General features: G+C 49.0%; 14 protein-coding genes across 31 annotated transcripts; 9 read left to right on the forward strand and 5 right to left on the reverse strand.

Moving 5' to 3' along the window:
* Nucleotides 1-12,231: 12,231 nt before the first annotated feature.
* Nucleotides 12,232-36,858, reverse strand: CSAD (cysteine sulfinic acid decarboxylase). Of its 6 annotated transcripts, none has more exons than XM_045800959.2 (15): nt 36,769-36,858; nt 21,916-22,052; nt 21,553-21,679; nt 21,377-21,467; nt 20,912-21,018; nt 20,369-20,484; nt 19,834-19,913; nt 19,464-19,518; nt 15,376-15,492; nt 15,235-15,299; nt 14,873-14,954; nt 14,237-14,436; nt 13,992-14,043; nt 13,777-13,866; nt 12,232-12,900 (listed from the first exon to the last, which is right to left on the reverse strand). In XM_045800959.2, exons 2-15 carry the CDS (start codon nt 22,039-22,041, stop codon nt 12,727-12,729), a joined length of 1,482 nt encoding a protein of 493 aa, XP_045656915.1. In that variant the 5' UTR covers nt 22,042-22,052; nt 36,769-36,858; the 3' UTR covers nt 12,232-12,726. The 6 variants fall into 6 exon arrangements, with proteins under 6 accessions (XP_045656915.1, XP_045656914.1, XP_045656916.1 ...); XM_045800958.2 differs by lacking the exon at nt 36,769-36,858 and adding an exon at nt 36,420-36,559; XM_045800960.2 differs by lacking the exon at nt 36,769-36,858 and adding an exon at nt 22,310-23,008 and having other exon boundaries at nt 14,237-14,388.
* Nucleotides 36,387-46,023, forward strand: ZNF740 (zinc finger protein 740). Of its 2 annotated transcripts, XM_045800964.2 has the most exons (7): nt 36,387-36,524; nt 37,425-37,738; nt 40,128-40,277; nt 40,629-40,718; nt 41,179-41,302; nt 41,613-41,731; nt 42,698-46,023. In XM_045800964.2, the coding sequence occupies exons 2-7, from the start codon at nt 37,730-37,732 to the stop codon at nt 42,785-42,787; spliced, it is 582 nt and encodes a 193-aa protein (XP_045656920.1). In that variant the 5' UTR covers nt 36,387-36,524; nt 37,425-37,729; the 3' UTR covers nt 42,788-46,023. The 2 variants fall into 2 exon arrangements, with proteins under 2 accessions (XP_045656920.1, XP_045656919.2); XM_045800963.2 differs by lacking the exons at nt 36,387-36,524; nt 37,425-37,738 and adding an exon at nt 37,746-37,938.
* A 423-nt stretch (nt 46,024-46,446) lies between these two features.
* Nucleotides 46,447-60,423, reverse strand: ITGB7 (integrin subunit beta 7). 2 transcript variants are annotated; one of them, XM_045800956.2, is made up of 16 exons: nt 60,358-60,423; nt 55,316-55,438; nt 54,633-54,836; nt 52,754-52,955; nt 52,499-52,669; nt 51,503-51,744; nt 50,996-51,154; nt 50,584-50,679; nt 50,330-50,419; nt 49,324-49,470; nt 48,825-49,018; nt 48,226-48,449; nt 47,762-47,981; nt 47,415-47,623; nt 46,978-47,135; nt 46,447-46,721 (listed from the first exon to the last, which is right to left on the reverse strand). In XM_045800956.2, exons 3-16 carry the CDS (start codon nt 54,831-54,833, stop codon nt 46,641-46,643), a joined length of 2,394 nt encoding a protein of 797 aa, XP_045656912.1. In that variant the 5' UTR covers nt 54,834-54,836; nt 55,316-55,438; nt 60,358-60,423; the 3' UTR covers nt 46,447-46,640. The 2 variants fall into 2 exon arrangements, with proteins under 2 accessions (XP_045656912.1, XP_087711989.1); XM_087855863.1 differs by lacking the exon at nt 60,358-60,423 and adding an exon at nt 57,585-57,718.
* Nucleotides 60,424-62,724: 2,301 nt separating this feature from the next.
* Nucleotides 62,725-83,351, reverse strand: RARG (retinoic acid receptor gamma). 5 transcript variants are annotated; one of them, XM_045800950.2, is made up of 10 exons: nt 83,107-83,220; nt 82,291-82,357; nt 78,560-78,891; nt 67,497-67,645; nt 67,140-67,281; nt 66,336-66,496; nt 65,975-66,151; nt 65,412-65,616; nt 64,797-64,955; nt 62,725-64,035 (listed from the first exon to the last, which is right to left on the reverse strand). In XM_045800950.2, the coding sequence occupies exons 3-10, from the start codon at nt 78,741-78,743 to the stop codon at nt 63,836-63,838; spliced, it is 1,377 nt and encodes a 458-aa protein (XP_045656906.1). In that variant the 5' UTR covers nt 78,744-78,891; nt 82,291-82,357; nt 83,107-83,220; the 3' UTR covers nt 62,725-63,835. The 5 variants fall into 5 exon arrangements, with proteins under 5 accessions (XP_045656906.1, XP_045656908.1, XP_045656907.1 ...); XM_045800952.2 differs by lacking the exon at nt 83,107-83,220 and adding an exon at nt 79,183-79,340 and having other exon boundaries at nt 82,291-82,345; XM_045800951.2 differs by lacking the exon at nt 82,291-82,357 and having other exon boundaries at nt 83,107-83,351.
* Nucleotides 83,352-83,495: 144 nt separating this feature from the next.
* Nucleotides 83,496-93,587, forward strand: LOC123794616 (uncharacterized). 2 transcript variants are annotated; one of them, XR_015721694.1, is made up of 3 exons: nt 83,496-83,612; nt 90,687-90,782; nt 92,666-93,578. XR_015721694.1 is itself a non-coding variant. In XM_045800770.2 (2 exons), exon 1 carries the CDS (start codon nt 89,988-89,990, stop codon nt 90,486-90,488), a length of 501 nt encoding a protein of 166 aa, XP_045656726.1. In that variant the 5' UTR covers nt 87,802-89,987; the 3' UTR covers nt 90,489-90,782; nt 92,666-93,587. The 2 variants fall into 2 exon arrangements, 1 of the variants encoding a protein (XP_045656726.1); XM_045800770.2 differs by lacking the exon at nt 83,496-83,612 and having other exon boundaries at nt 87,802-90,782; nt 92,666-93,587.
* Nucleotides 93,588-96,861: 3,274 nt separating this feature from the next.
* Nucleotides 96,862-99,241, forward strand: SLC61A1 (solute carrier family 61 member 1). Its single transcript, XM_045800949.2, has 2 exons — nt 96,862-97,034; nt 97,629-99,241. The coding sequence occupies exon 2, from the start codon at nt 97,647-97,649 to the stop codon at nt 98,997-98,999; it is 1,353 nt and encodes a 450-aa protein (XP_045656905.1). The 5' UTR covers nt 96,862-97,034; nt 97,629-97,646; the 3' UTR covers nt 99,000-99,241.
* A 5,868-nt stretch (nt 99,242-105,109) lies between these two features.
* On the forward strand, nt 105,110-127,090 carry ESPL1 (extra spindle pole bodies like 1, separase). Its single transcript, XM_045800947.2, has 31 exons — nt 105,110-105,246; nt 106,491-106,583; nt 106,749-107,807; nt 108,095-108,199; nt 108,365-108,485; nt 110,174-110,310; nt 111,248-111,441; nt 111,754-111,993; nt 112,213-112,357; nt 112,460-112,598; nt 112,801-112,940; nt 115,000-115,134; nt 116,484-116,603; nt 117,113-117,284; nt 117,662-117,790; nt 117,921-118,077; nt 118,590-118,699; nt 119,893-120,881; nt 121,295-121,631; nt 121,825-121,986; nt 122,605-122,818; nt 122,919-123,109; nt 123,842-123,969; nt 124,086-124,208; nt 124,923-125,078; nt 125,190-125,360; nt 125,486-125,590; nt 125,756-125,871; nt 126,035-126,118; nt 126,284-126,448; nt 126,717-127,090. The coding sequence occupies exons 2-31, from the start codon at nt 106,503-106,505 to the stop codon at nt 126,916-126,918; spliced, it is 6,327 nt and encodes a 2,108-aa protein (XP_045656903.2). The 5' UTR covers nt 105,110-105,246; nt 106,491-106,502; the 3' UTR covers nt 126,919-127,090.
* A 757-nt stretch (nt 127,091-127,847) lies between these two features.
* On the forward strand, nt 127,848-131,023 carry PFDN5 (prefoldin subunit 5). Its single transcript, XM_045800946.2, has 6 exons — nt 127,848-127,967; nt 128,173-128,275; nt 128,570-128,601; nt 129,550-129,624; nt 129,740-129,845; nt 130,817-131,023. Exons 1-6 carry the CDS (start codon nt 127,896-127,898, stop codon nt 130,891-130,893), a joined length of 465 nt encoding a protein of 154 aa, XP_045656902.1. The 5' UTR covers nt 127,848-127,895; the 3' UTR covers nt 130,894-131,023.
* Nucleotides 131,024-131,223: 200 nt separating this feature from the next.
* Nucleotides 131,224-137,507, forward strand: MYG1 (MYG1 exonuclease). The gene is made up of 7 exons (XM_045800945.2): nt 131,224-131,503; nt 131,661-131,773; nt 134,560-134,719; nt 136,448-136,600; nt 136,740-136,862; nt 136,973-137,154; nt 137,291-137,507. Exons 1-7 carry the CDS (start codon nt 131,285-131,287, stop codon nt 137,487-137,489), a joined length of 1,149 nt encoding a protein of 382 aa, XP_045656901.2. The 5' UTR covers nt 131,224-131,284; the 3' UTR covers nt 137,490-137,507.
* Nucleotides 137,508-137,770: 263 nt separating this feature from the next.
* AAAS (aladin WD repeat nucleoporin) lies at nt 137,771-154,060 on the reverse strand. 4 transcript variants are annotated; one of them, XM_045800944.2, is made up of 16 exons: nt 153,930-154,060; nt 150,113-150,240; nt 147,359-147,414; nt 146,954-147,045; nt 146,711-146,757; nt 146,372-146,470; nt 145,907-146,050; nt 139,969-140,089; nt 139,504-139,628; nt 139,247-139,307; nt 139,018-139,108; nt 138,721-138,814; nt 138,575-138,642; nt 138,354-138,435; nt 138,157-138,241; nt 137,771-138,027 (listed from the first exon to the last, which is right to left on the reverse strand). In XM_045800944.2, exons 3-16 carry the CDS (start codon nt 147,405-147,407, stop codon nt 137,800-137,802), a joined length of 1,386 nt encoding a protein of 461 aa, XP_045656900.2. In that variant the 5' UTR covers nt 147,408-147,414; nt 150,113-150,240; nt 153,930-154,060; the 3' UTR covers nt 137,771-137,799. The 4 variants fall into 4 exon arrangements, with proteins under 4 accessions (XP_045656900.2, XP_045656897.2, XP_045656898.2 ...); XM_045800941.2 differs by lacking the exon at nt 153,930-154,060 and adding an exon at nt 151,112-151,371; XM_045800942.2 differs by lacking the exon at nt 153,930-154,060 and adding an exon at nt 151,274-151,350.
* A 1,193-nt stretch (nt 154,061-155,253) lies between these two features.
* On the reverse strand, nt 155,254-169,993 carry SP7 (Sp7 transcription factor). Of its 3 annotated transcripts, XM_045800935.2 has the most exons (5): nt 169,814-169,993; nt 164,439-164,616; nt 163,395-163,625; nt 162,876-162,903; nt 155,254-158,166 (listed from the first exon to the last, which is right to left on the reverse strand). In XM_045800935.2, exons 4-5 carry the CDS (start codon nt 162,894-162,896, stop codon nt 156,892-156,894), a joined length of 1,296 nt encoding a protein of 431 aa, XP_045656891.2. In that variant the 5' UTR covers nt 162,897-162,903; nt 163,395-163,625; nt 164,439-164,616; nt 169,814-169,993; the 3' UTR covers nt 155,254-156,891. The 3 variants fall into 3 exon arrangements, with proteins under 3 accessions (XP_045656891.2, XP_045656893.2, XP_045656895.2); XM_045800937.2 differs by lacking the exon at nt 162,876-162,903 and having other exon boundaries at nt 169,814-169,992; XM_045800939.2 differs by lacking the exons at nt 162,876-162,903; nt 163,395-163,625; nt 164,439-164,616; nt 169,814-169,993 and adding an exon at nt 159,546-159,805.
* Nucleotides 169,994-193,769: 23,776 nt separating this feature from the next.
* SP1 (Sp1 transcription factor) lies at nt 193,770-237,165 on the forward strand. Its single transcript, XM_045800934.2, has 6 exons — nt 193,770-193,860; nt 194,942-195,093; nt 195,453-196,974; nt 232,953-233,121; nt 235,535-235,734; nt 236,189-237,165. Exons 1-6 carry the CDS (start codon nt 193,854-193,856, stop codon nt 236,500-236,502), a joined length of 2,364 nt encoding a protein of 787 aa, XP_045656890.1. The 5' UTR covers nt 193,770-193,853; the 3' UTR covers nt 236,503-237,165.
* A 4,661-nt stretch (nt 237,166-241,826) lies between these two features.
* AMHR2 (anti-Mullerian hormone receptor type 2) lies at nt 241,827-256,170 on the forward strand. Its single transcript, XM_045800932.2, is given in 13 exon segments — nt 241,827-247,697; nt 247,700-247,762; nt 247,765-247,866; nt 248,168-248,350; nt 248,584-248,775; nt 249,042-249,107; nt 249,294-249,424; nt 249,538-249,768; nt 251,476-251,590; nt 251,735-251,907; nt 252,106-252,253; nt 252,409-252,545; nt 253,411-256,170. Coding segments are annotated over 13 exon segments (1,953 nt in total). The 5' UTR covers nt 241,827-247,594; the 3' UTR covers nt 253,720-256,170.
* A 12,507-nt stretch (nt 256,171-268,677) lies between these two features.
* On the forward strand, nt 268,678-271,494 carry PRR13 (proline rich 13). The gene is made up of 4 exons (XM_045800927.2): nt 268,678-268,865; nt 269,320-269,358; nt 269,722-270,086; nt 271,300-271,494. The coding sequence occupies exons 2-4, from the start codon at nt 269,340-269,342 to the stop codon at nt 271,342-271,344; spliced, it is 429 nt and encodes a 142-aa protein (XP_045656883.2). The 5' UTR covers nt 268,678-268,865; nt 269,320-269,339; the 3' UTR covers nt 271,345-271,494.
* The last annotated feature ends 2,157 nt before the right edge of the window (nt 271,495-273,651 follow it).

Here is a 273,651-nt window from a genome sequence, read left to right on the forward strand (position 1 = left end):
CATGCTTTGAAATATTCTTTCCACTTGTTCTTCCAAGCCACTCATTTGAGTCTCAGCAGTGGCCAGACTTTCCTCTTTCAATGCATATACTAATTTTTTTGTTGTTGAAATGACATTTCTTTAGTTCCAGAAAGTATTTTTTGGTACACTACTTGAATCTCTTTAAGTGCTCCTAATATTTTCGTAAGTTGTCTCAAAACTCTTTAGTGGTTCCTGTTGCTGTCTGGTATGCAGGAAAAACAGCTCTGATGACCTCATTCCTGTAAAGCCAAGGTCATCTGAGTCATGTTCTTTCAGGATCCCCCGTGGTCCTGACCTCTGCTCAGGGGTTCTCCAAAGCTGGTCTCCAGACTCCTACATGGTGAAAATGAGGAAGCTCCTCGCCAGGTCTCCTCATTAGGCCTTCCCCTTACTAAGTCCAAGTTCAAGCCCTCACTGCACAGCCCCTGGCCCCAGCAGCAATATGGTTAAGGAGAGGCAGGTGCTTGGAGTGGAAATTCCCTTAGAACAGTGATTGTCAAACTTGATCACGCACTAGAATCACCTCCAGGGCTTGCAGGGATAGAAGGTTGAGCCCCACCCCAAGACTTTCTGATTCAGTGCGTCTAGGGCGTGGCTTGAGAATTCCCAAGAAATGCGGATGCTGCTGGTCGAGGAACCACGCTTGGACAACCGCTGCATTAGAGTACATGAAAGCAAGCCATCCTTCTCCACAATTATAGCGCTCTTTTATGGTAAGGAGATTAAGCCAATGCCAGGGAGGCGTTATCTCCTCATTTTACATTGGGTTTTTCTTTCCTTTTTTTTTTTTTTTTTTAAGATTTTGTTTATTTGACACAGAGAGAGAGACAGGCGGGGTGGGGGCGGGCAGGGAACACACGCAGGGGGAGTGGGAGAGGGAGAAGCAGGATCCCAGCAGAGCAGGGAGCCCGATGCGGGGCTCGATCCCAGGACTCTGGGATCACGCCCTGAGTCAAAGGCAGACACTTAACGACTGAGCCACCCAGGAGCCCCATACATTGGGTTTTTCAACTTATTCATAGTCCTGAGGCTTGTACACGACTGGGCTCCATCCAGGTCCCCTCGTCCTCCAAAGCCCTCGCGGGTGCTTCTCTGCCCTGACTCCTGGTCTGAGAAGCGGGCAGTGGCAGAAGGCCAAACGTGCCCAGAGCAGAACACATTTGGGCTGAACCAAAGTGGATTAGAGGTGGGTCAGACCGGAAAGCCTCTCCTTTGCTCAGACTCAGGACCCTTTGTGGTACCTTGTTTCACCCTGGTGCCCAGCGGTGGCAGCAGGGCGGTGGCAGCTCTCCCTCCAGGACATCAGTGGGGACAGAGCACCTGGAGTGGGAGTCTGCATGCGAGGCAGGGAGGACTCTGGGGCCACCTTCCTACCCAGCAAGGCTCTCCTCCTGGGCTAGGAAGCACCTTGTCTTCCCGTCTGGGGTCTCTTCGCAGCTGCCCTCTCTGTGCCCCTCAAACTCTGGGCCCATCCTCTGCCTCAAACGCCGTCCCTTCACCCCGTTGATTTGTCCAGTCTTTTGCCCAAATCTCCTTGCTTGTCCTGGGATCCCCATATAACACTCACTCCCCTCTTCTGTAGTCCCCTTTCTGATCTGTGCTGGCCCAGTGGTCTGCGACCTCCATAGCATCTCATACTCCACAAGTCAGAGTTTCTCCCTCCCATATGAGTCCTCCCGCTCCTTGCTGTTCGCAGCACCCCTCCTCCAACACACACTCCACAATTCTGAAACACAGAACGCAAACGAGCATTTCAGCAGTGTCCAGTGACCCTAGTAATCTGGAGGACTCCCTTCCCATTCTCCAAAAGAACAACTTCATTTCTTTTTATTTTAAGATTTTATTTATTTATTTGTCAGAGAGAGAGCACAAGCAGGGGGAGCGGCAGGCAGAGGGAGAAGCAGGCTCCCTGCTGAGCAAGGAGCCCAATGTGAGACTCGATCCCAGGACCCCGGGATCATGACCCCAGCCGAAGGCAGACGCTTAACCCACGGAGCCACCCACACATCCCGAACAACTTCATTTCTTCTCTCTTTTCCCAGCATCCATCTCCAGCTCTATAGATCCACCCAACCCCCCCACTCCGGCTTTCCCCCACCCCAAGTCCCTCCTGTGAGCCACAGGAACGCCCTTCTCACATCACGGGTGGTTCTCTCCCCTCTGACCATCTCAAACACCAAGTCCCTTTTGTGAGTTCCAGGCACCGCCCTTCCTTTCTCCTCTCTACCAAATGTTCCCATTAGTACCCGACATGCTCTACAACATCCCATCTCTAACTTTCCTCTTCACCCCACATCCTTATCAAGCTGTCCCACTTCTCAGCTTCCTGCTGTAGCCAAATTTCTGGAAAAAGTCGTCTGCTCACTGTGGCTGTTTTCTCACCTCCTTTCACTTTTGCGTTAAACATGTGTCTACAAAGGTGTCTCTTCATAGTTTAGTATGGGCTATTACTCCAGCCCTCATCCCCCCCGCCCCCCGTCATCTCCTTCCCGCACCTTAGGGATCTACTCTAGTACATGACAAATCTATATGTATTCTTGAAAAATACAGTGTTGTACTTGACATTTTTAATTTTTTAAAAAGATTTTATTTACTTATTTGACAGAGAGGCATCGAGAGAGGGAACACAAGCAGGGGGAGTAGGAGAGGGAGAAGCAGGCTTCCCACTGAGCAGGGAGCCCGATGCGGGGCTTGATCCCAGAACGCCGGGATTATGACCTGAGCCAAAGGCAGATGCTTAACGACTGAGCCACCCAGACGACCCTACCTCTTTAATTTATATTAAGTAATTTATGTTATAATTCTCATTCCATTTTATTCATCACTGTTTTAAAATGTAAATAGTACTACATTTAAATATGTAAATTTCTGCTAATGCCTGCCCATCCTATGCTCACGCCACTCTTTTCTTTTTTAAGAGTTATTTATTTTAGGGGCACCTGGATGGCTCAGTTGGTTAGGTGTCTGCCTTTAGCTCAGGTCATGATCTCAGGGTCCTGGGATAGAGTCCCGCATCCGGCTCCCTGCTCAGCGGGGACCCTGCTTCCCCCTCTCTCTCTGCCCCTCCCATCCACTCATGCTCTCTCTCAAATAAATGAATAAATAAAATCTTTTTTAAATCTTTAAATCTTAATCTTAAATAAAATCTTTTTTAAAAATCTTTTTTAAAAAAGATTTTATTTATTTTAGAGAGAGAGAGCATGCACATGTGTGAGTAGGGGGAGGAGCAGAGGGAGAGAATCTTCAAGCAGACTCCCTGCTGAGTATGGAGCCCCATGTGGGGCTGGACCCAGGGCTTGATCCCACAACTCTGAGATCATGACCTGAGCAGAAATCAAGAGTTGGATGCTTATCTGACTGATCAGGTTGTGATCCAGGGTCCTGGAATCAAGCCCTGCATAGGGCTCCCCGCTCAGCAGGGAGCCTCCTGTGCCCTTTCCCTTTGCCCCTCCTCCCATTTGTGCTTTCTCTCTCACGCGCACACTCTCTCCCTCTCAAGTGGTTAAATAAAGTCTTTAAAAAAAATAGTGAATCAACTGTCAATTTCTATGAAAACCATGCTGGGATTTCTACTGAGAATACACTGAATCTATAAATAAGTTTGGGGAGAATTAACATCTCAGCAATACTAGACCTTTCAGCAATAAGCATTGTATATCTCTCCATTCAAGTCTTATGTAATTTCTCTTACCAATGTTTTCTTAGTTTTCAGTGTATGGGATTTGCACATCTTTCATCAGAGTTGTCCTTACATATTTCTCTCTTCTTTTTTGATGATATTGTAAATGATACTGTCTTTCAATTTCCACTTCCAATAGTTTGCTGCTGGTGTACAGACATACAAGTAATTTTTGTATATTGATCTTGTATCTCGCAACCTTGCTAAACTAGTTCTAGTAGCATTTTCGTGGGCTCATTAGAATTTTCTACATAGAGGATCATGTCACCTGCAAATAAAAACATTTTACTTTTTTCCTTTCTAATTTTTATGTCTTTTTTTCCTTGCCTTATTACCTAGCTAGAACTTCAAGTACACTGTTAAATAGAAGGAGTGAGTGTGGACCTGTCTGTCTTGTTCCAAACTTAGAAGGACAGATGTATACATATATATCAGCTTTTATTCACAAATATATACTTCAGGATTATTCAAATATAATTCATATACCATTCAATTCACCCACTTAAAGGGTACAAGTCAATGGTCTTAATATGTTCACAGATTTGTGTAATCATTACCACAATTAATCTTAGTACATTTTCATCACTGCTCCCCAAAATCTTGTACCCATTAGAAATGACTTTCCATTCCCCTCTAACCTCCAGCTTTGGGCAGCCCCAAATCTACTTTCTATTCTGGATATTTCAAATAAATGGAAACATACCATATATGGTCTTCTGAGATTGGCTTTTTTTTTTTTAGGATAATGTTTTCAAAGTTAAACCATTTTGTAGTACATACCAGTACCTCATTCCTTTGTGTGGTCAAATAACATTCCATTGTATGGCCATCCCACATTTTATTTACTCATTCATCGGCTGATGAATACGATGGTTGCTTTTATGTTCCAACTTGACTAGGCCAAGGGATGCCCACATAGCTGGCAAAACATTATTTCTGGGTGTGCCTGTGAGAGTGTTCTAGAAAAGATTAGCATTTAATTTGGTAGGCTGAGTAGAGAGATCCCATCTCACCAATGCGGGCGGGCATCACACAATCTTTTAAGGGCCCAAATGGAACAAGAAGGCAAAGGAAGGGCAAATTCTCTTCTTGAGCTGGAACATCTATCTTCTCCTGTCCTCAGACACCAGAGCTCCTGGTTCTTGGGCCTTCAGCCTCTTGCTAGGACATATATCAGTGCCCAACTGGTTCTCAGTCCTTTGGACTCAGAATGAGTTATACCACTGGCTTTCCTGGCCCTCCAGCTTGCAGATGGCAGATTGTGGAACTTCTCAACCTTCATAACCAGGTGAGCCAATTACTATAATAAATCTCCTCATATATATATATATATATATACACACCCCCTCTTGGTTGTTTCTCTGGAAAACCCTGACCAAGACAATGAACATTTGGATCGTTTCCACTTTGGCACTATTACGAATAATGCTGCCATGAACATTTGTATACATGTTTTTGCGTGGATGTAAGTTTTCGTTTCTCTTAGGTATATACCTGGGAGTGGAATTCCTGGGTCATATGATGACTCTATATTTAACCTTTGAGGAACCGCCAGACTATTTTCCAAAGGGGCTGCACAAATTTACAATTCCACCAGCAGTGCATGAGGGTTCCAATTTCTTTACATTCTCACCAACACATGCTATTTCTCTTTTTTTGTCGTAACTATCTTAGTGGGTATGAAGTGGTATCTCATTGTGGTTTTGATTTGCATTTCCCTGATGACTAATGATGTTGGGCATCTTGTCATGTACTTATTGGCCATATGTATATTTTTTCTGGGGAAATGTCTATTCAGATCCCTTGTCCATTTTTTAATTGGGTAATTTGTCTTTTACAATTAAGTTGTAAAAGGGCTTCATTCATTCCAGATATAAGTGCCTTATCAGATCTATAATTTGCAAATATCTTCTTCCAGTCTACACGTTGCCTTTTCACATTCTTGGTGGTGTGCTTTGAAGCACAAATTTTAAATTCTGAAGAGGTCCAATTTATCTATTTTTTCTTTGGTTGCTTGTGCTTTTAGTGTCATACATAAGAAGACTTTGCATAACCCAAGCTCACTAAGATATACTCCTCTATTTTCTTCCAAGGGCTTCATAGTTTTTAGCTCTTATACTTAGTTCTCTAATTCATTATGAGTTAATTATTGTGTATGATGTGATAAAGCGGTTCGACTTCATTCTTTTGAATATGGATATCCAGTTGTCCCAGCACCATTTGTTGAAAAGACTATTCTTTCCCCCGATGTACTGTCTCGACATCCTTGTTGAAAATCAATTGACTGTAAATGTGAGGGCTTATTTCTGGATTCTCACTCTAGTACTTTGGTCTGCAGATTGTAGGCCACCTGCGTTGATTACTATAGCTTTGTAGTGAGCAAAGCTTCCATTTTCCTCAGGACGTTACTCTTTCAGCATCAGTGTGTGACAGTATGCACCGAATATTGCCAATCTGGAAAACTCACTTGGATAAAGATTAGAGCAGAAATCAAGTAAGAAAAACAATTAAGAAACTCAGCAACACCAAGGCTGGCTCTTTGAGAAGATCAATAGCAAGAAACCTCTAACAACGGAACAGGAAAAAAAGAGAGAAGACACGAGTCATCAACGTCAGGAATGAGACAGGTAACATACACAGATTCCACAGATCCTAAAGGATAGCAAGGAAACAAGTTTATATCAATAAATCCTGCAACTTAGATGAAAGTAGACCAGTTTTCTGAAAGACAAAAATTACCAAATCTTACTCAAGAAGAAACAGCCCTCATGTATTGAAGAAATTGAAAGTGTCGCTTAAAATCTTCCCCCAAAGAAACCCCAGTATCGATACCTGGTATTCACAACCCTCCAGTCTATCTTCCTTGGCAGAAGGGAACGGCACCAACACACCTCCGGTTGAAACCTCCCATCCAACTTTAAAATGTATGTGGTTATAAGAAAAAAACTAACAATAACATGCTACGAACGAAGGAAATGTGCAAGCTAATTATGCTGGCTCCGGAGAATTTGCTAAAAATGAACTTCAGGAATTTGTCAAAACTAGGTCGTCGGACTCCTGGATTCTCCTAACATGTGGAAACTGGATCTCAAGAACTGACAAAATCTGTCTAGAAAAGAAAGCACAGAATTGTTGCTTTTGGGGGGATAAAATTAAAGAGGTGGTGGCTCGGACCAACAACTGGAATCCCTCTTGAGAATAAGATACGTCTTCTGCTTAAGAAACACTTCTGTGACTTCGTAACAACCTTAGCTTTGCCCAGCTCAGCTGCCTTATTTGTAAAATACAGGTTAAAAAAATCTGCCTGGAGGCCAAGGGTGCATCAAGTGAGTACCTTTCAACTCCACATCTATTATTCTAGGAAACTTGCAATGCCAACACTAAACCAGGGGTTGAGAGAATGTCGCTTTCTTTATACAAAGCCTGACCTCCAAGGTACTTCATTTAACATTTAAAAACCTCTCTCTAAAAAAAAGAGAAGAATCAAGCACCCCAACTCTGTACCTCACCCCCCCCCCCCACCATCCTGGGTTATCATTCCATTTTCTCTGCTGCCCCTGTGATATCTCCCAGGGGAACATCACTTCCCCCTTTAAAGCTCTGGCCCTTTGTTTCCCTTAGCACAATTAGGATGGGTTGGGAGATCCAAAAGGACGTTAGTTTAAAATTCAAATGTCCATAAATCTACCCAGTAGCCATGAACATGTCGTGCCTAGATCATGGTTTCTTTTTGTTTGCTTTTTTAAAAGATATTTATTTATTTATTTGGGAGAGAGAGAGAATGCGTGTGAGCGTGGGGGTGGGGAGGAGCAGACTCCGTCCCAAGCACATAGCACTCGATCCCACAACTCTGAGATCATGGCCTGAGCCAAAATCAAGAGTTGGACGCTTACCCGACTGAACCACCCAGGCACCCCAGGCTGGTAGTTTCTAAATGCCATTCTCCATGAAGAGGAATCAAGGTTCCTTGAAGACATGGCTGATTCCAAGTGGAGCAGAGGAAGCATAAGATAAGCCTGGAACATTTTGTTGTGCCAGTAACAGTGGCAATGCTAGAAGAAAAAAAAAAGTGTCATGGTGAAAGGACCCGGGAGCCAGATTAAAGGGGCTTCTTATGGTCAAAAGTGGTACAATTTGAGTATTAAAATAAGTAAGGATAGAAATGGATTATAACCTATTGGATAAAACAAAGGCCCATATTGATAGTAAATGAATGAATGAATGAATGAATGAATGAGGAGAAAGGAGGGTTCTTCTTTGTAGTTGAATGCCAAGTAATAAAAGTGGAGGGAATGTTGGAGTTAGAAAAATCACCATTTTGGAATCATTATGATGAAAGTTGGCTTGGGCAAGGATCATGAGTGGATACCAAGTCTAGGCGGGGAAGTACAAGGAGAGCAGGATATTTGCATATTCTCAGACTGTCTCCTCATAGATTGTTTATTAGTTGCAAAGGGGAAAATAGTAACTATACTGTGGGGAAACCAGACACCCCCTTGATCAGTTTTGACCTTGATCAAATTATATCACCAATACGAAGCAGATGGACATTGTGGATCTTGGGGTCGACCTCCCTGAAAAGAGCAGACATGATTTAAGTCATATGCCAGCTCAGAATACAGAACCTGAATCCAGTCAAGAAGAAACATCAGGGAGAACAAATACAGGAACATTCTATAGAAGACTGGCCTGTAGTCTTTAAAAATGTCAATGTCATTAATGACAAAGAAAGCTGAGGAACTATTTCAGTTAAGTTTAGTTTACTTTAGTTTAAGGAAACAGAAATATGACAACAAAATATGATACATGTTCCTGGCCTAGGATCTCAAATGAGAGGGAAAATGCCATAACGGGCACTCTTGGGACAATTGACAAATTTGGAATATGGACTTTTAAGTATAGTGCCAATGTTAAATTTTCTGAATTTGATAATTGTGCCATGGTTATTTAAGATAATATTCTTCTTATGTTGGCTAATTGAATTTAAATTAAAAAAAAATATTCTTCTTAGGAAATATGCACCGGAGTATGAGAGATAAAGGGGCATATTGTATGAAACCATCTCTCAAATGGTTAAAAAAAAAAACATGGTATAGTACATATATAAAAGAATGATAAAGAAAGTTCATCAAAATGTGAAAAATTGACAAATTTAGGTAAAGAGTATATGGAAGTTCTCTATAACTATTATATGAAACTTTTCTGTAAGTTTTAAATTACTTCAAAAGGAAAATATTTTTTAAAGTACATAAACAGAAGAGAACTAGCCAATTGAGGGCCCAAGGTGCATAAGAAAAGTTCAAGTGTTTAGTGAAATTCGGACCTTCCTGTAGCTTGCGCCCTTTCCTCTACTTTCCCAAAAAGGCTCTCGCCATCAGCCTTAAGAGCCGCCGTATCATAGGCGCACCACCCAGATTTTAGCCCCTCAACCCACGGCCTACCTGTGATGGTACCATTTTCCTTCCCCAGTCCTGTGGAGACTGGCCACTTGAAAACACTGAAACGTTTGCTCTAAACCAAAAACCAAAGACAAACCAAAACAAAACCTATTCCAACATTGCAATCCACCCAGGTAGGTATTCCCAACATCCTTGTTTCCTGTTTGATGAAAACACAGTTTCCCCAGGCCAAGGGCAAGGTGCGTATGCGGACCTATGCATGGCTTCATCCTTCTTGCAAGCATAGCTCCACCACATACAGATAATAAAACAGCCCTAACACCCACACTTATGAATTATGTACACATGACAACAGAAGCAGGCGAGGTCTGTGGTTAAGAGCCAGAGGAAGATGGCCTGAATTTGGCTTTGACTCCACCACTCAAGTCCTGTGACTGAGAGCAAGTCAACTACTACCTGGAGCTCATTATCCATTCACCCAATATTATCCATCCAGGAAGTACCAGACTCCATTTTAGGAAGCAGTGATACAAAATCTCTGCTCCCAGAACTTACATTCTAGTAGGGTGAGACAGAAAAAAAATTAAATATATTGATGATAGACAGATGATAGATAGATAGATAGACAGATAGATAGAGACTGAAATATAGACTATGCCAGATACTGACATGAGCCATGGAGAAAAACGGGGCAGACAATAGAACAGCAGGTGCAAGAACCAAAAGTGAAAATGTAATTTTAAGTAGAATATTCAAGGAAAGCTTCATTAGGGAGGTGACGTCTGAACAGAAATCTGAAGTCAATGAGGGAACGAACCATGTAGATAGATGAATTTTGAGGCAAAAGGGGACAACAGGTGCAAAGGCTCTGAAGCAGGGACATGTCTTGGATGAGGGATGACTCTGGATGAGGTTTAAATCTTAAACCCTTCAAAGGCGGGGAAAGAAATTAAACATAGCAGGAGCTCCGTAAATGCTGACGGGAGAGAGGAAGCAGGAGGGAGACTGCCATACCATATCCAGAGCTTTAAAGGCCGAATTTTGAGAAGAGGAGAGTAGGAGCACCTGGCTAAGTGGGCAGAGCATGTGACTCTTTTATCTCAGGGTTGTGAGTTCAAGCCCCATATTGGGTGTAGAGCTTCCTTAAAAAAAAAAAAAATAGAAGAGTAGAAGCATCAGCTTATAAAGCTTGAGAAAACCTGGTGATTAACTGATTCGACACCTTGTCTTTCTGGCCTTCTCTTAAAAATATTTCTCAAATGGAGATGACTTAAGGATTTTGGTGGGTTTTTTTTTTTTAAGATTTTATTTATTTACTTGAGGGAGAGAGAGAGCACAGAGGCAGAGCCAGAGCGAGAAGCAGACTCCCCGCTGAGACCCAGAGACTGTGACCAGAGCGGAAGGCAGGTGCTTAACCAACTGAGGCACCCACGTGCCCCAAAGATTTTGGTTTTGTTTTTTTGCTTTCTAGCTTTGTTTTGAGTAAAAAAATAAGGATTTTTTTCTTTTAGTTTGTCTTTTTCACTAAGTTTAAGACATTTTGCAGATATATAGAACTCTGTAAGAATAGGGCTTAGAGTCCAAATTATTAATCCTCTCAAACAATTTTATTACTTGGAAGAAGTCAAATACCATTTGCAGAATAAAAAGTTTATAGGGGAATTATTAGCCATTTATAAAGAGAAAGGCTTTCCCTTGCCAAATGGTCGAGAGAATTGGGTCTGTGATTTGGATGTTCTTTTGCTATGGTTCGTACAGTCTGTAGTTGCCTCTTCAAATAACCTTGGATGATTTTTACATGACCACATTATTGTTCTCATAAAAGGTATTTTTAGGAATTGGAAATAACAGAAAGTTCTGGTAGATCTGCCACTTGTCCTTAATAACTTGTGTAGTGCTGTTTCCTCTTCGACCAGACCCGCCAACGTGCACGGCGTTGGCACCAAAGCCATGAAGAAGGTGGCCCAGTGGTCACCGAGAAAACTACACGCCCCTGGGCAACCTCTTCCACACCAACAAGCCATGTGCGAGGAGACGCCATTATTCCCGCCAAGAAGCTCTGCACCCAGAGAACAGCCCGTCACACATCAGATGGAGCGGATTCAGAGAGGCCCAGGGAGAGGGGTCTCCACCACGCTGCAGGAGGAGGAGAGAAAAAGGAGAATTACCTTCCTGACGTCTCAGCCCTGGGGCAGGAGATGGTGGAAGTGGATCCTGACCCTAAGGAAACGTTGAAGGTCTTGGACTTCGGCAGTCTGTCCAACCTGCAGGTCGCCCAGCCTAGAGTTGGGATGAATTTCAAAACACCTCATGGAGCCATTTGAATCTTTCTGCTGTAATATCGTCAATAAACCTTGGACGACGACGACAACAGACAAAGCAAATAACTTGTGCAGCTAATTGCTCTTTCCCAGAATGACTGAAGAGCAACACCAGCCCAGGATTGTAAGTGTGAAACGGATGTTTGGTTGCTGGGCTTTTTTTTTTTTTAAGGTTTTATTTATTTATTTGAGAGAGAGAGAAGGAGCAGGGTGAGGGACAGAGGGAGAAGCAGACTCCCCGCTGAGCAGGGAGCCCGACTCCGGGCTCGATCCCAGGACCCTGGGATCATGACCTCAGCCGAAGGCAGATGCTGAACCAACGGAGCCACCCTGGCGCCCCTTCTTTTTTTTAAACTTGGTTTCTGTTGTTTAAATTACAGAAGGAAAATCTGTTTGTTTTTAACTTTAAGTAGGTATGTATATGTATCAGTAAGTAAGTAATCTCTATACCCAACATGGGGCTCGAACTCACAACCCCAAGATCAAGAGTCATATGCTCTACCGACTGAGCCAGCCAGGCGAGCCTACAGAAGGCAAATTCCTCCTTTGTTTTGCGTGTGAGGATCTTTCAAGAGTGATAAGTGGACAAGGCTCTGGTCTCAACATATAATCAGCACCTATTTTGTTTTCAATGTCACTAAAGTATAGTTAATTCAGAGCTACTCCACTTTTGGTCTTTCCTCTCCTACTACAGATTTCTTGAGAAAAATTTTCCTATTTTTAACCTCTCTTACACCTGCCTTTAAAAAAAAAATTCACATTCTCTATTATTTGGTTGAAAGGTAACAAACTTCAAAACATACCAAAATAATATAGTTGAAGGTTTAACTTTTATTATTTCCCTATTATAAAAGTAAAGCCTATTCGTTATGTAATATAAGGGAAGGGCACAAAAGGAATAAAAAAATTAATTTTAAATTGCCTATAATCCCATCCCGGGGAAAACTGTTAATATTTGGCATATTTCATTTTATCAGTCTTCTCCTATGTATGTTGGACACCGCTCAGATATTACTATATATAAAATCTTGTATCCAGCTTTTTCAATATAATATTATATTAAATTATCTTTTCTCATATCAATAAAAATCTTCTTTGTAAACACAATTCTAACGGCAGAGTACCATTCCATCATCTTGATACACTGTAGTTGATTTAAATATTCTCCTAACAGCAAATATTTAATGAGAGAGTTAGTGGGTCAAGGCATAGAGAGGTTAAGGTCACTCTGTTCCGGAGAACACGGGAAGGGAAGGCACAGAGACGGTGAGGGTGGGCGGTGTCAGGGCCAGCAGCGAGGGGAGGCTCAGAGGTCCTGGCCTAGCCTTTCCAGCTCGTCGAGAAGGAAATCCATATCAGCCCGGGTCAGCGCGGGGTTGGCCACAACCATGCGGAAAAAGTTGCCCCGGGTCCCATGGGGCTGGTAGCCGATCATCATGGAGCCCTCCTTTACCATGCGCTCCTTGAGCACCGGGGCCACCTGTGGAAGGGGTGGAGAGAACTTCGAGCAGCAGCCTCTCTAGGCTCCCCTAGGCGCACTTCCCTCTCACTCAGCTGCCTTTCCGAGGGAGCACTCATCGCTCGGCTCCTGACCGTGGCCCCAGGTCATCTTTTCCACTACATCCCGCCTGCTCGGCCTTCTCCAGCCTCTGCATTATTTCCTATCTTATCTATCTCCAGGTTGTCACACAGAGCATTTTCTCCCAAATCCTGACTGTTCCCTGACTGCCAACACTGCTTCAGTCTAACATCCAGCCTTTGTCATCCTTAACACCTTCCTCTCCCTTCTCTGAATTCCTGGAATGTTTGTGATCTGTGCCCTGTAATCTAACACGTAATTTACAAGATTGCCTCTAACATATTGGTTTCAGATAGGTAACTTGAGCTTTCTGAATAATTCCTGAGGGCAAGAACATTCTTGTCCTTTCAGATCATCCGCAGCACCTAGTACCAATCTATCCTTAGGGACATGACATATCTCCTTTCCTCGAGGAGGCATGTCTGGGCCGGCCTTGTACAGTTATTCTGCCCCCAGCATCAGTGAATAAGGCCTCACACAGCTGTCCTGGGCCCGAGCTCCCAGCAGAACTCCCACGGACTACGTACTGCACACTGGTGACTTGTCCCGTAACATCCCTGTCTTCTTTTCATTTTCCAGAAACATACCTTATTTCCTATCCCCACCTGCACAGAAATGCGGACAAGTTGGGGCTGTCTTCCAATTCACACCCCCACCTCAGGAGCAAGACTAGCAAAGGCACCTGCCATGCCACTCACAGCCAGCAGAGGGCACAAACACACCAGAAGCATCACACTTCCCTAAACTGGGCTACCGAGAGCCCAGAAGAGAGCCTACCTTAGACAGCCTTTCACCGTAATCTGGGCTCTCTTTCTTCCCCCGCAGGCTGGGGGGCACGAACCAGAAACACACATTGACAAACTCAGGCTGGGAGGAATGAGGGAGGAGGAGGTGTGAGCTGTGGAAGGGGGACGATCCCCCCTCACTGCCCCACTTCCCCCATCAGGGCTGTGCTGTGGGAGATAGGCTGGGGTGGGGAGGGGGGTGCATACCTCCATGACCAACTCAAATCCTTCTCGCTTCTTCAATTCCTCCACCAGGTACCTGGAAACAGAGAGAGAGAGAGAAATCACAAATGGAGGAGGAAAAGCAGAGATACAGAAACAGAAGAGACCCTGAGAATGAGCCAAGACACCCTGAGAACAGGAAACATGGGAGGAGCGGGGCAATGGGTGGGGGCAGGACTGGACCAGACAGAACCCCAGGGGAGAGGAATTTGGACCGCCCCCACTCCTACCAGGCAAGGGCAAAGGCCTGGTTGACACGCCGCTCCAGCCCTTGCCCGCCCTGTGCCTTCCACATGAGCCACAGCTTCAGACAGTCCACGCGGCGGCCACACTGCACCACCTTGTCTCCAGTGTCCAGAGCCACGTCATAGAACTTGTCCTGCTGGAAGAGGTAGCTGGCCTGGGACCCGTGGCAGCGCTTAAGCAGGTTCTGTTGGTTGGAGGGGTGGCGCAGGGGGCGGACTGTCAGACCCCACCCTCTCCACCGAGGCCTCGTCCAGAGCCGCACAGGGGGATTTCTTAGCTCAGCCCACCCGTTCCTTCCCTGGCACCAGGCGGGCTGGCTGCCAGCTCAGTCAGGCCCCTTTCTCCGGGTTTTCTCCCAAAACCCAGAGTTCTTCCCAAATTCGGCCTAGGAGCCCTTCGATTACAACTGCCAGCTGGAAACTTTTCCTTTGCTTGAAGATGGGCCATAGTGGGGGAGCGGGTGGGGTACTACAGAGGCTGAGGGTGGCCACGGGTACTCAGCTTCAGACGGGATGGTGAGAAGGACATAATAAGGCCAGGACCCTCTCAAAGGTGGGCCAGGGAAAAAGACAGAGGTCCAGGGTGAGAGGTGGAGGGAGGAGAGGGCAGGGCCAACCCACCGAGGTATCCCGGAGAAGAAGAGCCGAGCACTGCAGGCCTGCAGTGAGAAGCTTGTGAGGATTCCAGGCCACGGAGTCAGCCCTGCGGTGGGCAGAGCAAAGCTCCGTCAGCTCACTGCTCCTCAACCACAGCCCCCCTCCTTGCCGAATCTTCAGTAAAGGGGCTGGAGTCTCACCCCGGCCCAGCAGTCAGGAAGAATCCCCATGTCTGATGTCTGATTTGCCAGCCCCAGTCCACCGTCTCTCCAAACCCCTCCCACCAACCTCCTTCTCTCACTCCCATGGAAGCTCCCTAGTCCAGGCCTATTCTCTGGGTCAAGGATTTGAAGGGTGGGATTCAGGAAGTAGGTGGCCGTATGTACCTCTGGATCCCATCCAGGAGATGTCTGTGTGTCTGTGACAACAGGACGCTCCCACCCCAGGCGGCCTGTGGAGCAAAAGGAATAATGTGGGCCTTGGCCTTGGCTCAGCTCACCCCCACCCCAGGCCCAAGTCTCACTCACATCCACATGGAGCCACAGTCCGTGACGCTGGCACACGTCAGCAATGGCCTCCAGTGGGTCAAAGGCCCCCAGCACGGTAGTGCCAGACGTGGCACTAACCAGGAACGGCACAGCACCCTGGGGCAGAGATGCAGGAGGAGAAACAGGCTGTGAAGGGACCTAATAGCTACCCAGAGCCTGGGGCCGAGCCATCTCTAAACTCTCATTGCATGCCTGACCTGGGCCCTGTCGACCTTACAACATGCTACTGTCTCCCTTAATTTGCGAGTGAGGACGCTAAGATTCAGAGGAATTAAGAAATTTACCCCCAAGCTGAAGCTCCAAGATGGAACTCAATCTTAGGTCTGTCTGCTGGTCTATTTCCAAAGCTCACACACGTTCAAAAAATTTTAACGTCTTGAAGATCAAAATGCTATTTCAAGAATTCGAATAGTACAAAAGTTCATGAAGAACTTGAAATTTTATTTTAAAAAACGACCACAAGGAAAAGCCCAGGCCCTATGGTTTCACTGATGAATTCTATAATACATTTAGAAAAGAGCTGATACCAGTTCTTCACAAAAATTCTTTTTTTTTTTTAAGATTTTATTCATTTATTTGACAGAGAGAGAGACAGCCAGCGAGAGAGGGAACACAAGCAGGGGGAGTGGGAGAGGAAGAAGCAGGCTGCAGCAGAGGAGCCTAATGTGGGGCTCGATCCCAGGACCCTGGGATCATGCCCTGAGCCGAAGGCAGACGCTTAACCACTGAGCCACCCAGGCGCCCCCACAAAAATTTTAAAAAACAGAAGAGGAATACTTCTGAATTCATCCTATGAGGGAAGTATTACCCAGATACCAAAGCCAGATGGAACATCACAAGAAAACCTCAGACAATAATTTCTCTCGGAATATAGATACAAAAATCCACAAACACTAGCAAACCAAAATCAGCAACATATAAAAAAAATTACACATTATGACAAAATGATTTGTCCCAAGAGCACAAGCTCAGTTTAGCAGCGAAAAATCAATTAACGTAATACACTCTTACCAACTGAATAAAGGGGGAAAAGCCACAACTCAACAGACACAGAAAAACATCTGACAAAATCCAACACTCCTGCTTGATAAAAATACTCAACAAACTAAGAGTTGAAGGGAATGTTCTCAACCTAATAAAGGGCAACTACCCAAACCCCACAGCTAATACCGTACTCGATGCTGAAAGACTGAGCGCCTTCCCCCTAAGGTCAGGAACACGACAGGGAAGTCCACCTTCCCCACTTCTATTCAACATTGTACTGAAGTTCTCGCAGGGTGACTACGCAAGAAAATACAGTAAGAGGCATCCAGATTAGACAGGAAAAAAGCAGAAGCCCCACGTTGGGTGTAGAGATTACTTAAAAATCATAAACAAACAAATGAATAAATAAATGCGGAGGACCTGAATGGACATTTTTTTTTCAAAGAAGACGTCTAGATGGCTAACACATGAAAGATGCTCAACCCCACTCAGCATCAGGGACACGCAAACCAAAACCACAACGAGCTGTCACCTCACACCCGTCAGAAGGGCTAGAATCAAAAAGACAAGAAACAAGTCTTGGCAACAGTGTGGAGAAAAGCGAACCCCTGTGCACTGTTGGTAGGAATGTAAATTGGTGCAGACACTGTTCCTCAAAAATTTAAAAATAAGATTATCATATGATCCATAATTCCACTGAGTATTTACCCAAAGAAAATGAAAACACTAATTTGAAAAGATATATGCACCCCTATGCTTATTGCAGCATTATTTACAATTATCCAAGATCTGGAAGCAACCTAAGTGTCCATTAATAGATGAACAAAGAAGATACAGTATACACGTGCATGCGTGCACACCATGGGCTATTACTCAGCCATAAAAAAGAATAAGATCTCGCCATTTGCAATAACATGGATGTATTATGTATTAAGACAGTATTATGCTAAGTGAAATAAGTCAGAGAAAGACAAATACCATATGATTTCACTTATATATGGAATCTAAAAAACAAAACAAAGGAACAAGGAAAGAAAGGAAGAAACAGACTCAAATACAGAAAACAAACAGGGGAGGTTGGGGGAGGTTGGGGGAGGTTGGGGGAGGTAGATAAAGTGGATCAGGAGGTACAAACTTCCAGTTATAAAAGAAACAAGTCACGGGAATGAAAGCACAGTGTAGGGAGTCTAGCCAAGAACGCTGTAGTAATGCACGGCGACAGATGGCAAGTACAGTTGTCGTGGCAAGCACCGGGTACCCTACAGATAGAACCGCTGAATCAGGATCTTGTGCACCTGAAACTAACTTCACACTGTATGTTAATCACACTTCAACTGAAACAAACAAACAGACTAGGAAAAAAGAGAGAAGTAACAAGTGTTGGTGAGAATGTGGAGCAACTGGAACCCTCATCCACGGCTGGTAGGACTGGAAACTGGTACAACCACTTGGAAAAAACCGTCTGGTGGCTCCTCAGAAGTTAAATACAGAGTTACCGTGTGAGTCAGCAAGTCTGTCCCCAGGTACACCACCAAGAGAAATGAAAACACCCATGCACACAAAAACCTGTACGCAGACGGTCAGAGCGGCGTCGCTCAGAATTGCTAAGACGTGTTCGTCATCAACTGAAGGACGGACCCACGAACTGTGGTGGATCCAATACACCGGACCACTGCTCAGCAAGGAAAGCAGTGCAGCGCTGACAGACGCTACGACAAGGAAGAACCTCCAAGAGAGTGTGCCAGGTAAAAGGTCGTCACAAAGGACCATGCATAGTATAAATCCACTTACATGAAAAATCTGCAATAGGCAGATCCCTCGAGACACAGACTCGCTTAGTGTTGTCTCGTAGGAGTTTGGGGAAAATTTGGGGATTGATAGCTGAAGGGTGTGTGGTTTCTTTTCTGGGGTGATGAAAATGTGTAGTATTTATTGTACTGATGGTTGCACAACTCTGTTAAAAACCACTGAATTGCACACTGTAAGTGGGTGAATTGTATGGCATGTGAATATCTCAATACAGCAATTACAAAAAAAAACTATTTATTTATACCACAAAAGTGGTACTCCACTATTCTAGTTGCTGCTCACATTGCTACTCAGAGGTAACATCAATACATTAATAAGTATATATTATTAAGTAATAAGTATATATTATTCTAAATAACCATAGGTTCTGGGGCACCTGGGTGGCTCAGTCAGTTCAGTGTCTGCCTTTGGCTCAGGTCATGATCCCGGGCTCCCTGCTCAGTGGGGAGCCTGCTTCTCCCTCTCCCTCTGCTCCTCCCAACCCCCCATGCTCTCTCTCTCTCTCCCTCAAATGAATAAACTCTTTAAAAAAATTTTTGAGGGGCGCCTGGGTGGCTCAATCATTAAGCATCTGCCTTCATCTCAGGGCATGATCCCGGAGTCCTGGGATTGAGCCCCACATCGGGCTCCCTGCTCCACTGGGAGCCTGCTTCTTCCTCTCCCACTCCCCCTACTTGTGTTCCCTCTCTGGGACAACTGGCTGTCTCTCTCTGTCAAATAAATAAATAAAATCTTTTTAAAAAATTTTTTAAGTAAAAATAAATAACCATAGGTTCAAAGTGTTCATTCTATACCGTAACACACTATACGTATTTCATATAGGTCTACTTAAATATATAATGCAGGAATTTTCACATTGGTATACATATACCCCCCTTATTCTTTTAAATGGCTGTGCTGTCCGTCAATAATATCAATGAAAGCAACAATGGCCAGTAGTATTTATAGTCCTTCACTGTTCCAAGTGCATTTACACTAACTCATGTAACGTTTACAACAACCCTATGTGGTAAGTTCCATATTACGCTCAATGACTCAGGCCTGCTCCTGACTCTTGGGGTCCAGTCCTGCCCGTGGGTCTCAGCAAAGCCCCTGAGAGCAGCACAGAGTGTCCTCGCTCCTCAGGCTTCCCCCGATCACTTCAGCCCACCAGGGAGATGGGCACAGAGGTCAAGAAGAGGGACTGAACGGTGCCTTAAGTGGGGAGAGCCCAGAGAAGCCTTCAAGAAAAGACCAAGGGGTTCTGCTCCACTGTCCCAGTGCCCCTCTCTCACCTCAGCCTCGGCCAGACTGATCAGCCTTTCCAGATCCTCAGGAATCATTTTCCCTCTGGAAAAGAAAACTGACTGGGTAAAGAAGTAACTGGTTTTCTCAGCTAGGAGGGAGGACTGTTGCGAGCGGGATGACGCGGGGTTAGCTACGCAGAGGCCATAATATTCATTTTTTCCTAAGAGGGGTAAGTGGATCTCAGGGGACAGGGCGAGAGTCTCCAGCAGGCATTGGTTGACAGAAGGGGTAACTCTGTAGGAACAGAAAGGGGAGAAAAGCCCACTTGGGGCATGGGACTGAGGCCAGAGCTTCTGGCAGCAGGAAGGCGCACTGTGCCAGGCTGGGTCTGAGCCATGTGAACAGAAGGACCTTTACCTCTCATCTGTCTTGACTACTCGGACACTGTCGGTGCCAAGTCCCAGAAAAGCAGCTCCCTTCTTGATGGAGTAATGACACTGTGGAGAAAGGCAGAGGGCAGATTAGGCTAGGGGCAAGAGGGCAGGGAGGAGAGGGAGGAGAGAGAGACTGGTGAATGTGTGAGCTGCAATAGATGAGACTGCAGACCAAGGCTTCTCGAATGTTCGTTCGTGGGCCTGCAAATCACCAGGGTGTCTGGTTCAAATGCAGATTCATATTCCATGTGTCTGGGGTGGGGCCTGAGATTCTGCATTTCTGACAAGCTCCCAGGTGACACCGATGCTACTGGTCCACTATGTCCCCTGCACTCACTGTCCCTTTGCTACCTCCACACAGAAGGCAAGGTGAACCGGAACGTTTACTCAGCCCCTTGACTGAAAGGAAGCACTTCTGCCTGGGGGCAGGCTGGCCCTCAAGATGGGTCTGGGCAGGCAGACTCAGCTGGCTGGACATTAGAAGCAGGAGCCCAGGGTAGGTCTGAGCCTCTTCCCACCTCCTTTGATGTAAAGAGTGCCAGGGGCGGCAGCGCCCGGAGGCCCCTCTGCTTGCAATCCGGGTAGCGCTGATAGCGGGCCAGGTTCACGGCATACATGTTGGAGATGGAGCCACCTGTTGCAGGGAAGGTGGCAAGAGGGAGGAGCAGTGGGTCAAAACTGGAGCTTGCTCCCCCTGACATCTCTGAGAACTGATCAAAGAAGCAGGAGTGATAGGCTCCCAGGGCTCTCCGAAGGGCTTGCTGATAGCCCAGAGAGACCCGGGATTCGCAGATCCCCTGGATTACTCCCCTCCATAGCCCGGGCTGCCCCAGCACAGTGCCTCCCCTCCCCAGTGCGGGCACTGCGGTGCTGATCCCGTGGACTGTTTGGCAAACATGAGGATACAGAGGACTGGGCAGCTTCTCTCAGGTTTGGCCTGAGCCCAGCTGGAGAGGAAACAAAGAGGAATTACCCCTCCCTGCCAGCATAGAGCAAGAAAATCATGGGGGAGGAGGAACTCTCAAAAAGGCCAAAGAGAGGCCCCCCTCCTTCTCACGTACCAGGGCAGAAGACCCCATCCCCAGAGCTCCAGCCCACCAGGGCCCGGAGTTTCTTCAGCACCTCTTCTTCCATGAGCACAAATACGGGGGCGATTTCATAAGTGTACCTGCCAGGAGAGGGGCGATGAGAAGGGAAAAGAGGAGGGAGGGCTGGCCAGGTCAGACTCTCAGAGGAGTAGGGAAAGGAGGTGGAGACAATGAGGGAGGAAAGGTCCAAAGGGAGGAATGACCTGGAGACCAAGAGCCAGGGAAGAAAGAATGAGGAGGAACTGGGGGGGTCAGGAGGCATGAGAAAGCTGGGAGAAAGGGAGCCCAAAGGGTACAAGGAGAAAGGCAGCCAGCAGAGATGCCAGGAAACAGGGAGGGGGGGTGGTGCACAACCGTTCTCCTCCCTACCCCGGGGTATGTCTCCAGCAAATCCAAGCCTTTGTAGGAGCAGGGGGAAGGGGCCTCGAGATGACTCACTGGCTGGTGTTGAGGCTCTCAGTGACAATGCGCCCCGCCAGAGCATGCGGATCCAACCCTGAGAAGAGCTGGTTGAAGAAGTGCGGATGACCTGGAGAAGGGGGGGTGGGGGCAGGGAGCTCAGAGTGGAGCTGCGGACGGACCAGACGCTCCTCCCGCCCCAGCCCAGGACGCACAGGTCTTCACGCTATAGCGGATCACCTCCCGGCAGCGCGCCAGGATCTGCTCCGACGCCTCGCCCTGGCTGCGCAGCTCCAGGTCCAGCAGCTGCTTCAGCTCCTCGGGCTCCTTCCACTCGCACACCTAGCGGGAGAAGCGGCAGGTTCTGGGGGCCCCGGGGACACTCCACTGAACGGCTGCCCGAACCACCTCTCCGCTTGCGCGGAAGACGAGTTAGGAATATTTCATACACAGTATAACCCAGCATATAATCCCTGAAGCACACAGAGAGACAGTGATGAGTTCTGGGGCGAAGCCTTGTCGGAGGAGGAAAGTTCTGAGCCAGGTGTGATGGGCAGGAGGAGGGGGAAAGGACCCACCTTCTCGGAGGCACTGGTCCCTTTCCGAATGACCTCATCCACAACAATCCCAAACACATCCCGGAGCAAGGCTTCTGCAGCCATGGGGTCCCCATCAAGGGAGAAGACTGGTTTAGAGTCAGCCATCAGGACAAAATCTGTGAGCAAAGCAGGAGTTACTCCCTACTCAGCCCAGGGTATCCCACCTGGACCTCATCAGCTGGAGCCCCAACCGCAGAGCAGGCCTACGGCCCCAGTCCTGCCGCTCAGTCCCAGCCTTCGCTGTACAGACAAGGGCAAGCAGGCGCCCAGGGAGAACGTCAGTAGCAACAGGTGGGAAAGAAAAAGGCAGTGAGTGCTGAGCAGGTGGAAACTTGTGGCCACTGCCTGCCTCAGGCAGAGACAAGAGGCTTACCTTTCCACTCAGGTCTCTGTTCAGGTGAACTGGAGGCAGGGCACACAACTAGCTCTTAAGAGTGCTAGGACCAGGACGGTGGAGGGGGTGAGGTATAGGCAGCCGTCACATGACCATGAGATCACTCTCATGACCCTTGCCCTGAAGAGAACTTAGAGATTTGGGATAGGGACAACTGGTTGAGATAAGTCCCTGAATAATCATTAGCTGACATGAAGAAGGGGGGAATGCAATGAAAAGCAGAAACATTAACATCAGGGTTGAGAGAGCAGCCAGGAAGACTCGCCGTGGATCACAGGGCTGGAGAGGGGACTCAGGGGAGAATGTGTGGCAGGGAGGCAAGGGGAGGGGAAGGGCAGGAAGCTGCTGCCCCTGACCCTGGAGACAGAGGGGGAGGGAGCCTGAGATAGGTGGAGGTGAAATGGTTTATCTCTTTGCACCCCTGCCCCCAAAGAACCATCCTGATTTCTGAAGCCCTCTCCTAGAGCAGGAAGGAAAACGGGTTATGTTGAGGAAGCATTTTGTTAAACAAGTGTAATCCCGTGCCTTGCAGGCTGAGAGGGCTCGAGACACAGAAAGCGGCTGTCTGAAGTGAGCACCAACTGTGTTCATGACAAGGTGCTAGGGACTAAGAAAGCCTCCCTGTCTGCAGGGAGGGCACAGAGGCACGTGCCACAGTCACAGCCCAGGGCAGGCTGGATGCTGACCCCACATGCTGGGGAGGATCTGCAGTGGGATGGAAGCTGAATCTTGAAAGAAGGGAGGAGAAATGGGATTAGCAAAAGGGAGAAAGAGAACATTTGGGGGTAGGGTGATGTCATGAGCCAACATGGGGAAGAAGCATGGCTTGATGTAAGGTCAGTGAAGGCACCTGGCCGACTGAAGGGAGGGCTGCAAGGATGACACTGGAGCAAAGGCAGGGTGGGCAGAGTTGCATGAGATTATGGGGAGCCCTGAGTGCCAGCCAGGCCCAGGGATCTAGATTTTACCTTACAGAAAACAGGAACTCATTGGGGAGTCTGGGTGGCTCAGTTGATAAAGTGTCTGCCTTCAGCTCAGGTCATGATCTCGGGGTCCTGGGATCCAGCCCCGTTTGGGGCTCCGTGCTCAGTGAGGAGTCTGCTTCTGCCCCTCCCGTCGCCGCCTGTGTTTGCTCTCTCTCTCTCTCTCTCTCAAACAAATAAAATGAAAAAAAGAAGGAAGGAAGGAAGGAAGGAAGGAAGGAAGGAAGGAAGGAAGGAAGAAAGAAAGAAAGAAAGAAAGAAAGAAAGAAAGAAAGAAAGAAAGAAAGAAAGAAAGAGGAACGAAAGAAGAACGAAAGAATGAACAGGAATTCACTGAAAGACTCGGTGGCAAGGAATGATGTGGTGAGACCGGTGCTCAGACCAGTCTACAGCACAGGATGCAGAATTCACAGGGTGCTGCTGGAAACCAGGCAAGGAGCAAGCCACATCCGAATAGGGGTGGTGTGGGGAGGAAAGGACAGAGGAATGAGGCGGTCGGACCCAAGCTCTGATGACCTGCTAGAACAGAGAACAGATCTGAGAGTCAGGGTACAGCTGAAGCCTTGTGATGGGCTCCATACCCATGGGAGAAAATGTTCAGAGAGATGGCCGGGGGGAGGGGAAAACACCAAGGCCTAGGAATCCCCCAGCTGAGTGGGCGAGAAGGTAAGGGAATATGAAGAGGAACCTTCTTCAAAGTGGGTTGCTCTGCTTTAATCTGTCAGCAGTCACTGGACCCCACCCTAGTCGAAAACACAGGTTCAAGGAACCCTAGTGGTCCAACCCTTAAACTTCTCCTCGGTAGATTGGGTTTGGGGGGAAAGTGGAGCTGGCCTTGAGAATGAAAGAGCCAATCCTTTCTCAGTGTCACTTTAGCTCCCCTGATAGGTGGCAGCAGTGGGGCGTTTGGGTGGAAAGGCTCGAGGGGGAGGAGCCACGAAAGATAGGTACCAATGAAGCAGGACATGCCACACTCTGTACTCAACATGTGTTACTGTCATCTTTACAACTGTTTAGGGTGAGTTTATCAGCCACATTTACACTGAGATTCCAGAGCAGCTATGTGCATAACTGGTTCTGATCATGCCGCCAGCACACGGCCACACAGGGTCTGAACCCAGGTGTGCTGGGCTCTGAAGGCCCTGCTCCTAACCGTCATGCTCGATCGCCTCTCTCGAGGCTCTCTCAGGCCCGGAGTTTGCGGTGCTGCAAAGACCACTGGGCCAGGCGTGAGGACACCTCAGGGCCTCCGTTTCTGTAAAATAAGGGGTTTTCTAGAGAGAACCTTCAAGGCATCTGCTGGGGTTCACAGGAGCTCAGGCCGGTAGATGTGGCAAGCAGGCCAAGAGAGACTTTTCTGTTGAAAGGGGGGTAGAAAACAGGTTGCAAGGGGTTTGTAAGGAGGGAACAACTGGGTAACAGAGAGAGTCTCCTAGCAGGAGGGACGCTTTTTCCAAAGCTCTGAAGAAAGGGTTGTAGGGGAGACTCCATCCTCCCCTCCCAGGACCATCTTTATCCTTTCCACCTAAGTCACAGCTCAGAAATGAAGTCTGGAGGTGAGAGCTCTGAACACTCCCAGTTTCTCCAGGGATAAACAGAGAAGTGAGACATCACCACCCTTGTTCCACATACAGAATCCTGCCCTGGCTACCTGAGGGAGGAAAGAGCCCCTGCCTGCAAAGAGTTTTTCTTTTTCTTTCTTTCATTCATTTATTTAAGAGAGAGAGCGCGCAAGCACACGGGAGTGGGGGGAGGAGCAGAGGGAGGAGAGAATCTTCAAGCAGACTCCCCACTGAGAGCAGAGCCTGACTCAGGGCTTGATCAGGGCTCAATCCCACAACCCATGAGATCATGACCTGAGCCAAAACCAAGAGTCGACGCTCAACCCACTGAGCCACCCAGGCACCCAGAGATTTTCTTTTTCTTTCATTTATTTTTATTTTTTTTAAAGGTTTTATTTATTTATTTGACAGAGAGAGAGAGCACAAGCAGGGGGAGCGGCAGGCAGAGGGAGAGGGAGAAGCAGGCTCCCTGTTGAGCAAGGAGCCCAATGCCCAGCTCCACCCCAGGACCCTGAGATCATACATGACCTGAGCCGAAAGCAGACACTTAACCGACTGAGCCACCCAGGTGCCCCAGAGTTTTTCTTTTTAAAAAGAAGAAGGACATTAACCTGCAAGATAGAATGATAAAGCAAAGAAACATGAATAGAGTTTAGGAACAGGGCTTCAGCCCCTAGCTGAGAAGATGCTGGTAGAACCAAGTAGGGTTTGTTAAGAAATTCACGTTTCTTCCGACTTCATGGGACCTCTAGTCCATCAACTTCTCTAATCATCAACTCCGTCATATCTTTCTTTCCTTCACATACGCGACCTAGATTGTATGTTCTGTTGTTTCAACCACTCTGTGCAAAATCCTCAAATCCTCGGCCCTTTGGTCCTTCCTCCAAATCCACCCGGGGAAACTCCAATCCAGCTGGCTAATCCTTCTCTTACCAAATCCACCAGGACCGCTGGATTCTGCTAGTAAAAGCCACCCAACCATTCAAATTGATATTGCTATAAATCCATGGTCTCTGTGCTCATTCCAATTAAACACAGCAGATTAAACACCTACGTTTACCACTATTCCTTCCTGAAACCCCACTAAAATTACATCAGTCGAATTTTAAATTCAGAAGAATAAAGCAAACGAGGAGAGATGAGAGATGTCAATAATCGCAGAAGATAGAAAGCAGATGAGAAGTGGTAACTGGTTTAGCACATGGCAGAAAGCCAAAACCAGTATGTCTGCGGAAAGCTATACCAATGGGAAACAAGCTGGTTCTTGGGGCAGAAGCCCAGAAAGGCCCAGGAATTGGAAACATTAGCCATCTTGGAGGGCAGGAGGGAGTTGTAGAAGTGTAAGGAACAATCAGACCCCCACCGTCCCCCTCACCTATTCAGTCAGGCAACTCCCCTCCTTTCCCCCTGCTTCTGAAGAAGCAAGAGATCTGTTTTCTAGAGCAACTGAAACAGGTAGGGTGGGACTTAGGGAGGCCGGGACTTAGAGATTTCAGGCAGAGCTGGTGAGCATGAGACACCGCGCCGAATACAGGAGGATCAGGAGGAAGTTACTAGCAAATCAGCTCCTTTCTCCTAACCAGCATTCAGAACCAGTGGCCAGGGGTAAACCCTCCAGGGCCAGGAGACCAAAGGATTCCTCTCCAGAGAAACTGACCTCGATAGCCCCAGAGAAAAGACCTCCTGACGCTCTTATTTCAGTCCTTAACTGATCACCTCGTCAGTGGTGCCCGCAAGTCAATATGGCCTATCCATGCACTTGGGCCTCCCATATGCCTTCGTGCCTCCCTCTTCAAGGTGAGAAACCAGCGAGAGATTACCAGACACTGGAAGAAAGCCCCTAACCGAAACCACAGAGGTAACAACAGTAAACTGAAAAAAGGCATTTGGTGGAAGAAAAGAAATACAGGGAGCAGCAGAAAGCCTCAAAATTTCCAGAAGATACTGCATTCATTAAAAAATAGGTCGCCCTCAAAAAGGAATACTCAGAGAACAGGAAGAAACTCTAGGATTTTAAAAATATGACAACCGAAATGAAAAATTAGAAATAAAACGATGCCAAGAAAATCACACAGAAAGATAAAAATATAAAGAGATGGACAAAGAAAAGAACTTTAGATCAAACCAAAAGGCCCAATAGTCAAGTAATAGAAGTTGCAAAAATGGAAGGAAAAAGGGAGGAAAGAAATCAAAGAAAGCTTTATAGAACAGAAGGATGGATGAAAAGGATCCACTGAATGACCGATACGAAGACAGATTATGATATTATCTTAGAACAGGGAGGACCCAAGGACTTCCAGAGATTAAAACAAATAAACCAAAACTGGGTCATAGACAAAAGACAGAAAATGAGACCAAATCGAACACCTCCGACACAGGAGAGAGGTGAAGGGAATCCAAAGGGCTGTAATGAAGGCAGTAACTATACTCAGAGGATAACCACACTCCACTTTTTGTTATCTGCCCTCTGGACGCCCCCCCCCCACACTCCTTCTCTTCCTCCCTTCCTTCTTTCAATATTTGTTCAGCATCTAGTACATGCCAAGCACTGTGGTGGCCACTAGAGATAAGATGGGGAGCAAAAGACACAATTGGGGCACCTGGCTGGCTCAGTCTGCGAGTTCGAGACCCATGCTGGGCATAGTGTTTACTTAATAAGATAAAAATTTTAAAAAAAAAAAAAAAGAGGAAGAAAAGGCCATAGCCCTGCCCTCACGAAGCTCACAGTCTAAGCAAGGTCACTCACTGGAAAGCCAACTCTCACGCACACAGGTGGTTTTGTTTGGTTTGCATATGTTGTTGTTGTTGTTGTTGTTGTTGTTGTTGTTGTTGTTGAAGTAATCTCTAAGCCCAACGTGGGGCTCAAACTCATGATCAAGAGTTGATGCCCTATCAACTGAGCCAGCCAGGCACCCCTGTTTTAAAACTTTTTAAAATAATTGTCAATACTGGGGCACCTGGGTGGCACAGCGGTTGAGTGTCTGCCTTCGGCTCAGGGCGTGATTCCAGCGTGATGGGATCGAGCCCCGCATCGGGCTCCTCCGCTATGAGCCTGCTTCTTCCTCTCCCACTCCCCCTGCTTGTGTTCCCTCTCTCGCTGGCTGTCTCTATCTTTGTCGAATAAATAAATAAAATATTTTTAAATAAATAAATTAATTAATTAAATAAAATAATTGTCAATACTGAAACTTGCAGCTTCTTGTGAAAAAAAAAAAAAAACAAAAACAGAAGGCCTAGCAACAGCAGACCTGAACTAAAAAATAGCAACAATCACCTGTAGTTGGAGTTGCCCCTTTATTATTATTATAGTTTTGCATTCGTTATGTTTTCTTTCCAATTTTTTCTATTCTTGAGTAAACAATATATTCAGGTAGCTCAAAAATCAAAATGTATAAAAATATCAATGGTGAAAAGTCTAATTCCCACCCTATTCCATGTGCCCCATTCCCACCTCCACCCCCACAGGTAACCGTTTTTTAATAGTTTCTTGGGTAACCTTTCAGAGATTTTAATGTAAATACTAACAAACGTGGATATGTATTCTTATTTCCTCTCTTTTCACACAAATGATAGCACATACTCACTGACTTGCACCTTGCTTTCTTTCAGTTAACATCACATAGGTGACCCTTTATCAGCCCGTATAGAACTTCTATATTCTTTTTTTAATCAAACAGCTTTCTTGAGATGTAATTTATGTATCATAAAACATAACCCTTTAAATTGTACATTTTCAGTGGTTTTTTGTATAGTAATGGAATTACGCAATGACCATCAGTAATTCAAGGACATTTTCATCACCCCAAAAAAGACACTCATTAGTGGTCACTCCTCGTTCTCCATTTCTCATCCACCCACCCACCCCCGCTTCCAGCCACCACGACCCTATTTTCTGCCTCTGCAGATCTGCCTGTTCTGGACATTTTATATCAACAGAAACATACAATATCTGATCTTCTTTTGAAGATATGGCTTCTTTTACGGAACATCATGTTTTCAAGCTTCGCCGTGTTGTAGCATATATCAGCACTTCGTTCCCTTTCAATTAATATCCCGTAATATGGATATACCGCATTTTATTTAACCATTCAACTGACGGACATCTGGGTTGTGTCTACTTTTTGGCTATTGTGAACAGCGCTGCTATCAATATTAACGTACAGTTTTTGTGTGGCTACATGTTTTCAATTCTTCTGGGTGCATACCTGATAGTGGAATTGCCAGGTCATATGGTAACTCTGTGTTTCACTTTTTGAGGAAGAGCCAAACTGTTTTCCAAAGTGCTGGTACCATTTTATATTCCCATCAGTAATGCAGGAGGGTTCTAATTTCTCCACACCCTTGCCAGACTTATTATTATCTTTTTTATTACAGCCACCTGCATTTGTAATTTTGCTAAGGCCTGCCAGCATCCACAGAGTACCGGTGTGCGAAAGTGCTTGCGTTCCTAGCCTCAGTAGCAGAGTATGCTGGCAAACTTCTGAATCTTTTTAGAGGAGTAAAAAATTGTATCTCAGTATGGTTTTATTTTAGTTGAACACCTGCACCAGTCAGTTTTGCTGTGGTAACTAATGGCTTCAAAATCCCACTGGCTTGCAACAACAGAGGTTTATCTCTCTTTCCTGGTTTACGTTGGTGGCGTGGTTGGCTACAGCTCTGATTCATGTGCCTTTATTCCAAGACCCAGGCTGAAAGAATAGCCCCTATCTGGGACACATGTTCTCCTGGCAGAAGGAAAGGAGCAAAAGGCAGAGAAACGACTCTCAAAACCTCTGCTCATACCTGGCACAGGGCACATCTGTTCATATCCTGTTGACCATGGCAAACCCCAGGGCAGTGGGGTGAGGATGTGCTTTCCTTTGTGGGCACTGCAAAACTCATGGCAAGGGTGAAGCACAAGGTCATTGGACATAAGCCCTTAAAAGTTTGCATTCTGGGGGTGCCTGGGGGGTTCAGTCAGTTAAGTATCTGCCTTTGGCTCAGGTCATGATCCCAGGGTCCTGGGATCGAGCCCCACATCGGGGCTTCTCCCTCTCCCTCTGCCTGCCTCTCACCTGCTCTTGTTCTCTCTCTCTCTCTCTCTCTGTCGAATAAATAAATAAACTCTAAAAAAATTTTTTTTGGCATTCTGTTTCGCCTCAGTCCACACCAGCCCACCTCACTAATTTGCATTACCTGCCTGGCCCTATACATATCCGAGTTGGAACCACTGGTCTAACCACTCTCCTTTTCCCTCGGGGGTTTCCTCCTGATTATCCCCTCTCATTTCTTCAACTCTCCTTCCTACTACCTCTTTCTCACAGCATTTTAAATTGTTTAAACCTCTCACATGTTCCCACTCTAGCCATCTCATCACCACCAACCTTCTTAAAAGAGTCATCTCCACTCCACCTTCGCTTCCCCTCCTCTCACACTTTCCTCAGCCCACCACCAAGTCACCGAGAACTTCCAAATCCAATGGACACACATCACCTGTATCCTAGGAACATTTTCTTTCCCTGGCTTCCATAGGCTTATCACTTGCCATTTCTTCGTTCCCTTTGCACTTTTACCTTCCTCTGGCCCTCCCGGAAATGCTAGAGTCCCTCAGGGCTCTGCCCCAGCGCCTCTTTTGTCTGTTGTATTCTGCACGACTCCCTGGACAATTGCATCTGTTCCTAGGGCTACCTGCTGGTAGCTCTCCCGTTCCAGACCTCTCTGAGTCCAGGTCCATGAAGCCACATCATACTTGGTAGGTCCAAAATTAAACTCAATATCGGCCCTCTAAGATCTGCTCTTCTTAGGTTCCCTGGTTTGATGAATGGTACCATCTTCTACTGGAGATTTCTACTGGTTACTCAAACTTCGATTTTGACTGATTTTCTGTCTCCTCATCCTTGACCGATTTTTTTTTCTTTTCATGTAATCTTCAAATATCGTTACATCTTTCTCTCTCTCTCATTCAAAAACATCAGCACAACAGCAAAACCTGAATAAAGCTTCACTTTCCCTCCCTATGAGTTCTGTTGTAAAAATTCTTTTCTTTAAAAACACTTTAGAGGGAAAATGCTAACTTTACAGTAGAGAGAAACCTGGGGGACACCAGCTTACCCAAGTGATCAAGGCAACATCACCAATAATGGGACAGACTGACATACGGCCCTCCTAATGTGAGGCACTGAGAAGCACTCGACGTCACCCCTGTCACATTTCTGCCAAAAATGCATACCCCAAACTTAATTGGGAGGAAACAGATATATCTAAATTGAGGGTCATTCTACGAAACAACTAACCTGTTACTTTTCAAAAATGTCAATGTCATGAAACTCAAAGAAGACTGAAGGACTATTCCAGGAACAGAGACATTACAATCAAAAGGAATGTGTGAGCTTAAATCAGCTCTTGGATGAGGAAGAAAAAAACCTGCTACAAAGAACACTATTGGAACTGGGGGAAGCTGCCTGTGCATGTCATCACAAATATTAGTATTCTATCAGTGTTAAATTTCCTTAATTTGATCATTGCATTGCGGTTATGTAAGAGAATGTTCTTACTCTGAGAAAACATAACTGAAACGTTTAGCAGAAAAGGAGTATGATATCTGCAACTTTCTCTCCGTTCAGAAAAAGACAACACTGTATGTATCTACAGGCATTTTTAGAAGAATAACAGCTTTATTGAGATATGATTCACATAAAATGAAGCTCACCCTTTTAAATTGTACAATTCAGTGGGTTTTTTTTTTTTTAGGATACTCACAAAGTTGTGTATCGTTCACACTATTTAATTCCTGAACACTTTCATCACCCCAAAGAGAAACCCCATACCTATTAGCAGTCACTCTCCATGCACTTTTTAAGATTGAAAAAGATGGAAAAAGCTTTCAAGATATTAATTATGGTTATTCCTGGCTATTGGAATTATAAATTATTTTCATTTTCTTATTTATATACCTATACTTTTATAATTTTATATAACTTCATATTACTCATATAACTAAAGTAAAAGTTACTTTTAATCAACAAGAAAAATTAAGGAGGCTAAGAGGCAATAAGAATTCCAAAACAGACAAATCGCCAGGCTCAAAGATGGCCCTAATACATCACGTGGTTTCCCAACTCTTTAATCCACGATCATCAAGAAGGTCTCACTGGTGACAAAGGTAGCCACATACTGCTCATTTCTATTATCCAGCCCAAACGGCTCTCAGAGAGAGGTACGGGTTCAGCTAGTTCAGCAAACACTGACTCAGTATCTATCCCTGGCACTGGCACTACCTGGGGGGGTGGGGGTGGGGGGGCTGTGTCTGCCCCTGCACTCCGGCTAACAGGCCAGTAGGGAGATGGGCAGACACACTTGCCACAAAGGAATGGAGTGCTCCCGAGGAAAGGCAGGGCCGGTTAATTCTGCTCAGTTGGCTCAGGGCAGCCTTCACGGAGAAAGCATTCAGAACTTAAAGCGATAGAGAGCTGGTGCAGGAAAAGACTCATCAGTAATCATTACAATACTATTTGAATAACTGATAGGGTAGGCCTGAGGGAAGAACTGTGCCAAAGAAGTTAGGGAAGGACACACAGAAGGAGGCCTGCCTGCAGGCCAAAAAGATCAGGGCCGTTGCTTCTGAAAGCACTTTGGGCCAGGCTTATTGTTAGAAAATGACCACACTGACCTCCATCCTACGTAAGCGGCCGCAAATCCCATAGACTCAATACCCACCTCCATAAAAGCACCAATTCTCCTTCTGTGTACAGTTGTTTTCCCCCCTTCTGATTGTAAATTCCTGGGGGTTAAAATCTTATCTTTAAGGAAAACACGAAATGCAAACTAGGCACTCAAAAAAATGTTAGTTTTCATCCTCCCCACTCTCTTTTCCCTTCCCCCAAGGTCTTGCACAAAGGCACTCCATGAACATCTGGGTGAATCGACCAACTATTTCCAGGTACTGAAAAACAATGCTGCATTCCACTTACATTTGATTTGCATGGACCAAAAATCTGTATTCATGATATCTTCGAAGATATGCAAAGGGTTCTTTCTTTCTCAAAACCTTCTCGTCTATGACCTCATTTGATCCTCACATTCTGCTGGAAAGTAGCCTGAAAGGTATTTATTTATTCACCCTGGTTTTCAAGATGAGGACTCTCAGTCCAGAGTTAATTTGTCCAAGATTACACGGGTGACACGAGAACAAGCCTAGATCTCTGATTTTCTGAATTCTAGGCTAGAACCTCTCCCACTATGTTATTAGTTACTCTTAAGTCTGGCGTTTCTCACTACCTCTCACCATACACAAAAATAAACTGCCGCTAAGGTAAAGACATAAGCGGAAAATATACAATTATAAGAATGTCAAAAGTAACTACAGGGAAACATTTTTATAATCTTGAGGTAGCGTCACAAAAACCCAAAAGCCACAGGCAGACTCGACTACCCAAAACTTTCAAAATTCTGTGTAAAGAAAGACACCATTAAAGTGGTTAAAGATAACTCATGGCTTTACCCCGCCCCTTATTATTTTACCCACTCTATGTTTTCCAAAGTGATTTTTGCTCTCCTTGAAATTATTTTTTTCCATGAAAATTTTATTTTATTCTAATTTTTTTAAGATTATTTATTTATTTATTTATTTATTTATTTATTTATTTATTTGAGAGAGAGAGGGAGAGCGAGCGCATGCTCCAGGGGGAGCGCGAGCGGGGAGGAGGGGCAAAAGGAGAGGGAGAAGCAGACTCCCCGCTGAGCAGGGAGGCTGACCAACCGTGGAACTGTATCTCAGGACCTAAGCCAAAGGCAGACGCTTAACCCACTGAGTCACACAGGCACCCTTTTCCGCGAAAATCTTAAAATCAGGTTAAGTTCCATGCAAAGTCCTGTTTTAATTAGAACTTACTTTAATCAATAGCAAAAACTCATGTCTCTACAAAATTAACTCTTTCTATCCATGGACATGCTAAAACTCTCCATTTAAACAAGACTTTGTCTTTCACTAAAATAGTTTGATTTTCTTAATATATGACCTGCAGCTTCATGTCAAATTTATTTCTAGAAGTGTAATATTCTTATTGTGAGATTATTTATCTCATCACATTTTTATGGTTGGTGGTTCTCATATTTTATGTATACAATTTTTGTCTGTTAATTTCCCATCTGGCCATACTGCTGAACTCACTAGTTTTAGTATTTTGTCAGTCAATTCTCTTTCTTGATGAATGTATTGTATGAAAATAGTGAGACTTTTCAGTGGCCGGGAGCTCCAGTACAATATTAGCTTTGATGGTAAACATTCCTGTTTTATTCCTATTTTTGATAGGAATATTTCAAATAATTTGCTGTAAAGCATTAATTTGCTTGAGGAAAAAAAGGCTGAAAGATAAACAAAAAACTAAGAAAGTATTTTAAATCCATATGACAAAAAGTTAATATAACTTAGAGAAGACACAAGAGAAGTTGCTCAACTCCACTACTGGTGACATGCAAATTTAAACAATGAAATTACTATTTTTCATCTGTCAAATCAGCAACTGCACTAAAAATTCACAGTATTGCTATGTTATAGGAAATGGGGACATTCACACATGGTTCTGAGTGAGCATGTAAACTCTACAAACTGAAATTCAATTTCACAGAATTGATTAAAAATTAAAACGCACAGGGGCACCTGGGTGGCTCAGTCCTTCGAAAGTTTGCCTTCGGCTCAGGTCAATTTCCCAGGGTGCTGGGATCAAGCACCACACTGGGCTTCCTGCTGGGGGGGGGGGTCTGCTCCTCCCTCTCCCCCTGTCACTCCCCCTGCTTGTGCTTTAAAAAGAAAATCTTTTTTAAAAAAATATTTTAATGCACATATTCTATCTACAAATCTGTAGATGCAAAAGGATAACTATATGAAGATGTTCCTTATGGCATTGTTTATAAAACAAAATAATGGAACTAACTTAAATGTTCATCAGGATGAGTCTAGATAAATCAAAGTACAAACTTAAGTTAGAATATTATGCAACAATTGTTAAAATGTTAAAGAACGTAGATATCTACAATGTAACACTAGTGTCCAGCTCTGTAGGTACTCAATAAATACATTCTGCATGAAAAAAAAAATTGTGTATGAACATAGAAAAAAGCCTGGAGGTATATCTATCTGCCAAACTGATAAAAGTGACTATCTTCAGGAGCATAGGATAGTAGAAAAAGGAAGCTTAACATTTTTGCCTTTTCTTCTTATGTGTGTGCGGACTTGTCAAAATAAGTCTGAGCTATTTTTTTTAAAAGACTTATTTCTGATGACGTTTCTCTATTTTTATCTCAATTTTATCATGACTCTAAGTGCACAAAGATTTGCTGTCAATGGCTCAAAACATAAAGTGCTCAGGGAAATGAAACCCATGTACAAAGAGTAGTTGGGAATTCCTCCCTTCCATAAATGTTTTTTTCTTTTGCCATCTCAACTAATTCTCCTAAACTCACGACCTGACAGAGCCTACAGCAGAAGCTGAGACTTAAATGAACTGACATTTCCTTCCATTAAGAACCACTTGGCATAGTCCATCTTTAGCGGGCACTCTCCCTAATACTCGAGTTGGGAGATTCTAAAGAAAAGTTCAAGTTTCCATTTTCTTAACGCCGGACCCAGGGGTCAACCTACATCGGTAAGTCTCCAATGAAATTACAGTCTTCTACTGAGGGGAATCCTATGGCTTTTTCCAGGCGAGGAGGCCAATTTCAGACGCTGGAAGGTCTGGAATGAAGGGGTAAGGGGTATAAATTAACCAGATTGGCCTCGGGACGCGCCCGGATTGAGTGTACACGGCAGAAGCGTGCAAAGAAAGTTAACTCTTCTCCCAGCGGACTGAGCGGCCTCAGAATTTGCAGAGCTGGGCCTGATAGAAAACTCGGAGGGCGCCTGGGTGGCTCAGTCGGTTGAGCACCTGCCTTCAGCTCAGGTCTTGATCTCAGGGTCCTGGGATCGAGTCCCGCATTGGGCTCCCTGCTCAGCGGGAAGCCTGCTTCTCCCTCTGCCTGCTTGTGTGCTCTCCCTCTCTCTCAATTAAATAAACAAAATCTTTTAAAAAAGAGAGAGAGAGAGAAAACTCGGATAAAGAGGACCGCGGCTAAGTTACGTGAAAAGGCTGGGTACGAACTATTCAGGCTCTACTTGGGCTGCAGGCTCAGATGAGACAGGAAGAACGTCCGCGAGGAAGGGAAACTGGCGGCGTTTTTTCAAGGAGCCTCAACCAGCCCACCTAGCAAAACCTATCAAGAGCATCCAGCACAAGTCACTTCAGGGTCCCAGTTCCTGCCCTCAGCCAAGATGACCGCCGGGGCGCGCTCGTACCACGGCGCACGCGTCGTACCGCCGGTCCGCCCCCTTCCCGTCCTTCCGCGCGCCGGCACCGCCCACTCACCAGCTGCACGCCCTCCCAGCGTCCTCAGCCTCACCCCCTTTCTGGCTGCTCCCGCCGGTCCAGGCTCCGAGCCCGGAAGTGGATATTGCTGCTCGGCTGAGAGGACGAGGGGGAGGGGGAAGTGCTTCCGGGGAAACGGGCCCCGGGTTGGTGTTTGTAAACTTGCCTCGGTCCCGGCAGGGCAGCGGCGGCCACGGGGTTGGCACGGTGTGCTGGGGCCTGGAGGAGGCGCCGCGCGGTGGGGGAGACAGCGGGAGGCCGCGCCTGGCAGGTAGGAGCACGCCTCAGGGAGCGCAGCGTCGTCCGGGCAGGCGGCAGCGCCTCAGCAGCTCGCAGGCCGTGGGGCGCCGCGCGGGAAGGGGGAGGGGAAGGGAGGAGGGGCGCGTGGCGAAGGGAGGGGGCTCGCCGGGGAGGGGAAGGGGCCGCGCGCGCGCGCACCGCTCCTCGCCCGCCAGTCGGCCGCTTGGCCCGGCGGAGGGGGCTTGCTTGGCGGGGCCGCGGGCGCGAGCACGCACCTCGCGCGCTCCTCGGCGCTCTCCTCCGACTCCGTGCGGCGGGGCGCTGCGGCTGGCTGGCTGGCTGGCTGGCTGGAGGAGGAGGAGGAAGAGGAGGAGGAGGGAGGGAGGAAGGGAGGGAGGAAGGGAGGGAGGGAACGCGGAGAGCCGGCCTCCGCCTGCCTGCCTGCCTGCCTGCCTGCCTGCCTGCCTTCCTCCGCAGCGAGTTTCCGTACCGTCGGGCGGACTCGGCGCACACTGCCAGTCCGGTTGCTGGCTTGCTACTCAGGCGTCCAGCGATAGCCTCTGAGCTTTTCTCCACCCCAGTTCTGGCCTCCTTAATAGAGTGCGAGCTTCGCGGCCCGGCCCACTCCGCACAAAAGCCCCGAAGGGCCTCCGCCCCCTTCTATTCGTAAGATGGCAAATCCAAGCAGTTGGCCTGTTGCACTTCTTCCATGGGAGGCCCCAGTTACTTTTACTCCCGTTGGCAGCTCCTCTTTGCCCTGGAGACCAGTTTCTTCTCCTGACCTAGAAAGAAAACTCTGCTTAACTGATGTCCTCTTTCTGAGGTTCACAGCGCCCACAAAAAAAAAAAAAAAAAAAAAGTTAAGCCTATTGCAGGTCGTATGGCCCGAGAATGTTGCACCTAACAGCCCCATCTCCTTTTCTGGTTTCAGGTTTCTGAAATAGATCGTGAACTTCAACGGGAGGATTCAGTTGGAAAACCAAGACTGGCAGACTTTTTCTTCAGATCATAGGCAGGAGCCAGGCAGAGTCCAGGGATTCTTGGAACATCTACCTTCCCTTTGGAGGACACTAAATTCTATTTGAAGACAAAGGCAGTTCAATATGGCAGCAGGACTGAAGGGACACGAAGGAGTTGTTACAGTGATTTGGTGACAGTTCTTCAAACAACAGTGTCTTAGGAAAGGTGGATCAAGAAACTCCTGAACTTTTGGGTTGCATTAAGTGAGAAATCAGCATGGCTCAGGTAAAAAGCAATAGAATCCTCCTCCTTCAAGATCACTGGGAAGCGTGTTTGCAGTTTCACTCTTGAATGCTGCCTTAGTCAACATATTGACCAACCCAGTGAGCCAAGCTCTGTATTAAGCACCAGGGGGAGATCTAGAGGAAGGAAAGGAGACAGGCCACAGCCCCTGCCTTCAGGGAGCTTCCAGTCAAATGAAGGAGGTAGGCTATTCTGCATCACAGGCACTGATGGGACATTTGCGAAACAACTACTCAGTTTACACTTGGTACATTAAGTGCTGAGGGGCATGAGGGAGTGAACAGTCTGGTGAATGCTTCATTTGTTTTTTTCAACAGGAATTAATTGAGCTCCTGTTACATGCAAGGCATTATGCTGGGGATACAAAGATGAATAAGATTGTCCCCATCCCCAGCAAGCTTCCAGGATAGTAGGGTTGGGGTGGGGGGAAGTGGAGAGACAGTCTGTTATTTATATTCACAATACCTTGCATAGTGGTTGGTTAGCAGCAGAGACTCAATGAATCTGTTGATTAAAGGAACGTGCGATAATAGAGGTGTGTACACTGCAGAGGAGAGAAGGGTGCTCCTGCCTGGATGAAAGAAAACATGAAGCTTGAAGAATGCATAGGATTTTGCTAGATAAACAAGCAGAACAGGGCATGCAGACAAGGAGAACTGCATGAGCAGAGGCTTAGAGGCATGGGAGAATGTGATGAGGTTAGGAGTACTACAGGTAGTTTGCTAGTAAAGGAGGAAAGGATTTAAATGGGTTAGGGGGATAGGGTAGGTAGTGATAAAGGGAAAAGTTAGGGTGAGGGAGTTGTTTCCTGGAGAAGTAAGAGTATATATAACCCAAGGGCCTTTTATGCCTTGCTAAGGAATTAGACTTTATTCTGTAGGGAATGGGAACTCTCTGAAGAATGTTAAGCAGCAGAGTGATGTCAGATCAGTGTATTTAGAAGGTGATTCTCATTGTGAGGGGACAGGATGGATTGGAGAGACAGGATGATCTGTTAGTTTGCTGTAAGTGTGGATAGCAGAGCCATGTGCAGGCATTCCCAGAGCTTCTCCTAGCTTCTTCCTGGGACCCTCCCCTATCAGTCCCACCAGGATGGCAGCCTGATTATAGTATAATTGGCTTTCTTCCAGTTGCATGCATAGCTTCCTCCTTTCCATACAGATTAGGAGCCCTTCGGTTTCTTCTCTCTTTGTTTGCAACCTACTTCACGGCATCATGTTCACCCTTGTTCTGAGAAACTGCCTTTCACTAATCACTAACTTTGTCCTAGGCACTGTTGGGCATTTGTATCTTAGTTTTATTCTCATCAACCCTGCAAGAGTAGATACTCTCATAAACATTTTGCATTTAAGGAAACTGAGGCCTGAAGAGGTAGAGTAATTTGTCCAAAATTATACAGTGCAAACAGTAGAGCTAAGCTTTCCACCTCTAGATCTTTCTGTCCAAAGTCCTTGAAGGAGGAAGAAAAGAAGGGGTTCCGGGATACACTAAACGGAATTTTTTTTTAAGAGTATTTTTTAAAGGAATTTTTTAAATAAATCACTTGTCAAAGTTTGCTGATCAACTATTTCCTTAAAGTGTTTCTTCAAAAAAAATGCTTTTTTCAGTAAGAAAAGTATATTCTCTAGTGCTGGCTAAACAAAGTCAGTTTGAAGAATGTAGCCGTGAAAAGAGGAAAATTTTTTAATCATTCCTTGTTTAAGCAATGTTTAAACTACACGGAGAGTAGGGAATGTGAAAATATGTGGATTTGCACGCAAATAAATGGTCTTGGAGGTCAAGAGAAAGTGATATTCAACCCTAAAATCCTTCCAAGTGATTTAATTTTTATATGTTAAAACTGACAACACCTAGGGAATTTAAAATCTAAAGGGAGAAGTAACCTCATTTTGCTGATAAACATGTTTGTGGGACCTGATAGAATATATATTTGGCACCAGTGACGTCTGTCAGTCGTAAGAGGGCTCTGAAGCTGCTGTTGAGAGAGGAAGGAGGAAGGTCTGCTAGAAATCTTCCATTTCCGTAGATCAGCAGGGCAGACCCTCATGCCCATTCACAAGGCCAAGTACCTGGTAACATATTGACAAACACACACACTATACCTAGCACACTGCTAATGACAAAAGTGTCAGTAATACTTGGTTATTCACCTGATGTGTATTCAAATGCTGATGAATAACAAGTAACTTGTTCTGGTGAGGTGAGTTAGGGAGGACTCTTGAAGGAAGCAGAGTTTCGCCGTAGAGAGGGACACTCCCTAGAGAAGCAGTTTGTTTGTGGCTGGGTGTGAAAGGTAGTTCTATAGGAGATGGCAGCCTGTTTTTGCCCTGCCCTGCCAGGTGACCTGACACCTCATCTCCTTTCAACTTAGGCAAGTCTCCTGGCTTGTGAAGGCCTAGCAGGTGTGAGTTTGGTTCCCACTGCAGCCAGCAAGAAGATGATGCTGAGCCAGATTGCCAGCAAGCAGGCCGAGAATGGAGAGCGGGCAGGTAGCCCTGATGTGCTGAGGTGCTCAAGTCAGGTACAGCATTTGAGTCCCTTGTGGCACCTGGGGGTCGGGTGGCCCAAGCTCTCTGCCAGGAGATGCCAAGCTTTGATGCCTCAGTGCTTCTGTTTAGCGAGGTGGGGAAAAGGGATCCAGCTGGGGAATGAGTGAATGAATGTGGGTATTTTAGAGAGCTAAGGAAGGGCTTTTCTTTACCTGTAACCCCTTAACACCATAGTACTTGGAGAGGAAATGTATGAGTACCTTCGCTAAACCTTCGGGGCAGTTGGTTTCTGTCACTTAGAAGTTGTCTGCAAGCACAGCATTTGGTTTCCTGTCTTGTGTGTGGAGATAGACTGTGAGTTTAGCTTTGATTTATTTTAAAAGGGTCACCGAAAAGACAGCGATAAGTCCCGGAGTCGCAAAGATGATGACAGCTTAGCTGAGGCCTCTCATTCAAAGAAGACTGTTAAAAAGGCAGGTAATGGGGTAATCCCCAAAGTGGTACTGTTTGGTAATGGGATAATCCTCCTTCTCTTCCGTCTGTGGTTCAACCTGGAGCTTTCCCTAAATGTTTTGATCACTCATAGCCAGTGAATGTGTCACTCTGATTTCCTCCATAGACACTTCAGTCTTTGATCTCTGGCCCCTCCCGGAACATCCTTGATAAAGGAAGAAAGGCCAGGGAAGCATGGGACCTGTGGCAAAGGGCAGGCAAACCCCAGTAAGGTCACATTCAGAAGTGTGATTTGATGGGGCAGACCACTTACCCATGCCTGCCGCCTTCCTCAGAGGGTCTCTTAACTCTAGGGGATGAGGGAGTTGACAGCATCAGAAAGAGTCCTTTGTCCAGCAACTGGAAATCGACCCAGAGTAGAATGTGGGCAAAAAGGCGGCTGAGGGCTAGCCTTATGACATGCCTGATTGTTGCCCCTAGGTGGTGGTAGTGGAACAGAATGGTTCTTTTCAAGTAAAGATCCCCAAAAATTTTATCTGTGAGCACTGCTTTGGAGCCTTTAGGAGCAGTTACCACCTCAAGAGGCACATCCTTATTCATACTGGTAAGTCTCTTGCTCATAGTCAATAGTCGATAGTTTTTGGTGTGTCTGTGTGTGTGTGTGTGTGTGTGTGTGTGTGTAGCTCTTGTTGGGTTTGTTTTAGAGGCCGAGTATTAGAAATAGAGGAAGAAGTGAATTTTAGTTAGATTTTGTGGCTCTGTATCTAGGGTCACTGAGAGCAACGGCTTTGAGGACCTTTCCTCATTAGGTGTCTGTGCATTGCTAAAAATTAAGAATTTCTGGGAAAATACCTGGAATTAACTCCCTGCCTTCTGGACCTCCTGATACTCACTTCTCTCTCCACCTGGGCCAGGTGAGAAGCCATTTGAGTGTGACATATGTGACATGCGCTTCATCCAGAAGTACCACCTGGAGCGTCACAAGCGTGTGCACAGTGGTGAAAAGCCCTACCAGTGTGAACGGTGTCATCAGGTAAGCTCATCCATCCATGCCACACAACAAACTTTTTCTTCACAAGAACCAGGGCCAGCCCCTGTCCCCTTACCATCAAGGGGCCACATCAAATCCCTGGCCATGGTAGAGTTAGTACGTCAGGGTGAGTTGTGTCTCTCTGGCCTTATGCAGCTGTGCATGGGGAGGGGCCATGAGAATAATCGTAATAACAATAGTATTTCTTGTGTACTTACTCTGTGCCAGGCACTGTGAGAACATATTTAACATAGATTATCTTTTTAATCCTCATGTTAATTCCATAAAGAGCCGTGTTGTCGTCATTTCACATATGGGGAAATTGAGATTCAAAGAGGTTAAGTTTCCTAAGGAAACAGCAGATCGAGGGCAGAGGCAGGATTCAGTCAAACTCAGAGCTGGTGCACCTGGAAGAAGAAAGACAGTCTCTGCCCCCGGGGGGGGGTCAGTGTCTGATCTGATGAGAATGTAGGAGCTATAGACCAAAACAAGACAAGAACAAAAGATGAGAAATGATAACAACTAACATTTCCTGGACGCTTTGCTCCACCCTCTTACACTGAATCTCAGAACACTAGAGTGAAAGCTCCATGAGGCAGAGATTTTGCCCCTCTGGTCTCCACTCTATCCTCAGCCCCAAGAACTGTACCTGCCTTGAGACAGACACTCAATAAATATTGGATGAATGACACAGCCCTTCTGTGAGTAGGTACTTTTAGCCCCGTTACAGATGAGTGTACAGATTGAGTGCTGTTAGATACCACGTCCAAGGTCGCACAGCCACTGAGTGGTAGAGCCAGGACTCCCGACTTCAGAGCCTGCACTCTTAACCACCGTGTGCTCCTGCCGTCTGCGGACTTGCTGAGGGCGTGTGGAACAGGGTGCGTGCCTCCCGTGTGGGGAAGGCAGAGCTAGCCAGCAGGCAGCCGAGATTCTCCTCTCAACGCTTAATCCTTCCTTTCTTCTCAGTGTTTTTCTCGGACAGATCGATTACTCAGACACAAACGGATGTGCCAAGGGTGCCAGTCCAAGACTTCCGACGGGCAGTTTTCTTTATAGGCGCAAGGGGCCCTGGGTGGTGGGAATGATCAGAAGAATTTACCGAAGAGCGCACCCCCTCTGGTCTGATGGTCCCACCACCACCCCGTCTGTACCTGTCCCCCTCCTGGAGGAGTGGACCCAGGAGACCAGAAGAGTGCATCAGGGGACAGCGGCCTCAGAGCCTCAGCTCTGTAAATAATCTGAGACTATGAGTATCTCGGGGAAGTTCCTACAGCATTCCTGGGTAGGGAAGCTAGTCCCTGGACCCTTGGCTGAGGTTATAGGTGGGGACTGAAGGTACAGGACCAAGACTGGTGTGGCTCCCACAACCTTGGACTCCAGCTGGCAGCTGAAATGGAAAGGATTGGGGAGAGGGATTTGTTTGTTTGTTCTGTTCTTGTTTTTGTTTATCCAAAAGCAATTTTAGCAGCTACACTGTGGATACAGGTAATATGGAGGCAGAGAGCCCCGGTCAAAGCAGGGACTATGGCTGGTCCAGCCCTCCCCAAAATTGAGTTTTTAGTTGCAGTTGATCCTCAGTGTTCACAGCCCTGCACCTCACCTTCTGTTGGAAGGGGAGTAGGATCAGGGATGGCAGCTGAGTTTACCTTGGTCTCCTTGTACACTGTAGGGACAGAAGGAAGGATGGTGGGAGGAGCAGACAAGGGCGGGGTCCAACTGGAGTGGGCAGGTTCCTGTTCCTTCCTCTGGGGAAGAGCAAGAGCTGTGCCCACGGCTGTTGCAATGGCCCAGGCCACCCTGGTACCTGATGGCGTCAGCTCAAGTGCCTTGTGGAGGGAACTTGGGTGAGAGCGGCCCACGGAGCCCTTCCATGCCCTCTCTGGGAGCTCGATCTTGGAGATAGTGTGTGGCTACCTCGCTGCCGTTGACTCCTGAGCCAGACAGAGGTATTGAGCAGGTAGTCATGGATATCAAAGGGGGCTCTCTCTCCCTGTGCCCTCTTCAGAACAACCCGAGACTAGTCCCAAGTTGAGCAACAACTGTTCAAGAAACAGAGGAGTTTGGTGTCCCCTGACATGACTGTTGAGCAGTGTGAGCTGCTCTCCCTGCCCAAGTCCTATCACTGTATTCAGGTAGAGGAGATAGGGGTGTGGCCTTCAGTCCCAAAGAATAAGATCTTCGCTTCCTTCTTAATGGCCATCCCTACCCAACAAAGAATTGGGGGAGGGGGGTGCTGCAGAGAAAGGACTGAGGAAGAAACCTATTGTAGGTTTTATTCTTAATCATATTCTTTGCTCCTCTCTGCCCCAACACCACCACCCTCTCCACCCCCAAAAAAGTGATCAGGGGTGTGTGTGCGTGCGTGAGTGTGTTCATTCGAGTGTGTGCTTGTGTTTGTATGCTTGGAGATGGCGTATTATTGAGCCAAACCCTTCTCTGGCCCTCAACTCGGGAGGATGAGCATGAAACAGCCCCCACCACCACCACCAGATCTGAGGGTGCTTGAGGTCCCAGCAGGAGCTGAGGAACTCCATTTAGGGGAGTGAAGGGCTTTGTGTTCGAGGGGTTTTTGTTTGTTTTTTTGATTGATCGAACAGGCTGGTTAGGGTGTTTAACCCAAGCCAAAGCTTGTAAACATGAATTTTCCAAAGTGAAATAAGCCCTCTTCCTGCTATGGAAGGTTCTGGGGTTTGGTTAGCCCCCACTGTGGCCTGCCCTGACCTGTAGGGGCGAGTAATCATGGAGTAATCATGGAGGCTTGGTGAACCGGTCCACCCTGTCAGTGGGGGTCTCAGATGGCAGCTGCAGGCAGTGCGACTTCGTTTCCTAGAAAATGTAGGGAACAGCAGCAGAAAGCTCCTGGCTGTTGCCCACGTGGGTGGGGAGGGGGCTCTATACCTCTGAAATGTGAGGGTTTCAGGAGAAAAGAAAGGTGTGGCACCCTTCAGATTTTCCCTGATGGCACCTGAGATCCTTTGGAAGAGGCACCGGGGAATGTGTTTGTCGCCTGTGCTCTTCCAGCTTTATGCTGGCACTTGCATTTGATGTGGTCCAGAAGCTAGACCTCAGTCCTTGAAGCTGCCCTGTGGTCCCCGCAAGCTGGCTATCTTCCTACGCATCAGGGAGCCCCTTTCCTGTTAGAGGGCTCTGCCGGGGCTGGAATCTGTCATTCACCTCTGGGAGTATATTCTTGGAAGGGGGCTACATTTAGGAAACTTCTCCCACGAGCACTTCTGAAAGTAGTAGGCTTCATTCCCTGCCACTTGCAGCTAATCTGTTTAGGGTTGGAGTGTGTATGGAGAGGGTCCCCTGAGTGACCTAGGGTTGGAGTGTGTATGGAGAGTCCCCTGAGTGACCTATGCCCCTGTGTGTGCGGATGTGTGCTTAGGTCACAGTGTGCCATGGCACCCCACAGCCTCAGCCTCCTGCCGGGGTGGGTGGGGAGAGGGAACTGGTGAGCAGATGTGTAGAGCCATACCAGAAGCACCCCTGCCAAGGATTGGGTGTGGGGGAAACTCAGGAGCACGTAGGTGGTTGGTTCAGTTGTCCGGGTGCTGAGGTTCTGGGGCCAAGGATGTATGAGGAGAGAGGAGCAAAGAGGTGAAAGGAGTGATTCAGCCTCCCAGAGGGCCCAGAAGCCCCACTTACACCCCAGGGAAACCACAGACGAAGAGCGCTGCAGAGGCTTCTGGGCCCAACACCGCAGCCCTCCTCAGCTGGTGGGGTCTAGCACTGGACAGATGCCTCAGGTGCGTTTGGAGTGAAGGGAAAGGGAGCTAGGGCAGGCTCTCAGAGACCAGGACGTGGATTTTGGGGACCTGGCAAGAGTAGCACCAGTTCTGGGTGGGCCTCTGTACCGGGCCCTACCAGCCCTGCCCTTCCCTGCACCCCAGCTCTTCTCCGTCCGCCCCCCAACAGCCTCTCTCATCACTTAGCTACTGATTGTGCCCTATGGCTTGACATTGGAGGGTTAAATGAGACGGGGGGTCCACCACAACTTCTAACCCTCTCCCCAGATGCTCTTTGCCTCTGCTGCAGTCCTGGGGCTTTTATCTTAACAATCCCTCCAACTCTTCCTCTCTGCCCTCTCCCTCCCTCCCTCCCTCTCTCTTTTTTTTTAATATACTTATTTTGCTATTGGGGGAGGGGAATATCAAATGAACAAGATCACTTTTAAATGGTAGTTTTTATAAGATGTTATAAACTTGTATCTTTTTACCATTAAAGTGCAGTGTATGTTCCTTCGTGATATATTTAGGATATTTAAATAAAAAGAAAATGGGGCTTTTCTACATACTATCTCTTTTTTTGGGAAAGCTTTTTCTTTGGGGCCAAAGTAGTTTTCTGTTTTCCCCCCAAATATAACCACCCCAAATGTCCAGCGTCCTGGAAAGCACCGTTTAAAACTCCCTGCACAGAAGAGCCACAAGTGGAAGTAAAGACAGGATATCACTTCTGAATAAGAAGAAAAACCATGTACGCCAGAACAGAAAGAGGTCAGGGTGCCAGCGCGCCTGTGCGAGCGTGGCTCCGCATACTGCATCGGCAGTACCTGAGTCTGCCCGCCGCCGCCCAAGCAGCCGCTTGCTGAGTCCCGGTACCGGGTCCGAGACTCCCTTCCCTCCCGTGCTGGGGGAGGAATGAACATGCGTTTTCCTGAGGTCCAGGCTCCACAGCCCGCTCTGGCCTTGGGTAAAGCAAGATGACAGCTGTGCTCTGAGGTAAGGTTCTTTATTGTACATGGGGAGCGGGGGCTCACCCCCCACTCGTGAGGTAGGGAAGCAAGGTTGCGGGGGTAGGCAGCCCTCGGTGTCACTCTGAGAATGAAGTAGGTGGTGACCATTCCTCAGTAGTCCCTGCTGGGCTGCTGAGAAGAGAAGAGCCCTGGGAAGAGTGTTCCTCCCCTGCTTCAGAGAAGGGGACTCCCTGCCTCCTGAAAGCGGGGGTTGACCGTGGTCGTGACGGCACTTCTGTAGAGAGGATTGCTGTCCTGGGGAAGGAGGTTGGAAATGATGAGGAAAAGTCCCAGGACTCCTCCTTTATTGAATCCTAAGAGGCCAGCCTCGAACTTGAGCTGTGCCCCAAGACTGATGGAAGTTAGCAGAGGGGTGGGGCAGAGGAGGCACAGACCAAGGTGAGGAGGATGGCCTTGGTGGCAGGAGTCAGGGCTGAGGGTGGGGCAGGAGGCAGAGAGCAGAGACCCTAAAGGGGGAGAGCCCCGGAGGGCAGGAGGCAGTCTTCCCCACCTGCTTCCAGTTGAGCTGCTGCCGCTCCTTCTCAAAGCGCCTGTATTCTCGGCGATCATAGATTTCCACCGAAAGCCGGTAAGCCAGGACTAGCCCCAGTCCCACTGCCACGATGCCCCCCACGCAGCCCAGCACAATGGCCTGGGTGTGATCTGCTCCTGGGGGGTAGAAAAAACACAGGGGGCATGGGGATTGATGACAGTTGCCCACAGTGTGTCCAGCGTCCCCATCCCTCCCTGTCACGAAAACAAAAGGAACCCAGCAGTGGCCAAGGCCTTAGTCTATCACCTCCACTTTTGCCTGGACTTGACTGCTCTGCTTCAGCCCCTAGCCTGGTTTCCCATTCTCTTCACCTCCCCAACCCCAGAATTCTGAGGCTGTACCCGTCAAACTTCCAGGAGCCCCTTCGGCATGTCCACAGCATCCCTGCCACTTACTCTCTCGGGGTCTCACTCTCAGTACGACCTTGTCTTTCGCTCCCTCCTCTACCAGGAAGAAGAACAGCTGGTTGTCCAGGGTCCTCTCTTTGCACCAGCCATCATCCAGGATAGGGGCCAAAGTCAGAGTCACGTTGACGGAGGCACAAGCCGTGCTGCAATTGAGGGCCAGGGGACCAGTCCCAAAGGCCCCACACTCTGCACAGTCCCTGTCCAGTGGACACCAATAGGTTACCCACTGGGCAGCTGTCACCTACGCTACATGGCAGGAGGGAGCAGGCAGGTGGGAGTGGCTCAGCGAGCTCCGCTGCGCCCCTGCTCCCAGGCTGCAAGACCTGAGGCCTCACCTGTGTCTCTCACATGACGTCTGGCAGCCTGGGCACTGCTCACAGAGAGCACCGAAGTGGCCATCCCTGCACTGGCAGCGGTTGCACTTGCAGTGTCCCTGCCCGCTGCAGAACTTTCCATCGGGACTGATACAGCTGTCCGTGTCCATACTGCACTCACATGCTCTGCCCGTGCGGTTGGCGTAACACTGACACACTCCACATTGGCAGCGGCCAAAGCCTGGGGCAGAGCCATGCGCGGGCTGACAACCATACTCCTCACACACAATGGGCATCACATGCCACCACGGGCCGCCTAGAGCTGGTCTGTGGCCGTGCATCCAGTTCCCTCCCAGGTGTGCCAGACACCTCCGACTCGTACCCCAGAATCTTTGATACTTGCCCTTGGTGCCATGAAGTTCCCAGACCCTAAATACCCTTGGGAACCACCCTAAGCCCACCCTTCTCCCAAAGTCTGCAGGTACCTCCACAGAGGATGCCCTCGTGTCGCTCACAGCCGGCATCATCACAGTCGCACAGGGGCCCGGAGCTCTGTCCACTGCAGCTGCAGCGTCCACAATGACACCGTCCCTTCCCGCTGCACAAGGGCCCTGTCCCATTGGGGGCCCGGCACCCAGATTCCAGATCGGGGGAGGACAGCTCAGCCTCAGAGCATTCACAGAGTCGACCCAGGCGGCCGGGGGCACAGCTGGGAGGGGGAGGCAGAGGCAGAGTCAGGCAGAGCCAGGAAAGGGAAAGTGGGTCTGAGGGTTTGACCGTCCCTTGATCTGTCTTTCCCGGGATCCTCTAAACCTAAGATCTCAAAAGAGTTGGAGAGAGATGAGTGGCCGAACGGATGCCGGTATATGGTTGCGCACCAAGGAGTAAAAGAGTGGAGGGGGTTCTGTGGAGGGGAGGTCTTAGCATATCTGGGAAGCTTCAGATGAAAATCAGGGTGGAGTCTTGGAATGTCTAGAAAAAAGATGTCTTGAAACGCCAGTGGGAGGATAGAAGGGAGAGGAGGGATACCGGGGTCGGTCATGTGTGGGGAACCACATGGGTGAAAGGAAGCAGGAGGCCTCACCTGCATACCCCGCATTGTAGGAGCCCCTGGCCATCGCTACAGTGGGGAGCCTGGGGCTGGGTGTCACTGCAGTTACAGTCACACAGTGTGTGCAACTCCACCATCAGCTCTTCGGAGAAGCCAAGGGCTCGCAGCCTCAGAAGATGGGGCTCTGAGGGGCAGCGGGTAGCTTGGAGAGTAACCAGAAAATTCACCTGAGGGCAATGTGGGGAGAAATCAGACTTAAGGTCCTGTGTCTACACACGCACACACCCCAAACCCATTGATCATCCAGAACCCTTTTCCTTAGGAAATTAGGGGATGGGATCATGCTAACACCCATCGCTTAGAAACCAGCTGGAGGAAGCCGCTCATTAAACCCCTTTAGAAAGGATGGATGGAGAACTACCCCATGCTTTTGCATTGTTCTCTGTGTCTGCCCCCCATCTTTTCCTGCCGACTTCAATTTCCCTCCCCCACCCCCACTTCCTTCCTTCTGCCTATCTCAGCCGGCTCTCACCATCTGGTTGGTTCGGACGTGGTTGCACTGGCCCCGGTCCCCAGCCTCACCCTCCCTCTTCTCAGAATCCCCACACTGAGATTCATATGAGATGTGGACCCCAGGAGGGAGTGGAGAGTGTTCGAGGGTCACAGTGGATGACAGGCTCTGTGGAAGGGAGACAGTGAGTAACCACGTGAAGGCAGGACTCCACCCCCACCTCGTGCCCTCTCCAGCCATCCCAAATTCTGCCATAACACTGCCCTCGGCCCACCTTGGGGTCCCTTGCAACTTGAAGCAGCTGCTTCTCAAACCCCAAATCAGGATATATAACCCGTGCACGTAAAGGGCTCCAAAGGCAGACCCTTTCAACTGAGGCTGCCGTGGGAAATTGGATACTGTCTCAGATTTTCTCACTATGGCTTTAGGATGTGATCCCTGTCATAAGAAGCCTACAGCATGGTTACGGAGCTAAGCCCAAGAAACACTTAAGGATCTATGGTTCCTTCTACCTGTAAAATTCTATGGTTCCTATGAAGAATGTCTGAATTATTTGTAAGCTCAGTGAAAACAGGCTCCAGATGTTCCTTTCTTTATGTACTGGTCGACTGGGGCACGAATGCCAGCCCTTCCATCACTTATCTATGTGGCCCTGGGCAAGTCATTCAGCCCCCTGTGTCTGTATCCCCATCTATAAAATAGGGATGCTAATCGTTAGCAAACAGGGGTTTAGTGGGGTCAATGAGATGGCAAACGGCATGTGCACTTAGGAGAGTGCTCGGCATGAAATACCAGCTCAACGAATGTTCCTTTCCTTCCTTGCCCAGAGCAGGGCTCCACGCTCTGCACAAGCCAGACACCAGATTTACAAATGTCAGACGGGCTGAGTGAACTATTAACGACAGCCATAGACAAACCGTAGGTAGGAGCTGTGGAGAGCTACACCGAAAAGTGGTGAGTCCTTCTTAGTTCTACCGCCTCCCCTGAAGGCCCGCCCTCACCACGCCGCCCAGCCCCAGGCCCTCACGTTGTAAGCGTCCACAATGAGCTGCACCACGTTGCTGGAGTCCTCGCTCAGCTCCCCCACTGCAGACTTGGGAATCAGCTTACTCAGCTCCTGGGTTATGAGGAGTCAAGGGAAATGGTGGCTCACAGTTCGAGGGAAATGGGTTTGGGGGGGTCTGGAGGGAGGGCAAGGGTGTATGGGGAGGAGGAGAATGGGCCTCTGGGGAGTTGAGAAAGGCTCGCAGCAGGAAGGTTGGGCATTCAGCCAGCTCTCACCTGGTAGACAGGCAGCGTGGCACTGGTGACAGCAAAGATGGGCTGGATGTTTGCTGAGGACAGGGCCTGGGCTACCTGACCCACAGAGGGGTAGTCCTGGGCAGGGGAGCGGGAACAAAGTGAGCACCGCGGGTCTCCCCCACAACATCCAAGGTGCCCTCCGCCCAGGAAATCTGGGAACCAGGGTTCCACCAGCCAGAGGAACCCTGGAGGCTCAGCAAGGAGGAGGGAGGGGCTAGGGAGTGGGCTGACAAGGGTTTCTGTCTGAACAGTGGGGGGATATGGAGAAGGGGAGCTGCTGGGGAAGAGAGCAGGGTGGTCACTGGGAAAGACGAGGAGGCAGGGTGGGGGTCCTGGGCGTAGAGGAGGGGTGGCTCAGATAGGGAGGGGTGGGGCAAGGGTAGGGACTCACAAAATCTGGGCTGCGGCTATAGAGGCCATTGCTGTCCAAGTGGCAGTGCCCATCGCTGGGCATGAAAATGCCACCCAGCTTCCCATCCCCAGCTGTGTGGAATGTGTCATCTGAAGTGAACACCAGCAGCCGGGACACATTTCTCCAGCCAATCCGCTCCTGGGTTTGGGGGGTGGAGGTAGGCTGTGCGCCTGGACTCTATGAGCCGAAGATTTGCCAGGCTCATTCCGAGTCAGTTAGTGCATTCCCCTGTCTCCAGCTCCCTGCTTTTCCCCAGCCCCCCAAACAGGGTTGCTGCTAGTGGAGGCCTTCTTATGAATTAGAAAAGCATGCCTCTTCCTCAAGATATTTTACTCCAATCCACCAGGAAATTGTTAAAATAAATATGCAAACTACAGTGACTACGGTACAAAGGGCACCCCCTAGAATTGGGCACTGCACGACCCTAGGTGGCAGTCGTGGCCCCGAAGAGTGCTTCAGACTCAGATGCCCTCCCCGCCTCCTCACCTGGCAGAGTGCAGCCTGCAGAATGGCATCGAAGCCACCTTCGGGGGAGTCCAGGTTGCCAGACACGCTCTGGCGCCCCACCTCCCGCTCGAAGGCCTTAGCATCCCCGGTCAGGGACAGCACATGGTGAAAGCTGAAGGGTGGCTGGCAGCGCTCCAGCCGGCTGGGGCAGGGGTGCCGAAGTTTGGAGGGCACCGTGCTCACGAAGGGCAGCACCGTTTTGTCCACAAAGGAGCCAAAGCCTGGGAGTGGGGAATCATGAGGGCTGTGCCAGAAGTCCCTGGCCAGCAGCGGTGCGGAAGGGCCACTGCTGAGGACTCAGAAGGCAGAGGTCCACGGGAAGCAGTGGGGGGCGGTCGAGGGGACAGTCACAGAGGAGGAGAGATAATGAGAGCGCGTGCTCCTAGTGCGCAGGGACCCGAGTACCTGGCAGGGGCAATGGGGTTGGATCGCAGGCTCAGGGCAGTGGGGGCTGGAGGGGATCAAGAGGAGGGCACAGTGGAGGTCATGCAAGGTCTCCGCAGGAAGGGGAGGTGGAGGGTGTAGCATGAGGCAAAGGAGGGCATCTTGAACAAGGGAGATGCGAGTGCAGAATGCGCAGCCAGGGACGGGGCGGTTAGCCCTTGTCCCCGAGACGCAGACAGGGCTGAGACAGCGGCGTCAGGGCAAGATCTGGGTTGGTAGATCCAGGGTGCCCTGTCTGACGCCTGGGAGCTGTCTGAACCCTGTCTGGCCAGACTCCGGGACTCAGTTATCCCTCCTGTAGAATGAGTGCTCCTACTGGACAGCCTCTTAAATCCCCTCCAGTTCTGTCCTGGAAGGTGAGTGTCTTTGGGAAGAGACGCCGGAAACCTGTGGCCGGGGCGGGTCTGTTAAAAACTGGGAGAGGGCAGGCGGGGCGCCGGGGTGCCCGGGCCGTCGGCAGGGCAGGGGCAGAAGCGGCTTCGGCCGGGAGAGGGGCACGGCCGGCCGGGCGCGGGGCGGCGCGGCGCTCACCGATGCGCACAGAGTGGGTGACCTCCTGCAGCCGCACCAGCAGGTCGTGCCCGAGCTGGCGCACGCGCTCCAGGTCGTCCTTCATGGAGTAGCTCAGGTCCATGAGGTAGTACAGGTCCACGGGGTAGCCCTCGGCCCGGAGGAAGCGCACGCGGAGCTGCTGCGGCTCCCCTGGGGGGCGGCGGGCGCGGGTCAGCGGGCTGGAGGTCGCCTCAGCCCCGCCCCCCGGCCCCGGCCCCGCCCCCGGCCACTCACCCGGCCGCAGCGTGACCCGGACCCGCTGCGGCGCCAGCTGCGTGGCGCCCTCGCCGCGGGTGCCCGGGCTCAGCGGCTCGTCCTGCAGCACCTCCAGCCGGCCGCGGGGCTCCTCCAGCTCCGCCGCGGGGCAGCCGCGGGCCAGCAGCTCCTGCGGCCGGCCGCAGCGCCGCTCCTCCGCTAGCCCCGACGCCGTGAAGTTCTGAGCCCAAGGGGAGGCGCGTGGGCACTCGGGCCCCCCACGCACCCTCACCCCAGCCCCTGCGATGCAGGCCGCTCCCCACCCTCGGCTCGCGGTTCCCTGAGCCCCTGGGGTGCCCTCCCCTCCCCGTCCCCCCACAGCCACCTCCAACCCGGTCGTGTCTTTCTTGTCAGAGCCCACTTCCTCTAGCACCCCACCTCCCCCTCGTCTTATCTAGACACCCCCCTTTCCCTAGCCACCCACCCTTCTCCTCCCCCCAGGGCCGCAGACTTCCTGTTGAGATCTCAGGGACCTCACTACCACAAGAAAAGGAGGAGCCTGGCCTCCTGATCCAACCTCTCCGGCATGCTCGGGCCTAAACGGGAAAGCCGGTCCGGCTGAGACCAGGCTCAGTTCCCCGGGCAGGGGAAGGACAGGGACAGAAGAGGAGACGCCCCTCCCCGCACGCAGCGTGTCTGCTACCTGTGGGACTGGCTGGGAAGTGGCAGAGGAAGGAAATGGTTACAATGGCTTCTCGACTGGCCCTGGTACCAGGTTTAGGTCCAGACATTGAAGGAGGCAGACACATATCTGACTGTCCCCAAAGCCCCTGCCTGGCACCTCTCTCCTGCCAACTCTGAGTCGCCCTTTCCGGTCCTCCCAGATTCGCAGTGTGCCTTGCTCCTGGACTGGCTCCGCCTCTGCTCCGCTTCTGCGGCTCTGCCTGCTAGTGAGTCTGCCCTCATGTCCGATTTAGCTCTCCCTCTTCCTGTGGGAGAGACAGTTCTGCCCCCACCCCCAGCTCAGGTACCCACCATGCTCTACCACTCCATGAGCCCTGTCTCTTTAAGGCTCAAAGAACCGCCTTGTTTGACCAGCCAGGGAGACACCCACTCCCCAGCATCCTTCTTGGCCACTTAGGTAGATCAAGCCTTGCCCCCAAAGCCCACACACTTCTACCTCCTTCCCTTCTACTCTCCCAGCCACAGGCAGCTGCATCCCTTAGGAACGTTAAGCACACGCACCCCCCACAGACTCAGAACCCCAGTCGCATACTTTCTGCTAGGGACTAACCCCCACGGTGACGATGGCATTTAGAAATGGAGCCTCTGGGAAGAAATCAGGGTTAGATGAGATCATGAAGGGAGAACCCTCACGATGGGATTAGTGCCCTTATGAGAAAAGGCCCCAGAGAGCTTGTCTACAGCCTGACTGCAGGCGAGGGAGAGGGCTCTCACCAGAAACCAAACTGGCTGGCACCCTGCTCTTGGATTCCTAGCCTCCAGAACGGTGAGAAATAAATTCCCGTTGCTTAAGCCACCCTGTCTGTGGCATGTTGTTATGGCGGCCCGAGCTGACAAATACACTTTCTCACGTGTATACAGGTGTCCCAGCTCCCTCTACCTATACACAAGCATGAGCGCCAGCAAGGACATACTTCCTCCAAATTTATGGTCACAGGTCTTCTCCAGAGATACACAAACACACAGATATATAAGCGTATACGCACAGGAACCTTGCATGCACGTGTATGCACACACACAATCACACGCAGGAGTCCTATGTGCGCAAACTCAGTCACACACGGGACTGCAGAGCGCACCCGGAAAATCACACATTTGCCCACACAATCACACACAGAGCTCCATTCTGCACACACACATACACAGGGTTCAAAGGCCACAGGCCCGTCTTTACCAGCTGCTTGCACCATGCACAACTTGGGTGTGAGAGGATGCATTCCCGACAGGAGGAGGCAGGCTGGCAGGACCCCCGCAGGGATGGGTCAGGATCCCTCCATTCGGTGGCCTTCTCGGGGGGTGAGACCTTGGCATCCAATTCACTCTCACCTCTGCTCAGGACCAGCAGGAAAACAAGGACCGTGGACAAAGCCACCATGGCCTGCAATAGGATATAAAGGGGGACACGTGGGTCCTCATGGAGGACCTCCAAGCACTCAGTCCTCTAAACTCAGCCTGTGGTTGTCACTCTCAAAACTCTAGCTCAGAGGTGCCTGGCTGGTTCAGTCAGTAGAGCGTGCAACTCTTGATCTCAGGGTGATGAGTTCAAGCCCCACCTTGGGTGTAGTGATTACTTAAGAAACAAAACAAAAGAAAACAAACAAACAACCAAAAAAAAACCCTCTACCTCAATTCTTTTTTTTTTTTTTACCCCAATTCTATATCTCCCCTGATAGTAGGATTCAGCAGTTTCTTTAAAATGTCGGGAAGAGGCAGTTACCACACCTGGGTAGGAGCCTCGGAGAAACCCCATCCCTCCTGTGTGCAGACTTCACTAGGCCAAGGTGGGCAAAATGGCCTAACGAGTCTGGGGGCTAGGCCCAGAAGCACTAAGGTCTACACCCACCCAGATCTACTCACCAAGATTCCAAGCCACAGTGGAAATAGAACCAAACAGGAAACAGACCACGTTCTGGTCCTCCTTCAGTCACTCACTGGCTGTATGGCAGGTCAGACTTTTTCTCTGGGCCTTAATTTCCACATCTGTAAAGAGAGAGAGTTAAAGAAATAATCTGACAGCCCCTGAAGCTTTCATAATCTTGAATTCTTTTTTTTTTAAGATTTTATTTATTTATTCGACAGAGATAGAGACAGCCAGCGAGAGAGGGAACACAAGCAGGGGGAGTGGGAGAGGAAGAAGCAGGCTCCCAGCGGAGGAGCCCGATGTGGGGCTCGATCCCATCACGCCGGGATCACGCCCTGAGCCGAAGGCAGACGCTTAACCGCTGTGCCACCCAGGCGCCCCCATAATCTTGAATTCTAAATGAAGTTACGGGGCGCCTGGGTGGCTCAGTCGGTTGAGCGTCTGCCTTGGGCTCAGGGCATGATCTCAGAGTCCTGGAACTGAGACCCATGTCATCGCTCAGTGGGGAGTCCCCTTCTCTGTCTCCCTCTGCCTCTTCCCCACTGCTCATGCTCTGCCTCTGTCTCTCTTTCAAATAAAGAAATGAAATCTTAAAGAAAGAATGAAAGAAAATTAAATAAATAAATAAAGGAAGGAAGAGGGCCGAGGGTTGTAAATCTAAGGGAGGAAAGCTAGACTAGGACTGAGAGGAAGGAAAGCTGGAGCCGATGAAGGAGTGTGTGAAAGAGGCAGGGAAGGTAGCGGACATGGTAGCAAGAGGAATAAAGATCAGACCATAAGAAAACTTTCTAAAGGTCTAGGATAATGGAGGAAGGCAAGCCACGGTTGGTAAAATTTTCTCTTTCTTGTACTTTGCACAAAGCAAATATAGACTGAAGAAAGTCTGACGGCAGGATAATTCTTGGAATGACCTCCAGGGAAAACTAGGCAGATCTCTGATTGTTAAAAACTTATTAATTAAAAAATTTGAATAGGCAAGCCATAACCATGCTTCAAAAATCAAAAAGTTAAGGGGGCTCCTGGGTGGTGCAGTCAGGTAAGTGTCTGACTCTCAGTTTTTGGCTTGGGTCCTGATCTCAGGGTCGTGAGATTGAGCCCTCCCCCTCTCTGGCTCTGTGCTCAGCAAGGTGTCTGCTTGACACTCTCTCTCCCTCTGCCCCTCTCCCCTGTGTGTGTGCACTCTCTCAAATAAATAAATAAATAAATAAATAAATAAATAAATAAATAAATAAATCTTTTTAAAAATCAAAAAGTTAAATCACAATGTCCTTTTTTTACAGAGATGGAAAAGCTGATCCTATTCTTCCTATGGAATTGCATGGGACCCTGAACAGCCAAAACAATCTGGAAAAGAATGAAATCGGAGGACTCTGACTTCTCACTTTCAAAACTTACTAGAAAGCTACAGTAATCAAGACAATATGGTACTGGCATAAGGGTAGGCATATAGCTCAATGAAATAAAATAGAGAGTCCAGAAATAAATCCATCCATTAATGGCCAATTAATTTTCAACAAGGGTGCCAACTCTTCGATGGGGAGAGAACAGTCTTCAACAAATAGTGCCGAATGAGTGGCTATCCACCTGTGAAAGAAGGAAGTTGGGCTCCTACTTCACAGCATACACAAAAATTAACGGAAAGTGGATCGAAGACCTAAATGTAAGTCCTTGAACTATACGTTCTTTGAAGAAAATGGAGGGGTAAATCTTCATGGCCTTGGACTTGACAATGGATTTTTTCAAAAACACAAGCAACAAAAGAAAAAAATAGGTCACTTGGACTTCATAAAAATATAAATATATAAATATAAAACTCTCGTGCATCAAAGAGCACCATGGAGAGAATGAAAAGACAGGCTACAGAGAGGGAAGAAATAGTTGCAAATCTCGTATCTGGTAAGTATCCAGAACATATAAAGAATTCTTACAACTCAACAACAAAAAGGCAAACCACCCCATTTTTAAATGGCAAAGGACTCAGGTAGACATTTCTTTGAAGAATATAGAGAAATGGCCAACAAGCACAGAAAAAGTTGCTCAACACCGTTAATCATCAGGGAAATGCAAATCAAATCCCCCAGTGAGATACCGCTTCATACCCAGTCAATGGCCATAATAATTTAAAAAAAAAATAGAAAAAGAGGATGTGGAGAACATGGAACATGGAACCATCATACATTGCTGGTGGGACACAGTTTGATAAATCCTCAGTAAGTTACTTAAAACAAAAATTTGCACATGAACGTTCATAGTAGTACGACTCACAGGAGCCTCAAGGTAGAAACAACGCGAACGTCCATCCGCGGATGAACGAAATATTCCACACAGTGGAATATTATTTGGCCATAGAAAGGAATGAAGTCCTGACACATGCTTCAACATCGATGAATCTGGCAAACGCGATGCTCAGTGAAGGAAACCAGTCACAGAAGACCACACGTTGTATGATTCCATCTACGCGAACTCTTCTGACTAGAGAAATCCACAGAAACAGGAAGTAGATGAGGTAGATGGTGCTTCTCAGGGGTGGGGAGGAGGGGAGGGCGAGGAATAACTGCTTAATGGGCAATTTCCTTTTGGAGTGAAGAGAAAGTTCTAGAACTAGATGGTGGTGATGGTTGTACAACATTGTGAAGGTACTTAATGCCACTGAACTGGACACTTGAAAATGGTTAAAATGATAAATTTTAGGGGCGCTTGGGTGGCTCAGTCGGTTAGGCGTCTGCTTTCGGGTCGGGTCCCAGGGTCCTGGGATCAAGCCCTGCGTCAGGCTCCCTGCTCAGTGGAGAGCCTGTTTCTCCCTCTCCCTCTGCTGCTCCCCCTGCATGTGCACTGGCGTGCTCTCTCTCTCTGTCTCTATCTCAAATAAGTAAATAAAATCTAAAAAAAAAATAAAAGATCTTTAAAAAACGATTAATTTTATGTGTATTTTATCACATAAAAAATCAAAACATTAGGATACTGAGAAATCTCCCACTCCTATCCCCCATCCTCCCATTTCCACACCTTACTCCAAATAAATAACCATCATCTTATTATCTTTTGTTGCTTATAATCCTTCTAGGGATGGTTTTATGCATACACAAATAGGAGTATATATGCTCTTCAAATGGTTGAATCAAATGACAGAATTCCACAATCACAATTCTAGAGTACACGCAGTTTTGCCCCTCATTTTGTTTCTTTTAATTACTTTTCTCGGCATCCCGTTACTCAGGAAATAAAGGGCTTGCTTGTTCGTTTTCACAGCCATGTAGGTTTCCGTGGCTTGGATGTACCACTTGGCCGTTAGTCTCTTACGGGGATTGAAATTGTGTCTGATTGCTCACCGTTAGAACTACTGCTGCAATGAAAACTCATGTATTTATCATTTCACATGTGTGCAAGTGAATCTGTAGGATAAATCCCGGGAAGAGGCTGTGCAGGGTCAATAAATAGGCATCATTTGTAATGTTGGCGAGTGACACGGACATAACCTCTTTAGCAGCTGTGTCAGTTCATCTTCCCACCAGTGGTGTGTGTATGAGAAAGGACAACTAAGTCGTTGGCCTGAAGCATCTGCATCCTCCCCCGCCCAGGCCTAGATTCAGACTGACGCTCTATATGGCGTGAGGAAGGGGTGGGGTGTCAAGTTGTTGACCTTAGCTGTTCTGCTCCCCGCTCGCCACCACTCGGGACCTCAGGTGCAGTATATAGATAGATAGATAGATAGATAGATAGATAGATAGATAGATAGATAGATAGATAGACGTATATATGTCTCTGAGCTCCCCTCCTGTGTGAGGCCGGCCCGGGGCTCAGCCTCTGTAACCTCAACCCCGCTTGCTCGGCACGCCTGTGGTCGAGGAGGCTGGCGACGCTGCTGCACGAAGCCCAGTTTTGACTCATCTGTCACAGGTGGGGCCCCCGGGATTGGACGTATCCAGAGACCTCAAACCCACTCATCTCCCCTAAAGGGCGCCTCTGGGACTCCCTGCACAGGACTTTCCAACCCCCTTCTCCCAAGTTTTCCTCTTCCTTCTAACTTGGGGATACAAGACCTGTCACTTTTTCTGTTAATTTCTCTCTCCCTCCCCCCCTCCCCCACACCGATTCAAAAATTTGATGATATCTTTCTGCTGCTTCTCTCTTCTCCACATCTTTACAGCTTTTTGTTTTACTTCCTTTTCCCGCTTCTCCTAACCATAGAGCAGCAGGGTTGTCTACTTCGTCCCCCTCTTTTTACAAATGGAAACCTGAATCCCAGAGCACTAAGTGACTTGCCCACGGTCACACAGTGAACAGGGATTAAGACAGGCGAGGCTCAGTTTGTTTGCCCCTTTCCTCCCTTCCAACCCCAGGCCGTCCTCATCAAAAGTTGTACCTTCTCCCCACCAGCTCCAGTGGGCTCCACCTGATCCCCTTTCTCTTCCCTTGAGGGGTCCTTCTTCAGTCTTCCCTTCTTTCCCTCTGTAACTGTCCCATTTTCCTGCACTCGATTCTGACTCCAATATACACCCTAACATTCCCCTTCAGCACCTGAGAAACAGAGCATTTTCTATCCAGATCTTCCAAATCAAGTGGAATCCTGTGCTGCCCATTCAGCGGCACAAGGAGGGAAGAGAACTGAGCCACTGGGCCACAGTCTCCCAGGACTGTGATATCCACAGCCAAGGTGCCACTGGCAGATCTGAGCTGAGCGCCAGGCACTAGGCAGCAGGGGTAGCGGCTGCAGAGTCGTATCGGGAGAGCCCTACCTTGACATAATCCTTGGCACATGGCAGGCACTCAAATGATAGCAGTCAGACACCCCCTACCTTCTTTGCCTCCCTCCAGCCCCACTTTTGGGAAACCCACACAGGAGAGATGGGGGGAGGGTGGAGCTTGAGAAACTGGAGGAGGGAGCAGGGGAGAGAAAGGAGTTCAGAGCCTTTCTCCAGTCTCAGCCGAATCCTGGGTATCTTCAGGTCAGAGGCGAGCCCTCTCCCCAGGAGGCTGGGAGCTGGTAGGGGTTGGGCCAGGAAGGAGGGGAGGCGAGGGCTGGTGCCCTGGTACTCACAGGTGCATGCAGAGCAGCCCTTCCTCCAGCAGCAGCGGCCTTTGTGTACTGATCTGGGAGGCTGCAGAGGAGGAAGTGACACGCCCTGGGGTGGGGTGGAGGAGATTTCGGGGTGGTGGGGTAACTGACCCAGGAGAAGGTGGAGCCCATAGGGGTGGGACTGAGCCGAAGGGGTTGACGATGCAGGGTTCTGGAGGGAAGCAAGAAGCTTGTCCGGCTACCTAGCACCAATCACATGGCGGGGCGTACGACTCTGTTAGAATTAACCCGTGACATAGCCACAGGTTACTATCCCCCCAACCCCCAAATTTTACAGATGTAGAGGCTAAGAGGAAAGGGAGATGTTGCGGCTCAGAGGTAAGAAATTAAAATCTCTGGGGGCGCCTGGGTGGCACAGTCATTAAGCGTCTGCCTTCGGCTCAGGGCGTGATCCCGGTGTTCTGGGATCGAGCCCCACATCAGGCTCCTCTGCTATGAGCCTGCTTCTCCCTCTCCCACTCCCCCTGCTTGTGTTCCCTCTCTTGCTGGCTGGCTCTGTCAAATAAATAAATAAAATCTTTAAAAAAAAAAAAAGAAATTAAAATCTCTGCCCAAGGCCACATAGCTAGCAACTGGCTGGTACGGGGTTTGCATCCAGGGCTGCCTGCTTCTCGAGTTCTCTCCACTTCTTCATACAGGAACAGGATAGGAAAGGAAGAAATATGGAGGCAGCAAGTACTGGGAAGGGGGTTGTTAGGGACTATGGGCACTGATTTTGAAAACCCAGTGCCCGTTCTATCATGCTGGGTGCTGAACTCCGTAGGCTCTGGAGCCGAACTGCCGAGCTCCAATCCCGGCTCTCTCGTGCCAGCAGTGGGAGCTTAGGGTAGTAGAAGGCTTAGCCTTCCTGTGGCTTCATCTCATCGGTCCAGTGGAACCAAGGATTGCTGTGAGAATTAAATGAGATCATTCACACAGATTGCTTCCAAGAGAACCTGGAACAACCTCAGGGCTTGAGAATAGACTCAGTGGCTGAGAAGGACAAGGTGAGAAGCGGAGAGGCTGAGAAAGTCAAGGTCCGGTCAGCTGGGAAGTTGGAGACAGACACAGGGCCAGGCTCAGGGAATGAGACTGGGGTGGGGGGGAGGTCACTGTGCCAAGAAGGCGGTGGTGGGGACTGGGAAAGGTGCAGAGGAGGTGAATGGGAGAAGCCGGGGGTGCGGTCCCGGCCACTAGAGCCGGGGCGAGGACGAAGTCTGGGACGGAGAAGGAGGTGTGGAAAATACCCGGCCCCCGGCCCACGCCTGACCACAGGGAGCTTTGAGAAGGAGCTGGACCAGAGATCTGTGTTCACAGGTCGGCGTCCTCTGCCAGAGGGACCCTCGGTGCCGCAGGGACGACGTGCCAGCACACCGAGGCAAGGGCCTACCTCTCAGTGGCGGTGCGGTGAGCGGAGTCACTGGGACAGGGGGCTCCTTCCCCAGGGGGGTCCTCTAAAGTGCACCTCAGCCTACCAGACCTTGTACCCCTCCCCCACCAGCAGGGTTACCATGGCAGTGACCCCTCCTTCCCCAGGAGCTCCGTGGTTTCCTCCATAGTTTCTTTCACTTTCTTCTTCTGCTTTCCCCACTCCTTCCCTACTCCCACGCCCTCCACCTCTGTCCCATATGCACAGGTCATCGTGAAGAATGCCAGGCACAAGGTAGGCAGGGCACTGTCCCAGGCAGGAAGGTGGGCCACGGGGGGGGGGGGGGCGGGGGAGGGGAGGAGCACAGAGGCACCATGGTGGAGGCCACAGGCAGTGGGCTGGGGGGCTATTGCAGAGGTAAGGAGAAAGAGTAGGACAGAAGGAAGCAGTGGGGTCGTGAGGTGAAGCGGGGTCAGAAGGGGCAACAGGAGTGAGTTCTAAGGTGACAGTGGGGTCACAGAGTGGGGTAAAGAGAGCGTTGGCGTAAACCAGCAACACTGTAACTTCGATTCTGGCTGCGGTTCTTCTCTTCCGGGGCCAGAGACCCTCGTGAGAACCAAGGCAGCTTCGGTGAATGCCCTCCCCAGAGAAGGGCAGAAATGCACATATACATAACCGGGCTGTGGGGACAGCTTAAAGACCTCTGGGCCCGTTCACACCTTCCCAGAGGTCCACAGGATCCAATCTCAGAACCCACACCTCGTGGCTGTGGGAGGCCCAGACGCCCAGGCTAAGCCCCCGTGGGCTCCCTTTCCCTCAGCCTCCCACCACGCCCATCCAGGCACATCTCATCCAACTTCCTTGGTTTCCCTTAAGAAAGCTGCAAAGTCCAGCAAGTGAGCTCACCTACCTCCCCCAGCCCCTCTCCAGGTTGGCTGGTCTCATTTCCCTCACCACCTCCCAGAGGGAGCCACATGCCATGAGTTTCCATGACTTTATTTTGCAAAAATAGAAAACTCAGCAATATGCGATACAGCGGGGTGGAGGGGAGATGGGAGATGTAAACAGAAGGGAGGGGACAGCACCCTGACCCCCCCAGAGAAAAAGGGGAGCCAGTGGGAATCTTATTTGGCAGCTAAATACAAACTGGGGATTGGAGGAAGAAGGGAGGGGTTACAGGGGCCCTGGGCTCCCCCTCCCAAGACCCCTGGAGGAAGGGGTCAAGTCCAGGGTGTAAACAAAAGCTAATAAATAAATAGAGGTTTCCTCTGGGTCAGGAAAGGATCAGCTAAGCAGCGCCCACCCCCCCCTCCCTGGGCCAAGCTGCTTTGGAGATCAAGGGGAGGGAAGGCACTAGGGAGAGAGGGATCCCCTGGCCCCTCTGTAGTGTAGAAGGGTCCCTGCCCCGGTGGCTGAGATGGGAGGCAGGGGAAGCCCAAGGCACATGACGGGGCTGGGGGAGGGGCTTGTAACGGAGGGCACAAGGTCAACTCTGGGCCCAAGCAAAGAGGTGCCGAATGGACCTGCATCTGTCCCTTTCACCCTCTGGCCCCCACAGAAATGGAGGGCCCAGCCTGCCCCAACCTGACCTGGCACGAGGCTGGGGCACCGAGGGCAGCGTGCACCTGGCAGGTGCATTACGCAGCATGAGGCACCAAGGGCAGGGGTAAGAGGGTGGGCTCAGCCCTACCCCTATGCCCCCTTTTTGGTCTCTAGTGTTCCTGTTTGCTCCCAGAGGCCTAAGCACCTGGCAGAGGAAGGGGCTGTGGAACTGGCAGGGTCTTCCTCCTGCCCTGGGGAGCCTGGGACCCTGGTGTCTGAGGGGCAGTGCTGAGATTTTAGAGTCCAAACCGAGGCTCACCCCTCTGCCCTCTCTCCTGGTGGGAACAGGGCAGGCCCCCGAGACTGGAGAAGGAGCCAGTTAGAGCAGAAAGGGGATGAACACAGAGGCACCCCAGGAAACTTTGGCAAAAACAAGGAGCTCATTGGAAGGGGTGGAGAGAGGGCAGAGCAGGTCCTCCCCCAGTCACCGGCAGTGTCTGGGAGATGGTCAGTCTGCTGCCTGGAGCCCCAACCCCCACGGCAGGGGAGTCAAGGGCCCTGGTCAGGCTGGGGACTGCAGCCCCCTTTGCCCTGGCCCCGGGGAACCTCATCCTCGCTAGAGGCCTTGGGGTGGGGGCCAGCCTGCGAGGAGTCGTCCTCAAACATTTCGGGGTTCTCCAGCATCTCTCGGATCAGGGGAGGCATCGGGCCTGGAATCTCCATCTTCAGGGTAATGGCCCTTTCTGCTCCTGTAACACACGGACAAAGAGGTTCGGAGGAGTGGAGGCCCATGCCCCTCAAGGCCACCTCCCTAACCTTTCCTTTCGGGGGCTCCCAGCACAAGCCTGCCACCTCTCTGTCCCAGCTCACCCTCTCCCTCCTCCAGGGCTCCTGGGGGCCATTCCTCGGCCTGCAGCTCCCACCTGCCTTCTCTGCCAAGTCTGCTGCCCGCTCATCCCATTCTTTACGCTCCAACATCCACACCCGGCCCAGCTGTCAGTCGAATCCCCCAGGCACTCCACCTTCCTACGCCCACAGCTGCCCAATTGTTCCTAGGCCGTTTCGTACTAAGCTTTATAACGACAGCTAATACCTACTGAAGCCCTGCTATCTGCCAAGCATCCTTCTGAATCATCCCTGTCCGACAGAACTTTCTGGATGATGGAACTGTCTGCTTCGTCCAGTACGGCCCTCACTAGCTCCTGCGCACTTGAGATGTGGCTACGGCCACTGAGGAATTGCATTTTTAATTCACAGCAGTTCTAAGCCCGCTGTGTTAACGCGCTTACTCCTCACAATAACCGAGAGGGTGAGTCTCCGTACAGCCCAGCCGGCCAACAGGAAAACAAGGTACAACAAGTGAGAGAATTTGCCCGAAGTCTCCCCACTAGCATGCAGCAGCGCCAGGACTCCAGCGCAGAGCACCCGACCGTCCGCTGCGCTCTCTGCCTGTCTGCCCGCCTGCCCGAAAGGCCGGCCCGGGAGCGGAGCGGAGGCCCTCACGACTGACCCTTGGTGCTGATGCCCCGGAGGTCAGTGATCTTCATGAGCATCCGCGGGAACATGTAGGGCTGGCTGGGCCGCCGGCGGCGGGCGTATAGCCTCAGGGCCTCGAGCAGCGGCTCCTGCAGCTTGTCCACCTTTTCGGGTTCCTCCAGGTCCATGCGGTCTACGGGAACAAGCACAGGCAGTGAGAGAGGAAGAGATGGGAGAGTAACAGTGACAGGTGGCCCAGCCCCAACTGGCCCTGCCGTACGGCCCCCCCAGGGCCCCCACTCTGTCCCATCAGCCCTTTGCCTATTGTTCCTGAGCCTACCCAGACCCCCTCCCCTGCTCCGAGGCCCGACAGACCCCTATCTCAGCACTGAGTTATCTGGGATCTCCTCAGCTCTCTCTGGCTCTGCTCTCCTTTCTGCCTGTGGCCCAGGCAGGGCTGCTGGGAAGCCTGTACTGGCTCTGAGAAGTCTCTGGATGGGGCAGGTGCAACCATGCCCCCGGGGGGGGGGCGGGGGGGCGCGAGGCGGGGGCGCGAGGGGGGCGGGGACAAGGTCTCCTGCCGGGTCAGAGATCAGGTAGGGGGTGTGGTGGGAGAGGAGCCCGAGTCGACACCAGGGGGCGCCCGCACCTCCGCAGATGAGGCAGATGGCACTGAGCAGCCCTGTCTCGGTGTCATCCATCTCCAGCGGCAGGAGCTGCCCAGCAAAGGCAAAGACGAGGTCTGTGAGGGGCCCAAAGCCGGCATTGTGCATCTGGGTCCGGTTCAGGGTCAGCCCATCGGAGAAGGTCATGGTGTCCTGCTCTGGGGTGTACCTTGTGCAGATCCGCAGCATCTGGAGGGTGGGCAAGGGGAAGGGTTAGGGCTGTGTCTGGGGAGGGCACATCTCGGGTTCAGAGAAGAGGCGATGAGGAGCACACGGAGCGTGAGGGTTAGATCCAGAAGCAGGGCAACGTGCAGCAGGTGCAGGGAGGGAGGCAGAGGCGGAGAACCTAACGCTGGCGAGGGGAGAGAGGTCAGAAGGACGCAGGGCACCCAGAAGTGCAGGATCAGGACTTGGGGAAGGCGATCTGGGGAGTCCCAGATTGGAGATGGGGGCGGGGGAGGATAATGAGTTCTTTGTGTGGACCAACTCCTTGGTCTCACACGAGGGTCGGGCTGTGGCGGGTGGCAGGCCACCAGGCTTAACTTACCAGGATGTCCAGGCAGGCGGCCTTGAGCAGAGTGATCTGGTCGGCAATGCTGAGCCCCGTAAAGCCGGGCAGCCGCTTGGCAAACTCCACGATCTTGATGATGCACTTGGTGGCCAGCTCGCTGAACTTGTCCCAGAGCCCCAGATCCAGCTGCACCCGGTGGTCTGCGCTGGAGTTCTACAGGGGGGGCAGGTGGGAACGCAAGCTAAGGCTCGCCCTGGGCGCTGTCTTCTTTCTGCCGAAACCCCAAGCTCCCCCTCTGCATTGTTGCCCTTCCTTGTCCTCGGCACCAGACCGTGACCTCAACACAACCCCTACCTAGTCCCCAAAGCGAATGGTCCCCTGCCCTCCCTGGACTCACCGTGGTATATTTGCCCAGCTGGCAGAGTGAGGGGAAGGTCTCCTGATGAGCTTTGCTGACCTTGGTGATGAGCTCTTCTAACTGAGGGCTCAGCTCGTAGCTGTCAAGTGACCCCTCTTCCTTCACCTCTTTCTTCTTCTTGTTCCGGTCATTCCGCACAGCTTGGGGAAGAAGGCACACAGACAGGGTCAAGACCCTCAGAACCTCCCACTGGGTATCCCCTTTCACCCTAATTATCATGTATTCAGTCCTTATCATGAACATCTGTTCCCTGGGACCCTAATCGCTGCCTCAGTTTCCCTAGCTCCTACATTAGCCTCCCATTCCCAGGCTGGCTCTCAGCCCCACCCAGGGCCTGCAGCCCCGGCTCCATCCTGCCCTTCCTGTCACCCTGCAGGAGCTGGGGGGGGGGCAGGATATGCAGGCGGCAGGATATCCACTTATAGCCTTGGCAGCACAATGGCGCAGGGGAGGGGGGGACACCCCAGATCCACCTCAGGCTCAGTCTTGGGAGCAGGGGAGGGGACTGGCAAGCACCCCCAGTCACTACCAGGGCAAAGTGAGCCAGTAACCCCCATTCACTCATTCAGAGGAAGGATTAAGCTCTGAGAGGGGAGAATGGCAAGGGCTGGGGACTCCTGGGCGAATGGCACTAATCAAACAGGACTGGCCAGGGAGGAGGCAGCACCCCAGGGAAGCCAGGTCTCAGAGGTCAAGGAAGTGGCGGTGGCCAGCGGGGAGAGGGTAGCAATGGCAGAGTAGGACAGGAGCGCTCTTGCTCAGGCCAGGGCTAGGGGCCTATACCTTCTTTGGACATGCCCACTTCGAAGCACTTCTGTAGCCGGCAGTACTGACAGCGATTCCGGGTCACCTTGTTAATGATACAGTTTTTGTCCCGGTGACATGTGTACACCATGTTCTTCTGGATGCTGCGGCGGAAGAAGCCCTGGAGTTGGGGGTGGGGGTGGGCAGTGAAGCAGGATGCTGGGAGTACCAGCCTCTCGCGGGCCTTGAGGATGGCCCCAGGCCCGAGACAGTCTGTGAGCCAAGTCTGTGCAAAGCGGCCCCTCCCGCTCCACAGGAAGAGCCACTCACACACAGTATCTCGTCCCTCTGGTCTGGACCCGAGGACCAACGCACCCACCCCCACGACTCACACACCTTGCAGCCTTCACAGGAGCTGACCCCATAGTGGTAGCCAGAGGACTTGTCATTGCACACGAAGCATGGCTTGTAGACCCGAGGAGGTGGAGGGGGTGAGGGCGAGCTGGGCACCATCTCCTCTGAGCTAGTGCTCTGCGTCTCCACCGCTGGGGGGAAAGCAGTGACATGAGGGTCGGGGAGAAGGGCCCCAGTTCTTCAGGCATCCTCACTATACATGCACACCCCATTCCCACCTCTCCCTCCGGCTCAGCGGTGACAACACCATCCACGCCACCGTGACTTCAAGTCCCAAAGACCATGTACAGCCCCAGAGCAAACACTTCCAGGAAACCACTATTCGCGCACCTCCTGCAAGTCTGGCCGCCTCCCTGCACAGAAGCGCCAGCCCGGCCCTCATGACACGGCTCAGTTCCCCAAATTCCAGGCCAAGGCCATTCTGGCAGTTAACTTCGCTGGGCCTCAGTTTCTCCAGCTATAAAGTGGGCAGGTGGAGGGGTTATGGGCTGCGGCTCTGCACTCTTTAGTCACCGTCTGGCACGTCGGTCCACCTCGTCCCGTAGTCTACTTCCCACCATCCTCCGCCTCATGAGGCAAGAGATCCGGGGCCCAGTAGGCAAGTACCCGCCACCTGCAGCTAGCGCCTGGCTCAATGACCTGCTGGGGTACTCAGTAGGTCAAAGAGGACCTCATTTTCTCTCAAGTAGTACAGGGTGGATAACCCTCCCGCTTTTCCCTCTCTTACTGCACCCCACTCCACCCCCAAATAACTGCCAGTGTCCTTTTCCCCAGCAACCATGAGGCAGTGGAGCAACTGGGACACAGGTATCAAGAAAGTAGGTTAGAAGATACGCAATAGCCTTATTCGACCCCTGAAGGAACTGAGGCCAAGAGAGGGAAGTGGCCAACACTACCAGTCGATGGTCGAGCCAAGACTCTCAGGTCCTCTGACCAGATCTACGTGGCCCCGCAGGGACTCAAGAGAAGTTGCCAAAGGAGGGACTGAGGTATTTTCTCAGATTCTCAGGTCCAGAAGCAGTTGGGGGTGTAAGCAAAGCAGCAGAAGTCAGGTGACAGTGGGGAAACAGGGCTCATGGGGGGAGGGGAGCTATCTCTGGACCCTCTCTGAGCCTGTGTCCCCACTCCTCAGCTTCCCGCACAAATACCCAATTGCAGCTCCAAGGGGGTCTCAGCCCATGCCACACAGAGTGGTGTGGCCGGGAGGACCCCCTCTGTTCAGCAGGCTCCTCGGTAGATCCGTTTTGATTTTGCAGGTTTTTTGGGGTCTGTAGTTGATCTTCAGAGGCTGGAAAAATCTCTAAATTATTCAACCTGTCGGACCCGTTGCCCAAACCTAGAGGGCCCAAGCTAACGCAAGGAAACGCTAAGACCCTCCCTGAGGAGTGTCCCACGCACCCACCTCACCAGCACCTTCTTCCTTCTAACCCGCCGCAGCCCACCTGGCCAAAATCCGCCCCCTGCCGCCAGCAGGGCAGAAGGAATGCCCAGGATGCCGGGGTTCCGGCCTAGCTCCACCCACCCCCCAGGAGGGAAGCCCTCCCCACCCCCCAACACACAGACACCATTAGCATAAGAATCCTGCCGGAGTGAGATTCCCCAATTGGAAAAGGACAGAGAAGAGGGGAGGAAAGAAGGTGCCTGGCGGCTATTCAGGACCAGGGGCGGGAGACTCCAGGAGGGGCTGGCGCTGAGAGAATTGGGGCGGGCTGGAATGCCTTTCAGGACCCCTCCTGGCGTCCTAGGAGGGCACAAGTGCTGCCCACAGGCCAGTGCGTGGGGTGGTGCTCACGCCGGCGCTGACGCCCGCCCTGCCCGCAGAGCGCTGCCTCATTTCCTCTCTTGCGAAAGGGCCTGGGTGCGGTCAGACTGGCATGGGGCAGTGCCAGGCAATTACAAGGCTGGGGGCCGTAGGGAGACGGGCCTGGGGGACAGCTTTTCCTGTCTAAGTGGTACCGTCGCCCCTTCTGGGCACCCCTCTGGCACAAGCCCGCCCCCTGAAGCCTAGAGGGCAGCCCAGCAGCTCCGGACAATCTGGGGGCGAAGGGCACAAGAAGGCTAATTGGCTCAAGCCTGCTCACATTCCCTTCTCAGCCCTGGGCCGGGACCCCACCATCGGGATGCTGCTCCCAGGCCAGGCAGGGGCCCCTGCTGGGGAGGAGGGGGGTGGGCTCTAGGTTTTTCTCCTTTTAAAGCCCAAATTGCTGAAATTGAGGAAATTCCTGGCCAGGCTGAGCGGAGCTTCAAACAAACTCTTTATAACCGGCTGTAAACGCTCCCAGCTGCGAGGCACAGGGCTGAGAAGCCCAGACTCACAATCTGACACACACCTCTTCGGAGACACCCTCGCACGTCGACAACACCACAGCAGGGCACCAAGGCCGCCGACGTACCACCAATGGGCCCCTCTACCCCAGCTGGCCCCCCGCACTGAAGAACACTCCCTGTAGCCACACGGTGGAGGGGAACGCACACGCCGGGAAGCTGCCCCACGACCTCCACCCTCACGTTAGCGAGAGAGCAGCTCGGACGCCAGACGAACACCGGCCGCCAGCGCAGCGCCAGGGCCCCCGCAAACCCCCACCAACACACCCATGTGGCCCTCTCCTCAAGGCACCTCTTTTCTCCCCCGATGGAGACACAGGTCAAAACCACATTCCCTCTGCAAGTGTGTGGAGCCGGCCTGAAACCCACCAAGACCCCAGAGGCCAAAATGATTGGTCCAAATTGAAATGCAAAACGCATATTGCCAGCCAAGTCCCTGAGACTGCCAAGCTCCTGAAAAAAGGACCCAGCCCCCACAAAAAGCCCTCCTGGGAAAGTCTCTCCACCTCAGCACCCCTCCCAACATGCCCCAATTCCCCTTCCTATTGGGCAGCGAAAGGAAGGCTAAGAATTCACCAGGATTTGGTGCAAAGTAATAACAGTTCCATGCTTTCTCCACCCTATAAATGCCACACTTTTCATTCTTGCCCCACCCCACCCCAAAGTACGGTCTCCTGTTTGCCACCTCCCTCCTCCAATCTGAGCAGCACTGCCGTGGAACCAAAAGACCCCCCCCCAAAAAAAAAAAAAAAGAAGAAAAAAAAAAGAAAGAAAAAAGAAACTAAGAAAGGAAAAAGAACAGTAAAGAAAAAAAGGAAAGAAAAAGAAAAAAAAAAGCCGAAGTCTCGTAAACAGCGCAGCCGAGTGCCAAGGAGCGAGGCGCGTTGGCGGGGGCTCGGTGACCCCGCGCGCGCACTCCCCCAGCGCCCTCCGCCCCGCCCGCCGCCCGCCCCTTCCCAGCTGCCCCCAAGCCCCTGGCCCCGGCGTCCGCACCGGGCTACCAGCGCGCTTCCAGCCCCGGGTAAATTTGGGGGGTGTTCGAGGCTCCCCTCCCGGCTCCTCCCCACACCCCACCCCCGCCAGGCACTTCGGCCCAGGCTTCAAAGCCGCCTCTCATCTGGACTTCATTTTTACTGCCTCTCAGTCCCCAGCTTTTTATTACCGCTCTGGAAAGGGGTTCCAGGGCCCCAGGCCTGGCATCTCCCATTTCACAGAGAGGGGAAGATGGATATTTGGGGAGCCAGTAGTCCTACTCTCCCTGCCGCTGCCTCCTCCAGGCCACCCCCCACCATAAACAGACTTTGCCGTAAACTTTTCGCTTCCTACTGAAGTTGTGTGCGTCGAAGCCATAGGAAAAAGTCATCTCTCTGCATACAAGCCTATACACATTTCCAAACGTTGCTTTTTAAGGTGGGGGAGGGGCGCCAGAGCTCAGCCTTCTGCCTGTTGTGTGCACAACCCGGTCCACCCCGCACGAAGAACACACAGGATGCACGCTCGAACACGACACTTTCCAAAACCGCCCCCGCAGCCACGCAGGGGCACACGCCTTCCCGGCCTCACGCCACAAACATCCCCACGCAAGGGCCGTGCGGACCTGCCAACGCTGTCGGAGGGCGACACGGCGTGGAGAGACCCCCTACACTCACGCCCTCACCGCCTACGTAAGGCGCTGCACACTCCAGGGATTCACACGCTCTGCAAATATTTTTTACGCTCCCAACTTCCCACATGGAGTCTACAAACGCCACCCACGGTCCTCGGTGCCTTATCCCTCCGGGGCCACGGACCTGCGGGCACAAGCTACCAATAACCCCTCGGTCTCTCCCTATCCCCAGAAATTCTGGAGTGGCATCACCCGCAGCTCCTCGCTAAACACCCACCATAAAAACCACACACTCTCCAAACAGTACGGCACACACCCAAAGGAGTCGCTGAGGTCCCCACGTTTAAAGGGCCAGTACCTCTCTCCTACACAGCCGCCCCTCACATAGAGAGGGTGAGAATCTCCGCTTGCACCCCAGTTCCACCTTTTACACACGGAAAGAGTGAGCCGCTGCCTCTCCTGCACCCCGCACCCCACCCCTGAGCTCTGGTACCTACATTGCAGACTGGCGGGTTGAGGCCAGGCAAAAGACTCAAATCCGGCGAAACAGGAGCTGCCCGTGGCTCTGCGCAGCAAGCCGGCCCCGGGCCCGGACGCCCCGTACAGCCGTCGCGGACCCGGGGCAAACGTTTCCATGCAGTCGTACATCGCGACCCGGCTTGGAGGGAAGCTGGGTGCTAGGAACACCAAGGACCCGCAGCCGATTCCCCCTCCTCCCCCGGCGGCGCCCCGCTCCTGGAGGGGGGGAGGGGGAGGGCTAGCATAGGGCGCCAGGCTGCATGGGGGGTAAGGGGTGGGCGGGGAAGAGGGGGATCCCCAGCAGGGGAAAGGGACTGGGCGGGGCGCAAAGCCGGGGCTGCCGCATCGGCCGCGGTCCGGCTCACTCTGGGCGCCTCGGCGGCTAACACTGGGGAGACCTTTTGTAAAAGCGAAGCCCGGAGGGGTGGGGGGTGGGGCTTGGAGAGCGAAGGGGGCCGGGCACTAAGATGAGCAGAGCTGGGAGTGGAGCGCACACTTACACACACTCGCACCCGGCGCGCGCGCTTGCTTAGACACATATCCGTGCATGCATGTATCTAGGCAGGCACCACGTATTTGCAAATATGCAATAGGGCGCATGCATATATCTGCACGCACATAAACTCATAGATGCACAAACGCTTGTGCAAGCACATCTAGCTCGGGAGAATGCTGTTAGGCATTCTGTCTCCACAGCCCCGAGGCTTTGCACGCATTTGCACTTCGGCGCGTGCCCTGTCGGGAACCGGGAAAGGAGTGGAGGAACCAAGCACACACATTTCCTTTTGAGTTTCCCCCCTCCCCTCCCCAACACTCTTTGCACACAAGTCGATACAGGCAGCGGTGTCAAGGAAGACGGGGGAGAGGAGAACATGGAGGTTCCCTGCGCGCGGCAGTTCCCCGGAGCTCGGGGACCTGCGCTACCTCCACCCCCTCATTCCCAGGCCTGGCTCCTCCCTCTCCCTCCGCGCGCGCGCTTCGGGGCCGAACCGTACATTCCTGCGGCTCGGCGCGCGCGGCCTCCTCCTTCCTTCCCGTTCTCCCCACCCCCGGTCGAAGGGCCGGAGCGCGCTCCCGCCGTGAACTCTCCGGGAACCCCCCTCGGGGCGGGTGGCCGGGCGCGCTCACCTCCTCCTGACCCGGCCCCGCCCCACCCCGCCCAGGCCGTCGCCAGCGCCTCTGCGGAGTCCCCCGCCCCCTCCTGCGCAGCCCGGAGTCTACCCCTCCCAGCCCGAGCTGTCCTCCCTTTGCCGCGTCCCGGGCTGCCTCCCTCCAAGTCCCCTCAGCCCCGTCCCGCGACTGACGCTCCCCAGGCGCTCCACTGCCTCTCTCAGTGCTCTTCCTCGAGCCTGACTTCACTTTCTGAGCACAAAACTCCCACCCGAAACTGTCCCTACGGTGCCACCCGCGCCTCCGATGAAGTTGCCCTGCTGAGTGCCAACTCCCCTCCCCCAGGCTTTCTACCGTGCCAGTTGCCCCAAAGTGCCAAGGGCCCCTCTCGGCTGTAACTGCGGGTCCGGTCGTCAACTGTTCTCAGAGCCATTACATATCCCCCCCATGGGCAATAACTGGCCCTTCTCCCCTTCAGTGCCACACTGAGTGCCCTTCAGATCTCCGAGGGCCGTCTCGCTGTCCCCTCGGTAGCCCCTTCCGGGCACTGAGCGCCCTCGCCCGGCGGAGATGGGGGTGAGGGGGGCGGGGGTTTGGCCACGTCAAGAGTTTGCCCTCGCCGCCCGGCCGAATCGGGGACCCTGGCCCCGGGACAGCGCCAGCGGCGGCGACTCCCGGAAACCGCCCCCTCCCCCGCGCCCCGCCTGCCGCGCGCCCGCCCGGCCGCCCGGCGGGCCGGCCCAGCCGGCTCTGTCAGCGCCGCTCACACGGGGAGCGTCGGGGGAGCGGGAGAGGCGCCCGGCCGGCCCCTTCCCCCGCCTGGCGGCTGTGGCTGGGCCAGGGCGGGGCGCTCTTTTCTAAGAATCTGTTGTACCGGGTGGGGGGCGCACCGGGGTGCTGCAGGAGTGGGGCGCCAGTTTGGAAGAATAAAGAGCAGGAAGGGGTGCCAGAGTGGGCAGGGAAGGGAAGGCGGGCGCGGAGGAGGGGCCGGGGTGGTGGCCGGGGACGGAGGGGGGGCAGGGCTGGGAAGAAGGGCCAGGCTGTGGATGTGAGGGGGGCTGTAGGGGAGGGGTGCGGCGGGGGTGGCAGGGCTGACTGGGGGGCTTGAAGTAGGGATGAAGTGGGAAGGCAGTGTTCTTTCCAACCCAGTGTGAGCTCCCTGCTCTTGCCCCCAACCTCCAATACCCCATTTCTGAATCCAGCCCCTCACACACACAAAAAGGGGGGGGGGGGGATGACAGATTTCTGAATCAGAATCTGGGCGGTGGTAAAAAAAAAAATCAATTAAGTATAAAATGGGAAGCACCCCCAAAACCAGGGGGAAAGAGCCCTGATTAGTCAACTCCAGGCTGTCAGTCCCCCCCCCTTCCTCCTCCGAAATCTGAAAGGTCCCAATTAAGTCAGGCCTGCCTGGTTGGTAATTAGAACCAGAAGTGGCCAGGCCACAGGGAGGGGGGTTGGGAGTGGGGCACAGGAGGGGGGTGGAGGGCTCCAGGAAGTCATGAGTCCTCAATAGCCCCCCTTTCTCTTCACCAGATGCACCCCACTCCTCATCACCCCATCTGTGTGTGCTTCCCAGGCATTGCAGGGAGAGGGGGCCTTATAAAGGACAAGGCATTAGCTGGCCAGGCCCACCCTTCCCGTCAACTTCAACCCCCCCCCCCAATTCTAGACAGTCTTAGTACAGCCTTGAAGAGAAGGTAAGAGGATGGGGGAATCTAGTGCCCCCTCTTATCCCCAAAGTCCCCCCAGCCCTTATTGCAGCAATTAGACCCATTAGCCTTCTAGCATTTCATGGGAACCAGATGTTCTCCACCAGCCTGGTGGGAGTATGAGGGGGAGCTGCTGCCTGACTCACCCCCCTCCCCATCTATGATCCCCACCACCACCACCACCACCACCACCACCACCACAGTTCACTACTCCCAAGCTAGAGCCCCACAAAAGCAAGACCCCAGAGGCAGAGAAGTGCACCCCTCCCCCACTAACAAGGCCATTAGCACTCAGAGTCTTGCATGGTCACCCCTCAGAGCCTCTACCACCCTGGCAAGGATGAGTTTGGCCAAGGAGGGGCTGTGGAGGAAGGAACAGCTAACTCCTATGCACCCCTCCTTTCCCCCCTCCTGCCACCTTCTGGATGGGGCTGGAGGATAAGTGGCTCTGAATTCCTCATGCTAAATTCTCCTTTTCTTCCAAAACCTTCCCTCGAAAAGGTGAAGAGGGGGCATTTCAAAGCAAGAAGCCCCACCCCGAGGGCAAGTCCTAACTTAGGAGTCCCACCTGAAGGGCGATGGGGAGGGGTCTCTGAGGAGGGGGCAGCAGAAAAGAGAGGGAGGTGTGAATGAGGGACGGGGCCCAAAGCAGGGGTGTAAGAAAGGAGCTGGGCAGGATGGGGGTTGGGACCGGGTAGGGGGCCAGGAGAGGGGGGTGCAGCCTGGGCCCCAGCGGCGGCGGCTTGCCCAGCTCCCCCCGCCGGAGAGGTTTCCTGTTGCAATCAAAGCCCCGTTTGTGTAGGCCTGGAGCTGGAGCCGGAGCCTGAGCAGCGGAGACCGGGGAGGGGAGGGGAAGGAGGCAGTCGGATGGGGTTTTTTCCTGGAGGAGGCCTCGCTGCCGCCTGCTCGCCACCCTTACCCGCCTGCTCCTTCTGCTGGCCTCCTCTCCCAGCGTCTGGGTTCTCTCTGTGTCTGTGCCTTTTGGCCTGTGTAGTTCTCTGTCACCTCGCTTAGGTCTCTGCGTCTGTCTTTTTCAGTTTCTTTTAAGTAGAACGCTTTTTTTTCCTGTGCCAGCCTGCCCTCAGTTTCTCCATGTGACTTAGTGTGGTGCAGCCTGGGCTCCTTGCCCCAGGGACACTGTCACCAAGTTCAGAGGATAAACAGGGCTAGGTCCTCAACACCACAGACATCTCCTCAAGGGGGGAAAGAGCACAAGGTTTCCCTTCCCTCCCATCCCACTCTGTTCCCTGTAGTCTTGACAAGGCAAACAGAACACACCAGTGTTCATAAACACAGAGACACAGACCCCAGGGTTTCATGCACACGTGTGAGCACGTACACTGGCACACACACACACACACACACACGCACACACACACACACACCCCTCCGCTTTCCCATGCACACAGGCCTGTGCTTGCCTCCACAGCACATGCCCCCCTCCCCTCTCCCCTTCCCTCCTCCACCACACGGTTCTGAGATGCCTGCCTTACCCACTCAGGCCCCTGGAGAACCCCAAGAGGTGGAGCAAGATTTCCCTTCTCAACGTGGATGTCTCCAAGGTGCTAGGGACCCAGCAGTAGGATCCAGGAGGCAGCCTCAGGGAGAAGTTCCAGACTCCTTCATGGACCACCCTCCCTCCCATAGACTAAGAGAGAGAGGGTGAAGAGAGAGACACAGACTCAAGGTGAGTGTGGCTTTGGCATCAGACTTAGGCCTCCAGTCCCTCTCCATTGGGTGGCCGCAGGCAGAAAGGGACAACAGGCAGAGAAATGAGAGACTATGCTCTTTCACCCCTCAGCTGCTCTCCCACTGTGGGAGGTCTCCCAGACTCCAGGATCCCCTCCTCTCCCCTCTGCCTCCCTCTCATTTACCACTGGGTGCTGCAGGCCCCACTCCCATGCAAGCTGTCTGGACCCAAGCCTTCCCCTCCTCCCCACCCCACCAGCACCTCTCTGCCCAGGCCTGTCCCCCGCAGCCAGCCGCACCCTCCCCAGCTACCTGCCCTGGTTCTGGCTCCTCCCTTGGATTTCTCCTTTCAGTCCCCCCACCCACCCCTTTCAGGGCACCCTTTCTGGATAGAGCCCAGCGTGACCCCTTCTCCTGCCTTGACCTTGCTTTGATCCCTGACCTGATCTCAACGTGTCCAGGGCATAGGAGAACTTCCCTGGGGACTTGGCCACTGGCTCTCAGCTCCCCCAATATCATTCTTTTTCTCCTCTCCCTCCTTACTCCCACTCCCTTAGTGGCCTCTCCCAGAACCTGGGGAAGCCAAGTCCCAAGGGATTGAGTTGTATGATTCTCCGTAGTACATTCATGGGGGGAGGGTGGTTTCTTCCTCCCTCCTCAGGCCCTGGGACAGATTCACGGGGTGTCAATGAGGTAGGAGAAGCCCAGCTGAGGTTTCCAAAAAGGGGGGCTTTGTGCTCTCTTGTTCACCTGCATGCCACCCAAACATCCCCCATTGGTCTACACACATGCCACCCGCGGGTCTCACCAAACGCCAGACACACCATCAGCCGCCCTATTAAATATCGCCTCCTCACACTGACTCTTTGTTGTGCACACTGCAATTCTGTATATGAGCAGAGCCTCGAGGACATGCTCTGCATACACAACTGCATGTGGTCTACACAAGTGCGCACACTCACGCGTGCACTCCTGCAGATGAGCACACTCTTTCCACTAGAGCTGCCAGCCCAACTAGTCACCCCTTCACACATAACCCCCTCAGTGCCCCTCCTGCAGGCCGGGCCCTTCTCTCCCACCTCTCTCCCTGAGCCTGTGCACCTGTAAAGGATGTCTTTATCTGTCTGTCTTTTTTTCTCCCTCTATGTCTCTATGTCTCTGGTTTTCTGCCCTTCTCTGTGCCTCTCCTTCCATCACCTCCCCTTCTTTCCAGGTGAGGATTCTCTACACCTGCTCACATGCTGCCCCTTCGCCCCACCGAACCCAGCAGCCCAGCCCTCCGGCTCCTGGGCACCCACGCCTGTAATGGCTTAGTCAAGAAGACCAACGACGAAGTGGGAGGGAAGAGGATCCAGAGGGAAGAGGAGAGGCCTAAGGCTGTCTGCTGTCAGCACTCAAAGGCTTAACCCAAAGAGGGCAGGCCTGAGGGACAAGTAGGGATCTGCACAGCATGTGGGCACCATGCCAGACCTAGAGGGAGGGGAGGAGTCCAGAGCCCACATGGCTGGAGGGGAGGATGCTTCTGGAGCACCCCCTCACCTCCCCGCCTTACTTACGGTGCAAGAGCCGGCTTCTTTGCAGCTGTTTCCACCCTCCCCAGCACCAACAGGACAGTTCCCTGACCCCACACATTTTTGGGCACCTGGCACTATTTCATTTCCTTTTTGTGCTGCCTGCCTCTAATTCACCAGTTTCACCTCTCCGTCACAGTCAGCTGATTGACCTTCCAGACCCCTCCACTCCCCAGGATGCTTCCCCCGTACCCACCACAGCCAGAAGCCTCAGACTTCACCAGACCCACCCTTGGCTGCCCATACAAAGTGTTCTGCCCTGCCAGTTGACTCATGAGGCAACTATGGACCCCCCGACATTCTAGGCATTTGGGGCAGGAGAACTCTCACTTGCAAACAATGCCATTTGCTCCACGTTCAAACCCCCTCCTACAACCCCGTCCCCTCCTCCATGACATCACACCCCCAACGCTGCCCACCTTGCTAACTAGGGTGCCAGTTTTCTGTAGCACCCACCCTCTAAATATTCTCCTGTTTCCCCTGCCCTCATCCCCCAAGGTCCCTGAGACTCACACAGAGAGGCCATCTCCTTGGGGAGGTCAGGCTGGCCCAGGCCCCGGAAGCTAGGACTCAGCATCTCGAAAGGTGGAGACCCCCTGAGAGCCCCTGGGAAGGCAAAGGGGAAGCCAGCCCCTGGGTAGCCAGATCCAGGCCCCAGGGCGCCAGCCGCAAAGAGTCGTTCCTTATTGGTGGCCATGGCAGCTGCGGTGACGGAGGCTGAATCCCCTGGGGTCTGCAGTGGGCGGGGGAGGTCTTCAGCCACAGCCCCCGCCCATGCCCACTGCCCCAGCCTGGGAGGCTCCGTGCCCGCCCTTCCTGGCTTGCCCACTTGGTCTCCAAGAGTCCTAGGGAGAAAGAGAGGAAAGGGAGGGATAAGAGAATGATCACCCGAAGGTTCCAAGCCCCATGGCCCTCTCTCACTTGGAGCCTTTTCCCTCCATGTTTCTAAGGTTTGTACTGCCCGGGCTCAGGACCCTCTACCACAGGGTAGGAGGGAGGGCAGGAGTTGATGCAGGTGGAGGGAAAAAATCCTCCAGGGAAGCATAAACTAGTTCAGGTCTTAGGACTCCTGGCAGAGAGGACCCCTAAGCTGAGAAGTGACCGCAAGCGGGAGTGGGCTAGACACTGGATTTAACCTTCAGGCCAATCCTGCGAAGTAGGAATTACGATTCCCATCTCACAGAGGAGGAAACTGAAGTTGAGTGACTGGCTTAGGATCACGAGGCTGTAAATGGTGGAGCCGGATTCAAACTCTCCGTCATGAGTTCAAGCCACACGTTGGGCGTAGAGCTTACTTAATTAAAAAAAAGAAAAGAAAGAAAAGAAAAAAGAAAAGACTATCTAAACTCTCTACCACTCTGGGGAGAGCAAACATTTCTCTGCGGTAACTTTGGGGCCCTACATCTCTCTGGAAAGGAGCTGTGGTCCTGTGATTAGGAACATTGACTCTGGAGCCGGGCTACCTGAATCGATCCCCACCACTCACTAGCTGGACCTTGGGTGTGTTGCTTCATCTCCCTTTGCTGAATTTAGTTTCCTCACTTGTCAGGAATAATAGGGCCTACTTCATAAGGTTGTTGTAAGGATTAAATGATTTCACATGTGTAAAGTGTTTATGATAATATAGGGTACATATTACCTGCTATGTGGGTCTCGCGTTATTTCTCTTTGTACCTTCTCTTCCTCCATACCTCTCTTGTAATTAGCATCTCCTTCTGTCTCTATCTTCCCCCACACTCCCTCTTCCAGTTTCCCCTCCCAGTTCTATCTCTGTCTCCAATTATCCCTCACTCCCTAACCTGTCTTGCATACTCTCCTTCAAATCCACGGATGTTGATGGAAGCCCACTGTGGCCCAGGGATGATGCCAGGGAGCAGCTCCTCTCGTTGTCCTCACCTTACTTTACTTCCCTGTCTCCTTTTCTCTGTCTTCTCTGAGCCTTCTGCTTCCGGGAAGCCCTCCCTACACCCTCCCCTCCCTCAAGTGTAGCCTGCCCCAGGAGATATTTAACCTGAGCCCAGAGAAGCGAGAGAGGAAGGAGGGAGAAAGGAAATGGGAATCCTAGGGCTGGGCAGGTGGTTTCTCTCCTGATGCTCTGACGAGGGAAAGTTTGACTTTTCCAGGAGCCCCAGAAGCACCCACTCTAGGGGGTGTTAGGGGGAGGGAGAGTCACCCCAGCCTGGGTTCCTCCTCTACCAGCCAGAATCATAATGGATTGAGGTGCAGAAGGACAGAGAAGGACTGAGAGTGAAACCCATACAGACTATGGGGTGGCAGGTCCAGAGGGAGGTGACAGGCATTTCTGCATCTCTTTCTATCAGTCTTTGCTTCTAGGATCAGTATCTCTCCATCTTTGTACCTCTGCTTGCCTGCCTTCCTTCCTTCCTTCCTTCCTTCCTTCCTTCCTTCCTTCCTTCCTTCCCTTCTTTCTTTTCTATCTCTCATCTACCTTGGCCTTCAAACTCCTGAGGGTAAACTGTCCTGGAAGTTACAGAAACTCAGACCCCAACACCACCACCCTTTACTCAGTCCTGATGCATGAAGCAACCCCTGCCCCTAACGAGGCATCACCCATATCCCCGGTACCCTCAGACTCCTCATCCCAGTGTCTCCCCAGGCCTAAAAGCCTGAGCCCCAAGCCCCCAGGGTCCTTCTCCTTTTCCTTCCCCTATTCCCTCAAGTCCTCAGCCCTGGTTAAGCCCAGGTGGAGCCAGGAGTCCGGGCCCCAGAGGCCCCTGGGCCATAGCTCAACAGGCTGGGCCACATTCCAGGTGGATTAACCCCTCTGATGCCAAGGGTGAGAAGCTACTAGAGCCCCCCCCCCCCCATCTTCAGACTGCCTTCAACCAGGCCCCGGGCTCTGGCTCCAGCACTCACTGTCTGTGCTTCTGACTTAACGGGTGGGAAACAGAGACCTGAGTGTGGGGCGGGAGGACTTCGGTGTCCCAGAGAAGGATGCTCAGACTCCTGGTCCTTACTGAGGAATGAAGCTGTGAGGAGTGAAGGACAGCCCAGCTCTCCTTGGGCTTCCTCCTATTTTGCCTCAGAGAAGGGACTTGAGAGTTGAATGGAGAGGGGAAGGAGAGAGAGGGTCATCCATTTCTGAGCCCCGGCTCCTCTGCCCTGGCTGGGAAGGGAAGGGGAGGGTCTTAAGTCCAGGGTAGAGGAAGGGACCAAGGGATTGAAGACAGTGGTACAGAGAGTAAAAGGAAATCCTACACTAGGGACTCAGATGCCTTGGTTCTTTGGGGAACCTGTGGAAGGAAGAGAACCCTTCTCGCCTCCCAAGAAGCCACCTCAGATGGAGGTGGGGCTGACTAGGGGAAAGGGGCCCTCACAAAGCTGCTTCTCTTAGGGCTGAGGTGGAGTTGAGGGAGGGCATGGATGAAGGGGGCTGCCGGATGGAGGGGGGGGGCCGTCTCCCTGCCGCCCTGCCTGCTCTAGAGCCCGGAACAAAGCTGCTCTTGTGGGCTGCTCTCTACCCGCTGCCCCCCTCCCCTCTGTATAAACACGACCACCTTTTTCCATGACCCCATCCCCAGCCTGGGCGGAGAACCCGGGCATCCTCTGCTCTAGCCTGGGCCCCCAGCCTGCTCCCCAGGAGGCGGTTGTGGCCAGGGTTTCCCTGGCCTTCTGCCACCCTTGGGGGAGTCCAGACCCTTGAGTCTCCACCTCTCATCCCCAGGTGCCCTCCCTCCACCCCACTGGCCCCAGGGAGGGGCAGTGCCCAGGAGGCAGGCAGGCAGGCAATGCCAGTGGAATGTGTGTGGGCAATGGAGGGCACGGGCAGGGTGGGGCAGAGGGGGGAACTGGAGGTGCCAGTTAGGTGGCTTTCTGAGCCAGAGGTGGGGGTGTGCCGGGGTGGGGGTGTGTGCCCTGTACTGCCTACCAGGCTTTAAGCTACAGTGTGCACGCGCATGTGTGCATGTGGTGTGTGTGTGTGTGTGTGTGTGTGTGTCCATGTCTATCTGGGACGCCCAAGCTCCAGGCACCCTGCACATACTGCCTCCTGCCCCCCACCCCTTTCCTCTCTCTTCTTGCCTCAAGGATATAGGACATTGCCTGTGGTCCTCAACCCAAACTCAGCATCTGAGGAGTGACAGTAAGGGCAGGAGCCTTGGACCTCAGGTCTGGGCTTGCAGCTACCCTGGACATGGGCCCTGAAGGGGCACAGTCATCTCAGCTTCTCACCCTACAGACCCTTCCTCAGGCTCCCCTGCCCCCCCAACCATGCATACTCTTACCCTCTGGCCACCTGCAGAGATTCCCTCCTACATACTGGGTCAGGTTGAGGGGACTGGGCTGTAACTGCTGGAGACAGAGAGGCATGTCAATGGGGCTCCCAGACTAGGACTCCTAGGTCCCTGCCCCAATCTTCTGCTCTTCCTTTGTTCCCTTTGGGCTCCCCTCATGAATACTCCTGAGGAGCCCCCATCCTTAGCTGGAGGGAGCCAGGACTCACACCCTGCTTGGGGATAAGTGACAGGGAATACAGAACTGCAGTTTAAGGAACCTTCACAGACCCCTATCCTATCCACTTGTCTCTGCAAACTCCGGGACCCAGAGAGCTGGGAGCACTTGCCTCTGGATGTCTCCTTGCCCTTTTGATGTCCAAGCCGGGCCACTCCACTGGGGAAGGAGGAACTTGGACCAGTTTGGACCAGAAGTTCACCCCTCAGACTCCCCTGGGGAGGCCTGATGGTCCTTCCACAACAGGAGGGGCCCCTGTGTTCCCTCACACTCCAAAGCACAAAAGTAGGCTAGAAACCCCCTGGCTGAAGACTCTTCCCCAAGTGCTCTCCCCACTATTCACCGAAATGAAGCCTTGCTGAAGTCAGCCCAGCCCCAGCCTGTCTAAATCTTCTCCATTCCCTCCCGCATCGGGGCTGACCCCCAAGTCGGGCAGGAAGCCCCTCCAGCCCTGCGGACCGCCCGGACCGCCCGAGCAGCTGCGGCAGGGACCAAGCGGCGTCGCTCCCCCGCGCCCCCGCCCCAGCCCACCTCGGCGGGGACCCAGGCGTCCGCGGGCGGCGGCGAGCCTGCTTCCCCGCCTGACTCACCTGAAGGGGAGGGAGGGGGAAGGGAGGCCGCGGAGCCCCGAGGTCCCGGCGTCGGGCGGTCGCGGGGATGCGGCGTCGCACTGTCAGGGGCTCGCGGCAATGGGGGGCTCTGGGGGGGGCACGGGCTCTAGGCTGGGACTGTCCCGGGGCCTCTCCGAGCCCGCCCGCCCACGTGACCGCCCCAAAATATCCGACACATTTTCTCCCAAACCGCACACTGACTCTGCAGGCGGGGACACGGAAAATATTTTCTTTCTTTTTCTCCCTCCCCACCCCCCCCACCTCCCTCCCAGCCCGGCTCCCTCCTCCCCCTCCCGCCCTCGCTCCTCCCTCCCCTGCCGCCTGCCCCTGCCCGTCTCCCTCTTCGGTGCCCTGGGGCTGGGGGGCGGGGGTGGGTGGGAGGGGGGCTGGGCGGGGCGGCCCAGGACTCCTGGGTCTCTGCCCCTCCCATTTGCTGGGCTTCCGTGGCTCCATCCCCAGGAGGCCGGGCAAGGCTGGCAGAAGAGGTCAGTGTCCTGGGCCCATGATGCCACCCTTTCTCTCTGGCACTTTTCCCCTTCCTGCCATTTAGGGGGACTGGTTGGGTTCTCTGGCCAGGCTGTGTGGTTCAGTGAAGTCAGTCTCTGCTACCTCCGGAGGGGAGGCAACGGGAGCTGTATCCTCATCATCTCAGGGGTGGAGTGATGGGGCTGGGGTACGAAGCAAATGCCACTCGCTTGACCCTTGGCTTAGCCTTCACCTGCAGGTCAAGGTAGTCTCTACTTCCCCTAGCTTATCCCAGGTGGTCTTTTGGTGCCAGGAGCAAACTGGTTTAACTAGTGGGATTGGAGAGGGGGGTTCTGAAGCCCCGGGGCTGGAGGACCTCCTCCTTTCACCTTGCCTTGAGTAAACTCAGGATTTAGGGTGCCTGGGTCCCTGGCTGCCAATGTTGTCCCCACCTTTGGGCTTGGATCTGGAGGGGGAGAGACTGGTGAGGAGGCAGGAGGAACTGTAGCTGGGAGTGGGAGGAGCCTTGGGCTGGGTGTGAGGGAGAAAGCCCAAGCAGAGGGTGTGTGTCTGCCTTAACCAGCGCCTGCTTGCCTGGTAGATGCGCCACGAATGTTGTTGACTCTGTGTGTGTGTGTGTGTGTGTGCGTGTGTGTGTGTGTGTGTGTGTGTGTGCGCGCGCGCGCGCGCACCCAGGGTCAGTGTCAATGTCTGATTGACACTCTCGGACTTCAACATGACCACCAAAGACTCTCAGCCCGATACTGGGAACCTGGGGGGGGGGGTTGTCTCCATTCTACTGAAGACAGAGTGAGAGAAAAGAAGGGGTCTGAAGTCCAGGCTCTGTGCGTGGACCCCAAACACTCCCACAGGGATGAAGGGTGGGAGGGAGAAAGGAGAGAAGGGGAGCAGTAATAGGGGCTGAACTGGGCTGGGGAGACGCACCCGAAGGACCTTTCCCAGCAACAATCCCGCGGTGGCCAGCCCTGGGGACGTGGGCTTCAGATCACGTCATCACGTTTTCCGTACAGAAATTGCTCTGTCCTCACTGCCACTCTGGGGGCCAGGTGTCCTCCCTCCTAGGAAAGGCCACTTTTGGTAGCCAGAGTCAGGTGATGGCGTGGGGGAAAGAGGGGGCATGCTGTGGCTATCTCAGGAGAACAGGAGACGTCAATGGGGGTGCAGACAAGGCCCTCCCTTTCACTCCAGGGGTGGAAAGAGCTGGGAATAGGTACTCCAGGGTCCCGTCCCCAGGTGGCCTGGCTGCTGTTGACTTTGCTTGGTTACCCTGGGAGCAGCACTCAGCAGCGTGGGAGGGGCAAGTGTCAGGGAGTTGGACCCAGGCATCCAGGCTGGGGTGGGATGGCGCCCGCCTGTGTGGCAGGGATCCTGCCAGGAGGCTGCAAAGTTAACCCCTCCTGCCCTGATGCTGGTGGCTGGTGGAAGGAGGGCGGGCCCAACTGCGGTTTGTGAATGTGGCCCTAATTCACCCTCCCCATCCCAGTCCCAGCACATCTGTACTTGGTTTACAGTGAATGAGTCTCCTGTCCTCATGACCGGGCGAGGGCACCACTCCCTCCCTGGCCCTTGGCCGGGCATCCTGACACAGAACCAGGCACCACCCCCGTGACACTCTTCCTGCTGGGTATCTCCTCTCTCTACTCTTCCCCCCTCTCCTTCTTAAAGGGGCTCAGAGGCTGGTCCCCAAGGCCAAGAGCTAGGGCTCTAGGACTGTGCAGCTGGGGTAGCAGATGGGGACAGGGACGATAAACAGCGGGGTGGGAGGGAGACACTTGTGGTGGACTGCAAAGAGTCAGCAGGTCTAAAATTCCATCTGTCTTTGCCCTTCTTTTTGTTTTGGTTTGTCTGTCTGTCTGCCTCTGTCTTTGTCTCTGGTGGGTGTTTGTCCATCCATCCGTCTTTGGTAACTGTGGCTCCTCCCTTCTGGTGGCCTGCTCCGTCCCCAGCCAAGGACAGCAGCCAGGGGGCGATGCCCAGGAAGACCGGCCCTGTGCCGGCCCCTCCCCTTGGGATTGCCGCGCCTCCGCCCCCGCCCCTCCCTGGGACCCAATGACTGGGGTCTGTTTGGAAGTCAAAACAAAAAGCCAGCAGACTGGGGATCAGGGAAGTGGAGCATGGTGAGGGGTTCAGATTCTTCTCCTCTCTCCCTCTTGCAATGGAACCAGTCTTCCGTCCAGGGATTCCAGGAGGAGACTTGAGAAGAGGGCCTCCGGCTCTGGAAGCTGGTGGAGAGAACTCCCCTCATTTCTTCTTCCCTTCTGTCATCCCTATTTCTAGCCCTTACTCTTTGTGGTATTCTACTGGTCACCCTGGCAACTTGGAGAAATGATTTCTTGGGGGCCCTCGGACGAGGCTCCCTTTGCTTCCCTCATCACAAAGACCAGAAGGAGAGATTGTGCAGACGGACAGGACATCTGACCCACCTGCTCCGGCGGTGCTTCCTTGCCCCACCCCTCATGGTCACCCTCCCCTCTACCCACCAGCAGGAGGACACTGAATGGGTAATTATCCCATGCCCACTCTGGTGCTGGGGAGAACGTCTTACGCCTCGCCCAGAGGTGGCTGGCAGATGTCTGTGGGAGCTGGGGGAGCTATGTTACAGCCCCCGAGGACATCATTAAGGCACGGAAGTGCCATCGGAGCTTGGAGGCCAGGGCACCCAGGGAGAATGTGATGAAAACATGTTTTGTACAGCACGTGTCTTCTCTTTTCCCTTCCTCCCCTTCTTTCCCACCTCCTCCCCCCAGGCCTGCCTGGTGCCAAGGCCGGTGCCAGCCCTGCCCCGGGTGCTTGCTCAATTCCACCCCTTTGACCAGGCCTCTTCTCCGCTTGCCGGGTTGTTGGCTTTCCTGGTGAATGAATTTGCGTGTGGAAGGTCCTTAGGAGCCTCGGTGCCACCCAGATCCCCACAGAGAATAAGGCCTTGATTTTGAAACACAGGATTTGGGGACTGGCCTCAACAACTCTAGGAGTTTCTTCCCTGAACATGCACCCTTCCTTAATTCAACAAATCTTTAAGGATCCACTGTGTTCCAAGCACCGTACTGGACCCTGGGAATACCCAGGTATGGTTCTTGCCGCCTGTGGCTCGTAATCTGGTGGAGGAGTCAGATGTTTACCAAATAATCCACAAAATTCCAAGTGATAACTAGTGTGCAGAGGCGTAAGGTACGATGAGAGTGGATAATAGGGGGATTTCCCCCCCAGCCAAGGAGATCAGGAAAGGCTTGGTGGGGGGGAACTGAGGAGGAGCATGGAGAGAAAGGAAGGCAACCAAAGAATGTGTGCGAAGGGCCTGGGATAGGGTCCTGGCTCCCAGCCACCCTGCTCCCCCCAAGAAAGAAGAGCGTCCCTCTGTTCCTGTTCCCCACCTGGATTCTGTTGTGCTACAAGGGGGAGATGATAAGCACCTCCTAATGGTCAAAGCCTGGGGGGGGGGCACGTCGGGACACCTCGTGACCCCACCCTGGAGTGATTCCACCCACTCCTTCATTTCCTCCTCTGGAAAGGGAAATAGAGGCACAGATAGGGAAGAGGAAGCCACAGGCTTAGGCCTCAGATTATACACAGAAAACAAGGCCCCACGTTGTTGGCACATCCCCCAGAGTGAGGGATTCCTGTGTTTGCCTAGCTGGAGCCTCAGCAGACAGAAAAGCCTTCTCCTCCAAGCTGTTCCGCCATGTGCCCTTCCTCCTCCCTGATCCAGCCCTGACCTGTCCCACTCCCTGGAACTAGGAGCAGGTCTAGTCGCCTGCAGTATGTGTGAGGTGAGAGCTCCAGGCGCCTGCCAGTCATCGTGTGGTGGGTGTACAAGTGTTTTGTACAGAACCTCAACCCAGGGGTTAGAGAGTTATCTCTCCTCTGTCCACTGGGGGCTTCCAGTTCCTCTTGCCTAGACACCAAAGTGCCAAGGTTCTTCCTTTCTGAGGAAAAGGAATTGAAGGCCCTTTGGAGGAGGGAGCAGGCTTCTTTGTGCCTCTGCCACCTCTGGAGCTGGCAAAGAGGTCATGGGACCAATGGGGTTAAGTTCCAACCCTGCTCTGACCCACTTTCCTCCCTGTGCCCACATCCCCTGGAGCCAGGGTGTTGGGTGGGGCCCGGCCTGGCACCCCCCGCACCCACACCTGGGACTTCCCCAAGATGGAAACTCCCAGAACCCTGGTGTCTTATCTCGCCTGCCAGCTCCCACCGACTGCCTGGGAGCCGTTCAGCATCAGTTGGCTCTCCCTGTCTGCCAGCTCTCTGCCAGAGTACAGACGCATCTTCGCTTCAGGGCCCTCCCCCAAAGATGATGTCCCACTCTTGGGGGCCATCTTTGATATCTGGCTGCCCCTTCTAGCAGGTTCCTTTGAAGAAAAGATGTGGGGCTGGGGCCAGGGGGTTGGGAAGCTATCCTTTGTTGAGCACCTACTGTGTTCCAGGCATTGTGCTAGGGGTGTACCTTAATCCGCACGGCAGTCCAGAGAGGTAGCAGTTATCATCCCCATTTCACCGAAGAGGGAGCTGATTGAGCAACTTGCCCAAATCACACAGCTACAAAGTGGCAAAGCTAAGATGGGAACCCAGGTCCTGGTGGTCCTGAGCGCTCTTCACCGCAGCAGGCTTCCTCCTCTTCCGCAGCTGCCCCTCTCTCCACGGGATGAGAGACTTGGAAAATTCAATGCAGTGCAATTCAGCATACTTTTACTCCCTGCCTCACGCCAGGCACTGATAGGTGCCAGAAATACAGGGAAGGCTGCTGTCCTTAAGATCTGGTGGGCAAGATGGGTGTATGAACTAGGAAGTATCTAACTCCAGCCTTGTGATCTAAACAAGGCGGCGTGGACCAGAGGAAAGAAAAGTGATACTTTATTTTCTCTTTCTAGACAGAATATATAAATACACTATGAAAGGGTACAAATGAACTGGAACCCACCGAATACCCAATTAACTGCCATCCAAGTCAAGAAATAGTATTTCCTGCACGCCAGAAGCTCCCATGTGTTCTTCCTATAATCCCTTCCCTCCCCTAAGAAGTAACCACCATCCTGACTTTTGTGATAATTATTTCCTTGGTTTTTTTTTTAAGGTTTTATTTATTTCTTTGAGACAGAGAGAGCAAGAGCACGAGCCTGAGCAGGGGGAGGGGCAGAGGGAGAAGCAGACTCCCTGCCGAGCAGGGAGCCCAAGGCTATGAGGAGCTCAGTCCCAGGACCCCGGGATCATGACCTGAGCTGAAGGTGGACGCTTAACTGACTGAGCCACCCAGGCGCCCAGACCACCAAATTTGATATTGCAACCTCCCACATTCCTTATCCCCTCCTCAGCTTTGTTTTTCTCCATAGCCCAGCCACCTGGGATGCATTCAGCCTCAGGCAGCTCCCCCCTGGTCTGCTGGGGCTTGACAGACTGTATCTCCCCCAAACCTTTAAGCGCTGTCATACCTGACGGTTTGGGGGCTGACTAGCTGCCCCTGCTGGTGGGCCCACCTCTCTGAGCCACTTGTTATCAGGGCACCCTGGGATTCCCACTGCCATTCTCATGCTCTGAAATAAGCTCCTGTATTTGTTTATTTACTTGTTTGGTTTTGGTCTCCACCCTGCCCCACCCCTCACTTTTATGGGGACTCTATAAAAGAGGGAACTTAGCTGCCTTATTCACTACCTGATACGTGATAAGTCCTCGAATAATAGTTGTCCAGGCTGGTTGTCAGTCTTCCAGAGACAGCCGGGCACCCCCACCCCCACACCTGGGATTTGCCCTGGCTGGAAATCCCCAGAACCCTAAGCATCCTCCCTCCACTGCCAGCTCCTGCCAACATCCCTGGCTCCTTGTCTCAGACAGCTCTGCGGAGGCTGCAGCTTCCCTGAATCCCCTCGGGGGACTGTCTGGGAGCTTGGGAGCAGCCTTTCTGACTGTCAGGGCCAGTGGCCATCAGGGCCAGAGCGTGCTGGGCAGGGGTCCTTACCCAGGCAGGTGGCAGGTGCCTGGAGCTCAAGAAAAAACATTTTGATTGAATAAAGGGGAAGGCTTCAGAGCTGAGAGAACCTCACCAGGCAGCGAAAAGAAAAAGAGCATTCGGAGCAGAGCAGAAGGAACGGTGGAAACAAAGGACTGGAGGCCTGAAAGCAGTGTCATATTTGAGCAACGGGTTCTGCTCTGGTGCAGCCGGAGAGTTTCAGTGGCGCGGGTAGCATGCCAGGAGAGCATCCCTGGGCAGGCCTGGAAGGGGAGGGCTGGCTGCGGAGGTCTGAGCTCCCAGCAGGATCAGTAAAGGCTCAGCAGGGTCTTAGGTTTAATCCTGCCCCCACCCCTGCCTCTCTCAGTCTGCCCTTCCTACTTCACCCCTGCCCTTCCCTTCACCCAACCCCCAGCCCTGCCGGTCCTGCAGCTGAATGGACTTCTCTCTTGGCCTACGCTTGGGGCCTCGGAACAAGAAGGCCACCACCCACCAACAGCCCCCTCCACCCACCGGGCATGGCCCACCAGCAGCCTCTCCTTGTCTGTCTTGTCCCCCCTCAGCCTGTTTTTGCCCCTGCCCTAGCTGTCCTCCTCCCACCTGCTCCTGCACTGCCTATCCCTCTTATGCAGCCACCTGCCCTTCCTGTCCCGGCCTCCCTGGCCCACCCTGTACCTGCTCCTGTCCTCCCTGCCCTGCCTGTCCTCCCTTGACTTGTCCGCACAGCTCCTGCATCCGATGCGCTGGTCCGCACCTGACCTGCTGCCACTCCTCACCTTGCTCAATTTACCCTTGCTCCAAAGGCCCAGCCGCCTGTCTGAGCTCCTGCCTGGGCTGCAGTGACAGCTGTGGCTGTGGCCGAGGAGCTCCTCCAGGTGCCACTGGCCGCTGCTTCAGGGGACAACGCACCTCTCAGAGGCACTGTCTGATAGTCTAGCTGGGCTCTTGCCCTCTTGAGAGATCGGCGGTCTCCTGGAGCTCTTCTGCCAGCTGCTTCCTCTGGGGGGAGGCAGAAGCTCTGGAGGGAGGAGAGGGATCAGTTAGACCCCTCGCCCAGACAGGTAGAGGCAGAAGGCTGCTCAGAGCCCCAGCCTCCCCGCAGTCCCTGAGAGCGGGGCATCTGCTTTGATGTTAGTTTCTGGACATGCTCCCGCTGGGTCCAGAACCTCTTCTTCTGCAACTTCTGGAATGGAAAGCGTGCTTCTCAGAGCCTCCCACGTGGCTGCTGAAGGTGAGCAAGTTGGCCATTTTCTTCCTCTAATCAGCCTCTGCTGGCGATCCTTCTTGGCTCATCTTCTCCCTCGTTTTCGTGAATAAGGTGCATTCCTCCTCTAGAGGCACTAGGGATTCTTTCTCCAGGGGCCACTTCTTGCCCCTTGAACCTCCACCCATCTCCCTGACTGACCCAAGAGTCTCTGGACCCCTTACGTCTCATCTTGAGTCAGGCAAAGAAGGTCAGTGGCTCTTGGAGCAGAAGAGAAAGCCAAGCAGAGGTTTCTTGGCTCTTCCCTCCCCTTGGATATCATGACATCCTTCATGGTTCTTTGCTTCTAGGAACCTGGCGTTCTCTGCCTGGATGTCTTGTCTTTCAAATCTCTGAGTGCTCACGCAGTCTCATGACCTCAATCTTTCAACAGTAATCCCATCTGCTACATCCATGCTCATCTGGAATGGGGATAAGGGAAGCTGGGAACCCTGGACTCAGGCTCCGAGTGATCCCGTCCGCATAGCTAGTCAGAATCCCCTGTTTCTGGGGGTGGGGCGGGGGGGTTTAGAGAAGGAACCAAGAGGAAGCTGGAAGTAAGAGCCCCAGTATCTGCCCAGGACCGGGCCCTAAGCTGAGAGCCCGTAAGCGCTCCTCTACATTCCTCAAGTCCTCTGACACTAGTCTGTTTCAGTGCTCTCTTTCTCAGCCTCCTTCTCTGGGACCTTTTGTTCTTTGCTCCCCATCTCTGTGTGGCCTTCTGTTTACCCTTCCTTCCGTCTGTCTACATCACTGTCTATTTCTGCTTCCTTGTTTCTGTCACTGAGACATTCCGCCTTCACCTTACCTTGTCTTTATATCAGTTTTCCCTGTTCTCTATCCCTCTATATCTCTCCCCATTTCCCCATCTAATTTTTTAAAATATTTTATTTCTGTATTTGAGAGAGAGAGAGCACAACCAGAGGGAGAAGCAGGCTCCCTGCTGAGCAAGGACCCCCCCCCCCCATGCGGGACTCAATCCCAGGACCCTGGGATCATGACCTAAGCCAAAGACAGAGGCTTAACAGACTAAGCCACCCAGGCATCCCTCCCCATCTAATATAAAGTCTACCTAACATATATGTCTTTTCCTTTCCCCCTTCCCTGTCTCAGTTTGTGTCTTCATCTCTATTTGCTTTCTTGGTCTTTTGATCCACCTTATACATCTCTCTCTCTTTTTAAAGTAAGCTCTATGTCCAACATGGGGCTCGGACTCAGGACCCTGAAGTCAAGAGTCGCACGCTCCCCTGGCGGAGCCAGCCAGCTGCCCCTCTCTGTTTTTCTATCCTGTTGTGCTTCTGGTGCATTTCACTCCCTGTCTCTTTCATTTCTATTTCCGTTTCTGTCCTTGTCTTCCTCCCTGTCTTCTGGGTCTAGCTGTTTTTTCACTTCCTATCTCTCTTTCTGCCTCCCCATATCTGTCTTTCTCTCTTCCGGGTCCTACAGATACCCACACACCATGCCTGTGTCATGCCTGTCTCATTGCTGCACGAGGTCCAGAACCGTGAGTCCTCCAATGTCTGTCTGTCCCACACATGCCCCCAAGCACTGGTGTTTGCAAGGGCTGGACACAGCTACCAGAATAGCCCTTCCTTTCCCCACCCATGATCCAGGCAATCCATCCCTACTCAGTTCTAAGCTCAAAATTTTTTAAAATGATGCTTCTTCCAACTTCTTATTCTGAAAATTAGCAATTAAAAAGAAAAAGAACTGGGGCACGTGGCTGGCTCAGTCTGTGGAGTGTGCATCTCTTGATTTGGGGGTTGTAGTTTCAAGCCCCACACTGGGTGTAGAGACTACTTTTTAAAAATTTTTTGGAAAAAAAAGAATTAAGTATTTATACTGCTTGTCCTGTATAAACTATATTTCAGGGTAGCCAAATAGCTCTAAGTGGTGGAGAAAACTTCTCATTTACAGAAGAATTCCAGCTAATGTGGAAGGAATATGGAATTCGAAAAACAATTTTGCAACCCTTAATGAAATAATTGATCAGAACAAGAATCATGAATGGATGAAACCGAAGACGATGGTTGATGGGGAACTTTACAATGGAGGAATCAAGCTGTCACCACCTGACCCACTGATGAATCTTACCATCACTAGAAGGGGCACAACCACCCGCTGTGCACCTCCTGATGTGATGTAATCTGAAGCCCTTGACACCACCCACAAGACACTCTTGCCAAACAAGGGAACAAATACACAAAAAACCTGAATGTGATTCAAATCGAACCTCTAGAACTAAACTCCATTTAACAGGATACATCAGGGATGGAGGAACAGTTCAAATGACACAGGAGGAAGTGAGAAGACACATCCAGAATGTGGAATCTTTTCGAGGAAATCTGACCCAATTTCTTCAACTAGTGAATGGCTGGGCGGGGAAATAATAATAATAATAATAATAATAATAATAATAATAAAAGGACAACAATTATATGGAGCACATGGACCTTGTTTGGTTCCTGATTTGGACAACCCAATTGTAAAAAGATAGTTTTAGATAATTGGAGCCTTTTAATCATGGATTGGATATTTACAATGCCAAGGGATCAGTATTGATTTTGTTAGATGTAAAATGGCCTTGGAGAGATGTGAGAAAAGGGCCTTATTTCCTAGAGATGCACGTTGAAGTATGGAGTGAAGTGACATACTTACTTTTAAATATTTTGGCAAATAAAAAAGGACAGAAAAAACGGAGTAGAAGGAATAAAGTGACAAAATTAATATTACTGAATTAACTATACTCTCTATCTTTGTGTATGTTTGAACATTTTCGTAATAAAAGTTTTAAATGATGCCCCACTGGTGAGCAAGGTCCCTAGTTATTCCCAAAGCATCCTCCCGCCTTCCCTGAAAACCAGGACTTCCCCTGTGACTCCGCAATGCATAGACCTCAGCCCTCCTTGCCTCTACTAGAAGCATGTCCTAGAGATGGGATGTGCTCACAGGCTGCCTTGTATGCCCTCCAGTCCACTGCTGACCCATTTCCCATGTTAGGACCTTTCCCAGCAGTGCTTCACAGTTCTGAGGGGACAGGGGGGAAACTTAAGACTAAACATATTTTTAATGGGTCCCACAATAGGCAAAAATAATCCAAAGTAATGTGATCTTGCTGTAAGTCTCTCTCTGCCAGGTGCTTCTGAGCAAAATGTAGCTCCTGGAAAACAGAAGGCCAGGAATGTGAGGCCATCCTGTCCCACTCTTGCCTTCATTCAGGATGACCTCCACCCTCAAAAGAAACAGGTGTCATGAGTTCGAGGAGCTTCAGTCCAGGACTGAGAGGGAGAGTATGTGGGTCGTCTGTGCTCTCACTCACTGAATGACCCTGGGGAAATCATGGTTTTTGAGTCTTTGTGTTTCTAGACGAATGCATGGGAACCACTACCCCTTTCTACTCTGTAGGATTTGCCAGTTAGAAATAAAGGCGCTCTGGAACTTGTAGGGTATAAATCTTAGCTGTTTACTTTATCATAAGAAAGTATTTCTTGGGGTGCCTGGCTGGCTCAGTCTGTTAAGCATCGGATTCTTGATCTCAGGGTCATGAGTCCAAGCCCCATGTTGGGCGCCACGCTGGGCAGGGAGCCTACTTAAAAAAAAAAAAAAGTATTTCAAGATGTAATCCCAGGGGCGCCTGGGTAGCTCAGTCGTTAAGCGTCTGCTTTTGGCTCAGGGCATGATCCCGGCGTTCTGGGATCGAGCCCCACATCAGGCTCCTCTGCTGGGAGCCTGCTTCTTCCTCTCCCACTCCCCCTGCTTGTGTTCCCTCTTTCGCTGGCTGTCTCTCTGTCTGTCAAATAAATAAATAAAATCTTAAAAAAAAAAAAAAGATGTAATCCCAGACTCTCCCACCCTCTACCCTCCAAGCCTTAGTATAAAGGAAACCAACATTTACTAATCACCTGTGCAAACGAGTGAACTCATTTAATCTCAGAAACCACATGAGTGTGGAACTGGAAAGATCTGGGTCCCAGTTCTAACTCTACCTCTTACCATGAGATTCTGGGCATATTATCTAACCTTTCCAACTCTCAAGGATAATAATAGTACCTACCTTACCGGTTGTTGTGACACGACATAATTAATCTATAATGGCCCAGGAATTCTTAAAACAGAGTTTATTTTTATTTTTAAGATTTTATTTATTTATTTGACACAGACACAGCCAGTGAGAGAGGGAACATAAGCAGGGGGAGTGGGAGAGGAGGAAGCAGGCTCCCAGCGGAGCAGGGGGCTCCATGCAGGGCTCGGTCCCAGGACCCTGGGATCAGGCCCTGGGCCGAAGGCAGACGCTTAACGACTGAGCCATCCAGGCGCCCCTAAAACAGAGTTTAGATACATACAGATAACTGTTTGATGACTGTTACCAGCTAATATGGGCCAGCACTTTTTAGACTGATTTATCTGGATTACCTTATCCATTTATTTATTGAATTCTTTTTACTTATCAATAACTGTTTTTTTAACTTTCTTTTTTTTAAATTGATCTCTATACACATCATGGGGCTGGAACCCCCACTCCCACCTACTCCCCAGATCAAGAGTCACATGGTCTTCCAACTAAGCCAGCTAGGTGCCCCTCAATAACTGTTTTAAGTACTGGGAATACAAGTGAACAAATAGATAAAAATCTGTAGGGAGAAGAGATAGTAAATAAGTAAAATATATAGTGTGCCAGATAGTGTTAAGTGCTATGGAGAAAATGCAGCAAAGGGGAATAGAGGCTGGAAGGACAGCAAGCAGATTACTAGTGGAGGTGGTGGTGCTGCAGTCTTATTTTATTTTTTTAAGATTATTTATTTATTTATTTATTTGGGGCACCTGGGCGGCTCAGCTGTTAAGCATCTGCCTTAGGCTCAGGTCATGATCCTAGGGTCCTGGGATCAAGCCCCGCATCGAGCCCGCATCAGGCTCCCTGCCCAGCAGGAAGCCTGCTTCTCCCTCACACACTCCCCTTGCTTGTGTTTCCTCTCTCGCTGTCTCTCTGTCTTTTTTTTTTTTAAGATTTTATTTATTTATTTGAGATAGAGAGAGAGAGAGAGCCCGAGCAGAGGAAGCAGCAGGCCGACTGAGAGGGAGAAGCAGGCTCCCTGCTATGACCCGAGCCAAAGGCAGACACTTAACTGAGCCACCCAGGCGTCCCAAGAGCTGCTGTTTTAAACAGGGTCTCCCAGTAAGGCCTCTCTGAGAAGTCAACATTTGAACAGAGAACTGGAGGGGCTGGAGGGAACCATGTGGGTATTTGGGAGAAGAACCAAAACGTTTCAGGGCACGGTATGCAAAGGCCTGAGTAGAAAGAGTCTAGAGGGAGATTTGCAGATGAAGTCAGAGAAGTAGTGCAGGAACAGGGAATAGAGGGTTTTGTAGGTCATTGTAAAGATTTTGGCTGTTACGCTTAGTGAGGTGGGAAGCCATTGGAGATACTACTAAGGCTGGGGTATAAGGAAAAAAACCTTTCCAAGGTAACACAGCTGGTAAGTGCCAGAAGGTGGGCATTCAGCAACAGGGCTGAACTTCAGCCTGTTTTACTTGGGCACCGCTCTCTGGACAAAGGAACTAGGACACTAAGGAGTAATGTGGCTTGCCCAAGGTCACGCGTTGGTTAAACGACAGGGATGGGATTTGAGCCTTAGCCCGTCTTCCTGCCGGAGTCCAAGTCCTTAACACCACACAGCCTGCCTCAGGTGTCTGGGCCAGACTGACGTCGGGCCTAGAGGTCACTACAGTGAGAGAGGAGGAAAACCCGGGAGCCGACTCGGCTTAGGGCAGCGGTGTTCCTTCGGATGCTCCAGCCCACGAGTCTGCGGGACTGCCGGCGTTCTCCATGTTACGGAGGGAGAAAGAGAAAATGGGTCTTTATTTCGGGGCGGCCCCGCAGGTACCCGGGAGTCGAAGGAGCGGGTGTCACGGGAAGGCAGCGGAGGGGGTCAGAGCGAGAGCAGCAACCGCTACCACCTCTACTCTTTACCGCTGGCTTGGGGAGTTGAGAGCCCGTGGCGGGGGGGGGGGGGGGGGGGCAGAAGGCGGAGCAGGGGCGGGGCTTGAACGCCTCACCCGGTCACGTGACGGGGCCATCATGGCGGCGGCCAGAGGCCTACCCGGCTCCCGGAAGCAGGCTGTGAGGGGCGGGCGCGCTGCTGGAACCCGAGCCGGAGCCCGAGCCGGAGGTAGAGCGGGCAGGGCGGCCCGGCGGCCTGGAGCCGGACGTGTCCGGGACGTCCCCGCAGACCGGGGCAGCAGGTGAGACGGGGTCTGGGCGAGGTGCAAGCAGGTGTGGCGGCGTTGGAGCGCTGGGCTGGGGCTAGGGGGCGCAGGGGGGTGCCTATGACCTGGAGGAGCGGGAATCCGAGATGCACGCCTGTGACCCTGAAGCAACTCGGGAGGGCCGCGCGGGCGGGAGGGATGCCCTCGACAGATGGAAAGACTGAGGGCAAAAACGAGCTCTCCAGAGAGAATGGGAGGTAATAGCCGTATACAGAAGCTGTAGTGGAAAAGGACAGCACCCCCCTTAACTTGTGGGGCTGGAATTATTGTATTAAAGGGACTCCCTCTTTGCTATGCCAGGCAAGGGTGGGGCGAATGCTCAACATACCCCCCCTCCCCTTTTACCCCTCCCTGCTGCACAGTGTCCTAGGAGACCTGCTCTGGCGGGCCACTCCTCCCACCCACACAACTGGTCCCTCCGGTCTGAGCTCTAGGGGAGTGGAGTTGAGGGGTGGGGAAATGCAGTTGGCAGGGGGGGTTGGGTGGAGCTGTCTCCTGCTTAGACACCCAGCTCCTTGACAGTGCTACCTGGGCAATGGATGTGACTCGGAACCCCCCTTCCTTCCCTAGGTCGTCCCGGGGCCCGCCATGCTGGTGACTGCCTATCTTGCTTTTGTGGTCCTCCTGGCCTCCTGCCTGGGGTTGGAACTGTCAAGATGCCAGGCTAAGCCCCCTGGAAGGGCCTGCAGCAACCCCTCCTTCCTTCGGTTTCAACTGGACTTCTATCAGGTCTACTTCCTGGCGCTGGCAGCTGACTGGCTCCAGGCCCCCTACCTCTATAAACTCTATCAGCATTACCACTTCCTGGAGGGTCAGATTGCCATCCTCTATGTCTGTGGCCTTGCTTCCACAGTCCTTTTTGGACTGGTGGCCTCCTCCCTTGTGGATTGGCTGGGTCGTAAGAAGTCTTGTGTCCTCTTCTCCCTCACTTACTCTCTATGCTGCTTAACCAAACTCTCTTGGGATTACTTTGTACTGCTAATGGGCCGAGCACTTGGTGGACTGTCCACAGCCCTGCTCTTCTCGGCCTTCGAGGCCTGGTACATCCATGAACACATGGAGCGTCATGACTTCCCTGCTGAGTGGATCCCAGCTACCTTTGCCCGAGCTGCCTTCTGGAACCATGTGCTGGCTGTAGTGGCAGGTGTGGCAGCTGAGGCCGTGGCCTGCTGGATGGGGCTGGGGCCTGTAGCACCCTTTGTGGCTGCCATCCCTCTCTTGGCTCTGGCTGGGGCCCTGGCCCTTCATAACTGGGGAGAGAACTGTGATCGGCAGCGTGCCTTTTCAAGGACTTGCGCTGGAGGCCTGCGCTGCCTGCTGTCAGACCGCCGTGTGCTGTTGCTAGGCACCATACAAGCCCTGTTTGAGAGCGTCATCTTCATCTTTGTCTTCCTCTGGACGCCTGTGCTGGACCCACATGGGGCTCCACTGGGCATTGTCTTCTCCAGTTTCATGGCCGCCAGCCTGCTCGGCTCTTCCCTGTACCGCATCGCTACCTCCAAGAGGTACCACCTTCAGCCCATGCACCTGCTCTCCCTCGCTGTCCTCATCGTTGTCTTCTCCCTTTTCATGTTGACTTTCTCCACCAGCCCAGGCCAGGAGAGTCCAGTGGAGTCCTTCATAGCCTTTCTACTTATCGAATTGGCCTGTGGGCTATACTTTCCCAGCATGAGCTTTCTGCGGAGAAAGGTGATCCCTGAGACAGAGCAAGCTGGCGTACTCAACTGGTTCCGGGTGCCCCTGCACTTACTGGCCTGCCTGGGGCTCCTAGTTCTCCACGACAGTGATCACAAAACAGGCACTCGGAACATGTTCAGCATCTGCTCTGCTGTCATGGTGATGGCTCTGCTCGCGGTGGTGGGGCTCTTCACCGTGGTCAGGCACAATGCTGAGCTGCGGGTGCCCTCACCCACGGGGGAGCCCTATGCCCCTGAGCTCTAACCCTGTTCCGGGACAAAGGGGCTGGGAAGGACTCTTGAATCCCACCTCTCCAGGGCTGTACAGACCTCTCCGTGACTGACTTTGCAACTGTCTGACCCCTCAGCCTGTCCTGGGGCCCCGCCTGCCAGTGTTTTGGGTTGGAGAGCACGTGGGGCCTGCATGGCCTGGAAAGAAGATGCCAAATGTTGCCTCTGTGTTACTCCCTCTCCCCTTTCCATTTACAAATAAACACTTTTAATCGATCATTGATTTGATTCGCTCATCCTCACCTGTACCCACCTCAGTAGTTTCTGGTGAGTGGGCACCTGGAGAGTTTGAGGGTAGAGGTGGGCTCACCAGCAGAAGCATTTGTATTTCTGGCCTCTCTAAGATGGTCTCCAGCTTAAACTGAGAGCTGTAGCATTGCCTCTTAGCGGAAATGGGTGGGAAGTGCCTGAGGCTCCTAGGTCTTCTATATCTTGTCACCCTGGGGACAGGTACCCTCTCTAGTTGCCCAGCAAGACCCTTGCTCCACATCCAGGGTGAGACAATTTCTGGAGCATGTGGGGTGAATACCCATGCCACTGAACAGAGATTCTAGGTGCTCGAGTTGCTTCTGTGACCACCCAGTGGGGCAAATCTGGGACCTTCCTGCAGAAACAAGCTTGCAGCTCAGCACATGTATGCTACCTGCCTTTCGCCTCAGTGGCACAATGCACCATTTGTCCAGCACCACCTGGGCCCGCCAGGTCCTGTGTCCTGTATCCTCGCATGAAACCTAAGTGAAGGGCTGCCAAGGGGAGAGGACCGTGGATGGCTAAGGGACTGGGACACCTTGTCTGTACCTGACTCTTCCCCACCCAGCCTCAATGAGGGTGAGGAAGCCATCAGGGCAGGAAACAGTACCAGTGGGAACACGAGTTCTGTGGGCCCCTCCCTGCCTCACCTGATTTTATCTCCCTTTCCTCCTCCCACCAAAACCCAGGCTTCTCAGGGGAAGCAGAGCCAGCGTTAAGAAAGGTGCGGATGAAGGGAGGGTAGGCTCAGGGGTATGTCCTGGAATGTGCTAGGGCTGGAGATGGGGGGACCCACCCACTTTGGCAAAGGGATTGACGTGATTTCCCTGGGTCCCAGGCTGCTCTCCAGACAGGAAGGTGCAAGATGCCCCAGGACCTGCAAGTTCCAACCTGTGTGGAGAGATAGCATCAGCTGGTGCTGCAGGAATGCAGCAGGGATGCGCTTCTGCAGGGGGAAACGGGGAGGAACGGGTAGGGGTCTCAGGTCCCTATTCAGTGCAGGGGGAAAAAAAAGGTCCCCCACCCAGACTGCAGGGAATAGAAGTTGAGGTTAAGTACAGAAAAACAGATACCTTTTCCTTCCCCCATCTTGAGGCTAAGACAGAGTTTCTTGCAAAACTCCACTTCCTCTTTCCGCCCTGTTGAGCTGGACCTAGATATATTTTAGAGTTATTTGTAGACTTTCCATCTCTGTCTACCATAGTGTGGTCTCCTTGAGGACAGGAGCAAGTTGTGTCTCATTTGCCTTTGTCTCCTCCATACATACACGCGGTGGGTGTTCTGCTCATGGCTGTGCTCAGTAAACATCTGGGGAGGAGACAGACTAGCTTACACCCGGCTTTCCAGAGCTGCCCATTTGGGAAGTCTATTAGACTAGAGTCCAGAGCCTAGTTAGTGATTTGTTGTTTGGGATGACCGTAATTATTTATCAATGGAAGCATGAGGGGGCCCCACATTCCTAAGCGTTAAGGAAATAGGAAGAAGAGACAGACTAATGAAGTTCCTTTAGTTTTGTCCCTGCTGAGCTTTCTCCAAAGGGGCTGGTAGCAGATAGACTGGGGAGGGCTCTCTCCTGTCAGATGCACGGGGCATTAAGAACTCCAAGGTATTTTCGACATTGTCCATTCAGCCTTAAATATATTTTTATTAAGCATCCACTGTATGCCATGCAGTGTGTTACTACTAGGTGCTGGTAAATTTCTTTTATAAAGAGCACGTAGCAAATGAATGGTAAAGCCAAAGCCAAACTGTGCTTCTCGCTGCCTGCCCGGCACCCCTTCTATGACAGGTACTGCCTGCGTCCCCCGGGTCTTTGCCGACGTCTTCTCACTGCCTGCCCAGCGCCCCTTCTATGACAGGTACTGCCTGCGTCCACCGGGTCTTTGCCGACGTCTCGCTGCCTGCCCGGCGCCCCTTCTATGACAGGTGCTGCCTGCGTCCCCCGGGTCTTTGCCGACGTGCCTTTTCCCCCTCTAGCCTTGCTCCCTCATCCCAAGCCCTGTCCTGGGAGAAGGGCAAGAGATTGGGAGTGTTTGGCCTCAGCCATCTGGTCCACTTTTTGGTATCTGCCCGTATGCATCAAAGGAGAGCTCGCTTGACCAGGCGCACACTGCCTGCAAAACACTGCTTCTGATGCTCTGCTGAGAGGCTGTACAGGCAACTGGTTAAGAGCATGGAACCGGAGCCCAACCGGGGCCTGGGTTCAAATTTGTTAGTTTGTTAGTTTCCTCATCTGTAAAACAGCGATGATAATATAGTCTCTACCCCATAGGGCTCTTTTGAGAATTAAAAGCATTATTGTATTTAAGTGCTTGGAACAGCTCTTGGCCCACAGTGTAAGCACCACATAAGTGTTTGCTTTTATATTTTATTTTAAAACTTTTTCAATCCAGCTGAGCCTAACCAGATCTGGGTATGAGAATGAATGGATGGAGCTGTGATTGGGTATAGAACTTTCCAACCCATCCCAGTGGCTGGGTGATTCCCAGAAGTGTTTATCCTTGGTCCTGGCCCAGATAGAAGTATCAAGCTATTTGAGAGGCCTTCTCCTCTGGGGTATGTGAGCAGCTGAGTAGGGTGTCAGTATGTTCCACTTGAACTCATTTCCTCTTCCTCAAGTGGGAAGGTCAGCATGGTGTCAGACTTGATACACACCACCATCTTTCACTAAGAGGCTCCTGATTTTCTGACTTCCCATCCAGCTGGACACATGATTATTTGATTTGGAACTTTTAAGTGATCCTGAGGAGAAGAGAAACATCCCAAGGAACCAGGAACCAATGGACAAGAAGGCAGGAGGATTGGGTCATGAGGATGGCACTGGGTTCTGAGGCCTGGAGGACTATCTCTTCCAGGAAAGTCAGTTCCTGCTCAGGAAGAGGAGGCCTTTTCCCAGCTAATGGCCATGGCCCTTTGGCTAGGTCTAGGTTCTATGCCCCACCACTGTTCCCCTAACCCCAACCCTGTGGTACTCTCTGTCCCTTTTATTATTTTTTGCCACCACTTCCTCATAGAACCACAGAATGGAATTATAAAACAAAAATTTGTCATGCTGGGGATTAGGTCTAATGTTATAAAAATACTTCATGGGGTTCCTAGGTGGTTCAGTTGATTAAACGTCTGTCTTCAGCTCAGCTCATGATCCCAGGGTCCCGGGATTGAGTCCTGTGTCAGGCTCCCTGCTCAGCAGAGAGTCTGCTTCTCCCTCTCCCTCTGTCACTCCCTCTGCTTGTGCTCTCTCGCTCTCTCTGTCAAATAATAAAAGTAAAATCTTTAAAAATCCCTTCACACCTGCTTTAAAGATTTTTTTACAGTAAAATTATATGAAATCGTAAAATGATCAAATGCAAATACAGAAATATGTGTTTAATATAAACAATTTATATGATTTATATATAAAATGTAAAAAAATGACAGGCTCCCTTAATCTCACTCTTCATACCATTATTAAATGTTTGGAGTCTAATCCACAGACTTAATATTAGGGTTTTTTTGTTTTGTTTTAAGTAAACTCTGTGTCCAATGTGGGGCTCAAACTCATGACCCCGAGATCAAGAGTCCCATGCTATACTGACTGAGCCAGCCAGGCGCCCCAGTTGGTTGTTCTGTTTTTGTTTTTGTTTTTAAATAAAAATTGAATCAGGGGTACCTGGGTGGTGCGGTTGGTTTCAGCTGACTCTTGGTTTCAGCTCAGGTCATGATCTCAGGGTAGTGAGAACAAGTCCCATGTTGGGCTCCACAGTCAGTGCTGAGTCTGCTTAAGACTCTACCTCTCCTTCAATCCCTCCCTACCATGTGCATACACTCTCTCTAAAACAAATAAATCTTTTAAAAAATTGAATCAAAATTTTGAATCATGCTCTTCCATGACGTTTTGGTTTTTTTTGTTTTTTTTTTTTTTTTTAAGATTTTATTTGAACAAGAGAGAGACAGCGAGAAAAGGAACACAAGTAGGGGGAGCGGCAGAGGGAGAAGCAGGCTCCCAGCTGAGCAGGGAGCCCGACATGGGGCTGGATCCCAGGACCCTAGGATCATGACCTGAACCAAAGGTAGACGCTTAACTGACTGAGCCACCAGGCCTCCCCGCAACTTCTTTTTTACAAAACAGTAGAACTTATATTTCTTTCTTTAAATCAACTGAAATCCTCAGGAAGACTATAGAGTCATTCATGTATCTCTGACATCTTTATGTGTCAGTCCATATAAGACATGCTTTTTAATGGCTGCAAAGCAGTGTTAGAGCCTTTGGAAAGCTTTTCAAGGCTATTCTATTTGAGGCCAGCAGAACCCTGGGAAGTAGTGAGGCTTGATGTTACTATCCCCATTTCACAGATAAATAATACATGGAACCAGGGCTAGAATCCAGCTCCTCTGTTCAGACTCAAATTCAAAGTTCTTTCCACTATCCTGTGCTGTCTCTTTATAAGCTTGGGCTTCAGGTGAGGGATTGAATTTTGTGACTTAGGTTCATACTGGTCAGCATTTATCAATTTCTTAATACTTAAGGAACTTCCTACTTCTTGTAAGAAGTAGAAGAGGAATAAAAAAGGATAAATTCTCTGTCCTTAAGGAGTTTAGAATCAAGTAGATGTAATAAATACATAGGAAAAAGTCCTAGAACACTCACTACCCAACATGTAAATAAATAAGCACTGATTGCTAAGGTGTAAGCAAAAGGAAATGAGTAGTGTGAAAATTGATGTATTCATTGATCATTTATGAAGACCTCTGTTGGGTCCCTTACCCTACAAGAGATACGTATGTAATGTCTAACATACATTTTGCACCGACATTAGTATTATCATTCCAACACTGAGATTCTTTGGTGATGTTCTTATTCTTGTCTTTGTTTTTTTAAAATAGTCTTCTCTGCTAGATTCTGAGCTCCTAAAAGAGGTTGATGATGATGAAGAAAGACTGATTGGGCGCCTGGCTGGCTCAGTCAGAAGAGCATGCCACTCGATACTGGTGTCCTGAGTTCAAGTGCCACGTTGGGTGTAGAGATTAAATAAATAAAACTTTAAAGAAGGAGGGAAGGAAGGAAGGAAGGAATGAAGGAAGGAAGGAAGGAAGGAAAAGGAAAGGAAGGAAAGAAGGAGGGAAGACAGTGAGAGATGAGGATGTTGTCCAATAGAATTCATCAGGAAAAAGTGAACTGGAAGACCAAAAGTTTTGAACTGAATTCTCTGGCGCGGAGGAAGGAAAGAAAAACAGAGCCAACTGAATCTGCACGTTTGGGGAAGTAGTTAGTACTTACAAACGTAAGCCAGTAACGACTGAAATATCCCAGTGAATGAGTTTTCCTGGTTCTTCCCTTAACCCTCCCCTCTACCCTCCATCCTCCATCAAGGAGCGCTAGATGGAGTTGATTTAAAGAGCAAGGCTGGAAGGCAGAGAGAGAACTGGAAGTCGCCATGGTACTGCTGTCAGTGCCCTCAGAAAATGATATTTTTAAAGAATTCCTGGAAAGGCTACGCCCTATCTTCCCAGTAACCCAAACCGCGTGAATTTCCAAGTAAGTTCTTCTTGTTGTCTAGCCTATTTCCCTTCTCTTGAAATTTAAACTTTCTGAGCTCTGAAGATAAAGAGGGCAGAGGACTGGCCCTCCCGATAGCTACTAAGCGACGGACAGGTGAGGATCTCTGCCTTGGCCAGAAAAAGTGGGGCAACCCGCGCCCCCAAGAGGCCTTAACGCCCACAGCAGCACGACTCCGCCCCCAGCGTCACGTGACGGTGCAGCGCAGCGGATAAACTACAACTCCCACAGCGCCGCGCGGCACGCCGGCGTTACAAAGCTCTCGCTGATTGGTCACTGGGGATATTTGAAAGGGGGGGCTGGCGCGGAAAACGAAGGTTGCATCTTGGATTCTTGCGGAGTTCTCACTCTGGCGAGTAAGACCTAGACCTAGGAAGGAGGCGACCTCTGAGGCAAAAAGGCCCGGAGGGACTCGTGAGCGTGTGTTCGTGCCAAGGTGAGGTGGTGTCCCCGGCGCTGACTTGAGGGAGAGGCGGAGGCGGCTCTGCGAGGGAAGGTTGGGAGACGTCAGGACGTCTTGGTGGGCGCGGAACTCGGTGGAGGCCTCGGGTGTGGGGCGTTGGGGTGGTGGGATGGATAGTGAGACCTCGGATCAACCTGGAGGAAGGAAAAGCGGAAGCGTCGGTTTATAACTGGAGCCCGCTGTCCTTGCATAGTGTTTTTTCCCCCGATAGGATTTCTTTCCTTCTTACTTTTCTCTTTCTTTTTTCTTTCTTTCTTTCTTTCTTTCTTTCTTTCTTTCTTTCTTTCTTTCTTTCTTTCTTTCTTTCTTTCTTTCTTTCTTTCTTTCTTTCTTTCTCTCCTTCTCTCTCTTTCTCTCTCTCTCTCTTTCTATCTTTCTTCCTTCCATTCTTTCTTTCTCTCTTTCTCTCTCTCCTTCTCTCTTTCTCTCCTTCCCTCTCTCTCTCTTTCTTTCTCTCTTTCTTTCTTCCTTCCATTCTTTCTATCTTCCTTCCTTCCTTTCTTTCTTTCTCTCTTTCTCTCTTTCTCTCCTTCTCTCTTTCTCTCCTTCTCTCTCTCTCTTTCTTTCTCTCTCTCTTTTTCTATCTTTCTTTCTTTCTTTCTTTCTTTCTTTCTTTCTTTCTTTCTTCCTTTCTTTCTTTCTTTCTTTCTCTCTCTCTCTTTCTCTCCCTCCCTTCCTTCCTTCCTTCCTTCCTTCCTTCCTTCCTTCCTTCCTTCTTTCCTTTCCTTTCCTTTCCTTTCCTTTCCTTTCCTTTCCTTTCCTTTCCTTTCCTTTCCTTTCCTTTCCCTCTACACCCATGGTGGGACTCGAAGTCAGGACCCCCGAGATAAAGAATCATATGTTCCACCAACTGAACAGCCAGGCGCCCCTGCTGATAGGATTTCTTTTTTTTTCTTTTTTCTTTCTTCTTCTTTTTTTTTTTTTTAAGATTTTATTTATTTATTTGACAGAGAGAGAAACAGCCAGCCAGAGAGGGAGCACAAGCAGGGGGAGTGGGAGAGGAAAAAGCAGGCTCCCAGTGGAGAAGGACTCTAGGATGATGCCCTGAGCCGAAGGCAGACACTTAACTACTGAGCCACCCAGGCGCCCCTGCCCATAAGATTTCTGATGGGATTCTTTGGCCCCCTTCTTCCGCAGCGGTCAGGGCTTCTCCTGGCCTCCATTTAGCTCTATTTCGAATCTTCTCCGCCTTCTCTAATCCTTCTCCTCTTCCCCAGCCCTCCAACGCCATGAGGAGCTTCAAAGGAATCAACTTTGGGACTTTACTAAGCAACCCGAAGGAGGCTGAAGAATTGCTGCCTGACTTGAAGGTAGGGGGGCTCTAGTTCTGGATACACCTGGCTTCTCAAGATGAGCTGTTTTGTTTTTGTCTTATTTAAGGGACAGGTTAATAGAAGATCCTCTCCTGAGCAACCCCATTTCTAGTTCTCTTTCCCTACCTTGGTAGTTCCAATCACATCTTCCTCTCCTCTTAGGAGTTCCTGTCCAAGCTTCCGGCTGGTTCACCCAGCTGCCGATCTGATGCTGAGAGGAGACAAGCTTGTGATGCCATCTTGAGGGCTTGCAACCAGCAGCTGATGGCCAAGCTGGCTTGCCCTAAGCACCTGGGGAGCCTGCTGGAACTGGCAGAGCTGGCTTGCAATGGCTACTTGGTGTTCACCCCCCAGCGCTCACCCCTCTACCTGGAACGAATTCTCTTCATCTTTCTACGGAACATTGCCACACAGGGAATCCCAGAGGCCACGCTCCGATTTGCTCAGCCCCTCCATGCCTGTTTGGTGCAGTGCTCCCGCCAAGCTGCTCCCCAGGACTACGAGGCTGTGGCTCGCGGCAGCTTTTCTCTGCTTTGGAAGGTGGCAGAAGCCCTGGAGGAGAGGCGAGCTGCACTCTCGGCTCGGCTGAAGGCCTTGAGCTTTCTAGTGCTCTTGGAGGATGAAAGTCCCCCTTGTGAGGTTCCCCACTTTGCTTCTCCAACAGCCTGTCGCGTGGTAGCTGCCCATCAGCTATTCGATGCCACTGGGCATGGTCTGAATGAAGCAGATGCTGATTTCCTAGGTGATCTGCTCTCCAGTCATGTGATCAAAGCCTTGGTGGGTGAAGGAGGGGGTTCTCCTGGTCCTCTTTCTCCCCAGAGGGCCCTGTGTCTCTTGGAACTCACCCTGGAACACTGCCGTCGCCTCTGCTGGAGTTGCCACCATGCCAAGGCCACCAGGGTAGTGGAGAAAGCCCATGATTACCTAAGGAACACCAATTTGGCCCCCAGCCTCCAGTTATGCCGCCTTGGGGTTGAACTGCTACAGATTGGGGAGGGAGGACCTCAAGCACTGGCCAAGCTTTTGATCAAGGCATCAGCTATCCTGAACAACAGTGTGGAGGCACCATCACCCCCGCAGCGGGCATTGTGTGACAGCTGCCAGTTCTTCCTCTCAGGCTTGGAGCGAGGCATCAAGAGGCGCTATGGGCCTGATGCTGTTCTGGGCCTCTTTGCTTTTCTTGGCGGGTACTTCTCTCTCCTCCGGCTGTTGCAGGATGGTGTGAGTTAAAGACCTAGAGAAAGGGTGGGAATGTGGTTCTGTAGACTGTCAGGCTAAGGTCTTTGGTAAGATCTGAAAGCCCTGGCCCCTTCCTTGGTAAGCCACTCTCTGGATTATGCATAGCCCACCCGCCAGCAGCCTAGTCTACCCTGAGAGGGCAACGGCCCCTCCTAATGTCCTCCTTTCTACTCCCTGGGCTGAGTCTGCTCTCCAGGAGTCTGGGCCAGTCTTCAGCTTGGAGCTCATGCTTTATCTCTGCCCCTTAAACCAAGCCCTTTCTTCCTCAGGTGTGTGGGGGCTCCCCCAAGCAGCAGCAGTCTTTAGTTCAGATGCACTTTCAGGGACTTCATCTCTACACTGTGGTGGTATATGACTTTGCACAGAACTGTCAGGTACAGTCTGGGAATCAAAACACCTGGACAGATCCTGGGGTCTGGGGTTGCTCGACTGCCTGGTAGAGCTTTGGGATGGCTTTGGCTTTGGGCTCAGGGTGGGGTAGATGTCACCTTGGACCTATTATGTCTCCTCTCACCCTCAAGCCCTTGTTGTCCTTTCAGGTAGCTGATGTGGCTGACCTGGCTCAGCTAGTGGAAAGTTGCAAATCTACTGTGGTCTGGATGCTGGAGGCCTTACAGAGCCTGTCAGGCCAAGAGCTGACTGATTATCTGGGCATGACTGGTTAGTACCCTGGGGCCCGGAGGCAGGGGGTACGGTCATCACTCACTAGGCAGACAAATAGCACTTGCTGGGTGGTTCTGATTACCATGGGGGCTCCTTATGGCTTAAGGAGGAGTGAAAAAACTGTTTGTAAGTCCAAGTGACGCTATGTTTAGCAGCAGGAGGGAAGTAATGAGGCTAACTTAGAGGATACAAGTTTTTCCCCATTGACTTTGAAATATGATTTGGTGTTTCTTTCATGAAAAGGTTTATACCTGATATGCAACTTTATGATCTTTCTATATGTTTAAATTTTATTTTATTTTTATTCATTTATTTATTTTTAAAGATTTTATTTATTAGAGAGAGAGGGAGAGAGAGAGCACAAGCAGGGGGAGCAGCAGAGGGCGAGGGAGAAGCAGGTTCTCTGCTGAGCAGGGAACCCAATGTGGGGCTTGATCCCCGGACCCTGGGATCATGACCTGAGCCGAAGGCAGATGTCTAACTGACTGAGCCACCCAGGTGCCCCGGGTTTAAATTTTAAAGAACATTTGTAACTTAATTCTTTTTTTAAGAACCATGTAAAAATGCTTTAAAAATCAAATTGCACAGGGCGTTATATGCAACTAGTGGATCATCGAACTTTACATTAAAATTTTTTTTTTTTTTTAAATCAAATGCACAAAAGGGGGGCACTGGGTGGCTCAGTCGTTAAGCGTCTGCCTTCGGCTCAGGGCATGATCCTGGAGTCCTGGGATTGAGCCCCACATCAGGCTCCTCCGCTGTGAGCCTGCTTCTTCCTCTCCTACTCCTCCTGCTTGTGTTCCCTCTCTCTCTGGCTGTCTTTTTCTCTGTCAAATAAATAAATAAAATTAAAGGGGGGGAATTAGGAGTTCAAGGTGGGTGAGGGGGCAAGTTACCATTTAAAATTGGGTGGTCACGGGGCAGTGGGTTAAGTATCCAGCTCTTGGTTTCGGCTCAGGTCCTGATCTCAGGGTCATGAGATTGAGCCCCACGTCAGGCTCTGCAATCAGTGCAGACTCCGCTTGAGATTCTCTCTCCTCCTTCTGCCCTTCCTGCTCATGCTCTTTCTCGCTCTCTCTCCCCCTCTAAAATAAATAAATCTTAAAAAAATCAAATAGGGTGGTCAGGATAGGCCTCATTGAGACAGTGACATGAGCAAAACTTGGAGGATGTGATAAAGTTGGCCATGTAGACACCTGGAAAAGGACATCCCTGGCAGGAGAAGTAGCCTGTGCCAAAGCCCTAAGGCAGGGACTGGTCTGGTGTGTGCAAGGAATAGCAAGGAGGCTACTAATATGGCTTCTGTGGGATGAGGGAAGGAGAAAGAAGTAAGGGACAGGCCAGAGTATTTCCCCCAAAATGCTGCCCTTTGGAGCAAGATGAAGACAAAAATTGGTATGTGAGATGAGATGGGCCCTGTGTGGGGATGGGGACTCGGCTCGTGTAAAACAAAGCCCTGAGGGGCCGGCTGGTGTGGGTTTGCCTTACTGGAATGGACCTCATGGGCCGACTTGGAGCAGGAATGGGAGAGAGCTGCCCCTCTCTCATCCCGTAGCGATAGGGGCTCGTGTCTGATCTGGAAGCTGCTGAGCCAACCACAGGCTGAGCTTCTCTCTACCGCCTCTCCAACAGGAGAGGCAGTGGGAATATTCTGCTGGCAACTGTTCTCTCTCTCTCACCTGCAGCCTCTTACACCAGCAACTTGGCCTACGGCTTCTATAGTCACAAGCTGTACGCCGAGGCCTGCGCCATCTCCGAGCCCCTCTGTCAGCACCTGGGCATGGCGAAGCTGGGCACACACCCTAAGGTGCCTCCCGAGAAGGTACGAGGGCAGGAAGGGAGGGTATGTTGGTGGCCTGAGCAGCATGAAAGAGCCTGGCCAGGGCCCTGCCTCGTAGCGGGGTGTTAGGAGCCACGTGTTGGCACCAGTACTTGGGGCAGTGTTTCCCACACCTCACTTGTACTGTTCTTATTATTTTTTTATTGTATTACTTTTTATATTTTGCCATGTCTCAAGCTGGTGGTTCTCAACCTGGTTGCGGATTAGAATCACCTGAAAATCTCTGGGGCTAGACCCCAGGCATCTGGGTATTTTCCAAGTTCCCCTCGGAGGTCCTTTAAGTAGCCAGAGTGAGAACCGCCAGGATACCCGTGAAATGATGGGGTGGCTGGATTGGCAGGCACGATGGGTGGTAGAGGGCCTTGGGTTTCATCCTGAGTGAGGTTGATGAGACTCTCAAGGATTTAAGGGAAGGCATGGTACCAGATTGGCATTTGGGGTTTCTCTGGCATCACTGTGGTGAATGGACAGAGTGCAGGGACAACGCCGGGCCGCCGCCCTGCTCTGGCAGCCTAGGCCGGAAAGGGTGGGTGTCTGACGAAAGCAGCTTCCTGAGGGATGGGGAGACGTGGATGGGTACAAGAAGTCCAGGATTAATCTGGAAGTGACTGGCTGGGAGGCAGGGAGAAAAGTCAACGGTGGCCTGGTGTTTCTGACTGAGAAGAAGGCGCTGACTTGCTGGGAGCGGACTTACAGGAGGGGGAGCAGGTCTTCAGGGCTGTATGTGGGCGGGGTGGGGTGAAGCTTCAGGTTGGGGGCCCTGAGGTATTCAGCGCTCAGGTGTCTTCTGCCTCGGGGCAGGGGTCGGGGCTGGAGGCCCACCTTGTGGTGCGTGTTCCCGCGTGGGCACGTACCCACCCATTGTTACAGACTCCCTGGTTCCTCTCTGCAGTCGGCTGTGTTTGCTTTCTCTGGTCAGCTGCACAGGTGCTTCCGGCTACATGGAGAGAGTTTGAAGAAACTGGGTAAACAGGCCCAGGGCTGCAAGATGGTGAGTTTGTGGCTGGCAGCCCTGCAGCCCTGTGGCCCCCAACACATGGCTGAGCCAGTCACCTTCTGGGTTCGGGTCAAGATGGACGCAGCCAAAGCAGGAGACAAGGAGCTACAGCTGAGGTGAGTGGGTGGGGAGAGGGACAACCATGTTTGCTCCCTGGCTAGGGCTGGCTTTTGGTACTCATGGTCTCGCTCATCCTTCCGTCTGAGGAAGGCACTGCATCCTCCATTCGCTGTTATCTGTCAGTGCCCACTACAGGCCAGCCGCTGTGCTCCGTACTAGGGGAACAATGGCGCCAGGCAGTGCTCTTGTTTTCATGCCTGGAAACTTAGCAGGCTCTCAGCAAGGCAAGACTGGGCCTCCTTGGCATGGGGCAGAGGCTCCCTGCTGCACGGGCTCCCTGACCTGGTGCTGGGCCCGCCTTCTCTCAGGACTCTGCGAGACAGCCTGAGCGGCTGGGACCCGGAGACCCTGGTCTTCCTGCTGAGGGAGGAGCTGCAGGCCTATAAGGCCGTGCGAGCGGACACGGGGCAGGAGCGGTTCAACGTCATCTGTGACCTGCTGGAACTGAGCCCTGAGGAGACACCGGCTGGGGCCTGGGCTCGAGCCACCCACCTGGTGGAACTGGCTCAGGTGCTCTGCTACCACGACTTTGCCCAGCAGACCAACTGGTGAGGAGGAATAGCCGGGGGTGCACTCTTGCTTCTTGCCTAGCTGCTCTGACCTCTTCAGAGGCCGTTTCCCTTTCCATGTCCCTGAGCACCTGCTGTACTTCGCGGCAGCAGGCGCTCGTTCAGAGGGTGGGGCCAGCTGTCCCGCAGAAGGCCCTTCCCCGGACGCTGCGGCAGGTACCCGCCGTGGGCCCAGCTTCAGCGCCCCTCTCCCTCCAGCTCGGCCCTGGATGCTGTCCAGGAGGCCCTGCAGCTTCTGGAGTGTGTGCGGCCCGAGCCCCAGGCCCGGGCCCAGCTTCTGGATGACCAGGCCCAGGCCCTGCTGTGGCTCTACATCTGCACGCTGGAGGCCAGGGTGCAGGAGGTGCGTGGGCCGCGCTCCAGCAGAACGTGGGGTGGGGGTCCTCTCCCCAGGCTCGCAGTGAGCCAGGGCCAGCCCGGTTTTTATCCTGATCTCCCCCTGCAGGGTATCGAGCGGGATCAGAGAGCCCAGGCCCCTAATAACCTGGAGGAATTTGAAGTCAATGACCTGAACTATGAAGATAAAGTGCAGGAAGATCGCTTCCTATACAGTAACATCGCCTTCAACCTCGTGGCAGACGCTGGTGAGGGCTGTGAATGCAGGGTGCTGACATAGGGTCCCCTCTGCGGCTTCCTACGAGCAGAATGGGGACCCCGGGTATGGGAGAGGCGGGCCTGCAGCGTGGGAGGTGGGCAGAGAGGGCAGAGGCTGTTCTGAAGAAGGCTGCGTTCTCTCCAGATAGCCCACGCTGAGAGAATGGCTGGTCCCTTTCTTCTGACTTCTAGCTCAGTCTAAATGCCTGGACAAAGCCCTGGCCCTTTGGAAGGAGGTGCTTACAGAGACGCAGGCACCCGCCGTCCGGTGTCTCCAGCAGACAGTGGCCTCGCTGCAGACCCTCGCAGCCCTCTATCAGCTGGCGGCAAAGGTAACGGGGCAGGGTGCTAACACAACCCAGAAGCCCAGCTCCTTCCCCTTCTTTGGCCGGTGAATCTGCTGAGAAGCCATGTAACCCGGTGTGGGCTCTACCACCAGCTTCCCTAAGTTGAAATCCAAGCTCCATCCTTTATTAGTAACTCGCCTTGGCAAGTGACTTAACTTCCTAAGCCCAGTTTCCTTATCACTAAAATGAGGACAATAATAGTAGTACGGCCTGGTGTCATCAGCGTCCAGTGAGATAACATGTGTTGTGCCTAAGCGGAATGCTCAAGTGTCAGCAATAACTATTATTAATTCTTAGATCGTTGGAGACCTGAAGACTCAGAAACTTACAGAGATACCTAGACGCCCAATTTTACACTTTCACATGCAATGTCAGGCCGTCTCCCAGACTCCCCGCAGCTCCTCTGAAAAGGAACACTGCCCATGAAGGACCTTTGTTACTGTGGCCATCAGGTCATATTTCTAGCATGAGGACTGGGGGAAGCTGCCTCACCCTGGGCCTGAGTCTTGGCTCTACCGCATACCTGTAATGTGGGCTTAGACAACAGGTGAACCCGTGTCAGTCGTAGTCTCTTAGGCTATAGTCATCCATAAAATTCAGGTTAGAGTCACCATGAAGATCAAATGAGTTGATGCACATGAACCTCTTTTTTTTTTTGACAGTTTGATTTATTTTATTATTGTTTTTTCAAAGATTTTTTATTTATTTGACAGAGAGAGAAACAGCCAGTGAGAGAGGGAACACAAGCAGGGGGGAGTGGGAGAGGAAGAAGCAGACTCCCAGCAGAGGAGCCCGATGTGGGGCTCGATCCCAGAACGCCGGGATCACGCCCTGAGCCAGAGGCAGACGCTTAACGACTGAGCCACCCAGGCGCCCCGACAATTTGATATTTTTATTATGACTTTACTTTTGAAGTCTCGTTTCAGGTTTTTTTTTTCAAGTTTATTTATTTATTTTTGTAACCACTATACCCAACATGGGGCTCAAACGCATGACCCCAAGACCAAGAGTCCCATGTTTTTTGGACTGAGCCAGCCAGATGCTGCTTCAATTTTTTTTTTAATTTTTAAAATTTAAATTCAGTTAATTAACATATAGTGTATTATTAGTTTCAGAGGTAGAGTTTGGTGATTCATCAGTTGTATATAACACCCAGTGCTCATTACATCACGTGTCTATCACTCAGTTACCCCATCCCCCCACCCTCACGCCCCACCCCTCCAGCAACCCTCAGTTTGTTTCCTATAGTTAAGAGTCTCTTATGGTTTGTCTCCGTCTCTGGTTTCGTCTGATCAAATATTTTTTAAATGAAGTATAATCAACATACAATACTGTATTATCTTCAGGTGCACGACAGCAATTTGGCAGTTCTGCACGTTACTCGGTGCTTATCACAATGAGTGTAGTCACCATACAACGTTATGTTAGTGACTATATTCTCTATACCATACTTTTTTTTTTTTAAGAGTTTATTTATTTGACACAGAGAGAGAGACAGCCAGTGAGAGAGGGAACACAGGCAGGGGGAGTGGGAGAGGGAGAAGCAGGCTCCCAGCAGAGCAGGGAGCCCGATGCGGGGCTTGATCCCAGGACCCTGGGATCACGCCCTGAGCTGAAGGCAGACACTTAACGACTGAGCCACCCAGGAGCCCCCCCAATGCCATACTTTTCATCCCCATGACTTATCTATTTTATAACTGGAAGTTTGTACCTCTTGATCCCCTTTACCTATCTTGCCCAACACTTCCCCCCTCCCCCCATGTAAACCTCTCAGCACAGTGCCTGGCCCATAGTAAGCAACCAGTAAATCCCAGCTGTTGATGCTGACTGGCACCTACGCTTTCAAACAGGTGGGTAGATGGTGGTCGGCTCCCTCGCTGCTCACATCTCAGGCTCCTTGAGGGTGGCTGACAGCCGCTCTGTCTGTAGCCACACTCCATCTAGGCTTTGAGGTCAGACCGAGGTCTCCAAGGGCTGGGGAACTGAGGGTAGAAATGGAGGTTTGAGCAGGAGCTGGCTAAACTTCCCGCTCCTGGTTGACCAGCCCCTGCAGGCTCTGGAGGTCCACCTGCTCGTGCGGATCATCTCCCAGAGATTGGAGGACCACGCGAAGGCAGCCGGCTCCTCCTGCCACGCCGCGCAGCTGCTCCTGATGCTCGGCTGTCCCAGCTATGCCCAGGTGAGCGCCCAGCCGGCCAGGCCTGGAGCTGCGGGGGGCACCCGGCCTTAGTGACGCATCTTTTCTCTAAGAAGATAAGATACCAAAGGGGCATCTTCCCTGCCTCCGATCGCCACATCCTGCTGGAGGATCGTAAAGTGTGGAGTGGTTGGGAGGCAGCTGTGGGAAGAGGAAGCGTCTTTCCTTCTCACCGAAAAACCATTGTTCGCTAAGCCTTACAGATCCTGCCCCAGGAATAGGCCGCTAATCCTGTATTTCCCCACCATTTGCCCTGTCGCCGTTTCTCTGCTCACTTAGGACTGTGCTGACACGGCCTAGCTGGTCTCCCTGCCCCCGTTTTCTCCCTTCTGCACTTTGTCTTCTAACCACCGCTAACATGATCTTTTTAGATCTGATCTTGTCTTTCTTCCTGCTGATGGGATTTCACTGGTTTCCCCATTACCTGAAGCTTGGTATCGCGCACCTTCTGTGTCTGGCTCACTCTTCCTTGCTGCGGCCCCTCGTGGGACTTACGTCCGTCTACACGAGTTACTGTATAGACCTGTACACGCCTCCTCTCTTTGGTTGTGTTAGCCCCTCCACCCTAAATGCACATCCCCACCCTCCTTTTGTAATTCAGCCGACTTCTTTCTTTTCAAGGCCTACCTCCATTGCCCCCTCCTTCATGAAGTATTTTATCCATCCTCTTGTTAAGGGCAGAATCCCCTACTCTCCCTGGCGCCCCATACCACTAATGGCACGGTGTCTTGATTACGAAGGTGTGTCTGCATCCCTACTGCGCTGCAAGCTATTGGTTGGAAAGTCCTACTTACTTCTTTTCTTTTTTTTTAATATTTTATTTTTTCTAACTTTTTATTTTTTGTGGGGGGAGGGGCAGAGGGAGAGAGAGAATCTTAAGCAGGCTCCACACCCAGTGCGGAACCCTGTGCGAGGCTTGATCTCAAGACCCTGAGGTCACCCTGAGCTGAAATAGAGAGTAGGACGCTTAACCAACTGGGTCACCCAGGGGCCCCTTTAATTTTTAAGTAATCTCTTGTGGGTCTCAAACTCAAAACCCCCAGAATAAGAGTCATACATGCCACTAACTGAGCCAGCCAGGTGCCCCAAGTCTTGCTTGCTGCTTATTCAGCTATGTCTTTCTAGCGTAGTGGTTAACCAAAAGACTAAAACTGGACGTTTTAGTGAGTGAATGAATAACTCTTACGTAGATTATAATATTTGACATAATTTCATATTCAGTTGTATGGGTTCTGCATCTCACTTGCAAGTGCTTTAATCCACTTTAATTTGAAAAGTCCGGCCGCCTCTCCTTACCAGCGTGCTCACACACCCCGTGATTGTTACCGTAGCTACACCTGGAAGAGGCGGACTCACGCCTGAAGCGTCTGGATCACACCACGGACGCGTACCTGCTCCTTTCGCTGACCTGTGACCTACTTCGAAGTCAGCTCTACTGTGTTCACCAGAAGGTATTTCTCACTTTCTTAATCCCCAAAGTTCCCAGGTATCGGAAGGATTTTAGGACTTTCGGGATATTTGTCTGGCTTCTGAGATTTCCCTGGAGCTAGGAAGAATATTCCTGACCTTGAGAAGCAGTGCTGTGTCCTAGCCTTGCCCTCTCCAGTGAAATGTCACCAGCACTCCTCTAGCAGAGAGGCACTGTCCTTCCCATCCTTTCCCAGTCTCCTCAGTCACACCGTCTAGTCCTGTGACAAGAAACTGGGATAACAATGATCTTGGAAAGTCATTGGAGCCCTAGAGTGGAAATCAAATAGGATACAGAAGATCGGAGTTTTCTCACAAACCAGTTGTGTGACTTGGCTGAGGCATATGCCCTGTCAGGCCATAGTTTTCTCCACAGCTTTTTTCATTCTCCAAGGTCGGGGCTGGGCCAGATGATCTCCAGGGGCGTTTTTAAGTCCCGAATCGCTGATCTGACTTCACTCACTGCTCTGCTCCGGCCTTCCCCGTCTCCCAGGTGACTGAGGGTGCCTCTCTGTTGCTGTCAGTGCTTCGGGACCCTGCCCTCCAGAGGTCATCCAAGGCCTGGTATCTGCTGCGTGTCCAGGCCCTGCAGCTGGTGGCATTCTACCTTAGCCTGTCCTCAGACAGCCTCTCAGGTTCCCTGCGAGAGCAGCTCTGTGCCCAAGGTGAAACAATAGGGTGGATGATGCCCCTTCGTGGTCAGATTGTGTGGTTCGTCCCCTCTCGGCTTGTCCCTTCTGCTGTTCCACTTGGGTGGACTAGCCTCCCTAGAGGCTGCCTAGAGTAGGCCTGGCGTAGCATATGGGTTTCTGTTTGCCTGCTCCCTAACTGACCGCTTAGTCCCTGGCTAGAATGCTATTCTGACAAGGATTCTGAGGCCCCGTGTGTCTGAGGGAAAGAGTGCTGTGAGTCCCTCTGTCTGCCTTGGGCACAGAAGGAGGAGTGGCAGCATGCCTGGCATTTGCTATGTTGGTAGGGGAAGGTGGTGGCAGTGTAGCTGCATCATCTCCCTTCTTGCCCCCCCACTGCCACCACCACACAGGCTGGCAGACGCCTGAGATCGCCCTCATCGACTCCCATAAGCTGCTCCGGAGCATTATCCTCCTGCTCATGGGCAGCGATGTGCTCTCGATTCAGAAGTCAGCTGTGGAGACACCGTTTCTGGACTCCGGTGAGTCTGAGGAAGAGAGCAAGGTGCTGTGGGCGGGAACAGGCTAGATGGCGGGGCTGCCAGTGTTGCCTCCCGAGGATCCAGGCTGCGACTGAGTGATGATGGTCTTGTCTCTCTCTCTTTGCTACAGGTGAAAATCTGGTACAAAAATGGCAGGTTCTGACAGAGGTGCTGAGCTGCTCAGAGAAGCTGGTCTCCCTCCTGGGCCGTCTGGGCAGTGTGAGCGAAGCCAAGGCCTTTTGCTTGGAGGCCCTGAAACTCACGACAAAGCTGCAGATGCCACGCCAGTGAGTACGGGTGGGAGGAGGCGAGTCCACAACCCGGGGGCCCGCACGCTGGTTTCCAGATTCTTCCATAGGTTAACATGTTCTGTTTGGACGGGTTGGGACAATACGTTCTGTGGTTAATAAGTGGGACATGCCGAGTTAACTAAGGTTAGACACCTTTATCTCCTACAGGACTTCTCACGTCCTCCAATACGCTCATATGCATTGTAACTCTCCAAAAGGGAGATCAAGTGTACCGTGTTTCCCTAAATCCCTTTGCCCACAAAATCCATTTATTGATTGGTTGATTGGGGAATGCCATTTGAGAACTCCTGTCCTCATGCACAAGGATGACTTGGGATGAGAAAGCAGTGTAGAGGGTTTTTCCCGGGGAGCCTCAAAGTTGGCTGGAGGCAATAAAGGCCTTTCAGAGGCTAGGAGACTGCCATGGCTCCGCCTGCGAGAGGGGCCGAAAGACAGACTCCGGGAGAACGAAGGCTTACGCATTGGTTTTCTTCCTCTCTCCCGACAAGGTGCGCCCTGTTCCTGGTGCTGAAGGCGGAGCTGGAGCTGGCGCGCGACGACCTCGACCTCTGTCAGTCAGACCTGCAGCAGGTTCTGTTCCTGCTCGAGTCTTGCACAGGTGAGCAGCTGTGCCCCCGCACCCACAGGTGGTGGCGGGAGGGGCCCACACACTGCAACACACCTTTGTGTGTAAAAGTGTGGTGCCCTTCGAAATCAGTCTGACTTCCGGTTCCCCGGGCAAAGCCCCTTCTACTTCAGTCAGACCCCTGGTCTCCCTCCTTCAGATGGCTTGTCCGTGACTGACCCTACTTGGCTCTAGTTTTCAGCGCTAATACATTTTAGCTATTTACACTTATGTATTTTTTTTTAAGATTTTTATTTATTTATTTGACATAGAGACAGCCAGCGAGAGAGGGAACACAAGCAGGGGGAGTGGGAGAGGAAGAAGCAGGCTCATAGCAGAGGAGCCTGATGTGGGGCTCGATCCCAGAATGCCGGGATCACGCCCTGAGCCGAAGGCAGACGCTTAACGACTGCGCCACCCAGGTGCCCCTGCACTTATGTATTTTTTTAATTTTTTAATTTTTCCTTTTAAATAGGCTCCACACCCAACATGGGGCTCGAACTCATGACCCCGAGATCAAGAGTCACAGGCTCCACCGACTGAGCCAACCAGGCACTGCTGCCTATTTAAATTTAATTTAAATAAAATTTAAAATTCATTTCCCCAGTCGCTTGCCACATTTCGTGTGCTCAATAGCCACGAGTGGGTTAGTGGCTACTGTCAGACAGCACAAATGTAGTGTCCTCAGGAGGGCTTAAATTAATAATACAATAGTTTATTTATGGTACATTTTTTTTATCAACCACTTTTACCTCTGGTATTTCATTGAACCCACACAAAACCCTGGAAAAGTCAGGGGGACACATAGATTTTTTTTTTCATTTGTAAAATGAGTAAGTTGAGAAATTCAGTGTTTGGGGCCAGGATCATGGGCCTAGTCGGGGCAGGAGCCAGGACTGAGACGTGGGCCTCCTGGTGCCGGCCTGCGATCCTGAGCCACGCAGCCATCTCAGCTGCAGGTTTGGGGGCTTTGTGGGTTGTGTTAATCCATTGTGGAATGGGAAGAAAACATTAGGGATTTTACTGGAAAAATCATAAGCCATGTTACTATTTAGTAAGTTCATACAGTAATACGTACAAGTAGTAAGCAAGTAACACCTATATGAGGGGGCTGGGCCCTGGGGCAGCTCAGGAAGCACTCAGTAGTACCTCTTGCAGTTTTGTAATTCTGGTTCCACTCTCCCCAGAGTTTGGTGGACTAGCCCAGGACCTAGCCTCTGTGAAGAAGGTCCACCTGCAGAAGGGCAAGCAGCAGGCCCAGGTCCGTCGTCCTCCGGAGCTTCCAGAAGAGGAGCCCTTCCTAAGAGGCCCTGCTCTGGAGCTGGTAGCCACTGTGGCCAAGGAGCCTGGCCCTGTAGCACCTTCTACTAACTCTTCCCCTGTCCTGAAAATGAAGCCCCAGCCCAGCCCCGGCTTCCTGACACACCTGCCCACGTGTGACTGCTTGCTCTGTGCCAGCCCTGTCCTCTCCGCGGTTTGTCTGCGCTGGGCATTGGTCACCGCGGGGGTGAGGCTGGCCACGGGCCATGAGGCCCAGGGTCTGGATCTGCTGCAGGTCGTGCTGAAGGGTTGCCCTGCAGCCACTGAGCGCCTCACCCGAGCTCTACAAACTTCCCTGAGTCACAGAGCACCCCCCTCCCCTGCCCCGAGCCTCCTGGATGAGATATTGGCTCAGGCCTACACACAGCTGGCCCTGGAGGGGCTGAACCGGCCATCAAACAAGAGCCTGGGGAAGGTCCTGGAGTCAGGGCTGAAGTTTGTGGCAGCGAGGGTCCCCCACCTGGAGCCCTGGCGAGCCAGCCTGCTCTTGATCCGGGCCCTTGCAAAGCTGGCTGGCCTCAACTGCTGCACTGGCCAACTTTTTGCAAGCTCCTGGGGCTGGCAGCCACCCCCCGTAAAACCATCCCCAGGCTCAGAGCCCTCTAAGCCTCGGAGCCAAAAACATTCTGGAAGAGGACGTCCGCGGGCGGCCTCTTCTACCCCGTCCCTCCATAATACCTCTCTGAAAGGTCTGGAAGGTGGAGGACTGCCCTGTACACCTAAGCCCCCAGGCCAGGCCAGACAAGCAGGCCCTCGTGTCCCTTTCACTGTGTTCGAGGAAGTCCTCTCTACAAAGAGCAAGCCTGAGGTTCCCAAGGCCCCGAGGGTACAACAGAGGGTCCAGACGCGCCTCAAGGTGAGGTGGGACTGTGGCTAGGTGGTGGTGGTGTCCGGTGGGGTGGTTCTGGAGAATTCTGCAGAGTCTCTGTGGAATAGCTTCCCAGGGCTTGCTTTAATATTATCGGTAGGATCCCTACATCTTCCACAGAAAGACAGTTCCTACCTTTGTTTCAGATAGAAGGTGCTTTCCTTAACTCTATGGTTCCTTTCCCTGTTCATCCTTCCTCATCTTTTGTTCTTCCTTCTCTCCTTCCTTCCACACCCAAGATTCCCTGCCCTTGATTGAGTGTGTACGGTGTATGGTGGAGAGGTTCCTTTCTAAATCTTCCCCAAAAGGCCTCTGTGATTGTGCCTCCGCAGTGCCACCTGCTGGCAGATGTCTTGTCACTGAAGGCCCTCCGGGCCCTTCTCCCCTTCCACCCATCCCAGGTGAGTTTCAGTGACGACAGTGACTTGGAAGACCCTATCTCAGTTGAGGCACAGCTTGCAGAGGAGCCCAAGAGACGGGGCACTGCTTCCCGGGGCCGGGGCCGGGCCAGGAAGGGCTCGGGCTTGAAGACTGTTTCGGTGGCAGCCCCGGATAGTGGCCCCGGGCGACCTGGCCTTGGTGGCAGGAGCCGGAGGGCCAAGAAGGTGACATCAGGACATTGTGAGGAGCTGGGCTCTGAGATCATGAGGACCATCCCTGAGGAGGAAATGACTGACGACCAGATGGAAATGAGCTTTGAGATCCTCAGGAGCTCTGACGGGGAAGACCCCACCTCCGGTAGGATGGTAGCGGTGGGAGGGAGAAGGTGCATACATTTTTAGGGGGTTGCCTGGGACCAAAGCACAAGAACTAACTGGTGCCAAGGATAGTACAGGCATAAAGCTTTTTTCCTGGCTCCGGGTCTAGATATAGAAAGGACAAAGGGAACGCCAGGAGGAGGGCACTACAAAAAGTCATGTTCTCTCCCCAGGTGGGAAGTCACCAGCTCCAGGACCTGATACGGCCTTAGGAGAATGTGAGGTCTTGAGGCGTGATTCCAGCAAAGAGGAGCTGCCCATCCCGTGCCCAGACAAGGAGAGAGACAAGGATCCCGGTCCTCGGCTCCGACCCCCCTCAGCCCCTGCAGCCGTCGGTGAATATGCTGACGGCTGGGGTCTGGTCACTCAGAGAGGGCGACGCTTTAGATCTCTCTCTTCTTTCTGAATGAAAATTCTATTTATTTGAGCGAGGGAGAGCGAGAGAGCACAAGCAGTGGGGAGTGGCAGAGGGAGAGGGAGAAGCAGACTCACTGCTGAGCAGAGAGCCTGACATGCGGCCCGATTCCAGGACGCTGAGATCTTGACCTGAGCCGAACCAGACACCCAACCGGCTGAGCCCCCCAGGCACCTAGCCCCTAGGGCTCTTGATCTGATGCCTTTCTAGTTTGTCCGTGGTTCTGTCTTTGGGTCCCCATCTAGATCCGGTCAGCTTTGAGCCCGGGTTTGAGCACTCTCTCCATTAGCTGGGTACAAGTCACTCAGCCTCTCTGAACTTCTATTTACTTATCCATAAAAGGGAGTTTTGGAGGATGAAGTGAGTTGATGGAAGTTGCGTAGCATCCTACTTGGCACATTGCGCTTCGTAAATGATAGCTTTTATTTTCCAGGTGGGAGAGGAGGTAGGGCCTTGGAAACCTGGAACTTTCGTGGAAGGTTCTACCAGTGAGGAGGTACGGGACTCATCTATAGCAAGCATCTTCACCTTTCTCTAGGTCTGTCTACCCTGAATTCCATCTGTGACTTACTGACCACTGCTCTCCGTGGGGTTAGTCACTGCCCTCCTAGTGGGCTCTATGCTCACCTCTGCCGCTTCCTGGCTTTGTGCTTGGGCCACCGGGATCCCTATGCCACCGCCTGCCTCGTCACCGAGTCTGTGTCCATCACCTGTCGCCACCAGCTGCTCACCCACCTCCACAGGCAGCTCAGGTGAGTTGCCACAATCCCCGAGGCCCATGCTGGGGCAGACTGGAGGGAGGGTCCAGACTCTGAAGGAGGGAGAACTCACCCCTACTTGCGTTGTCCTCAGCAAGGCCCAGAGGCACCGGGGATCAGTCGACATGGCGGACCAGCTGCAGAGGCTGAGCCTGGAGGAGAGGCCTGGAGATGCCCCCCTGGCCCGCATCCAGCACCTCTTTTCCTTCGGGGCTTCAGGATCTGGTCAATTCCCTGAGCCCGAGAAGGAGAGTTTCCGGGAGCGCCTGGCTCTGCTCCCCAGCGGTACGGTAGCAGGCTGCCGCCGGCTCTTCTCTCCTGGTTTGCAGCCGCTTACTGGCAGTTCGGTGGAGGACTTTAAGGATTAGTTAACGTAGATTCGTGACCTCTATGGAAGGACATGTCATACTTTTTCATTGATGAGTCATTTTGTGACTCTCACCAAAGAGAACTTCCCTAAATCTGAAGGTCTTTTTTATTTTCTTTTTTTAAACGATTTTATTTATTTATTTGAGAGTGAGAGTCAGAGCGACAGAGAGCATGAGTGGGTGAGAGGTGGGAGAAGCGGCTCCCTGCTGAGCAGGGAGCCTGATGTGGGGCTTGACCCCAGGACCCTGGGATTGTGACCTGAGCCGAAGGCAGACGCTTAACCAACCGAGCCACCCAGGCGCCCCCCCCCCCTTTTTTAAATTTAAACCTCAACTTGGAGTTCCTAGCAGGTTCAGTGTCTTTCCTGGGGGGTAAGTTCAGGAGTCCAAAGGCTCCCTATGCTAACATGAAACCCATTAACAGATGATTTGAGTGCCTCCCTGTCCATGTAGGAACTTCTGTTTCCATGAGGGACACAAAGAAGTACGAGATGTGGTCTCTGTCCACAGGGGCTGTTAGGGCAAGGGAGAGCACCTTGAACTCTAGTGACAAGGGGAGATTTCTTGGAGTTGTTGGAGTTGTCTTGAGTGGTGGGATGGGAATTCCTGGTAAGAGCTGAAATGATCCTGGATGTGCTCTGTGTGTCAGGGGTGACCGTGTGTGTGTTGGCTCTGGCCACTCTCCAGCCTGGAACTGTGGGCGACACCCTCCTGCTGACCCGGCTGGAAAAAGACAATCCCCCAGTCACTGTGCAGATCCCCACTGCCCAGAACAAGGTAGGTTTCCCGGGCCAGCAAGCAAAGTTGGGCTGGGGTTGGCATCCTGTGGCTGGGGGATGGCGAGATGGTGATCACGTGGACCAGCAGAAAGCTCACAGTCCCATCTCCCAAAGCTTCCTCTGAGTTCAGCCCTGAAAGAGTTTGACGCCATCCAGAAGGAGCAGAAAGAGAACAGCAGCTGTACTGACAAGCGAGAGTGGTGGACAGGGCGGCTAGAACTGGACCAAAGGATGGAGGTCTGTGCCCCGAGGGTGGGGTGGAGTGGGGTCAGGCCTGCCCTGGGAGTGACCCCGGAATTATCAGTGTCTTCTCTCTCAGGGGTCCCAGGCCAGTGCTGAGTTACCTCAAGTCCTTTCTGGAAGCATAGGCCTAAATTTAAAAAATGAGGTCACCTGGGAAAGACTTTAAACAAGAGCCAAAGACCTGAAGGTGTTATGGCAACAGAATGTTTACAGATACACACGAGTAAAGGGATTTAAGCCCAAGTATTGGCTTCCTGGGTTTAGCTTTTATCGCCTGCCTATTTGTATTTGTCAAAACATAGTGATATGTAATAAATCATCTTATCTGTACTCCCTCAGTCTCAGCAAATGAAAAATGTTTCTAGCTTCTTGCCTTTTTTTTTTAGAGAGGGAGAGAGAGAGGAGGGAGAAGGGGGGAGGGGCAGAGGGAGAGGGAGAGAGAGCATCTTAAGCAGGCTCCACGCCCAGTGCAGAGCCAGACACAGGGCTCAATCTCACAACCCTGAGATCATGACCTGAGCTGACTCAGATGCTTAACCGACTGAGCCACCCAGGCGCCCCTCTAGCTTCTTGCCTCTTCAACTGGCAGGAAGATATGTAAGACAAACACACACGTTGGAAAACCCATTTCCTCATCTCCAAAATGCTGGTGCCTGTGGGACAAGAAACTCACCTCCTTTCTGACTGCAGGCTCTACTCCTCATTCAGGTTCTCATCACTTCCCTAGAGAAGCATGTGTTGGGCTGCTGGAAGGGACTGTTGCTGCCATCCAGCGAGGACCCTGGCCCTGCCCAGGAGGCCTCCCGCCTACAAAAGTTGCTGCAGGAATGTGGCTGGAAATATCCCGACCCAACTCTGCTGAAAGTGAGTTGAGAAATCAGGAAAAGGGAAAGAAGCTAGACTTAATTCTTTCCCACCAGCCGCTGTGAGTGGGGATGGGAGCTCCGGCACTCACGGACCACCGTTCCCTTGCAGAGCATGCTCAGTGGCGCCAGTACCCTCACTCCTCAGGACATTCAGACCCTGGCCTACGGGCTGTGCTCAGCGCGGCCAGAACGAGCCCAAGAGCTTCTGAGTGAGGCAGTAGGACGTCTGCGGGGTCAGGCGGTCCCAAGCAATAGGCACGTTGTCTTAGTGCTAGACAAGGTAAAGAGCTAGGGGCTGGAGGGGCAGTGTCTGGTGGGCGGTGGGCACCAACTCCCCCCCGTGCCCCTTCCGACGCTTGTGGATCCCTGGCTAGGAATAGTAATCCGCGTGTGCTTTTTGCCCAGGACCTGCAAAAGCTTCCATGGGAGAGCACGCCCAGCCTCCGGGCACTGCCTGTCACTCGGCTGCCCTCCTTCCGTTTCCTGCTCAGCTACTCCGTCATCAAAGAGGTGGGGTTCAGGGAGTGGGGAATGACTGGTGATTGAGGGGAATCTGGGAAGACAGGAGAGGGTCTCGGGGACCGATGGCTCGTTCGTGGAAAGGGGTTTGGAGTTTGTGGAAGCTCGGGCCCTTTGGCCGGACTAGGGTCCTGATCGCTAGTGTTTTCTCCTCAGTCTGGGGCCTCGTCAGTGCTAAGCCACGGGGTGGATCCACGCAATACCTTCTATGTCCTGAACCCTCACAATAACCTGGCAAGCACAGAGGAGCAATTTCGAGCCCATTTTAGCAGGTCAGTGGATAAGATTAAGAAAGGGGGTGAAGGGAGGGGAGAGACCACATAGAGGGGCTCATGTCTTTTCTGCAGAATCAAATGGTGCAGCCCACCTTCTGCCTAGTAGTCCCTCTGCCCTCTGCCAGCTGACCACAATTCTTCCTCCTCCTTTTCCCTGCAGTGAAGCTGGCTGGAAAGGGGTGGTTGGGGAAGTGCCAAGCCCAGAACAAGTGCAGGCGGCCTTGACGGAGCATGACTTATATATGTGAGTTCTTAAGGCAGGGAGGTGGGGAGAGGGGCAGGCCCGGAGGAGGGCATCACCACAGTCTGCGTTGGGCCTTTAAAGCCACTGGCTGACTCAGGACGCCCCTGGAGACTGGCAGAGGCAGGTACCTCTAGGTCCGACTCCTCTCCCGTCCCTCTGCCTTAGCTATGCAGGGCACGGGGCTGGTGCCCGCTTCCTGGATGGACAGGCCGTCCTCCGACTGAGCTGCCGGGCAGTGGCCCTGCTGTTTGGCTGCAGCAGTGCGGCCCTGGCTGTGCACGGGAAGCTGGAGGGGGCTGGCATCGTGCTCAAGTATATCATGGCAGGCTGGTGAGTCCTGAGGGCCCATCCTGGGTCCCACCCAGGTTCTTTCCCCGGCCTGAACCCTAAATCCTCCTTTGTGCGCCACCTTCCTCCTGTTCTAGTTCCCTGGCACGCCTGGGCCTTTAACCCTTTGCCATCTTCTGCCCCGCTCCTGGAACTATGGACACTTCCCATTGGCTCATTCCTCTTTCCTCACCCACTACCACCAGTCATGTCTGCCTCCGTATTTTGGTTTAGAGCCCTCACTTTGTAGTTCTTCCTTCTCTTTTCCCAGTCCCCTGTTTCTGGGTAACCTCTGGGATGTGACTGACCGTGACATTGATCGCTACACGGAAGCTCTGCTGCAGGGCTGGCTTGGAGCGGGCCCAGGAGCCCCCCTTCTCTACTATGTCAACCAGGCCCGCCAGGCTCCCCGACTCAAGTATCTTATTGGCGCTGCACCTGTGGCATATGGCTTGCCTGTCTGCCTGCGGTGACCCCTTGGAGCTGTCCTAGGACTGATGGAAGCCACGTGACTGTGTTACCTCCTATGAGATTCAACCCTTAGGATAAATATTTTAAGTGATTTTTCCCAGTGTTTTATATGAAATCTTTCCCTTTGATTTAACCTTAATATAATAAAGATGTGGTACTTAAACCTGTTTGGTGTTGTTCATCTGAGAACATTTGAAGACAAAATGATTGCCCCCTCCGGCTATGTGGTACTCTAAAGAGGTGAGAACAGCTTTCAGAATTCAAGTGCCCTCACTCTCACTCTGACAAAATCTAAAACAAACAAAAACCACTGTTCTCTCCCCACATATGCCTGTTACACTCGTCAGGGCTGTGAACTTTTGCAGATTCTTTGGGATTCTGCTGTTTATGCTTTTTCTCTCCCCAGCCAGATTGCTCAGTTCCTCGGAAGCACATTATCTCACACTCTCGTGTATCGCTCACATCTAACACATGGTAAAACATCGTGTTGGTTAATAAACCTTGTTGCTGTACTTGTTGGTTGATAACGTGACTCCTTATCGTTCTCTCCACCACCAGACTTTTCTGCTGTGTGAGCCCAAAGCACCGCGTTGCTACTGCCCCGCGAATTTCACAGGCTTCTTTCTTGCCTGTGGTTCATTGGGTTTATGCCACCTACACGGAGTAGCATACATTACTTTGCAATGTTGCGGTTATGAATGGGTATTTTTAAGATTTTTAAGCTCCCTGAGGGTAGGAGTCCTGTTTGCTCCAACTTTACTGTGGTAGGCGTGAGAGGTTTTGTGAAAATAATGCCGCGCTTTCGCCAAACCAAGGTAAGTCTCCCGCAGCCTCCAGCCCTTCCTTCCCTTCCCGGTCGGAAGACCATAGAGACGCCCGGCGCAGCGAGGCCTCCTGGCGCAACCATCGAGATGCGCAGAGAGCGGCTAGAGCGTTGCTCGTCGAGCCGGCTTCCGCTCCGTTAGTCCTCCTTCCCAACATGGCGCAGTCAGTTAACATCACCGAGCTGAACCTGCCGCAGCTGGAAATGCTCAAGAATCAGCTGGACCAGGTGGGGACGGGCGGCAGAGACACCCCATTCCCGCCTCACATGCCTCCTGCTCACGCGTCCTCTCTCGCCCCCCCATTCCTCCCCTCTTTGGGAGGCTTCCCTTCCCCTGCGAAACCCTCATCCCATCCCAGGACCGGCGCCTCTCCGGCAGTGCCTCCCTGTCTCTCCATCCCCCCACACCGACCCTGTTTCCCGTCCTCTGTAGGAAGTGGAGTTCCTGTCCACGTCCATTGCCCAGCTCAAGGTGGTACAGACCAAGTATGTGGAAGCCAAGGACTGTCTGAACGTGCTGAACAAGAACAACGAGGGTATGGGGTAGGCGCGTGAAGGCAACCTGGGGGATGTGGTGAGCCGGCTACTCTTGTCCCGCCTTCTAACCCAGTTGTCCTTACCTGAGATGAGAAAGCAATCCTTTACGTATTGTCTACTGCTACATGGGCCCTTTCATGTTGCTTATCTCGAGTTGAAATGTGCAGGATATTCCTCTGCTGGTGTCCCTGTTTCTGTTCTTTTCTTACGATCTCTCGTACTATCTCTGCCATATTGGAACTCCCTTTAACGTCTTAACCTTCCCCAGATGTTTGTCTTAATTGCTTTCACAGGGAAAGAATTACTCGTCCCACTGACGAGTTCTGTATCCTTTCCACAGAAACTGTTACCTGCTTTCTCCTTTTCTCTCTCACTCCTCTCCCGAGGGGGGTAAAAAAAAAAAAAAAAAAGGATGGGATTAGTTTTGGTTACCGCAGAGTGTCTCCATGATTCGGAGAACACATTATATTTTCTTTTTACCTCTTCTAACCTGGGGCCAACATCCAGCTAATGCCTTGTGACACCAAGGCATATGTAGAATTGAGGTGTGATTATTTCCCTTTGCTGTTTGAGAATATCCTCTAATACGAAGACAGAACAGGTTGGTTTAGACTTTTACTAATAACTTAGAAGACGTAAATGATGGAAGAATAGCAGGATATAGAAACAAGGGGGTTGGCTCTATTTATGAATCCTCAGTTTTGGCTTAACTGCGGCTCTTATTTCTAAACCGTTGTTACCAAGAAACCTGGATTGTGGCTACCCATTCAGTGTTTTACTTGAATGAGTAAGTTAGGGCAATAGGGCATCTATAACCTGTAGTCTTAGAACTGAGAGGCTGAAAAAGAAATACAGAAGTAGTGTAGTAGGGGTTGGCTAAATGGTGAGCATGAAATCCATCAGGAATTAGCTCGTGATTTCATGATTGGGGCTATTGATAGAAAGTGAAGCCGGCTTTTCACTTTTACTACTCTACAACGGTAGGAAAATATCATTGTATCTAGTCCTTCTGGGGGGGGGTGGGAAAAACTAAACTGCTTGGAGGATGGGATATGGGATCAGGGCGAGAGAATATTCCAGCATGTGCCATTTTCTCCATAAGGAACCAACTTCTCTGTCCCTTCCCATTTGGAGTGTATAGGTAAAGTTCTAAGGACTCCAGATTTTTCAGTCCTTGTGGCTTGTAGCTTTTTAGAAAAGAAGGCCAAGCAGGCTCGCTGACGGAATCATGACACTCCTGCTGGGCTAGATTTCCTTAATCCTCGCTTCTCAGATGTATGTCCCTGGGAAGCTACATGATGTGGGACATGTACTCATCGATGTGGGAACAGGCTACTATGTAGAAAAGGTGAGTGGAGTAACCACGTGGGTGCCCCTCTGAGCAGGGAAAGGAAGTTTAGGGGAAGACCTAGAGTGCAGCATAGGGTCTCCTCTTAGCCCTCCACTTACCTGTGACCTTGCAGACGGCTGAGGATGCCAAGGACTTTTTCAAGAGGAAGATAGACTTCCTTACCAAGCAGATGGAGAAAATCCAGCCAGCTCTGCAGGAGAAGCATGCCATGAAACAGGGTAAGGTGGTCCTGGGGCACCTCTTTACCCTTTCTACCTCCGTGATAAAGAGCATGGATTCCAGTATGAACTGGGGGTATCCCCTTTGCTAGATTAAAACCATGTCTTTCTCTTTGGTGTCTAGATGTATTCTCTAGATTTTGTGCATTACATACCCATTATTTGTAGATTGTTGGGTTGGGTGCTTGAGAAATTTAGAGGAAGGAAATCATCTTTGTTCTTGGGGTGTTTACTGTTTAATGGGGATGGAATGGAGGAGATGATACATGTAAATGAACACACAGAAAAGAAGTACAGCCTTACTAAGTACGAGCCTTTGCAACCCTGGCTACACGTGAGAAAAACCCAGGAAGTTTAGAAAGGAAGCCTGCGTCCAGTCCAAACCAATTAAATCAACCTGGGGGTGGGGGTGGGGGAGTTCCAGGGGGTCAGTGTTTTCTTTAAAAACTCCCCAGGTAATTCTGTTACACAGGATTGAAAAATCATGGTTCTAAAGTCGAAAATCGTAGCCACAGTTATGTTTGACTCATTTAATACTGTATTTTGTTCATTTTTATGTCTCAGTGGCTATCAGATTTACTGACCTATTGTAGACTCTAAATTTGTGTGTGCATGTGAATGCGTCCCGCAGTGGATCAGTGTTTAAAGTTTTGTTTTTTAATTGAGAGAGTGGGTGAGCAGGGTGGGGGGAGGGGCAGAGAGAGAGGGAGAGAATATCTCAAGCCGACTCCATGCAGAGCGCTGAGCCCAAGGTGGTTCCATCTCAAGACCCTGAGATCACCATCTGAGCTGAAACCAAGAGCCTCATGCTTAACCAGACTACCACACCCAGGCGCCCCTCACTGTGTTAAAAGTTTTATTAACTCCCCTTGGTTGTCTTCCTGTCTTTAAGTGTTTTTCTCATATCTTCTGAACTCTGGGTTCTCCCCTCAAGCTCCAGACCAGGATCTGATTCTTCTTTTTTCCCACAGCTGTCATGGAGATGATGAGCCAGAAGATTCAGCAGCTCACAGCCCTGGGGGCAACTCAGGCTACTGCCAAGGCCTGAGAGCTTGTTTCAGAAATGGGGCAGAGGGACCCTGCTTCAGGAGCTTGGGACTTTGTGGGCGTGGCTTCCTGGGGGCCAGGGAGAGAGAGGTCTTGTGTTTAATGCTAATAAATGTGCCAGCCCGGCAGAATGTTGGTCTTTTCTTGCATTAAGCAAAGGACTGGTGATGAGATGGGAGGGCCGTGGTGGAGATGCTGTGCCCCTCCCCAGAGCCTGCTCAGTAGGGGTGATGCAGGCTCCGCCCTGGGCCTTTGGAGGAGCGAGGGAGAAATCCGGCGGCGCGGCCCTCTCTGCGGGCCGGTTGCCATGGGAACGGCCGCCCGGCGGAAGTGGAGCTGTGCCGGCGCTTCCTCTTCCGGGTCGACGACCCACCTCCCCAGCGGGAGGCTGTATGGGCCACTGCTTTCTGCGCGGTGTTCTGCGTGTGCTGCTGCGGCCGTCGCCACCCGCGCGGGCCCGGCCCCGTGTGCTCGGCCTGGAGTCCGTCCCGCTGGCCAAGCGACCCCGCGGCAGCCTCATGGCGCCACCCCGAATCGGGACGCACAGCGGCACTTTCCACTGCGATGAGGCCCTGGCGTGCGCATTACTGCGCCTCCTGCCCGAGTACCGGGTACGGTCCGCTCCGCGGAAACTGACCCCGGGACCCCTGCGGGCCTCCCGGGCGGGCCGCTCCCGAGCACCCCTCCTGACCCGCTCCCCCGGAAACCTACCCTGCATCCTCCGTCTGCACGACCCTGGCCGCCCCTCACCTCCAGTGTCCCCTGCAGGATGCAGAGATTGTGCGGACCCGGGACCCCGAAAAACTGGCTTCCTGTGACATCGTGGTAGACGTGGGTGGCGAGTACGACCCTCAGAGACACCGATATGACCATCACCAGAGGTGAGTTCCCAGCCTTCGGCTTTCCTCTGTGCCCCGGGCAGCCACCCCCTGCGGGCACGTGCCGGCGAAGGGAACCGCCTCGTCCTTGAAAGCCAACTCCCGGGTCCCGTGGCGCTGCACCTGCCGGCTCTCCCCCTGCTCTGCGTCCGACCACCTGGCCGCGGGCCTCCGTGGCTTCCGGGCCGCCCTCACGCCGCTCCCCGCTCGCCGCCTTCCCTGGCTCGGTCAGGCTTTTCTCCCACTAGCGCCGTCCTCTCCCCAGTTAATACCCCAGCTCAGATTAGTCCTTTCAGCCGCCCTTGCTGCCCCACTTCGGACTGCTGGGCCCACGGGGCAGCGGTGCTTGGTGACAGCTCGGATGGATGTGGCTCCTCCTTCGTTTATACTCTCACGGTAGGAAATCTTTCATTTCCAAGGGTGGCCCATTATCCACGGTACCATTTCAGTCCTCTTCTCTCTCCTCAGGCCCCCACCTCATCAAACTCCCTCGGTAAGTGACCCTGCCACCTCCTTTTCAAAGGAAATTGAGCCTTTCCTGCAGGCATGTCCTCAGATCCCCACTCCCAAGCATCCTCAGCTCCCTCCTTCCGGTTCAGGAAACGCTGTCCCCTTCCGTTTGCCCCTTTTGCGATCTGTTACTTTCTCCTCTGGGGGCTCACACCACTGTTCTCCGCCAGGGTTTCTTCCCTTTTTTTTTTTTTTTTTATTTAATATTTTTATTTATTTCTTTGAGGGAGTAGAGAGAGTATGAGCAGTGAGGGGGCAGAGGAGAGGGAGAAGCAGGTTCCCCGCTGAGCAGGGAGCCTGACCCGGGGCTCCATCCCAGGACCCCGGGATCATAACCTGAGCTGAAGGCAGACGCTTAACCCACTGAGCCACCCAGGCGCTCCCTCCCCTAGTGTTTCTACTTCTTTTTGCCTACAGTCTAAAACTCTGCCCAAGTAGCTCCATTTGGAAATCAAGAGAGTGAATAAAAAACCAGACCCTCCTTTCATATACACCACACTGCTTAAAGTCAGCGTATGAGGATGTTTACTTTAATTCTCTGTATTTCTCTCCCTTCCCCCCCTTTTTTTAAGTGTACGTCTTACATTCATAAATGATGTGGTGGGGGAATCCTTCTGGTGTTTATAGTCTCATCATGTACCCTCCCTTCTCAGCCTCTCTTCAATAAAAGAGCTGACGCTGGTTCCACACCCCTTCCAGTTCATTCCATTCGCTCATTCACCTGGTCCCCTCCCAATCTCTGCACTGGAAATGCTCATGGAAAGGGCACCGGTGACCTCAACGCCACACTCAGGTTGCTGGCGGAGGGTCTCACCTTAACGGACCTCTTCGTGGCACTTGACGATATTGACTAATTCCTTTTTTCTAATGATTTTGTATACTTTTTTTGGACTGTGCAGTATTTGATACATAAAAGAACGTATTTAACACTTCTGGAATATAAAACATGTAACAAACAGTCCTCGGAACTAGAGCAGCCCCATTGTCGTGGCATCTGTGCGCAGGCACTCCTTCCCCGTCCCATTCCCCTGCCTCCCGGAAGCAAGCAGTGTCCTCGGTTCTGTGTTCATCGAACCCCTGTTCGACTGTGTAGTTCAGCACGTATGTCTCTTTCCATCAACAATTTAGTTTAGCTTCTTTTTGGACTTTTATCTGGGGGCTAACTATGTATTAGTCTTTATACCCTGTGAACATCTTATAAATATTTTTGTATTTACTATTTAATAAAAAACACTAAAGCAAAAAATAAGCTCTCTAGCTGATTCTGACGGACTGGCATTTAGAAATTACAGCTGTGGTTTCTACTTGCCTAAGAACCGTCACACCCTTTCCCTGTTCTCTGTGCCACTGAGAATTCAGATTCCTCCTGCGCTCATTCCCCCGCATCGCTGCCCGTGACCGTGCACTTGTTCTGCGTGCTGCCTGGCTCAGGGCTCTCACGTGCACTTGCCCGCTGGAAATCTCCCCACTACCTGCAGATAAAGTCCAGACTCCAAAATATGGTGGACGAGGCCTGCCATGAGCTGGCCCTGGCTTCCCCTTTGAGCTTTATTTTTTTGTCGCTCCTCACACCTAAGATGCGTTTCTTGCAGTTCCATGTAGACACCTGTCTCTTAACCATTGTAAGAGATGTTGTTCCGTCTACGTGGAATGCCTTTTCTCCTCGACCTTTTGTCTGGCTGGTGAGCACCTAATTCATGTTTTAGGATGAACCCCCCCGGCTTGGTTATAACCTAGCTAGAGCATTCGTTTGGTCGGGTGCTTGTCTGCCTGTAGTGGATGAACGTGAAGGCAGGGACATTGTCTTAGGGTGTGTTTTTGTTTCTGTTTTAAGATTTTCTTTTTAATTTATTTATTTGACAGCACAAGCAGGGGGAGCTGCAGGCAGAGGGAGAAGCAGACTCCCCAACTGAGCAGGGAGCCTGATGTGGAACTCGATCCCAGTGCCCTGGGATCATGACCTGAGCCAAAGGCAGACGCTCAACCAACTGAGCCACCCAGGCGGCCTTGTCTTAGGGGTTTTTAATCCCGATGTCTAAAACACAAAGCCTGGCATGGATAAGCATTGAACTAAGCATTGTCAAATGAAAACATGAGTGGAGACTCCAAGCTGAGGTCCATGTTGAACCCCAAGGAAAAGCTGAAGCCCCACAGCTGGGCACTCTTCTCCCAGCTCCTGAGTGTTCCCCAGCGTCCACCCTGCGTGCTGCACGTGCACACACACGCCATGGGCTCACTGGGGCAGCTCTACCTCAGCCCTGCCTCTCCGTGCTCCTCAGGTCTTTCACGGAGACCATGAGCTCCCTGTCTCCCGGGAAGCCATGGCGGACCAAGCTGAGCAGTGCGGGACTCATCTATCTGCACTTCGGGCACAAGCTGCTGGCCCAGTTGCTGGGCACCAGCGAAGAGGACAGCGTGGTGGGCACCATCTATGACAAGGTGGGGACCCAAGGACAGAGATGACCTATAAGAGCATCTCCAGCAGCTGGAAATGGCACTCACGCAGGACTGGGCCTCGGGTCAGGACTCCTGGCCATAGCTGGCCCAGCACTTTCTCCCTCAGTCAGACTCATCTTCGCACAGGGGATGGCTCCTCTCTCTCACCTCTGTCCTGGGGTAGTTGTGAGAAGTGGGTGAGGTCGTGTTTGGGGAAAGACGTTGAAAACCATAAAGCAGTGTTTCCTGGTCCTTTTCTTGATCTGACACACATAAAAAATGATTGTTCAACAACTTAGTAGGAAGAGGGGGCTGTTTGTGTGGGGAAGCACATGGCTTAGAGGTTCTGGCCGCCCTGAAGGGGGAGGGGAGCGTATCTGGGACAGACGCATCCGGACGTTCAGCTGGGAAGGGTTGGCTTACGAACACGTGTTCGGGTCCCGGCAGCATCCCCTGTGAGCAGCTCAGCACGCTCCTGCTGCCGGGAAGGAGCGGGGCTAGTGGCCCTGGCACACCTGTCAGATCAGACAGTGATTCTGAGGTCCCCTGCTTGACCCCACTCCCGTGAGGTTCACGAGTCAGGCTTCAGATCCCATCAACTCTGGTTTTTGCAGAAGCCGTTGAGTTCGGGTCTTAGCTTGCCTGTCCTGCCCCTGATGTGAAGGAATAGGAATGGTTGAATTGGAGCTTTTGGAATACTAAGGTTTTTAGATTGCCTGGGTCCATTTTCCCTTCTGAGGGGTTTCCTTTTTTTTTAAGATTTTATTTATTTATTTGAGAGAAAGAGAGCAGGAGCTGGGGGGAGGGGCAGGGGGGGCAGGGGAAGCAGGCTCCTGCTGAGCAGGGAGCCCACGCGGGGGTCCAGACCAAGAGAGGCTGGGCATAAAGGAGTTTCTTTTCCAGCTCTCCCCGAGAGGAGCACTTTGCTGCACACCCGATGTGTTGATGTTGTAAGCCTGTGTGCAGAGCAGTCTTGCCGTAAGCATTGATACCGCATATCATTTCTGCCCCCAGACTTTATGATTTTATTTGTCAGAGTGAGTGCACGTGCACAAGCAGGGGGAGCGGCAGGTGGACCCCCACTGAGCAGGGAGCCCGATGGGGGACTCGATCCCAGGACCCTGTCATGACCTGAGCCCAAGGCAGACGCCCAGCCGAGTGAGCCATCTGGGTGCCCCTGCCCCCAGACTCCTGAGGCACACCTGTCCCACCCTTTCTGTGGCCTCGGGAAGTGCAGCACCTGTTCCCACCACGTGGCACACCGTGGCCCGCCTGCCAGCTCCTGTGTCTTGTCCGGACTCGCTCTCCCACGTGACTCACGTTTGGCCAGACCCTCGTGTACCTCATTGACCTGGTCACTGAACCGCCTGCTTAGCCCACCTGGAGACTGATGCTCTCGGCCACAGGGATCCACTCCCAGAGCCCCTCCTGGAGCTCGAGACCTTCCTTGTTCTGAAGTCAGCAGCCCCCTCCTCACACAGTGTTGGCCTTGACTCAGGCTTTGTGCAGTGGTGGGGGGAGCGCTGGATTACAAGTCAGGTGATCCGAATTCCAGCCCCAGCATGATGAGATCCGACCTGAAGCCACTTAACTCCCTAGTTCTCCCTTTGTTCACCCAGCAAATGTTGAGACCCTCACGGGGCTATTGTGGAGATTAAATGAGTGAAATCTATAAAACTTGACGCACGTGGTAGGAATCGTCAAGAGCACTGACTCCCGCTGCTGCCGTAGATGTACGAGAACTTCGTGGAGGAGGTGGACGCAGTGGACAATGGCATCTCCCAGTGGGAAGAGGGAGAGCCTAGATACGTGCTGACGACCACACTGAGCGCCCGGGTCGCTCGACTTAATCCTGCCTGGAACCAGCCCAACCAAGACACCGAGGTAAGGAGAGCCCCAAAGGAAGAGACCATGAGGCATTTAAGTACCTTGGGGGGAGGAAAGGAGAGTGGTTGCCTCCTCCAATCCTAGCCAAGTCGAAAGTTGGGGCCGGCACCGTGGTTCTGATTCCCACGATTCCCAGGCCGGGTTCAAGCGTGCAATGGACCTGGTCCGAGAGGAGTTTCTGCAGAGACTAGGCTTCTACCAACACAGCTGGCTGCCAGCCCGGGCCCTGGTGGAAGAGGCCCTGGCCCAGCGATTCCAGGTACAGGCCTGGGAGGAGGCCCTGTGGTTCGTGGCTTAATGACTGCTGGCGGGCTGCTGGTCGGCAGGGCTCCTTCCACCCTCAGCCTTCCAGCCGTGCCTCCCTTTCAGGTGGACCCAAGTGGGGAGATAGTAGAACTGGCAAAAGGTGGATGCCCCTGGAAGGAGCACCTCTACCACCTGGAATCTGGGCTGTCCCCGCCGGGGACCATCGCCTTTGTGATCTACACTGACCAGGCTGGACAGTGGCGGGTACAGTGTGTGCCCAAGGAGCCCCATTCATTCCAGAGCCGGTAAGACCCTGCAGACCTGCAGGCCTGTTGCAGCCCTATCAGAGGGGGCCGCTAACCTTGACCTCTTCTGTGCTCCCTCTCTCTGCTCCTCAAGGCCTCCGTTTGCTCCCATCAACTTCTTTCTGTTCACTCACAGGCTGCCCCTGCCAGAGCCATGGCGGGGTCTTCAGGATGAGGCCCTGGACCAGGTCAGTGGGATTCCTGGCTGCGTCTTTGTCCACACCAGCGGCTTCATTGGTGGGCACCACACCCGAGAGGGGGCCTTGAGCATGGCCCGTGCCACCCTGGCCCAGCGCCCAGTGCCTAAGCCTCCCACAAATTCCCTAGTCCAATAAAATGTCATCTGTCTCGTACGGATCAAGTCCTTGCCTCATTACTGCCCTGCACCATTTTGGGAACTTGCTGAAACTGGGGAAAAGTGAAATGTCTGTTACATGCCAAAGCCTGTGGTAGGTAGGTATCTTCTCAGCTTTGCTTTCCAAATCATGGGAAAACCACCTAGTACCTAGGGTTAAGTAACTTGCCCAAATTCATAAAAAGTAACACAGCCATCTTAACCCGCCTTTTTTTTCTTCACTAGACCTCAGTGCAGCTCCTGGAAAAAAGTCTCGTAATGGAGTGGAAAACAACAAAGGGAATTTTTTATTATTCGAAGTGGGAGTGAGGGGAGTGGGACCGGGCAGGCAGTGGCCCTGGGAGAGGGTCCCACGGGGCAGAGGTTGGGGATGTCTCCGTAAAGAGGGGCAGATCATGAGTAGAGCCTCTACCCCCAGCTGGGGGCTCCTGGGTTCGGCCAAGCGCTGGGCTAAAGCGTGGAAACTGGGCATTAACAAAGTACAGAGGAATGTGGGCAATTCGGCCTGTGGACCAGCACTGCAGAGGGACAAGGAAAATCGATCAGAGCCTGGGCCCCGAGGAAAGCCGCAGGGGGGGCCACGCGGCAGCCACAGTCCTCAGTTCTCCACCCCGCTCCCCAAAAGCCCAGCAGCCTGGCCTACTCACCACACTGAGCAGAGCCCCTTTGTTGAAGGAAGGATGGAAGGTGATGAGCTGCGCCTGGGCCCCCGGCTCCCCCTGGATAATGCCACTAGGGGGAGAAGGTGAGCAGGCGATTGCAGACAGGCCGGTGAAGTAGGATGTGGGTTTGGCGTGGGAAGGCTGGTAGGGAGTTCAGACTCGATGGTCTACCCGGCACTTACCAAGGAAGCAGCTCAAACACTGGGCTGTTTCGAGTGCGAAAAAGGAGGATGACTGGTTTACCATCCTGGACCCGTGGATTTCCTAGGAGAAACAGGTGCGATAGGAAGGCACCCCGGAGGCAGAATCCCAGGGCAAGGCAGAGAACTGCAGCCAGGACACGGACGCCCTCCATCAATGGGGAGATGGCCGTGACCCGAGCAAAGTCCTTCCCAACGCTTACCTTTCATGAGCACAGCCAGACGCTCCCCACTGGGGTCCCAGACCATGGAGTGAGCCTCTCCCCCAAGTCTGTGAGTCAAGAGAGTCAGTGGGAGGGCTCGGCATGGTCCCTCCCACCTCACTCCCTCCCCCAGCCATGCAGCTCACCTTTCGTCTCCGTCCGGTGTCTGTACTGTCGTCTCGGACAGATCCGCCACGATGGTGGCTGACTTGGCACCTCCAACGCACCCCTTTCCCTCCCCTGCGAGAAGGGCAGAGGCTCTGCAGTACAGGAAACGGGCCCCTCACTGGCCCTCTGCCTCACACCCGTTGTAAGCATCAACTCCTCTCAAGTCTCCCAAGCTTTACTCCCTGTATCCTTCAGAGCAGCATATTCCAGAGGGTTCCTGCCTCCCTCTGACTACCCCAGATACTCTGCATCCTGAGCTGTTTCTCCTGACTCACCGCAGCGTTCTGGGAATGACAAGGAGTAAATGAGTGGTTCCCCCAATACAGTGAACAGCAGTCGGCTTCCATCTGGGCTCCAGCAGCCAGTCTGGGGTCAGGGAGCAAAAGGCAGGGGAACATGGGTCTACGGGGGAATGCAGGAAGAAAAGCAGAGGACGTGGGGAGACAAGCTTGGGGCACCTGCGACCCGCCTCCTCCCCAGCTCTCTGGTGCTGTCCCCTCTCACCTGACACCGCCCTGATAGAGTAGGCCACCTCTCGCAGGTCCACATCTGGGCCTCCCACACTCTGCCGGGGAGAGGCGGGTCACAACTTAGGACCTCTAGCTTCCAAAACCTGGACTTCCCTCCCTCTGCCAGTCCCAGGCCCAGGTCAGAGAATGGGAACAGAACAGAAGGTTCTGCCTGCTGGAAGTTCCAGGAGCTAAGTGCCTTTCTCTAGGTCATCCTTGCCCTCCCCCTCCCTCTGCCCCCCTCCCACTCACCGAAAGACAGCTGAAGGAGTGGCAGCCAGGACTTTGCTGCCATCCGGGGACCAGAGCAGATTGGTAACCCCGCCTCCCCGAAACCAGGGAAGGGGAACACAGGTCTCTGTTGAGACATCCCATACCTAGGACAGAGGGGTCGGGAGTGAGAAACCCGCAGCGTCCCTATCCTGTCACAGGGGCTGCCCTTACTCAAGGTACAAAGACACAGAAAGGAGATGAAGCAGGAGAGGGACTGTTAAAATAGGAGGGAACGGGTTTACACGTACAGTGATAGCAAGCAGAGTGTCACGTCTGAGGAGTCTGAATGGTACCGCTCCCTCCCTGGATAAGTTTAACACTAATACTGAAGGGACAATTATTCCTCTCGTCCCCATAGGATATCTTCCACCCCCAGGCGAAGAATGCCCTTGCTCAAATCTGCGGCGGGCTGAAATGACCGCGAGAGGGTGGGGACCCACTCACCAGGATAGCAGCATCCACAGGTGAAGCTGAGAGCAGCCGTCCCCCACTGGGCGCCCAGGCCAAGCTGGTGACAGGTGTGTGCCCAGGGTGAGACAGCACTTGGGCACAACCCGAAGACGGTCTGTGGGGGGAAACGGGGTATGAAGTCAGAAGGCGACAAGAACGCCCCATGACTCTATTTCCTTACCTCCTGACGAAACTTCCATATCCCGACGGCCCCTCAGATCCAGGTTAGGGGAAATGAGTAAGGGTGATAGAAGTTAAAGAAAAAAGGGGGGGGATAAGGAAGGAAGGGCAAAATCGACACCATTAGGTGCATAGATGAAAACGAGTGAAGGGGAGTCAGCGTTCACCGTAGGCCTCAAGGAGACACACGCTTCTGACCAGCAGGGCTGGCTGGTGCCGAGCCGGGGAGAGGTCCCTGGGGCCTGGGACCGTCTGTGAGGTTACCTCAGGGCTCCAGTCTCTTGTCCAGAGTTACCTGCTGCTCCCCAGAACTCATCCTGCGCTGCAAACCCTGTCTTTCCATGTCAGAAATACTCTCGCTCTCTGCTCCTGTGTGGTTTTCTGCTTGTCACAAAGACGCAGCACGGGGGTCGTCCTCCGCCACCCCGGGATCCCTGAGAGCACCGGCTGCGTCCCAGTCAGCGCTGTGCCTCCAGAGCCACGCTCCTGGCCTGACAGGTACAGGCTACCACCTGAACGAACGCCAGCCTCCTCCTTTACCGCCGAACTCTAACGACCTCAGGTGCCAATGGGACCTTACATCACTGACCTACAACTTTTTCTTGAACTTTTTTTTTTTTTTGAGAGACAGAGAGAACAAGTGGGGGCGGGGGGCAGGCAGAGGGAGAACAGACTCCCTACTGAGCAGGGAGCCCGATGCGGGGCTCGATCCCAGGACCCTGAGGTCATGATCAAGCCAATGTCAGACGCTTCACCGACCGAGACACCCAGGCGCCCCTTTCTCGAACTTTACAATAAATCACAGTTCTCTTTTCAGGTCTGTTCAGAGATCCATCTCATTCTTTTCAGTGGCTCCACTGTCCCCACCCCCCTGAATCGGTAAACTGGAAGTGATTCAGTCATGCCTCCACAAATGGACATCTCAACTGTTTGTAATGTTTTGTCATTCCCAACAATGCTGCAAAAAATATTCTCTGTATCTATATCCTTACGTACTCATGTTACTATGTGTTCAGAATTTGGGGGTTAAAAAAGGCTTGCACTTTTTCAATTTTTTTAAAAGATTTTATTTATTTGTTTGTGTGAGAGAGCACACAAGCAGGGGGAGCGGCAGGCAGAGGGAGAGGCAGCCGTCCCGCTGAGCAGGGAGCCCGACGCAGGACTCGATCCCAGCACCCTGGGATCATGACCTGAGCTGAAGGCAGACGCTTAACCAGCTGAGCCAAGCAGGCATCCCTAGGCTTGCACTTTTAAAAAAAACAATTATTTCCTAAAAAGTTTGTACCACAATATAGTCTTCTCACCAAGAAAAAAAGTACCCATTTTCCTAGTCTTGCTAGTACCGTATATTATCAAACATTATAATTTTAATAATACCATCCTGAATGAGTAAAAAATATCATGTATTTTCAAAAAACAAATTCTGTATTTTCTTCCAGTCCTTTTATTTTTACATTTAGTTCTTTTGTCTGCTTGGAATTTATTTGTATAGAAAAAGTGTAAAGCAAGGACTACCTTTGTTATTTCCTATATGGATAGCCAATTATCCCAACACCACTAAAATAAAAAAAATCTAAACTTCATTGCAACGAAAAGCCACATTTCTCATACATATATTCTTTTTTTTTTTTTTTTTTTAAAGATTTTATTTATTTATTTGACAGAGAGAGAGACAGCCAGCGAGAGAGGGAACACAAGCAGGGGGAGTGGGAGAGGAAGAAGCAGGCTCACAGCAGAGGAGCCTGACATGGGGCTCGATCCCATAACGCCGGGATCACGCCCTGAGCCGAAGGCAGACGCTCAACCGCTGTGCCACCCAGGCGCCCCTCATACATATATTCTTAGATCTGTTCCTCAATGTTACTCGGTTACGCTGATCTGTTTGTCTATCCTCGTGCCAATAACTCCCCATTACTCGAACTTCATAAGACATTTAATACTTGGTAAGGGCAAGTCTCCCCTCCATATTCTTCCTTTTCAAACTTCTCCTGGCAATTCTCTCGTATCTATTCTTTAATAAAAACTCCGCATATCATTTTGCCCAGTTCAGAAAAACAAAACCCAGCAGAATTCCGGTTGCACTTAATGTGACCTGTCTATGATGACACATTCCTGTCCGGGCGTACAGTGTGTCTCTCCATGTAGTCAGCTCTTGCTTAATGTTCTTCCACAACTTTCTGCAGATGTCTAGTAGATTAAATAAATTTAACAGTTCATCCCCAGTGATTTTGGTAATTGCACACATTGTAGTAGAATATTTTTTCCATCTCAAGTTCTCAATGATGATTGTAGGTATAAAAGGAAACGATTACACTTTTGGTTTCCTGGATCCAGTCACCTTCCTACATTTAAATTTCTTATTAGATCAAATAGGTGTTTTTAGCTGAGTCGCTTGTTTTCTCTAGGTATGAAATCATATCATCAAAGAAGAATAATTTTCCCTTTGCTTTCAAGACTTCACCTTTTTTCTTGTCTTACTGCACTCATTAGACTCTCCAAAAATAATGATTAACCTGGCTGACTCAGTAGGTAGAACACGTGACTCTTGATCTTGGGGTTGTGAGTTCGAGCCCCATATCAGGTGCAGAGATTACTTAAAAAAAAATTCAAATAAAAATAACGGTGATAATATACCTCTGTCTTGATCTTGACATTACTGGAAGAAATACCTTTAGTATTTCATATTCACTGTCTAATATGGTAGCTACTGATTCTGAGCAAATACTTGTTTTTTTTCCTCAGTAAATACTCTTAGGTTAGGTCATCTATTTGTATTCCTATTTTACTTTGTTTTCAACTGGAATGTCTGCTTTTTTTTTTAAAAAAAAGATTTTATTTATTTATTTGACAGAGATAGAGACAGCCAGCGAGAGAGGGAACACAAGCAGGGGGAGTGGGAGAGGAAGAAGCAGGCTCCCAGTGGAGGAGCCTGACGTGGGGCTCGATCCCAAAACGCTGGGATCATGCCCTGAGCCGAAGGCAGACGCTTAACCGCTGTGCCACCCAGGCGCCCCTGGAATGTCTGCTTTTTAAGAGCATTTATGGATATAAGCATTTTTCTCCTTTAATTTCCTAATGTAATAAGTCATGTTAATAGATTTCCTGATGACAAACAGTCTAATTTCTGGAAAATCCTACTTGGTTAAGATTTTTTTAATATGCTTTTGAGGGGGGACACCTGGGTGGCTCAGTCGGTTGGGCAACTGCCTCCGGCTCGGGTCGTGATCCCAGGGTCCTGGGATCGAGCCCCGCATCGGGCTCTCTGCTCAGTGGCAAATCTGCTTCTCCCTCTCCGGAGCTCTGTGATCTCTCTCTTTCACTCTCTCTCAAATAAATAAATAAATAAATAAGCTTTTGGACTCTATTTGCTCGTATTTTCTTTAGGATTTTTAAACGTATGCTAAAATATTGTCTTTCTTATACCACTTATTGTCAGATTTAGGTTTTAGGGATGAGCTTTATAAAAATAAACCAGGATGGATTCTGGGACAGAAGGAGGACATCAATGGAAAAACTGGTGAAATCTGAAGAAAGTCTGAGTTTAGTTAATAACATATAAATGTCAGTTTCTTAGTTTTGAGAAATGTGGCATGGTAACGTAAGATATTAAGAATGGGTGAAACAGGGGCGCCTGGGTGGCTCAGTTGGTTAAGCGTCTGCCTTCAGCTTGGGTCATGATCCCAGGGTCCTGGGATAGAACCCTACATTGGGCTCTGGGCTCAGTGGGAGTCTGCTTCTCCCTCTCCCCCAGCCCCTCCCCCCCAGGCTCATGCACTCACACTCGAGTGCTCTCTCTCCCTCATTCACTCTCTCTAATGAATAAATTTTTTTACAAATCTAAAAAAAAAACAACAACAACAATGGGTTGAACGAATGATGGGTATCCAAAACTCTCTGTACTATCTTTGCAGCTGTTCTAAATATCTAAAATTATGCCAAAATAAAGTTTATTAAAAGAAAAAAATCAGGAGCCTGATTTCCAAAAATTTCCAAATTTTTCTGTGATCTGGTCTAATTCAAATAACATGGTAGGGTGGGGAGCCTGGTTGGCTCAGTCAGTAGAGCATGTGACTGTAATCTCAAGCTCATAAGTTTAAGCCCCACTATGGGCTGGGCATGGAGCCTACTTCAAAAACAAACAGGAATGCCTGGGTGGCTCAGTTGGTTAAGCATCTGCCTTCAGCACAGGTCATGATCCCAGGGTCCTGGGATCGAGCCCTGCATCGGGCTCCCTTTTCAGCAGGAAGCCTGCTTCTCCCTCTCCCACTCCCCCTGCTTGTGTTCCCTCTCTCGCTGTCTCTCTCTGTCAAATAAATAAATAAAGTCTTTAAAAAAATAAAAAATTAAAAGATAAAATAAAAGAGGGGCGCCTGGGTGGCCAGTTGTTAAGCATCTGCCTTTGGCTCAGGGCGTGATCCCCGTGTTCTGGGATCGAGCCCCGCATCAGGCTCGTCTATTGGGAGCCTGCTTCTTCCTCTCCCACTCCCCCTGCTTGTGTTCCCTCTCTCGCTGGCTGTCTCTCTCTGTCAAATAAATAAACAAAATCTTTAAAAATAAATAAATAAATAAATAAATAAATAAAATAAAAGATACAAACAAACAACATGGAGCCTACCTTTTCTTTGAAATTAGATAGAACTCTCATAAAGCCATGTCTGCATGGCATTTTTTTAGTGGTAGAGCTCATCCGTTTTAATTTTTTTTTAAGATTTATTTTATTTATTTATTTATTTTTAAAGATTTTATTTATTTAGTTGACAGAGAGACAGCCAGCGAGAGAGGGAACACAAGCAGGGGGAGTGGGAGAGGAAGAAGCAGGCTCCCAGCGGAGGAGCCCGATGTGGGACTCGATCCCGGAATGCCGGGATCATGCCCTGAGCCGAAGGCAGACGCTTAACGACTGAACCCCCAGGCGCCCCAGAGCTCATCTGTTTTAATTTCTTACACAATCCACTTTGGTTACAGATTTTGGTAGAGAATCAAATATTTCCTTTAGATTTTCAATTTGTTGGTCTAAAGTTGTACATATTTTGTAATAATTTTTCTATTTTCTTCCATATCTGTAGTTATCTCATTCTTCCCATTCTGAAAAGCACTGTACTTTGATTTTCTCTTTTACCTTAATAAGGGTGGCCATAAGGTTTTCTTCTTTAGTCATAATTTAAAGGACCAGTTTCTGATTTTATATTTACTTCTCATAGGGATTCTTTTTCCAATTTCCTTGATTTCAATTTATATCTATATTAATTCCCTTCCCCACTGCCTTTAAACCTACATCTGACAGGGACACCTGGGTAGCTCAGTTGGTTAAACAGATGCCTTTGGCTTGGGTCATGATCCCAAGTTCCTGGGATCAAGCCCTACATCGGGCTCCTTGCTCAGCCAGGAGCCTGCTTCTCCCTCTGCCTGCCACTCCCCCTGCTTGTGCTCTCTCTCTCTCCCTCTGACAAATAAATAAAATCTTTAAAAAACAAAACAAAACATACACATCTGACAGTCCTCTGGAAAAGGAAGTCTTTCCACTCCATGATCCATATATACACACTCCCCACAATTCCAGAAGCTCCTACTTCTATCCCTTTCTCTAGATTACAGCATTCTCAGCAGCTCAACACTGACCTTAGGTTTGCTTCTCCCACAGCTCTGGGAAGTGCTGTGAAGATAAAGAACTTCCAGACCTTCTTGCCACCCACCACCGCTAACATGGCCGCAAGCCTCTGGCCAAGGTAAGACCGATGCTGCTGGGACTCACCGGGTAGACAAAGAGGTGGGGTCCAGGGTCCAGATGAGAATGCAGGTCTGGCAGGCCACGGCCAAGACAGAGGCGCTGAGGGGCTTCCAAGCCAGCGCTGCCACATTTCGCTGCAGCCGATGCTTCAGGGAGGGGACTATAGTGCTGTGGTGAAGGTTGAGGGACTGAGTCAAAGCAGGGACACTATAGCTCAGGGCACTGGAGTTCAGTTGAGGAGGGAAAGCCAAGAGAAGAAAGCGGCTCACGCAGAGCCCAGGGGTATTGTGGGACAGAAGGATTGGATAAAGGTTAGATCTGGAAATAGGACACATCTCATTGTGGAGACCCCCTGACTCTAGTTCTGGGCGGGGTCATGTGGACCAAACCCAGGAATCCACTGCAGCCCTGGAACCCAGGCTGGTGAGGAAAGGAGGCTGACTTAGGGAGACCGAAGAGTCGGAGCCCGCCCAGTAGGTGTCCACGTACCTGCTGGCATTGTACACACGGATTGAGTCATCTAGCAGGGCCACTGCAAACTTGTTGGTGTGGGGGTGCCAGGCAAAGACCCGCAAGCAGCAGCTGGACCTGGGGCCGGAGTGAGCACGAGGAGTCTGAACCCATCCTCCAGCCCCGAGGCTCAGATTCCCTGTCCCATGAGGGCATTATTGTTTTTCACTTTTTCTTTTCTTTTTTGGGGGAGTGAGAATGTGGGTAATAGTCAGAAAAGGGGCAGGAGGGATCTCTGCCTTGACTTCCCTCTCCCCTGGAGAAGTTTCCAGGTTCAGGACTTCCTTCCCACAAAAGCCTCCGAGCTTGTACACTCACCAGTTTGTGACTTGGGCAAATTCAGCAATCAGATCTTCGCTCCTGAGCTACGAGAACAAAGCAGATAGAGGATGTGCGGGAACAAAGGGAGCTTATCCCCACAACTTCTGGCAGGGTCCTGGACCATTCCCACCCTCTCCAGCCTTCCTTCCCACCCCACCCTGACCTTGAGGGATGGGAAGTGGAAGAGGGCAGGAGTGGGGGAGTGGCAGCCAGAGGGTCAGGGGAGGAAGCCAAACTTACAGACAGATGGGGGAACAGGGACCCATGGAGGGAGGAGGCCCATCGGCAGAGTGCCAGGGCCCAGCTGGACGCCGTCTTCACCCACTCAAACACTGTGGGGTTGAGGAAGCAGCTCTGATTAAACCATTCACAGGGCTGTCACTGGGCACCCCTGCATAAGGACCGAGCAAGGAAAGGACACGCATTCCCCAGGGCCTTCCGCCCATGCACACTTGGGACGGCCACTCTGGGGTATGTGAGGTAGGTGGAGACGAGAAAAGATGGCACCAGCAGAGACAACTGGGACAGGAAAACAAGGCTAAAGGGAAGGGGGCTGGGCCAAGAGGTACTGGGGTGAATTAGGAAGAATATGGAGGGGAGATGCCAACGACAAAACCAGAGAACGCTGGAGAGAAAAATACTTACCCTCCTCCTCCGAGTTAGCAATTTCATTCAGCACCCCAAAAAGGCCCATATCACGCCTGAGAGAGGAAGCTGGGAGTCAGATTACTCTGAACCCTTCGGTCTCCCTCTACAGGTTACACTCATTCAGTAAACGTGTACAAAAATAAGGGCACTCGGGCGCCTGGTGGGCTCAGTCGGTGGAACGAGCGACTCTTGATCTCCAGGTTGTAAGTTCAGGCCCCACACTGGGTGTAGAGATTACTGAAAAATAAAACCTTGTGGAGCGCCTGGGTGGCTCAGTCAGTTAAGTGTCCGACTCTTGATTTCAGCTCAGGTCTTGATCTAGGGGTCATGAGTTCAAGCCCCCCAAAGGGCTCCATGCTGGGTGTGGAGCCTACTTAAAATAAAATACCATAACATAAAATCTTACCAAAAACAAAAAAAAAGGAGCATTCACATTTAATGAGCGCCAAGTATGTGCCCGGCACTTTATATGTTATCGTTTCATCTAATGATCACACTACTCTGAACGGCATTCTGCTCATTGTACCAACAAGACAACTAAGGCTGAGAGGTCTTTCAGGGCTTTATGAGTAGGTCAGGGGGTCAAGACCTGGCCTGAGCCTGTGAATGCAAAGCCATGAAAAGACTTTTTTTTTTTTTAAATAATCTCTACACCCAACATGGGTTCAAACTCACAACCGAGATCAACAGTCACGCTCTCCTGACTGAGCCAGCCGGCTGCCCCACCATGGAAGGATTTTAAGCAGAGGAATAAACTGATCACACCAGCATTTTAAAGATGTATTTATTTCTTTCTTTCTTTGAGAGAGCGAGTGAGCACGGGCATGTGCGCACGCCCGTTGGGGGAGGGGCAGAAGGAGAGAACCTTCAAGCAGACTCTCCACTGAGCACGGAGCCTGAAGCGGGACTCCGTCTCACGGCCTGAGCAGAAACCAAGAGTCGGACGCTCAACCAACTGAGCCACCCAGGCGACCCCCACCACCGACATTTTAGGAAGATCAGTCTGGCTACAAATTGGAGGGGTGCAAAAATGAAGAGGAGGAGCTGGGTTAAGAGGCTAACTTCAGGGGCGCCTGGGTGGCGCAGTCGTTAAGCGTCTCCCTTTGGCTCAGGGCGTGATCCCGGCGTTATGGGATCGAGCCCCACATCAGGCTCTTCCGCTGGGAGCCTGCTTCTTCCTCTCCCACTCCCCCTGCTTGTGTTCCCTCTCTCGCTGGCTGTCTCTCTGTCAACTAAATAAATAAAATCTTTAAAAAAAAAAAAAAAGAGGCTAACTTCAGGAATCTGGAAAAAAACGCCAAAGTGCTCTGAACCAACAGGGTTGGAGAAAAGCAGACAGATTTGAGAGGCTGAAGAAGTAGAATGAACAGAATTTGAGGGCTAGACATTAGTAAGAGTGATATCAAGGGAAACAGCTACGTAGTAATTACAGCAGCTAATACTGCCCACAGTATGCCAAGGCCAGGCGAGATGCCTCACACGCATTACCTAAGTCAGCCGCTATCACAACCTTTCAAAATAGGGCTTGTTAACAACTGCATTTTTAGATGAGAGAACAGAGGCATGAAGAAGTTAGTATTATCAATACGACCTCGGTAGGAAGTAGCAGCATCAGGATTCAACCTGTCTGCCCCGGAGCCTACACTCAAATCACTTGCTCCTCAATGAGTAGTAGGCCATTCCTTAGGAGGAAAAACACAAGGCAGAAGCAGGTTTGGGAAGGAAAATGGAGATCGGCTTTGAACATGCTGAGTGTGTGAAAGCCTGCGGAAGGGCCGACCGACGGTGTTTGGCAGCCAAGGGAACAAGCAGGTATGAAGAATCAATTGCGAGTCCAGCCCAGGATACCAACGCTTCAGGAACATCAGAAAGAGGAGATACAGAAGAGAAGCAGCAGCTGAAGAGAGAGGCAGTGAGAAAGAGCCTAGGACCGGATGACTTATCAGCCAATAAATGGCTGTTTAACTTCACTCACACAAAGACGTGCAAATTAAATGGTATTACAATAACAAATACCTAAATCTGGCAGCACATGTGTTGGGAAACAGGCACTCTCAAACACTGCTGGTGGGACTGTAAACATGTACACTTTCAACGGAGGACTATTTGGCAACAGCTCATGAAATTACAAAGGAACATACCCTTTGAAGCCGTCTACTAGATTTGCAGGAATTTATCCTACACATGACAGTGATAATAACTAACCCTTGAAGGTATTAATATGTATGTGCCAGGCACTGTTCTCTAAGAGCTTTATATCCATTAATTCATTTCATCATCACTACAACCTTGTAAAATCGGTCCCGTTTTACAGACGAGGAAAGTGAGGGACCAAGTGATTAAGTAACTTGCCCAAGATCACACAGCTAAAGAGTGACACAGCCAGGAACTGAATCCAGGCAATATGGCTCCACTCCTAAATGTGCTAAATGAATGACCTAAATACGAGATTATTCACTGAAACATTATCCCTAACCTTGCTGAGCTTCAGGTAAAGGCTCAGAAAGCGGTAATGACACGAAGAGGGGGTAGGGAGCAGGCTCACTTAAACCAGAAAGGAAGGCAAGTCATTGGAGATAAAATGAACTACTGTCAACTCAAGTTTCCCAATAAGGCCTGCTAATTTGTTATGATGAATGCTATCCGGCACCAAGCTAGAGAGAGCCTGGCAGCTCAAGGCAGAGGGATGGTGGCCCCATCTTCTCCAGGATCTGCAAACCATGGTCCAGAAGACCCTCTGCCACATCTCACCATATGTTGATGCATCTCTTCCACACTTGCTCCCGGTGATGGATGAAGGCAGTTCTTGTGCCATGGTCCAGCTTCCCAGGGGTCTTCAGGGGATCCTTAGTCAGGTTCAGGACAGGAAGATTGATCCACTATAGGCCAGAAGTGAGAGGTGTGACAATGAATCAGTCTCTTCCCCAGATCTCTGCTGAACTCCCTGCCATCTCCAAATCATGGCTGGGCTAAGAGCAAAAAGCTCTGGAGACCTGTTTCCCATTCCCATAAGCCTAATCCCTGTGGGAAACTGAAAGAGAGCTTAACTCCCTTATCTGTAAAACTAGCTTATTTTAGGGTGCCTGGGTGGCGCAGTCGTTAAGCGTCTGCCTTTGGCTCAGGGCGTGATCCCAGCGTTCTGGGATCGATCCCAGCATCAGGCTCCTCTGCTGGGAGCCTGTTTCTTCCTCTCCCACTCTCCCTGCTTGTGTTCCCTCTCTCGCTGGCTGTCTCTCTCTCTCTCTCTGTCAAAAAAAAAAAAAAAAAAAAAAACACACAACAACTAGCGTATTTCATTGGGTTGCTGTAATTATTAGATCTTATAACATCTGTGAGGCACACCTGACTCGTCTTTCTTACATAGCAAACGCTCAATAAATAGCAGTTTCTCTCCCTCTTCCTTCCCAGGAAATCCGTGGGGTGGGGGTGGGGGTGGGGGGACCCTCCAGGTTGTGCCTTCCCAGCTCGCCCAGATACTGTCCTCAACTTATGCACCCTCATATCCCCTAAATTCTCCCTCATTCTCTCCATTCCCTTTAGGCCCGCCCCACACCTCCTCAACATCCCTCGCCCTCCAATCCCAGCCCTAAAATAAATTCCAGCCCTTCTAGTCTCAAGTCCGGGCCAGGCTGCTTCCAGTCGACCAGGCTGAGGACCGCGACCCCGGCCCCCGGGCAGGGCCTCAGGTGCCCCATTCTCCCTGGCCCCGCCCCCATGTCTGTAGGTCCCCTCCCTCCTCGCTCCGGCCACCTGGCCCCGGAAGTCGGGAGGCGGACTCTCATAGCTATTGCCTGTCGCCAGCTCGTTATTGTGCTCGTATAGGGTGACTTGACCCCTAGGCGGCGGCGGAGGGAACAATCCTAGAGAGCACATCTTGCCGGTCCCGAGGACGTCTGGAATCGGTAAACTCACGGATCCCGCTTCCCTAACTCTTAGTTCCCGGGCTAGATTTGGATCCGTACGGGCAGCCGCCTGGGACAAATGCCGGTGCAAAATTCAACGGAAGTGAGGGGAAGAGTAACGCAGAACACGAACGCGTGCGCAGTCCCGAGACAGACTTCCAGCGCTTCCTCGCGCGCCGCCTAGCGGCCGGAGGGAGAGCCGCGGGGGCATGCCCGCGAGGTCAGGCCCTAGTTAAGGGTCAGGGTGGGTGGGTGTGTTTTGTGTGTGTTTTGTGTTGTGTGTTGTGTGTTGTGTGTTGTGTGTGTGTGTGTGTGTGTGTGTTCTCTGTGAGACTGCTTTTTTATTTTATTTTATTATTATTATTTTTTAACCAGTTCCGAATTCCGCAACACAGATTCCCACTCACCCTCAGCGCTCGGAAAGCCCAAAATAAGCCACGTTCAGGGAAGTATCTAATTAAAGCCTCCCAGGACTGTGGATCGTCCAAAGGGAAACGTGGACTCTGTCGGGCAGCTGGCGAAAGCTAAGGGAAAAGCCTCCGAGTGGGGGTGGGGATGGGGGAGTCCGGAGAGACCTTGGGAGGGAGAGGGATACGCCAGCCAAAACCTCAGGCCCCCAGGGTTACGGGTGGAGGGCGAGTGAGTTGGAAAACAGTGACGTTTCCTGCGCGTATTATATAGTAAAGTGCTTGTATAATCTTTTTTTTTTTTTAAGATTGTAGTTATTTATTCATGAGAGACACAGAGAGAGGGGCAGAGGGAGAAGCGGGTTCCATTCTGAGCAGGGAGCCTGATGCGGGACTCGATCCTCGCACGCTGGGATCAAGACCTGAGCTTAACCTGCTGAACCACTTAGGCTCCCCAAGTGCTTGTATAATCTTTACAACAACCGCATGAGGTGGGTACTGTTCTATAACCATGAGGAAAATGAGACACAGAGAATTTGTACCAAAACCAGGCATTCTGATTTAAGAATTAAAGTGAGATTGGGGCGCTTGGCTGGCTCAGTCTGTGGAGCCTGCCACTCTTGATCTCAGAGTGGTGAGTGCCGGCCCCATGTTGGGTGTAGAGTTTACTTAAAAACTAAATATTAAAAAGAAGAAGAAGAAGGATGCCTGGGTGGCTTAGTTAAGTGTCTGCCTTCAGCTCAGGTCATGATCCCAGAGTCCTGGAACCAGAGCCCCACCTCGGGCTCCCTGCTCAGCGGGGAGTCTGCTTGTCCCTCTCCCTCTGCCCCCACCCCTGGCTTGTGTTTGTGCTCTCTCTTGCTCTGTCTTTTAAATATTAAAGAAGAAAAGTCAGGGTGACTGGGTGGCTCAGTCATTGGGTGTCTGCCTTCGGCTCGGGTCATCATCCCAGGGTCCTGGGATCAAGCCCCACATCAGGCTTCTTGCTCAGTGGGAAGCCTGCTTCTCCCTCTCCCACTCCCCCTCCTGGTGTTCCCTTTCTCGCTGTGTCTCTCTCTGTCCAATAAATAAATAAAATCTTGAATGAATGAATGAATAAATGAAAGAGAAAGAAAGAAAGAAAGGGAAAAAGAAAGAAAGAAAAGAGAAAGAAGAAAAGGGAGATTGATTTTATTCTGGTTCCAAAGGATGGAACTAGAATGCAGAATGGAGGCTCCTCATCTTACAGCTGTGTGACTTTGGGAAAGTCTTTGAATTCTTCGAGCCTCAGCTTCCTCACTTTTGCAGTGTCCTAGTTATTTCCCATGGTTGTTTCCCATAGAAAATAATGGAAATGAAACCATTTAATACATTTTAAGTACCAAACACTCAATTAGCCATAACTCTGCCATGAACTCTGTGACCTTGGGCTTTGGTTTGTTCATTTAATAAGGGTTAATGGGCAATTCCAACGACCATGCTCTGGGAACACGGAAATGTGGAAAGCCTCGTCCCCACTCCCAAGAGTTGCTCTGGTTGGGGAATCTAGGGGGCATTCTAAGTTTAGCATTCTTGGGCTCTGTCTACTCTTCCTTTCTACATGAAAAGTTGCCCCCAAGAGAGTTATTCCAGGGTCAGAAAACAAGAAGGCTCCAGAAGCCTTCTCTGAAAATGCCCTTAACACACAGAAAGCCATGGGTCTCCCCTACTCTAGTACTTCCCAAATGTTAGTGAACATAGACACACCAGAGGATCTTGCTAAAATGCAGATTCTGGGGTAGAGCTCTTAAGCTGTATTTCCAAAATGCCCCCAACGTGATACTGCACAGACTAAATTTTGAGGAGTCCCAGTTTAATTTTCTAGGTTAGTTCACTGTCGCCTGGAAAGTCACAGAAAGCTTAAAGAGCATAGAGTAAAAACAGGGTAGTTTGGGGCAACTTGCTGAGAAAGCTCTCCTTGAAAGGGGGCAGTAGTGCAGGCTTTGAAGGAAGAGAGGGAGTCCCTGACTCTGACAGATTAGGGAAGAGCACTGAGAACCCACCCACAAATTTTGCGTTTGTCCTCAATCGTGCCACCATCCAACCCCGGATACCCCCCAAGAAATCACTGCGGACTGGGCCTGCAACTTGCGCCTCCCTTCGGTGGAGCCTGATTTCTACTAACAGGTTGTGTTGTAATTACCGGGTTAGGTTTCCTGCCTCTCCCCCTGTAATATGAACTGGGGAGGAGGAACAGTGCGCTGTGTGTTCATAGTCGGCCCCCGCCTCCCCCGTACTTACTTAACGTTTGTTCAGAGTTTTCCGGGGTTTGCAGATTCTGGGGAGGCCGACGTGCAGGCCTAGCGCACTCCCCACTCATTTCACCAGGGGGCGCGGCGGCCCCAGCGACGCAGCCACGGGGACCCACCGTCCCCAGGGCCCAGAGCGCTCAGCGGGCGGTCTCCACTGCCGGGAGAGGGCGGGGGCGCTCCCTCCGGCCTGGGCGGGGGGACACCGAGGCAGCGCCAGGCCACTGCCCGAGTTTTCTAAAGGGGTCCCCGACTTTGGGAGGCGGGAGGCGCCGCCGGAGCCCGAGTGCCCGGAGCTCGGCCCGCCGAGGCCCGGCGCCCCGGCTCGGGGCCGGTAACCAGGCGCACATGGCCCGCCCGGCCCTGTTTGTCCTGGCAGCGCGCCGCCGCTATTTGAGGCGGTTTTTATCTCCCAGAAACCAGCAAAACCCCAAGCGGAGTCTAGGGAAGATGAAAGGGGCCGAGGGGCCGGGAGGGGAGGATCGCGAGGCCGCGGCGGGCGGGGGCTGGCACCGGACAGGCGGGGACCGGGAGGCGAGAGGGCCAGGCCCCGGGGGGTCCCGAGGAGCCTGCCCGGCGGGGTGGGAGCCGGAGCCCGGGACCCCCGCCCCCGCCCGCGGGAGGAGCCGTGGAACGCGGCCCTCTTCAAAGCGCCTTTGAAGCGCCGCGCCCCGCCCCGCCTGGGGGCAGGACGTTTCGCACCTGGCCGGGGCGGCCGCGGCGGCAGGCGGAGGAGGGGGCTGGCCGCCTGGACCCGCCCGCAGCGCCTCCAGAGCCGGCCCGGGGCGGGGCGGGGGGGGACGGTGCCCTAGGGGCGCCGCCCGTGCGCCCCCTCAGCCCCGCGGGGGAGCCCGGGGGCGGAGGCCGCACAAAGCCCTATTGTGGCTCCGGGCTGGCCGCCACAGAGTGGCTTTTGTTCGTCCGCTAACTCGGCGGCGGGCACGGCTGATTGCAGCCCGGGGGCAGGGGGCGGTGAAGTGCCAGGCCAGGGCCGCCCGCCGGGACGCGCTCGGGGCCGCGCCGTAGTCCGCGCCGCCGCCGCGGGGCCCTGCCGGGGCCGGGGTCGGGAGGCAGAGGCCGGGAGAGAGCCAGGGAAGAAACCCCGCCTTCCCAACTCGACCGAGAGCTCTGGGCGCTCAAAAACTGACCTCAGCCCGAGGGCCTGGCCGCGGACACAGTGTGCCAACGGGCACGATGGGATGCCCGTGGGGAGTCTCCAGTTTGCCAAGGAAAAATCCTGTGGCTCACTCTTCTTCCTTCCTCTTTTCTCACCAGGACAAAATTTAAAATCGAACTTTTTATTAAATAATAATAATAATTAAAATTAAAAAAAGACTCCATGAGGGCATGATCCTTTCCCTTCCACAATATTACCCTCTCCCCAAGCTCCAGCGGCTTTAGCCCTTTAACTTGGGGCCTTGAGGGAGCAGGAGATAGAAAAGGAGGATCCAGAGTCACAGGAAAGGCATTCAAAGGCACGAAGCGGCTTTAAAAGTCACCAGAGGTGGAGTTGGGAGCATTGGAAGTCCCTGGTTGGGGGCCTGGGGATGCAACCCCAAATCAGCTTGGGGACCTCTGTCCTCCTAAGTCTATGAATTCTTCCTTCTCATGGCTTCTAGGCACCAGCCTAGCAGTGCCTTGTACAGAATAGGCACTCAATAAATACTGGATTTATGTGAATCTGATCCCAGAGAAAGCCTTCCCCACCTAGTCTTCAGGAGAGGCACCTCCGAACCAGTGTGCCCCTCCTGTTAGGTGGGCTTCCCCAAGAGCATGTCTAGGATGGCAGCTGCAAGCTCTCCATAACCATGGCAACAAGGGATTAGCCTAATGGGGTCATGGTGTCAGGGGAGGGGCAGTGGAAGAACCCGCTCTGGGGTCAAGGGAGCTGGGGTACATTCCAGTCCTCCCCTCCATAGGACTTGAGGTTTCACAGCTTCTGGCTGGGGTTGGGAATATTAGGGATTCCCTAATTGAGAGACACCCCATCAACTCTTTAACAGAGATCTAGCTAACCAACCCTATTAGCAGAGATTCTATTAAAAGAGAAACCCCATTAACTGAGACCCTGATGATAGAAGTTCTATTAACAAGATCTCCAGGAACACTTTTTCTATACGGACATACACTTAGCTAAAATTTCCATAGCAGAAATGGACCTCCTTCCCTCCCCAGCTCACTCTACCTGACCTGTCATCATAACTTAGATAAATAGAATTATTATTATTAGTATTCATTTCTCTTGGAACATAGGGGTTAAATATACAGGCCTGGGGGCAGCCTCCCTGACCCTGGGGTCACCCCATTTTTGGGATCAGATCCCCACTGGTCTGCCCCCCTCTTGGCACCCTGCTCCCTGCCAGGTCACTAACCCCAATCCCCCTAACTCTGGTCCCTAATGAAGAGGCCACCAGGGGGCAATAAATTATCATCATCATCATCATTATGTTTGTAAAAAAACAAAAACAAAAACGTTCTGGAGCATGGAAAGGAAGTGGAAGAAGAAGCTGGGAAGACTGGAGCCTGGAAGCTAAGCAATAGTGGTAAATAAGCTTGGGGAGCAGAAAGGATGCTTGTCAAGGAGTTAGTGAGCTGGAGAAAGAAAGTGTGGGGAGCCCAGCTGGAAGGGAAATGAGATGGGGTGGTAAGAGCAGAGGAGAGGGACGCTGGGAGCAGGGGCGAGGGAAGATCTTAGGAAGCCAGAGCACAGGAATCAGGCACAAAGTGAGAGCCTGAGATGAGAGATGGCAGAACAGCCTCACGGCAAAGGGAGGGGTGAGCTGCGGAGGCATGCTGGGAGACAACCGGGCCCAGAATGGCCAGGGGAGAGATGGCGAGAGCCCCAAGGGCAGCATGCATGGGGCAAAGGGGGTAAGGGACAAGAAGTGGTCCACAAAGCTGGGGGGTGCGGAGGCTGGCAAGGCAGCCCTGGGACTGGAGACCCCCCACCCCGCTCAGATCTCCAGCAGGTTGCTCTGCTCTGGGCTGCCTTCAGGGGCTTTCTCTGGGGGTGCTGGGGAGGCTGATGGTCGGGGCGTCTGACTGGCCTCCTCTTCCCCTGCACTGCGGCCCTCCCCCAGTTCCTTGGGGCCGCTGGGAGGGGGCCCTGGGCCTGGCTCGCCATGGGTACGTTGGTGTTTGCTCAGGTGGTCACTTCGGGTAAAGCGCTTGGAGCAGAGCAGGCAGGTGAACTTCTTCTCCCGGGTGTGGGTACGCACGTGGCGCTCCAGCTCGTCCGAACGGGTGAACCTCTTGCCGCAGAAGAGCCAGTTGCAGACGAAGGGCCTCTCGCCCGTGTGCCAGCGCAAGTGCGCCTTCAGGTGGGAGGCCTTGCCGTACACCTTGCCGCAGCCCGGGATGTGGCAGCTGTGGATGGGCTTCCTCCGCAGCCCCGCCGCCGCCGCCCCCAGGCGCTCTAGCTCCTGACAGTTGGGGCAGTCGCAGGAGGACCGCCCAGCTCCGCCGCCTCCATATCCACCACTGCCCCCTGTGCCGGCCCCCCGGGGGGGTTTGGCCCCGCCGCTCCCCTCCAGCTGCCCACTATTGCTCACTGCCTTGGGTTTATAGACGTCTTGGGGCAAGACGTGCTGGGGCCCTGGTTGCAGGAGGTGAGGAGCTGGGTAGGGAGCTGGATTAAGGGGGGCAAAGTCGGACGGGTAGGTGGGCAGCTGGGGGTTCAGCGGAGGCTGAGCAGGGCCTGCGGGCAGTGTCCCTTGCAGCCCATCACCCTGGCCCTGCCCACCACCTAGCCAATTGCCCCCGGGGTGCATGTCCCACCAAGGAGTAGGAGCGTTGCCTGGGCCCGGTGAGATGCCTGCATGGATGCCTGCCTTGTACCAGGAGCCGTAGGGGTGTGCCATGTCCAGAGAGGTGTAGACACTGGGCAGGCAGTCAGAAGAGCTGTGGCCCTTGGGCACTAGTAGCCCAGGGTCCTGGGTGCCCGTGGGCCCAGGGAATGAGTGGGAAAAAGGAGGGTAGTCATTGGCATAGCCCGAGGTGGGTGCAGGAGGACTGCCTGCAGGTGAGAGGAGCCCATTGGTGCTTGAAAAGGGGGCTGGGTAGGCATCCCCCATGGTTTTGGGGGCTGAAAGTTCACTGCCCACAGAGTATGGCTTCTTGGCGCCTGCTTTGCCCAGTGTCGCTGAGTCCCGCAGAGGGCTGCTGCCACCAAATTTGCTGCACGCTGCCGTCAGCATGGCCAGGGGGCTGGAGCCATAGTGAGCTTCCTCCTGTGGACAGAGGGAAGCATGGCTTAGGGGAAGAGGAGGTGAAGTGCGGAAGGAAGGGCAAAGCTCTAGAGACATGGAGAGCAGAACCGAGGGGTCCAGGAAGAGTTGAAGAGGATGGGAGGTAGAGGTGGAAGGGCCAGTGAGCACTGGGCTCAGATGGAGTCGTGGGGCGGACAGCCAAGTCCAGACTGCGGCCTAACAACCCGATCCAGGAGGCAGGAGGCAGGAGGCAGAGCTCACTTTGGAGTTGCTGGGGTGCCTGGGGCCTCAGAGGCACAGGACACGCTGCTTAAATAGCCACGAGAAGAGAAGAGCCGGGGATGGATGCAGGACCTAGGTGAGGTGAGAATTAGGGGTCCTACCCCTGGAAGTAGGTTCAGAGCAAAGGCCATGGTCAGAGACTTGGAAAGGAAAGATGAGGTTCAAAGAGTAACATGGGAAGAAAATGAAGTATTAGGGCACTGCAGTTGCCCCCACTCGTGATTTGCTCAGCTTTACCCCATATTCCACTTGCTGTCTCTGCTACAGCTTGTGACTAAAGCAGTGAGTGGCCTGGTCTCCCTGAGGCCACAGCCTCATGTCCCTGGTAAGGAATCTCTTGGCAGGGATTCTAGGGCTGGGGAGCAAGAGGAAGCGACGTGGAGACACTGGGACATTGAGAGGGAACAGGGCTGCCGCCAAGCCAGGACTGTGGCTGAGGCAAGAATGTCTTTCAAGCGGCCAGTGGGCACCTCCTGCTTTGTGGAGCCAGCTGGTACCCCTTTGGGGAGGCTGGAGGAGCCCGAAGTCCTCACACCCCTCCAGGGCCGGGAAGCGGGAGGGCTAAGATATTGGCTCACGGCCACACCCCTCCATGTCCAGTGTCCCCTAACATGTAGCCTACGCATATAGCTGGTCTCTCTTCACCTTTCCAGCACCCTGAGTGAAGGAAGATACGTAGATGTGGGGCACGGGGCTCTTTCAGAAACACTAAATGCCCTTGATGCCCACCACACTGCTGCTACCAGGCCAAAGCACCCTGAGATTCCCATCCCTCAGGAGCTCGCGGTACCCCGCCCTGGGTCAGCCTCAGGACACGCCAGGAGGAGATACCCTCCAGGATCCCTGGCTGGTACAGACATCCATTACTGAGAATCCCACCCAAAAAGATGCCCTCAAAAGGTGACCCTGTACAGTTCCCTGACTGGGGCCCTCGAAAGCTGTTCCCAGTAAAGCTGAAAAAGAACCCAAGCATCCAAGACCTCCCTGGTCCCTCGGAGCATGCAGCATCCTACAGGTACGTCTGGGGTTTTAAGTTTGCGGCGAGAGGCGAGGCGTATGCCCTCATCACTCCCGCACTGTTGCCCAAGGGCAAACCTGCCGCTCCCCGGCCCAGTTACCTTTTTCTGAAGTCCTGTCGACCCCACGGACTCCCAAATTTGAGCCACCAAAAGCTTCCTGAACCCTGGCTATGGGAAAAGCCCCGGGTCCTCCCTAGCCAAAGTTTCCCTGGAGCCTCTGGTCTCACAAGCAGCCGGTAAGCTGAGGCAGGGTAGCTGTCGGGGCAGGACTCAAAGCCTAGCGGAAAGGCAAAGCCACGGAGTAGCGAAGGAGAGAGGCAGAGACCCAGGGTCCGGAGGAGCAAAGGACCCTGCACAGGGTGAGGCATGGACCAAAAAAAAAAAAAAAAAAAAAAAAAAGCCACTGGGGGTGGGGTAGGAGGAACAGAGGGGAAAACTGGCATTAAGGGGCAGAAATGGGCAGAGACCCAAAAAAGCAGAAAGGTGAAAAGACAAAGGGCAGGGAGAGAGAGGAAAGCAGAATAAACAAAGAGGTGATGGAGAGAGGCTGGGCTAGGAAGGCAGAGGAAAACAGAGAGGGAGAGAGAGGAGGAAGAAAACAGAAAAGCGGGAGGGGGAGGAGGAAGAAGACAGATCTCCTACCTAAGAGAAAACCACCATGATGCTGGGCCCCAGAAAACCCCCAGACCAGGCCACTCCTCCCTCCTTCTCCCCCTGACCGCTTCTCCCCCTCGGCCCAGCCCGGCTCCGTTGGTTTCCCTGCGGTCGGTTTATTTTTAAAAACGCCGACGCCGTCCCCCCCGCCCGGCCCTCACACTGTGGCCACAGGGGCCTCAGCCAAGCCCAGGGACCCCACCCAGCTGGGGAGAGGGAAGGAGGGGTGAAAGAAGGCAAGCAGCCCCAGGCCAACAGGAGACCCCAGCCCTGGAGCGGAGGCCCCCAGGGCCCCGAGGGCAGGGAAGGGGGAGCAAGGCACCGGTCCCACTCAGACGGGTTCTGGAGGCCAAGAACTGGGCACCTGGCTAGGTTCACCGCAGCCTCAGTTTCCTTCTCCAGCTGCCTGCGCGCTCCTGAGAGGGTCCTACGTATGCGCCCCCATACCTGACCAAATGTATTCCTTTCCCAGGTGCCCAGGAGTCCCACCTTCAAGTTCTTTTTCCTCCTACCACCACCCCATCTTCTGCTAAAACAATAAAAGGCTGAACGTACTGAAAAGGAGTCTTCAGAGAAAGAACAAGGAGCTGTCCCAGCTCTCTCACTCACATGTGCAGCCGTGCAGCTGAGGAAGCAGGGCCCCCTTGCTCCCGGGAGCGACCGTGCCCAGCTAACCTCCTGCCGAAGCTCACTCGGGGGGGCCATCCGCTCTGAGCACCCAAGTTCCCGGGTGCCCTTCACTTTCTGCCTCCACCCACGTGGTTCGGTCCTCCCCACTTCCAATTCTACATCCCCACCTGGCCCTCACCCCCATTTCTCCTTCCCGCCTCTTCCCCTGCAGCTCACTCATCCCAGGTGGGCCTGTCTCGTCCGGCAGCTGCTGCTTCCCTCTCAGAACCCCCAAGTTCTTTCCACCACCAGACAGCCCACCCATGCCAGGCAGATGGCTTCCTGGGTGGGGAAGGGGGACGGTTGAGGGCCCAAGTGCCCCAAAAGTAGGAGAAACAGGCAGAGGACCTGGAATGCCTTTGTGCTGGGGGGCATCTCCAGCTTACCAGCAGTGAGGGACACAAAGGCCCAGATTCCAGGATGCACTCCTCTTGCCAAGGGCCACCCCAATCCTGGGCCTTTCAGCAGGCCTCGGGGCCAGCCCCTCCCCCAGGCACCAGTGCCACGCTGGCAACTCTGGCACGGTGCCCACGCTCACTGACACTGCCCCTGCCCTGGACGGCCCCAGGATTTCCATGCACCTTGGTCCTGAAGCTTCCTCAAGACCAACCGCAGGGTTTCAGTGATGGCTTAATATAGAGTCTGGTGGGGGCACGGCAGGGTGAGCAATCTGCCCTCAGTATAGAGTCTGGTGGGGGGACCCCTGACTGGATACAGAGCAGTGACGAGGGGCATCGTGTCCACCCCACTGGCTTGCACGCCATTCCCTCAGACTCAGTCACAAACTCAGCATTCCCAGCCTTCCACACACACCAGTCCTCACTTGGACCAACAGATGCTCGGCTGGCCCGGCTGCTGCACGTACACACACCTGTGCTCTCACGAAGCCAGCCGCGCGTGCGGGCACGCCAGTTTACATCCCGACGCTTGCGCCCAGGCCAGTGAGCACAGGTGCTGAAAGATTCCCGCTCCATCTCACACACACCTCGCCTACAGGCTGAGTGGGTCGGCTTTCCCTTTGGCCCATCACCCCTGGGACTCGAGCTAGGGCACTGGGAGCAGAGACGGGGGCTTCTGAGGGGCTACTGAAGATGGATGACCTGAAGGGAGGGCCCTCTGGCTCCAAATTCCTGTGGAGGGACCCAGAAAGCAGGACAGAGGTGATGACAGAGAAACAGAGTCAGAGACTCAGAAGCAAGGAGAACTCAGGACGTTCTAAGTGGCTCTGAGTCCTTCCTTTCCAACTATGCACCTGGAGTCCCCCAGAACCCCTGGTAGAGTCAGTGATTTCTCAAACCCCCAAACCTGACCTCCACGGTACCCTAGTTCCCTCCATCCCCAGTGCCAAAGGCAAGGGATGCTGGGGTCCCAGCCCGTAGGGGAAGTGGCCCAGGCCGCCCTGGAGCCTCCCACTCCCAAAATAGAGCCGAGTTTGTCTTTGGCTGAAAGCTAAATATTTGTGAGCCGGGCAGGCGGCCTCAGACCCTGGCCCTCCTCCTTGGTTCCCTCTCAGGCTCGGGCCCGGTTCCTCTGGTCAGCCCCCCCACATGCACAGGGCTGCCCTTCTCCCCTCTCTCATAGCTCACCTCTTCCTCTACACACACTGGCCCAGAGGCCCAGCCCCTGCCCACCTAAAAACCAGACCAGCTGCAGCTCAGGCTCAGGCTAGGGGCTCCTGGAGATGGGACCCCCGAGGCACTATACCCACTTGCTGCCCAGTGTCCCCTCCACCAGCTCTCTTACTCTCTCCCCCTGTCTGCCATGGCTGACCTATCTCCCACCTCTCCTCTTCCTCCTCTCTCCATCCCTGTCCACTCCTCGGGGTTGGCGTGCGGGGCGGACCTCAGAGGTCCATGACTTCTTCTGACCTGGCCCCTCTCATCTTCCTTTGACTGCTCTCTGACCCCTGGCCCCACTCTGCCCAACCCTTCCTCCTGCCCTCCACTCCCGCCTCTGAGCCCTGTCCTCTCTCCTCATCAGAGGGACCGTGGAAGTGATAAGCACCACAGCCACTGTCTGCGTGAGTTGGGAGGTGGAGGGGGGGAGGCAGGGATTAGGGCCAGTAGGACTGTCGCTGGTGTCCTGGGGGGAGGAGGGGGCAGTTACCTCAAGCAGGGAGGACGCCATCCTGAGGCTGGGGAACGGGTCCCAAGGAGCCAGGCAGATGGAGAGAGCCAGCCGAGCCGGGAGAGAGAGGGAGAGGGAGAGGGAGGGAGAATGGGAGAATGGGAGAGAAGAGATCTAAAGTTAGAAGGGACTGGGGGGTGGGGGGTGGGGGGGCTGCTCTCTGTCTGTAGGGATCCACCCTCTAATTACAGCTTTCCCAGCGGAGAAGGCTCCGGATCCAATGAGCAGGGCGAGAGAGGGAGGCAGAGGGTCCAAATTTCCTGCTCCATTTGCTGAGCTCCCCAAAGAAGGGATCTGGGCGGGAGAGGAGAAACAGGGCTCCAGGGAAGGGGTGGAAGCAGAAGGAGGGTAGGGCCGGGGGCAAGTTGTCACGGTGTCCTGAGGGGTGCTGAGGGGGAGGGTCGAAGGGACGGTGGGCCCAGGTGTCCCACACCCCGCCCCCAGCAATCCCATAGGCATCTGTGGGAACCCCTCCCAGGGCTCCCTGGTGTCATGTACCTGGGGGCTCTGGGGCCGGGCGTCCTGGGTCTCTCCTCCCTGGAGGTCTGGCAGTGGGGGTGCGGGCAAGGGCTGGCGTCAGGGCCCCCGGAGGGCTCCGCTCCTCTCCCAGGCCAGCTCCACTCCTGCTCCCACTCGGGCTGCGATCCTACAGTCCCACTGTGACTCCAGAGTCCGGGCTGCTGCCGCCACCGCCGCCGCTCTCCTACTGCTGCTGAGGCCGCCGCGCCGCTGAGGGAAGGAGCAGGAGGGAAAAGGAACAAACCCCAAACCACTAATTAGAGATCCAGGGGGGGATGGGGGATTGGGGACGACACTCACACGGAGAGACTGGAACACATTGACATACACACTCATGGACAAACCCAGGATGCGACACACACACGTCCTCGCACACAGTGCAGCCCACACGGCCACAGCTGCTGTCATGAATGGACACAGACAAACTCACACACAAACGAGCACAGTGACATGGCTGGAGGAGCGCACACCACACACACCCCCGAGCTGACCACAGAGGCGCTTGCTTCCCCAGTCACCAGCTCTAGATCAGAACAGTGTGTGTGTGCGTGTGTACGTGTGTACGTGTGTGTGTGCGCGTGTGTGTACATGTGTGCGTGTGTACGTGTGTGTGTGTGTGTGTGTGTGTGTGTGTGTGTGTGTGTGGTAAGAGACAGGAGGGAGGCCGTGCTCTGGGTGGAGGCTTCCACGGCCTAAACTTTTAGGGTCACTGAGGTAGGTTAGAGAGCAAGGCCTGGAGGAGGGGTGGGGAGTGGGAGGAGGGCTTGGCACAGGTTCAGGGGTTCCCCAATCTTCTTCCCAATGCCTCAGTTTCCCTCCTAGAAAATAACACCTAGGTAGGCCTACCTCCCTTTGTGGGGCAGAATCTGGATCTTTGGATTCTAAGATAATTGAAGGTGGGCAGGAGTGAGGGTGGAGGTGGAAGGTCATTGGGTCAACTCATCCACGCCTGAGCCTCGCCCCTTTGGATTAACTCCCAAAAAGATAAGCCCTGGCCTCCCTCCGTTATTCCTTGCCAGTTACCATCCTCGGCTCCTCTTGGCCGCTCATCAAATCTCCATCCTTTGCTGGATAGTTCTTCTGAGTGGTCATGCTTTCCTGGGAGGGAGCTCCCAGTTCCCTTTGTCATTGCCATGCATCAGTGCCCTCTTGCAGCAGGCAGAATTCAAGTTAGAGCTGCAGCAGGACTTCCCAACAGTGACTTCTCATCGAAATGGGAAAGAAAAGATGGAAGGTCAACTAGGTTAGGAGAGGGAAATCCAGAAAGTCTGTGACCTGAAATCTGGGCCCTGAGGTAGGTTTCTGGGAAAGAGGGGACCGGGTCGCCAGTGGGTGGCGTCTCTCCCACAGAGGGGCCCAGCCAGCTGCAGTTGCTGTTTGCGAGTAATTCCCCAACATAACCCTCAGCCCCTCCTAGCCGTGTCCATCAGAGGAAAGGAGACCTGTCCTTCCCCACTCCCCTCACTTCCCAACACAGTTCCTTCGCTTTCTCCTCTTGTGTTCCCACTTCCCCGCTCCTTTTGCTCTTGCTGATGCTGGTGAAAAGGTGGGGTGGAGGGAGGAGCACCCTGGAGGTCCAGGGAGGGTTAAGCGCAGTTTAACCAGCAGGCAGGATCAAAGTTCAGAACCAGGCATTCGGATTCCAGCCCCATGATGTAAATTCCCCCAGGGAACCCTGTGGGCCCAGCTTTTGGGGAAAGGGTTAGGGAACCAGGGTGTCTGGCTGACAAGTGGAAAAGAAGAAGAAAAAAAAAAAAAGAGCAGAAACCCAGAGATACATAGAATAAATAAAACAATCAAGAGAATCAGAAGAGACGCTGTGGGACATAAAAGAGAAAGAGACCAATGGGCAAGACCAGGTGCTGCTTGGCTTAAAAAAACCAGAGTGCGGGAAGAAAAAAAAAAAAGGGAAAAGAAAAAGAAACAGGCTCAGAGGAACAAAGATAGAGACAATGGCTTGGAAGGACAGGACAGAGAAAATAGCCGGAGGCATGGCCAGGTCTGGAGGAGGCAGAGGGTTAAGCGGCCGGGCAGGTGGGGGGCGGGGATGGAGTATAAATAGCGCATAATTGTGTCCGATGATTACACGGGCCACCCCACCCGTCTGCCCAAGAGGAAGTGCCCGTGGTGGGGTGTCCCCGTGACCTCCCAGTCTCCCCCTGGTGGGGGCATCTGAGGCTGAGGTGCCAGATGGATTTCTGGGACCCCCCCACTCAGAAGCTAGGAAGAAGGGGAAGCTTTGGAGAAATTACTGCACAGCCCCCAGAAAAGCCTGAGACCAGTTAGGTCAGGCAGGCAACTGAGGCAGAAGAGAAAAGTCTAGACTGCAGAATAGGGAAGAGGTGGCAGGTGAGAGAAGGGGTTGGAGCTCAGCTTAGATGGCGGAAGAAAGGAAGGGACTGAACCAAAAACAAGGCAGGATGAATGGAGGTGCAGGGCTGGGGAGAGGAAGTGGGGGGCAGAGAAGGTCAACCTTCTCCACTTCCCTTGGGGGCCTTATCCCTAATCCTACCTGGGAGGGGGCGGAAAAGCTAGGGAAGGAAAAGGAAGGAGCAAGGTCCCCAGAAATATGCGAGCCAAGGGTCCCTGGTGTGTTATCCCCAGTATGATAGTGCCTGGACACAGAGGCCCCTCCCAAAGGTCAGTGCCAAAGCCGGGCAGAGAGGTTGCCTAAGCTCCCAGCTGCCTCCCTTGGGTTCTGGCTTCTTCCACACCCTTTTTAAAGATAGTCCTACTGCCCAGCTGAGGCCCTGGTATTCCTGGGTTCAGACCCCCACCCCCCCTTCCCAGTGCCCCCAGGGGCTTGGGGCTGCAACTGGGAGCCCTGACCCAGGACCTGCCTCCACCCTTGCAGGCCTCCCTCAGCCCAGCCTCCCAGGGGGTGGGGCAGCCCAGGCAGAGGCGCCATGTGGCAGGGGCGGGTAGAGGCTGCGGCTCTGGTCCTTCCAGTATAAACCCCCTAGGCATCTGGTTTCTATCCACCCCCCACCACCACCCTGGGGGCCCCTCAGCCTCCGCCCATGGCCACCCAGATGCTGAGCTCTGAGATGGACGCCCCTGAAGGAAGGGGTGGGATGGTGCCTTTCTGATCTCTTAACCCCAGGACTGGGCTGAACCACAGGGACCGCTCCCTTCCCTCCCTCCCCTGGAAGTATCAGGGTGGGATTTCTAGGTTAGAGGGGTTGAATCTGGAACCTGCCTCAGTTCTCTCTAATGCTTTGGGATCTTTTGGAAAGGTTGGGGGGTCAGATGGGGTGAGGTGGAGAGACCATGAAAACTGGCCAGAGTGGAAGATTGTATCCCCCCTACTCCTCAGGGAAGCTGCCTCCTTCCATACCCACTGCCCTCTGCACACCCTCCCAGGCTGGGCTGCCGCTGACAGCCCTACGCCAGAGGGACTCCTGAGCCTTTCCGGTAGTTGTTACAGAAGGTTTGGCTACCCTAGAATCACCAGCGAACAGCCAGTAGAGGCCATGAAATAGAGCTGGACACACACTCTAATACAACCCTAATGAATGACACCCTATTAGATACACACGTGCACACACGCTGGATTAGGAATGTACATTGACCCTTGAACAATGCAAGGGTTAGGGGCGCCAACCTGCTCACGGTCATAGATCACCATATAACTTTTGATCCCCCAAAACGTAACCACTAATAGCCTGCTGTTGACCGGAAGCCTTACCGCTCACAGGGTCGGTTAGCAAGGATGGCGTATGTTCTGTTATCTACTGTATTCTTGCAATAAAGTAAGGCAGAGAAAAGATAATGTTATTAAGAAAATTATCGGAAAGAGAAAATATATTTTCATACAGTACTGTAAAAACGCGGGTGTAGAAGTGGGCCCACGCAGTTCAAACCCATGCTGCTCAAGGGTCAGTTGAATTCTCTGCAGGCACCCACACTGATGCACACTGATTATATATCCATATCCTAGAGAAGTGATGTTTATACCAAGGTGCTTCGCCTAACCCCCAATCACAAACGCACACAGCCATATGCATACACGCAGACTGACTCACAGTCCCCTAGCATACCCTCCCCACAGGGGACTCGCACAGAGTCCCCTCAGCACATGTGTTTACATAGATGGCGACGTCGCGCACATACATGCGGACCTATCATCACAACTGTACAGCTCTAAAGGTCCCTGAGGTCTCCCAGAGCGGATTCAGGAGCCCTCTTCCCACAGGAATCTGGGGAAAGGGTGATGTGGAGGGCCCTGCCAGTCCTACACACTGCTGCCCGCTACTCCTACTAGTGCAGCAAACCCAGTGTGCCTTTGGGGGACTCAAAGAGCCTTTACTCCCCGTATCCTCCAGGGTTGAGAGAGCCGGATGCCCCAGCGAACTCTCTGGCCCCGGGGAACCCTGGCATCCCCACCCCCACCCAGACCCCCCCTGCTCTGCGGCCCGCTGACTCATCCCTCCCTCTGTGGAGCTCCCCAACCACAGGGGCCTGGAAGAGAAGCTTGGAAAGTTGCGCTCATGTCCCGGGCCCCTGGTCTGGCCACTACCCGCACCCCCCCCCCCCCCCGCCATGCACCCAGGCCCAGCCCTTGTCTCCAGGACAGGCACCAGTGACAGAGAACACAGAGGGGACAGGAAAGAAGAAGGCACCCAGAGACAGGGAAACAGGAAGATGAAAGGAGAGATGGGGGTGGGGGGAGATACAGAGATGGGAGGGAGGGAGATAAGAGGCCCTGGGGGACAGCTGCTGATCTGATAGGGCCCTCCAAAAGCAGTGGAGCTGGTGACCAGGGAAACTTGCTCCTTGGGTTGGGGGAAGATCCACTCAGGATTTCGGGATGTGGACACTGCCCTGTGCTTTGATGGAGCATTCTGAGCCTAGGCTCAGGGTGCTTGGGGAAAAGGATCCAATTCTGGGAGGCAAAGCTGAGAACACAGGGCAAAATGGAAGCTTTCAAGAGGCCGGCAACCTCCATATAGGAGAGCTTGATAGAGGGGCTCCCCTCCCCAACACATACATATACACATTTACATGTTACATGCCTACCCCAACTCCCTCACTCTCTGCTGGGTCTCCCCATCCCTTCTTCCATACCAGGGCTGCAAGGCAGGACTCCTGGTGCTAGCCCTGGCTCCCCTCTGCTCTGAGCCTTGGCTTCCCTAGTTGACATTTGAGTCCTGAGATAATACAGCGGTTGTAGGGGAGGCTGATCAGAATCAGAAAGAGACATGGTGGGGCACCGGGCTGGCTCAGTCAGAAGAGCCTGTGACTCTTGATCTTGGGGTCCTGAGTTTGAGCCCCATGCTGGGTATAAAGATTACTCGAATTAGTAAAACTTTTCAAAAAGTTAAAAAAAAATAAAGAGAAGTGCTATGAGAAGGGAAGGAGCAAGGATGGCAGGAGACAAAGAGGAGGAAAATGGAGAGAAAGGGAAGACTTGAGGCCTGATCCTGGAACAAGGGAACGTGCCCTGGGTGGGTGTCTCACATGGGTCAGCAATGAATTAAGATTCTGGTCATCTCGAGGAAGTGCCTCTTTGTAAAAAAAATATACCCTGGAGTCTGATACATGAAATATTTAACGTCTTTGAATAAAGAGAACATGGGGTGATGGGGCCCTGATCATATCTTCTATCCTTAGGAGTGAACAGCCCAAGGGAGTGGTTCTTCAAAACCCTGGACGCACATTTCCCTCATTTTCTCGGACCTACTCCTAGTCTTCTTGGAAGCACAGTTTTTTGAGATGTAGACTGGACCTGAAGAACATTCTTTCATTCAACAAAGGCTCAGCAAGCACCTAGCACAGCAAGCTAGGCTCAGGGACGCAACTATGAGCAACAGACCCAGCCCTTTGCCTCACAAACCAGCAACTAACATAAAGAGTGGTAAGTATCTGGAGACAGTAATTACTAGATGTTACTGGAGACCAAAGAGTGAATCTAATCCAGCGTTTGGGGAATCAAGGAAGGCTTCCTGGAAGAAGCAGTGACTGCGTAAAGAAACTGAAGTTAGCCAGGTGAGGAAAGGAAGAGTGTTCACAGGCCGGAAGAAGTGTGTCTGCAAAGGCCCAGAGGTATGAGAGATTAACCACACTTTCGAAATGCTCAAAGTTGAGTGTGACTGAGCGCAGAGTGGAGATTGGTGGAGAAAGTCTAATCAGTTATGCAAAGGACCTGAACCTGATCCTAAGGGTAACATATGGTAATATTCATATATTAGAAAGATAGCCCCGGCAGCAGAGAGTAGATGGGAATAGGGGCTTAGAGCCAGGCAGTTCTGGGTAAATCAGTCGTTTACTATGGTGTAAGCTTGGCCAGGCGATATAACCTTCGATGCCTTAGATTCTTCTTTAGAATGGGGAAACGTAATACAGCAACCTCCCAGGGCTGTTACAAGGATTAGGGATAATACATGTGGAACTCTCACCACAGTGTCTGGCACTTAGTAGCTGTTGCATAAATGGTGCCTCTGAGTATGGTCCGAGTTTGGAGGAGAGCGACATCAGAGGCGAGCAGAGCAGTGTGTGGCAGCCGTCCAGGCGAGAGGTGAGAGGTGGTCTGGAGCGCCCGAGGGGATGCCTAGGAGTACAGGGAAAGGGGATACTGAGAAGGCGGTGGAGGCTGAGCGGAGGTGAGAAGCTTGGGGGGGTGTGGGGAGCAGTCAAGGATGACTTCTCTTGATACGCGGGACGCGCAGGCATTTTAAAGGCACCTATTCTGGTCTGAGAATGGACCTGGACAGCCACTGGATCCGGGCCACAGAGTGAAGGCACGATGCTGTGTCTTTGGACCCGGCCTCCGGCCTCGCGGGAGGACGCCCCCGCCCCCCACCACACACGGCCCTAATCCCTCCTTAACTGTCTCCTTTCCCCTCTTACACCCATTCCTGCCTCTCCCCCCGGCCCCCTCCTCCCCTACGAAGGAACTCTGTAAATTCCAGAGTCGGCTCGGGCCACCCTTCCCCACCCTTCGCTTTCCCACCGCCCGGGTGAAGGAGAGTCCTTGGGACTCGGCCACCACCTCCTCCCCACACGCCCTCGGTCGGGCGCCCCCTCTGGACCTCAAAGCCCTGCTCGACTCGACCCTTCGGGCGTGGAGCTCTGAGGCCAGGTGAGCGGTAAGCAAAGGCGGGACAGGGGGTCTCAGCCCCAGCTCCAGCGGCTGCGAGGCTAGGGGCCCCCCGACGGACGGACCGTGAGGTCTGGGGACGCGGGGAGAGGGCTCTGCAGCCTCGGCCGGGCTCGAGGCCGCCGAGGCCGTCGGCGGCCTGGCGTGCCTCAGTGTCCCCGCGCGGCCGGGCGGCGGAGGGGAGGGGCGGGCCGGCCGGGGGGCGGGGCGCGGGCCGGGTCGGCCGGGCCGGGCGCCCGGGCAGGAGGCAGCTGCATATCTGCGGTCCCGACCACAATTGCTGGGAGTCGCGTCCCGGAGACTGGCGGCGCTGACTCTGCCCGCTGCGGCCGCCGCGCCGATTAGAGCCCGAGAGGGAGCGCCAACCGGGGGGAGGGGGAGAAGGCGGCGGCGGCGCTCCGTGTGCCCCTGTCCCCTCCGCTCCAGCCAGCGCCCCCAGCGGCCCCGCCCAGGCCTTTCTCTGCGGCCTGAACCCACGGGGGGAGTCCTGCCTCCCCAGCCCCGGCTCTCTCGAGACCTGGATCCCGGGGCGTCCTCCTCTGGACCCTGCAGTGCCCGAGGTCCGGACGGCACTAACATGCCCTTGACCCTAGGCTGCCAGCCTCTCTTCCTCACCCCCACAGCCACGCAAAGAGGAGTCTGAATCTTGGGGCTCCCCGTCTCCTTATCCCCCGCTCCGCACAAGCACTCTCTAGGCAAAAGTAGCACCCATCGAAGAAGGGGTCAGACGGGAGAGGACAGGCATCCAGGGGCCAGAGCACCCCCTGCTGGCTGGCCCGAAGCCCCTGCCCCTCCCCCTCCAGCTGTGACCTCCAGCTGTGGTGGTTGGGAAGAGCTGGCCTCTTTGATCTGGGAGCGTGGCCACCCCCTCCAGGCGCCCCATTAACCTCCATTATCCCAATTAGGCAGCCCTCCCAGTCCTGGATGCAAGCTTCAAAGCCCCCTCACAGGGGAGAAGAGGGGGCTGAATCCTATGCCTCCCCCCCCCCCGCCAAGCCACACTGCTTTCAGACAAGACCCAGGTGTCCTGGTCCCCAGCTTGGGTACATGCTAGCAGGGTTGGAAAAGGAACCCAAGGGCCACCCAGATCCCAATCCTTAAACGTCACTAGAAAGAGAACCAGATAAGAAAAGGAACCTTCTTTTGCTGGCTCTCAATTTTCCTGCATCAAATGATTTAGGTAGCAATATCCAGGCTCCTGGCTGACCTGAGCTTCCCATCAGCTTATCCTGCTTTATCCCATGGAGAGGGGAGCCAGGAGCCACCCCCTCTTAATCCTATCTCAACACTCCCTTCCCCCTCCCTCCTGGAACAATTTCCGCTGGGGGAGCCGGAGCAGGGCCCGCACAGTGGCCGCTTCCTGGAACATTTTCCTGCATCCGAAACCACGACTCTCTCCCCAGGGACCGGCTGATCAAGGCCAGATGGGAGCAGGGATGGGGGAGGAGGAGAGGGAGCCACACTCTCACCATCACCCCCTCCCAACCCATGCACACCACAGGGAGCCCCTTCCCTGACACACAAAGGCACACACCACATGCCACAGTAACACACCCATGGGCATTCATGGCGACACTGCATGAACCACAGGGGCCAGGTCCTAGAGGGAGACATGCAAAGTCACATAAATACATTCCATAAACACCTAGGCGATCCCTCTCTCTCTACATAGTCCCTTACCCCTCTAAGGTCTGCTTGGGCACTGGGTTTCCTTGCCAGCTCAGGAGACCTTAGGAATCCAAGAATATGGGGGTAGGACAACAGGGAGACTTTAGCTAACAGAGGGTAAGGGGGACAGACAGACACACCTAAGGCTGCCTGTGCCCTACCAAACAACACCTACCACTCTGTTCCACTTCTGGATGGTTCTCAGGCCTGCCCCCTTTCTCCCTGGGGACCAGGGTAGAGGAAATCTGGGATGCTCTCCCTTGGTGCTGGCCTGAGAGCACTTTCTAGTTGCTTCCAAATTATTCTTAGAGAAAAAATATATGGTGTCCAGTGGGCTCAGCCAAAGAACAAAGAGAGGGCAAGAATATGCAGCTCCCGGGAGCTCTAGGAACCTGAAAACCTGGGGACCTGTGGTATCACTGGTGACAGCCCCCCCCCCAGTGCTCCCCCAGATCCCTTCTATCTTAGAAGGGTGGCGAAAAGAAGACTGCGGGTATTGTGCCTCCGGCTGAGCCCATTCTTTGTGTGGCCTTATCCTCTTCTGCCCACTGCCTTTCCAGTACAGAGGACTAATTCTTTTTTCTCTCTCTTTCTTTCTTTCTTTCTTCTTCTTTTTTTTTTTCCCAGGGATCTATTCTTACATCTGGAAATCTGGAATGTTTGTCTTTTGCTGGGAAGGGTACAGATGTGGGCATGGATACGATATGGGACAAAGCATTGGAAAAGCTGAAGATGGAGTAGCCTGCTCTTTTCTGGAACATCTCACTGGTTTAGGAGAAATATTTGGTTATTTTTATGTATGTATGTATGTATGTATGTATTTTTAAGTAGGATCCATACCCAACGTGGGGTTCAAACTCATCACCCCAAGATCAAGAGTCTCGTGCTCTACTGACTGAGCCCCCAGATGCCCTGAGAAGAAATATCTGAAATTGTAAAGTTCTGGAGAATCTAGGATACAAGGTCACCATAGAGCGATAAGGAAATATGATAATCATCGTAAGAAGCACCAAAGCTACTCAGCCTGACCAAAAGTCACTGTGTTCTTTCCTTGGTCTTGTCGCCTAGTCAGAAGGCACAGCGTCCTCTTTCTCAAGCTCACCTGGTAAGGGAAGGGGATGACTCCAGCCATCATTACTCACTTACTTAATGATTTCCTTCTCTAACTACCTGGAAGTCCTTTATTTATTTATTTATTTATTTAGATTTTATTTATTCATCAGAGAGAGAAAACACAAGCAGGGGGAGCTGCAGGCAGAGGGAGAAGCAGGCTCCCCTGCTGAGCAAGGAGCCATATGGGGGACTTGGGATCATGACCTGTGCCAAAGGCAGATGCTTAACTGACTGAGCCACCCAGGCGTCCCACGGAACTCCTTTATTCAGTGTAACCATCATTTTCCATCTTTCTACTTAGCCTGCGACTTCTTGCTGTAGTTTCAGTAGAAAAGCCTATTTTTTTTTTTAAAGATTTTATTTATTTATTTGACAGAGATAGAGACAGCCAGCGAGAGAGGGAACACAAGCAGGGGAAGTGGGAGAGGAAGAAGCAGGCTCATAGCAGAGGAGCCTGATGTGGGGCTTGATCCCATAACGCCGGGATCACGCCCTGAGCCGAAGGCAGACGCTTAACCGCTGTGCCACCCAGGCGCCCCAGAAAAGCCTATTTTTTAAAAGGCTTTATTTTATTTTTTTAAAGACTTTTTCTTTATTCGTTTGAGAGGGACAGCACAAGCAGCGGGGAGGGGCAGAGGGAGAGGAAGAAGCAGGCTCCCCACTGAGTGGGGAGCCCTGACGGGGCTCAATCCCAGGACCCCAAGATCATGACCTGGCGAAGGCAGATACCCAACCAACTGCGCCACCCAGGGGCCCCTAAAGATTTTAAAGTCATCTCTACACCCAATGTGGGGCTCGAATTCACAGCCCCTAAGATCAAGAGTCGCATGCTTCACCTACTGAGCCAGCCAGGTGCTTTGAAAGGCTAAATCTTATAAAATCACAACAACCCTTGCCCTCAAGTAGCTCATAGGCTGAAGTTAGGAAGATTCTCTCTTCCAAAATAGGGTCCATGGCGTGCTACCCAACAGTACCTTAGTGCTTAGTGCATGCGACAGCAAAGAAGGGGCACTAAAACAAACACATTTCGAGACAAATAATTTGTATTTCATATTTTAAATAATAAAAGCGTTCAAGTAGTCGTCATAAGAGAAATCAGACTTTTGTCTGATCCTTACTTGAGCTTATTTTACTTTTAGTATTGTTTCTGTCTTGAAGCCCTTATGGTGGAGGTATATACCACAATCTTTTCGGACCTTAGGATCTTTAAGGGTCTTAACTTCATGCCCCTCAGTTCCGTGTGTTGATGTGTGCTGCGAATGGGAAGGGATTCCAGAGAAAGCAAAACCCCTGGAGGGAAGGGCAGTGTGCAAAAGCTTCTGGACTTTTTTCAGGGAAGACCTTAGATCTGCAAAGAAGATTGAGCATTGCTCCTCGATACCACCAGGTGGCAGGAGTGAGCTGCTCAGCGACTCCACTGAGTACACTTCCCAGGCTTGTTGGGGGCAGAAGGTTGGCATATTTTTGCGGGGGGCGATGGCAGAGCTATCAGCCCTGACGCGAGGGCTGGGGTAGGAAGAAGTCTCAGAAGCTTATGGTACTGATTCTGCCCCTTCCCCTGGTCTTGGCTCAGAGAGGACAAGGCACTTGTCAAAGGTCCAAGTGTGTCCTGACTCCTAGGCTGTCATCCAGCAAGCAAGGGTCTATTTCCTGCCCCACCTACCTGCCTGCCTGCTTTTCACAGACATTTCCTAAGCATCTAATGTGCATCAGGTGTATGCTAGAAGTGTCCCATGTAGCATTTAACAAGCAGTGTGCCATCTAATAGAAAAGAACCAGGTAAGCAGCTGTGCTCCTATGACACAGGGAGGCAGTTTGAGTAGTGATTGGAAGTCAGACAGACTAGGGCGTGAATTCAAGCTCCACCACTTGCTAGTTGTGCAAACTCCGTGAGCCTCAGTCTCCTTGTCTGTAAAATGGGCGTAGATGACCCTTGTGGAAGACCAAGAAGCTGATGTATAAAATTCATGCCTAAAAACATTTTTTAAGTAAAATAAATAAAACTCATCGCCTGTTGTGTAGGTGGTGTAAGTGCTGAATGCTAGGGGAGCAGCACCCAGTTCAGACTTGAGGAGACTTTGCAGAAAAAGTTACCACTGTTGTAGAAATTTGAAGGATAAGTAGAAGATACTTAGGAGAAGGAGGGAGAGGTGGTTAAGTGGGGGATGGGAGGGTTGGAGGAAGGTGGAGAGGGAGGAGTAGACAGACAACTCTGGGGAGCATGGATGTGCACCCCTGGTTCACCAGCAACAGGGACAAGGATGAGGCTAGCTTCCCACGTTTGAGGCTGGCATAGCCCAGATTCTCTCCACCAATCAACATACATTAGTGAGCCCCTACGACGAGTCTCTTTCAAGGGTTGTAAGAGATAACGAAGATAAATGAGAAATGTAAGGCCTGATCTTTGGGGTGCCTGGCTGGCTCAGTCAGTACAGCATGCAACTTTTGATCTCGGGGTTGTGAGTTGAAGCGCCAGGTTGGGTGTAGAGATTACTTAAAAATAAAATCTTACCAAAAAAAAAAAAAAGCCTGATCTTTATTCTCAGATGCCTACAGAAATTGGGAAGAAGAAAGTGTAGGGGCCCAAACCCCCTACTCTAAGCCTCGCTGGCCTGATCCCCTTGCCTCCAGCCTTCTCACTGGTGGTTCCTCTTCCCTCACTGTATTAACACCCCATCTGGGTGCTGTCCAATGAGCGGGCTGCCCACTCCCTACCACCCACATTTTACACCACTCAAGAATGGCTAAAATAAACATGAAGCCTACCTCTGAGGGAAAGAAACATATTAAGAGACGATCTATTAATAAAACCAACGTTTCTATAGTTCTTTGCAAGCTACAGCGGCACTTGCCCTGTATCAACTCATTTGGTCTTTACAAGTGCTTAAGGGACTAGGCAGTCTCCTTAGGTCCTCTTATGAAGTAAAGAGACAGAGAGAGAGGTAAAATGACTTGACTCCTTTGTCATCCTAAGAAGCTTGTGCTTTATCCTAAGGAAATGGGAGTTTTTGAAGGCTGTGGGACAGGGAAGTGAAATGGCCAGCTTTTTATTTAAAAACAGAAAAAAATCCTCTTAAAAAAAAAGCGGGGATGCGCCTGGGTGGCTCAGTTGGTTAAGCAACTGCCTTCGGCTCAGGTCATGATACCGGGAGTCTCAGGGTCGAGCCCCACCAAGGGCTCCTTGCTCGGTGGGGAGTCTGCTTCTCCCTCTGCCCCTCACCCCACTCGTGCTCTCTCTCTATCTCCCTCAAATAAATAAAATCTTTTAAAAAATTAAATTTAAATTTTAAAAAATCCTTAGGTAGGTTAAGAATCATGATTTCCTACTCGGTTCAGGTGTTCGCAGGCTGGACTAGGGTCCCTTTATGTGTTCACTCTATCATGGTGCAATTTCTATTTTCCAATGATTTAAACAGTTCATCACAGTCTAGTGGGATTAAGACTTTTGATCTCACTCTCCGGCTTCCAATCTTTTAGCGGTTCCCCTTACCCCGAGATAAAGTCCAGAGTTCTTTTTTTTTTTTTTAAGATTTATTTATTTATTTATTTATTTGAGAGAGAGAGTGGGTGGGGGCTGAGGGAGATCTTCAAGCAGACTCCCCTCTGAATGCAGAGCCCCATGTGGGGCTCAATCCCATGACCCTGAGATCACAACCTGAGCCGAAACCAAGAGTTGGACGCTTAACCGACTGAGCCACCCAGGCGCCCCTGAAGTCGAACCCTTAATGAATCCTACAATTTCTCCTGGTCCTGACTTACCTTCGATTCATTCATCCATTCAACTTTTATCACGTGTCTATTAGGAGCCAAGCACTCTAGCAGTCAGTGGAGTCTAAGAGGCAAGTAAGAGCAGCAGTCTTTGCTCCCAAGGAGCTTAGGGACTTTTTGGGAAAACAAACATTGAATGAGTAATTACAGGGTTCTATGGGACCTAAGGCTCTTTCAGGAGTTGAGGAAGGAAGGATTTCCTGAGGAGATGAGAGTTCAACAGAGTCCAGAAAGATGAGTGGAAGTTAGGTGGGGGTACAGGGAGACAGGAGGGTTCCAGGCAGAAGGACCCTGGCTTGAGGAAGATCGTGGCGCATTGGAAGAACAGGTATGACAGGGAGGAGGGGACTTCGGCCAGACTTGAAGACTATGTGACTCAGAGCCTTGCAGGCCATGTTAACGTTGGAGCACTTTATCCCCAGGGTTCTGGAAAACCTTGAAAAGATTTAAGCTTTCCAGTGTCAAACAAACAGATGAGAGTTGTAATACTCTTTTTTTTTTTTTTTTTTAAGTGATCTCCACACCAAAAGTGGGGCTCAAATTCACGACCGGGAGATCAACAGTCGCATGCTCTCCCGGCTGAGTCAGCCGGGTGTCCCAAACAGACGAGAATTTTTAAGAAGGATCTGGTAGGTGCACTGCGGAGCACAGATTGGATTTGGGTGTTTCCAAATCTCATCAGCCTCTCCTTTGCTGATAATACTTTGGGGTCTTTTACTGATGGTTAAATCGATCACCTGTGATTTGTTTGTTTTAGCTAAATGATCGGAATGTGACCCTATTTACAAATTTCTAGGGACAGCAGAATTCCTCACTGGTGTTAGGTCATTCAATAAACACTCATTGGGGGGCTATTTTGTGCCCAGTACAGGTCCAGGTGCTGGGAATATGAAGATAAATGAGACCTAACTCAATGTATAAAAAAGAAAAACAGATTTGATCCATAAAAAAAGTTTTATTGCATAGATAACAATAAAGTCAAAAGACAACTGACAAGGAGAAAATATTTCCAATTTTTTTAAAGGATCAGTATATTGTATTTACGTATATTTAAAAGTGTAAAATAACAGCAGTTTGGGAAACCAGTTTGGCAGTTTCTTGTAAGTTAAACATACATTTACCACAAGACCCAGTCACTCCAATCCTAGGGATTTACCCAAGAGAAATAAAAACATATCTAACACAGACACTTACATGGGATTCGTAGCAGCTTTACTCATAAAATAAAAATATTGGAAATACCCCAGACAGCCATCAAAAGGTGAGTGGATGAGGGATGGCTCAGTCCTTGGACCCTGTGACTTGATCTCCGGGGTTGTAAATTTGAGCTCCACGTTGGGCTAGAAACTATTTATTTATTTATTTTTAAAGATTTTATTTATTTCGGAGAGAGAGAGAGCCTGAGCATGAGTGGAGGGTGGGGCAGAGGGAGAAGCAGACACCCTGCTGAGCAGGGAGCCCAATGCAGGGATGCAGGGCTTGATATCAGGACCCCAGGGTCACGACCTGAGCCCAAGGCAGAAGCTTAACCAACTGAGCCACCCAGGTGTCCCTTTTCACCTTTAAAAAAAAAAAAAGATTTATTTATGGGGCACCTGGCTGGCTCAGTCGGTTAAGCGTCTGCCTTCGGCTCAGGTTGTGATTCCGGGGTCCTGGGATCGAGTTCTGCATCGGGCTCCCTGCTCAGTGGGAGTCTGCCCCTCCCTCTGCCTGCTGCTCCCCCTGTTCGTGCTCTCTCTGTCTCTCTGACAAATAAATAAAGAAGTCTTTAGGGGTGCCTGGGTGGCTTAGTTGTTAAGCCTCTGCCTTTGGCTCAGGGCGTGATCCCGGCGTTCTGGGATCGAGCCCCACATCAGGCTCTTCTGCTGGGAGCCTGCTTCTTTCTCTCCCACTCCTCCTGCTTATGTTCCCTCTCTCACTGGCTGTCTCTCTCTCTTTCAAATGAATAAATAAAATCTTTAAAAAAAATTTTTAAAAAATAAATCTTTATAAATAAGTAAAATTTTAAAAGGTGAATGGATGAACAAATAGTGATATATTCATATAACGTAATACTATGGAGTAATACTAGGGAACAAGCTATGCTTATAGCCAACAATATGTAAGAATCTCAAAACCATTATGTTGAGTGAAAGGAGCTAGAGAAAAAAAAAAAGTACATACTGTATAATTCTATTTCTGTGAAACTCTAGAAAAGACATAGCACAAATCTTTTTTTCCCTAGAATCAAATGTAGAAAGACATCTAATGAGAAGGCACATCCCTGGCTGTGTGGGGATTGAGTGGGGGAGGGTTGGCAGGGATTGGGACAATGGGGCACAGGGAACCTTTTGGGGCAATGTTCTATATCCTGGTTATTGCGATAGTCACACGGGTATTATCATCTGTCTAAACTTATCAAAATATACATTTCAAATGGGTGCATTTTATTGTATAAAAATTATACCTCATTGAAGTTGATTTTATCTCAAAAACCAAAACAGAACAAAAGACAACTGACAGGGAAAAAATATTTGACACATTTTAACAAAGAATTTTTCTGGCTTCTTAAGTTTTTAATTCCTTCGTTACCATACAGTGTCATATTAGTTTCAGGTGTACAATATAGTGATTCAACAATTCCACACATCACCTGGTGCTTAGCACAAGTGCCCTCCTTCACCCCCGTCCCCTGTTTCCCCATCCCCCACCCACCTCCCTCCCCTCTGGTAACATGTTTGTTTTTTATAATTAAGAATCTGTTCCTTGATTTGTCTCTCTCTTTTTTTCTCCCCTTTGCTCATTTGTTTTGTTTCTTAAATTCCACATATGAATGAAATCATATGGTATTTGTTTTTCTCTGACTCATTCCACTTAGCATTATGCTCTCTAGCTCCATCCATGTCCTTGCGAATGGATTTTTTTCTAAAGATTTTATTTTTTTAAGTAACTCTAGACCCAATGTGGGACTTGAACTCACAATCCCGAGATCAAGAGTCTCATGCTCCACCAAGATTTATATATATATATATATGTTTTATATATATATATATATATTTTAAGTGGGCTCCATGCCCAATATGCGACCCAAACTCACAACCTAAGATGAAGAGTCACATGTTCTTCTGACTGAGCGGGTCAGGCATCCCTCATTGCAAGTAGATTTTAACAAAGAAATGATATCTAATATACATAAAGAACATATTTAAGTCAGACATTTCAGTAGAAAAATGGACAAAGGAAATAAGAGAACAAAATACAAATGGACAATAAAAGACATTTGTCCTTACAAATTTTGGTAAATCACGAAAAAACAAACTTTGATTATGGAATTATCAGACTGACAATTTTCAAAATTGGTGAGAATTTGTGGAACGATCACTTTCATAGTGAGGGTATGAATGTAACTGGGAATATTTTGGGGAGATATTTTGGCAGTGTATCAAAATTTTCAATGTGCATAATCTTGACTCAGCAATTCTACTTCTGGGACTCTATACTGATAATATGTATCGAGTGCTTATTGTGTGATGGGATTCTGACCATACCTCAACTATTCTATGGAGTAAATACTTTTTCTTTTTTAAGATTTATTTATTTGTTTGGGAGAGCGAGAGCACATGCAAGCAAGCAGGACGGGGCCAGAGGGAGAGGGAGAGAAGCGTACTCACCAACTTGGGGCTCTATCTCATGAGATCAGGACCTGAGCTGAAATCAAGAGTCCGACGCCCAACCGACTGAGCCACCCAGGAGCCCCCGGAGTCCCCTATTTCTGCATTTCACTAATGAAGGTTAAGTGACTTGTCCAAGTGTCATACAGCTACTAGTAAGTTAAGAATCAGGATTCACAGCTATGGTCTGTCTCTAGAATCTATGCTCTTAACCACTCTGCTCTGCATTTCCCCACTCTCCTAAATGCCATACATAGGGACAAATACATACTTCTGAAGATATTTGCTGTGGGAGAGTTTGAGATATTAAGAAAGGGGTGCCAGGGTGGCTCAGTTGGTTAAGCATCTGCCTTCAGCTCAGGTTGTGATCTCAGGGTCCTGGGATCAACCCCGGCATCTCACTCCCTGCTCAGTGGGGAGTCTGCTTCTTCCTCTTCCCTTTGCTCCCCGCCCCCCCCCCCTCCGCTTGTGCTCTCTCTCTCGTTCACTCTCTTTCAAATAAATAAATAATAATAATAAATAAATAAATAAATAAATAAATAAATAAATAAATTCTTTAAAAATAATAATAAATAAATAAATAAATAAATAAATAAATAAATAAATTCTTTAAAAAATTAAATTAGGGGCACCTGGGTGCCTCAGTCGGTTAAGCAGCTGCCTTTGGCTCAGGTCATGATCCTGGCGTCCTGGAATTGAGCCCCATGTCGGGCTCCCTGCTCAGCAGAGAGCCTGCTTCTCCCTCTCCCTCTGCCTGCCACTGTGCCTACTTGCTCTCTCTCTATCACTCTGTCAAATAAATAAATAAAATCTTTAAAAAATTTTTAAATTAAATTAAATTTAAAAGAATGAAATAAACTAACATGAAAAGATCTTTGACAGATTTTGTGAAGTAAAAAAAAGCAAGCTATAGAATAATACTTATACTGCTTATTTACATAAAAAATACCAATAATGAAGAGATATGTATGAACATAGCAAGTATGCTCAAAAGAGCAGAGGACTTTTTCTATTTTGTTCACTTTGTGTCTTCATCGTCATACTGGAACGGCGCCTGGCACACAGTAGGCCTTGAGTAAGTATCTGTTGAATGTGTATATAAATCTGTGTAAATGCATAGAACAGGGACTGAAAAGCTGCAAACCAAGCTATGACCTGGTGAAGGTGTTTCCCTACTTTGGGAAAAGAGACAAAGGTGTGCGCAGGATACGTTTGTGAAGGGAGGTGTCACGTACTCCCCCAAACTTCTGGCTGTTTGAATCTTACAGAAAGAGACGATGTTTGTGTGTTACTCAAGTAAAGGAAAAACAAGACCCAAACAGATTAAGGTGGGTGGGAGGATGGGTTTACTAGGTGATTGGGGGCGGGGGGCACCTGGCTGGCTCAGTTGGTAGAGCATTGACTCTTGATCTCAGGGTCATGAGTTCAAGCCCCACTTTGGGTATAGAGCCCACTTAAAAAAAATTTAAATAGGTGATGGTAATTAAGGAGTACACTGTCGTGCTGAGCACCAGGTGTTGCATGGAAGTGTTCAATCACTATCTTGTACACCAGAAACTAATATTACACCATATGTTAACTTTTTTTTTTTTTTTTTTTTTTTTAAAGATTTAGGGACACCTGGGTGGCTCAGTTGGTTAAGCGTCTGCCTTTGGCTCAGGTCCTGATCCTGGGGTCCAGGGATCAAGTCCCGCATTGGGCTCCCTGCTCAGTGGGGTAGTCTGCTTCTCCCTCTCCCTACTCCCCCTGCTCGTACTCTCTCTCTGACAAATAAATAAAACCTTTAAAAACAACAACAAAAAAGATTTATGTAATCTCTTTACCCACTTGGTGTCGGAACTTACAACCTCAAGATCAAGAGCCACATACCCTACCGACTGAGCCAGCCAGGTGTCCCAACTAATTGAAATTTAAATTAAAAATAAAAAAAAAAGATTTCTTTTTCACGCATACACACAAATCCAAACAGATTAAAACAACAATAACAACAACCACAATGAAAGCAAAAATGACTGGCCACATTTTCATTTATTTCTCTTCAACAGTTCCAGGTAAGTAATAATATTCTCATTTTATAGATGAGGCGACTAAGGCTCAGACAGGTTAAGTAACTTACCTCATGTTGCCCAGTTATTAAGCCTGGATGTGAACTCTGACCTTAGCTTCACAACCCAGATTCACTTCACTCCACTGTTTATAAATGTACAAACAAGTGAGTGCAAAAAATGTGGAAGGCTGCAAGGGGGAAGACAGCAGAGGTTGCAATGGGGGCACGTAAGGGGGAAGATAGCAGAGGTTGCAATGGGGGCACGTGGAGAATATGGGCAATTCTAGGGAGGGAAGGATATTTCTGAAAGGGTTCCAGAAACGAAGTTTGACTTCAGACCTGAAAGGTGAGTTCCGAAGCTACTGTGGGGGAAGGGCACTCCAGGCACATACCTGTGTGTGCATCAGCAGGATGTCACGGGGGAAACCCCTTGGCCTATTTTGTGAAGGGTAAAGAGGTGAGTGGACATGGCTGGAGCTTTACTACATATCCAGATGAAAGGTAGGGCCTAGAGGGGTGCCTGCATAGCTCAGTTAAGCGTCTGTCTTTGGCTAGGGTCATGACCCTGGGGTCCTGGGATTGAGCTCCTGAGTCTAGGGCTCCCTGCTCAGCGGGGAGTCTTCTCCCTCTGCCCTTCCCCCATTCTCTCTAAATAAATAAATAAATAGCCTGGAAAGATTTGATTCCACTTGCACCAGATGATGAGCTATCTCTTGATAAGACTCCCTGGGGGCCCTGGAGCCTATTTTGAAGAAGATCAAGCTGGAGAAAAGGAATCCATTTTTTACAGTAACCACGCCAAGGAGGCAGTGGGTGGGGACGCCTAACGAGGCAGCGATAATAAAGCAGTGACTAGGGATATGGAAAGAGAGGATGGGATGAATCTGGCAGGTATTTACAGGCAGGATTGGCGAGGTTGATGGCTGATTACTGCTGTGAGGGGCATGGGCAGGAGTCTGAAGACGGAAGGTTGTTGGGGAGGGGCGCCTGGGTGGCGCAGTCGTGAGGCGTCTGCCTTCGGCTCAGGGCGTGATCCCGGAGTCTTGGGATCGAGCCCCACATCAGGCTCCTCCGCTGGGAGCCTGCTTCTTCCTCTCCCGCTCCCCCTGCCTGTGTTCCCTCTCTCGCTGGCTGTCTCTCTCTGTCAAATAAATTAAATCTTTAAAAAAAAAAGGTTGTTGGGGAGAAAACGGGGCAGCAGTCCCCTTAAAAAGGGATCGCTTGTGTACATATTTCCTCCATTGCGCTAACACGCAGTATTATCATTAGCTGTGTGTGAGTTGGCCTCCTCTAAGCCCTGAGTTCCTTGAGGGAGGACCATGTGTTCATCCCATCTCCTGCAGAGTCCAGCCCCATCTCTGGCATGGAGAATGTCTGACACGGAATGAAAGAGCACAGGGGAGAGACTGGCTTTGGTCTGGGGTAGGTGGGGGGAGATGGAATGGTGGGAGATTAAAAATATATATATATCACACAGGTTGAGAGGCAGGAAGTTCCCCAGCCTACTGTCTCCCTCCTCAGCTTTGGACAGAAGTCTGCCCCAAGGGAGATTGCCCAATTTTCCACAAGTCCTTTCCTGGCTGGCTGAGAAATGGGTGGCTTCAGTGGTGGGGGAGAGCGTTTCCCCGGAAGTCTGTTACCACCACCCAGAAACTGATTCTAGAAAGGCACCGTAAAAGAAGGCTCAGACTTCTACTTCTGTCCTCTAACCCACCAAATCTTGAGCTGTATGGCAAGAGGTGGCATGTCTCTGGCACTGTGCCATAAGCTGACGTGGCAAGGGGAAAAGAAGAGACAACAGGCGAGAAGCCATGGACTCCAGCAGAAAGAAAAGGAGGCCATGGGCCTGATACTGGGAATACAAAAGGAGAAAGAACTCGATGGCTATTTTAACTACGATGAGTATTAAATTAAAAAATGTTAACCATTTGTATTATTAAAAAATGATTTAAATCGGAATAGAGGAGAAAATGAATCTGATAGAACAATCATCTGGACTTAACAATTATCAGTATTTGCCACATTTAGGTCAGTTATCCCTCTATTATTATTATTTGCTTCCTTACCGTGAAGCTGCTTCCCTCCCCCATAACAGTTATTCCTTTTTAAAAGTATTCTGGGGCGCCTGGGTGGCTCAGTCATTCAGCATCTGCCTTCAGCTCGGGCCATGATCCTGGGGTCCTTGGATGCCATTGGGCTCCCTGCTCAGCGGGGAGCCTGCTTCCCCCTCTCCCACTGCTCCCTGCTTGTGTTCCCTCTCTCGCTATCAAATAAGTAAATAAAATATTTAAAAAAATATTCTAAGATAATTTACAGACATGAGGGGCGCTTGGCTGGCTCAGTCGGCAGAGCATGTGACTTGATCTCTGGGTCGTTGAGTTTGAGCCCCACGTGGGGAGTAGAGTTTACTTAAATAAAAAAATTTTTTAAAGTAATTTATAGACATGACATTATACCCTTAAATATTTCTTTTTTTAAACCCTTAAATATTTCAATATGCATTGTTAATAAAAACACATCCTTATATAATCCTGATATTATTATCATGCCCCCAGATTAACAATTCCTTAATATCATGTAATACCCAGTCCTTATTCAAATTTTCCCAACTGTCCCCAGAGTGTCTTTTTACAAGTGATTTGTTCAAAATAGGATCATATTGCATATGTGACGGTTTTGCCTCTTAAGTCTCTTTTAAGCAAGAACAGCCCTTCCTCCTCTTTTTCTATACCTTTGACTTGTTGAATAAACAGTCAATGGCCCTGCAGAATGTCCTACCTTTGGGATTTTTCGTACTTGTTTCTTTGTGTTTCCGCTCACCTTGTTCCGCCAGCCCCCATACTTTCTGCAAGCCTTCCGATTAGATCTAAAGACTCCTTTAGATTCAGGTTCAATATTTTTGGAAAGAATACTTGTTAGGTGAGGCAGTTCTTTATACCTCAGGGACATATAACGCACATGTCTGGTGGTCCGACTCGGTGTTTTTGAGGCTGGGAGGAGGCTAAGCCTGAGGGGACCTAGGCAGTCAACCCCCTGTGGATGTGGAAGCCAAGCTCTGACTGAGCCCCAACCTCCATGGCTGGTGGTGTGTACAGGCAGAGTGAGTTGAGGTCTCAGAGGAGGCACTGAGAGAAGCAACAGCTTGAGGTTGGCAGCTTGGATGGGCTCGGTCCTTGAGCAGGACTGAGCAGAGTTCTGGGACAGATGCCACACAGGCAGCAGTGCCTCCCTTTGGTCCCTCGTGCACGTTGCAGGAATGAGGAGACGAACCAGGCAAAATTCCCCAGGATTAGGGGTGGAACCATTCCAAAACCTGTTCACACTGTCCTGGACTCTTTGCTGCAGAGAGCAGGAAACCTTCTTCTTCAGCTCCCGGCCCTTTGGCGGTGGGTCTGGTGATGCTGTGGCTCAAGAAAATTCCTGACTCTACTAGCTCAGTTTTTCTTGTTCTCTGGCTTCCAGTTCCTGCGTTCTAGTACTCTTTAATTGCCTTTAAACTTCCGAATGTCTGTGCTGGAAGGAAGCTTGCGTACCGTCTAAGCTAGCCCGTCACTGAAGAATTTCCATTCTTCCTTAGAAACAGCTGCATGTTAGATGGTGAAACCGGAATGTACAGTTTATTTCCCCAGACTTCAATTATTCCCACTCCATCTGCATAATTTTTAACATTAATCAGGTTCCCCTTGTTCCATAGTATACCATTACTTTTTTCTTTATCATGACAACACCCCCTCTGAAATGATCGGTTTGGTATGTAGTTCAGTTTCTTTCTAAAATTAATTACAAGGGGGGCGCCTGGGTGGCTCAGTCGGTGAAGCGTCTGTCTTCGGCTCAGATCATGATCCCAGGATCCTGGGATCAAGCCCCGCATTGGGCTCCCTGCTCAGTGGGGAGTCTGTTTCTCCCTCTCCCCCTCTTCCCTTCTCATGCTCTCTCTCAAATAAATAAATAAATAAATAAATAAATAAATAAATAAATAAAAATAAAATTAATTACAAGAACATATAAAGAAATGTTCACATTCCACCAGTAGTAAGTGCATCCCACTTTGGGACATGCTGGAGAAGTAGAATTGTTGTCAGAGAGTTTTCATTCTGCCTTGGGACCTTGGTTGGGCACATTTCTCAAGTCCTGAATGTATTTCCCAATCAATCAGAAGGAGATAACTATACTATCTATAGGTGTTAGTCACTAGTTTTGTTGTGAGTGACTGAAGGTAAGTTCTTCCTGGGAGGCTCCCAGGGACCTTTGTCCAGGCACGTCGGAGCACCCGCGGTGGTGGTGGGGGGGGGGGGAGCAGAAAGAACACAGGCCTTGGTAAAGATTACCTCTGAACGGGGCATCAGCATCAGGGCAGTGGTGGGAAAAACCCTCTTGGAGGCAAAAGTCTGTGAAGCTCCCGCCCTCTCCCACCTTTCCCTCTCCGCCGTCGCCCTGGCCACTTCAGGAAGGAACGAACATGGTGTTCCAGGGCCTTGTCCCCACAGGAACCACCCACTAGCCCGGGGACAGTGCAAACTTCCGGAAGAAGAGACGAGAAGTTAGGCGTCACGCCTCTGCCTCTGCGAACTTCAGCTGGCTTCTCGGCTCGAGGGAGGGAGGGCCAAGCAGGAAGGAGGGGTTTGCGGTTGGGGAGAGCCGGAGGGTCCACCCCTCTCCGGAAACTGGGGGTGGAGAGGCCCAGCCCAGCTCACACCGGACGTCCAGCTCCGGGCTGGGCCCGACAGGCCGGCAAACCCCACCCCATTCTTCTGGGCACCTCGTGGCCCAGGCGGGTTTGTTTATGAATCCAGCTCCCTCCTCCCCCAGGCCGGCCCTCCGCCCGCCCTCCCGGTGGCCCCAGTTCCGTGGGAGGGGGAAACTGGGCCAGCCCCCCTCCCCACTCCTCCCCTTCCTTCCTCCAGCCTCTGCCGTGGATACCCGGGGAGGCCAGGTCCTTTTTCCAGTCCTGCTGTGCCTGTCCTGTCGGGGCCATTTTCCTTTCTGGGAAGGGAAAACTGGGGGTGGTGTAACTCTCTCAACTCTGGACTCTGGAGGGGACTCAGGACTGTTTGTCCCAGGAGAGGAAACTGTTTCATTTTTGGTTAAAAGAGGAACTTTACTCTTCTTTTCTTATAATGCTAAACTGCCAGGCAGGACCCCAGTCACCGCTTGGGTGCAGAGGTCTTGGGTGGGGGTGACTGGTGGGTAAATTGGCATTAAGCACTGGCATACTAACAGGTCTGGTGAGCTGAGGATCTCTGAGGAGTTTGAAGGGTTTGGATATTTTAGGGGAGGCAGATATTTTGATTATGCGTTTGTTTCGAGTCCGAGTCCACAGGGAGCAGATTTAAATGTTCAGAAAAGCTGTCTGCTTGCTCAGTTTGGGGTCTAGGCTCCTCTCTGAGCCTTCGGGTGCCTGAGCCTGCCTTCTCTAGCTCCCCAGAACGCAGATAGATTGTGGAATTTAGTCTCAGACCTTCCTCTTCCCCACCACCTCAAACCACCTCTGCTTTTGTTTGCCAGAGCGTCTTCAAGCTCTGGAGACCACCAGTTGGGTTTAAAGTCAGGCCTGTTATCTTGCAGCCCTCCTCAGAAAAGAGAATATTCGAGAAGTTTGGGCCAGAGTTCAGCTCCAACAGTATCTAAGTTGTGTTGTTGACCAGGCCTCCCAACTCCCAAACAAAAACTCTCATTTTCCCCCCAAGCCCTTTCCCCTCCAGGCCTTCAAGATCACCAGAGCCACCAACAGGATGCCAGACTGAACAGACGCCTTCCTCGTAAAGGTATAGAATAGGCAGGGATGAGCCGCAATGTCTCTCAGATAAGGAAATAAAGACATAGCAAAGGTACAGAATGAATGAATCCTTTTAAATAATGATAATAATAAAGAATATCTGTAGTCAGTCCTGGATTTCTCATCAACAAGTTCTGGGCTTCCCAAACAGAAACCAGACTTGTTATAGTCTTTTTCTTAGTTTTTTTGCCTTTCCAGGGCCCTGGAAAGACTGAAGGATGTGCGTGATGAACCATCCAGCTTCTCCAATCACCATTGCACTTCAGATGACCCTAGATAGCATGACGTGAAAACTCTAGGCTTGTTTTCTTGCTCAGAGAGAAGCTTTCTTGCTTAGAAGACTGTTGATACTTTATTGTCTTATCAGGGACTCTCTTTTTCTTTCCTGAGCTCCTTTAACCTAGAGTAGGCAGAACAGGTTAAAAAAAAAAATTTGGGACACCTGGGTGGCTCAGTCAGTTAAACATCAGACTCTTGGTTTTAGGCTCAGGTCAATATTTCTGGGTCATGGGATCGTGGATGGAGAAGCTGTGTAGGGCTCCGTGCTGGGCGTGAAGCCTGCTGGAGATTCACCGCCTCCCATCCCCCACCCGGAGTGGTGCATGTGCACGCGCTCACTCTCTCAAAAAAAATTAGTCTGTTTTGTATTTATTTATTTACTTATTTAAAAAAGATTTTGTGTATTTACTTTATAGAGAGAGCACACAAGCACAAGCAGGGGGAGCAGCAGGCAGAGGGAGAGGGAGAAGCAGGCTCCCCCGCCAAGCAAGAAGCTGACATGGGGCTCTGTCCCAGGACCCCAGGATCACGACCCGAGCCAAAGGCAGACGCTCAACCAACTGAGCCACCCCGGTGCCCCAAGTCTGTTTTGTATTTAATAGTTGTAGTTGAAAGCTAACTGAAAAGGAAGTTTACGCTGATGGTGTAAAAGGAAGGTTTTGAAATATCTGCATATTTTATTTTGTAAAATGCTCCCAGCTACCAGAATGCTAAGTGACACAATTTTTTTTTCAAGTTTATTTTTTTAGTAATTTCTACACCCAACATGGGGCTCGAACTCACTACACCAAGATTAAGAGTCACATGCCTTTCCAACTAAGCCAGGGAGGTGCCCCAAGTGAGAAACTGATGAAAACTAAGAGTGGCTTCTAAATCAGGAAGAATGATTTAATTTGTAAAAGGCAAACAATGGAAGGCTGAGAGTCAATCCTTGGCATTGTATTATCTGGAGATCTATTCAGGATTTTGGGGGACTAGGCTTCTTTCACTTAAGTGTTTGTTTACTGGGGGTCAATTATATGGTAGGCCCTGAGGATACAAAGCGAAAAGGCATCATCCAGGCCCTCAGAATGCTTTATCTAGTTGGAAGAGATTGGATATTTAGATACCTCTAATGGAGTTATATAAAAAGAACATAGTGGACAGAATATTCAATCTGGGGGAGTTAGGAAAAGACTTCAGAGAAGTCATTCTTATCAAAGATAAGAGGAAGAGTTTGGTAGTCCAGAGGGAGGGTAAGCTGAGTAAACTGTGGTTCTGGACTATGGAGACCCAAGAAAGAATGCTCTGGGGGAAGAGTGCAACAGAGAGCAAAGTGAAAGGTAAGAGTGCAATGGACAGTAATGGAAGATGGGCCTGCATAAGTGCAGGACAGACCACTGAGAACCTTGACTGCCACTCTGGAATGTTACCACTTAGGGCCTGTACTATTACGATGGATTTTGAAGTAAAACATCTCTCAAATGACCCATGTTGCTTTTTAAACACAGTCATTAGGAGTTATTTAAATGATTTCACAAGTGGCTATGTGGACAGACACTGGCATGTGTGGGATTTGAGAAACCTTGAAATAAGTTATTCATTTTTAAAAATTTATCTTAGTTTTGTTTAAAGAAGTTTTGTTCAGGTTTTCACAGATGAATTGGACAATATGGATCATGAGCATTTGTTTTCTTATCAGTAAATAAGCAGATGTTGAGGACATCCTTCACAAGCCAGGTTGGGAAGTCTGATCCTGTAGAAGCAAAAAGAAAAGGATGATGGCTTTTGAATTTCTGAGACCTTTTTCTCAGTACCTAGGATAAAATCAAACTCTAATTCCCATTTCAGGTATAGACTGGTTTAGAACCATGGGAAAAAACACAAGCTTTGGAACTAAACAGAACCATCATAATTTAACTTAAGTATTTGAGCCTCAGTTTTCTCATCTGTAAAAGGGGATGGCAATTTAAATTAATTGAAAGGATTAAGTTAGACAATACATATAGATACGAAACATTCAGAGGATGGCTCTATGTTAGTTCCTCCCCATCCCACCCCACCCCCCAGCAAGTTAAGGTGTGGTCTTTTGCTGAATACACTAAACAGCTGTTAGAATCTCCAGAGCTTGGTTTACAAAGATGACTAATGCAGTTTCTAACGTCCAGGAAGTTTCTTCCCTTCTGGAAGTTTCTTCTCTACAATTTCATCCCTTAGTGTTTCTTAAACTTTGGTTTAGGGACTAATCACTTGAAAGAATTAGTTAAAAATGCATATTCTCAAGCCCCACCCCAGAGATTCTGATTTACTAGGTCTGAGATGGAGACTAGGAATCTACCTTTTTATTTATTTATTTATATGATAGATTTTCATTATTCCTATTTTATACATGAGGAAGCCCGGAGAAGGATTTTTTTTTTTTAAGATTTCATTTGAGAGAAAGCAAGATAGAGCGCACATGAGGGGGGCGGGCGGTGAGGGGCAGAGGAGAGGGAGAAGCCAACTCCCCACGGAGAAGGGGAGCCTGATGCAGGGCTGGATCCCAGGACTCCAGGATCATGACCTGAGTGGAAGGCAGCTGCTAAACTGAGTCACCCAGGCGCCGTGGAATCTACCTTTTATATATATATATATATATATATATATATATATATATATATATATATATATATATATATATATATATATATAAATTTATTTTTTTGACACAGAGAGAGAAACAGCCAGCAAGAGAGGGAACACAAGCAGGGGGAGTGGGAGAGGGAGAAGCAGGCTCCCAGCAGAGCAGGGAGCCCAATGCGGGGCTAGATCCCAGGACTCTGGGATCACGCCCTGAGCTGAAGGCAGACGCTTAATGACTGAGCCACTCAGGCGCCCCGGAATCTACCTTTTTAAACAAAGCAGCCAAGGGTTTGGATAGACTGTCTGACAATATTTTGAGAAACTTTTATCTAGGGAGAGATGCTATTGTAATGTAATTGTAATGTAATGTGATGTTTTATTAAAGGTATACAAGAGGATGATGCCATTTGAGGTGTCCTAAAAGTTAGAACAGATTTTTTTTTTCCAGGAGCTTGAAGGGAACAATACAAAAGCATTAAAAAATTACATATATATATATATATATATATGCCCATTTTTATTTATTTTATTTATTATTTTATATTTATTAAGCCCATTTTTATAAATGGTTATACAAGGCATACTTTATTCGTTTAAGAATCTATAGAAGACTTTTTGTGGGACTGTTCTGGTCTGGAACCTGGCACTAAGACTTACTAGCTTTGTGACTTTGCGCCAGTTATTTCCCAGCCTAAATATCTTATAAAATACATAACTTCTCTAATACCAATATTTTCCTTATGAGCATGACACAAAGAATGCAGAATGCTTAACTGACCTAGGCACCTAACACAGTAGGCATTCAACAATCACTTCACTTTCTTCAGGGCCTAAGCAAAGGGGCAGAGGCCTGTTTTAGGGGGATCCAGACTTTAAAACATAACAACATGGCACAAAGTGCTGAATTGTAAATAATTTAGTGACAACATGTAAGATACAAAGGGCTACAGAGAATGACCTCCGTGTTATTGACAAGTCACCCAGGCCTCCTCCACCAAAATCCGGAAAAAAGGAGAGGTGGAATGGGAGGCCAGAAATTCAAGTGCCTCGGGAAAAACGTCCTTTAACTTTGTAGTTACAAAAGCAGGAACTCTTATCTTGCCCTCCTGCTTTATGCTTAGACGGTATTTACAATGCAGGGGAGAAGCAGGAAGTGGCTTATAGGACACTGACTCCGGGAGGTTCCTCAATTGTACTATAGCCTCAAAGACCAGCTCTTGAAAGGTTAATTCCACAAAAATTTAGTTAGCATCTTTATCTGGGAGAAGTTAGTAAAATGGCGTTTGCTGGTCTCACAAAGCTCTTGCGAATTGTCAGCTCAGTACTAACTGTGTGAGCGCGTCGCCAGATTTCGTCGTGCACGCACCACAGGGCTTACACCCACATTCAGAGGCATCCGCCCGCCTGTCCGCCCACCCCGGGAAGGGTGAGACTTGAGAGGTACTTTTAAGAACGGTTAAGTGAAGGCTCGAACGAGCCCTGGTGGCGAGGTAAAACTGCGAACCGACTGTCTTAGCCCCGAGACTTGTTGAGCAGCAGGGCTCCGCTGAAGCGTGCCACCTAATCACTGTAAAGACGTCCCTTGAGGAGGGCCAAAATGGCGACGAACTCCTCTTGGCACAGCCCTACTCCCTCCCCCATGACGGGAGGCTCTAGTGACGCCCATTGGCCAAGTTGGAGGCGGTGCCTGGCTTCCTTCGCCGCCTCATTGGACTGAGGGACTGAGGGAGACGCCAATTCTCCTCTGCCCACTCCAAAATCCCGCCCTCAGAGTTCATTCGGCGTTTAATTGGCTTTTCATTCACGTCAATTTGCGTCCTAGCGTGTCTTTTTTCAGTATTAATCCAATCATAACTTTCCTGGCTGCCCGCCTGATTTCTGATTGGTTTTGATCAGCTTCATCCTATCCCATTTCTACCTACTTCTTACCACCTCTCACCAGGGACATTGCCCAGGCATGTCCAGGGTTCTGGTTGGTCGTTGTTCTGTCATTCCAATCAAAGTTCTTCCTATCCTTACAGTTCGGGGAGCCCGCCTGGCGGTTGACTGGTTTCTTTCCAAGCCTATCATCACTAGCTCCCGCCCATCCTCACTTCCTGCGTCTTTCATTGGCTTTTAAAATCGAGAGGGCGGCCTCCTTGGGCGGACCCCAGGCACGCAACTTTGTCTTACACGCCTTAGAGAGCAAGCGAGTCTTGTCATTGGATAACCTACCCGTCTTTCTTCTGCAAGTCCCTCCTTTCTCCCTCCCTCATTGGGCGGGGCAGCAGCGAAGGGGCGGAGCCTAGGCCGGGCTTGTGGCGCGCTGCTCCCTCCTCCTTACCCCCCCCCTCCCTGTCCGGTCCGGGTTCGCTTGCCTCGTCAGCGTCCGCGTTTTTCCCGGCCCCCCCCAACCCCCCCGGACAGGACCCCTTGAGCTCGTCCCTCAGCTGCCACCATGAGCGGTAAGGATGAGTCCACTCCAAGCTTAGGGGTGGGAGGGGAATGAGGGGGCGCGCGCGAGGGCCGACCGGGCGGTCCCCGCCGTGAGGGGGGGCGGGCGGGAGGCGGCGGCGGCGGCCTTGGTCCCGCCCGGGGCGGAGGGAAGGGAGGGAGAAGGGGCAGTGGCGGGGCTTGCGAGAAAGAGGGGGATGGGCCGCCCGCCCCGGGGGAGGGGGCAGCGTGGCCTCGCCCGCCCCCTGCCCGCCCCGGCCACGGGGGACGGGCCTTACCCCCCACTATTCGGCCGCCCGCCTGAGGCTCCTCCCGCCGGGGGCTGGAGCCGCGGGGGCGGCCCGAACAGTGCAGGCCCCGCCCGGGCCAACCGCCTCCCTGGTCCGCCCTCTGGTCGCCGCCTGCCCCAAGGCCCTCCCCTCCCCCCGTAGCTTTCCCCTCCCCCCCCACCGTCCCGCCCTTTCCACGCCCCTCACCCCGAAACCGCCCTTTCCCTCTAGGGCCCGCCCTCTGTCCGCCCCGAAACCTCCAGATTCCTAACCCCTGGACCCCTTTAGCCCCTTAGCAGTATTCACAAATGTTTTCCCACTCACACTTTTTATTTGTTCTTTTCCCTTTGCTCCTCTTTTCCTCTTGGTGCTTTTTACACTTGAATTTTTCTCTTTCTCCATATCCTTTGACCCTAATTTTAGCAAGCTTTCCATCCACCCACATGTTGTTTTTTGCCTTACCTATTCTTCTCCTTTTTTTCCCCAGGATACTTTTTTGTATTTTGAAACTCTTTGAACATGTCCACCGCACCTCACATTTCCTATGCGAAAAGTACATTTTTAATGTTTTCTGGGTTTAATTTTGTGCAAGGGAGAATTGAGGCCCAGTTTTAGCGCTACTAAGCCTAGTTTGTGTTCTGTGTCCTACAGTTGCCCTTTCTCCAATCTCTTGTTTTTTGGTTTTTGGTTTTTTTTTTTTTACACTAGTGCCTTTCATCTTACTGTTAATTATTTCTTTTTCATCATAGTGTCCTTTACTCCTCCTCACTTTACTCTTTTCCTTCCCCCAACTTTAAGTTGTTTATCTTTTAATTCTTTTTAGACCAAGATCACTCCATGGATGAAATGACAGCCGTGGTGAAGATTGAAAAAGGAGTTGGTGGCAATAATGGGGGCAATGGTAATGGTGGTGGTGCCTTTTCTCAGGCTCGAAGCAGCAGCACAGGCAGTAGCAGCAGTGGAGGAGGAGGGCAGGTAAGTGATGATCAGGAAAGAGTGGGGGAGATGTTAAGAGAATGTGGATATTCTTAGATGATTGTCTTTTCACAGAAACCTTTTTTAGGAAGGGGCTAAACCATTTTGTAGGTAGGGAAGTTAGCATAGTGAGACAAATAATTGGGAGATCCCCAAAGGTGAGGATTTCAGCAGTATGAATAGGTCAGCTCTCCTTTTCCTTTTCTTTCCTTTTTTCCCCTCTGCTTTTCTTTCTTCCATTCTTTCCTTTCTTTCCCTCTTTGTCCTGTTTTGCTGTTTATTTGTTTTATACTGCCCCCTGGGCTGACAGCTGGGTGTCACTAAGCTAATTCCTATCCTCTCCCTTATTTTCTGGCCAGGAATCCCAGCCATCCCCTCTGGCTCTGCTGGCAGCAACTTGCAGCAGAATTGAGTCACCCAATGAAAACAGCAACAACTCCCAGGGCCCAAGCCAGTCAGGGGGCACAGGTGAGCTTGACCTCACAGCCACACAGCTCTCACAGGGTGCCAATGGCTGGCAGATCATCTCTTCCTCCTCTGGGGCTACCCCTACCTCAAAGGAACAGAGTGGCAGCAGTACCAATGGCAGCAATGGCAGTGAGTCTTCCAAGAATCGCACGGTCTCTGGTGGGCAGTATGTTGTGGCTGCCACCTCCAATTTACAGAACCAGCAAGTTCTGACCGGATTACCTGGAGTGATGCCTAATATTCAGTATCAGGTAATCCCACAGTTCCAGACCGTTGATGGGCAACAACTGCAGTTTGCAGCCACCGGGGCCCAAGTGCAGCAGGATGGTTCTGGTCAGATACAGATCATACCAGGTGCAAACCAACAGATCATAACAAATCGAGGAAGTGGAGGCAACATCATTGCTGCTATGCCAAACCTACTCCAGCAGGCTGTCCCCCTCCAAGGCCTGGCTAATAACGTACTCTCAGGACAGACTCAGTATGTGACCAATGTACCAGTGGCCCTGAATGGGAATATCACCTTGCTACCTGTCAACAGCGTTTCTGCAGCTACCTTGACTCCTAGCTCTCAGGCAGTCACTATCAGCAGCTCTGGGTCCCAGGAGAGTGGCTCACAGCCCGCCACCTCGGGGACTGCCATCAGTTCTGCCAGTTTGGTATCATCACAAGCCAGTTCCAGCTCCTTTTTCACCAATGCCAATAGTTACTCAACAACTACAACCACCAGCAACATGGGAATTATGAACTTTACCACCAGCGGATCAGCAGGGACCAACTCTCAAGGGCAGACAGCCCAGAGGGTCAGTGGGCTACAGGGGTCTGATGCTCTAAACATCCAGCAGAACCAGACATCTGGTGGCTCTCTGCAAGCAAGTCAGCAAAAAGAGGGAGAGCAAAACCAGCAGACACAGCAACAGCAACAGCAACAAATTCTTATCCAGCCTCAGCTAGTACAAGGGGGACAGGCTCTTCAGGCCCTTCAGGCAGCACCATTGTCAGGGCAGACCTTTACAACCCAAGCTATCTCCCAGGAAACCCTCCAGAATCTCCAGCTTCAGGCTGTTCCAAACTCTGGCCCCATCATCATCCGGACACCAACAGTGGGGCCCAATGGACAGGTCAGTTGGCAGACTCTTCAGCTGCAGAATCTACAAGTTCAGAACCCACAGGCCCAGACAATCACCTTGGCCCCAATGCAGGGTGTTTCCTTGGGGCAGACCAGCAGCAGCAATACCACCCTTACACCCATTGCCTCAGCTGCCTCCATCCCTACCGGCACAGTCACTGTGAATGCTGCTCAGCTTTCCTCCATGCCTGGCCTCCAGACCATTAACCTCAGTGCGTTGGGTGCTTCAGGAATCCAGGTGCATCAGCTTCCAAGCCTGCCCTTGGCTATAGCAAATGCCCCAGGTAAGGCTTCCAATCTTTTACATTAATTTCCAGAGCTAACTAGCGTTTTAACTGAAATCTTTGAGTCTAAGGAAGGAAATAGAGATTTTTGTGGGTAACAGTTTTCTAGAGGGCAAGTCGATTAGAGAAATAGCAATGATTCTATTTAAGTCATTTGGAACCGACTTAACGGAAACTTTTTTTTGTTTTTCAGTTAATCTTATGAGAAAGGAGCATTTCTGGGCAGTGTCCCTGGGGTCACTGTACTTCCAGTGCTTTTGGGGCTACAGAACAAGGGTCGGCAAATTTCTTCTATAAAGGGCCAGATAGTAAATATTTTAGGCCTCAAGTGGGCCAGGTAGTAGTCTTTTTTGTTTGTTTTTTTAACAACCCTTTAAAAACGTAAACCTACCTCAAGGGCTTTATTTGGCCTGCAGGCCCACTGCTTGGTAGGATGAGAGTTGATTATAAACTCGACCTATTTGTAGAACAGTTATTAAATAATCAGATAGTTCTTACGAACTGTAATTCTTAGGGAACAGTGATATAGTGGGTTCCAGAAGGATTTTCAACAAAAAAAGTTCTATAGTTAATCTTTAGTTAGCTAGAATATCCTACTCTCTGAGCAAGCTGGTTAATTAAGGTTTAATTTTTTAAACTTCTAGTTACCCTAGTTACCTTAAAAGTAGAATCCGTCTGCTTCCCCTTACACTAATGTATATTTTCAATAAGTTTCCTAGATGATTCTGGTACTTCCTAGCTAGGAGAACCACTTCTAGACTGCTTTAAAATAATCGTATGGTTGAGAAGGGAGGGGAGAGAAAGGGAGTAAGGCCTGAAATGGAGTGGGGAGGTGGAGTTGAGAGGAATTAGGAATAAGGAGAGCATTGAAGGGAAAGAGTCCTCTGGGAAGAGATGCGTATTGGAATGTATGTTGAATCAGTTGACCATAATATTCAGTTATTCACTCTGAATAGTGTTTCACTGTTGGTTAATTTGAAATATGTCCATTTAAAAAAAGTGAATGTCTATTAAGAATTTATTTTAAATCCTGTGGTGATGGAGCTGATCTTTAATAAAGCCTAAGAAGGGGATTCTATAGATTTTTTTTTAAGATTTGTTTATTTGAGCGGGAGGGGCAGCAGGAGAGGGGGAGGGACACCCAAGCTGACTCCGAGCTGAGGGTGGAGTCCGATGTCAGGCTCAATCTCATGACCCTGAGATCAGACCTGAGCCCAAATCAGGAGTTGGACATTTTAACCCACTGTGCCACCCAGGATACTACAGATTTTTATATTCTGGCATGATATATAAGAATTATGATGGGAAATAGTTTAATATCACCAAACTTAGTTTTATTGGAGTATATGTGGGTTTATGAATTGCTTGCTTTTATTATAGAGTTCTCATTTCATTTAGACTGGTTCTTACATAAAAGAGGATAACAAATAGACAACCATATTTCCTGCCTCCTGCAGTTTTGGAAAATGGTGGGCAGGAGGTTTGCTCAAGTTCCCTACCTTTCTTACATTCTTTTTTTTTTTTTTTTTTTAAGGTTTTATTTATTAGAGCTTAGAGAGAGAGAGATATAATGAGCGGGGGCGGGGGATAGAGGGAGCAGCAGACTCCCTCCCGAGCAGGACCCTAGGATCATGACCTGAGCTGAAGGCAGACGCTTAACAACCGACTGAGCCGCCCAGGCACCCACTTTCTTACATTCTTGAGGTGTGTTTAAAATGACTATATTTTGAACCTTAACAAGACAATAGTTTTCTTAATGACTTGGAGATCTTGGAATAGAAAGTCAGAGCTAGAAGGGACCTAAGAAGTCATCTAGTACAACTGCCTTATTTTCTAGGTGAGGACATTGAGTTACAGAGAAGCAGTTGAGTAAGCGGTGAGACTACAACAATCAGAGTTAGGGCTTGTAGTTAGTTCTCTTAGTATAAGGCATTACCTATTAATTTTAATTTAGGATGTGAGAAATCCTTTAGATTGTTAAAAATGTTTTAGAAAAGATATCTTTGCTTCTTTGAAATTTAACGCTCTAGAGCTGGCAAGTGTTTCATAGGCTAAAAATTATGGCAGTAGAAGTGGGAGAAGTTAACGAAAACTAAACAACCGCCTAGAAAATTAGACACTTCCTACACTAGCATGTTTGTTTTCTCTTTGCTCTTAGGTGGTTGTCTCCAGCAGTTTTGCTCTTCCTCAAAGGAAAGCAAAGCTGTGGGATTGTTTCATTTAGTAATAATTTGGATCCTTGCAAATTTCTAAAAAGGTTTAGAATTTAGGCTCTAGAGAACAGTTATGGGGCACTCTCATTGCTAAATCATGCTCTGGGGAAGTCTGCCATTTAATATGTCATAGGATAGGGCTACCTAGCTATTATTGATGGTCTCAGAGCTCAAGAAATGCATGCCTTTCTGTGAAGTAGTAGCAGCTTGACATTCACTAATGAGAGAATGAGTCTCTGAAAGGCCATTTTGTGAGAGTTGAGATTGGTTGCCTCATTAATAGTGGTTTCTGAAGATAAAAGTTTCTTCCTTTCTGGTTAGTCATACTTGTGCAACATTTTTTCCCCCATCAGTTGGTCAACTTTATCCTTAATGAAAGATAATAAAATCATTTCCTAGAAGCTTTAGTGCTGTTCAGCTGTTGCCTGGCTGCTAAAAATGTCTCATTTTAACCCCTTTTCTGGTATATAGTAATTTTACTGGAAAAACCCAATCTCTTGGCAGTATAATGTAGTAGAAAGAGCCTTGGATGTGAAATCATCTACAGATAAGTGGATAGATACATAGCACTCTACAAAATGAGACATTATTACATGGTTGTGGAAGACTGCAACTTCCATCATGTTCACTTAGTCTGTTTACATTTCTTATTTTTAAAAATCATCTTTTAGAAATTGTTTAAGCTCTCCTGTTGACTTTCAGTGTTTATTTCTGTTTGCTGAATACACAGGCAAGGGCACAAACTTAGAACCAAAGTAAGCCAGCCATCTCAGTATCCTGTGTTTTTTATGGCTCAGCCCCGGTGGGTGGTAGTGAGGAAGGGACCACCCAGTAAACTGAGTTTAGTTTCCAGACAGTGAAATGATCTATGGGCTCTGAGGTTGGTTTTTGTTTTTTTTGTTTGTTTTTTGTTTTTAAATCAACACTGTTTCCCAGTTATCAGCACCCTTTCCTCTCATTTTGTAGTTACACTCTCACAGATCTTGTTTTTTTCCAGTTTAAAGCTTCAGGTTTTTTCTCAGACACTGTTGTGTCCTGAAAACTCTTCCACCAGGTTGAGGGGGGGCCAGCTTTGAATGACTGTATGACTTCGTGGGAGTTCTGCCTAATAAAGAGTTCAGGGCTCGTCTTTGGCAGGAGAATAGAACATATTTCCTTGATGGCTATAATTCACTCAAGAAGCAAATTTCAGGCACTAAAAATAAAAATTTCACATCTGCTTGGTTTTATCGAGGTCAGGAAAATGTCTTCTCTTAGAAGTTAAGTTGAACGTGATACCAGAGTTAGTTTGCCAACAGTGTCGCTAAACTTGGGGTCAGATTGCTGAGACCTAATTTATTAAAAAGTTTTATTTTAGACTAGGGTATTTGAACACTAGTGACAAGTAGGTTTAGGTGATTTAAATGTGTTCAGAATTATTCTTTTGCAAAAGATCTGAGAGAATTTTCTCTTTTAAAATAATATACTTTATCAAAAACAATGTCAAATGTTTCTGCATCATTTGCCTTTTTAATCTAATACTGTATTTGTTTCTGAAGATGATATTAGTGTTTTTAACTGATTTCAATTTAAGTCGAAAAAGTCCCCTTTAAAACCAAGGTGCCTTCATTGATTTGAAACGACTGAGAAGACAGTCCTCGGACCTTTTCAGTGCTCTATTTATTCATTCCAGTGGCTTTCTGTAAATGACGTCATTGTTAAATCACGTTGCATTGTGTAATGTGGCCATTTTAGTTCTTAATTAAATAACAAGAGCACCAGGGTGCCTAGTGTTTCAGGAAAGTTTAGTATCTGTTTTGTTCTTATATCTTCCTTTTCTTTTAACTGTTCGGCTTTGTAGAGTAGCATATAAATGTTGCCACTAATTAGTTATGCTCATTCCTTGCATCTAATTGCTTTGTTTTCCCTCGAAAAGGTTTTGGGATGTAAGATGAACATCTGTAGAAAAGCTTTATTCCATAATGCTTTGTAAGTTACTTATTGGGTGTCTGTAAACATTAATAGATAATATTAGTTGAAATTTTCTACTTTGTTTTTCATATTTCTTACAGGTGTGTCACAGTAGTGCTATCCCTTTCTCTAACATTCAGCATTATTATTCAGGCCCTAGTGTGCTGAAGTGTTATTTTAAGGTGTATATGCCCGCATTATGACTATATTGTTAATACTGTGCTAGGTTTTAAGAATTGTTTCTCTTAGAAGACCCTGAAAAAGTTCTTGTAGAAAGATTTTTTTGAGAGTTGTTTGCAAATCTGGGCTGTAATCTGAATTTGCACTTTTTGCTCCAGTGTTTTTTAAACTCTGAATGGCTTATGGAAACTGGGCAGTATTACTTGTTTGACAAGTTTGGATGTACCAATCTAATTTACTATGAATCTTTCTAACTCTATATCTATGTACAAAATAAATAATAACTTAATTTTGAAGGAGTTAAGATATATTTATGTCAAGACAAAGACTTTACCATTAAGAGATGAGAGAGCTGAGTTAAAAATCTATACATCTCTGAAAACTTAAAAAAATTATTTTTATAGGAAAGCAAATACTTGCTGCAAATAATCTAAAAAAGGTTAAATGCTATTGAGATAGATCTTTTCAAATTATTCAATATGTTCTTCATTGAATTGACCCTTTTTGATGGTTTAAAAGTTACAACTCTTTGCAAACATAGTACAGTTAAATGAGACTGTCAGTGGTAATTGCAACTAAACTGAAGGTTGCTGGAGCTGGAAACCTTCATTCTCTCTAATACCCCCATTTTGACAGAATCTGAGGACTAGAAAGATTCAGTGACTTTCCAGAGGTCACTGACAAAATTTATAGAGTAACAGATCTTTTGGCTTTAGATCAGTATCCTTTTCCATTATACTACACTATTTTCTTACGTTTCCTTTTTCTTTAATGTTTATTTTTAAGTAATCTCTACACCCAGTATGGGGTTTGAACTCATAACCCTGAGGCCAAGAGTCGCATGCTCTAGCGACTGAGCCAGCCAGGCACCCCTGTTTCCCCCCCCCCTTTTTTTATAGGACTTTTCTCAGGTAGAAAAATGGATTTGTTTTTTTACCCAGGTTCAGTTTTTTTGAAGTGTTACTAACATTTGTAGCCTAAGACAGATAATAGGAAAAAAGATGCATTCTTAATCAACAACTTCTTTATAAACTTTGTTATGAATCATAATTTGTTGTAATCAGATTAGTTAATTTGAATTTATTTAGTCTGTAATTAAATGAAATATAAATAAAGTGATGTGATCAAAACAATAAGAAGGGAGGAGCAAGATGGCAAAAGAGAAATCAAAGACTTACAGTCACTTTGATAACGTGAAGGTCAGCTGTGTCATATTGAGGTGTGTGTGTAGAAGGGTATTATCCCTCCCCCCCTTTTTTTTTACAGTTAAGAAGATGTGATGTGTTTTCCTGACTGTACCTTATTTTTTTTCCTGATATGCTTGAGACATTTTCATAGCAAACTTTTATTGTTCCTCATCTATTGTTTTCCATGTTATCAGGGAATTCCCTTTCAGTGCCTGCCTTCTCTACCCACCACATTTCTTTCTTTCTTTTTCAAAATTTTATTTATTTATTGAGATAGAGTGAGAGAGAGAGAGCACAAAGGGGAGTAGAGGGAGAGGGAGAAGCAGACTCCCTGATATGCAGGGAGCCCGACGTGGGGCTTGATCCCAGGACACTGGGACCATAACCCTAGCCGAAGGCAGACGCTTGACTAACTGAACCACCCAGGCGTCCCTACCCACCACATTTCTGATTTGAAAAAAATATATTATCCTGACATACTTGTTGGGGATACAGTTTAACAACCCTTTGAGAGACTATACAGGGCCCAATTTTGTCCAGGCCCGACATAGACAATGCACATTTCTTTTTTTTAAATACATCATATTTCTTATGGTCACTATGGTATCTGAAAGTACTATGCTTAGAATTCTGTGGTAGTTTCTTGCATTCATGAAAAGCTGTTTTAATTTTATACAGACTATTTGTCTTAAGGTAAAAAGCTCTTAATTCTGAAAACTGAATTTGGAAATTTTCCATAGTATCAAGAACCTCTTTGTTTGGTTGGTGTTCTCTTAACAGAATATCTTGTTGGCATTATCATGTTTTGAATGGCCTCCTTGTTTAGCTTTAAATACTATTAAGAAATCCAATAATACTCATGGTTCAGTTAACTCACGTAGGCATTTACTGAACACCAGTGTACTTAGTAATATAATTGCCCCCAGGAGGCTTAAGAGTTAGATACAAAAGTGTAACAGTAGGAGGAAAAAAGTGTAATAATTAAACTGGGTTCCAATTTTTGATGCCTTATTCATAGGCAAATTTAGCAGAATTTATTGAGCTTTTATTATGTGTCAGATGTGCTAGGCTCTCAGAATTCTCTGAAACAAATAATGGTCCTTGCCTTTATGGAGCTCCAGTTGCTGTTGTGCTGTAGTTATATACACTTAGTGCACTTCGGAGGGGACAAGTTTTCACACAGCTAATACTGAGAGTTGCAGAAAATCTAAGAAATAATAGGGCCACGCTATTTTGGATTTTAGTTTTCTCTTACTGTGTTATATATTATCAGGTTATTTATTTTTAATTAAAATCATGTCATGTTCTTTAATATTTTATTTATTTATTTATTTATTTATTTATTTAATTTATTTATTAAAAGATTTTATTTAGTTATTCGACAGAGATAGAGACAGCCAGCGAGAGAGGGAACACAAGCAGGGGAAGTGGGAGAGGAAGAAGTAGGCTCATAGCGGAGGAGGCTGATGTGGGGCTCCATCCCATAACGCCCGGATCACGCCCTGAGCCGAAGGCAGACGCTTAACTGCTGTGCCACCCAGGCGCCCCCTTTAATATTTTATTAACTATTTGTACTTACAGCTTTGACTCAAGTTTTAAAAGCAGATGTGTGGAAAAGGGGGAAGAGAATTGCATAAATATTTTCATTTATTTAATGGTAATGGTATTTTTGTTCATTATTAAATCTTAGCATTTACATATTTTTAGGGAAGATTATTTAAAACTAAAGAATATACAAAATGGTATAGTTATTTTTTAAATGTGATAAAAAACGTAACATAAAATTTACCACCTTAACTATTATTTATTTGAGAGAGAGAGAGAGGGAGGGACCATGAGCAGGGCTGCGGTGGGATAAAAGGGGAGGGGCAGGGGGAGAAGGAGAAGCAGTATCCCCGCTTGCTGCCAGGACCCTGATATCATGACCTGAGCTGAAGATGCTTAACCAACTGAGCCACCCAGGCACCCTCATCTTAATCATTTTTAAATGAACAGTTCAATAGGGTTAAGTATATTCACATTGTTATGCAACAGTACTCCAGAACTTTTTCATCTTACAAAACTGAAATTCTATACCCAGTAACTCATTTCCCCTCTCACCATTCCCTGGCAACCATTATTCTTTCTGTTTCCATGAATTTGACTGCTTTAGACTCCTAATTGGACTGCTTTGTCATATAAGTAGGGTCATAGAGTACTTGTCTTTTTGTGGCTGGCTTATTTTACTCAGCATAATGTCATCAAATTTCATCCATATTATAGCATATGACATGATTTTCTTTGTAAGGGTGAATAATTTTCCACTGTATGTATGTATATACCACATTGTCTTTATCTATTCATGTATGATGGACATTTGGTTTGCTTCTACCTCTTGGCTATTGGGAATAGTGCTGCTGTGAACTTGGGTGTACAGGTATCTCTGAAATTCTGCTTTCAGTTCTTTTGGATAGATACCCAGAAGTAGAATTGCTGTATCATATGGTAATTCTATTTTTAATTTTTTGAAAAAAATTATTTTTTAAAACTTTGCTTTTAGCTTCTATAAAGAAACTTCTTATTTTATTTATTTAATTTTTTTGGAAGATTTTATTTGAGAGAAAGAGAGAGCAAGCATGTGTCGGGAGCAGAGGGAGAGGGAGCCCAGTGTGGGGCTCGATCCCAGGACCTAAGATGATGACCTTAGCTGAAGGCAGACACTTCATTCATTGAGCCACCCAGGTGCCCCAGAAACTTTTTTTTTTTTTAAAGTTGCCTACGTTTATAGTCAGAGCTACATTTTAAACTTTTCTATCTGAGCACTTCTGTCATAAGATTATGTCCAAATTTCCTAACCTAATGGTGCAAGGTCATTAATACATTATAGTTGATAATCCAGTTGCTTTTACATTACTTAAATCAATGTAAGTTGCTTAAAATGGAGCTCAAGGGTTGAGGCTTAAGTCAGGAATTATTGCTGTTGAGCATTGCACAAGAAAAATTGTCATGATATACACTATGTTTGAGCATGCTTTTAAAGATAAATCATTCTTTAGGTAACTGGTAATTGCTTACCTCCTTGTTTTAATTACTTATGCATAAAAGGTCACAGAAAGTAAAAATGGGGGGCGCCTGGGTGGCACAGCGGTTAAAGCGTCTGCCTTCGGCTCAGGGCGTGATCCCGGCGTTCCGGGATCGAGTCCCACATCAGGCTCCTCTGCTATGAGCCTGCTTCTTCCTCTCCCACTCCCCTGCTGTGTTCCCTCTCTCGCTGGCTGTCTCTATCTCTGTCGAATAAATAAATAAAATCTTTAAAAAAAAAAAAAAGAAAGTAAAAATGGGTTGTTGCTGGCAAGCATTTCTCTTTATGGGATTAATTTAGTGAGCCCCCCCCCCCCCCCGCCAGCCCCAGAAAATGACAATTGTCCTGCCATTCCAGACAATGGATATTCTCATCTCTAGTTTTATATACATGCTTAGGGAACTGTAGCATGGCCAAGCATTTTGATATAGTGGTAATTAATCTTTTAGTGAAACACCTGATCAGAACTGTCTTAATAAAAGCTCTAACATATCACATTGTATTATTTTTACCTGCAATGTGAAGCAAACTCAGATGCATCCAGACTTAAATTACTGATGATTCTTTGATTTACTTCAGAAACATTGTGACAACTAATTGTTTAAGTCTTTATTTTTTTTAAAGATATTATTTATTTGAGAGAGAGAGAGAGCTAGAGAGAGAATACAAGCAGGGGGAGTGGCAGAGGCAGAGGGAGAAGCAGACTCCCCGCTGAGCAGGGAGTCCCATGTGGGACTCAATCCCAAGACCCTGGGATCAAGACCTGAGCTGAAGGCAGATGCTTAACCAACTTAGCCACCCAGGCGCCCCTAATTTGTTTGTTAAGAAATTTATTGCAGTAAGTGAAATGGAGGTATTAAAAATATTATATTATCTAGTTGTGCCTTAACCATAAAAATTTAAGAAATAAGCAGTTTAGCTTCAATAGGCACATGTAATGGGGGTTACATGAAATAGGCACCTTTATTTCCTACACTTCTTTCTTGGGGTATTGAACACTCCGTGGACCATTTGATTTTAATCATTGCTTTGCTTGCAAAGGAATTTGATGCTGTTTAAAAGTGGTACCAGCTGGGGTGCCTGGTTGGCTCAGTCGTTAAGCATCTGCCTTTGGCTCAGGTCATGATCCCAGGGTTCTGGGATCGAGCCCCGTATCAGGCTCCCTGCTCTGCTGGGAGCCTGCTTCTTCGTCTCCCACTCCCCCTGCTTGTGTTCCCTCTTTTGCTGGCGCGCTCTCTCTCTCTGTCAAATAAATAAATAAAATCTTAAGAAAAGAAAAAGTGGTACCAGCCAAGAAATGTGTCCGTTTCCAAAAAGCCAAGCATCAAACTTAGAGCAAACTCTTCATTTTATTTAGCTCCCTTAAAGACTCACTATTATACATTGCATTGTCCAGAATGGTTCTTTTAGTGAGAATGTTACTGAAGGACTCCTAATGTTGCATCTTCTGAAGACCCCTCATGAAAGTAAGGTATCCAGAATCCCAGTGGAGAATTGTTTGGAGATGCCACATGCTGGCATTGTGCTCAGCATGCTTTATAAGATTGTATCTAATGGAAACAAAAATATAAAGATTATGTGGGAAACCATAAACTTTCTGTTCATTTAGGAAGTCATATTTAGAAGCTTTTCTAGTTCTGGTTCAAAACTACCATCAGGTCCATGCAGCTGCCTTCTGAAAGCTGAAATGGAGGCTGATAATGAATTATACACTTCACATGAATGTTTGTGTTTATAAATGAATCATTGCGTTATGTCTGCTGTTTTCCTATACCCTACCCTTTTCTATCCCCAACCTCCCCTGAGACATTGGTACTATGAACAAACTCAGGAGCTTGCTAAAGAGAACTCTCTGCTCCCCTCCGTTTGTTATACTGCTGTTATGAGGGAGAATGAAATGCCTTTTTAAAAAGTACAGGGGCACCTGGGTGGCACAGCAGTTAAGCGGCTGCCTTCAGCTCAGGGCGTGATCCCGGCGTTCTGGGATCGAGCCCCACATCAGGCTCCTCCGCTGTGAGCCTGCTTCTTCCTCTCCTACTCCCCCTGCTTGTGTTCCCTCTCTCGCTGGCTGTCTCTGTCTCTGTCGAATAAATAAATAAAATCTTTAAAAAAGTACAGTATAAAAATCCACAAAATTGTTGGGAGATGACTTAGGATGAATTTTCCCACTTAGTACTTTTTTGAATGGGAAGTGTTATGGATAACTGACTGTAAAGGGGATCTTAAACTCAAATTACTGTTTTTGTTTTTTCTTTTTATGTATTGTTTTTGCAAATGAGCGTCTCATCTTGTGTAATACAGGTTGAATGATTTAGCTCTGAATATACTCTTTAATCTGATGGATGAAATAACTCCAGCTCTGAAACTAGCAGTAATTGATTGAAAATCTTTTGTGAAAGAGAAAGAAAGCTTGTCCTGAAATTAGATATTTAGCATGGACAAGAAAGTGACACATGGTATTTGTAGGCAGATCCAGGAGGGTCCAAGTCAAAACTTTGCTTCTTACTGGCGCTGTGACTCAGGGAAGTTCATCTTCTCTGAGCTGAGGTTTTTTTATTTGTAAAAGAGGTTTAATCGATTATTAGGATTAAATGAGATCGATAACATGTAAGAGCACATAATGGGTGCTTAACACATTAGTGCCGTCTCTTAGTAAAAGTTCCATTGTATGTAGTTCTCCCATTAAATTGAAAATAGGGTTTTAATCACTTAGTTCAAGGCTGCTCTTCCAGGTTGTTGAAGTGTCCAGAACTTTACATTGGTGTGGCCATTAAACTAGCACAACTACCAGAGGAAGTAAATTCCAGTTACTATGCTTTGTTCTCTCATAAGCCAATCTAGTAAAAAAGGTAGTTGACAGTAGAGAAAATTTTTAAGATTACCCGTGGAGTTTCTGTTTTTATTTTTCACTGGCCTGGTTATGAACCTGTGTGAGTGTGTGTCTATGTTTTCTCTACAGACTGTTTGCTAAAATGACATTCTCCCTGATGAACATTTTGCTGACACCCCATCTAATGATGGTAATTGGGTTTCTCAGTTTCCTAGTTCAATGAATTATTTTTCTGTCCCCGTTTTTTTAAGAGTTGTTTGGTTTCCTGTAAATTGACAAAATTTCATTTATTTTATCTTTCTGGAATTCATTGTTATTAAAGCACTATTTTATTTTTCCATTCTCAGCTAATTCCTCTCTCATCCATTACATCCTCCCCACTCCCAGGTAACCCCCTACACATCAGAAATGACTATGAAATAATTTGAGGCAGGTAGAAAGAATAATACAATGGATATTCTTTTACCCATATCCCAGTTCATGAAATAGTAAATTTCAAATATTACTAAAGCTCACAAAATAAGTCTGCCCTAATACTTTTTTTTAACATTGTTACTGACCTATATGATTTTATTAAGTAATGGTTGTTTTGGTTGTGTGTACATAACACACTTTTTCCTATTGTACAATGAAAGGAAAGAAGCTGGTTAGGTCTGAGCTATTAATTTGTGATTTTGGAATTTCTTGACTTCCGTTCATCTACGGAACAAGAGTGATTATACTTGCTTAGTTCTTCGTGGTGATGTAAATTCAAATTTACAAACATTGAAAACATTTGTTGATTATTTTTTGTACAAGTTTAGGTATGTTGGTGTTTTAGTTCTTAAATGTCTGTAGGGAAGGAACTACCTCTATTTTTTTTTTTAAGATTTTATTTATTTGACAGAGAGACAGCCAGCGAGAGAGGGAACACAAGCAGGGGGAGTGGGAGAGGAAGAAGCAGGCTCCCAGCGGAGGAGCCTGATGTGGGGCTCGATCCCAGAAGGCTGAGATCACGGCCTGAGCCTAAGGCAGACGCTTAACGACTGAGCCACCCAGGCGCCCCTACCTCTGTTTTTCTTTCTTTTTTTAAAGATTTTATTTGAGAGAGTGTGTGCACAAGTGGGGGGAGGGGCAGGGGGCTAGGAAGAAGCAGACTCCCCACGGAGCAGATGCTTAACTCACTGAACCACCCAGGTACCCCTGTTTTTCTTTATACAGTGCAGGTTTGGTACCATAAACATAGTGGGTACAGAATAATGATCTGAAGGGGGATTGCTGGTTGTCCACAAAGAACTGCTGATGTAAATTACAGTTTCAGTTTGGAAAATGGGAAAAATCAAAGCATTCACTTTATAAAGATTTATAGAGCTGAAATTAGAAACCTTTGAGGACAGGAAAAAAAATAAAAAATAACTTGTTTAAATGATACTGGTAAAAACATTGAACAACACAAATATGGAAAATAAAGTAAAAATTAATGGAAATTTAGCTATCAGAGATATCCACAGTTGAAATTGTGATGAACATCCAGCCAGCTTTTTGTACATTTGTGTACAATTTACAAAGAAATCTGTATATAGTTTCATTAATATTTTAGTAGGATCATACTATCTGTAATGCTCCATGATTTGTTTTCACCAAACAATATAGTATGAACATCTTTTCCATTAATAATAATAAATGGACGTTTGTATCTTTTTAAATGATTGTATGTAATTCCATAGTATGTTTGTACTAGAATTTATTTAACCTTGTCGTTTCCAAAAGTTTCCAAAATTTCACTGTTATAAGCAGTGCCGTGATGAACATCTAAGTTCACATATTTTAGATTAAAATTCTGTAAGTGGGCAGTTCTACTCCCAGGTATATTTCTTTTCTTTTTTTAAAGATTTATTTATTTATTTATATTTTTTAAAGATTTTATTTATTTATTTGACAGAGAGTACAAGCAGGAGGAGCACCACAGGGAGAGGGAGAAGCAGGTTCCCCACCAAGCAGGGAGCCCGACACGGGGCTGGATCCCAGGACCCTGGGATCACAACCTGAGCTGAAGGCAGACGCTTAACCAACTGAACCACCCAGGCACCCCAAGATTTATCTATTTTAGAGAGAGAGAGAACGTGCACAGGCAGGGGGAGGGGCAAAGGGAGAGGGAGAGGATCTCAAGCCGATTGCCTGCTGAGCACCACCCAGGCACCCCATACTCCTAGTGTATTTCTAAGAGAAAAGGGAACTTATGTCCACATGGAAACTTGCACAGAAATGTTTATAGCAGTATAAAGATGGAGATAACCTAAATGTCCATTGGATAAACAAAATATGATATATCCATACAATGGAATAATACTCAGCCATAGAAAAGAATGAAGTATTGATACATGCTACAGTGTGAGTGAGCCTGGAAAACGTTCTGTTAAATGAAGGAAATAAACCAGAGAGAAAAGGTCACATATTTTATGATTCTATTTACATGACTTATTTAGAACAGGAAAATCCATAGAGACAATGGTTGCTAGGGTACGGGGTGAGGGGAGAATGGGGAATGACTATTTAATGGGTATGGATGTTTTTCTGGGGTGATGAAAGTTTTGAAAGTATAGAGAGGTAGTGGTTGCACAGCATTGTGAGTGCACTGAATGCCACTGAATTGTACACTTTAAAATAGTTAATTGAGGGGCGCCTGGGTGGCACAGCGGTTAAGCGCCTGCCTTCGGCTCAGGGCGTGATCCGGCATTATGGGATCGAGCCCCACATCAGGCTCTTCCGCTATGAGTCTGCTTCTTCCTCTCCCGCTCCCCCTGCTTGTGTTCCCTCTCTTACTGGTTGTTTCTGTCTCTGTCAAATAAATAAATAAAAAATCTTTTAAAAAAAAATAGTTAATTGAATGTTATGTGAATTTCACATCAATTAAAAAAAAATTCAAAAGGAACTCCTGGTTGGGTCAGTCGGTGGAGCCTATGACTCCTGATCTCGCTGTTGTGAGTTCAAACCCCATGTTGGCTGTAGAGCCTACTTTTAAAATTCTAGTGGCGCCTGGGTGGCTCAGTCCGTTAAGCATCCGACTGTTGATTTCTGTTCAAGTCATGATCTCAGAGTCGTGGGATCGAGTCCTGAGTCAGGCTCCATGCTTAGCAGGGAGTCTGCTTGAGATTCTCCCCCTTTCCCATTTCCTTTCCCTCTGCCCCTCTCCTCACTCTCACACATGCACTCTCTCTCTCACTGTCTCTCTCTCTCTCAAATAAATCTTTGAAAAAAATTCTAAGCATCAGTGGGTCAGAGGTTTTATACATTTAATGTTTCCATACTTACAGCTAAACTGAATTTCAGGAAGCTAGCAATTTATACTATCATTTATACTGGTCTTTGCCAATATAGTATTATTTGAATATTAGGGAAATAAATATATCTTCATTTATTATTTGCATTTTTTCTCTTATGAGTTGCCTATTTTTATTTTAAACTTATTTTTATTTTTTAAAGTAGGCTCCACATCCATCTTGGAGCCTAATACAGGGCTTGAATTCACGACCCTGAGATCAAGACCTGAGTTGAGATCGAGTTGGATGCTTAACCGACTGAGGCACCCAGGTGCCCCAGCCTGTATTTATTGTTTTTCTGTTTTTTTGTTTTAATAAATCTTCCTTTATAAAAGTTGAAATATTTTCCCTCATTACTACTTAAAATTTTTTCCCTGGGGCACCTGGGTGGCTCCGTTGGTTAAGCGTGTCTGCCTTTGGCTTAGGTGGTGATCCCAGTGTCCTGGGGTTGAGCCCCGCATCTGGCTCTCTGCTCAGCAGGGAGCCTGCTTCTCCTTCTCCCTCTCTGTGCCACTCTGCCTGCTTGTGTTCTTTCTCTCCCTCTTGCTCTCTGTCAAATAAATAAAATCTTTAAAAAAAAATTTTTTTCCCTAATTTAGTCCCTTATTCTTCCAGGTAAATTTGACACATTTTGTTAGGTTCCCACAATAAATCCCTCTGGGATTTTTATTTTGATGGACTCATTATGCTTTCATTTTCTTCTTATTGGTCCTACACATCTCTTGCTGTTTAAGCTTTATATTTTCTAGTTTTTGTTGCTATTGTGAATAGGACCTTTTCTTCCATTTTATTTTATTATTTTAAGATGTTATTTTTTCTTTCTTTCTTTTTTTTTTTTTTTTTTGAGAAAGTGTGTGTGCCTTTGGGTGGGTAGGGTAGAGGGAGGTGAGGGGTAGAGAGAGAGAGGGAGGGAGAGAATCTTAAGCATGGAGCCCAACAAGGCTCGATCTCAGGACCCCGAGATCATGACCTGTGCCGAAATCAAGAGTCGGACGCTCAACCAGCTTCACCACCCAGGCCACCCCCATTTTATTTCTAATTGGTTCTTTTTTTTTTTTTTTTTTAAAGATTTTATTTATTTATTTGACAGAGAGACAGCCAGTGAGAGAGGGAACACAAGCGGAGGGAGTGGGAGAGGAAGAAGCAGGCTCCCAGCAGAGGAGCCTGTTGCGGGGCTCGATCCCAGGACTCTGGGATCACACCCTGAGCCAAAGGCAGAGGCTTAACGACTGAGCCACCCAGGCGCCACTATTTCTAATTGATTCTTATTTGTATATATGAAAGCTATTGACTTACGGGCATTGATTTTATAATGGCTATCTCACTGTAATCTTACTGCTTTCAATATTTTTAGTGATTTTCTTTAGGTTTCTAGGTATACTGTCATATCATCTGCAAATAATTTTACCTACTACTTTCTAATATTTATACCTCATTTCATTTTTGTCTTGCTAAGTAATAGTGGTAATAGTAGGGAACCTCGTTTTATTTCTCACTTTTTTAAAAGATTTTATTTATTGGAGAGAGAGATCGAGCATGAGCTGGGGCAGGTTGGGGGGTGGCAAAGTGAGAGGGAGGAGAGAAACAGAATCCCTGCTGAGCATAGAGCCTGGACCCAGGGGCTCCATCTCACGACCCTAAGATCATAACCTGACCCAAAATCAAGAGTCATACGTTTAACCAACTGAGCCAGCCAGGCACCCCTATATCTCACTTTTATTTTTATATTATTTTATTTATTTATTTATTTATTTATTTATTTATTTATTTAGATTTTATTTATTTATTTGATAGAGATAGAGACAGCCGGCGAGAGAGGAAACACAGGCAGGGGGAGTGGGAGAGGAAGAAGCAGGCTCGTAGCGGAGGAGCCCGATGTGGGGCTCGATCCCAGAATGCCGGGATCATGCCCTGAGCCGAAGGCAGCCGCTTAACCGCTGTGCCACCCAGGCGCCCCCTATATCTCACTTTTAAAGTGGTGATTTTTAATTACTATGTAATATTCTTTCAAGTCGTTTGCCACAATTTCTTATTTCTCTTTCGTCAAATATTCTGGTAGTTTCAAATTTTCCTTTATTTTAAATATAGAAGATAATAGAGCATGCAGTTTTCTCATTTAAATTATTTATTTAGAGTAAGTCCTTAGGAGTTGGTTTGCTGATTCATTCATTACATAATAAATATTGAAAACACAGAGAACATAAAATTTAAAATATATTAGCTAAAGTATGTCTGAATTATCCATTGCCATATTAAGCTGAAGTTGAGGGAAACTAGTATAGGAAAAGGAGTATGCAAATGCCTAGATGAGCACCTGTATATTATCATTGAGTAGCATTTCTTTCTTTCTAAAAAGACTTATTTATTTTTTAGAAAGACAGCACATGATAGTGGGGAGAAGGGCAGAGGGAAAGGGAGAGAATCTCAAGCAGACTCCCCGCTAAGCACAGAACCCTTTGCAGGGGGGCTCAGTCCCATGACCCTGAGATCGTGATTTAAGCCAAAACTGAGTCGGAGGCTTACCTGACTAAGAAGCCACCCAGGCATCCCCATAGAGTAGCATTTTTGTCTTACATCCTTTTGTGATACTGTCATTGGCAGTTTAAAGATGTGATGTGTTTTTGCAAATGAGAGTACTGCCTTTAGTACTTATCTAGTAATTTAGATAAATTAAGACAAGGGGAAGTCTAGTTCTCACATTATAAAGTGACTTTAGAGTTTATGCTTAGGGAGGGGTTAAAATATTAGCCCATAGTGTATCAGATTATATAATTGTACTATGGGCATTACTCATGCATAAACTTTGAGAAGCCTATCATTAAAAGGTACCCAACATGTAAGTGCTATTTATCTGGCTACTTCAGGGATCTTAGAATGGTGTGGATTTGAAGAGTTACTTCTTTAGTTCAGATTTTTATGTATAATGTAACTATTATGATTATAAAAAGGTAAAGTTTGTGTATATGAATATTAATTGAGAAGATGAAAAAGTGATAATAATTTGTTGGGTTGGTAGGATTTTGGATGTTTCCCCCTCCTTTTTGATTTCCATTACTCTTTTTTAAAAAAATATTTATTTAATCTCTACACCCAGAGAGGGCTCAAACTCATAACCCCAATATCAGGAGTCGTATGCTCCTGCAACTCAGCCAGCCAGGCATCCCTTGTTTCCTTACTCTTACTAGTACTATAAATATTTTAAAAAATCTTATTCATAAAGCATGATAGATGGTATTACTATTCATTTTTCTTCAGGCCCTACTAGAGAAATTAATCTGGTCTTGTTAGTGAGAGACTCTCTAGGATACCTGAGTTTAAAGTGCTTATTTTCCCTGTGATCATCTGTACTTCCCTTCAGCATTTTTTCATGGTTTTATCATCACACAGCATCTCATTACTATATTTTATCCAGAAAATTCTCTGAAAACATGAAGCTTAAGCGGCACTATTTCTCCTTTCAGGACAGTATTGTGTATTCAGAATGGTTATTTCTGCATTATTAATCAACTCCAAACTATTTTTAATGGGAATCAAGTATGATTTGAATGCTTTGCTACGATTATTCTTTTTCAGTTTTCAGTGGTAAATCCAGAGGTTAGAAGCGAAATAATTAAATTACTGTGCATTTTATTTTTCTGTTTTACAGTATTTTATTGGTGCTGTTTTAGAGATAATTGATGATTGAATTTGATACAATTGTCCTAGATAAGTTCAAAATAACCTACTGTGAGTAGTAAGAGTGCATATATAGATAAAAGGAAAAAACATTAAAAGTCACATTCAGCTCTTTTATTTTACTAATATACAGAGATTTATAGAGTGCCTCCTGTGTGTTAGGTATAGTGCTGAAGGTATGCTTTATATTAGTTTTATTAGTCCAGTGTAATCATATCCTTTTTTGCTGATGAGAGTAAGGCTCAGAGAGGTTACTCTGTTAGTAAGTGGTGAAATCAGGATTCAGTCTAGGTTTGTCCAATAGTACCATTTTAGTGCATTACCATGTATTTAATGATCCTGATTAATTTTAATCATCAGAAGCTCCTGGTAACTTTTAAATGTCTGTGAATGGAGACGAATGGACCAAAAGTCAGTTAAAAAAAGGACCTGATTTGAAAACCAACAAGGTTGGGGGTGCCTGGGTGGCCCAGTTAGTTAGTGTCCGACTCGATCTTAGTTCAGGTCTTTATTTTGTTTTATTTTATTTATTATATTCAACAGAGAGAGAGAGAGAGAGAGCACGAGCTGGGGGATCAGCAGACAGAGGGAGATGGAGAAGCAGGCTCCCCACCAAGTAGGGAGCCCAATTCGGGGCTCAATCCCAAGACCCTGGGATTGTGACCTGGGATCGTGACCTGAGCCAAAGGCAGATGCTTAACTGACTGAGCCACCCAGGCGCCCCAGATCTTAACTCAGGTCTTGATCTCAGGGTCGTGAGTTAAAGCTCTATGTTGGGCTCCATGCAGGGTGTGGAGCTACTTAAAAAAAAAAAAAAAGGAAAAAAGAAAAAAAACAAGGTGGGGCACCTGCTGACTCAGTCGGAGGGGCATGCACCTCTTGATATTGGGATCATGAGTTCGAGCCCTGCATTGGGTGTAGAGATTACTTAAATAAATAGTTAAAAATTTGGAAAAAATAAATAAAACCAACAGGGGAGGAGAAGTTACATTCATCTCTTTCTTTGTTTCCTTGGTGTAAAAAAGGTGGTTTTATTAAAGCATGGGGACAGGACCCTTGGGCAGAAAGAGCTGCCCATCTCTTCTTTACTCAGGAAAATGGTGGAGGCATGAATTAAGTCCAAAATTAATTTTAATTTTATCATTTCCTGTTTATCACTTTCTTGCTCTTAATAAACCAAATAACTGTATTCTCTTAACCTTCATATCCCTCTCCCACAGCTTTCCTCTGGAATGTATATATTATGTATTTAAATAGATGAATTTTAAATAATACCAGTCTGAATAATAATAATAAGTAAAATAATAAGTAATTATAGCTAGTTTGGGAGGGACGTTAAAGTAAGACCCTTTCCCTAGGAAGTTATCACTATGGTGAGAGTTGGGGGAAAAGATATGACAATTCTAATTCATTTCTCGGTCTTAAAAAACAGTTTTCACTATGGAATGTTGACAGAGGTGGAAATAGGTGAAAGTCTTGGAATTTAGAAGAATTTCAGTATGTTACTAATAATGATTAAATTTTGAGATCTTTAGTTTTTGGACGCGAAAAATAGGGAGATCTGTACCTTTGGATTCATGATGGATAACATAAGACTAGAGTTTTTAGTAAAGAAACATTACCAAAGCTGAAAAAAAAATCTGGTTTTGACAGACATCTGAATTACACTTCTTCAAATGGTCCCATTTAAAATTTGGGATTTCCTTTCTCCCTTTTATTCTTCTAAACCTCTTTGCTGGGAGGGTGGACTTTAAATTTTAAACTCCTATCACTTAGTTACGGCGACACCTACTGGTAAGAATCTTTGACATCATTGTGTTGATTGCCCCATACTTGAAAACTACCCATTTACTGAGATGTGGAACACCAGTTGTTAAATCTATAGAACATTGTTAATAATAAAAGGGTGAGGTGCATAGGCTGATTTTTTAAAATTTATTTTTTTTTGCTTTGTGTGTGTGTTGTTGTTGTTGTTTTAAGATTTTCTTTGTTTGAGAGAGAGCAGGAGCAGGGGGAGGGGCAGACGTGAGGGAGAAGCAGACTCCCCACTGAGCAGGGAGCCCCGGACCCTGAGATCATGACCCAAGCTGAAGGCAGACACTTAACGAACTGAGCCACCCAGGTACCCCTGTGTGTGTTTTTAATGATAAAAGTTAAATGATCATGTTATAGAAAATAAGAGAAACAGAAAGGAGAAAAACAAAACTAATAACTACTCCCCAGCACAGTCAGCAATTTTGGTGTGTTTTCTTCTACGTTATTTAAATTTTAATGTATTTATTTTTCAAGCATATCTTTATTCTTGGCATGTATGTAATTTGTTCCTTGGTTTGTTCACTAATATGGCATAAGCATTTTTTCCAAGTTGTTATACTTCAGTTAACCATAAATTTTACTGACTGCCTGGTATTCCATCAGGTTACTTAACAGTTTCCTCATTGTTCGCAGTTTAATCCATTTCTTATATTGTTGTTGTAAGTAATTTGTTGGATGTCTGTTCAAATGACTTTTTCCATGTTTGGATTTTTTCAATTAGGAATATTTTTATAGACTCTGACCTTTCCCTAAAGTTTTTGCCTACTAGTGAGGTTGAAGTTTTTCCTTCTGCTTGTTTACAATTTGTAGTAGTTGATTCATCTACTGGCACCACAATGATATTCTTAGGAAGTTGCCAGGGCTATTTTTTTAAATAAAGAAGCATTGTTTTTAAAATTTGTTGAGGGGGGGCGCCTGGGTGGCACAGCGGTTAAGCGTCTGCCTTCGGCTCAGGGCGTGATCCTGGCGTTATGGGATCGAGCCCCACATCAGGCTCCTCTGCTATGAGCCTGCTTCTTCCTCTCCCACTCCCCCTGCTTGTGTTCCCTCCTCGCTGGCTGTCTCTATCTCTGTCGTATAAATAAATAAAATCTTTAAAAAAATAAAAAATAAAAATAAATAAATAAAATTTGTTGAGGGGCGCCTGGGTCGCTCAGTTGGTTAAGTGGCCAACTCTTGATTTCAGCTCAGATCATGATCTCAGGATCATGGGATCAGGCCCTATATTGGGCTCCACTCTGGGTGTGGAGCCTGCTTAAGATTCTTTCTCTCCCTCTCCCTCTGCCACTCCCCACCCCCCACCTCCTCCAAAATAAAAATAAATAAAATAAAATTTGTTGAAAATAACTTGCTCAAGCTCTTATTTGCTTTTTTGTAATACAGAAGTTTTTTTTTCATTTTTATGTGTCAAATGAACTGATCTTTTGTGATTTCTTTTTTTTTTTTTTTTTTTAAAGATTTTATTTATTTATGTGACAGAGAGACAGCCAGCGAGAGAGGGAACACAGCAGGCGAGTGAGAGAGGAAGAAGCAGGCTCCCAGCAGAGGAGCCCGATGTGGGACTCGATCCCGGAACGCCGGGATCACGCCCTGAGCGGGAGGCAGACGCTTTAACGACTGCGCTACCCAGGCGCCCCTTGTGATTTCTTTAATGAATTTTAAAATCATGTAGAAATGCCTTTTCAAAGTTTAATAATAATTTTCTTTTCTTTAACTAATTAAGTAATTTTTAAAGTGATCTCTACCGACTGAGCCAGTTAGGCGCCCCTTCTTTTCTTCACATTTAAGTGTGTGTGTGTGTGTGTGTGTGTGTGTTTAACTCCCCTCCCTTTCTTTTCATGCTTTATTTTTCAGGGGATAATATGAAGAAGGCAACCGATCATTTAAAGAAATCAGTGTTAGTGTTTTTTAATTTCTTGCCAGGCTTTCTTTCTAGACATTTTTGTAAACATTGAACTTTATCTGCCCAGAATTATTTTTTAACTGTCAGGGCAGAGGTATCTAAAGTTATTTTGAACGTAAGAGTGGTCTCTGAGTCTCCTGCCAGCTAGAACAAAAAAGGCAACTGGAGCTACTATTTTCTGTCTTGTGTGTTATCGTACTACGTTTTGGCTCACTACAGTTTAGCACATAACAGTGTGTGGAACACAACAGATGTGCAATAGATTTGTTGAATTAAAATTAATAAAATAAGTATTTTTCTTCTTCCTTCCTTCTGTGGTGTCCGTCCATCCCCTGTGCGGTATAGGTTGTTTCTTTTTTCAGTTTTCCCCTTTGAACATTTTCTCTTTTTTCCTCCTCCTCTTCCTTTTTTAAAAAGGAATGTTTTGAACTATAGTTTGCTTTTTAAAACATCCTAGGGGCGCCTGGGTGGCACAGCGGTTAAGCGTCTGTCTTCGGCTCAGGGCGTGATCCCGGCGTTAAGGGATCGAGCCCCACATCAGGCTCCTCTGCTATGAGCCTGCTTCTTCTTCTCCCACTCCCCCTGCTTGTGTTCCCTCTCTCACTGGCTGTCTCTGTCTCTGTTGAATAAATAAATAAAATCTTTAAAAAAAAAAAATAAAATAAAACATCCTAATTGAGCTATAACGCCTATACCATACAGTTCACCCATTTAAAATGTACAGTTGGTAGATTTCTGTATATTCACATAGTTGTGCAACTACCACCACAATCTAACTTGAGAACATTTTCATTACCCACAAAAGAAACACCATGTGGCCCATTAGCTGTCCTTCCATATTCTCACTTCCATTTCCAGTCCAGGGCAACCACTACTTGCAGTCTCTATAGATTTGCCGATTCTGGTCATTTCACATAAATGGAATCAAACAATATGTGGTCTTTTGTGACTGGCTTCTTTCAGTTAGCATGTTTGCAAGGTTCATCTATGTTGTAGCATTCTTTTTCATTGCCAGATAGTATTTCATTATATAGATATACCACATTTTGTTTATCCATCCATCAAGTTGAATACACACTTGGCTTGTTTTTACTTTTGGCGTTATGAGTAATGCTGTTATAAACAATTGTGTACAAGTTTTTGTATGGACATATGTTTTTATTTCTCTTTGTTATATACCTAGGAGTGGAGCTACTGGGTTAGATTCAATTTTAATGGGTTGCTTTGTATCTTTGAAAGATCTTAAAAATACAGTAGTTTCACCTTATCTGCTGGGGCTACGTTCATCCTCCAGCGGTTGTCTGAAACTGTCGGCAGTACCCAAACCGCAAGTATACTATTTTTTTCCTATACATGCAAATCTGTGGTAAAGTTTAATTTATAAATTAGGCAGTATAAGAGGTTAACAACAATAACTAATAATAAAAAAGAGCAGTTACAATAATATATCATAATGAAGTTATACGAATGTGGTCTCTGTCACAATATCTTATTGTAAAAAAATATATCTTATTTTACCATATTCCCCCTTTCTGTGATGATGTAAGATGACAAAATGTCTACATGACAAGATGAAGTAAAGTGAATGATGTAGGCATTGTGACATAGTGTTAGGCTGTAGTTGACCTTCTCACAATAATGTCGGGAGGATCATCTGCCTCTGACTGTGATTGACTGTGAGTAACTGAAACCACAGAAAGAGAATCTGCAGATAAGGGGAGATGCCTGTATTTATTGCTTCTCTTTTGTTCATATTCCTGGCAGTCTTGCTGTTTCATTTATGTCCCAGAAACTTTGAAGTTGCCTGTATTCGGCCATTAAATTCTGACTTTTTACTCCTAAATATTTTTTATTCATGCCTCTCTTCATTGGAACCACAGCCCTACTTGATTTTTGGTTTTTGTTTTGTTTTGTTTTCGTTGGTAAGTGGGCTCCACACCCAGTGTGGGGGTTGAACTCGTGACCCTTGACCCGAGGTCAAGAATCACATGCTCACAGCCCTAGTTTAGGCCTTTATTATCTTTCACCATTATCAAATGGAGTAGTCCAGAATATTCTACTTTTCTTTTTTCTAATACTCCTCCTTCCAACTCTTACACTTCTTTTATCAGAGCATGGTATTAGTGCTTTATTTTATAAATTATAAGGCAGATATTATAGTTGATTTAATGTTATATCTTCCCAGTAAGATAGAGCCTCTATAATGGCCAGGATTCTTTCTGACTATCCCCAGAGCTTAATATAGTATCTGGCACGTGTCCTTATTCCTGGACATATACTTACTGGGTTAAAAGATTAGTCACTTTTTTTTTTTTTTTAAGATTTATTTATTTTAGAGAGCAAGAACATGAGTGGAAGGGGCAGAGGAAGAGAGACATTCTTTTTTTTTTTTTTCCATTTTTTTAAAAATTTAAGTTCAGTTAATTAACATATAATGTATTATTGGTTTCAGAGGTAGAGGTCAGTGATTCATCAGACTTATATAATACGCAGTGCTCATTATATCACTTGTCCTCCTTAGCGTCCAGGGAGAGAGAGATTCTTTTTTTTTTTTTTTTTTTAAGATTTATTTATTTATTAGAGAGAGACAGCCAGCTAGAGAGAGAACACAAGCAGGGGGAGTGGGAGAGGAAGAAGCAGGCTCCCAGTGGAGGAGCCTGATGTGGGTCTCAATCCCGGAAGGCCGGGATCACGCCCTGAGCCGAAGGCAGACGCTTAACGACTGCGCCACCCAGACGCCCCAGGGAGAGAGATTCTTAAGCAGACTCTGCACTGAGCACGGAGCCCGACTCGGGGCCCCATCTCACGATCCTGAGATCACAACCTGAGCTAAAACCAAGAGTCATACGCTTACTGACTGTGCCACCCAGGCACCTGTTTTGTTTTTTTAAGTAGGCTCCACACTTGGTGTGGGGCTTGAACTCAGGACTCTGAGATCAAGAGTTGCATGCGCCAGCCAGGCACCCCAAGATTAGTCACATTTTAAAGGTTTGATCTGTATTGTGCCACATTGCCTTACATACACACCATTCTGATTCCCTGCTATACACTTTTGTGCACTCATGCTACTGGGAGTTGTACGAAAGTGTTTATCTCTTTATGTTGTCTCTACCATCACATTTCAAAAAGTCAGTCATTTGAATGTCTGTCCTGGATCTGATGATATCATGTTTTAAAGTTCATTTCTCCACATCCATCTTCTCCCTTTACTCGGCTGTCATCCTACATACCATGTTCTACTCCTCTACATTCCTTCACTCTTCTAATGTTCCCTCTGCTTGGAACACCTTCCCTTGCCGACATGTTTCACCTGGCTAATTCCTATGCATTCTTCTTTAAAGTTTGGCCAAAATGTTAGCTCCTCTAGGAAGTAAGCTTTCTCTGAAATTCCAGACTGGGGAAATTACCCCTTTCAATACCAGAACATCTTTGGAATGGCTTTTACTATAACATTTATCTCATTATTTTGAAATTACCTGTTTTTCTCTTCTCTAGGGAACTACAAGCTCTTCAACAGCAAGTACTATTTCTTTGACTCCTCAGAGCTTAGTATAGTACCTAAGTACCTATAGTAAGTACTATAGTACCTAAGTAAAAGTAAATAATCGATGAACATTTCTATAGCGTACTTCAGGGTGTCCACATGGTATAAGACACTATAGGGATAAGCCCTAAAGGAAATTTATATAAAGCCTCTAAGTTGTGTGTATGTGTGTAATATTCTGTAATAACTCTATAATCAGGAAAGATTTAATGTGGAAAAATTCAGTTTAGAAGCAAGGTTATATGGATTTGTATCAAGCACAAATTACTAATGAATTAACAAGGGCTTATGTTCTGGAACAGGAGGAAGTAAGTTTCTGGTATCTGTTCTTTATTCTTGTGTGGACTAATTTAATATAAAAGTATTCAAATTTTTTGTTAGATGCTTATTCACTTAACAGTTCTGGGAGCTGGACAAAAAAAAAATTAAAGGCTCTTAGCAATTTGACACACAAAAAATAGTGACACAAAATACTGGTAGGATATACTGAGGTATGTATAGACTGTATAGTTAAGAAAAACTGATAGGCCCAGCATAGTCATGATTTACTTTAAAAAAAATAAATAATTTCAGGGCGCCTGGGTGCCTTAGTCATTTGAGCATCCGACTCTTGATTTTGACTCAGGTCATGATCTCAGGGTTGTGTCAGGCTGTGCTCTGGGTGTGGAGCCTGCTTGAGATCTTCCCCCTCCCCCCACATACATGCACTCTTTCTCTCTCTCAAATAAATAAATCAGTCTTTAAAAAATAATAATTTCTCTTTTTTTTGTAGTTGGGGAATGCATATTTATTTATTTGTTTATTTTAAAGATTTTATATATTTATCTGACAGAGAGAGAGCACAAGCAGTGGGAGGGGCAGAGGGAGAGGGAGAAGCAGGCACCTTGCTGAGCAGGGAGCCTGATGCAGGGGTGGATCCCAGGACCCCAGGATGATGACCTGAGCCAAAGGCAGACGCTTAACCAACTGAGCTACCCAGGCACCCCAGGGAATGTATATTTAGCTATATATACCTATAAAACCTGTTTCAGTGACTTAACCAGTTATGTGGGTACTTACTGTTTTTATATAACATGAAGTCTGAAGGTAGTCCAAAGTTCATGTGGCAGCTCAAGGTAACAGTAGGAATCCTGGCTGTGTTTACTCTGCCTTAGTGTGGGACAGTTGCCATGCTTGTAAGGCAGCTGCACTACCTTTGGGCATTGTGACTTCTTTCCAGACAGGATAAAGGAGGGAAAGGTGAAGCGTTTGATAAAGGAGGAAGCAAGCTTAGTCGTTTCTCATTTAAAGAGTTTTCCTGAAAGCCTTACCTAACAGCAGTTTTCTTTTACAGCTGATTGGCCAAGACCCTGTCACTTGGCTACTTCTTATCTGCAAGAGTATCTGGGAAGGGGAATATTTGCAATCTGGCACTGTGTTAGCCAGTGACTTCTAGGAAGGAAGAGGAAGAGAATGAAAACGGAACAAGTAGTAGTGTCTGCTGCTGAGCACCATAGCCTAATGCACATGCATACATATACCACTGAAACAACCAAAAATAGAGAACGAGGGTTCCATCTAAATAATTATTTTATTTATTTATTTAATTTAAAAAAGTAATCTCTATACCTGGTTTTGGGGCTCCAACTCACTCAGACCCTGAGATCAAGAGTCGCATGCTCTTCCAACTGAGCCTGCCAGGCGTCCCAAAATAAAACTTTTTTTTTTTTTTTTTTGGTAAAGATTTTATTTATTTGACAGAGAGAGACACAGTGAGAGAGGGAACACAAACAGGGGGAGTGGGAGAGGGAGAAGCAGGGAGAACCCAGGACCACCCTGGGTTCATGACTTGAGCCGAAGGCAGATGCTTAACAACTGAGCCACCCAGGTGCCCCAAAATAAAATACTTTAAATTCACATTAGAGGGGTGTCAGATGGCTCAGTTGGTTGGGTGTCTGACTCTTGAATTGGGCTCAGGTTGTGATCTCAGGGTCGTGCGATCAAGCCCTGTGGAGGGTTCTTTGCTCAGTAGGGAGTCTGCTGGAGATTCTCTCTTCCTCTCCCCCCCCCACCCCACACTCGCTCGCTCTCTCTCTTTCTCAAAGAAATCAATCTTTATTTTTTATTTTTTATTTTTTTTTAAAGATTTTATTTATTTATTCGACAGAGGTAGAGACAGCCAGCGAGAGAGGGAACACAAGCAGGGGGAGTGGGAGACGAAGAAGCAGGCTCATAGCGGAGGAGCCTGATGTGGGGCTCGATCCCATCACGCCGGGATCACGCCCTGAGCCGAAGGCAGACGCTTAACCGCTGTGCCACCCAGGCGCCCCCAAAGAAATAAATCTTTAAAAAAAATAAATGCAGGGGCGCCTGGGTGGCTCAGTCGTTAGGCCTCTGCCTTCGGCTCAGGGCGTGATCCCGGCGTTATGGGATCGAGCCCCACATCAGGCTCCTCCGCTGGGAGCCTGCTTCTTCCTTTCCCACTCCCCCTGCTTGTGTTCCCTCTCTCGCTGGCTGTCTCTCTCTCTGTCAAATGGATAAATAAAATCTTAAAAAAAAAAAAAAAATAAGGGAAGAGACATCCCCTTTCCCTTTAAAAAAATAAAAATAAAAAATAAAAAATAAATTCAAATTAGAAATCAGGGCATCTGGCCGGCTCAGTTGGTAGGGCACGTGGCCTTTGATCATGCGGTTGTGAGTTCAAGCCCCACGTTGGGCGTGGAGCCTACTTACTTAATTATTTAGTTAATTAATTCAACTTAGAAGAATCTCAGAAATGAGGTGATTGGTGAAAAGGAAAATTTGAAAAGAGAAGTGACAAACCTCAGAAAAAAATTAGAAATAAGAGAAAAAATTTATTTCAGAAATAAAGGTGAAAATAAAAGGAACACATAAATGAAGAAGAGCAACAGGTCATGACACGATAAAAAGTAAAACAAAATTAATTTTTTAATGAGGTGTAGAAAGAAGTTTTTAAAAAATCAAAAAAAGAGGTAAAAGAGATTGAGAAAAAAATGTTATAATAGTGGGCAAAGAGGGGCACGTGGGTGGCTGCCTTCGGCTCAGGTCATGATCCCAGGGTCCTGGGATCGAGTCCAGCATCAAGCTGCCTGCTCCGCGGGGAGTCTGCTTCTCCCTCTGCCTGCCGCTCCCCCTGCTTGTGCGCTCTCTTTCTCTCTCTGTCTTACAAATAAAATCTTAAAAAAAAAAGAAAAAAAAGAAAAACTAGCATTCATATGAACAAAATCCCCAAGGAAGTAAACAACTAAAGCCATGGGACAGAAGGAAAACTTTGTGAAAGTGTGTCTGGGGAAATTGATTCAGAATGGCCAGCACAGAGACATTGTTTAGTAAAACTGATGGACTTTAAGGGCAAAAAAAAAAATCATTTGGGCGTCCTAGTAAAAAAAGACCTAATGGCTTAAAAAGGAAGGAAAATCGATTGTCACTAGACTTATTTTTTTTTAAGATTTATTTATTTTTTAGAGAGATTGGGGGGGCAGAGGGAGAAGGAGAAGCAGACTCCCCGCTGAGCACGGAGCCTGACGTGGAGCTGGGTCCCAGGACCCTGAGATCATGACCTGAGCAGAAATCAAAGAGTCGGCTGCTTAACTGATTGAGCCACCCAGGTGCCCCATGTCACTAGACTTTTTGATGGCATGTTTAGTGTCAGAATGCAATGGATTAACATTTAAGAAAATCAAGGAAATAAAACATGAACCAAGAATTTTATATCCAGACAAATAGACCCCTAAGTATAAGAACCACAGACAGTTTATTAAAGATTGATTTATTTGAGAGAGAGTGATAATGGGGGTGGGGCAGAGGGAGAGAGAATCTCAAGCAGACGCCCCACTGAGCGCAGAGCCTGATGCAGGTCTCGATCTCACAGTCCCGAGGTCATGACCAGAGCCAAAATAAAGAGTTGGCTGCTTAACCGACTGAGCTACCTGGGCACCCCCTACCATAGACAGTTTAGCACTAACATGTAAGAATTGAAGAAATATCAGTCTTTAAGCGTCTGCCTTCGGCTCAGGGTGTGATCCCATGGTCCTGGGATCCAGCCCCGCATCGGGCTGCTCCGCTGGGAGCCTCCTTCTTCCTCTCCCACTCCCCCTGCTTGTGTTTCCTCTCTCGCTGGCTGTCTCTCTCTGTCAAATAAATAAGTAAAATCTTTAAAAAAAAAAAAAAAGAATTGAAGAAATAGTGTTCACATGGTCACTTGGTATGGAATCTACTAGAGCTTCAAATAACTAAAATAACTAGAGAACCAGGTTGTGGTATCTAAATACTAATTTCCATTAAGAGAAACTAGGGATATTAGGAATACTTGAAGAAATAGCTGATTTTAGATCTAGAGTAGGAAATTAATAGTAAATGTGGGATATTTTGTCAAAGGACGCAGGAGTCAACTTGATAAGTTTCTGTGACCAAGTGTAAGATAGTTTGAGCATCAGTAAGAACAATAACCTCAATGGATTAAAACATCAAATAAGTTTAAATCCTGAGTTCATATTGATGCAAAAAGGACTGCGGAGGGGTATAAGGGAACTATTTGAGATGGTAGAAATAGTCTGTATCTTGATTGTATTAAACGTTACATTACTCACTGTATACATTAAACCATGATTTCTCAACCTTAGCAACATTGATATTTTGAACCAGATAGTTCTTCGTTTGGGGGGAGGAGCAGGTTGTCTTGTGCATTGTAGAATGTTTAGCAATAGTAGACGCTAGACGTGACAATCAAAATGTCTTCATATATTGTCAGACGTCTCCTGGGAAGCACAGTGGACCTGGTTGAAAACCCTGGTCTAGGGCACCTGGGTGGCTCAGTCGTTAAGCATCTGCCTTCGGCTCAGGTCATGACCCCAGGGTCCTGGGATCAAGCCTCACATCGGGCTCCCTGCTTGGCGGGAAGCCTGCTTCTCCCTCTCCTACTCCCCCTGCTTGTGTTCCCTCTCACTGTGTCTCTCTCTGTCGAATAAATAAAAAATCTTAAAAAAAAAAAAAAAGAAAGAAAAAGAAAACCCTGGTCTAAACTTACTAAAAGGGTGAATTTTTACTGTGTGTAAATTACATCTTAATAAACTTGATTTTTAAAAAAATTTAAGTAATCTCTGAACCCAGTGTGGGGCTCACACCCACGACCCTGAGATCAAGAGTTGTATGCTCTCCTGATTGAGCCAGCCAGGCACCCCAGCAAACTTGATTTTTAAAAGGAAGAGTCCTTATTAGTCAGTCTTCGAGGATTCTAGGAAACTGTTTTAAAAACTAGTAATTGATAGAATCCAGCATTTATTTTGTCTCTTATGTTAGGTAGGGATGAATTTGGAGGTTCTCTATATGTATTTTTTGGTATTACGTTTTATCCCTTGCAGTTGTCAGCTTTTCTGCCATTAAAAGTATAATCTTTCTGTTCCTTTTTCTCTGATTTGCTACCTCTGATTCACTTGGATTGGGAAGCCAGATTAATAAAATTATTATTATTCTGAAAAATAAAGGGCAATGTATTATGAATTACCTATTTCTGTTTTATTTCTTGATTTAGGGCTGTATTCTGGATACCTGATGTTCCTAAGGCTTAAATTATTTGTTACCAGTATGCTGTTTGAATGTGGCTGAATACAAAAACACTTTCTGGACTGAGATACAATTCTTTGGATTAAATCTGTTGTGTAAAATGAAACATGTTCAGAAAACTCAGTATGTGCTTAATATAGGTATAGTTTTGAAAATCAGTCATACTGTATTAATACTTACTGAATTAAAGAACACAGTGTTCTCAAAATCATTCCAGAGACCAGATGAATAGAGAAGTGTATGGGAACTACCCTTTTGAAAATTATTGAGTTTCTTATTTCATCTTATTTTAGTATTGCCCAAGTTTTTTCTCAGAGAAGAATAGGGTATTTGACTTATCATGGTGGTCTTCTTAAAAGTTCATGACTTCAGCACACTTCTTCACTTTGAAGAAACTGAAAAAGTGTGTTAACTACCATAGCTATTTCAATAACTGATGCTTGAGGCAACCACTGGGCTGGGCGAGACTGTCATTAAACTGTGCCTTTGGTTTACTTGTTATTTTCATCATGGAAAGGAAAATCTTTAATTTATTTCATTGCTTAACCAATGCCACATTTTAAGATAAAACTGTTCTTTTTCTAAAACTGTTATTAAAAGAGGCTGGAAACAGATTCTGGTCTGATGTTGATGCTTTTTTGGCATTTCATCCCTCTTTTTGTTAAATGAAACTCATTTAACCCCATTTCCAGTTTTCATATTAAAAAAAATCCTTTGAAATCATAGCGATCAAGGGAGGATATTAGTTTTGACTGCATTTTGTAAGAATTTGAAAGAGGCTTAGAGATACGGTTTTACAGCATCCTAATTTGTTTCCCTTTTTACTGACTCATGCCATGTTCTGAATGTCACACTTGTGTTTCAATAAAATGGAGAAAAGTTTGCTTCTTCCCAGTTGATTGCAACAGGGGAGACCTTTGGGTTTTAATGAATTGCCTCTCTGATTTTAATGGAGTAAGGTTAATTTGGAAAGTAGATCAAAGATGATTTGCTTGTATGGACCACAGTTTTGCTTACTGTGTTTCTGAAGACCTATTGTAGATAGTTGGATCGACAGTTTCATAAATTTCTTTTCGGAAGTTAATTTTTGATAGGTAACGACTGATGATATTGAACAGCATTCTGTCTTACCTGCTGAGCTTTTGGGGCCTATTTCAAGAGGAGAAATTATCTATCCCCATTATGGGGAGCTACCACTCAGTTTCACATACAGTTTTTAAGGCAGATTGATTAAATAAGATAGCAGTGTATATCTTTTTCTTTTTTTTTTTTTTTAAGATTTTATTTATTTGTATGTGAGAGAGAGTGCAAGAGCACAAGCAGGGAGAGAAAGCACAAGCATCAGTCAGAGGGAGAAGCAGGCTCCCTGCTGAGCAGAGAGCCTGATGCAGGACTCGATCCCGGGTCCTAGGATCATGACCTGAGCAGAAGGCAGACACTTATTTGACTCAGCCACCCAGGAGCCCCGCAGTGTATATCTTATTCCATGATTTCTCACTATGGTTTGCCCACAAGATAATTTCCTGATAAATATTGGCTACAGTGTGTTAAATGTTGTGACAGATACCATGCTAAGCACCTTACAGTATTATTTCATTTTTCACAATAACTTTATGAGATTGGTAATATTTCATCCCAGTTTTTGCTAAGGGAGAAACTGATAACTAGAGAAGTTTTACTGGCTCACTGTCAGAAAGCTAATTAAATGGCTGTGCAGGGACTCATATCTACATCAGTCCTACTCCAGAAACTGTTCTTAGCTCTGTACTCCAGTCCTTCCAGTTTAGCTCTGCCAATATCATGAAAATCTCAGAACATTCCAGTTTATTTTAATTCCATAGGTTGGTGTTTAGAAATGGTAGAGTGAGGGGCACCTGGGTGATGCAGTCCATTAAACATTGCACTTGTGGTTTCCACTTGGTTCGTGATCTCAGGGTCCTGAGATTGAACTCTACGTTGGGCTTCCACGCTCAGCAGGGAATCTGCTTAAGACTCTCTCTCCCTCTTCCTCTGCCACCCCCCCCCCCATAAAATCTTAAGGACACCTGGGTGGCTCAGTCCGTTAAGCATCTGCCTTCGGCTCAGTCATGATTCCAGGGTCCTGGGATCAAGTCCTGCATCAGGCTCCTTGCTCAGCGGGAAGTCTACTTCTCCCCCTGCCTGCCATTCCCCCTGTTTGTGTGCTCATGCTCTCTCTCTCTGATAAATAAATAAAATCTTAAAAAAAAAAAAAAAAGTGGTAGAGTGAGAAGGAAATCACGAGGAGAGCTTATTATTAGGCATAGTAACTCAAAAGTATGTTGATGCACTGAAAATAGTAGAGATTAGGTACAGAAGTAAAACCAAGAGCTGAGATTTGTAGATGTTGTTTGTTTGTTTATACAACAGATAAAAACAAAGCAGGCCAATTTAAAATCTCCATTTATAGAAATCTGAAGTATGGATAGAGTCATTAACTTTGTTACAGGGTGCTTTCATAGGTGAATACTTATTGTTTGTTGATGCTTTGAAAACTTGGAGGATATGTTACCTCTTCCTTTGAAACATTACTTTTGTCCATTGGCCTAGTGAAGTGTTTGAAAATGTTAAGTGTGACGCGTTAGTGTTTCATAAAATCAATATACTGGGTCGTGACCATCTTCTGTAACAGGACATAACTATATCTCATTCTTTTTCATGGGTACATAGTGTTCAATTGCATAAGTTTATCATAATTTACTTAACTACTCTGATGTGTACCATTTGATTTTCTAGTTTTTTGTTGTTTTAAAGCTATAGAAAATATTACTGTCATATATTTTTGTATACTCGTGAGTATATCCATAGGACGTTGCTGATTCAAAGTGGAATTACTTTGAAGATACACATTTAAATTTTTTTAAATGTAATTTTTTTTTAAGTAAGCTCTGTGCCCAACATGGGACTTGAACTCAAAACCTTGAGATCAAGAGTCACATGCTCCACCAACCGAGCCAGCCAATAGCCCCTAAATTTTTAATATTGCCAAATTGGACTTCAAAATGTTGTACTGATTTATCACTACCTATATATGTAAATGCCTATTTCCTGGGACACCTGGTTAAGCATCCGCCTTTGGCTCAGGTCCTGATCCTGGGGTCCTGGGATTGGGTCCCGCATCGGGCTCCTTGCTCAATGAGGAGCCTGCTTCTCCCCTCTGTCTGCCACTTCCCCTGCTTATATGCTCTCTCTCTCTGACAAATGAATGAATAAAATCTTTTTTTAAAAAAATGCCTGTTGGGGCACCTGGGTGGCTCAGTCGTTAAGCATCTGCCTTTGGCTCAGGTCACGATCTCAGGGTCCTGGGATCGAGCTCCGCATCAGGCTCCCTGCTCAGGTTGGCGGGGCGGGGAGCCTGCTTCTCCCTCTCCCTCTCCCTCTGCCTGCTGCTTCCCCTACTTGTGCTCGCGCTCTCTCTGTCAAATAAATAAAATACTTTAAAAAAAAATGCATGTTCCCCATGTCCTTGCTAATGCTATGCATTATTAGAGTTTAGACTTTTCGTGTTTTTTGTTTGTTTTAACTTCTTGTGATCTGATAGGTGAAAAATTACAGAAGTCCACCTAGAGTTGCATTTTATTTTATTTTTATTTTTTAAGGATTTTATTTATCGGGGCGCCTGGGTGACACAGTCGTTAAGCGTCTGCCTTTGGCTCAGGGCATAATCCCGGCGTTACGGGATCGAGCCCCACATCAGGTTCTTCCACTATGAGCCTGCTTCTTCCTCTCCCACTCCCCCTGCTTGTGTTCCCTATCCGGCTGGCTGTCTCTCTGTCAAATAAATAAATAAAATCTTAAAAAAAAAAAAAAAGGATTTTATTTATTTATTTGAGAGAGAGCACACGCACGAGCAGGGGGAGTGGCAGGCAGAGGGAGAGGGAGAAGCAGACTCCCCGCTGAGCAGGGAGACTAACATGGGGTTCGATTCCAGGACCCCAGGATCATTACCAGAGCCGAAGGCAGATGCACAACTGACTGAGCCATCCAGGCGCCCCTAGAGTTTCATTTGAAAAATTAAATGAGAATGGGGCTCCTGGCTGGCTCAGTTGGTAAAGCATGTGACTCTTGATCTCAGGGTTATAAGTTTGAGCCCCACATTGGGTGTAGCGATTACTTAAAAAGAAAATCTTTTTTTTTTTTTAAGATTTTATTTATTTATTTGACAGAGATAGAGACAGACAGCGAGAGAGGGAACACAAGCAGGAGGAGTGGGAGAGGAAGAAGCAGGCTCATAGCGGAGGAGCCTGATGTGGGGCTCGATCCCATAACGCTGGGATCACGCCCTGAGCTGAAGGCAGACGCTTAACGACTGTGCCACCCAGGCACCCCTTAAAAAGAAAATCTTAAAAAAAAACAATTAGAGGTGCCCAGGTAACTTAGTCAGTTAAACATTGACTCTTGATTTTGACTCAGATCATAATCTCAGGGCTGGGAGATTGAGTTCTATATCGGGCTGTACGCTTGGCGTGGAGCTTGCTTAAGATTCTCTTGCTCCCTCTGCCCCTTCCTCCCGTCAAAAAAAATAAAATTTAAATGAGATTGATCATGTTTTTATATATTTTCTAGCTCTTTGTATTTTCAAATACAAACTGATTCTTGAGACCTCAAGAACGGATGGCAGTATCAGTAAATGTGGTTTCAAAGCTGTGAAGAAATGGTGTTGTAAAGTGTCACTGAAATGACCACAGCTTGACGATCTCTTCTACTTCCCACGTTGACCCTTTCACTCTCTTAATTTAAGGTGATCATGGAGCTCAGCTTGGCCTCCATGGGGCTGGTGGTGATGGAATACATGATGACACAGCAGGTGGAGAAGAAGGGGAAAACAGCCCAGATCCCCAGCCCCAAGCTGGTCGGAGGACCCGGCGGGAAGCATGCACCTGCCCCTACTGTAAAGATAGTGAAGGAAGGTAAGTTGACCCAGTGAAGCCAGTCTCTTAAGAGTATAAAGGAGAAAAATTAATGGATTTGGAGGTAATCAGAAGAGGGTTAACTTTTTAACATTTAAGACTTGGCAGTGTTGCAGGGGGACTAGAGATAGTACAGTACATTTCATTGGGTTATATTATATGATTTTGGTTCCAGCTCTGATCCTTTCATCTACTCTAAGACCTTGGGTCTTAATAGGTGCCTGCCTTCTCCAGAGATAAGGTAATCACATGGAGCCAACTGGTCAAATGATTGTTACCATATGTCTGTTTTAGATGGTTTTAACAAGGTTGCTTATAAAATAGTCTTTCAAAGAAAAAGAAACATACCTACTGTAATGATTTTTTACAGTGGCTGTGTGAGAATCATAAGGGTTTATGGAGTCTTATTTTCCCTCAAAATATACAGAAATGCTTACTCCAGATAGAAAATTCTTCCATCGTGAAATCTAACGTGCCCTACAGAACAAAGTTCTAGCAAATTTTTCTTATTAGTAGAATATTCAGTTTAATTCAGTATCATCTCTGGAGAGTTCCAAGTTATATTCTTATTCTTCATCTAACTGCTTTTGAAAGAGAATAGCAAGTCATAACAGATTTTTTAATGCCTTTGGAAAAAAAAATCTGTTAAAAGTTTTGTCCCAACAAAAATAAGTACAAAGATACAAAAATAAGAAGAGTACCAAAACTAAATATAATTTGAGTTCTTTATAGGTTAACCCTACATTACAGGAAAAATCTGAATCAGAAGCACCGAGGGGGCACTGACTGGCTTGGTCAGTGGAGGGCGTGACTCCTGATCTTGGAGTTGTGAGTTTGAGCCCCATGTTGGTGTAGAGATTACTTAAAAATAATAAAATCTTAAAACAAAACAAAAAAACACTGAGTGCAATAGAGTTTCCCTCTTACAAAACTTAAATTTTCAAAGGAAACTGGTTTTCACCTAAGTGTGATTTCATTTCTGTTATGGTTTTTTTCCTTCTGTTGTTAAACCCAAGAAAAGTCCGTCTTGGAAATCTCCCCAATGCCCACTAATAGATCACACATGGAACAGACTGGTTTGGTAGAAACCTTTCAGAACTGATTCCTGAGAGGAGCTTAGGAACTGCTTCATATAGGAAATTATATATATATATATGTGTGTATTTTTTTTTTTTCATAGCTTGAGTTAGGATTTTTATTCCCCTGTTATAACTTTTATCCAGCCCATCTTCCTCTACTCTGAAGTCCCTGATAGTGCTGCAGCTTTTCAGCTTCTAATCTTAACCATTTGGCTCTTGACCTTTATTTTAGGAAATGAGTTCGTAGTAGTAAACTATTACGTTTTCTTTAAAGTTCTCCACCAGGTGTTTACATGGAGAGACCTTTTGCTCTGTAAGTAAGTTCCCAGCCAAAAATAGCACCATATTCACAGTTCCCATGGAAAATGCTTGTACTGAGATTTAAATTTTGTGGAAAATATAAGAAAATGCCTCACAGACTTCACAAGTCATTATGAGAGCAATTATCTCTTCATACATCAAACATCAGAATGATTAAGCAATAGAAAAACAGGAAAGAGTAAATATCCAGTAGAGAAGAAACTTAAAACTTGAATTTGGGGTATTAGGAATCAGAATCAACTCAAGATTTATCTTTTTATTTCATTTTATTTACTTATTTAGAGAATGTGAGCGGAGTAGGGGCAGAGGAAGAGGGAGAATTTCAAGCAGACTCCACGCTGAGTGCAGGGTCCAGCATGGGACTTAATCTTACAACCCCAAGATCATGACCAGAATCTAAATCAAGAGTTAGATGCTTTGGGGCGCCTGGGTGGCACAGCGGTTAAGCATCTGCCTTCGGCTCAGGGCGTGATCCCGGCGTTGTGGGATCGAGCCCCACATCAGGCTCCTCCGCTATGAGCCTGCTTCTTCCTCTCCCACTCCCCCTGCTTGTGTTCCCTCTCTCGCTGGCTGTCTCTCTCTCTGTCAAATAAATAAATAAAATCTTAAAAAAAAAAAAAAAAAGAGTTAGATGCTTTACCAACTGAGCCACCCAGGCACCCTTAAAGATTTGTCTTTTGATACTAAAGAGAAGTCTTTCCTTCTTCCCTCCCTCCCTTCCTCCTTTCTTTCTTTTCTTTCTTTCTTTTCCTTCCTTCCTTCCTTCCTTCCTTCCTTCCTTCCTTCCTTCCTTCCTTCCTTCTCTACCCCCCACATGAGTCTTGAACTCATGACCCCATCATCAAGAGTTGTATGCTCTACTGACTGAGCCAGCCAGGTGCCCCAAGAGAAGCCTTTTTTTAAAATAAAAATTTGGGTTAGTTTCAAATGGGTCAGGTAATAACTGCTGACACTGGGGTTCTTTAATTTTTGTCTCTAGAATGCATGATGAATAGTTGTGTTCTTATTTTCAGGGGCTCTGGGGATCCTGGCAAAAAGAAACAGCACATTTGCCACATCCAAGGCTGTGGCAAAGTATATGGCAAGACCTCGCACCTACGGGCACACTTGCGCTGGCATACAGGCGAGAGGCCATTCATGTGTACCTGGTCATACTGTGGGAAACGCTTTACACGTTCGGATGAGCTACAGAGACACAAACGCACGCATACAGGTGAGGAGGAGCCTGGGGAAAAGAGAAATAGTAATGGATAGAATAGAAAGACACAAAATATATATATGAAATAATTAAATTTCCGAGCAACTTAAGTTTGAAAGTGAATGTATAGAACATAAATTGAGTTGGAGTTAATCTGGAAAACCTTTCAGAAGGAAGAAACTAGGTTTTCAGTGGGATTTTAGAGGAGGACCATGGCCCCATTATTCTTCTTAGTCTTGGTCCTGCCTTACTTTTCTGCTATAGTCCTTCCTTTCTGAGTATTCCTTGGGCTTTACTTATTTTTCTTCCCCTCCCCAAAAGAAAAAGATACTCAACAGATTTTTTTCTTGTTTTTAGCACCTTCTTAAAGTGCCCAATATTCTAATATAGCTTGAAAACAGTGAATTGGATAAAGTAACCGTAATTCCTAAGATGTCCGTTTCTTATCTTCTTTCTCTTCTTTACTAAGGTGAGAAGAAATTTGCCTGTCCCGAGTGTCCCAAGCGCTTCATGAGGAGTGACCACCTGTCAAAGCATATCAAGACCCACCAGAATAAGAAGGGAGGCCCAGGTGTATCCCTGAGTGTGGGCACTTTGCCCCTGGACAGTGGGGCAGGTTCAGAAGGCAGCGGCACTGCCACCCCTTCAGCTCTTATTACCACCAATATGGTAGCCATGGAGGCCATCTGTCCAGAGGGTATTGCCCGTCTTGCCAACAGTGGCATCAACGTCATGCAGGTGGCGGATCTGCAGTCCATTAATATCAGTGGCAATGGCTTCTGAGATCAGGCACCCAGGGCCAGAGACATGTGGGTCATACCCGTCAACCCTGGGATGCAAGGTAGCATGGGTCCAAGAGACATGTGGGAGAGAGAGCCATGAGGCATTAAAATGCATGGTGGTGGGAAGAATTGGGGGAGGGATACAAGAGAAGAGATGGGGTCTTGGCACCCACCTATATCATCAGTACCTCCTTGAAGTGGGAAACATTAGTGAAAATTCTGTTTGTGCCACCCTTTGATGAGCATTTGTTTGACCCCAAACAGTTTCTTACACTTCTTAACCCCCCAGCTTTCCCTTCCTGCGTTTCCCTTCTCAGCTCCCCCATGATGGATCCCCCCCTTTCCTAAAGCCATCATGCCTTGATAAATATATATGATCATTGAAATACTTTTTAACAAAAAAACAGATTCTATATTCTATATATATATATATAGATATATATATATATAAAAGATATATAGAGATGCATTTGCAGGGGTTGGCTGGGAGGAGGAAATAGACCATTCTGTGACCAAAATACCTTGGTCATTTTTTTATATTGCCTTATTTCCCTATGGCTGAGCCTTGTTGTGACACATCAAGCTTTTCTATAGATGTTGTCTTGGCTTCCCACCAGGTTAAGCATTCATATGCTCTGCTTTTAGTTTATATATACATACATAATGTTTTTCCTTTCTTAATTTTGTCTTTTTATTTGGGATCAGCTTCTTGCACTCTTTTCTTGACTCAACCTTTCTGTCTCCCTTTCTCTCACCTGATCACTTCATGTTTTGGTTTTGGTAATGATCCCTGGATGAGGCACTTCTGTGAATCTTTTAAGGTCCTTGGTCCCAGCAGCAGAATGGAGAGCCTTGAAGCCCAGGCTGATGCTTGAGGTAGCTGTGGAGAGAGTGTTCAGAATACTACTGACGCAGGCACCCTCTTGGCGCTGGAGAGTCCAAGGCACCTCTCCTCGGTTGCTGCTCTAAGCATCGAGAGTCAGGAGTCTTTCTGTGGAATCGTACAAGAGACCCTTTGAAGGTTGTAATCTGGAATCAGTTTGTATAAACTGTCAAAAAGTGGTCAAGTAATAGGTAGGGGCTTTTAGTAGGAAAATGGTGTGCCCAGCAGCAGAAGTGACTCAGAGCAGTCCAGTTCAGGAGTTAGTGGAGTACTCGGACTTTTGTACAGCTGTCTTCCAAAGTAGCTTTAAGCTTTGGCGTATGAGTTTCTGAGATCACGTTCTGAAAGGAAATGCACTTCCTCTTTTGAACATCCCCAGTAGTTTATCTTTCTCGTGTTATTAAGGAGCATCAGCCAATGGATCTGTTCCGGGTTTCCATTCTGCAGAACTCCAGAGCATGTGCTAGTGGCAAGGCAGTGGTTCTTTGATCCTTTCCCTTAACTCTTCCTTGGGTGGTTCCTAAGGGAAAAGGAAGCACACGATCATGGGAGTGATAGCCCAGAACAAAAAGAAATCTTGTCTTACCACTGTGGTTTATAGGGGAGATCGGGAGACACCATCCTGCTTTCTCCATGGCCTGATAACTGAAGAGACTGATCCAAAAATTATAGCGGCAGGGAACTCTTAGTGCATTTGGCACTGAGATTTAAATGCAACCAGAGTTGTCCTCAAGGCCCAGCCATTAAAACATTGTCTCTCTTGACCTTCTGGTATCTTGTCAGAGAGCTTTTCACTGTGAGGAAGTGTGGAAATGGCTGTGTGTATGTGTGTAATCTGTTAGGTTGGGGATAGGTTTTCTGTTAGCCTATACTACAAGAGACCTGCAATAAAAATTGCCCTGATCTGATAGAAAATGAAGTGTTTGTGTATGACTGTGTATGGATGTGTGTTTGTGCCTGTATATAGCTACACACAGATGAGAAGTTATATTTGAAATTGTTGGAAAATAAATCAAATTCAGCTCAAAAATGCCTTTCAGGCCCATTACCTAGAAGTCTGTCTTAAAACCTGGGTATGTTCCTGAGGTCATTTCTTTGCTTATGCTAAATTAGTTACAATTAATGATGGGGGATATTTGACTGCACTTTTGAAGAAAAAACTATTTTTGTGTTTGAAATTGAAACCAACATCTAGATCTATGGCAGAGTCCTAGTTTCTTTCATAAATCTTTTTACCTTGACTACAAATAGATGATGCTATGATTCTACTATATATTTTATATCAAATCTATCCATATTAGGGTCTGGGTAATTTTGTGTTGCTGTTTAACCTGAAATACAATAACTGTTGATATTCTAAACAGTAGTTCGCTCCATTTGGTCCTTTCTCTGCAGACGTAATACACTCAGGAACTACTGCGAGGAACTTTCCCCAGATCAAATTCTGTTAATACTGAAGTAAAAGTCATTCATGCCCAGCCACTTATCACACACCCTCTATTCCCACTGAAAGGCGGAACTCCGAACCTGTTCTTTTATGTCTGTAATCATGTACTTAGGCATCTCTTGGAGGAAAGGGCAGGATAACTCACCAGAGTGTGCAGTATTTTGCTAGAGCATTTCAAGGAATGGAATCTTCCCCAGTATGAAATTATTGGATATAAACTAGCTTAATGATGCTGAGGACTGCAGGTGTTTAGGTTATTTGATGATGATTTTCTCTGGGATAGAATGCTGGTTTACCCTCAACCCCCTTCATGAGCATTGCTCTAAGCGAATCCACAGTCCGTTCTTTCCACTTACCCTCTTTCCTTCTTGCCAAGGAAGCTCCAGATCCAGTATCTCGTTGGGCCCCCAGACTGAAGCCGCTTCTGCTCTTGTCTCCCAGCAGCAGTGAGCGCTCAGTCTTTTCCACAGGGAGTTAGGAGCTAACATTCCTTGAGTCATGAGCCTATGGCTGAAAATCCCTTTCCCTGAACATTTTGGCCAGCAGAAATTAATGTAACTGACAGGCGTATTGATTCTAAAATTTTTTTCATGAGTTGCTTTTTTATTTAAATTTTTTAAATGACCAAACCTGTAGGGCACGGATGCCCGGAGGAGTGGTAATATTAAAGCACTCAGTCCCTTGTCCTTTCAGGTTGCCCATTCACATTCATCTGTGTACCATTTGACTGTCTGTCTCACTTTGAACCCGGAGCAGTAACAACCCACACCATCTTCCTTCAGGGACCTCCTAGCTGGCACCCTGTTCGTGGGTGCTATGCAGAATGCAATTTAATGGATATTTCTCAGCCTGATTCAGAATAAATAGAACCCTTGATCCCAGAAAGTATAGACTGAAGTGTGGGGTAAAGATTATGATTGGGGGAGGGTTAGAGACAAAAGCTGTAAATTACTATGGCTGATTGATTTATTTCTACTATATACATATATATATATATTTTTTGCTTTTGTATATCCTATATAGGAAACTAAGCATTGTATTTTTTTAACAAATCTGAGAAAGCACTATGAACTGCAGATGTTTGACTTTCAGAATATATTTTGTATTGTTAATATCTTCACATTGTGTGAATACTGGAAGCTGCAGATCTTTGCTAGGACGCAATAAATTTATATACTTTTTGAGGGGTTCTTCGGGGGGTGTTAATCAGGCCCCCGTTACGCTTTGGGGGAGCCCTGGTGCTACTTGCTTAGAGTTTTCATTCAATTGTAAGTACCCTGATGCCTTTCGGACCTTGGGATCAGAGCAAACAATTTTTGGAGATCCCGGTACCAAGGAAATGTGGATAGTCTAGCTGCCTCAAGTGAGGGGCCCTTAGCATAGCTCTCCTTTCCCCTGTTCAAAGCTGGGTAGCCTCTTGGGGTGGGGAAAAGAAATGTGAAATCTCAGAGTTTCATCTCCCTCAGAAGAGAGCCAGTAACTTACATGCAAGGGTGAAAGGTGGCAGCAGTAGTTTTGGGGAAAGGGAGGAGGATATGGCACTCCTCCAATCCCGGAAAACGTTGCTTTTGAAACTGCTGATAAAACATGGGCAGGTTATTACTTTTGTTTGGGAGCCTGTGTTCTCTCTGGTGCCTCTCTTGGCTTTCCTCCTGGGGTACAGACCTCTTCTAGGAGGATGAGCAGACCAGCTTTGAGGTTGACCTGTTTCTTTTCTTTGTCTGCCTTCCCTAAACAGCCCCCAGGAGGACATTAAGCAGCCTTAAGCTTAAATTCCTACTCCCTCTTCCCAATTTGGCTCACTTGCCTTAGAGTGAAGGCTAGGAAAGGATAAAAAAGGGGAGTCCCTGGCTTCATTCCTCCCCTAGGTCTTTTCCAGTTTGACTTCCCCAAACCCAGAAAGATTTCCTTTACCAGTTCATTTGAGAGAAATGAGTACATTGTCCCATTTTCCTTTTTCCTTATTATCAAACAGCCCCAGCCTTCTTTGTCCCTTTTAAGCGAGAAGAGGTGTGGTGATTTGTCCCTCAACTCCCTTCGGTATCAAAAAAAGCATAACAAGTGGGGTTAAGCTGGGGCTGCAAGTAGTGAAGACTCTGTTGATACCTCTCCTGGGGTGCGTGTTTTCCTCTGTCTCACCTTCAGGAATTACACTGTGCCTTCTCCACAGGGGGATGGGCTTTGTCTACCCAGCCCTCCACTTGCCCAGCAACTGCTCTTGATCAGTGTGGACAAGGGCAGGTCTTCACCTTTTTCTCCCAGTGGCATCCCATAGCCCTCACCTGGAGTCTAGGGCACAAAGACTTTGGGCAAAGATGGGGGAAATATGCTGAGATTGACCCGAGGAGACCCTTTTTACACACACCAATGGCAGCTGCCCCAGGGCCTGCTTCCTCTTACCCAGTCTGTCATCCTCTGGGAGGGAGGGGCAGCGCTCCAGTCTCTGGTGCCTAAAACAAGTTTATTTCTCTTTCTTGACACTGGCGATAACCAGTCTCCATACCGCTGTTGCCTTTTTAAACCTCTTAATATTCTCATGCTGTGTTTGTTGTTGATTCCAATCCGATTACCACCAGGGCTGTGTGGGGAAATACTTTTAAATGCTCTCTCATCGTTCTTGCTCTTTTTCCGCCCCTGATCTTTTGTATGTATGATGCTAATCTCTTGTCTTTCAGTTTCTTCGTACTCTTTTGTATCTTCCTTTCTTGTCTCTCCCCCTACCTTTTGTCTCTGGGTGTTTGGGGGCTTTTTTTTTTTTTCTTTCTTTCTTTTTTTTTTTTTTTGGCCTTTTTGTACAAAGATTAGTTTCAATGTAGTCTGTAGCTCCTTTGTAAACCAATTAAAAAAAGTTTTTTTAATAAAAAGCCATGTCTCTGGTGTGTTGACAGGGTGGGAATTGGGAGAATATGGTTATAACGTCACGTACTGGACCCAACAAAGGCTTCCAGGTATACGGTTGTGCTCCCGTACATGTTAATCAGTGCGGTTACCCTACACTTAACTCCCAGGCAAACAATGACATGACCAGATCAGTGCCACAAGTACATGGAAATGTAGAGGACCAAGAGGAACAGGGCAGGCCCAACCTCTTTTTTAAAAAAATTTTATAAGCTTTTTATTTTGGAATACTTCTTTTTTAAAAATTTTATGTATTTATTTGAGAGAGCACAAGTGGGGGGAGCGGCAGGCAGAGGGAGAGGGAGAATCAGACTCCCTGTTTAACAGGGAGCCCGACATGGGGCTCGATCCTAGGACCCTGAGATCATGACCTGAACCGAAGGCAATCTCCTAACCAACTGAGCCACGCAGTCGCCCTTATTTTGGAATACTTCTAAATTTAAAGGAAAGCTACAAAGGTAGTGCAGAGAGATTCTGTATACTCCGTACCCAATTATTTCCATTGTTAAAACATACCGTTGTGGTGTGTTGTCAAATCTCAGGAACAAGCTGGTACGTTACATTAGCTGAACCCCAGGCTCTGTGGGTTTCACCAGTTTTTTTCCATCAGTGTCCTTTCATTCCAGGATCCATTCTGGGATGCTGCATTGCATTTCATTGATATGTCTCCCCAGACTCCTCTGGTCTGTGACAATTTCTTAGTCTTGTCTTGCTTTTCATGACCTTGATAGTCTGGGAGTATTGGCCAAGTGTCTTGTAGAATATCCCCCAATCTGAATTTGTCTGATGTTTTCCTCATTAGACTGAGCTACCAGGTTTTGGAAAAAATACCACACAGGTGAAATGGTGTGAAATGCATTTCTCATTACAGCCCCTCAAGGGTATACCAGAGTCACGTGACATTAACAATGCTAACCTTCATCACCCTGGTTAAGGTAGTGTTTGCCAGCTTTCTCCAGGGTGTTTCCCTATTCTTGGGAAGCAAGTCAGTAAGTCGAGTGCACCCTTAATAGTGTTGGTGGGAATTAAGTTTCCCTTCCTAATTGAAGTAACTACATAAGAGTGTTTAGAATTTTTTAAGTTTTTATTTATTTGAGAGAGAGGGAGAGAGAGCATGAGAGGGGAGAGGGTCAGAGGGAGAAGCAGACTCCCCGCTGAGCCGGGAGCCTGATGCGGGACTTGATCCCAGGACTCCAGGATCATGACCTGAGCTGAAGGCAGTTGCCCAACCAACTGAGCCACCCAGGTGCCCCGAGTAATTCTGTGAGGAAACTGTTTCTTCTCCCTCCGTTAATTTATATTAGTATGTACTCATGTATGTTTATTTTATACTTAGGTTATAATCCAGTAGTACGTTGTTTTCATTACTCAAATTGTCCCAGCTTTGGGCATTGGGAGCTTTTTCAGGTTGGCTCCTGTGTCTCTTTGATAACATCTACATCCTTTTCCTTTTTTGAGCACTTTTTAAAGAACTTTCCGATACACAAGATGCTTGACTTACCTTGTATTTTCCCAGCTTCAGCCCTAGAATCAGCCATTTCTCCAAGGAGCCTTAATTCTTTTTATTGGCGAATGGTATTTAGAAACTAAGATCTAGTCCCAACATATTTTACAATCAGTTAATACCAGCCTGTGTCTAACGAATGTGGATTATGGGCCCATCTGAAACTGAAATTGAAGTTATTCTGACGGTCTTTCCACTTTCCCATCAGCCTATGGCTTCACTTCCCTTCCTACCTATCCAAGAACCCTTAGTCACTGTTTATACTGTGGCCACCAGCGTTCTCAATTACTTTGCTCTTTTGATTCCCTTTGCTTTTCAATCACTCAGCCATGGGTAGTAAACTCAGCCATCGGATTTCCTTATTAAGCCATGAGCTATACAACATTTTAACATTTTACTTTATTGGGGGGTATTTTTTTTTTGGTTTGGTTTTTTGGTTTGTTTTGTAGCCCTAAGTGGGCCTTTAATAGCTGTGTCATCTATTCATTCAGTAAACATTTATTGGGCCCTTGCTCTGCCCTGGGTACTGTGCTAGGTTGAGGATAAAAAATAAGTCAGTTCCTGCCACCACATACTTCATAGTCTTGTGAGTGAGAGAGAGATCATTAATTGCAGGTTTCCCAATCCCGACCTCATTTTTTAACAGATGCTTTACTTCCTATTTCACAGAGAGAACGTAAGCATGAATTTCCCCAAACTTCTCTCTCCTCTCCCTACAGACAGCTGTGTACTCACCAATACTAGTTTACCTCCTTATCTTTTCTTGGGAGAGAAAGTTTGCCTTTGCAAGGCCAGCCCTGCTACCTGTGCTCTTAACCTCATTTCCTCTTTTTTTTTTTTTTTAAGATTTTTATTTATTTATTTGACAGAGACAGCCAGCGAGAGAGGGAACACAAGCAGGGGGAGTGGGAGAGGAGGAAGCAGGCTCCCAGCGGAGGAGCCTGATGTGGGGCTCGATCCCAGAACGCCGGGATCATGCCCTGAGCTGAAGGCAGACGCTTAACAACTGAGCTACCCAGGCGCCCCTCATTTCCTCATTTTGATAGTATTTTCCCCTTCATCTTCAGTTTCTCCTGGGTTCTCTTGTGATCCTATAAGCATGTTAAAATCTCTCCCCCTGTCTCTCTGCTTCCACTTCAAGCTTCAGATTTAGTTCTTTGCATTTCCAAAGTTAGTGAAAGGAGTTGACAATTTTTCTCTTCTCTTAGTGAGCCCCTCAGGCCACTTAGTCCAGCACCTATCATGTACGGAATTGTTTCTCACGGACATCAACAATCTGGTTGCCGGCTCCGGTGCTCTTTCAGTCACTTGCCTCTTAGACCTCCTGCAGTGGCTTAGAGCTTGGTTCCCTTGGAGTATGAGATTGATACTCCCGGCTCTTCTTCGTAGCCCCTTCTTCGTCTGTCACTTAAATGTCAGTGTGCCTGTCTTGTGTCCTTCCCCTTACTGTACCTTTCACCCCCTTAAACAAGTTGCATCCACTCTTCAGCTATCCCAGATCTTAAGCCCGGCCATTTCTCTCAATCTGGCAGACTGCTTACGGGATATTTTCATCTGGATATCCCACAGACAACTCAAAATCAACATATAAGAAGGGGAAATGATCCTTTGTGTTCCCCATCTCACTTAACAGTATTACTAACCCTCGATCATTTATCCTTGAACCCTCAGAGTCATCTTTTAAGTCTCTTTCAAATATCCACATTTATTTGATTACCAATTCCGTCAATATTACCAATACAATGTATCTCAACTTTTTCCCTTTTTATTTCCACTGTTGTAGTACTCACCATGGCTACTGCTCAGGTCTCATAACTGATCTCCCTGCTTCTAGTCTCCCCCAACCCTAGTCATCCATCTTCCTTATTGCCAACAAACCTCTCCCTAAAACCTTTTGCTTTCAGGAAAAGTCTAGTCTCCTTGATACAGACCTGAAAACCTTTCCAATCTGGTCCCAGTCTATCTCTAGGGTGATTTGCTGCTTCATATCTCATACCCCTCTCTCCTGCTCACTCCCCCTTCTCCAGCACACACCTTGTGTACATATTCCTGTGCCTTTTTGATGCTCCCTTTGCCTGTAACCGTCACCCTCCTTTTACCTGTTTTCAGTGTGTTTACCTTCGAGACAATTTATCCCTTTCTCTTTGAAACCCTCTCGGTACTTTCCTTCTATGCCCTGGACAGAATTAGCTTATTTGATCTTTCTGCTTGTATAGCTCCTTGCTCATACCCCTTAGTCTGACCAATAATTTTCTGGTTGCTTGATATATCTTCCTGCCTTTCTAGACTATGAGATCCTGGAGTATAGGAATCACTTCTCTTTGTAGGCCCAGCACCTACTGAATTTCCATTTTAAGATTGAGACCTTGGGGCACCTGGCTGGTTCAGTCGGAAGAGCGTGTGACTCTTGATCTTAGGGTCGTGAGTGTGAGCCCCACGTTGGGTGGAGAGATTACTTCAATAAAAAAAGAAAAGAAAGGCTGAGACTTAATAGTTTCTGAGTTGAATGAATAAACAACTCATGTTAGCCCTGTAGACAGGAGGTCAAAGATACCTTATTGGGCCACTGCAGACTTAAATCAGGATCCTGATGAAGAAAGATCTTTGTGTATGTGGAATCCAGGAAGACTGCTTCTATGCTAGGGTCCTTTCTCAGGACCTTCCTAATCCCCCAGTATTCAGATTTTTACCCCTTCTATCACCACCTTACCCCATAAACCTGGCTGGGATGTTTCTGTTTTTGAGAGGGGTAGTTATCCAAGGCTTTGGGTGAGGAGGCGGCCTTCCTGCCTCATCCTTACCTCACTCCCCTTGGGAGGAGGTAGTCTCCTGAAACACTCCAGACACAAGAAGCTATTTGACCTTCAACTCCCCACCTGCCCTCCAACCCCCCAGACTTATCTGGTCTGGGAGCAGGAAAATAGCTGTAACTAAGTACAACATTCCATCTCCCTGGCAGGGCCCTGCAAACTCCCAGAAAGATCCCAGGGAGGGATGGGCAACTGTGCCTCTGCCTCGGGCCTGGTCATTCCTCCGGCTGCTCCTTCACAACCACCAGAGCTTTTACTCCCTCCTTCCTCCGTGCAGGCTCCCCAGGAGCAAGGCTCTATTAGAGAGTTAATACCTATTCCCTCAATCCTGGTCTAAGCCAGGCCATTCCCAGAAAGGGTTTCTAGGCAACTACCAGGGGGACAGAAGGCTAGGAAAATGCAACCAGTCCCCTCTGACTCTAATTCTCATGGGAGCCAACTGCTCACTGGTACAGAAATGATTACCTATTATCGTAAGGCCTTATTCTGGGGAAGAATCTGGTGCAGTTGGACTCCTGTCTCCTGTTGCAGCACGAGCTGTAGACTTCTTCCATCTCTGTGCTGACATTCACGCTGCACACCCGGGGCTCTCCCTTCACATTGTACAGTCCCTGCAGCCTAATAAAGACAGGAGGTGGACTGTGGATATTAGTCATCAGAGGAGCCCCTTTTGCCCCTCGAAGCACCGAGTTTCTCCTATGTCTGCTGACCTCTGGTGGCGGTAGTTTGAACTGTACCCTCCCTTTCTGGTTAGTGGCCTGCCGGCAGGTAATGATACATCTTTTCTCAACAATCTAAATTCAAATATTCAAATACTGCATGAAATGCAAATATTTTTTATTGCTGAATTTTTAATTTGTTTTCAGGCATCACAGAATAATGTAAAAAACAGGTAAGTCTGGAATCAGACTTACCTAGGTTCAAATACTAGCTCTGCTATTTCTGAGCAGAGTGACCTTGGGCAAGTTACGTAAGGTCAGCTTTCTTACCTGTGCAGTGAAAATAATAATAAATCGCTCAGTGGGAGAATGAGATGAGCTGATAGTAAAATGCTTAGCTCTGGCTGTGTCCTAGCCCATAGGTGCTCAATAAAAGTTAGTTTTGTTTTGTTTTGTTTAACCTTCTCAGTAATAGTGATTTTGTTCAGTGTATGACTCAATATGATTTTTTAAATTTTGGTAACATAAAATTTACCATTATACCCATTTTCAATGTGACTTTTTTAAACTCTGAGAAATTTGATATAAGTCTTTTCTGATTCTGGAGTTTGGAAACTGAGGTCAACTTCAGTATGGTCAGTGAAGCCTCTCTTTGCCCAGAGAGCTGCAGATGGGAGCCCTGAAAAGAAGGTATCTTGGGCACAGCTGAATGGCTCTGTGACCTCACTCTGGTTTCCAGCCTCCTAAGGGCTGACAGGATCCAGCACTCTCTTCCAGGGTCAGCAAAGGGCAGAGGCCTGGAGTTAGGCATCACAGGGTTCTCAGCTGGGCCTCTAAGACCCCCTCCTCCCACTCTGCAGAGAAAAGAGGAGGCGGCTGCAGAGAAGAGGATATGAGACCGGTTCTCTGCTCCTCCCTCTCCTTGCTTTTCCCCCACTCCCATCCTCTCCCCCACAGCAGCTGTCTCCCCCACAGAGACTGGGAAGAGGGAGGGGGCGGGGTCGGGGAGTGAGGGATCAGAAGCCCCACGGCGCCCTGTATCTGAAGGAAGCTCTGGCCAGGGCAGCTGTGCTGGTTCAGGCTCCCTCCTCACGCTGCTCGGCCCCTCCAGCATGATGCTGGGGACTCTGGGCCTTTGGGTACTACTTCCCACAGCTGTGCAAGGTAAGTGTCTATAGGGAGGGGCAGGGCCTTTTCACTCACCCACTGAGGGAAAGGGGGACTTGAAGCAGCAGTCACCCCTTTGGAAGAGTGAGCGGGGTGGGTGAGTGAGAGCAAAAAGTAGAGCCATGCGTCCCCATGGTGAGGTCAGGTTCTAGACCTCTGCTGACCCTGTTTCCTCCTATGGCTTTACCATGCTGGCCCTGGGATATGAAACATGTTTTGTCTCTCCTTTTGGCTGCTGCTTTTGCCCCTGCATTCACTCCCATCTTGAACCCTCCCCTCTCCCCACCCTGGGCCACAGCACCCCCAAGCAGGCGGACCTGTGTGTTCTTTGAGGCCCCTGGAGTGCAGGGAAGCACAAAGACACTGGGGAAGCTGCTAGATGCAGGACCAGGGCCCCCCAGGGTTATCCGCTGCCTCTACAGCCGCTGCTGTTTTGGGATCTGGAACCTGACCCAAGACCAGGCACAGGTGGAGATGCAAGGTGAATGGCAAAGTATATAGCAGGTGGTAGCTAGGGTGGGAGACAGGTACATCCTGGGGTGGGGGTGACAGCAGCGGGAGAGGAGGAGAAATGGAATGTGTGGAGGGAAAGAAAAGCCCGTATGAGACGGAGGGGATGCCTCTGATAGAGAAGGGGGTTATCCTCTCTGTTCCTAGACACTATTATGCTCGCTCGCCCCCCCCTTCTCTCCTCTTGTAATCCCACCCCATCAGGATGCCGAGACAGTGATGAGCCAGACTGTGAGTCCCCCCACTGTGACCTGAGCCCCAGAGCCCACCCCAGCCCCAGGTCCACTCTCTTCACCTGCTCCTGTGGCACTGACTTCTGCAACGCCAATTACAGCCATCTGCCTCCTCCAGGGAGCCCTGGGACTCCTGGCTCCCAGGATCCCCAAGCCGTCCTAGGTAGTCACGCAGGGTGCTGGGGCCTGGTGGGGGCTGGGGCCCAGGTCAGGGTGAGAGGTAGAACCAGGGCCAGTTCTCACCCTACCCCCATCCCAAGTTTTCCTCCTCCTGGCCTTGAGAAGTTGGTTGCCCTGGTGACTGGAAGATAAGGGGCTTGTGACCAAGGTGGGGGTGGGTCCAGAAGCAAGTTCTCTGAGCAGAGGGAGAGGAACAGAGTGGATTTGGGGCAGGGCTCATCGAGGCTGCATCCTTGCCTTACTGTCCAGGCGAGTCCATCCAGATGGCACTGGTGCTGCTGGGGCTGTTCCTCCTGCTGGGCGGCATCATCTCGGGTACTAGTCTACTTCCTCCCTCCCTGGGGACCCCAAGTCACTGCCCCAAAGCTCTGACCCCTCTCCAGGTTCCCCTGACCCCACGGTTCTGAGATCTCCACAGCCTGAGCCCACTACCTCCCACAAAGCCCCTTTCGCAGTCTCCATGCCTGTGCACCCGGACCCAAGGGCTCTTTTCTGCCCCAGCCCTGCTACAGCAAAAGGCCTGCAGAGTGCAAGGTGGGCCAGAGCCAGAGCCAGAGCCAGAACCAGAGCCAGACCCAGGCAGGGACTGGAGTGCTGAGCTGCCCGAGCTGCCCGAGCTGTGTTTCTCCCAGGTGCCCAGGGCTGGCGGGGGTGGGTCCTCCAGTCCCTCCCAGAGGGTGTGCTGGGGAGGAAGCCTGGTCCCAATACCAGCTGAGGCTCGCACCCAGCACCATGTTCCCACCAGGTCATCTGGGAAGGAGGTCACACAGTGGTGTGGGCTGGGCAGCTGCAAGGCGAACTGGTAGCCATCAAGGCCTTCTCCCGGAGGGCTGTGGCCCAGTTCCAAGCTGAGAGGGCATTGTACGAACTGCCAGGCCTACAGCACGACCACATTGTCCGCTTTATCACCGCCAGCAGAGGGGCCCCTGGCCCCCTGTCCTGTGGGCCCCTGCTGGTCCTGGAACTGCACCCGAAGGTGAGGACTGAGGGCATGTGGATGTCTTTGCCTGCGCGTGTGCGCGTGTGTGCGCGCGTGTGTACACATGTGCGTGTGTGCACGCCTGTGTACACGTGTGCGTGTGCGTATGTGTGCACGTGTGCGTGCGTGTGCGCGTGTGTGCACACATGTGCGTGTGTGCGCGTATGTCCGCGCGCGTGTGCGTATGTGTGCGTGTGCGCGTGTGTGTACGTGTATGTGTGTGTGCGTGTGCGTGTGTGTGTGCGTATGTGCGCGCGCGTGTGTACGCGTATGTGTGTGTGCGTGTGCGTGTGTGTGTGCGTATGTGCGCGCGCGTGTGTACGCGTATGTGTGTGTGCGTGTGCGTGCGTGTGTGCGCGTGTGCGTGCGTGTGCGTGCGTGTGCGCGTGCGTGTGTGCGCGCACGCGGGCACGGCTGGGTGGCAGCGGGGCCCTGCTTGTGCTTATTCTTCTGCTTCAGATTTCCTCTTCTCTAGAACATTAAAAATTACTTTTTTTTTTTGTTTTCTTGGTTTTTTATTAGACAAGAAATACTTGCTAATATTTTAACTCATGAAACATAGAGAAGGAGAAATCAAAACTATTCCTATTCCCGACCTTAAGGAAAACCAGTTGTTAAATCTCTCCAGGCACGACCCTCCAAACCCGTTTACACACTCCTTCAACAAGTGTTTATGGACCATAAGCCTTACCTCCTGTACTCACACAAACAGCCTCGTCCCCACCTTTGTAGATTTTTCAGAGTAGTGGGGGAGACAGAGGCGAATCAGGGACACACAAAGGCAAGTGTCAAATGTCAAGCGTCAAGTCCAGAGAGAGGAGGTGCTGTGTGAGAAGACTAAGGAAACGGGACTCCGGGGGAGGAACATGAATGGGAAGGATGAAGAGGGTAAGGGAGGCCGGGACCAGACCACACCTGCCCTTGTGGGCCGCCTAAGGACTTGGGACTTGATTAGCCCCTGCAGTCCTCGCCCTCTGAAATCTTGAATTCGGAGACGTCTCCTCTTTTTGACCATGTGCCTTAATGCCTAGCTCAAAAATCTCTGCTTTCTTGGGTTGGTTGGTTTGCTTCACTTCCCTGGCACACTGAAGGTGCTCAGTAATGTTTGTTGAATGAGAGACGCTAATGCTCCTTCCCCTCCCAGTGTCCACTTGCTCCCCACCTTTCACTCTCCTTCCAGGGGCTCTCCGCAGGGGCCGGCTCTCCCAAACACGCCTGACAGCAAAGGCCCCGTGGTTCACAGGGAGTACCACTACTGAGCTTGCCTGGCCTCGCCTCTTCTGTTTCTGTGGTTGTCTCAAGTCCCTAGGCAGGATAAGGTGGTTACTAGTGAGTGACCCTAGAGTCAGACTGCTGGGGTTCAAGCTCTTCTTGTTTCTCACGAAGTGACTTCCCCAGGTTTACTTAGCTTTCTTTCAAGCTCCTCGTCTATAGGAGACGAGTGCCAGGAGTACACATCTCCTGGGGTTGTGAGGATTACAGGAGGCCTGGCACACGGTAAGCGCTCAGACACTTGAACTAGGGTTACGGTTTTTCCCGTCAGCCTGACAGATGCACGTTCCTGTTCCTCCCCCGCCTCTTGTCTCGGCCTGGATGGATCAGTGTGTCCGTCTGCCGGGAGATGCAGGGGGAAGTCTGTAGATCCATCTCTGGACCAGCCACCTCCGGCTTATGTGTCCTCCTCTTCTCTCTGCTGCTCCCCAGGGCTCCCTGTGCCACTACTTGACCCAGCACACCAGTGACTGGGGAAGTTCCATGCGGATGGCACTGTCTCTGGCGCAGGGCCTGGCATTTCTCCATGAGGAGCGCTGGCAGGATGGTGGGTGAGCTGGAAGTCGGAAGCCACGGGAATCGGGAGCCACACTGCTAGGTTTCTGATTCTCCCTTAGCTCGGAGGGGAAGAATTGGGTCCAAAGAGAAAGGAAGAGGATCCATGCCCCTTCAACCTTGGCTTCTCTCACAGGCCAGTATAAACCAGGTATCGCCCACCGGGATCTGAGCAGCCAGAATGTGCTCATTCGGGAGGACGGGTCGTGTGCCATTGGAGACCTGGGCCTTGCCTCGGTGCTCCCTGGCCTCGCCCAGCCTCCCACCTGGGCCCCTACTCAACCCCGAGGCCCCGCCGCCATCATGGAGGTGAGTGCTCTGGGTAAGGCCGCCCAGGATGACGGCAGCGGTGCTGACGGAGACGCGCCCTTTGCCGTGGCCACAGTGCACCGGCACCTAGAGCGCTTGGGACGCTGCTGACTCTAGCTGGGGGACGCTGCATGGACCAGCGCTGCGGCGAGGCGTGCCAGGGACATGGTTCTCGGCCCTCCGCGCCTCTCTCTCCAGGCTGGCACCCAGAGGTACATGGCGCCGGAGCTCTTGGACAAGACTCTGGACCTCCAGGACTGGGGCACGGCCCTCCGGCAAGCCGACGTGTACTCTCTCGCTCTGCTCCTGTGGGAGATCCTGAGCCGCTGCCCGGATCTGTGGCCTGGTAAGGGGGGGGTGACAGCGCCCCCCTATGACAAACCCATCCATTCTAGATGCACCTACCTCCTGCTCAGGAAGTCTGCCCTTCTCCCTCTTGGCCTTTCCACAAGGCGGCACCCCAGGGCTGGTGGACACCTCGTCCCATGTGCCTTTCCCCAGACAGCCGACCACCGCCCTTCCAACTGGCCTATGAGGCAGAACTGGGCAGCACTCCCACCACCTGTGAGCTGTGGACCTTGGCCGTAGAGGAGAGAAGGCGCCCCTACATCCCATCCACCTGGCACAGCTTCACCACAGTAAGAGGCCACCTGCTAGTGGGCTGGGGACCTGGAGGGGGTGGACATGGTTTCAAGGACCTGTCTACCGGGACCAGCCCATCTGCTCCTATCCCCTCTCATCTGCCACCACTCCTGTCTCCTGTTCAGCCGGACCTGGGCAAAATTGCTCCGCACCTCAGCTCTTTCCTCCCACCATAAGTCTCACAGCCCATTCCTGAAACAGACACCTTCCTCCTGCTCAGACTGCCTGCTCTGTCTCTCTCCTCTCCACCATCCGTTAGCCCTGTTTCTCAGTCGTCTCCTCCAGGAAGCTCTCCTTAGCCTTGCTTCTGCCCTGAGCTCTGCTCCCAGGATGGCGGCTCCTCCTGGTACAATGGAGCCCAATATTCAATCCAGTAATCCTCGCCCTGTCCCACACATCTGTGTTTCTGCCATGACCCAATAAAAGCCAGTCCTGGGTAGAAAGGGTTAAAAAAGTGGCCAAACAGTGAAATTATACGGTCTGTATAATTAGTTTCCTAACAGGAAGCCCCTTTCCCTGCTACCTGGTCTGACATTTCCACTGCACATGTATCTGTTGGGTTAAGCATTGTTTGCCTAAGACCCTGGTTGCCTGAAAGGAAGGAGAGTGATTTCCCATCAGCGTGTGAAGTCATTAACCTGAATTAGCCCCTCAGAGGAAAAGGTGGACCCTCTGGAAGACACCCGAAGGACCTGTCTGATCGGGAACAAGACGCAGAGGGCCGGACTGCAGGGAGGGGAAGGGAGGGACGGTCAGAAGAGGAGTGTGCAAAACAGGGTAGTGGTGGACACCTTTCAACTCTGGGGCTACTCAGGGGCCACGGAGGATGCCAGCATTAAGCCTGCTTCCCGTCCTTCCCAGGACCCTGGTGGCCTGAGAGAGCTGCTAGAGGACTGCTGGGACGCAGACCCAGAGGCGCGGCTGACAGCGGAGTGTGCACGGCAGCGCCTGGCCGCCCTGGCCCGACCGCAGGAGGCCCGCCCCTCCCCAGACAGCTGTGCCCACGGCTCCCCACCTCTCTGCCCAGAAGACTGCCTCTCGGCTCCTCCCCACTGCCACCCACCCTGGTAGGCCTCGGCTGAACGTCTGCTTCTGCAGCGTTCAGCGGGCCCTCGTTCCAGGAACCCTCCTGTCCTGTGTCTCCCTTGTAGACGTGCGGCTTCTGTGTAATCTGTGTACCTGCAAACATAAATCTGGTGATCGGATGCCCGGCTGCTCTGCCTCTCCGCTGCCTTTCCTACTTGCCGAATGCCTGGATCCTTCTGTGGGCCTCCCATGTACCGCAGTCCTGACCAGGGACTAAGGGCTGGGTGTGCATAGGAGAGAGAGAAAGGCAGCTTTATCGCCGTGTCCTTGGGCCTTCCCCCGCTTCGTGTGATCCTGGGCTCCTCCTGTTTCTCTCCTTTTCCTTCTCTACCACAGGCCTTCTTTTGGCGAGATCACATGGCAGTCCTTGGGGAAAGAGGAAACCACTGTTCCGCAGGAGCTCAGAGACGCACATCTCTCCTTGTGGGGCGCCTGCCCAGCGTCCTGAGGCTTGAGTGGGAAGGCACAGGAAACTTGGGTTTTCCCAGAGCAGTTTTCCAGAAGTGGCGAGGGTAGCAGGTGGAGTGCCGTGTGGTGCGGGACAGAGCCGCAAGGAACCTGGGTAGCAGAAGCGTAGGCATGTGGAGGAGAGAGAAGAGAGGTTCTGTGGAGAATTGTAGGCAAGGCCTTGTGAGCCCTACTGAGAAGTTCTTCCTTCATTTCTTTTCGTGTCTCCTCTACTGGCTTTTCTTTCCCACCCCAGGGCCCTTCCATACTGGGCGCACCACAGGGACGTGGTTCATAGCCCCAGTTCAGTTTTTCTTTTTGTTAAGTGTTGTTTGCTTGTTTGTTTGTTTTTAAGTGATCTCTATACCCAACGTGGGGCTTGAACTCCTGACCTCAAGATCAAGTCCCTTGCTCCTCCGACTGAGCCAGCCAGGTGCGCCTCCCGCCCCCAGTTTAGTTTCTAACTGAGTGCTCTTGGGGAAGTTACATGCTCTTTCTAGGCCTCAGGTTTCTCGTTTGCTAAATCAGGGGGCTGAGGCCTTCTGGTCTAACTCCAGTAGGGCCACGGGAAGGCTTTGACCTCACTACAACAGGAATGATTTCTGGGCAGTGACCAACGAGCCCTGTGTCTTTGAACAAGTTACTTAACCCTAGGAATCTGTTTTATCATGTATAAAATATGGGTACAAATACCCACCCTGCTTGCAGAGTTGATTCAGGGTAAACAAGAAATGGTGAGAGGTCTTGTACTGCACCTGGCCTCAGTGGACACTCTATAAAGGGAACAGTTGTGGCTGAATGTTGAGATGGTCTCTTGTCCCTTCCCATGTTGCTTGTTCCAGCATTAGCCTCTGCAGGGCCTGTCCCCTCTCGAGCCTGAGACTTCACTTTCCTTCAGAACTCTAATTCTCTACAAGACATCATCACGCGAACAGGCAGCCACCATCTGAAACTAAACGCATCAAAATCCAAGTTCCCGCCTCCCCCTCACCAACAGGACTGCCTTCCCCTCTTCCCTAGTTCTCAAGAGCACCAAGTCTCTTTCTCTCTCTCTTTTGGTAATCTCTGCACCCAACGTGGGGTTCAAACCTGAGATCAAGAGTCACATGCTCTTCCGACTGAGCCAGCCAGGCACTCTGCCCTAAGTTTCTCTTGGTCCTACAGGATCCCAACAAGGAAGGTGTTCTGTCTGCTCTGTGACCCCAACTCGTCCCACCTACCCATATCCAGTCAGTTCTCCAGTGCCACTGAGGTTGCATGGGTAGGGCCCGCTCCGGGCACCATCTGTCTTTTCCTCCTTCTAGGCTGGCAGGCCCTAACTATTGTAATTGCCTCTTGGCCACCTATTTTCCCCTCATTCTTGGTTAAACACCATGCTCTGAATAATCTTTTTTTTTTTTTTAAGGTTTAATTTATTTGTTTGAGAGAGAGTGTGAGAGAGAGATAGACTATGAGCGGGGGAGCAGAGGGAGAGGGAGAAGCAGACTCCCCGCTGAGCAGGGAGCGTGATGCAGGATTCAGTCCCAGGACCCCAAGATCACGATCTGAGCCGAAGGCAGATGCTTAACTGACTGAGCCACCCAGGTGCCCCCTGAAAAATCTTTTTATTTTTTTTTTTTAAGATTTTATTTATTGATTTGTCAGAGAGAGAGACAAAGAAAGCACAAGCAGGGGAAGCTGCAGGCAGAGGGAGAAGCAGGCTCCCTGCTAAGGAATGAGCCAGATCTGGGACTCAATCCCAGGACCCTGGGATCACGACCTGAGCCGAAGGCAGCTGCTTAACCAACTGAGCCACCCAGGCATTCCCCCCACTGCCGAACAATCTTTAAACGTAACTTTTATTGTGTTGCCTCTGCCCAACAGTCTACTTACTTTTTTCACGACAATCCTGTGAATACCACTTACAGAGGATGAAACCAAGGGCTCAGAGATGTTTAGAAATGTGTGCAAGCCCTCAGATTTTAAATAAAAGAGCAGGGATTTTCAGCCATTAAGAATGATATTTAAAAAACAAAACAAGACTGTGCAACAAATAAGACATTATATATTAATAAAAATTTTAAAATTAAATAAATAAATAAATAAATAAATAAACAAATAAAACAAACCATTGTCAAAAACTAAGATGTACCTCTCTAATTGGAATTAAAACTGTTGTTTAACTTGTAAAAAAAAGAAAAAGAAAGCACTTTGCAAATGTTAAAGAACTCTACAAATAAGAAATTTTAAAAAAACCATAATCTTTCTAACTACTCTAAATGGATGGGACAGGCAGTATTGTTTTTTAAAGATTTTATTTATTTATTTGAGAAAGAGAGTGAGAGAGAGTGCACAAGCTGGGGGAGGAGCAGACAGAGAGAGACAAGCAGACTCTGCACTGAGCACAGAGCCTCATGTGGGGCTTGATCCCAATCCGGGGGCCTACCAAATCTGGGGCCTACCAAAACTCAGGACCCCAAGATCATGACCTGAGCTGAAACCAAGAGTTGGATGCTCAACCAGGCAAGCCACCCAGGCGTCCCCAACAGTAATTATTATCCTGATTTCACACTAAGAAACTCAGTGTGTTCATATGACGGACAACATTCCGCAACATCCAAATTGGTGACTGGCTGATCCTGGCTCACTTGTCCTAAAGTACAATTCCTCATTTGTAGTATTAGCTATTAAGATCATAGATTTTTAAATTAAATTAAATTTTATTTTATTTTTAAAGATTTTATTTATTTATTTGACAGAGAGAGAGAGAGAGAGAGAGAGAGAGAAAGAACAAGCAGGGGGAGCAGCAGAGGGAGAGGGAGAAGCAGGCTCCCTGCTCAGCAGAGAGCCCGATGTGGGGCTCGATCCCAGGACCCTGAGATCATGACCCAAGCTGAAAGCAGACATTCAACGGGCTGAGCCACCCAGGCGCCCCAGATGTTTTTATGTTTTATTTGAATTCCAGTGAGCTCACACACAGTGCTATACGAGCTTCAGGTGTGTGATTCGGCAGTCCCGTACGTCACCGGTGCTCACCATGACAAGTGCACTCCTCATCATCCACGTTAACTACCTTCAGAACAAACTACAAATACACAATTCCTTCAGATCCGTGTTTTTATGATATCATAGTGAACTATGTAATATATCCAAAACTTTGTTAGTTTTAAACTGTGAAAGTGACAAATGTTGTAGAACTATATATTTTTTGTTCATTCACTCAACAATTTCACTGAATATCATAAATAAATAAATAAATAAATAAATAAATAAATAAATAAATAAATAAAACAAGGGGCGCCTGGGTGGCTCAGTCAGTTAAGCATCGTCTACCTTTGGCTCAGGTCATGACCTCAGGGTCCTGGGAGTTGGGCTCCGTGTTCAGCAGGGAGTCTGCTTCTCCCTCTACCCTCCCGCCCCCGCTTGTGCTCTCTCTGTCTCTCTCTCAAGTAAATGAAAATCTTTTTAAAAAATGATATTTATGACAACGCCATGAATTATTAGAAATGGATAACGTCACGTGACAAGAATTTACAAACATATCTGACAAGCCTAGCATCATGTTAAATAAAAAATAAACCTATGATTGGGGCACCTGGTTGGCTCAGTCAGAAGAGCATGCAATTCTGGATCTCCGGGTCATGAGTTCAAGTCCCACATGGGGTATAGAGATTACCTAAATAAATAAAAAAATGTTAAAAATAAACCTGTGATCACAAGAAAAACAAATCGCAATAGTGGAACACTTTACAAAGCACCAACTTGTACTTCTCAAAGCTATCAAGATCATCAAAAACAAAGAAAGTCCAGGGGTGCCAGGCCGGCTCAGTCATTACAGCACGTGGCTCTTGATCTTGGGGTTGTGAGTTTGAGCCCCACATTGGGCGTAGAGATGACTTTAAAATGAAATTTTTTTTTAAAGATTTTATTCATCCATTTGACAGAGAGAGAGCACAAGCAGGGGGAGGGGTAGGCAGAGGGAGAGAGAGAAGCGGACTCCCCACTGAGCAAGAAGCTAGATGCGGGGCTCCATCCGGGGACCCTGAGATCGTGACCTGAGCCGAAGGCAAACATTTAACTGACTGAGCCACTCAGGCGCCCCTAAAATAAAATCTTAAAAAAAAAACAAAAAAAAACAAAGAAAGTCTACAAAACTGTCACAACCCAGAGGAGCCTAAGGAGACCTGAAAAATAATATAATGTGATATCCTGGCTAAGATCCCAGAATAGAGGGGCGCCTGGGTGGCACAGCGGTTAAGCATCTGCCTTCGGCTCAGGGCGTGATCCCAGCGTTATGGGATCGAGCCCCACATCAGGCTCCTCTGCTATGAGCCTGCTTCTTCCTCTCCCACTCCCCCTGCTTGTGTTCCCTCTCTCGCTGGCTGTCTCTATCTCTCTCGAATAAATAAATAAAATCTTAAAAAAAAAAAAAAAAGATCCCAGAATAGGAAAAGGACATTGGGTGAAAACGAAATAAATTTGATTAAAAGTATGGAGTTTAGTTTCTCAATCTTTCTGTAAATCTAAAACTGTTCCAAAAAAATAAAGCTTAGTCCACAAAACTATGACCATCTCCAAAACTTCAGAGAGGCCATAAACACAAAGAACAATGGGAGGGGTGTGGTAAGCATGACAATGCGTACTTGTAGTATTTTTGAGTAGGTGTGTGCTAACATGTCATATTGAAGGGGTTATTAACATAAAAGCTAGAAAACTTAGATTATAATCTTGGCTCTCCTAACCATGAACTCTTAGAAATGTTTGTTTAATTTTCTCAGAAAATTGAATGAATTATTCTCTAAGTCATTTCCAATCCTATGATTCCATGAGTCTATGATAAAATACTGAAGTCCCCGTTGTAATGGAATATTACTCAGCTATCAGAAAGAACGAGTTCTGGGGCGCCTGGGTGGCACAGCAGTTAAGCGTCTGCCTTCGGCTCAGGGCGTGATCCGGCGTTATGGGATCGAGCCCCACATCAGGCTCCTCCGCTATGAGCCTGCTTCTTCCTCTCCCACTCCCCCTGCTTGTGTTCCCTCTCTCGCTGGCTGTCTCTATCTCTGTCAAATAAATAAATAAAATCTTAAAAAAAAAAAAAAAAGAAAGAACGAGTTCTCAACATTTGCTGCAACATGGACGGCACTGGAGGAGATAATGCTAAGTGAAATAAGTCAAACAGAGAAAGACAACTATCATATGATCTCTCTCATCTATGGAACATAAGAACTAGGAAGATCAGTAGGGGAAGAAAGGGATAAAGAAAGGGGGGGTAATCAGAAGGGGGAATGAAACATGAGAGACTATGGACTATGAGAAATAAACTGAGGGCCTCAGAGGGGAGGGGGGTGGGGGAATGGGATAGACTGGTGATGGGTAGTAAGGAGGGCACGTATTGCATGGTGCACTGGGTGTTATACGCAACTAATGAATCATCGAGCTTTACATCGGAAACCGGGGATGTACTGTATGGTGACTAACATAATATAATAAAAAAATCATTAATTGAAGTCCCCGTTGTGAAGATTATTTCACCAAATCCAGTGGTTATCTAGTATGATATTGCTGAATAGTAATTCGTGCTCATAGAGATGTAATATGGGGGTGATAATCGTATTCCGCACACCCAGTTCCCCCTATTATTAACGTCTTACATTAGTATGGTATGCTTGTTACCTTAATGACCCAATATTGCTTTGTGATTAAGTGATTATTAACTAATCTCCATACTTTATAAGTACATTTTTTTAGAAACTTGAAAACATAAATCTCTGAACAGAGCCAGACTCAAGAGAGGGAAACTATGTGGCTGAAGACAGGGCTGGTGGATGGTGGGAAAAAGGCTGATTCTTGACTACCCAACTTTTTTTTTCTTTTTTACTTCTTGGATTTTGAACTATTTGCATGTTTCGTCTATTAAAATTTAGTATTTACTTAAAAAGTCTATGCCAGGAAAAAAGATGGAAATATGCCAAAATAATAACAGTAGTGATTCTGTTTGGATAATGGGGACTCAAAAACAGTTTGCTCTTTCTTTCTGCTTTTCTGTTTTCCAAATTTTCTTTAATTCTCATGAATTACTTCATAGAATGGATTGAAAGCACATAAACAAATTTACTGTCACCAGGAAATAGTCCTTGAAAAGCCACACGTGACTTTACATTGTCTCCCTTTGGGATTTAGGGGCATAGCTTGTAGCCATATGTTGTTTGCTGAAATTATTTCATTTGTGAATATCACATTCTCACCTCAACTGTAACTAAGAACATAGAGGGTGTGGAGGAACACAGTTTATGTTCCTGCCCATTCCTTTACAGCACCCAATTCAGGACTCTGCAAACAGCCTGGTGGACTGCATGAAGTCCTGAGTTCCTGACCCGAATCTGCCACTAGTAACTAGGGTGAAATCTGCAATAAACCATTTTGCCTTCCGAGCCTCATTTTTCTCATCTGTTCAAGGAGGGTGCATTCACTTTTGATGTGCTAAATTTATTTTCGATAAATGTTTTCTGACCCACAGACCTGATAGGAAAAAGATAAAGAGCTTGTCGAGTGGCACATATTTGGTGCTGTGAGAAAGTGTTATGCCTACCTGAAGTTCTTAGCAGGTGAGTGACATGTGTCTCTTGCTGCTTTGAATTCCTACAGTGCCTGCTTTGGGTCTAGAGAAATATCTACAAAATGTCCTATATCTTCAACCTCTTCTCTGGCTGCCCTTACCCTGGAGTGGTAGCTGTTCTTTCTCGCGCATACTCTGGAGGAGGGTATTTTCCTTTCCGTCTGTTGCTGCTTCCAGATCATTTCTCTTTCTCCTCCCAGATCCCAAGCACCTCTGAAATACATGCCATCAGACCACCACTTCCTACTTCGCCTTGTTGTGCTCATTTACAGACCTCCTGGTCACGCCTCTGTGTTTGCTGAACATCCCAGCACCTGCCTCAAAAGTCTCTTTCTTTTCGTCACTATTTCTATCATCTGCATCCTGACGTAGAGAATCTATTTAATCCTTTCTTCTTTGACCCTTTCACATCCAATGAGATTTTCCTTCACTATCTCCACCAAGAAGTGTTCCAAGCCTTCCACTTTCTGGATACCGCCTCTACCTCCGTTTCGGCTCACTGACTCGAGAGAACCTTTAAGTTCTGCCAAGTTCAACCTTAAGACCTGCCACTTTGTCACCCTCTGTCTTTCCTTATTTACTCAGTTCATTTTCAGAATCTCTTACCGTAATCACCACCATGCATGCACACTTAACAACCTTGCCCTCTTTCCCTTCCCCTTCCTTGTATTTTCCAGGAAAACCCTAACCCTGGTTAAAGCCAGTTCTTCTATTCCACAGCTGTACCCAAACGTTGGGAGTTTAACTGGTGGAAACCACCACCTGTGCCAACTGGTCCCACTTTACTACTCAGCTCACCAACCTCAAGTGGGCCCTTCATGCTGCCCAGCAACCCTACTACAACTCCCTAATCAACTCATTTGCCCACTTTTTGAGATGACTGTCTCTAACCTTCTCTGCCAACCTCCCTATCAAATGATAACCTTGCTTTTTACTTCCCTGAAGCATAAAAAAAAAAAAAGAACAGCAATCAGCAAAGAATAGTTATTTCTTCCCACTACTCAATCTACCAATGCTTTTGCATCTAGACTTACAGACTCATTTCCCTAGTACAGTAATAAGAGCTGACACCTATATAGGGATTACTATATGCGCAGAGGTGTTCTGAGTCCTTCACATGTATTAAGTTGTTTAAACGTCACTATGAGTTAGGTATCATTATGATTCTTCCTCTTACAGATGGGGAAACTGAGGCCTTGTCCAGAGTCACAAAGTAAGTGTCTGACTCCAGAACGCACTCTCTCAACCACCGCACTATACTCATGAGCTGACCTGTCGAAGGCCATGCCTCCATCGTTTACCGGAACCCCACTCTTCCTGGTCACTTTTTTCCTTCAATTGTCCCTTCTTTCTTCAGCAACTTTGTTTTTTTCTCTCTACTGGATTATTCCCGTCAGTTTACAAACATGCTTCAAACTCTCCCATCTTAAAAAGCCCTTCCTAGGGGTGCCTGGGTGGTTTGGTTGGTTAAGCATCTGACCCTTGCTTTTGGCTCAGGCCATGATCTTGGGGTCCTGAGGTCAGGCTCTGCTCTCAGCAGTGAGTCTGCTTAAGATGCTCTCTCCCTCTGCCCCTCCCCCATTCTCTCTCTTTTTTTTCTCTCTCTCTCTAAGAAAAAAAAGCCCTTCCTAGATTGCCCATCCTCATGACTACTGCACCACCTCTCTGCCTCCTTATTTACCGACACTCCTTGGAAGAATTGCTTTTATTTGCTGTCTCCACTTCCTCATTTCTCATTCTCTTCTCAATTTGTTTCAGGCAAAATTTCGTCTCTACCATGTAATTAGAACTGCTCTTAAAAAGTTCACCATCCTTTCAAAATCCAATGGCCAATTCTCAGACTGCACCCTACATAATTTATCAGCAACATCTGACACATTGGATAGCTTCCTTCTTGAATGCTTTCTTCATACTCTCTTCTGATTTCCCTCTTCCTCACTAGCCACTCATTCTGTATCCTTTGCTTGGTCCTCCTCCCAATTTCTAAACATTGGCATGCCAAAGGCCAAGTGCTGCACCCTCTTCTCTACTCTGGCCACACTTGCCCTCTAGCCGACCTCATCTAGCTCCCTGGCTTTACGTATCCGGATAACTCTCAATTTTTTTCTCTTCAGACCAAACCTCTCCCTGAGTTCCAGATTGCCAAATCCAACTGCTTTCTCAACATCTCCACTTGAATATCCAATAGGCATCCTAAACTTGTCCAAATGTACTCACATCAGCTCGTCTCTCATTCTCTTTATTTCAGTAAATGGCACCATTTTTTTTCTTTTTTTTTTTCCTCCTATTTTTCAGTTGCTCAGTATCCTTGGGTGCATCCTTGCTTTTTCTATTTCTTTCACACTTCACAACCAGTCCAAATCTGCTAAGCTCTAACCTAAAAACCCAAAGTCTCGCCATTCTCCACAATTTCCATCCATGCCACCACCATTCCTCCTCTAGACTAAGAGTACCCTCCTAACTGGGCTCCCTCCTTCTGCTTTAACCACCTCTCCCTATCTTGTTCTTTCATCACACGGTAGCCAGAATGATTTTTTTTCTACCTGTTTAACTGTTTTTAAGTGTACAGTTCAGTGACATTAAGTGTATTTACACTGCTGTGCAACTATGACCACCATTCTTCTCTAGCACAAAACTGAAACTCTGAGACTATTAGACAATAACTTTCCATTCTCCTTTTCCTCCAGTCCCCAGCAATTACTTTCTGTCTTTATGAATTTTTTTAAAAGATTTTATTTATTTATTTGACAGAGAGAGATAGCCAGTGAGAGAGGGAACACAAGCGGGGGGGGGGGGGGAGAGGAAGAAGCAGGCTTCCCGCTGAGCAGGGAGCCCGATGTGGGGCTCGATCCCAGGACCCTGGGATCACGCCCTGGGCCAAAGGCAGACACTTAATGACTGAGCCACCCAGATGCCCCTGTCCTTATGAATTTGATTACTCTAGGCAATGGAATCATACATATTTCTCCTTTTATGTCTGGCTTATTTCACTTAGCATAGTATCTTCAAGGTTTTTTCATGTTTCAGCATGGGATAGATTGTCCTTCCTTTTAAGGCTGAATGATATGCCATTGTACACACACACCACATTTTGTTTATCCATTCATTTGTGTGTTTTTTTTTAAAGATTTTATTTATTTATTCGACAGAGATAGAGACAGCCAGCGAGAGAAGGAACACAAGCAGGGGGAGTGGAGAGGAAGAAGCAGGCTCACAGCGGAGGAGCCTGATGTGGGGCTCGATCCCGTAATGCCGGGATCACGCCCTGAGCCGAAGGCAGCCGCTTAACTGCTGTGCCACCCAGGCGCCCCTATCCATTCATTTGTTGGTGGACATTGGGTTTGTTTCCATTTGGGGGTTATTATGAATAATACTTCTATGAACATTGGCTTACAGAATGATTTTTTTAAATGAAAATTAGATCATGTCACTCCCATGCTCAACACCCTTCAGAGACTTCCATTCACACTTAGAATAAAATCTGAACTCTTTTCCATGGCTTACAAGGATCTGTTAATACTCGCACCACTGCCCCTACACTTACTTTGATTCTTTTTTCTCCATAATACATACGCATCACTGTCTGACACTTTATTGTATATTTATATTTTACTTCTTCCAATATTACCTCAGAAAGGCAAGGAATTTTTTCTCTTGTTTTCACTTAATCCCCAGCATTTAGAATAGTACCTGGCTAGCTTGTGAAGTATTTGTTGAATGAATGAATGAATGAATGAATGACAGAAGCACGGTAAGTAATTACTGACTTAATGAATTAGCTGAAATGAGCTTTAAAAGTACTGTTTAATGCTTTAAAAATAATCTGAGTTTAGGGGCGCCTGGGTGGCTCAGTCGTTAAGCTCTGCCTTTGGCTCAGGTCATGATTTCAGAGTCCTGGGATAGAGCCCCACGTCAGGCTCCCTGCTCAATCTTCCTCTGCCCCTCCCTTGCTCATGCGCGCATGCTCTCTCGATCTCTCTCTCTCTCCCTCTCTCAAATAAATGAATAAAATCTTAAAAAAATAATCTGAGTTTAAATCTGAGGAAGAATTTCCCAATTAGCAGGTAGGTGAAGAGACACATGGAGGACGTTGGCACTCTATGAGGGTCCTGCAGAGAGGTTAAAATCATGCTAGTCTAATAGTAATCACTCATAATATTAATGAGAATCATGATAGTAATACATACTAGCATGTAATATGTGCTTATTATGTGACAGACACATGCTTTTCTCATTCTAACCACTCTAGGAGGTACGTACAATTGCCACTATTTTACAGATGAGAGAACTGATGGCCCAAGCAGTTTAACTAATTCAAGATCACACAATAAGTGGCAAAGTCAGAATTTGAATCCAGAAGCTGACTGATTCCAGAGCCACCATGTTCTATTCCTCTTTGTTCGTTCGTTCATTCATTCATTCATTCATTCACTCATATAGTTATTCATTTAATAGGTTTTTCATTAATACCCTCCTATGTACCAGGCACTGTGTGAAGTGTTAAGCGTTAATGAACAAAGTCCCTGCTCTCAAGAAGCAATCTAATGTAGAGCGCTGATATTAATCAAGTAATTATCGATTGATTCATGTATAATTATAAACTGAGATGGGTGTGCTAAAGAAAAGGCAAGATTCTACCACATTCTACAACATATGAATGTCACCTGACTACAGTGTCAAAGAGGCTTGCCCGAAGAAGTGATTCTGGAGCTGAGAGTTGATGAATGATCAGGAGTTAATTAGGCGAAGTGGTGAGAGTTGGGGAACGTTCCAGGCTGAAGGCAGTAAGTGCAAAGGCCCTCCTGCAAAAGGAACCAAGGCTGGAGGGATGAAAGAAGCTTAGGGATTGGAAGGCAGAAAGCCAGGAGTGAACAGTATGAGAAGAGACGAGAGGGATAGTAGGGCAAGACCGCTGCAGGCTACAGTAACAAGATTTTGAGTATTTCTTTACTGAATGCCTTGGGGGAAATAGACACTCATATATTGGTGGTGACAATGTAAATAAATATAACCTCTACAGAGAGTAATTCATCAATAACTATAAAAAGTAAAAATATGTTAAATGTCATATATACAAGGCTATTTACGGCAACATTGTTTTTAATAGCAGAAGACTGAAAACAACACAAATATCCATTGACTGGTCAAACTGATTACGGGACATCATACAAAAGAATAAAAGGAGGTTGTGAAAAAGACTGAGGACACACTCTAGAGGTGTACTGACAGGAAAATATCTTCGAGATGCACTAAGTGGGGGGATGTTGCAAATTAAACTCTGCATACCTGGTTTTTATATTTAAAATGGGGGATGTGCATTTATATCCGTACGTGCTTGATTGTAACGAAGAAACTGTGGAAGTGTAAGTAAGAAACTACAGGGTTGTGTGGGTTGGGGAGGCTGGGTAGATGAAGAACAAGAGTGGGAGGGAGACTTTTCACTTATACGTCTTTACCCTTGTACATTTTCAAATCATGTGAACGTACTACCTATTCAACAAAAATTAACACGTACGTGTAAAAACAATTTTGATCTTTGTCTTAAAGTTAATGCAAAGCCATGGAAGACACCATTTCACACCTACTAGAATGGCTGTACTGATTAAGACAGACAGTCACAAGGGTTGGGCCAGATGTGGAGAAACTGGGAGCTTTATACATTGCTGGTGGGAATGTAAAATGATGTGGCTATTTTGGAAAATAGTCTGGCACTTCCTGAAAAAGCTCAACAGAGTTACCATATGACCCAGGAATTCCTCTTGCAGGTTTACCCAGTAGAACTGAAAACGTACGCTCACACAAAAATTTGTACATGAATTGTCATGGCAGCACTATTCATAAAAGGCAAAAAGTAAAAACAACTAAAATGTCCATCATCTGCTGAATGGATACAAGCTGTGGTATATCCATTCAGTTGCATGTTTTCAGTACTTCCTTCATAAAAAGGAATGAAGTACTGATTCATACTACAACATGGATGAACCTTGAAAATATTACGGTAAGTGAAAGAAGCCAGTCACTAAAGGCCACATATTGTACAATTTTCCATTTATATGAAATGTCGAGAATAGGCAAATCTATAGACAGAATGTTGATAAGCGGTTACTTAGAGCTTGAGGGGCGGGTAGTGGAGAAGTAGGGAGGGGAATGAGGATTGCCTGCTGACTGCTAATGGGCGTGGGATTTTTTTTTTTTAGGGGGCACAAAGCTATTCTAAAATTAGATAATGGTGATGGTTGCACAGTGCTCTGAATATACTGAAAACCATCGAATTGTACACTTTAAATGGATGGATTGTATGGTATATGAACTATATCTCATTAAGGTTGCTTTAAAAAAAAGAAATAGTTTGGGGGCACCTGGGTGGCACAGCGGTTAAGCGTCTGCCTTCGGCTCAGGGCGTGATCCCGGCGTTATGGGATCGAGCCCCACATCAGGCTCCTCCGCTATGAGCCTGCTTCTTCCTCTCCCACTCCCCCTGCTTATGTTCCCTCTGTAGCTGGCTGTCTCTATCTCTGTTGAATAAATAAATAAAATCTTTAAAAAAAAAAAGAAATAGTTTGAAATATTTAACTTCTAAAAGGCATTATGCCCATACAGACACATCAATAATTTCTTTCAAACCCAATCTTCCCAGAAAGAAATAGTGTAGATGTAAATTGCCCTAGAGCTTAAGAAAACATAGGAAATATTCCAATCCACCTCAAAGATTTAGCACAAAGCTTATAGGAAAGTATATCAAAATGTACTATGGTTATGTAAGATAGTATCATTGGAGGAAGCTTGGCAAAGGGTAAATACATGGGAATTCCTGTTTTTTTGCAAATTCTCGTGAGTTTAAAAATTATTTCAAAATAAAAAACATTTTTAAAGTCTATCAAAGTCCTTAATTCAAGATGATAAACTCAGCATAAAATTTATCTTCTTCATATTTTTTGTATCCCACAAATTTGGGATGTAATATTTTCATTATGGCTTAGTTCAAAGTATTTAATTTCCATCATGGTTTATCCTTTGACCCAGAGTTATTTGGAAGACTTTTTGTTTGTTGTCTTAAATTTCCAGATGTATGTTTGCATTTATATTTTACATTGTGATCAGAGAATATGGTATGTATTGTACAATTCTTTGAAATTTGAATTATATTGGTTGAGACCAATTTTTTTTTATAAATCTTCTAAGTATGCTTAGGAAGAATGAGTATTTTTAAGTTTTGGGTGCATGGTTTTCTATGTTTATTAAATCAAGCTTATTAATTGTGATTTTTTTTTTTTTTTAAAGAGGCCATTGCAGCAATCCAGTCGAGATGATGACAGGTTGGAAGCAGGGAAGATGGAGAGAAGTGGAAGGAATTCAGATTTATTTGGGAGACAAAACGAACTCTTCGTGGTGTTGGAAGGGGACAAGGGAAAGGTGAAGGAGAGAGCCATCAAGGATGACCTCCTTGGTTTCTGCCTTTCGCAATTCGACAGATGGCAGAGGTATGCAACTGAGACAGGGAATCCTACGAGGGATTAGGAAATCTCTGTATTTCCCCCGAGAATGTTTCTTTACTTTCCACGGCGGATAAGAGGAAGGTGGCGAAATTGAGGCGTGGGGTTGAGACTCAGCAGCTCTCCGCCCTCTCTTAAGCGCTCTGCATATATTCGTGGTACGATGCTTACCACGGTGTATTACTCACCTTACAAAGTGTCGCACCCACCGGTCTAGGAGCTCAGAGGGCACACGCTGAGCTTCCCGCCCGCCTCTCCAGGGACTTTGCCCAGAAACTGACTCCACCCCTTTCTAGGGCTCTATTGGCCCCGCCCCCAGGGATTTCCGGCCCGCCCACTCCTCTGCATCCGCCTAGTCCCCAGCAGAGCCCCGCTCCACCCCTATTGCGACCGTTGTCCTCCAGCCTTGCTGGGACTAGAGTGATTGACGAGTGTGTTCTCCAATCACTACGCCGAAAGACCAAGTGATTGCCAATTAGGCGGTTGCAGAGGCGGGTGCTGAAGCCTAGGGTTGGGGGTGACCAGGAAGTGAGAACCGAGGATGAGTCAAGCCCAGGCTGTGGTGTAAAGGTGACGGGGCATCCGGATTCCCCAATTTCCTCCTTTCCTCGTCCCTAGGTCAGGGGTGCCTTCGCAACTAGGATCCAGGATCTCCATTTGGCCTTTTTAATGTGGAAGGGGGTGTGTCTACATAAGTAAGCAGTTGAGGTTCTTTTCTGAACTCCTTCTCCGTTTCGCCGAGAGGCGGGTCTATCTCGTCGCCTGGGGGTCCTGGTTCCCTCTCCGACTCCCGGGGTGGGGGCGCTGCAATTGTTTAAGATCCTTCCGTAGCCTGTGCGTGGTGAAAGTCTTCCGGACTCAGTCCCGGAAAGGGAGGTGAGGGATGAGGACCGGGAGGACTTTGCCCCTCTCCTGAGGCGTTAGAGACCTCCAGCTGCGGCCAGAGGTAGTAAGTATAAGGTGGAGGGGCCCTGGGAGCTAGATCCCGGTAGTTAGGAAAGTAGGGGGGAAAATAGGTGCTGAGGGCGAAGGAACGGGTGGAAAAAAAATATTTATGTGGAGGTCGTGGTAGTTCTCGGAGTCTCTCCGAGAGGGGCTTGCTTCCACCTCGGCGCCATCAGCTTTTTGCCTTCCTTTCTTTCTCCTCAGGCTAGAGGAAACACCTGAACATGTGGAATCCCAATGCCGGTAGGTGTTTGGGGGGATCTCTTTTCCCACCGCAACCCCTCAACCTCCAGATGAGCCCCACAATAGGAAGTTTCTGTCGGTTTTTCCTCCCGCTCTCCCACCTGCCAAGCAGTCAAACCACAGCTGACCGATGCTTCTCTCTCCTTAGACTTCCCTCTCTCCCCAGCCCTACCAGAGCTCTGAGCTTTGCTCTACTCTGCGGGTTTGTCTCCCCTCCGCCCCATTCTCCTTCCTCACCTTTGCATTTCCCTTTAAGTATTGAGTGAGAAACTGAATCCTCTTTTTTTTTTTTTTTTGTCCTTGTTTGTTGTCAGAGGCTCTGAGCTGTTCTAATCTTCATTTATTCTTTGCTTCTTCCACCAGGGCAGCCAGGACCAAATCCATATCCTCCTAACATCGGGTACCCTGAAGGTTCCAATCCTGCCCATCCACCGCCTGTAAATCCTCCCTATCCTCCAGGCTCCTTTCCAACTCCCCCAGGAGCTCCCCAGGGGAATCCAGCTTTCCCCCCAGGTGGGCCCCCTCATCCTGTGCCGCAACCGGGGTATCCAGGATGCCAACCCCTAGGTCCCTACCCACCTCCCTACCCACCACCTGGTCCTGGCATGCCTCTTGTGAATCCCGTGGCACCCGGCATGGTAGGACCGGGAATGGTGATGGACAAGAAGATGCGGAAGAAAATGAAGAAAGCTCATAAAAAGATGCACAAACACCACAAACATGGCAAGGTCAGTGCCCTCTGGAGCCTGGCTAGGAAGGGGTGCCCCCACAGAGGGACTAGGCTGGCAGGGGTGGGCAAGGGGGATCTGCAGTCTGAGGACATGGAGCAGCCATCGTTTTGCTCTGGTAGATGGTTCTTCTTTGGAAAGTATTCCCACTGGTAAGAATCTGATTATCTTGAAATAATTAGGCTAATTGGGCCTTCTGTTAAGGAGGGGCTACACTGAGCCTTAGAAGAGATAACAGAATCAAAAGCCCTTCCTGTCTGTTTTCCCTCTCCCAGAACTTCTGCTCCACTCCCATCCCCAGAAGCTTGTTTGTTTTAGCAAGTTAGACAGACCCACCTTCAGTGTTCTCAAGGTTTTGTGTTAATTACAGGGACCTTTTTGTCCTACCACCCAGCAGGACTCTCATTGACTCTCAGCCTCAAACAAAACCTAAATTTCGTGCTCAGCCCCAAGGCGAGTAATCTTCGTTCTAGAAGAGTGTTAACTAACAAGTAGCTCTGGAAGGACAGAACCAGCCTGGATCTTGTGGAGGCCTTAATTTACATTTTACTGCCTAGTGTGTATTTGCCTTGGGGCTGTGGGCCCTACTTCCTGGTTCTGGAGGTTTGGCGTAAGTTTGGAGAGAAGGAATGGTGAGATTGAATGGAGGGAGAAATTACCCCGGAGAGACTCAAAAATGTTTTTGATGACAGTTGCTGGGAGTGTGCGTGTAAAGAACCTTGACTAGTACTCTCCCCACCTTCTCTCCCACCTTCCTCACTCTCTCCCATTTGGGGCTTAAAAGTAGAGCTAGATGGGCACCCAGATGCTGGTTCTGCTCACTTGCCTTAGACCCATAGCTACGTGAACTTTCCATGCAGCCAACCAGTAAGCATTTGTAAGGCCGCAGCTGTCTTCTAGCACTGTACTACGCTGGCATCAATAATTTATTCCTTGCCCAGGCCCTGGCTCAGGTAAAGAAAGTTGGAAACATGCTCCAGGTGCAGGATTAAGTTCTGTGCTCTGATTAGGAGGATTTAATCCATTCCTGTATGTTCACTGCTGAAGGAAATGTTTGCTTTTGCTGTTTAAGGGACAGTCTGTTTCAAGAGTCCTGACCTTCTTAGGAAGCAAGGGGTGCTTGGGTGGAGGGGTAGAGCACCAAAGAATGTTCCACGGAGTGATCAAAGGTCATTGGATCTGATGCTGTCTCCTTTCCCATTTCCCGTTACAGCATTCCTCCTCCTCCTCCTCCTCTTCCAGCAGTGACTCTGACTGAATACAGGGCCTGGACCCTTCCCTCAAGCCTCTCCAGTTCCGCTCTCCCATCAAGCTTCAGATGCCATCTTGTACTGGGGAAAATTAGCCCTTGTGCCCCTTCTCCCTCATCCCCCAATCTGAGCCTTCCTCTGCTGTTCAGCCCTAACTGGCTAGGGAAAATGGGAAAAGAATTACCATGGGCTAGCAAAGACCGTCTTCTCACTACTTGGGTAGAACTTTTAGCTGATGAGTTTAGCAGGAGAACTATTTCTGGAGGATGGTGAGACCTTGGAGCTTAATGCTGAAGATGAGTTTAAGATCTGTAAAATACGATTTTTTAAAAACTTTCTTTTGTAATACGTGTAGTTGGGAGGTGTTGTGGAAATCTAATTATGGAAAAAAGGAAACTGTGCCGTTTTTGTAATGGTGGCTGGCATACTTTGGTGATTAGTGGCAAATAGATATTTCCCAGCCGCCTTTATTGATTGTACTGACTGTAAGGCTGCTGGGAGGTGGCGTCCGTTTGGTTGATAAGCTCTGCTTTTCCTTTTTGGAATCTCACTCCTTAGCTCAGTAGACTGGCTTAGGTCCTTCTCAGTCTCCACCTCTCAGTCCAAATAAAGCTTCTTTTCCTGGTCTCTGTTCACCTGTGCCGTTACCTTGGTTGGGCCCAGTACATTCTACTACTTCTGCTGCCCTTCCACAGACCCTCCAAAGTGTATCAGTTTTACAGTAAGGAACCAGAGTGTCAGTGAGGAAGACACCATATGTGCCTATGTTTCCTAAGTGGGAGGAACCTTAAGAATTCGTTCAGGCTACTGGGATGGATCCTTACTGTCTTCCCTTCAATGAAAATACAGGTCTTTAGCATAAGTTTTCATATCTGCTACAGAGATTGTTCGACCCTGGCTGCCCATCAGCTCTCAGAGAATAATTCAGAGTATCGTGGGTTTTTTTAAATTCAAGTTAGTTAACATATAGTGTATTAGTTGTTTCAGGGTGAGAATAATTTTTTAAAATTTTTAAAGATTTTATTTATTTATTTGACAGAGAGCTACAGACAGAGCACAAGTAGGCAGAGCAGCAGCAGAGGGAGAGGGAGAAGCAGGCTCTCCACTGAGCAGGGAGCCCAATGTGGGGCTCGATCCCAGGAGCCTGGGGGTCACAACCTGAGCCGAAGGCAGACACATAACCGACTGAGCCACACAGGCGCCCCTTGGGGTGAGAATAATTTAGGGTTTTGCCTTAAATCTGTTGAATGAGGGGGTGCCTGGGTGGCTCAGTCAGTTAAGCATGCAAGTCTTGGTTTTGGTTCAGATCCTGATCTCATGGCTGGTGAGACTGAGCCCCTCAGTCAGCACTAGTTTGCTTGGATATTCTCTCCCTCTGCCCCTTCCTCTGCTCTCTCTCTCTCTCTCTCTGTCTCTCAAATAGATAAATCTTTAAAAAAAAATTTTTTTTTAAATTATTGAATGAGAGTCTTAAGGATGGGGCCCTACAAATCAGTTTTTTTTTTTTTCCAAGTAGGCTCCATGCCCAGTGTGGAGCCCAATGTGGGGCTTGAACTCGTGACCCTGAGATCAGGACCTGAGCTGAGATCAAGAGTCGGATGCTTAACTGACTGAGCCACTTAGGTGCCTCCACAAATCAGTATTTTTAAGAAAACGTGGGTGATTATGATACACAGCTGGAATGGACGGCCCCGATTTACTATACGCCATGCCTGGTACTACACATCAGGTTCTCAATGATCTGCTGAGGAAAGGAAAAAGATACCCTAGAAAACTAATTAATAAAGATAGATGCTATAAAATGCCAGAGGGCTATAAACCTAGAAATAAGTGGGAAGGGTAGGAGGGGTCAAAGATGACTTCCCAGGAGAGGTGACATTTCAACTACATCTTGGGCCTGGAGCATGAAAAGTATGAGCAGAAAAAAAATGAAAGAATGATTTACCAAATGGAGCAGGGGAAGGAGCCAGGAAAGGCATGTATGCTTAGGTACAGAGTCAGAAATTTCCATAGCATGTTTGGGAATCATAGGTCTCCCAGTGGGGCTAGATTGGTTTTCTAGAAAATTGTTTATTGAGGAAATACTGTGTTCTGGGTGCTGAACCTACAAAGATGAATAAAACCATCCCTGTTGTTCGTGATCTGCAAGATCTAATGGAACAGATGGACATGTAAATAGGTTATTATAATACTGTAAAAAGGACCACAAGAGAGACATGGATCAAGCAGTGGGGGAACGAAGGAAGGAGTGACAGTGCCACTGGGGAAATGAGCTAGGTCTGGGCTGTGCCTCGGGGTAAGTAGGAGTTGCCCAG

This window comes from Ursus americanus, chromosome 25, assembly GCF_024610735.1.
Source record: "Ursus americanus isolate L20-20 chromosome 25, mUrsAme1.1.p, whole genome shotgun sequence".
Taxonomy (NCBI): Eukaryota; Metazoa; Chordata; class Mammalia; order Carnivora; family Ursidae; genus Ursus; species Ursus americanus.

What these genes read in the sequence shown, in the direction of transcription:
- CSAD (XM_045800959.2), bottom strand. Translation starts at nt 22,041, where the DNA reads ATGGCTGACTCTAAACCAGTCTTCTCCCTTGATGGGGACCCCATGGCT. An exon ending in TCAGTCTGGCCGAGGCTGAG is followed by an intron (nt 15,493 to 19,463) that starts GTGAGAGAGGGG and finishes TCTCTGCCCCAG; the next exon opens with GGTGCTGTGCCGTTCCTGGT. An exon ending in GATTTGAGTTGGTCATGGAG is followed by an intron (nt 13,867 to 13,991) that starts GTATGCACCCCC and finishes CATTCCTCCCAG; the next exon opens with CCTGAGTTTGTCAATGTGTG.
- PRR13 (XM_045800927.2), top strand. An exon ending in AACACCACAAACATGGCAAG is followed by an intron (nt 270,087 to 271,299) that starts GTCAGTGCCCTC and finishes TTCCCGTTACAG; the next exon opens with CATTCCTCCTCCTCCTCCTC.
- ZNF740 (XM_045800964.2), top strand. An exon ending in TGCTGAGGTGCTCAAGTCAG is followed by an intron (nt 40,278 to 40,628) that starts GTACAGCATTTG and finishes TTATTTTAAAAG; the next exon opens with GGTCACCGAAAAGACAGCGA. An exon ending in GCACATCCTTATTCATACTG is followed by an intron (nt 41,303 to 41,612) that starts GTAAGTCTCTTG and finishes CACCTGGGCCAG; the next exon opens with GTGAGAAGCCATTTGAGTGT.
- LOC123794616 (XM_045800770.2), top strand. Translation starts at nt 89,988, where the DNA reads ATGGACTTCTCTCTTGGCCTACGCTTGGGGCCTCGGAACAAGAAGGCC.
- PFDN5 (XM_045800946.2), top strand. Translation starts at nt 127,896, where the DNA reads ATGGCGCAGTCAGTTAACATCACCGAGCTGAACCTGCCGCAGCTGGAA. An exon ending in TCAAGAATCAGCTGGACCAG is followed by an intron (nt 127,968 to 128,172) that starts GTGGGGACGGGC and finishes CGTCCTCTGTAG; the next exon opens with GAAGTGGAGTTCCTGTCCAC. An exon ending in CAGGCTACTATGTAGAAAAG is followed by an intron (nt 129,625 to 129,739) that starts GTGAGTGGAGTA and finishes GTGACCTTGCAG; the next exon opens with ACGGCTGAGGATGCCAAGGA.
- SP7 (XM_045800935.2), bottom strand. Translation starts at nt 162,896, where the DNA reads ATGGCGTCCTCCCTGCTTGAG. An exon ending in TGGCGTCCTCCCTGCTTGAG is followed by an intron (nt 158,167 to 162,875) that starts GTAACTGCCCCC and finishes CTCTGTCCACAG; the next exon opens with GAGGAAGCTCACTATGGCTC.
- SLC61A1 (XM_045800949.2), top strand. Translation starts at nt 97,647, where the DNA reads ATGCTGGTGACTGCCTATCTTGCTTTTGTGGTCCTCCTGGCCTCCTGC.
- RARG (XM_045800951.2), bottom strand. Translation starts at nt 78,743, where the DNA reads ATGGCCACCAATAAGGAACGACTCTTTGCGGCTGGCGCCCTGGGGCCT. An exon ending in CAAGGAGATGGCCTCTCTGT is followed by an intron (nt 67,646 to 78,559) that starts GTGAGTCTCAGG and finishes CTTTCCCCCCAG; the next exon opens with CGGTGGAGACGCAGAGCACT. An exon ending in CATCTGCCTCATCTGCGGAG is followed by an intron (nt 64,956 to 65,411) that starts GTGCGGGCGCCC and finishes TTGTTCCCGTAG; the next exon opens with ACCGCATGGACCTGGAGGAA.
- AAAS (XM_087855866.1), bottom strand. Translation starts at nt 150,892, where the DNA reads ATGGAGAGAATGAGGGAGAATTTAGGGGATATGAGGGTGCATAAGTTG. An exon ending in CGTGTGTACAATGCCAGCAG is followed by an intron (nt 146,051 to 146,371) that starts GTACGTGGACAC and finishes CCTTCACCACAG; the next exon opens with CACTATAGTCCCCTCCCTGA. An exon ending in ACACCGGACGGAGACGAAAG is followed by an intron (nt 138,643 to 138,720) that starts GTGAGCTGCATG and finishes CTTGACTCACAG; the next exon opens with ACTTGGGGGAGAGGCTCACT.
- ESPL1 (XM_045800947.2), top strand. Translation starts at nt 106,503, where the DNA reads ATGAGGAGCTTCAAAGGAATCAACTTTGGGACTTTACTAAGCAACCCG. An exon ending in AATTGCTGCCTGACTTGAAG is followed by an intron (nt 106,584 to 106,748) that starts GTAGGGGGGCTC and finishes CTCTCCTCTTAG; the next exon opens with GAGTTCCTGTCCAAGCTTCC. An exon ending in ACGGAGCATGACTTATATAT is followed by an intron (nt 126,119 to 126,283) that starts GTGAGTTCTTAA and finishes CCTCTGCCTTAG; the next exon opens with CTATGCAGGGCACGGGGCTG.
- MYG1 (XM_045800945.2), top strand. Translation starts at nt 131,285, where the DNA reads ATGGGCCACTGCTTTCTGCGCGGTGTTCTGCGTGTGCTGCTGCGGCCG. An exon ending in TGGGCACCATCTATGACAAG is followed by an intron (nt 134,720 to 136,447) that starts GTGGGGACCCAA and finishes CTGCTGCCGTAG; the next exon opens with ATGTACGAGAACTTCGTGGA. An exon ending in AGCCCAACCAAGACACCGAG is followed by an intron (nt 136,601 to 136,739) that starts GTAAGGAGAGCC and finishes CACGATTCCCAG; the next exon opens with GCCGGGTTCAAGCGTGCAAT.
- SP1 (XM_045800934.2), top strand. An exon ending in GGCTATAGCAAATGCCCCAG is followed by an intron (nt 196,975 to 232,952) that starts GTAAGGCTTCCA and finishes TCTTAATTTAAG; the next exon opens with GTGATCATGGAGCTCAGCTT. An exon ending in TGTAAAGATAGTGAAGGAAG is followed by an intron (nt 233,122 to 235,534) that starts GTAAGTTGACCC and finishes TCTTATTTTCAG; the next exon opens with GGGCTCTGGGGATCCTGGCA.
- ITGB7 (XM_045800956.2), bottom strand. Translation starts at nt 54,833, where the DNA reads ATGGTGGCTTTGTCCACGGTCCTTGTTTTCCTGCTGGTCCTGAGCAGA. An exon ending in CCACGCTGCCTGTCTACCAG is followed by an intron (nt 50,420 to 50,583) that starts GTGAGAGCTGGC and finishes CTCATAACCCAG; the next exon opens with GAGCTGAGTAAGCTGATTCC. An exon ending in ACGTCATGTGAGAGACACAG is followed by an intron (nt 47,624 to 47,761) that starts GTGAGGCCTCAG and finishes TCCACTGGACAG; the next exon opens with GGACTGTGCAGAGTGTGGGG.